Source organism: Cricetulus griseus (genome assembly GCF_003668045.3).
Source record: "Cricetulus griseus strain 17A/GY chromosome 1 unlocalized genomic scaffold, alternate assembly CriGri-PICRH-1.0 chr1_1, whole genome shotgun sequence".
Classification (NCBI taxonomy): Eukaryota; Metazoa; Chordata; class Mammalia; order Rodentia; family Cricetidae; genus Cricetulus; species Cricetulus griseus.
In genome coordinates this window covers 57,946,819-58,180,952 of record NW_023276807.1, presented here as the reverse complement: position 1 = coordinate 58,180,952, position 234,134 = coordinate 57,946,819, and the positions used below count along the sequence as shown (strand labels likewise).

The following is a 234,134-nucleotide window of genomic DNA, read 5'->3' as shown; positions in this document are numbered from 1 at the left end:
CTTGGTAACCCGTCTTGGAGTCACTAACGTCATCGCTTTGATGTTTTCTCCTCTGTCCCTTCAGACTCTGAAACTGCCTAGAGGTCTCTGGTTGGCCGAGGAGGTTGTGAGGTCCGGGTAACAGAAGGGACAGCACTGGGAAGGAAAACTCTCTTCTGCAGGGTCGAAGGGCTGGAATGCTGCTGAAACCTTCAGATGGAATTTGAATTTCACTAAAGAAATTGGTTTCTAGATGTTGCCGCTTATTATTAGTTTGTGTAGAAATATCAACATCTAAGATACATTCTAGCTGGGCGGTGGTGGCGCAAGACTTTAATCCGAGCACTCGGGAGGCAGAAGCAGGCGGATCTCTATGAGTTCGAGGCCAGCCTGGTCTATAGTGTGAGTTCCAGGGCAGCCTCCAAAGCTACACAGACCGTGTCTCGACTCCCCATTCCCACCCCCAAAAGATATATTCTAAAGTAGCTCTTAGATAAGAAGCATTGCAGGTTGGGGAGACTTCAGTTCCTACGGTGGGCAACTTTTCAGCTTTGGAAAGTCAAAGTTCTGAAAGCATTTTTGTGCCCATTCATTTATTCGGCTTTTAATTTTTTTCAACTTTATCCCCGCCCCCTCCGAATCTTATGTAGCATAGTTTGGTCTGGAACTTAATGGGTAACGTAAAGTGGTCTTGAACCCCTGCCCCTGAACCTTCTGCCTGCCTTCCGAGTGCTTAGATTACAAGTGTGCACCACTATGACCGACTTTGGCTCTTTATTTTTGTTTCATCTATCTGTCTGTCTGTATCTATCTTTTTTTTTTTTTGATAGGGTTTTTCTATGTAACAACAGTTTTAGCTGTCTTGGTTGTCCCGGAACATGTTTGTAGACCAGGCTGGCCTCGAACTCAATGAGATCCGCCTGCCTCTGCTTCCCAAGTGCCGGGCTTTATTTTTTTGAGACAGGATTTCACTGTGTAGCTCTGGCTGGATTGGAACATGTTATGTAGATCCACTTGCCTCTGTCTGCCTCTGGACTGCTTAGATTTAAAGGGTGTGTACCACCATGCCTGGCTCAAAATTTCCTCGATCTTTTTCTTTCTGAGAACTCAGATGATAAAATTATGAGCTGTACAAAATAAAATTGTTTCTGAGGGCTGGGCGCCGTAGTGCATGCCTTTCATCCTAGTACATGAGAGGCAGACAGGCGGATCTCTGTGAGTTCGAGGTCAGCATGGTCTACAAAGTGAGTTTCAAGACAGCCAGGGCTACACAGTGGGATCCCTGTTTCAAAAGAACCAAAAAAAGAGAAAAGAAAAAAGAAATTCAGGCTGCTTTTAATCCACAAAAGTGTATTTCAACTAAACCGAATGGACTACTTAAAAATAAGCAAAACTTTTCAGTTCGGCCGCTAGGGGTCCCCTTGTGCATGTCGGACAACTTCCCACATAAGGGTTTCGTTTTACAGTTGAATTAAAATGTACAAAACTTACCCCCTCCTTCCCTGCCTTCAGAGAGGGTCTCACTATGTAGCCCTGGCTGGCCTGGAACTCACTGAGATCCTCCTGCCTTCTGATCACCAACACCAGGCCAAAGCTTTCTTTTCTCTCCCTGAAAATTCTGATTATAAGCTTTGCAATAATAATTTTAATATTGATTTCATAAGTGAATTATTGCATTATCATAAACATGTACTTTTCTGGAAAAGATTAATAAAGAATGCAAAATCATTCCTCTCATTTCACAATGAGAAATTTTATACTGGAAAAAGTTCTTATCCGTGCATTATATTCATTTACAAACAGGCACAGTAAAATAAGTGTAAGCCAGATGAACTATCTCATACCCAATATTTGAAACATAAAGTACATTTTCTGGCATGGTTACAAGTCTGTAAAAAAAAAAAAAGGTGGGCGGGGGGATAAGAACCCTTCTTATGAAACCCATTTGCTTAGAGCAATGAACACTTTCTCCAGGCTTGTATATTTTATCAGGCTTGACATTTGGTTTTCATGATAAATGTAAATTGTATCTTTCTACCTATCCTCTATATCTAAACTTTTTTTCTCAGAAGAGAAGCCCCCCCCCAAATTTTTACTGCCATAACTCTAAGAACCCGTTTATCTTGAGGAGCTGTTTGCTCATTTGCCATAAAAGAGTAAGAATGGTTTGAGCCTCAGAATATGTTAGATTCTGAAAACATAAAGCATTATATATGCCAGTTTACCAAAATAAAATCTCCAAGGACATTTATGAGCTCCTTAAGTGGGAAATCCAAATGCCTGATCAAAAACGCAGGAGCATTCTAGGAGGAGGGAAGTGGAAGGGACTGGAGAGAGTCAAGATAGGTTCATATCACCTCCCTTGTTCACTTGTCTTGTTTTACAGACTTGCCTATTCATAAATGCAATTTTGGCTTCTTTAAATTGTAGTAATACACAAAGGATAGATTTAACATAATGGAAAGCCTGGCCCAGGAGTCCTAGACTTGTGATCTCAGCTACCAGGTAGGCTGAGGAAGGAGTGCATGGGTCCATTTGGAAACTAGCCCGGGCCACAGAGCAAGCCCCAGCTCAAAATAAATGAATAAGATTAAATAGAAAATGGTTACAGATTAGCTCGGAATGGTGGTTTATGTTTATAATCCCAGTACTCTGGAGGCTGAGGCTGGAAGATTGGCATAAATTCAAAGCCAGCTTGGGTTAAAACAAAACTTTACAGATTAATGGTAAAGTAGGCTAGGGAAGTGGCTCAGCAGAAATGTGATTTACATGTGAAACTCTGGAACCCACTTCCACAAATGTTCTCTGATGTTAACATACAAAAATTGATAATGTTTTATTTTATTTCTTTATTCAAGACAGGATTTCTCTGTGTAACAGCCTTGGCTGTCCTAAAACTCACTCTGTAGACCAGGCTGGGCTCAAACTTCACAGGTATCCTTCTGCTTCTGCCTCCCGAGTGCTGGGATTAAAGGCGAATGCCACCACACCATGCATAATTAATAATATTAATTAATTAAAAATTAATGGTAATCCCCCCTACAATGGTGTCACAGGCCTTAATTTAAACACTTGGGAAGCAAGGAGGCAGGAGAACTATATGAGTTTGAGGCCACCCTGGCCTACATAAAGGGTTCTGGGACAGCTAGGGACCCTGTCTCAAAAATTTAATTAAGTAAAATCAATTGAATTGTTTTCAGTATTACCCTTAGTATTAGCAGTCATGTTAACAAATACATTTAGTGCCCATTAAAATCAGTGAACTGGCTAGGCTGTGGTGGCACACCCCTTTAATCCCAGCACTCTGGAGGCAGAAGCAGGAGGATCTCTGTGAGTTTGAATCCAGCCTGGCCTACAGATCAAGTTTTATGACAGCCACAGCTGTGACACAGATAAACCCTGTCTCAAAACAAAACAAAACAACCCCCCCCCAAAAAAAACCCACAAAAGAAATCAAACCACTGAAATGTAGAAATTTTGTAAAATTCTGAGGTGGTGGGCTGGAGATGGCTCAGCACTTGTTCTTGAAGAGGACCAGGGTTCGGTTCCCAGCTCCCATGTGGTTGCTCATAACCATCCATTAACACCAGTTCCGGCAGATGTGACACCTCTTCTGATCTTCCCTGGGGAAATGGCATGCACAATATGCATAGATAGATATACGTGTGAGCAAAAGACCCATAAACCCAGAATTATAAAATCTTCAAAAAAAAATTCCGAGGTAGTATTTGAAAAGAGGAACACATCAGAAATGTCTGGTAGTGATAGAAAATAGCTCGAGTACTGTCGTGTGTATGGAGAGTATGACACTTTGTAGTGATAGGGTTCCGCAATTCTCAGAACAGAAAGCAAGAGTGTATATCGGTTTCCTCATCTGATCGCTACGTATGTTTCTTTTGTAGTTCACGTCTCGGGTTTGGACGTTCTAAGTAATTACCACCAGGCCCCGGGAAACTACATCTGCACTCCCCTTCCAGACTGTTTACTCGGCCCTGTCATTGTTTTACTCGTATTTCCTAGAATGGGAAGGGCTGGGGGTTTGCAGAGCACTGCCTCCTTCTTCTCACTCTCTGGTGATCGCTCTGGGACAAATACCCCCACGTCACTCGGTGCGGAGGTCTGGCCCGGAGCAGCGCAGGGCCAAGGCACGTGACCCGCCCGCAGTCCTCGCTGTGGCCGGCGGCCCGGGATGCAGTCGCGCTGACGTCCTCCTGGTTACCCACAAGCCTCTGTGCCCTGGTGCGGGCAGGAAGAGGGCAGCCGGGTCCGGTGCCTGCCCGGGAGGTCGGGGTGCCTTCTGAGCCGCACGCAGACGCTGCTCGACCCCCCTTCCCCCCAGTGTTTGCAGACTGGCAGCCTTCCGTGTCTCGGCGTGGCAGAAAGGGACACTTTGAGGCTTAGGCTCTGGTCCTAAAGTGCAGCCCCTTGTCCGGACGAGGGGGGCCAGCGCGCTCTGCTGACAGCTGTCAAGAGTGACAGCGACTCCCGAACCTGAACACTCCCCGGTCTGCGTAATCGCGCACAGGTCACTAGGTTCTTCCTAACATCTAGGAATTGTAGAGCAGGGCCACTCGAGTTCATATGGCGTCTAGTACGTGCAGCCGTTTAGTAAGTATTAGCCTCGCAGGCCCGACCTGGCCGCCCCTCCGCACCAGCCCTTCCTGTCCCTCTGCCTCATCGCCTGCGGTCTCGCGTCGGCTCCTGACTCTCGCGCGCCCCTCCTCTCCGTGGCTGACGAACCTCTTCCTCCTTCGCTCCCAGCGCCCGGGCTCAGGACTTCATTTCCCGGCAGGCACAGCGGCCCGTGGCCAATGAGGGACCTAGGATTTGGCGGCGCCGCCGCCGAACGGGGCGGGGGGGCTTTGTGCGCGGAGGCGGCGGCGGCGGCGCGCGGCGTGACGGCGGCGGCGGGAGCTGGCGGCGCGGAGATCCGGACGGAGGCCGCGGCCGAGGCTGGGTGCCGGGAGCTTAGGAGAGGTGTGCAGCTTTCGATTGAAACCCCGGACCCCGCTGCCCTTCGGGGCCGCCAGCCTCCGGCTCCTCTCCGGCACCAGCAGCTACTCGGCGACCCCCGTCCGGCCGCCTCCCCTTCGCTCCGCGTCGCCCGCAGCCTTCCGTCTGCCCGCAAACGAGCCCGGCCGGCCGGGCCGTGGCCCTCTTCAGTGTCGGCAGCCATGGCAGGGGCGCTCGGCGCGGGGGAAATCTAGTCCGAGGATTTCATGCGGCCTAGCTCGGTTCCGTCTCCTGCGCCCGCGGTCCCGGCAGCTGCCGGCAACCCAGCCCCACTTCGGGCCTCCGTGTCTCTCCTGTGATCGTACTGACACGGCCGGGGGGTTAGAATGGAACAAACTGAAGGTAAAGTGCTTGTGTGTGTCTGCGTGCGTGCGTGCGTGTGTGTGTGTGTTTGCGTGTGTGTTTGCGTGTGTGTGTGTGTGTGTGTGTGTGTGTGTGTGTGTGTGTATGTTGCGCGTCAGGGCTGAGGAAGCTTCTTGGGGTGGGGGCGACCTAAGACCCAGACACCGGTAAGGAGTGAGACCCTGGAAGGGGAGGTGCCGCGGATGGCCTGAAAGGGTTCGAGGAAGGAAGAGCAGATGGTAAGGTGGGTGTGGAAGGAATTGGGAGGTGGGGCAGGTAGGCTTGGGATATGATGTAGTGGTTCTGAGCTGGGAATTGGGAGTAGAGGTGGGATGGGGGCGGGGATAAGGATGGAAACAGGGAAGGGGGAGGGAAAGAGAAGAGTTAGATTTGGACATTAGAGACCTCGGTAGATTGCAAATTAGGGAGGTCTGGAATGGAGTGTGTGGAAACTAGAAGAGTTGGGGCAAAGGGATAGGATTGATGGAGAACGAAGCATCTTCTGGGAATCAAGGGAGAAACTAGTGAATCAAAGTGGGGAAAAGATAAGATTAGGAAATAGGGATGAAAAATGATTGTGTCAGAATGCAATAAGAGGATAGGAAATAGACGCAGGAAACTGAAAGACATATGATTGGGCTAGGGAAGGACATTAGCCGAGTATCGGAAGGGATGAGAATTATCGACCAGGCATCACAGAGTGTGAGGGAAAGGATAGGGATTATTGAAGTGTTAGAAAGGAAAGCCTTTTGTTCCTATATTTGTGTGTATTCCGTCTTGTATTTCAAGGCTAGAGAAATAGAGAAGCTAGTGGTTATGGGGTTGTGATTGTTGTGAAATGAGGGAGGTGTGGGTGTTACTGTTCTGAGAGAAGAGGAGATATGTTTGTGTTATGGTAGAGAGACAGGGAGAGACATGGCCATAATTTGATGGTTTTGGTGAGGGAGTGAAGACTATTCAGATTTAAAGGGGGCAGGGGCAGCCATGTTTGCTACCAGGCACTGCAGTGTAAATAAATTCCTTTTCCTCTCTGACATCTGCGTGAATCTGGAACCGACCAGTTCACATTGTTACACCCCCCTTCTATTCATGAACTTCTCTTACCTCTTGGGTCATTTACAATTACTCAACCACGAAAGAAGGTAGCGATGTTTTCCATCTTGTGTGTTTTGCTGCTTCTCCCTGTCTTTTCCCTCTTCCTTCTGATTGAAAAAAAAAAAAAGCATACTGATAAATTGCAGTGTAAAATTTAACCCTTTTATAAATCTAAAATTAGATTCTTTTTTACTAACTGAAGAAATCATCATTTCAAACAAGATTGTGGAAAGTCTTAAATATTGATTAGTGGCAGACACCTCAGAAGCAAGTCAACATGATTTTTTTTTCAATTCTTTAAGTAAACAAGGAAATTGCATCGGTTATTTTACCTGGGGCCCTTCTTAGGAAGGGGTGGGGAAGATCAGCCTGTGGTAGATTATCTGCTTGCCTAATTTTGAATATTGGAAAATTAGAAATGTTCCTGGTGATAGGTGATAAACATGTTGTTATAAATAATGCTTTTTTTTTTTAATATTAGCTTTCTGTTACCTCTTTCCTTTGCTTTCATGTAGTCTCCAAATGCCAGTTCAGTACAGCACTGTGATCTGTGAAGTAAGCATGTAATGCTTAGCTCCTCATTGAGTTGCCCAGCTTCTAGGGGGTGGGTGGGAAGTTCTGTCACTCTCAGGAAAGCTACGGTGATTCTTTAATGCATTCTGATATAACTACTTGTATGATTCTAAATAGTTCACAAAGGGTCTAAATCTCAACAAAGTAGATAAATTGGTATTGGGTGAAATCTACTTTCTTTTCATATGGAAAAGGATTCAGTATGTGCCTTACTTAAAAAAAATAATTGTAATTGTGGTAATCCAAACTTTAGCCCATGTGCTAGTATTGAAACTATTTTCTAATACCAGAAAGTCCTGTTAACTATATAATGGGCTCAATCCATTTGTACTACAGACTGATTCAACAAATTTTAATAGTAATGTTCTCTCAGTCTTTATAGAGTTTGGTAGAAAACTTTAATATGGTTGGAATTGTTGGAGTGGTACTTTCTGAGATTAGACTTGGCATAAATTTGGATTTATAACTCAGTGTTTTGATTTGACAGTATATAGCCTGACTTTTTTTTTTTTTTAAATTCTGGAGACAAATTCCATTCAAAAAAGCTATTCACCATGTACTTGGAATTTATTTTGATGCAGGTATTTTATGTCTATTTCTTTCTTGGTTGACATATTAGTAAACTTATGTGAACTATTAGTGCCACCAATTTTAGGAAAATGAGCAATTGTATACTACAGTAGCAAACATCTATTTGGGAGCTTGAATGAGCCACCTTAGAGTGTTCTGTTCTGGGCTCTTTGGATAGGTGTCCATTCAGTGAAGAAAGCTGCTGTAGTTAGTAAACACCTGAAATCTACATCTGTGCTGACTACTACTGTGCTCATCAGCAGCCTAGTTGGTACTTGAAAAATTTTTTGATTATTTTATTTTTTGTAAATGAGTGTTTTGCCTCTATGTATGTCTGTGTCCACAGAGGCCAGAAAGAGGGAGGGCATCAGGTCACCTGGAATTGGAATTATGTTTGGATGGTTGTGAGCTGCCGTATGTGTGCTGGGAATTAAACGTAGGTCCCCTGGAAGACCTACTATTTTTAACCACTGAGCCATCTATCTCTCTGACCCTGATAATTGTTTTATTTATTTTTTGAGACAGAGTCTCATATATCCCAGGCTGGCCTCAAACTTTCAATATAGCTGAGGCTGACCTTGAACTTCTGATCTTCTTCCATCTCCTGAACATGCTGATAGTATAGGCATGTGCTAGCATGCCTGGGTTATGGAGGGTTGGGGTTAGGGTTAGGGCTTTGATGCTTGCTAGACAAGCACTTTGCCAGCTAAACTGCATTCCTCTTCCCTTTTTTCAGATGGTCTTATAATGATTAGATTAAAGAAATTTTGAATGAAGGAAGCTAATCATCCACAAAACTGGGTTGTGTTTTTTTGATTGTTTTTGATTTGTTTTGTTTTGTTTTTTGGCCCAACTGCCCAAAGTAACTCTAAAGACAATAGTTTCTGGAATTTTCAAATAACAATCATAATATACAGTAATATAGTAATAGTTGTCCTCTTGCAGTGTGCTATACTAAGTGTCCTACATGTATGATCTCCTTTTATCTTTCCTGTGGTTTTCTGAGACTCTAACTGCTTTTGTAAATGGAGAAACAGGTTAGATAACAACATTGCAAGTGTTATTAAATACTTAAATAACCAAGTGTTTGAGTATACATCTTTTGAATTATAGAACCCAGGGTAGCAAACTGTTTCTGTTAGTTTCTTCTTTAAAGTCACAGGAATAACACTTGCTTATTATTTAAAATATTTCAAAAGACTAGTGCTTCCAGTTGTCACTATAACTACTTGGAAGTGTCTTGAGTGTCCCAGACAGTTTCTGTGGATTTACTTAACATACATATAATGGACTCACACTCTAATTCTAGAACCCAGGCCTCTGAGCTACACCTTGGCTTTTTCTTACTTTATTTTGAGTTGCTCAGGCTGCCCTCAAACTTGAAATCCCCCTGCTTCAGTCTTCCATGTATCCGAGATTATGTGTACCACAGCACTGCCTACTATTTTGCTTTACTCGGTCAACAGGCATGTGGACCTACAACTTTTGTTTTAGAATCAGGTAGTGGTCCATTATTTGGAGTACTACCACTTAAGTTAATCCCATTTGTTTGTTTTTGAGGCAGGGTCTCACTATGTAGCTCTGGTTGTCCTGGAACTCCCTGTGTAGACCAGGTTGGCCTCAAACTCACAGAGATCCATCAGCCTCTGCCTCCCAAGTGCTGGGATTAAAGGTGTTCCCCATTAGGTCCAGCTAAATTAATGATTTTTTGGCTGTTACCAGAATATACTTAATTTTGACTACATTTGTAACAGTCTGTTTGAATGGAAGATAAATGGTACAACCTAACTTATTTTACTGGAGAAAAAAAAACAAAACAAAACTGAGGCCTACAGAAATGAAGTCCAAGGCTTTCGTGGCAAACCAGTGGCCTAGCTCCCGAAACCACATTACTTTGCTTCCTTACTAGGAAAGTCTTTGAGCCTGTCTTTAAAGCTCAAGGTGAGAGCGAGTAAGCTGAGGTCAGGCAGCCTTAGCATAATGAGTCCAGGGAGCTGCAGTGAGGCAGGGTTCATGCTCATGTCTTTTTCACACTTACATAGGTAGCGTGTGCACAGAGTGTTTTATGTGTAAATGAATTACATCCAAGCTATCTTGAAGTTTGTGATTTGTGTGATGAAATAGGTTTTGGCAGGATGTTTTTTGTTGTAATAAAATTGTCAATGAAATAGTTAGCAATGAAGAAAAACAAAACAAAAAAACCAGAAGCCTTGTCTTGGTCCTAAAGTAAAATTGAGACACTGGTTAAGTTTTCTTTGTTTTTGTTTTTAATGAGCTGAAAATCTCAAATTAAAAACAATAGTTTTAAAAACATTTCAGCCAGGACATGATGGTGCATGCCTTTATTCCCAGCACTTGGGAGGCAGAGATGGGTGGATCTCTGAGTTGAGGCCAGCCTGGTCTACATAGTGAGTTCCAGGACAGCCTGAGCTACATAGTGAGACCCTGTCTCAATAAAATAAAAAAAATAAAAACATCTCAGGAGACACTGTTGGTTTGTTTTTTTAATTATTTTTTCCTATCAGAAAAATAAATGACCATGAACTCACTTAAATTCACTGTGTAGCCCAGCCAGCATACCTAATTCATGCCTTTCTCTATCTTATTCTTTTAGCTGTTAGAATTACAGTTTTGTGCCACTGTGCCCAACTTACTGAATCTCTTAAGCAAAAAGTCTTACCTGTTGTAGATACCAAATTAAAATTATTTTTTCTTTATTTAATTTTTGTCTGAATGTATGTCTCTGCACTATGTTTGTGCAGTGCCGGTGGAGGCTAGAAGTTGGTATTGGAGCTCTTGAGACTGGAGTTACAGACCGTTGTTAGCTGCGAAGGTCCTTTGGACAGTTAGTGCCTCTTAACCGCTGAGCATTCTTTCCAACCCAGACTTAAGCTACCCTTTCTCAAGGTTTATAAAGCCAGTGATTATGTTTTATTGGCATAAAGATAGATGAGTGGACTAGAATCCAGAAATAGATAATTATCAAGAAGAGTTGTCAAAGCCAGGTGGTGGTGGTGCAGGTCTTTAATCCCAGCTCTTGGGATGTAGAGGCAGGCGGATCTCTGTGAGTTTGAGGCCAGCTTGGTCTACAGAAACATGTTCCAGGACAGCCAGGGCTACAAAGAGAAACCCTATGCAAAAAACCTCTCTCTCTCTTTCTCTTTCACACACACATTCTCTCTCTCTCTCTCTCTCTCTCTCTCTCTCTCTCTCTCTCTCTCTCTCACACACACACACACACACACAACACACACACACACACACACACACACACACACACGCACACACACACAGAATTGTCAAATACAAAGCTAAGAGTGACAAACACTTAGGATCCCAGTACTCAGGAGGATCTCAAGTCTGAGGCCAATCTGGTCTAAAAAGTGAGACTTTATCTCAAAAATACACACACAAAGAGTTGACTGTATCTTTACTAATCATTTATAAAAAGGAATAAATGAGAAACACAACATGGATGAATCTTGAGTTGATTCTGTTAGTGAAGCTAGACCAAAAAAGCAAATACATTCTATGATTCCAAACAAAAGTCATATGTACACACTCCTCAGTGACAAGCAGATCAGTTCCAAGAAATTAAAATTGTTAATGCTTTGAAAAGATTTACAAGTTTATATTCATAAAAATCTGTTATTCAATGCAATGCTGTTTTTAGCTTTACTTTAGAGAAAAAATTATTACTTTTTGAAGCAACACTATTTATTTATTTATTTATTTAGTAGCAACTCTATTTTTTTGTTAATAAATAACACATCTGGCACTTGAGTTTTCCAATAACTAATGAGCTTTATTTATTTAGGCTAATCTTTTCATGAATATTAATAAGACGGGGGCCTATGAGTGAGATGACTCAGCAGGTGAAGGCACTCCCATCACACCTGACAACCTGTTAGATCACTGGAACCTTAATGGTGGAAAAAGAGAACTGACTCCTGCAAATTACCTTGACCTACAGACGCTTACACAAATGCATTTAATCTTTAAAAATTAAAAAGAGTAACTTACCAACCTGATGAGCTAAAGTAACCTAACTTAAAAGTCTACTTTATTTTACTATGTGAGTTTGAGTGTATGTCCTTCCATCCTGAATTCCAGGGACCAAACTCGGGAAGTCAGCCTGTCCAGGCACTGCTCTGACCCCTCAACAGCCTGGCCAACCCTATCCTGTATTCTGTAAAATCTTACAGTTTCATTTTCAGTTTTACTATTAATCTTAGGAAACACATAGTAAGTTCTTTAAGCACTACTATAGCTTGTATAATACCTATATAGTGTGACATGAAAAAGTAAAAGGCATATTTTGAATTTTGTTTAGTAGCTGTTTTTATTGTGTATTGTTACTCCTGTAGTACATCTGCCATTAAGATTTTGAATCTGAAAAGGCTCCCTGAGCTTATTTAAAAATTATATGTGTGGCTTTTGCTTTTTTTTTTTTTTTCTAAGATGGGGTCTCCAGTAGCCCAGGCTGGCTGGTCTCCACCATAGTCTATAACTGTGAACAAGTGGCCCTTTTGCCGCTACTTCCCAAGTGCTAAGTATGGGCATGCACTTCTACACTGAACCAGATATGGGTCTTTTTTTTTTTTTCCTCTTTGAGACAGGTTGGCCTCAACCTGTTATGTGGAGTAGGCTAGCCTTGAACCTCCTGTTTGCACTGCCTCCATCTTCCAAGTGCTGGCCTGAACAGGTATGTATCACCAAGCTGGAGTAGATACAGTTCTCAATGCTAATTAAGACTTATGTTGAAGAGAAAACAAATGGGAAAATGAGAAAGAATTATATATATTATAGTTTTCATTTAAGCTGTATAATAACATTTTATATGGTGCCCTCTTAGGTTGGTTTATAAATACCCATGCAATAACTCTAATTTTTTAAAATTGAATTTGGAAGCACAGTACTTATTTAATTCAGGAATGGGAGAATGTAAAACTTCCTAGATGTCTCAGACCAAAAAGACTGTCATCTAGTATGGAATAAGTTTTCAGATTTCAGTCTACTTCAAAATTACTATTTTTCCAAAATTTATTTATTTTTCTATTTTATGTGCATTCATGTTTTGCCTACATATATGGCTGTGTGAGGGTGTTGGGTCCCCTAGAACAGGAGTGATGGTCTCCAAAGTGAGTTCCAGAACACCAAAACAGAGAAAGCCTGTTTTGGAGAGGGGGAGGGGGGAAGTACAAGGCCAGTGTGTTCTTCCCATCAATTTCACTGTAAGTGATTTGCTCTGATCTAACTGACCTTTATCCTACTAGTTAGTTGTTCTGCAGTTGTGTTTGCTTTAAGCCAGTTTAGCAGAACTGTGTGTGTGGTGGGGGCTTGGTATATGCACCTGTGTGCATAAGCACAGAGTTGTTGGGTATCCTTCTCTTCCACCCCCGGCCTGTTTTCCTTTGAAGCAGGGCTCTCCCTGTACCTGGAGCTTGCATGCTTTTTCCTGCTAGGCTGTTAGCCAGCAAGCCTCCAGCATCTTCCTGCTCTGCCCCCACAGTGCTGGCGTTACAAACATGCATTTGTGAGAGCATGCCTAGCTTGTTATGTGGGTGCTGTGGTCTAAACTCAGATCCTCACGGCTATGCAGCAAGAGCTCTCAACCATACGGCCGTCGCTTCAATGTCCTCCCCTCTTAAATTCAGTGGACAGTAGAGTTGAAGAACCCAAGTTGAGATCTGAGTCCCAACCCCCATTCGTCTTATCACTGAGGATTAATGTTCTTATGGTTGAATAGAGATGACTACTACTTAGAGTTGTAGAGCTTCAAATTGGAAGTGCTAAAAAGTATCTAGACTATAGTAGGCATGTAGCTGGTGATACATACATACTTTTTAAAAATAGAAATAAAGTATTGGAGGCTGAGGCTCAGTAACAGAGTGTTTTTCTATTCATAAAGAGGCTCTGGGTTTAATTTCCAGTATTAAAAAACAAAACAAAGGAAAGAAGGAAAAAAGAAAATGTTTACAGATGAGATTGTCTTTAATCACATGTTTAGTAAGTGAAGAAATGAACTCATTTGGCTGCCTTAGTAGAAGTTAAAATGTGTTGGAGCAGCATCTTTGCTTAGGTTGTGTGGGTGTTCTCAGTGTGAGAATTCATGTTGGTACAAGTATGAACAAGAAGTTAACTTTCCAGTCCAGATTTACTTCTACTGTTGTTACTGTAACATGATGCGCCCATAACTGGACCAATGCTTAATGTTCTGATGAAACAAAAAGTGCTGTAAAGTTTGAGTATAATTGAGCCTAAAATCCTGAAGTGATAAAGCTAGTGAAACAAAACAAAGCAAAAGAACAGAAAATACCCAAACATCTTTATAGAAAATTAAAACCTAGAGTTTTTAGTTTATATATTGTTTAGTACCTTATAATATGTATTATTTTTGTCTTTGTGTTTGTTTTGTTTTGTTTTTTTGAGACAGGGTTTCTCAGTATAACAGACCTAGCTGACCTGGACTTACTCTGTAGACAAGGTTGGCCTCAAATTTACAGAGATTCACCTGCCTCTGCCTCCTGAGTGCTGGGACTAAAGGTATGTGCCAACATCACCCAGCTTCATAATTATTTTTTTGATTTGAGGATACTAGAGAATCCAAAGTACAAAAAAGTAAAATATGGGGGCTGGAGAGATGGCTCAGAGGTTAAGAGCACCGGCTGCTCTTCCAGAGGTCCTGAGTTCAATTCCCAGCAACCACATGGTGGCTCACAACCATCTGTAATGAGATCTGGTGTCCTCTTCTGGTGTGCAGATATACATGGAAGCAGAATGTTGTATACATAATAAATAAATAAAATCTTTTTTTAAAAAAGTAAAATATAAACTTTTATAAAGTCTAAGAACCAACTGGCTGTGGTGACTCATGGTTTTGTTTTCTGAGACAGGGTTTCTCTTTGTAGCTTTGGAGCCTGTCCCGGAACTTGTTCTGTAAACCAGGCTGGCCTCGAACTCACAGAGATGACTCAGCCTCCTGAGTACTGGGATTAAAGGTCCCCACCCCCACCCCCAACTCCTGCTTTTAATCCTAGCTCTCAGGAGGTAGATGTCGGGGATCTCTGTGAGTTCAAGGCTAGCCTGGTCTACATAGTTGCAGGATAGCCATGGCTATCTGGTAAGACTCTATCTCAAAAAAATATAAAAATAAATCTATAAGAACCCATTTCAAAAAAAAGAACCCATTTCAGAAACTACTATAATTTTAAGAGTTTTCTGAGAAAAGCATAAGAAAATATATAAATGTACTAGATTTCATAAAGAATAGAACAAGGTGATCAGAGAGATAGATAGTCAGTGGTTAAGAATGCTTAACCGCTTAACCACTTAACCTCCAACCTCTTACAGAGGACCCAAGTTTGGTTTGTAATGCCCACATGGCTCACAAATGCTTGTAAACCAATTATAGGGGATCCTATGCCCCCTTCTGACCTCCGTGGTCTCCTGTACCCATGTGTTACACATATGGTATACATACATACACATAAATACTTTTTTTTAAAAGTTGCCAGTTTGTAGTAATTTTCAATTCTCTTGAATAAGAAACTGAACAAAAATGTAATACACATCTTCAAGTGGTAACCATGTTTGTTGTTTGGTGTGGCCAAGAACAAAGTAAGGACTGTGGAGGTGAAACTATATATAAAGGAGACGGTGTCTAATTAGTAAGCTTTGTATTGTTATAAGGTAGTTAAGTAGTAACTTAGTCAGAAAAAAACTTGATCTATAATCTAAAATGTTGAATAATTGAATGGAATTATAATCAAGTGAAAATGAATTGCATTTAATAACAGGGTTTGTGGTTAAGTGAAATAAGATGTAGGTTTAAATTTTTTTCTCATTAATTATGTTCTACTTCATGCAGGTCACTTCCTGATACAGGATATTTTACTCTCTTTGCGAATGATTTCTTCTAACACTTTGGTTTGTTTGAGATAGGAATGGGGTCTCATCATGTAGTCCAGATTAGCTTCTAAATCTTGAACTACATTATATATAACTGTAGCACACTGTAAGTGGGGAATTTCAAGAGAAAGTTTCAGGGAATATTTAAGGTGATAGCAAGAAAGCTAACCAGATTGTAGAGTAACGTAGTTATACTTAAAACTCTTTTTTTTTTTTTGTTCTGTCAAAATTTTTTAAAATGTACAAAGAAAAATTAGAAGAAAATGTATAACTTTGGATATGTTTTGATTACTTAGAAAATTTTATGAAGACAGTATGGCAGTCTTGCTGAGTTTTGTACCTCTAAAATCTTACTTATATAGCTAAGCATTGTATGTAAATTGCATTTAATGATTGATATTATTGCAAATAAGAGTCATCAAATAATGTTAATATAATTGAGACTTAAAGTTAATTTAAAAGCCTTACATGTCCATGTCAAAATAAAAAACCCCAAATATACATTTATCTATGGACATCTAGGAGGATTGGCATCTCCTTCCATTGTTTGGAGTCATTTCAGGTAATTATCCCTTGATTTAACCCCCACTGTACATTGTACATGAGAGCCCAGAGGAGTTAGCTCTCCTCCACATTGACACAACTGAGTCAGAAGTTTGTTTCTTTGCCAGCTCTCCCTCTTTCCTTTCTTCATTCAAGACACAGTCTTACTATGTAACTCTGACTGTCTTGGAACTCACTATGTAGACCAGGCTGGTCTTGAACTCACAAAGATCCTCCTGCCTCTGCCTCCCAAGTCATGGGACTAAAGAAGTGAGCCACTACACCCAGCTCTTAGAAGTGTCATGACAGGGACTGGAGAGATAGCTCCATGGTTAAGAGCACTGGGTGCTTTTCCAGAGGACCCGGTTCCATCCCTAGCACCCACATAGTGGCCCACATCTGTCTGTAACTCGAGATCTAGGGAATCCAGCACCTTCTTCTGGACTCTAAGGGCACCAGGCACATACATGATGTTAGACATCCATGCAGGCAAATCACTCATATAAGTAAAATTAAAAATTTTTTTTGCAAAAGTCTACTGACTACAATTCAAGTCACATGACTTTAAGACCAGTATTAATAGTATATGCTTTTACTCTGTGGATATTCTGCTTGTCCCTGGGTTTACCTGACATTTTATTCTAGTATGTAATATGATTGCTTAAATGTCTGTATATGTGATCTCTCTTCTCTCTTTTTCTTTTCTTTCATTTTTGAGACAGGGTGGCTCTATATAGACCATGCTGGCTTTGAGCTTACAGAGATTCACCTGCCTCTACCTCTGAGTCCCTAGGGCTGGGATTAAAGGTATGTGCCACCATGCCAGGCCGATTTCTTTCTTGCATCACAGTATTTGCCCATTGCTTCAGAGTTCATGGCTAACTATTTCCCTGAGCATGTGAAACTTTTTTTTTTTTTTTTCCTGAGGTTGTTTGAAGGACAGCACTTTACTAGATCAGAGCTGTGAGATGAGCGCTGTGCAGTAGAGCTTTGAAGTGATGGAAAGAACTGAATTTCCTTTTGAGATACAGTCTCCAGCCTAAGCAGCCCCAAACTTGCTATGTATGACCTTGAACTTTGGACTACAGGCATGTACCACCAGCAGCTGCAGCTAGGGATTGAGTTTCCCTCCCCTTTTTTCCAGATTTTTAGAAGCTTTAAAAAAGTATATTATGTGGGTTGTGTCTGTGTGTGAATATATATGTGCATGAAGATAATTGAGTAGGTCAGAAGAGGGCATCTGGAGCTAGAGTGACAGGCAGTTGTGAGCCACCTGACATGGGTACTGGACTTTGAACTCTGCTCTTCTACAAGAGCAATGAGCTCTTAACCATTTTAAAGGTCTTTCCCCAGAATATTCACTATAAATGTCTTTCCCTGAGAATATTCACTATAAATGTCTCCCCCCCTAGAATGATTATTTTTGAAATTAATAAGCCCATTCACAGAAAATAGCTTATTAATAATAATTGTTTGAAATCCAGAATACAGGCTCATGAGATGTTTCAGTGGGTAAGGGTGCTTGCTGCCAAGCCTGAGGAGACCTGATTTTGATTCCCTGGAACCCAGAACCCATATGGTGGAGGGAGAGAACCCAACTCCTGCAAGTAGCCCTCCAACTCCACATGCACAACATGGTATTCATGTATGCCCACCCCCAGTTAAAAAAAAATGTTGGGGGCAAAAAGAGTGGAAAGATAGAAGGCTTTGAAGTTCTTTGTTCTGTTTTTGGTGTGGGCTGGGACCTGGCTTCTGCTAGGCAGGTGCTTCTGCTGCTCACCTATGTTCTTTTTCACTTTTTTTTTTTAACTGGTCCCCTAAAATTCTTTTTTTATTTTTACATTTATTTATTTATTTATTTATTTTATGTTTGGATGTTTTGCTTACATGTATGTTTGTATACCACATGCTTGCCTGGTGTTTGCAAAGGTCAGTAGAGGGCATCAGATTCTCTAGAACTGGAGTTACAGGTGGTTGTGAGCCACCTTGTAGGTGCTGGGAATTGAACCTTGGTCCTCTTCAAGAGCAACCAGTGTTCTTAATCACTGAGCCAACTTTCCAGTTTCCGTAAAATTCTTTTAGTCAATGAAATTAACAACAGCATATAGATTTCTGAGCAATAAAATGCCCCCCCCTTTTTTTTTTGGCTTTTCGAGACAGGGTTTCTCTGTGTAGTCCTGGCCGTCCTGGACTGGCCTTGAACTCAGAGATCTGCCTGCCTCTGCCTCTTAAGGGTGGATTAAAGGTGTGCACCACTATGCCTGGCTTTCATATATATATATATGTATCATGTAAGAGTGTTTTGCCTGCACACACACACACACACACACACACACACACACACACACACACACACACACGAGGTCCAGAAAGGGTGTAGGTCCTATGGCATTGGAGTTATAGACAGTTGTGAGCTTCCATGTGGGTACTAGGAATTGGACCCACATCTTCTACAGAAATAACAGTGTTCTTAGTCACTGAGTGAATTTGCCAGCCCCTGCATATTCTCAAATGATGAAACAGTTATCCAAAATGTAAATAAAAGCCTTTATTTAGGGAACCCGTCCATACTTATGTGTCTATTTTGGTATGTGTTCATGTGTGTTGGTTGTTCTCACCTGTGTGAGTACGTGTAGAGGCCAGAGCTACGGTGTCATTCATCATTTCTCTACCCTGTTTTTTTTTTAAGATTTATTTTGTGTATGTAAGTGCTTTGTCTGCTGTAAGTCTGCACCACATTTTGCAGTGCCAGAGGAGGCAAGAAGAGGATGTTTATGGGCCCCTATGTAGAGACTGGGAATTAAACCCAGGTCCTCTTCAAGAGCAGCAAGTGATTTTAACCAGTAAGCCATTTTTCCAGTCCCAACTTTTTCCAACAAGGTTTTTCAGTGAACTTGGAGCTCATCATTTTAGCTAGATTGACCAGTGAGCCCCTGATACCCACCTGTTTTCATCCCTCCAGCACTGGGGTTATGGATTTGTACTGCCAGACTTGGCTTACATGGGTACTGGGGATCAAAATCCAGGTCCTCATACTGCTATAGCAAGCCCTTTGCTCACTGACTTATCCCCCAATTCTATGTAGTTTATTTTTACAAAATAAATTTCTACTTAAAGTTAGCCATTAGAAAAGTGCTCGCTTGATACAGTATTTTTTTGGGGGGGGTTGTATAGAATAAGCTTTTAAAATTTATTAATTTATTATCTCAAACATATTTTGGGTTACTTATTTTTATTTCATGTATGAGTGTTTTGTTTGCATGTATGTATGTATGTATCCCATATGCATGCCTGGTGCTTTGGAGGGCAGAAGCGGGTGTTGGATCCCCTGGAGCTGGAGTTACAGATGGTTGTGAGGCCCCATGAGGATGCTGGGAACTAAACCAGGGCTCTGTACAAGAGCAGCAAGTGCTCTAAACTCTGAGTTGTCTTCCAGGCTTCCCTCTCCAACTTTATTTTTCTGAGACAAGGTCTCATTGTGTAGTCTTGACTGGCCTTCAACTCATAGAGATCTGCCTGCCTCTGTCTCCCTCTGCTGGGATTAAAAGTGTGCACCATCACACCTGGCTCCTTCCACCATTTTGAAAGCTATCAGCATAGTTATCTTCAGTGCTGTGTCTAACCCTCTTTCATGAAGTACTATTATACAGTGGAATTATACAGGTTAGGTTCTCTTCTGCTATCCGTGGATTCATTCGGCAGCTTCTGTGCACATCTATCTACTGTACTAGGCATGGGGGATGTAGAAATGAATACAAGATGAGTGCTAGGTGGGTTTTTGTTGCTTGGCTTCTTTTTTTTTTTTTTCCTTTTTCTTTTTGCTTTTTTTCAAGACAGGGTTTCTCTGTGTATCCCTGGCTGTCTTGGAACTCACTCTATAGATCAGGCTGGCCTCTAACTCAGAGATTGCCTGCCTTTGCCTGTTGAGTGCTGGGATTAAAGGTGTACACCACCCTGCTAAGAAAACCTGTTCTTTTTTGTTGTTTGTTTTTTGAAACAGGGTTCCTCTGTGTAGTCTTGGCTGTCCTGGAAGTAGCTCTGTAGACCAGGCTGGTCTTGAGCTCAAGAGCTCCACCTCCCTTAGCCTCCTGAGTGCTGGAACTAAAAGTGTATTCCACCTTGTGTAGTTATTACCAAGAATTTCTGTTAGAGTGCTCTCTTCCATAACAAAAGAAGGTACTGCCACACTTTGCCTTGTATTTTAAAGACATCTAAAACTGCTGGTTATGGTGTCATGAACCTTTAATCATAGTTCTTGGGAGGGGGGAGTATAGACAGCAGATCTCTAAGACACTGTCTCAAAAAGACAGACAAGACAGGAACTTTAGATATATGAACTGGCCAGTCTGTCAATAGTGAAGCTGTTCAAAAAGACACTTCAGATATGTATGATTTTGGTGTTTTGGACAGGGTTGGTATTAATCTATAATTAATATCAAAAACTCATTTTTTTTTTCTTGGAGTCATTTTTACTAGAGGTCAAGATTCTAATATTTTCATCAGTATAACAATGACAGTTTCTTGTAATCCCATTAACAATGACTCAAATTTTTATATACTATACAAAAGACAATATTTCATAATGTACCCAATTTGAAGCACACTGTCAGTAGTTATATATATGCCTGCAGTATTTAGACTTATGGTAAAGAATCATATTATATAAGGTTATATAATTAATATTTCTTAAAAGATACCTTTTTTTTTAGCCAGTGGCTTAGATGATATGTTGTTTATAGTATGTGTTTTCAGTATTAAATTTACATTTATCTATTTGTGTGTGCATACTATGGTGCATGAGTATAACAGTTGTAGCAGTTTCACTTCTGACCCTGAAACTGAGGAGTTCACAGGTAGGATTCCTGGGAGCTTATTGGCCAGCCAGGTTCAGTGAGAGGCCCTGTCTCAAAAGATAAAATGGAGAGTGAGGTAGGAAAATCTCTTGTCCTATAGGCATGTGCACAAACACATGTGTACCACCCCACAGCATATGGCAAAGCTGTAGAGTCAACTCTCATTCATGGTAATAGCTGGTGGCATCTCAGTAACACTTAAACTTAATGTTAATAAAATATTTCAATGGTTAACCCAGTCCTGTGTCATCTGATAATTTTTTTCCCTATAAGAATTGATTTATTGATAATGTGCCAGGTACTGCAGTTGGCTGTGGGTGTCAAAGATGATTTAGTCCAGAGTTCTTTTTTTTTTTTTTTTTTCAGATTTTTTTATTCGAATTGGAAACAGGATTGTTTTACATGACAATCCCAGTTCCATCTCCCTCCCGTCCTCCCCTATTACCCCCCCACTAAAACCCTACCTATCACATATCCTTTATTCTATTCTTCCCCTGACTCAACCTTTCTGCTCCCTCATGACCTCTGCATCCTTCCTCTTCTTCCCTTCTCATTCTCTTAGCTCCCTCCCCCCTCTTCCCATGCTCTCAATTTGCTCAGGGGATCGGTGACCCTTTCCCCTTCTCCAAAGGACCATGTATGTCTATCTTAGGGTCCTCCTTGTTTATTAGCTTTTTTGGCAGTGTGGATTTTAGGCTGTTAATCCTTTACTCTATGTCTAAAATGAGTGAGTACATAATCATGTTTGTCTTTTTGTGATTGATTTACCTTGCTCAGAATGGTTTCTTCTAGTTCCATCCATTTTCCTACAAATTTTAATATTCCATTGTTTTTTTCTATTGAGTAGTACTCCATTGTGTAAATGTACCACATTTTCTCTATCCATTCTTTGGTTGAGGGGCATCTAGGCTGCTTCCAGTTTCTGGCTATTACAAATAGTGCTGCTATGAACAGCGTTGAACAGATGTCCTTGTTGTATGAATGTGCTTCTTTTGGGTATGTGCCTAAGAGTAGAATTGCTGGATCTTGTGGTAGACTGATTCCCATTTTCTTGAGGAGTCACCACACTGATTCCAAAGTGGCTGTACAAGTTGACACTCCCACCAGCAGTGGAGGAGTGTTCCCCTTTCTCCACATCCTCTCCAGTGTGAATTGTCATTGGTGTTTTTGATTTTGGTCATTCTGACAGGAGTAAGATGGTATCTCCGAGTTGATTTGATTTGCATTTCCCTGATGGCTAAGGATGTCGAACACTTTCTTATGTGTCTTTCAGCCATTTTAGATTCCTCTATTGAGAATTCTCTATTTAGTTCTGTACCCCACTTTTTAATTGGATTGTTAAATGCACTTCTTAATTGATCTAATATCCAGAGTTCTTTTTTAAAAGTTTTTTTTTTTTTTTTTTTAATGTGCATTGGTGTTTTGCTTGCACATTTGTTTGTGTGAGAGTGTCAGATCTTTGGAATTTGTTTGTGTGAGAGTGTCAGATCTTTGGAGTTACAGGCAGTTGTGAGGCCCCACGTGGGTGCTGGGAATTGAACCTCAGTCTTCTGGAAGAACAGCATGTGCTCCCAACCACTGAGCCATCTCTCCAGCCCCTATTCCACTGTTCTTAATACACACTTCATTCTCTCCTTAGTTTCTGGTATCTGCTCCTCCACTCCCAGTGTGCCTCTAATTTGATTTCACAGCATATCAAGAAAAACATTTCAAAAATCTAACTCATTTGGTGCTTATATACTGAGGAGCCCAGAAAGTTCTTAATCAGAACTCTTTGAGTTACTATCTGCTGTCCACCAGAGAGCAGTGCAGCTCTTCTCAGCTTGGGAAAGTCTGATATCCACATTTCACCTTCATAGCCTTGGATAGTTTCTGTCAGGAGGTCTGACTCTGTCTCATGTATCTTTTATCTCTCGTGCTCAGGACTTGACATAATGCAGGCAGACACTCAGTATGAAGTGAACATGCTCTTATCAGGAATGGCCTTTGATCATTACCCCAGCGTTTCCCTTTATTGCCTTCCTCTCTAGTGATACTGTAAGCTGCAGGGTTATAGGGACCTTGTCTGAGGCTTCAGCCCTGTAATGTCAGATCTTAGCACAGTGTCTACCCAATAAATGTTTGTTTTGTTAGAGAAGTCTGAATAGGCTGGGGCTGGGGGTGGGTGGGTAACTGGTCTGCAACATTTGGTTTCTTTCCCATTATAGCAGCAGCAGAATGGGAGGGAAGGAGCTGGCATGAGCCTTTGCTGAACCATTGTCTCAGCCCACAGAGGGTAATTGGCAGCAGCTGGTGTCCAGAACTGATGTAGCGGAGTGTTTTACTGTTCTCTCTTAGGTGAATGTTGTGAGGTCATGTTTACTTCACACACATATACCCCTTTGCTTTATGACAAGGTAGCCCTAAAGCAGGTATTTAGTGTTGTGGTGGAATGTTAGTAAAATGCTGTGTTAGTAGAGGAGACACTTGATCTGGCTTTAGAGGGCTTTGAACTCACTTTGATCTGCCTGGTTTTGCCTCCTGGGTGCTGGAACGAACGGCAGTTGCCACCTTGCCACAAGGCTGGCCTTAAAGTCACAATGATCCACCTGCCTCTGCTCCCCGCCCCCAAGAGCTGGGATTAAAGGCATGCACCACCACCACCCAGCAAAGCTCACTTTTTTAAGATTTAATTTTAGGGGGCTGGAGAGATGGCTCAGAGGTTAAGAGCACTGGCTGCTATTCCAGAGGTCCTGAGTTCAATTCCCAGCAACCACATGGTGGCTCACAACCATTTGTAATGAGAGCTGGAGCCCTCTTCTGGTGTGCAGATATACATGGAAGCAGAATGTTGTATACATAATAAACAAATAAAATCTTTTAAAAAAAGATTTAATTTTATTTTAGACGGGGTCTCACAATGTAGCTAAGTTAGCCTGAAACTTGCTATGTAAACCAGGCTGGCTTTGAACTTCCGATCTCTGCCTCCCTGGTGATGGGATCTAAAGCATTCAGCGTCATTCCTGACTAAAGCTCACTCTTTAAAGTGTACACTGGTGTGACTTTTAGTGTATTTGCAAGTTGTACTACCATCATTTCTATATCCAGAGCATCACCCAGCAAGAGGCCCCAGTTCCCGTTTCACATAAAACTCAGGCCTATTGCTGTATGTGTAGTCCAGCTACTTGAATCTGAGCTGGGAGAAAACCTTGAAAACTAGAGTAACTAGATAATGGTTTGCTTCTTCCTTTGGTGGAAAGTGCCTGAAGGCACCTGAAAATTTCTCCTCGCTTATTTATTTTTATTCAAGAATTCAATTCCATTTATTATTTGTGTGTGTGTAGTGCTTAGGAGGTAACTTGGAGAAATCGGTGGGGTCTCTCCCCGGAATCTGGATTGAATTCAGGTAGTCAGGCTTGCAAGCAGGCACTTTTATCAGCCAACCCAATTGTTATTTTTATTATTTTTCAGTTGTTTATTTTTTTAAGCAAGTAGGTTTTCCACTTAAACTCTGCAATTAGTCATCAGGTTCGATTTCTTTTTGAAAGGCTACCTTGGAAAGTACCTTTAGTGAAGATCCACAGATAAGGTTACTAAAAAAGAATGTTAATTCTCATAGGAAAAGCCTGTGCTGCCTTGGTGGGATAATAATGCTTTATTAGTGTGATGCTGAGGTCACTGAAGGAAAGGCTTCTTTATAAATCATAGCCTTAAACTTCCAGAGCTAGCCTCAGCCAAACTGGTGACAGTTCGTTCTCTCTCTCTCTCTCTCTCTCTCTCTCTCTCTCTCTCTCTCTCTCTCTCTCTCTGAGACAGGGTGTCATTATGTAGCTGTCCTGGAACTCACTGTGTAGACCAAGCTGGCCTGGAACTCACCTGCTTTGTAAGCACTGGGATTAAAGGCATGCATCACTACTCGAAGCTTAGTAGAAGTTCTTTCAAACCTTAAAACTTTGATATTGTCGAAATGTCTTTTAAAAAGCCATAGGAAAACTGCAAAAAATTGTATAGAGCCTATGGAGATATAATGGGCTGAAAAATCTGTTTTACAAACCGAGAGAAAAATGCCCAAATTTTAGTCAGAAATTAGATATTTCTACCCAGATTTTTGTATATGTGCATATAAGATATCATTGAAAGCAGTTCATTTGTTGGCAAAATAGTAAAGTCTTGTACTCTGGTGTTTGTTCTCTCAGAGGGTAGGATAATCGAAAGACAAACGAAGCAACCACTTCCACTTGGAAGTTTGTTTGTAGTTCCCCATAAAAAATTTCAAGCAGGATCCATTTTGTTTGAAAGATTGGCCTTCTATTGAGGTTACTGTGCCAAATTCCGGTATTGTCTTTCATCTCTGGGAAATGGATGAGATGCTTATCAATTCTAGCTGCTTTTTGTGAGGGTAAACATTGTTACTCATTTCCTTTTTGGTGCTGCAGAGGTGTAGTCAGGTTCTTAGAACCCTGTGGGTTTTTTTTTTTTTTTTTTTTTTCCAAAAGCTCTACCGTCATTTATAACTTAATGGTAGCATTACATTTTGAGTAGAAACAACTCATGAAAGCTTTGTATTGGGGAGCTGAGGCAGGTGGATCTCTGTGTTTGAGGCCAGCCTGATCTACAGAGTGAGTCCTAGGACACTCAGTCTCAAGATGAAAGGCCATCTTAGGTGTACTGACCTTGTCTGGATTTATTTAGAACGCAAAGATGAGAGAATTTTAAATTATTTGTACAGAATGGTTTTAATGCAGTGGGTGGAAAAACTCCCTAAGTTCCCCAGCCTGCCTTTTGTGGCCTCAGTATCTCTTTTCTTCACATTATTTTTCTTCCTCAAATGTCTTTTTTGATAACAGTGGCAAACAGTTTGATTTTTGGTTGCCTTTTGTTTCAAACTGCTTCCTGCTATTTATGAGTCTTACTGAAGACGTTCGTTGTAAGGGCTGGAGAGATGGCTCAGTGATTAAGAGAGCTGTAACTCCAGTTCTCAGGGCTCTGACGCCCTCTTCTGACCTCCGTGGTTATCAAGCATCCATATGGTGCACATACATACATGCAGGCAAATATTCATGAACATAAAATTAAAAATAAAAGTATATTGTAAGTGCTTTAGGTCGGATCTTTTTTCTTTTTCTCTTTTTACTAGTTCTTTTGTATCCAATATTGTGCCAAATAATAGGGAAGAGGCTCTGAGGGCAAACCACAAACAGGCACCATCCTAAGTGTTGTTTGAGGACTAACGGTTAATTCTGCCAACAACCCTGTACAAGGAAGGTAGACACAGGCTCTAGAAAAGGAAGCTAAAGAAGGTTAAGGGTCTGGAAAACGCTGCCTAAAATCATAGGTCCACATGTCTTATAGTTAGGCTTTGAGCCCAACAGTGTGTGCCAGTCAACACAGAAGGGCCTTCTTTTGTGAGGCATCAGTTCACATGTCTGCCGTTTTCAGGTTGCTGCCTGGCATAAAAACCATTATAGAATGACACAGTAGTTCCAAAATACATTGAAAAAAGGATTGTCAAAAAGCAGACTTTTTGCTGGGTGTAGGTGGCACATGCTTTTAATTCCAACACTAGGGAGGCAGAAGCAGGTGGATGTCTGTGAGATTTAGGCCAGCCAGAGCTAGTGATACCCCATCTAAACAAAACAACAAAAACTGGTTCATGGACTAGCCAGATGGCTTATCAGGTGAAGGCACTTATTACCAAATATAAATTTGCTCTGTGGGACCCATACAGTGGAAGGAGGGAGTCAACTCCTGAAAGTTGTCCTCTGACATGTGCTCATGTGTGCATATGGGCATACAAAATACAAATATAAAAATCAAACTGTTTTCTCAACTTTTACTTTAAAAAATTAAAAGCCTTAAGAAAGGAGAGCTGTGTGTGGTGGCATCAGTTTTCAATCCCAGCACTCTGGAGTCAGAAGGAAGTGGATTTCTGGATTCAAGCTTAGCCTGATCTATACAGTGAGTTATAGGCCAGCCAGGACTACTTAATGGGACCTTGCCTTAAATTAAGAAAGAAAGGGAGGAGGGTGGAAAGGAAGGGAGGAAGGAAGGAAGGAAGGAAGGAAGGAAGGAAGGAAGGAAGGAAGGAAGGAAGCAAGCTACAGCCACTTAAGCTGACCAGGTCCCTTTTTTGATGGAGGCCTTGTATGCAGTGGCTGCAAACAGCATTGTCCTTAGTAGTACATACTGCCTTTTTCCTGCATGGGCTGCCCTAAGGGATCTTGGAGACAATTTCCTGGCAACTATTCGAGTGTGTCTGATCTCAATGTTGTCATTAAACTAAGCTCTAGACAGGTATCTGTGGTGCCTTTGGGGAGGGAGCCCCAGGGCACAGTGAGCAAGTCTTCACATACATCCACACCAAACTGCAGACTAAGGAACATGTGATTGAGGCCCTGGGTCGAGCCAAGTGTGAGTTAGTTCCCTGGCTGTGGGGTCAAATATAAACCCACTCATGGTGCCCTTGACAAGTGGCAAACCTGTACTCCTCAGGCTTCTACTGTGTTGTCCTGTACCCCCACCAAATCATGTTTAGTAATAAATCTCACATCCAGTCTGCCCGAAAACTAAAACCAAAAAAAAAAGAAAAAGACATGGGTTTCCTAAGAATAAGGAATTCTCTCGTAAGTTAGACTAGCATTATTATACTCCTGAAAATTATTAGCTGCAGCTGTGGATGTAGATAGAGTAGTAGTATAGCATGTGTAAGGACCTGTGTTTGATACCGGTACCACAAACAAAATTATAAGCAAAAAAAGATGGTGTCTCGAAATGACAAGGAAGCTGCACCCATGATAACACAACAATATATGGCTGCCCAAACAGTGACAATACTGATAGACATGTGAACAAAGAAGAATCCTATTCTTAGAAACTGTCTACAGGCAAATAATGACTGCTGAGAGAAAGAGAAACATTTATTCTCTCACAGAGATGAGCCCCTATTTGGTTATTTAATACAAAAAAACCTCAGCATTGTTAGTATTCAGACATCTGTACTGGCCTGTCCTTGGGGTTCTCACAGGATACGCTCTCAGCTGCAGCCATGAAGAGCACCACCTGTGCACATTCACTATGTTCCCTTTTAAAGGGCCCTGCCCACCTCCCATCTCTCTCTGTGTGTGTCCCTCTTTCTCTCTCTCTCTGCTTCTCTGCCTGTCTTCCCGTTTCCCCTTTTCTCTTCTGCTGCTCCTGTCCCCGGAGGCTGGTCTCCTCTCTCCCTTCCCTCCTTTTCTCATTCCCTTTCCCCTAACAAAAAACCTCTTCATGTGTGCTCTGTGGAAAGGCATCTTTATCTCACACACTGACTCTTAAGTTACAACACACATTATGTACATGCAGTCTCTATTATCTATCATCTATCTTTCTGTCTGTCTGTCTATCTATCTATATATCTGTGTAGATGTTACACATATATGTCTGCGTGTGTGTGTGTGTGTGTGTGTGTGTGTGTGTGTGTGTGTGTGTGTGTGTACATACAGGTTTAGAGAGAAATGAAAACTTGGTGGAGTCAGTTTCCTCCTTCACCTTTATGTGGCATCTGGGGACTCAAACTCAGGCTGTCAGGCTTGCATAGCTAGCACCGTCAACTGAGGACCATCTTGCAGGAGCCATGTTTTATTTATTTCTTAGATTTGTCTTAACCTTGGAAAGAATACTTCAAAGATGATGTGTTGGCCTATCATAGTCTGAGCCATATAATATGGATATCTCACTGTGGTTAATATTTGGTAGGAACTTAGTTTAAGTGGCAGCTGTTACATGTCGCTGTGTGGTTTGATTGTGATAGAAATCTTGGTCCTCAGTTGGTGGAACTGTTTGTGGCTTACTGAAGGAGGTTTGTCACTGGTGTTGGGTTTGAGGTTTCGAAAGACTCTGAGCTACTCTCTGCCTCCTGTTGTGGATCTGTATGTTAGCTCTCAGTTACTCCTGACTCCATGCCTTTGCTCCACCATTGTGGCCTCTAACCCTATCAAGCCATAAGCCCAATTAACTGCTTTTTTTTTTTTCAAATAAGCTGTCTTGGTTGTCATATTTTGTCAAATAATAGAAAAGTAACTACTACAATCTCCATGATAATATTTTCTGTTTTTAATTAATAAGTAATCTAGACTGACATATTTAAACTGTTGTTTCAGTTAAGTCATTTTCGTTGAAAACCTTTAGTGAGCACTCATGTCCTAGAGTAATATGAAGTTGTTCCTGTCATGGTGGCACAGGCCTGGAGTCCTAGCACTTGGGAGACTGAGGGCTGCATCCACCTACCAATTAGAGACAGACCTGTACAACAGTGTGAGGTTCATTTCTCTCAAACATATAGTCTGCCCCAAACTCAAAACTAGTTCCTGCAATAAAGCCCTTTGTCAGATATGCTTTGAAAATATGTTCTTTTTGCCTATCATTTACCTCTTTGTTTCTTAATGGTTTTGAAGTTCATTTTATCTGTCTTTTTCTTTCCTGGGCCACAATGCTTGTATGTTTTGCCTAACATTTTCTCATGTATTTTTTTTCTGGAAGTTTTACAATTTTAACTTTTGTTTTGGTTTGTATAATTTAATTACTTCTGTTTATTATAAACACCAAAGATTGAGGTTCCCAACTCATCCAGGGATTCTAGTCAGCCCTACTTGTTGAAGTCATTGTCCTTTCTCATTGAATTACCTGGTACTTTGTGCAAGAGTAGTTGACAACATAACCTAGGTGAGAGGTGTTCTATTACAGTGAGCATATCACATTTTTATCATGCAGTTAGCTTCTGGGTGAGTGAGTCATGTTGAAGGTTGAAGGCTAGTATACTTAAGAAATTGGCAGGCTATGGAGGTATAACAGTTGAGTCTTTTAAGGTGGGAGTTCTTCTAATCACTGATTTTTCTTAAAAGCTCTTTTTTTTTAGATTTATTATTTTATTTTCTGTGCATTAGTGTTTTGCCTGCATGTATGTCTGTGCACACTTGTGGTCCTGGTGCCCTTGAAGGATAAAGGTGTTAGATCCCCTGAAACTGGAGTTATGGGTGGATGCAAACCACTCTGTGGGTACTGGGAACCAAACCTGGGTCCTCTACAAGAGTAACAAGTGCTTTCAACCCTTGGGCCATTTCTCCAGCCCTTTTCATTCATTCATTTATTGAACATTCAGAACAATGTTGAATGTCTCTTCTAGATTAAATAGCTCAGTAAGTGGGAGTAGATAATTATTAGAAGAATTCTTAAGAGAACAACCTCACCTTTGTATAATATGTATCATGCTAAGTACCATGAAGGAGAAAAAGTAGGCTTCCTAAGGAGACTATGTAGTGGACCTTAGAAGGCCCCACTGAGGGATGATGGATGGTCCAGACAGGTAAAGCAGCACACTTAAAACAATTGTGATTACAGGTTGAGGAGATGGCTCAGCCAGTAAAGTGCTTGTGGAGCACACAAGATAGCCTGAGTTCAGTTCTCCAACACCCATATAAAAAGCTAGGCATGGCAGCACATACCAGTAATCCTGGTGTTGAGGTGGCAGAGACAAGGATTCTGTTGCCTACTGTCCAACTAGTCATGAGCTCTATGATGAATGAGAAACTCTGTCTCAAAAAATAAGGTGGCATGTAATTGAGGAAGACATCAAATGTTGACTTTTCATCTCCACATGTATGCTCACACGCATATGCTCACACTGGTACCTGCATACACCCAAACATGTTCACATAAAAAAAAAATTAAGAATCTGATCACACAAGTCTAGTATAGCACTGTATTTCTATATCTCAGCCCCCCAGGATGACCAATTTCAAGCCCACTCTGGACTGTATAGTGAGTTCCTGTCTCAAGAAAATGGGGCTGGAGAGATGACTCAGTGGTTAAGAGCACTAGTTGCACTTCCAGAGTCCCCAGTTTCAGTTCCCAGCACCCACTTGGCAGCTAATAATCTTTTTGTAGCCCCAGTTTCTGAGGATACAAAGACCTCTTCTGGACACTGCATAAATGTAGTGCAAAGACATACATAGGCAAACACCCAGTACACCTTAAAAATAAGTAAGTCTTTAATAAAAAAAATTGATTACAAGAATGAACATGGCACATTTGAGGCACTTTAAAAAAGCCAGTGAGTGTAGCAATGGGGAGTGTTGGTAGATGCCGAGGCTTTCTGGGTACTGCCCATGTTGTTCCTGTTCTACATGTTAGCAGTACTGTTTACTAAAGTAGACAGCAACAACAAAACCATGGCAGGTGTATGGAGATGCACCCTTTTAATTCTAGCACTTGAGAGGCAGAGGCAGGTAGATCCCTGTGAATTGGTGGTGAACTTGGTCTACACAATGAGTTTCAGGCTAGTCAAGGCTATACAGTGATACCTTACTAGGCCAAGTCCTTCTGTGTATGTTTATCTTATTGGTTGATAAAGTACTGTTGTCCAATGAGGAAGCAAGTTAGGCGGGACTAGGAGTCAAGGAAGATTCTTGGAAATGTAGTAAAGAGAAGTCTCGTGATTCAGGCAGGAAGTGACATAGCAGGCAGACTCGGGATATAAGCAGGGACAAGCAGGAAATTGTGCTCTTCCTCTTCCTCCTGCTCTCTGCTCTGGCGCCTCCATGTGATCCCGGCAAGACAGGACACATTCTGCCATCATGCTCCATAAGATAAGTCTTATGATTATGGTTGATAATTAAGACTGAGCTATCAGATAAGAAACCCTGATCATTGGCCAGCAGCATTGTACCATATAAGTCTCTGTGTGTTCTTTTGGTGGCCCACATGGCTGCGGGGCTCAGGTGGCTTGGCATAAAAACTTATCGTTACAAAGTGGCATCAGAACTGTGGGTTTTACAAACTTCCACATAAAAAATTTCACAAAAGCTTAATACGGGATTTTAGCAACAAAAGAACAGAGACAAGCATGACTTTTTGGCAACATCATTTTCTCAGGTGGTCTCTGTTTTGCCAGTGACAAGCAGAGACTCTGAGCCGCTCCTTTAAGAGAGGTTTCCTGACTCAGCATAAGTGGAAAAAAAAAAAAACACAGGGCTCCTTTTAAGAGGCCAGGCTAGCTCAGTCAGTAGAGCATGAGACTCTTTTTTTTTGGTTTTTCGAGACAGGGTTTCTCTGCTTTGGAGGCTGTCCTAGAACTAGCTCTTGTAGACCAGGTTGGTCTTGAACTCACAGAGATCTGCCTGCCTCTGCCTTCTGAGTGCTGGGATTAAAGGTGTGTGCCACCACTGCCTGGTGAGCATAAGACTCTTAATATCAGGGTCGTGGGTTCATGCCCCACACAACTGGCAGTAGCAGTGACCACATCTCCAAGCGGGCAGCCTGCTGCTTGATGGCAGTATAGACCAAGGCAGTGAGCACAGCTCTCAGTCTTGTGGTAAACGTACCCCCGCCATCTTGGAAAGACAGCGGTTAAAAATGCTGCTGCTTTAACTTTAGCAATGTTGTTTAACAGTTAAAAGACTGCATGGCCAGAAAAAGGTAAAGATTTACAATAAAGACAGATTCAGTTGAAGAAAAACCTCTTAAGGTTTACACTGTGTCTAAAAGAAAGGGAGAGAGAGAGAGAGAGAGAGAGAGAGAGAGAGAGAGAGAGAGAGAGAGAGAGAGAGAGAGAGAATCTCATGGTGGTGGTACACGCCCGTAGGATTTGCTAAAGGAAGCAGAGGCAGGCAGATTTCCACAGAGAAACCCTGTCTCATAAAAGGAAAAAAATAAAAGTAAAAGAAATAGAGTAATGAAAAAGCCATGTAAAGATGGAAAATACACAGAGAGTCTGGATACTATATACTATATTGTTGTCTTTAAATTGTTTGATTGCTGAGGAGGGAGCAACAATTGCTAACAGACATTTGATTATCAATGCTTCTAAATTAATCCAACTTATATATTTTAAAAATTCTTTGACTTCTAAATTTAAATATAAGGACAGGTTACTTGGGAAAAGAGTTTTTGCTTGTGTTTCCACAGAAAATGGAAAGCTATGGATTCCTTCCAGACTAATTTGGTTTGATGAAGCAAGACCCCCCTGAAACAGTGTCCCAGGTGATCCAACATCTAAAACAGCCGAAACAATACAGCCTTGCAGACTACAAAAACAAGGACCTGGCCAGATTTCTGTGTTTTATTATGACCCCCATGGTATGGACATTGTCCCCAACCAGCAGGAAGCAGTTTGGAATGAATGATGCCCAAATTCCCAAATATTGTTAATAAATGTTTGTTTTCATTTAAATGGGGTTGGTTATAAATGGTAATAAAACCCTTCTTTTTATTTAGACAGTAAAGAGGAGATGATGGGGGACGTCCTTCTGTGTATATGTTTGTCTTACTGGTTGATAAAGTACTATTGCCCGATAGGAAAGCAAGATAGGTGGGGCTAGGAGTCAAGGAGGATTCTGGGAAATGTAGTAAAGAGATCCAGGCAGGAAGTGTCATAGCAGGCAGACTCAGGATATAATAAGCAGAGACAAGAAGGAAATCGTCCTCTTGCTCTTCCTCTTCCTCCTGCTCTCTGCTCTGGAGCCACCATGTGATCCTAGGAAGACAGGACACATTCCACTGGCGTCCTCCATAAGATAAGTCTTATGATTATGGTTGATAATTAAGACTGAGCTAGCAGATAAGAAATCTTAGTCATATGGCCAGCAGCATTGTACCTAATATAAGTCACTGTGTGTTATTTGGGGCCCTAACACTGCGGGTGGAACTCAGGCGCTTGGCAGAAAGATTTATCGTTATAATACCTTGTCTCGAAACAACAGCAACAAAACCCACAAAAAACTAAACAGAATATAGTACCTTCATTTCTTTCTCCCTGTACCTGTGACTTGTAGATAGACCAGAATCTTGTGCATGCTAGGTGTCTTAGGGTTTCCATTGCTGTGAAGAGACACCATGACCATGGCAACTCTTATAAAGGAAAATATTTAATTGGGGCTGGCTTATAGTTCAGAGGTGGAGCCCATTATCATCATGGCAGGAAGCATGGTGGTGTTTAGGCAGACAGCAGGCAGACATGGTGCTGGAGAGGAGCTGAGAGTTCTACATCTGGATCCATAGGCATCAGGAAGAGAAAGCCAATGAGCTTGGTTAGAGTATTTGAAACATCAAAGCCCACCCCGAGTGACACACTTCCTCCAACAAGGCTACACCATTAATAATGCCACTCCCTGTGTGGGCTTATAGGGGCCATTTTCATTGAGACCACACACTAGGCAACTGCTGTATTAACAGTTAAGCAACACCCACAACTTTCAGAATGACATTTATGAGAGCCATCATTGCTGATTGTAGTAATAGTTCATTTTCCATGTTGTGTTCAAGGATTTTGAGAGGATAAGTTGTATGATTGGATTTGCTTTTAAGAGTGAAGTTATAAGGGAAAATAGACTATGAAGAAGCAGAAGCAGGAGGCTGGGAAGGTATCTCTATTAGTTACTTTTCTTGTTGTTATGACCAAGTGCCTGACATGAAGCAATTTAAGGGAAGGAAGCTTTATTTTTGCTCGTAGTTTGAAAGGGTCCATTCATCATGGTGGAGAAGGCATTGGTGGGAGCAGCTCCTGTTCATGGTGGGGAGAACATGCAACAGGTGTTGATTGCATGCTGTACATTGGGGAGTGGAAAAAGAGAGGGAACTGGGGAGGATGGGGAAGGGGGGAGAGGGGGTGGTTGGAGGAGGTAGAGAGAGATTTATCCTCCCAGGAATGACTTTCTCCAAGAAGACTGAACCTTCTAAAAACACACACACACACACACACACACACACACACACACACACACACACACACACACACACTTTACTGAACCAAAGCCACCTGGAGGGAACCAAGGACTTAAAGACATGAGCATTTGGGGGTTAGTTTCACATTGAACCCAGAACAGTAGCTATGGAATAAGAAAGCTGAGAGGTCTTCAAGAGATGAGACGACATAGACGATTGAGTTACATATGTAGGGAATAAAACTCAAATGATGTTCTGTGATTCTAAGGCTTCCTGCTTGGACAGCTAACAGATGGAGCTTCTTTTGGAAGGAAGAGTGGAAGGACAGATTTAGATAGAGTACCAGCTGAGACTTTCAGATGCGAGGAGTGCCTTCCACAGGCATTTGCGTTACACGTAGAGTGTTTAGGGGAAAGTGAGACGTTTCCACAGTAGAACAGTGAAGGCACTTGCAGAGACAGTGCTGCTACTGTGTGAGATCTGAGCTTTACCATTTCATCCAGCTTCTGCTGGCTGCACTGACTGAGAGAAAGTCATTTGATTTCTTTTTTTAATCTTTTCTTGTGTGAAATGAAAATATTATTTGCTTGATAGAGTTAAGTATGATGAGAAAGAGAGTCTACAATTGAGAGCTGTGTGTCTCCTTGGATGCTTGGAAAAGTGTTTCAAGCACATGTTGTTTGGATTGATGGGCAAAAGGTTATAGAACCCCTTGAAAGGCCTGGAGGAGACTTGCTAAATTATGAAGCTATAGTATTTCTATGTTTGGAGTTAGACTTATAGAAGTCTGATTTCAAGAACTTTTCTAGCTGCTGTGAAGAAGAGATAGAGGCAAGACATATCCAGATAGCCAGTAATTGAAGCTTTTGGGAGGTTGAGGCAGGAAGATTACTATGAGTTCAGTCCAGGTCATCCTGGTCTACATTAAAAACAAAACAAAACAAAAGCGATATCTTGAAAAACCAATGATCATAGTCCTGAGAGCTGGTTTGTGTTTTGAAATTATAAGTCAAAGAATAAATCAGATTTTAAAAGAAGAACTGCTGGGCGTGGTGATGCATACGTTTAATTTTAGCACTCAGGAGGTAGAAACAGGTGGATATCTAAGTTCAAGGCCAGCCTAGGCTACTTAGCAAGTTCCAAGCTATCCAGGGCAACATAAGGAGGTCCTGTCTCAGACAACAAAACTTAAAGAAGAAACTATAGGATTTGTTCAAACTAGTTTTGAGATTTAACAGGGAAGGAAGAATAAGTCACTTATGATTCTATGATTTGTAATATGGGAAGCAAAAAAGGACAGAATCCATGACAAAATGATGGGGAAGCAAAGTTGAGTGGGGAAAGGCCTGCCTTCAGTCCTGAATGTGTGACTCCTGAGGTTAAAGTATGGTTGTCCTTATGGCATCATTTTCTCTCTGGCAAAGAAACTGTGAAAAAGAACACAAGATTAGAAAGCAGGAAACCTAGTCTTCAAGCCAATCACTAATTAGCTTTGTGGCCCTGGGAAAATCGACATCTCCGGTATTCAGTGGAATTATCTAGCAAGTGGAGCTAATGCACATCTGCCTTGGCAGCCTTCCAGGGTTGTTTTGCAGATGAAGTGAGAATGCACACTGGGGGCTAGAGAGATGGCTGAGAAGTTAAGAGCACTGACTGCTCTTGTGGAGGCTCCAAGTTTGGTTCCCAGCACCCATCTTGAACAGCTTACAGCCAGCCCCCTTGTAATTTTAGTTTCAGGGGATCTAGAAGCCTCTATGGGCACTTGAATCACATGTGTGCACACAAGATGCACATGTGTGTGTATGCACACACACAATTTAAAAACATAGTACTAGGAATACTTATAGTATTATACTATAATATCTTATACTAAGAGTGCTTATAGTACTAGGAATGTAGCTCAGTAGTAGAGCAAATGTTAGGGTACGCAGGCCTCAGGGTACACAGGCCTCGAGTGTGATCCCTAGCACTCTCAGTACTCATAAAAAAATACTCTTGTCATTGTAACTCCCCATGCAATTATAAGATGGTCATGTCACTTTTCAGTTCAAACTAAAACAAAATATTTGTAGTTAGGGATAGAGCAGGGAAAATAAGAAAAATGTCAAAATTCTTAATAGCTTTTGTTTGGTATTAGTGCAAAGCATAGAAACTTGAGTCTTAACAAATGTATCTGAAAACTGTAGACTGATTTGGGAGACTCATTTGGAAGCTTATGTCATCTATGACAGTGATCACAACTAAAAATACAGGTTGCATCTTGTTGGATGTGAATATTTAACATACCTTTAAGTTGAAGTATCAATGGAAAGTTTTTATTGCCATCTGTGCAGTGCTCTGTGTGTGGTAACAGTCAGAAGTCGTCCTTTCTAGATTGCTCTTCTGTTACTGTGATAGAAACTGTGACCAAAAGCAACGTGGTTCTGGAGAGGAGGGTTTGTTTCATCTTATACTTTCAGGTCATCCGTCTTTGATGGAAGTTAGGCGGGAGCCATGAGGAATGCTATTAACTAATATACTCCTCAGTTAGCTTTCTTAAGCAGCACAGGGCCTGCTGCCTAGTAATGGTACTTCGCAGAGTGGGCTGGGCCTTCCTGTATCAGTTAGCCATCAGGAAAATGCCCACAGACATGCCCATAGGCTAGTCTGATGAAGGCAGTCCCCCCAATGAGACTCTCAGCTAACTCTGGGCTATTTCCAAGTTGACAGCTGCAGCCAACTAGGAGAATCTTATGTCTGTTGCTGTGAACTATATGTTTTTGTTTTGTTTTTAATCAAGGATCAGATTGCAGAAATGTCTCTATGCTTGTTCTGTATCCTAAGACATTGCTCCTAATACTTAGCGCTGTCAATGAATGGAATGTGCTAGCTGGGGGCACAGATCTGGAGCCAGCTGAGTTGACACTTAATAGTCAGTTGATGGAGTTGTGTTTGTTTGTCTCAATTCTCTCTGCCCCTACTTCTCCATATGTCATAAGAGATAAAATCTGGGGAAAGGTTCCTGGGAGGCTTTCATGTTGAACTTTATATAAAGCACTGTTTAAACAATAGTAGTAGTCATTAGAAGAGTTGCTATTTTGACAGTTGTCGGGAATAAAGCACATGAACAAAAAGAATGAATTCTCTAGAAACTGATAGCTTGAAGGAGGAAATAGTATAGTGCTAAAGACTATAGGCTTTAGAGGCACATGAACCTGTCTGTATTCAATCCACTGCTACCCTTTGCTTTGTGGTTTAGGCAGGCCACTTAACCCCTTACTCAGACCTTCACATTCTTATACGGGAATCACAATACCTAACTACCCAGCGGATTGTTACGAAGGGTAAATGAGATAACATATGAAATACCTGGCCCAAAGGAGATAGAAAAAGAGAATGTTGCTTGCTCTCCATCTGTTGCCTCAGTAGAGAGCAATTCTGCCCATTGGATTTAGTAGTCCTATGCATTTCTTTGTTTTTTGTTCTTTTTATGTTTTGATGGTCTCCGTAAATAGCCCTGGCTGTCCTGGAACTTACTGTGTAGACTAGGCTGTCTTTGAACCTAAAAGATATGCCTGCCTCTGCTTCTCCAAGTGCTGGGATTAAAGGTGTGTGCCACCACACCTGGCCATCATTTGCCTTTTTATTTTTGTTTGCAATTTTAAAAAGTCTCCAAGTTATTTGTTTGCTTGCAGTACAACAAACAGCAGCTGTATGAGTGATGGATATAGTTCACAAGGTATATCGTTAGGGTTTTTTTCCTTTCTGATTTGCTATTTTGAGTTTGGATTTCTCTTTCATGCAAGGGATCATGGGAAACACAATTCAGTATTAGACACTACTCGAACTAAGATGGTAGACACTGTTTATTAATCATAGAATTGAACTGGTCTGTATGCCTCAGATGTTGTAATTTAAGAAAAAACAGCGTGTGAGAGAAAGATGCAATGAGACAGGGTTCAAGCAGAGGGTTTTTTTTATTAGGGAAAGAGATCATAAAAAGGGGAAAGGAGAGGGGGGAACTGGCCTTCAGAGTCAAGAGCAGCAAGAGAGAGGAGAAAGGAAATGGGGGGGGAGGGAGAAGAAGGGAAAATGAAGAGGTGGGAGGGAGCGGGGGGGGGGGGGAAGGGAGATGGGAGGTGGGCAGGGCCCTTTTAAAAGAGAACATAGTTCATATGTACAGGTGGTGCTCTTAGTGGCTGCAGCTGAGGGCGTATCCTGTCAGAACCCCAAGGACAGGCCATTACTGATACTGAATACTAACATCAGAAGCCTTCACAATTCTTCAAACAGCTAAAATCAGCTTATCAGAGCTAATATGGTAATAAAAACCTGTTTGCTCTGTAGATGAAAATGTAGAAGTAATATATGGACTATTCATTAATCCTGTATCTTGGATGTGGTCTTGTCCAACCTTCTGACAAGACAGGATGCTCTTGTTGCAGATTTTTATCTACATTATAACATTAATACCTAGTGTGCATGTTCAAATACCTTCTAGACACATTGCATATTTGTATAATAAATATAGTGGTGAGCTGCAGTGATATAACAAAGGACTTGCCTCAAGAATCAGCTGGATGTGATCTTAAAACACTTATGCTGTGGACCCCCCCCCCCCGAGACTTTATTAAGTTGGACTCTTCAAGAGTAGGACATTGGCATGTGCTTTTTATAATGAATCTCCTATATATATACCACTTTTAAAAACAACTAGATAATGGCCAGCAGTGTAGAGAATTAGATATCTTTACACACTATTAATATGATTATAAATTGACATAGTAAGGTCCATAGAACAGCTTTGCAGTTAGATATAGTTTTTAAATCTTCCCTGTATGAATAGATATATGCACAGCTTTATAATTTGAAGTTTTTTGTTTTGTTTTGTTTTCCCCTCTGTGAGACAGGGTCTCCTTATATATAGCTCAGTTTGGCCTCCAACTCAAGATCCTTCTATCTCTACCTCAAACTTTGGGATAACAGGCATAATAGTATCCCCTGCTGAAGGAAACATCCTAGCTGTATGTGGTAGTACTTGCCTATAAGCCCATTAACCCAGGGGCAAAGGTAAGAGGACCATGAGTTTGAGGACAGATTAGACCACATAGTGAGACTGTGCCTCCAAAAGTTTTCTGTAGACATGTTCGTAAGCAGCTAATGATTTATAGTACATACATAGATGAAAGCTACAGTTTACTATACAACCGTTTAAAGAATGAAGTAGAACCAGCACTAGGGGGCAGAGACATGTGGATCTCTGAGGTCAAGACCAGCCTGGTCTACAGAGCGAGTTCTAGAACAGCCAGAGCTCCACAGAGAAACCCTGCCTCAAGAAAACAAAGAAAAATATGAAGTATGCATGTATTAAAATTACTTATACATGATAAAGTTGTTATAAAGTAACTGAGATATTTGCTGGGTGTGATGGTGTTCCTATAATCCCAGTACCTGGGAGGATGAGTGAGAAGGCTCCCAGTTTAAGGACAGCCTAAGCTCCATAGTAGATCCTATTTGTTTTATGTCAGAAATATGTAGGCTTAATGTCTGCATATCTGAATTTCAAAATTAGGTTTAAAACACTTTATAATACTTATTGATTGGTTGTCTTCTTGCCTATTAGAATTTTAATACTTTTTAATCCTCTTCTAATTTTAGGCTCGATGAGAGAAAGGGAAAGTTAAGGATGCTGGAGCAGAACAATGGATTTCTCCTTCTCTTTCATGCAAGGGATCATGGGAAACACAATTCAGCAACCACCTCAACTCATTGACTCCGCCAACATCCGCCAGGAGGATGCCTTTGATAACAACAGTGACATTGTTGAAGATGGTGGCCAGACACCCTTCGAAGCTACTTTGCAACAAGGTTTTCAGTATCCACCGACAACAGAAGACCTTCCACCACTCACAAATGGCTACCCACCATCGATCAGCTTGTATGAAACTCAAACCAAATACCCGCCATATAATCAGTATCCCAATGGGTCAGCCAACGGTTTTGGTGCAGTTAGAAACTTTAGCCCCACTGACTATTACCACTCAGAGATTCCAAACACAAGACCACATGAAATTCTGGAAAAACCTTCTCCTCCACAGCCCCCACCTCCTCCTTCGGTACCACAAACTGTAATTCCAAAGAAGACAGGCTCACCTGAGATTAAACTAAAAATAACCAAAACTATCCAGAATGGCAGGGAATTGTTTGAGTCCTCCCTTTGTGGAGACCTTTTAAATGAAGTCCAGGCGAGTGGGCACACGAAGTCAAAGCATGAAAGCAGAAAGGAGAAGAGGAAAAAAAGCAACAAACACGAGGCATCCAGATCTGAAGAGCGCAAGTCACACAAAATCCCCAAATTAGAACCAGAGGGACAAAATGTAAGTTGAGACATTTTGTGTAAAGTTTTGTAATCTTTTATGTTTACTGGAAATTGGAAATCTTTTTATGTTTGTTTTTCTCTTCAAGTATATTTCTGGTGGGTTCTTTCCTGTAATCATTAGCAAGGTATTTGGAAATATTATAATTAATGAATAAATATTTGGTATGTATAATGGACATTATTAGTGAAGAGATATTTTAAAAGTGTTTGGCATGAAGTATTTTGTTTCTTTTTCTTCTTTTTTTCTTTTTCTTTTTTTTTTTTTTTTTTTTGGACAAGGTCTCTCTGTGTAGCCCTGGCTGTCCTGGTACCCTCTCTGTAGACATGGTTGCTGCTAACTAAGCAGATGTAGGAGGGAGAGCTATTAACAGTCAAGACAGTCTGCAGGGGTTGTGGCTGGGACATGGAGACAGATGCAGAACAGTATATCTGTGTGAATTTGAGGCTATCATGATCTACATAGCCAGTTCCAGGCCAGCCAGGACAATATAGTGAGACCCTGTCTCAAAAATTAAAAAAAAAAAAAATAAAGTTAGATTATTCGAACACGCTGATTAGGACTTTAGGCAGAGTTTCTGGATTTTCGAGACAGGGTTTCTCTGTGTAACAGTCCTGGTAACCATTCTTTAGATCAGGCTGGCCTTGAACTCACAGAGATCCTCCTGCCTCTACCTCCCAAGTGCTAGGATTAAAGGTGTGCGACACCACTGCCCGGCCAGATAGAGTTTTTATTAAAGCCCATGTGTACTGGTGGATTTTTGTTGCTGTTATTTACTTATCTATCTATTTGTTAGATTTTTAATCCAAAGGCATGAGCCACCATGCACAGCTCTGGTAGATTATTTTACTGTCTGAGATTTGATTGTGAAGTTTCATGGCAATAAGATAGTAAGTATGTAACAGATCAGTTAAACTTAATCAAGAGGTTGTGATATAAACTACAGATGTTTCCCAGATATGTATTTAGGAAGAAACTAATAAATGCTTATTTTGTGACAGTTATTTGCTTTCATATTTCATATATCTGAGTAAGTTAATTTATTTTTTGGTTTAAAGAAAGATTACTCCTTGTTAATAGAATGTTTCTTGGGGTAGCTGCATCCTATTATCCTAATGTGATTGGTTGTTGTCCCTCCCCACCCCCCTAAGGATCACAGTAGGTATTTCACATACTTTCCTATTTTTCTGTCATTTTCTTACTCATTTAACACATGTTGATTGAATAACATGTGTCTGACACTGTTCTATGAATTGAAGGTGTGACTGAATGTAAAGCAAAAGATGCCTGCCCACGGGTGCTTATTTCCAAGTTCATTCATTTGCATGTGTGTATGCATACACCACACACACAAAGGTTTAAAGGATGTCACATGCTGTGAAAGAAATAGAATTGAGTGATTAAGAGAAGTCACAGATACTCAGCTATTCTAATGTCATAGAATGAAGGCTTTAAAATGAAAAAAAAAATGTTTTAAGTGTATGGGTGTTCTGCCTGCATGTATGTCTGTGTATCATGTGAATACAGTGCCTGTGGAGACAGGAAGGACATTGGATTCTCTGGAACTGAAGTTACAGTAATAAACCACCATGTGGTTGCTGGGAATTGAACCCAGGTCCCCTGGAAGAGCAGACAGTGCTCTTTAACTGCTAAGCCGTCTCTCCAGCCCCCTCCCTTTTCTTTCTCTTTCATTGATTTTTAAAGTTAGCATACAATGAAATGCTCTCTAAAATGTGCTGTTTTTAATGTATTTATTGTGGGTGTCTGTGTGTCTGTGATTGCATGTACATGTGTACATGCATGCCATACCTACATGCATGGAGGTCAGAGGATAACTTGGGAAAGAAGATTCTGCTCTTTCACATGTTGATCCCAAGAAATGGACTCAGGTTCAGGCCTGGCAGCAAGTGCCCTTTATCTTGTGAGCATTTGTTCTTGTGTATGCATGCATGAGCATACAGTTACCCATGGAGGCCAGAGTTAAGAGTTACAGGCTGGCTGGGAGGAATCCCAGCACTTGGGAGGCAGAGGACAGCCTGATCTACAAAGCAAGTTTCAGGACAGGCTCCAAAGTTACACTGTCTGGAAACACACACACACACACACACACACACACACACACACGCACGCACGCACGCACGCACACACGCGCGCGCACACACACACACACACTTATAGGCTGTTGTGAGCCACTCACTGTGGTTGTTGGGAATTGAACGTGGGTTGTCTGGGAGAGCAGCAAATGTTCTTAACCACTGAACCACTGAGTCATCTATCCAACTAACTCCCTCATGAGTTCTTGATGTCATTTAACAAATACCCCACACAGAACTACCTTCCATATGTCTTTTATTGACTTTCTGTTGAGTAAATTAATAAATGGGAAGATAGAAGTTAATTGTGCACTCCAGACATACTCCATATAGCATTTCTTTTTCTCTAACTTTGCACGTGGTAGGCATGTGCTGTACCACTGAATAACATTCCCATCCCCATTGTAACATTTCTTGCCCAGACATATAGTGAAGAGAGATGAGTACACGATGGCTTTGGAGAATCACAAAAATTGAGGAGATCTGGATTTGGCTTTTAGTGTATTAGTTTCTAAGAATTGCTGTGCTAAACTGTCTTTTGCTATAAAGATTCTGCAAGTAGGATAATATTCAGCTGCATTTATTAGGCTACACTTTGTGATAAAGTTTGTTAAAAACATGTCCTAATGGTGCATGCTTGTACTCATAGCACTTGGGAAGTAGAAGCAGGAGGATCACAAGTTCAGTGTTATCTTTGGCTATATAGAGAGTTTGAGGTTAACCTGGGCTACATGAGACCCCGTCTCAAAAGACTAACAGAGTAACAAAAAATTCAACACAAACAAAAAGTACATGGAAACCCCTAATAGAAAAAGAGCTGGGAGCCATTAGAAGCAAGATTAAACAGTCTGCTTTGTTCTTGAACTTGCATTCTGCTTTATTAGAGGAGCCATGTATGGTAGAGCATGTCTAAAACCACAGCACTTACCTTCAGGCAGGAACGTTTACAGAGTAACTTCAAGACAGGCTGGGGAATCTTTGTGGTGATGGAAGAAGAGTGGGGTGTGGCCCATTAATAAATGCCCCTTTGCTCTTGAAAAATGTTAACATGTAAAATGTTCTTCTTGTACACACTTAAAAAAAACAACAGCATAAACTTTGTTGCTCAGACCATAAAAGAAAAAGGCACACTTTATCTAGTATAAATTTTTTTCCTTTGTGTGTATGGTCTGTGTGTAGTGTATGTCCATGTGTGTGTGCAAATGCATTTGACTGTGTGCTGTGTGTGGGGGCAATAGAAGCCTCAAGGAGAATGTTGGGTCTTCCACTTTATCACTTTCTATCTTGTTCCTGTGAGATAGGTTCTTGCTGTGCCTGTAGCCCTGTTGACAGCAATCCCCAGTAATTCTCCTGTCTCCATTCCTCACAGTATTGAGGTTACAGGTGTGCCATGCTTGACTGTTTTTATGTAAATGCTGGGATCTGAACTAAGGTTCTTATGTTTGCACAGCAAGTTATCTTGTCAACTTAGCCATCTGGCCATCTGGCCATCTCACCATTAATGTGAATATTAGAATTTTGTTATTTTGTGGAATATAATTTTGCTTATATGTTTGAAATTTATTTAGCTAATGTTGTTAGAACATATTTTACTTATTTACTTGTGTGTTTATTTGGTACATGCGCGTGCGTGCGTGCGTGCGTGCGTGCGTGCGTGTGTGTGTGTGTTTCCATGTTTTAGCTATTTGGAGTAATGCTGATATGAACATAGCTGTAGATACAGCTTTCTGTCCTGGAACTTGCTTTGTAAACCAGGCTGGCTTTGAACTCACAGAGATCCGCCTCTCTGCCTCCGGAGTGTTGGGAATAAAGGTGTGTGTGATCTGTCCTCATGCTGCTCCTTGTGTGTGCGCATGGCAGCACCACAGAGCATCTAGCAGAGCTTGTGCCTTCAGTAGTTGCCACTGCCTTGTACCTGGGTTACTGCAGTGTTCTAGTTGAGCATTCTGCTTCCCTCCTGCTTTCTTCCAAAATGCTTTCTACATGGCAACCAACAGCATCTTTTAAACAAAAATGACTTATTACTTGTCTGCCTCAGTCTCTTCAGTGCTTTTCATTGTACTTATGATGAAATAAAACACTTTGTCATGGTTTACAAGGCTCTTGCAATCTAGTCTGCTCTTCCCTGCTCACCTTTTAGCTTCTCTTTTCCTTGGTCAGTGGGTCAGTAGTTGTGACTTTTTTTTAAAGAAATTAACTAGTTTTTTTTTTTTTTTTTAAAGAAATTAAATTTTTTTTTTTGAAGAAATGTGCACAGGTGTTTGGCCTATACGTAAGTCTGCCCCATGTATATGCCTGGTACCTGCAGAGATCAGAAAAGGGTGTTCAAGGGCTGGAGAGATGGCTCAGAGGTTAAGAGCGCCGACTGCTCTTCCAGAGGTCCTGAGTTCGGTTCCTAGCAACCACATGGTGGCTCACAACCATCCATTATAAGATCTGGTGCCCTCTTCTGGTGTGCAGATAGATATACATGGAGGCAGAATGTTGTATACATAATAATTAAATAAAATCTTTAAAAAAAAAAAAAGAAAAAAAGAAAAGGGTGTTCAAACCCTTTTCTGCTCCAATAGGGCATATTCTTAAAACAGGCCTTTCAGAGCCAGGGAAGTGGCCTGAAAGGTACATGCCTTTAAGCCTAGTGCTCAGAACCCTGTCTCCAACTCCCCTCACCCCCCAAATCTGCCTTTTAACCTTGGTTACTGTTCTAATGCTGTGAAGAAACGCCAGGACCAAGGCAGCTCATAAAAGAAAGCATAATGGGCTTTCTTATAGTTTTAGAAAATTAGTCCATGATTATCATGGCTAGAAGCAGACAGGATGGTGCAGGGGAAATAGCTGTGAGCTTTGTATCAACAGGCAGCAGGCTGAGTGAGACCCTGGGCCTAATATGAGCTTTTGAAACCTCAAAGCCCAACCCTAGCAACACACTTCCTCCAACAAGGCCACACCTACTCCAACAAGGCCACTCTTCCTCCTAATCCTCCTCAAAAGGTTCACCAACTAACTGGAAACCAAGCATTCAGACGTATCAGTCTATGTTCAAACCGCTCCTGTTCAAACTACTGCACCTGCTTGCTTCTTCGTGTTGTTGTCTTTCTCTACTTTTTACTAAGCCAGCTCCTTTTCCTTTGACTCTTAGATCGTAACCTTTCTCAGAGAGGCCTTGAGGTCAGAACCACAGCTGTTTATAATTACAGGCTCTTATTTAATCCATCTGAATTTTATCTAACTCTGAAAAGAAATTAAGAAAATAAAAGAAAAAGAAAAATCTTTTGCCAGGCATTGTAGTACACACCTTTAATTCTAGCACTTGGGAGGCAGAGGCCATTGGTTCTCTATGAGTTTGAAACCAGCCTGGTCTACATAGTGATTTCCAAGACAGCCAGAGACCAAAACAAAACAAAACAAAACAAAAAACAAATAAAGATAAACCATTTACTTCATAGAATTTATTTATTTACCTATCTATTTTTTTTTAAGGCATAGTCTCATTAACCCTAGGTGGCCTGCCTCTGTCTCCTGAGAAAATTTGCTTTTTACAGAAAATGCAAACAATACAAAAATGTAGGTTTTCTTTTAACACTTCCCTGATCTCATTGTCAAAACAGATTACTGTTATATGCTTGTCTTATGTTGCATCAGATCTTTTCAAGGTACACATTAATTTTAATTTTTTTTTTTAGTAAAGTTTGAAGATGTTGATAGATGTGTGGATTACTGCTATGTGTTGATACTGTAATTACCATCTCTCTGGTTAAATTTCTTCTGTTTTGTATTTCTGTAGGATTCGTTCCTGTAATGTAATTTCTGCATTGAAGAATAGACATATTTTAGACTTTGGTTACTAGTCCCAAATGGCCTTGTAGACGCTCTGTTTTCTTTCAGCCTGTAGGAAATGAACCCAGTGCTTCATACATGCTCTGGCAAGCACTCTACTATAGGACTACATCATCTAACCTGCCTGTAAAATTTTTTATTTATCAATAGTAATATTTGTGTATGTGTAGGGGGATCAGCTTTTGCTAGTCACCTCTATACAACCCCCCCTTTTAATATGAAAATTCTGTTTCTCTGCTGGCCTCTGCTCAAGCTATCCTCCTGCCTGGTATTATCTGGTATTATAAGTGCACAACACTAGACCCAACTTAGACACTTACTTTTGAAGTTACCTGTTCGTTTGTTTGTGGTATTGGGTGTGTGTGTGTGTGAGTAGCCTGAAGGAATCAAGCCTCTCCCCCACCATATGAGTTCTAGGTATTGAACTCAAGTTGTCAGGTGTGGTGGCAAGTACCTTTACCATCCTGCCAGGCAAAAGTTCAGTATTTCAAAAAAATTATTTATTGAAATATTTTTATGTTTATGAGTGTTTTGCCTGCATGTCTGTATGTGTACCATGTGCATGAGTGGTGCTTCTAGAGGTCAGAAAAAGGCATTGGATCCCCTGGAACTGGAGTTGTAGTTTCTTTGAGCCTCCATGTGGGTTCTGGGAACCAAGCCCAGGTCCTCTATAAGAGCAGCCAGTGCTTTTAACCAAAGAGCCATGTCTCCAGTCTTCCAAAGTTCACTTGACAAAAAAAGAATGTATTTCTGGTGCTCATGATTTAAAAAGTAATATAATAGTTTATACATTGAATGCTTAGGTTCCATTATTTTAAATTAATATTTTAGTTAATATACAAAATAATAGGTTGCATTATGACATTTTCATATGTCATTACTCACTCATACTTGCATAAGTACCACCCTTCCCTGTGTTGCTAGTCCTCTTCCTCCCAACAGATACCCATCTTCTGCTTTTATGTCACAGGTATATGTGCGTATGTATGTATGTATGTATATGTATATATATACATACATATACATATATATGTATCATATATATATAGGAAGATAGATAATGGATATGTTGCCTTTATACCATAATTTAACCAATTTTATTTTTATGTAAGTGCATTTTAAAAAAGACTTATTTATTGAATTATGCTTGTGTGTTTGTCTATATTGGCATGTGCACATGAGTGCCTTCAGAAGTCAGCATCCTTTGCTCCTGGAGCTGGAGTTACAGGCAGTTGTGAGCCTCCAGATGTGGGTGCTAGGAACTGCAGGTGCCCCTAACTGCTGAACTGTCTCCAGCCCCATCGACATTGTCTCATTATGTTGCTTTCATAAGCAGGATGCTTTGCAGATCTTCACACTTAAAAGTTTTTCTCCTCAGTGCCTTCTCAGAAACATTTGTAGAAAATGACCTGGACAAGAGTCTGAAAATGTAAGACTTTTTCCAAAGTTCTTCTCAGAAAAATTCCAGGTTACACTTTGTGAGCTGTTTCAGGGTCCTGCTTCCCTTCAATCTGTTAACAACGTTAAAAAGAAAGCCAGCTCGGAGCTGTCAATGGGTAAAAGAGCTTTCTGAGAAAGCCTGGTGACCTGTGTCCTGTTCCTGGACCCACATAAGGGTGGAAGGAGAAAATGGACTCCCAAGTGTCACACAGAGCAACCAGGATAGGGGGTAAATGGGAGAAGAAGCCAAATTTTAAAAAAGAAAGAAGCCAGTTTGCTTAGAACAGTGCTGCTTAGGTGATAAAGGAAGAGATAAGAGTCCCAACTGGCTTAGAATGGAAAGTGAATGTTGGCATCATGTACTACATAGATAATCTCCTCACTCTTAGTACTGTGCGTCCTCATGTTCTTAACCGTGTGGTTTCCTTTGATTCTTTTCATACAGCACAGTTCCTAGTTTACTGCCTCTTTATTCTGTCCCCTACATTTTTCTGCCTAGAGACCAAATGAGAGGGTGGACACTGCACCAGAAAAACCAAGAGAAGAGCCAGTGCTCAAAGAGGCCGTCCCGGTGAGTGGCTTGTTGAATACAGTGACCAGGTATGATGTCAGAAAAAGATGACAGGGCTGGAGAGATGGCTTAGCAATTATGAGCTCTGGTTGCTCTTCCAGAGGACCCAGGTTCAATTCCTAGCACCCACCTGGTGGCTCCAGTTCTAGGGGATCCAACACTCTCTTCTGACCCCGGAGGCATTAACCGAGTATGTTGCTCATATGCAGGCAAGATATTCATACACGTGAAGTAAAATAAATGAATCTTAAACAACAGCAAAGGAGATGAAAGCACAGCGACAATCCTTTGAAGTGCACTGTTATAGCTCCTTGCCCATCTTTTGTTTTGTTTTGTTTTGTTTTGTTTTTTCGAGACGGGATTTCTCTGTGGCTTTGGAGGCTGTCCTGGAACTAGCTCTTGTAGATCAGGCTGGTCTTGAACTCACAGAGATCCACCTGCCTCTACTTCCCAAGTGCTGGGAATAAAGGCATGCGCCGCCACAGCCCAACCAGCTCCTTGTTCATCTTTATGTTAGAAAGTGCACTGGGAAAACCTTGGAGCTTTTTAGAAAATTATACAAATTATTTTCCTTATTAAAAACCATGATCATTTTGTTTTCTTTGGACTCTCAAAATGCTCCATCATTAGTTTGGCAACAGAAACCAGTAGTCCTGTTTTAGGATTTGGGATGGGCTTAATATTTTTCCTTCATTCTTTTTTTTGTTAGTTATAGATTGCAGATATCAGAGAAGAATATAACTGAAGATAATTTTACATTGTAGGCACTTTGTGTGTGTTCATGTGTATGAGTATGGTTGTGTATGTGCCACAGTTTACAACTTGGAGGTCAGAGGACAGCCCTGGGCGTCCTTCCACCTTGTTGCAGATAGTGTTTCTTTGTTTGTCCCTGTGTTTGTCAGGGTGCCTGGCCCATGAGCATCTGGAGTGCACTCTCTACCTTTCATCTTAGGAACACTGGGATCATGCATGCATGTTAGCACACCTGCTTCATGTGGGTTCTGGGGATTCTGTTTCAGCTCCTTGTGCTAGAGTGTCAAGCACTTTACCAACTGAGCCATCTCCCCAGCCCCTGTGAGCACTTGGGATGTGCTTTGTGCATAGTTCTCTCCCTTCTCTTCCCTCTTTCCCCTCTCTCTAGCCGCCCTCCCTCACTCCCCCACCTCCCTCCCTTCCCCCCGATTTCCTTTCCTTTTCATTCCCTTCACCCCTCTTTCTTTCTCTTCTGATGGAGTTTTGTAACCTTTTCCTATAGGTTCAGCCAATACTGTCTTCTGTTCCAACAACAGAAGCATCCACTGGTGTTAAGTTCCAGGTTGGTGATCTTGTTTGGTCCAAGGTGGGAACCTATCCTTGGTGGCCTTGTATGGTTTCAAGTGACCCCCAGCTTGAGGTCCATACCAAAATTAACACAAGAGGTAAGAAAAGTAATGAATAGATACTAAGTAACAAGTTTGCAATAAAGAAAAGTGAACATTTGGTGTTGTATGTGAATATAAGAATATGCATATATATTATCTGACATAAAAACATAAAACATTATGAGATTTTTATTATTGTTATGTGTTTTTGATACAGGGTCTTATACTATAGCCAATGCTGTCTGTCCTTGACCATCCAACAATTCTCCTGCCTCTGCTCCTCAGGGTTCTCTCTCTCTCTCTCTCTCTCTCTCTCTCTCTCTCTCTCTCTCTCTCTCTCTCTCTCACACACACACACACACACACACACACACACACTTTTTCTCTCTTTCTCTCTTTTCCGAGACAGGGGTCCTCTGTGTAACAGCCCTGGCTGTCCTGGAACTCATTTTGTAGATCAGGCTGGCCTCAAACTCACAGAGATCTGCCTGCCTTTGTCTCCTGAGTGCTGGGATTAAAGGCTTGCACTACCAATGCCTGGCTGACTTTCTCATTTTTTAATGACAAATGAAATAATTAAGGTCATTTTATACTGTCAGAGAACGTCTGTAACTAATGTCTTTATTTTCTCACTATGTAGACCTGGCTAGTCTGGAACTTGCTATGTAGTTCAGGCTGGCCTGGAGCTCAGAGAGTGATGCCTACCTCTACATTCTGAGTGCTAGGAAAGGCATGTCATGCCCAGCCCTTATAATAGCTTAAAAAAAAATTATATACATGTGGGTGTCTGTGTTTCTATTTGTATGTGTTGGTGCCAAAGAGGCCAGAGGAGGGCGTTGGATCCCCAGAACTAGAGGTTGAAGGAAAGGCTTTGCACATACTAGCTGAACATTCTGTCAAGTTTTTTTTTTTTTTTAAGATTTTATTTATTTATTATGTATACAACGTTCTGCTTCCATGTATATCTGCACACCAGAAGGCACCAGATCTCATAATGGATGGTTGTGAGCCACCATGTGGTGGCTGGGAATTGAACTCAGGACCTCTGGAAGAGCAGTCTGCGCTCTTAACATCTGAGCCATCTCTCCAGCCCCTACCGCCAAGTTTTAATGCCCCCCATTGTTTTTTGTTGTTGTTTTAGATCTCTTTTTATTTTCAGTTATGTGTGTGTTGGGATATGTGCATCATGTACCCACAGAGGCTAGAAGAGGATATTAAACCCCTTAGAGCTGGAGTTACAGGCCGTTGAGAGCTAGCTGACTGATGTAGGTGCAGGGAACCAAACTTGGGTCCCCTGTAAGAGCATTATGTACTCTTAACACTGAGCCATCTCTCCAGCCCCCTCATCCACAGACCCTTTAAAATTTTTGTTTTGGTCAAGAAAGAGGTGAACCTTTGAAAATTTCTAAGGGATTATCTTAATTCAATTAGCTGATGTGAGAAGAGATGTGTGTAGTGTCAGTTCCCTGGGCATGGTATCCATGACTATATGAGAAAAATGTAGAAAGCCAACCAGTGATGTGCCCTTGGCAGGGCATCTCCTGCCAAGCCTGCTCATGTGAGTTAGATCCTGGAGCCCATATGGTGGAAGGAGAGAACCAACACTCTGGAAAGGAGGAAACTGCAAAGATGACCTCTGACCTCTGTGCTACCCACTACCCCAGTAAATGAATAAATGAATGAATGTTTTGTTTAGTTTCTTAAAAAAAAAAAAAAGTCAAAGCAGCATGTGGTGTGGTACATCCTTTTTATCCCAGCACTAAGAAAGCAGATCTCTCTAATGACTTCCACGTCAGTCAGAGCTCCGTAGCAAGACTCTGTATCAGAAATAAATTAAGTAAATAAATGCAAAACAAAAATGGAGAATGTGAACCAAGCACTTGCATCAGTTCATTGCTTTCTGTTCTTGATTGTGGTTGCAATGTGAGCAGTTCTCCAAAGCCTGCTGCTCTGACTTCCCTGATATGTTGATATAACCTGGAATTGTGAGCCAGAATAGGGTCTCATTACATTGTCCGTGCTGGCCTTGAACTCATTTGTACTCTAGGCAGCCTTTTGATATTACAGACTTTTTACCTCATCCTTCTAAAGAGCTAGGATTACAGGTCTGAGCCACCATACCAGTCTCCTGGTCTTTATTGTAATGTCTTTCATGCTTCCTTGTTTTAAAAACCCTAATCGTTTCATTTAAAAATAAAAGCATATTAGTAACTGATTAGATATTTTATATGAGTTTAATTTATAGGCTAAGCCTTTTTGAACTATGCTGTGTGTTTTGTTTTGATACAGGGTCTCATTCTGTATATTCCAAGCTGTTGCTGAGCTCATTATCCTTCTCGTAATTCTGAATTCAGGGATTATAGGTTTATCTCACCATGCCTAACTTGGTTGATCATTAGTTCACTATGGATTCCTATGGGAATCATTGTCACCCAAACAAGTACTTTCCATTATATTAAATTTCACTTGGTGCTTTATCCTTCTCTATTTCATTCGTGACTCTAAATGTACTGGGAAAGCCTTACGTATTTATAGGACATAGAAGTATAACTTGGATCTAGTCATAATAAATAATCTTAGTTTAGAAATGTTCAAATTAAGGAAAGTTATGTTCTATGTGTATTTTGTCCAAATATGATGTTTGATTTTGACCAAAACATGATGTGTGGCAGATTCCTAGGATTCTCCCACCTGGAAGTGACCTACTTAGTTCAAAGAAAGTTTGGCATGTAACTTAATTTCAGGGTACTTGCTTTGCAAACTCACTTTTTTTGGGAGGGGGGTGGACAGGGTTTCTCTGTGTAGATTTAGAGCCTGTCCTGGCACTCGCTCTGGAGACCAGGCTGGCCTCGAACTCACAGAGATCCTCCTGCCTCTGCCCCTCTGCCCCTCTGCCCCTCTGCCCCTCTGCCCCTCTGCCCTCTGCCCTCTGCCCCTCTGCCCCCTCTCTGCCCCTCTGCCCCTCTCTGCCCCTCTGCCCCTCTGCCCCTCCTCTGCCCCTCCTCTGCCCCTCTGCCCCTCCTCTGCCCCTCTGCCCCTCTGCCCCTCTGCCTCTGCCTCTGCCTCTGCCTCTGCCTCTGCCTCTGCCTCCCGAGTGCTGGGATTAAAGATGTGCACCACCAACGCCCGGCTGCAAACTCACTTTTGTAATGTGTTGAGTTCTTCATTATCTGTGACAGTTTTGTATCTTATTCTTTTTTTGTATTAAACTTCTTCCTAATACCTGTTCACCATCAATGAGAAAAAAAAATATTTGTTTAAATCTAACAAATCATATTTGTGGGTTTCACCGTATTGGTGACCCTTAGCTAAAAATCTGTCTCAGTATAGTAGGTAGTATGGGTTACGGTCTTTCATTTTGGCAGTGTGTGCGGATTAAAGACTGGGAGAGTAAAAGGGGGGGCAGGAATGAAAATAATCAATATTGTTTGTCTAGTTTTATGCAAGGTACTGTATTGGGTGGTTTGCTATGCATTTTCTTAAGTTTTTTTTGTTTGTTTTGGAGGCATGGTCTCATGTAGCCTAGGCTGGACTCAAAAGTGCTTATGTAGCTGAGGATGACATAAAACTTCTGATTCTCCTGCCTCTACCTTCTGCTGGGATTATAGTTATGTGCTGCTTTATTGGTGCTGGGAATGGACCCAGGGTTCTTTGCATGCTAGACAAACACTTTGTCATCTGAGCTACATTTGTTATCTACCTAGTGAGCATTTTAATGTTCTCACAGCAACTACACTGAGGTGTATCCTCTGTCTCAGAAAAGTAGTCTCACATCATCTTACTGTGTAACCCTTGCTCTACAACTCTTAGCAGTTGAATCCATGCAGTCATAACTCAGAGGTGGTTGGCCTGAGAGGTCAGAGTTTGTGAAGGACCTTGGAACTCTTATAGCTCTATCAATGTAGAAGAACAGGGCAGGATTATCCAACAGACTAAATCTTCTGAAATAAAACAATTCCTGTCCATATCTAGGCTTTGAGAACTTTAAAATGACAGCACAAGAGTCATGGCTCTTCAGTTCTCTCAAGAAAGCATTGCTTTGAGATGATATAAGGAGTTTTTACTTTTTTTTAAGTTTTTTTTTTTTTTTTTTTTTTTGGTTTTTTGAGACAGGGTTTCTCTGTGGCTTTGGAGGTTGTCCTGGAACTAGCTCTTGTAGACCAGGCTGGTCTCGAACTTACAGAGATCTACCTGCCTCTGCCTCCCGAGTGCTGGGACTAAAGGCGTGTACCACCACTGTCCGCCTAAGATTTATTACTTAAAAATTTTAAATTCTTGTGATTGTGCACGTGGGGTTGGGGAGGGCGGTATGTACAGATTCATGCAGGTGCCCTTGGAGACTCATATTCCCTGGAGCTAAAGTTACAGGCGGTTGTGAGCTTCCTGAGAGTGTTGGGAACTGAACTTGGGCCTTCTGTAAAAGCAATTGCATTTGTCACTACTGAGTCATCTCTGCAGCCCCAGGAGCTTTCACATTTAATTCATTAATTCATCCACTAGTCCAGTGCTTCCTACTTAGTGCTAGAAAATTTGTTTATGTTACGAGTAGTGATTTGAGAATCTAGAATTTAAAAATCATTCATGTTTTGATTAAAAGCATAAATGTTCTTTTGTCTTTAATCTTTTAAAACCTAATCACTTTATTGAAATATTCATAGAATATAAAATTTAGTCATTTATTTATTTATTTATTTATTTTTGTTTATTTGAGGCAGGATCTCACTATGTAGTTCTGTCTGGCCTGGAACTCCCTGTGTAGACCAGGCTGGCCTAGAACTGCTGTCTGTGTCTCCCCAGTGCTGGGATTAAAGGTGTGTACTACCATCTCCCGGCCCAGAATTTAGTGATTTTTAAAAAGTTCACTCAGAGTTGTACTACCCCACCACAATCTAATTTAAGAATTTTACCTATCACTCAGAACTCCCCACACACCCTGGAGGCTGAGCAGTCAATAAGAACCCCCTGCCTCTGTGTCTGTGCCAGTCTAGTGGCTTCTTTCACTTAGCATGGTTTAGAAGTTTATCCGTGTTTTAACATGCATCAGTATTTTATCACTTTTTATTGCCAATTAGTATCCTGTTACAGCCAGGTAATTCAGTTGTAAATAACGTAGAAATCTCACAGCATCTCTGGAAACAGAGACAGGGACTTGGTTGTGTACATGATGCCTGTGCAGCACTCTGTGCTGCTCTGTATCTAAGCTACTGTGTGCAGTTTATATGGGTTGTAGTTAGTAGCCACTGGTTTGCAATTATTAATAGTCACATGTTGGCACTGGACAACGTATATAATGATTTTTACACCTTAATAATAATAACTCCTTGCACTGGATGGTGGTGGTAAATACCTTTAATCCCAGCACTCAAGAGGCTGAGCCAGGTGGATCTCTGTGAGTTTGAGGCCAGCCTGGTCTACAAAATGAGTTCCGGGACAGCTAGAGCTGTTACACAGAGAAACCTTGTCTCAAAAAAAAAAAAAAAAAAAAAAACAATAAGTAAACAGATTAAAAGATAATAACTCCTTGCAAGGGTGTGTTGAAAGATATTGAGGCCTAAACTGTATTTCATCATTTACTTCTCATTTTAAGTTGAAATTAAATGCTTTTTACATTTTAAAAATACTGTATATTGATTGGGAAGGGCAAATCTCTGAGCATATACAGAAACTAACAGGTATCCATAATCTCTTCTTACATTTGTATAAATACTATTAAAATTTGAGGGTGGCTAGAGAGATGGCTCAGCAGTTAAGAGCACTGGCTGCTCTCCCAGGGGACCCATGTTCAATTCGTTCCACCTACATACCATCTTTGATTCCAGTTCCAGGGGATTTGATGTCCTCTTCTCCTTGAGCACCAGGCACTGGTGTACAGACATACATGCAGACAAAACACCCATACACACACGGTATTTATAAAATAAAAGTAAATTTTGAAAATTTTGAGGTAATTCTTTTTCTCTCTGTAACTAGCAGACATGTAAATGAAGGTCTTTGGTATGAGGTTTTTCCGGGGAGGGAGTTGATTTTGTTCTTGAAGTATCTCACTTACTATATTGCCCAGGCTAGCCTGGAACTTGAGGTCCTCATGCTCTCAGAGTACTGCGTCATGTAACCCTACTTCTTCTCTGTATGTATGTAGGTATGTTTACCTGTGCACACACTGAGAGGAGGGAGGAGGATGTGCGCTATCTGTCTGTCATTCTCCACCTTATTCCTTTGAGTCAGCATTTCTTCAGCTGGAGCTTATCTGATGGCCAGAAAGCCCACTAGTCCTGTGTCCATTTCCTCCGGCCTGGGTTATAGGCGCTGAGGCTATGCCTGGAATGTTCACCAGGGGGCTGAGGATATGACTCAGATCCTCATGCCTGTGCAGCAAGTGTGCTTATATCTGCTGAGCCATCTTCTCAGGTCTTAGCCTCATCCCTCATGCATGCTTTCTTTCTCCTTCCACCTCCATCCTCTCTCCTTTCCCTCTTCCTTCGTCCCTTCTTGTGGCAGAGTCTCATTATGCAGCTTTTACTGGCCTGGAATTCATTATGTAGTCCAGGCTAGCCTAGAACTCAGAGAGACTTGTTAGCCTTTTAAAGTTTAAAATATATAGCTTTATCTTTGCATTGTTTTACTTAAAAATATTTATGTGTCGGAGTATTTTGCCTGACTGTATGTATATGCACCATATGTATGTCTGGTGCCTGGGGGTGCCAGAAAATAGTGTTACATCCATGGAGTTATGGATGGCTGTGAGCTGCCATGTGGTGCTGAAAACAGAGCCGTAGTCCTCTGCGAGAGCAATGTGCTCTTAACTGCTTTGCACCTTTCTAGCCCCTACTTTAAAAAAGATTCTTAAAAAATTATTTTAAAATTCTAGGTGTGGGTATATGCACCTGAGTACAGGTGGCCACCAAGATTCTTGGGGTATGATTCCCCTTGGAGCTGGAGTTACAGGTAGTTGTGAGCCACCTCATGTGGTGCTGGATGGGGACAGATTCCTGTCCTCTGGAAGACCAGGAAGTACTCTTCAACCCTGAGTATCTCAGCCCCTGCCTTATTCCTCCTATATAAAGACATTTCTAATACACATTCAACCTGTGACAGAAAGTTTAGACAATTTAGTCTTATATTCTGAGACATATGTGTTTGCTTTGTAAGTTTTCATGTCTTCAGGATTTAGTTTATTTTTTATTTTGGTTTTTAGATTTGTGGGTGAGAAGAACTGGGGATTGAACCCAGGGCCCCTTATAAGAGCTCTGACATTGAGCTATACCCTTAGTCTTTTTTTGTTTGTTTGTTTGTTTGTTTGTTTTAAAAATGATTCATATGCTTGGCAGTGGTGGTACATGCCTTTAATCCTAGCACCAGGGAGGCAGAGACAGGTGGATCTCTGTGAGTTTGAGACCCGCTTGGTCTACAGAGTGAGTTCCATGACAGCCAGGACAGACAGAGGAACCTTGTCTCAAAAAATAAATAAAAATAAAATTAAAAAAATTCTTGTTTTAGTGAGTCATGTAGATCTTTCATATGTTGACAGATTCCTTTGTAGTTTCTTTTTTTTCTTTTTCTTTCTTTTTGAGGCAGAGTATCTCTATGTAGCCTCAACTGTCCTGGAACTCTCTATGTAGACCAGGTTGACTTTAAAGTAAAAGAGATCCTCTTATACCTGCCTCCTGAGTGCTGGAATTAAAAGTGTGTGCTACTGTGCCTAGCTAGATGTTTTTCTAAATCACCACTTACTTTCTCAGAAGTTCTTTGATCTGGGAAAGTAAGCAGACTCAGAGAGGCAAAGGCAGGTTTTCTAAAATTCTAATAATTACCTGAAAGATCAAGCTGTATTATTGATAACAAATCATGTGTTTTCCTTGAAATAGGAGCTCATTCTAGAGAGACATCTTGCCACCTTCTCATGTTTGAATAGCAGCAGAAAGGCACACTTTCTAGTGACTGTGACATCCCATCTTACCACCAGATGACCATAATTAGTGCTTCCCTTAAGGCAGCCTTCGATGTCCAGGATGCAGAAGTGTCTCGTTAATTTTTCATGGTTTTTTACTGCACAGAGTATTAAAGAGTTGCAAATTCAAGGCTGAAATTCAGGAAAGTTAATCATTTTAAGTAAGTCATTGCTGATTTCTCAAGGACATCACATAAAACTGTCATTAAAAAAAAAAAAAGTTCCAGTGTGCGGCAGTGAAGCACCCAGTAGCTGGGCATCATTCTGTGTAGTGTTTGTGTTGGGGTGCCATAAATTTTATCTGCTATTGCTTTTGTGTCTTAAGTGTAAAAGAGAAATCAGTGATAATTATTATGACAGTACTATAGGGGTCACAGGACTTGGCTCTTAAAAGTCCAAGGAAACATGTATAGTTTTGGAAGGAAACATTGTGTATTTATATTCTAATTTGTAAAAATATTTGAGACAAGAAAAAAAATTATATAATCAAAGTAATAAATGGGGCAATTAGCAGAATTTCACATTTTTCTTTTTCTTAAAACTTGCTGCCCTGATTTTAATCATATGAAATGATTTTATAGTAGCCATTAGTTTCGAGGTTACTGAGTGTTGTAATATATCTTTGTGCAATTTAAAATGTTCAAGTTTTAATGGAAAAAATGATGAGAAAACTATGTTCCAAGGTCCTTCTGGCAAATTATATGTGGATTTTTATGTGCTAACATAATTAATATAAATTTTTACTTACAGGTGCCCGGGAATATCATGTCCAGTTTTTTAGCAACCAGCCAGAGAGGGCATGGGTTCATGAGAAACGGGTACGGGAGTATAAAGGTCACGAACAGTATGAAGAGTTACTAGCCGAGGCAACCAAACAAGCCAGCAATCACTCTGAAAAACAAAAGGTAACTGAAAGCCTATTCTGCATGGTTTGCTTTGTTTGTTACATTGGAGATGGAACCCAGGGTATTTCCCATGACTGACAATCTGCTGCTCACCTATATCCCCACTGTCCATTAACACATTTTATAACTGGTCATAATGATATGTGTCTATAATCCAAGCACTCATTAGTAAGGCAGATCACTTCAATGTTTGAGGCTCACCTGGTCTATATAGTGAGTTCCAGGCCATTCAGAGCTATGTAGTGAGGCCCTGTCTCAAAAAACATACTAAATAATTGTATATCCTATAATATTATAGTACTGTTAAAAAGGGTCAGAACTGAGGCTGTAGCTTCTTTGGTAAAGTACTTGCCATCATACATAAAGCCCTGGCTTGGGCCACTGGTACCACATAAACTGGACCTGGCTGCATGTCCAGTAGAGGCAGGAGGATCAGAACTTCAAGTTTTGCTACATAGAGTTTAGGGCTAGCCTGGAATACATGGGATCCTGTCTCATAAAACAAAGACCAACTTTATAATCTGTTGTGAATTGATGTGTACAAATCCAGTAGGCATTAGTGATGTTTATTTTGCTAAAGAGTTTAAGTAATTTTTCTGTATCAGTGTCTTCCCTTAATTCTTCTTTATTCTATTAACAAAGTTATTTTATCAAAGATTTAAAAATACTTGATAAGAGCCCGGAGTGTGTAGATCTGTAATATCAGCATTTGGGAGGCTAACACAGGAGGGGAGGGTCTAGGTTAAAGTTGGCTTAGGCTACACAGTGAAACTTTTATCTCAAAAACCAAAATCAGGCCAAATAAAAAGTTAACTAGTATCTTCTGTGAAATAAGTATTTTTGAAAGTATTGATGTACTTATTTAATCTTCATAAAAATCCCAATAAGGCATACTTTTCTTCGGATCAGGGAACTGAGGTACAGAAGGCTTCAGTTACTGGTCCAGCTCAGGCCACAAGAGTTATAGAACCAGGGAATAGAACAAGAGTTATAGAACTTCAATGCATTTGAAGTGGTGATGGATATTTAGATTTTTGAAACGGATTCTCAGTATGTCTTGTTGATTTTTATTTATTTATTTTTTAGTTTGGTTGTTTTATTTATTTTATTTGCATATATGCATTGTTCCTAGTGCTAGGTTTCATAAAGATAAATTTTTCAAGTATATCATGCAGTTAATGTAGGTCTCTTATAGTTCAGAAATTTCTAATAAAATACTTTTAAAAGCTACATTTTGGCTAGGAGTGATGCCACGTGCCTTTAATCCCACCATATAGGAGGCAGGAGCAGACACGTCTCTAAGTTTAAGTCCAGTGAGTTTAAACCACCAACAGCAAAAACACCAAGTTTTATCACAGGCTTTTAAAGAATTATCCTACTTCTTCTCTTCCTCCTCTCTTCCTCCTCCTCCTTTTCTTCTTTTTAATAAAACAAAAAACAGAGTCCAGTAACAGCAATCAGCTTCTTTGCAGCTGGAGTGATAGGCAGTTGTGAGCTACCTGCTGTGGGTACTGAGAATCAAACTCTGGTCTTCCAGAAGAACAGAACTCACCCACCCCCATCCCCACTCTTTTTTCTTTGAGGGAGGGAGTGGTTTTTCCAGACAGGGTCTCCCTTTATATCCTTGGCTGTCCTGAAACTACCTCAAACTCACTGAAATCTGCCTGCCTCTGCCCCTGCCCCTGCCCAGACCCAAGTACTGGGACTAAACAAATTTCATTATATAAAGAGGATTTTAGTTAATTTTATCTGACTTATATTTTAAAGATTAGTCAACATTTAGCATATACTATACCATCTAGTCTGATTCTTAAATTTTTTTTTTTATTATCACTTTTTTGTTGTTGTTACTTTTTTGAAATAGGGTCTCCCTAATATTAACTCTGCCTGGCTTAAAATTTGCTTTGTAGCCCATGCTGGTCTTGAACTCTTAGTGATCTGCCTTTCTGTGTTTCCTGAGTCCTGGGATTAAAGGTGCATGCACCATGCCCAGCCCGATTGTTGTATTTATTTTGTGTATATATGTGTAGCTCACATACTACGATGTGTATGTGGAGGTCAGAGGACAACTTGGGGAAATTGTTTCTTTCCTTCTGCCGTGTGGGTCCCCAGGATGGTTAGTAAGCAAGTGCCTTTACCTGCTGAGCCATTTCACTGGCCCTGTCTGAACGGTTCTTGGTTGCTTTGCTCATCACTTTCAGTTAGTTTCTCTGGTCATCTCACACACTTTGATTGAAAGCTTTTTTACCCTCCTGCCTGCCCAGACTCTTCTTCTGCTCAACCATATTGAAAGGTTTGTTCAGGGTTTGTTCATCACCCACCACCTTACCCCCTACACACATGCTTTTCTTGGTTGTGCCGCTTCCTTGGGTTTTCTTCTTTCTCCTCATCCAATCCTTGTTTGCATATTGGCATAGATTGACCACACATCTCCAAATGTTGGCTGGCAGCAAGCCTTGCCGAGATCCCCACAGTACCTGACTTACTTTCCTACATATGGAGGAATAGCAACTTTGCCACGGCATGTCCAGTGCTTGTGTTTATTCGTCCCTGAAAACAAACCATTGCTGTAGTGTTTCTCCTTTTCCATTATTACCGTTCAGTAAATACTGATGTGGAAGGACAACTCTTTGGGGTGTTGCAGCAGAGTAGTCACCAAAGAAATAGAAAGAATAGACCTTCACATCATTTTAATAGAGTAATACTAGTTTATTAATGTCATGAGATCAGCACATTCCATTTATGTGTCTGGAGAATCTGAAAATATTTATGTGTACTTGAAAAAAAAAATTCAGGGTGCCTAGAAAGTACATGTTGGTTTTAATGTGCCTATTGGACATATATATATATAAAATTTCACATAATGCCTTTATCTTTTTATAAAGATTCGGAAACCTCGGCCTCAGAGAGAACGTGCCCAGTGGGACATTGGTATCGCTCATGCAGAGAAAGCATTGAAAATGACTCGAGAAGAAAGAGTAGAACAGTACACGTTCATCTATATTGACAAGCAGCCCGAAGAGGCTTCATCCCAAGCAAAGAAGAATGTTACCTCCAAGACCGAAGTTAAGAAACCCCGAAGACCAAGATCTATGCTGAATAGTCAGCCAGAACAGACCAATGCTGGGGAGGTGGCCTCCTCACAATCAAGTACTGACCTTCGAAGACAAAGCCAGAGGCGGCACACAAGTGTGGAAGAGGAAGAGCCACCTCCTGTTAAAATAGCCTGGAAAACAGCAGCCGCAAGGAAGTCCTTACCAGCTTCCATCACAATGCACAAAGGGAGCCTAGATTTGCAGAAGTGTAACATGTCTCCAGTTGTGAAAATTGAACAAGTGTTTGCTCTTCAGAATGCCACAGGAGATGGGAAGTTTATTGATCAGTTTGTTTATTCCACGAAGGTACCTCTTGTTCTCTAGGGGTTTGGGGAATGGTACTAAAACAACCAGTTAAGAATGTAATTTAAATGCCCTTTGGATCCACTACATTTGAAGCATCCCCGTTTACTCTGGGCAAGAAGCTATGTTCTTCCCATTTCCCTCGTGTAACACTCACATCTGCAGTAGATTAATCTTGAGCAATGGAGCCAGGATCCTACTTAGCTCCGAAAGTCATGGAAAAACCGGGCAGTTTGCCTTTTCTTATTTGTAGAGTTAGTTTTTCTTTGTTGTAAAATATGATTTTTATTAAAAATCTTCTTTTATCTGAATTGTTATAAAAAAAAAAAAAAAACTACTGGAATAATTGTGCCTGATCTGTTTGGTTGTTCCGGCAGTAGCTTTTTAGTTTAGTTTAGTTTTGTTTTAATTTTAACTACACAGTTCATTTAACTTATTGTGCCTAAACATTATTTTGATAAGTAGTCAGTACAAAGTGGTTGGTGAGCTGTTTTCCTACTTTTTTCTCTCATCTAAGTCTTTGGAATTCAATGTTTATCCTCTTCCACCCACCTCTCTAGTGTCTTATATAGCCCAGGGGAGCGTTAAACTATGTAATTTAGTATGACTCTGCACCTCTGATTCTCCTGCCTCTGCCTCCCAGTGTTGGGATTGTGGATATGCCCGTGCAACTGGTGCTAGGGTCATGCACGTTAGACAAGCTCTGTCTGTACTAACCACATTTCAGGTCAGCCTCATGTGGCTGCTGTGTTGGAGTTCAGATTTAGTGAGGATTTCTTGCATGTCCTTAAATCTGCACATTGTGAGTTCTCTGACTGGGCTTGGTGGTCTGCACCTGTCATTTTAGCACTCAGAAGGCAGAGGCACAAGGCCAGCCTGAGCTACATAGCAAAACCTTGTCTAAAAAATAAAACGGGCTGGTTATGCCTCTAGGCCAGGACTCTTCCTAATAGCTGTACCTACACCTTGCTCAGGCTGTCTTTTAATCTAGCTAAAAGCTGTTGAGTAAAGGGCACATTCAGCTTGGTGATTAGATTCCTGTTAGGTTGGGATATCTCATTGAGTTTTAGAGACATTTCACTAATATGTTGGTCCTATAATGAATTGTGGTGAGAAAAGGGTAATTAATGGTATAGATCAGCTACTAAAAATCTCTGGGTTTCCATTTAAGGCAGTTGGTCTTGGCTTGAAGGTGTCAAAATTTTTTGTAACATTAGAATATGTACATACCTCACAATCCACTCTATAATTTGGGTGTGATTTTGATCTAGTTGCATCTCATGCATGTGTATATATTATGGAATTCTTTGCTTTTTTCTGCATTAACATACACACATTAAAATAGTTGATTATATATGGGGATGTTTCATTCTTAGAAATGTTCAGGGTTTCTTCCTGTTAATCTGTCTCTGCTGTGGGTTTAATTGATTTTAATACGGATCAGTTCCCCCCAAAAGTTTATAAAGTATAGTCTCCACTTGACTTCTCCGTTTTCTTTTTCCTTTACTTTCTCCTTTCCCCTCCTTCTCTCTTTCCTCTTCCTCATTTCCATTCCTTGCCAGAAGAGAGTGTTGGGATCCTTTGGGGCTGGAGCTTTGGGCATTTGTGAGCCCCAAAACATTGGTGTTGGAGAGCAGCAAGTGTTCTTAACCACTGAGCCATCTCTCCAGCCCCAGTGTGATTCTTTTGATAGCAACATTTGCATATTGTTTGAATGCAAATTGCCTTTATTCTTAGAGCTAGTTTTACTTGCTTCTGTATGAAAAAATACCCCCTACAACTATTAAAGGAAATTCAAGATAAAACTGATCTTTGGGGGCTGGAGAGATGACTCAGCCCTTAAGAATATTTGCTGCTCTTGTAGATCTGGGTTTGGTTCCCAGCACCCACATGATGACTCACAACCATCTATAATTCCAGTTCCAGAGGGTGCAAGACCACATGCTGGTCTCTGCAGGCATGCATGTGGTACACATACATTCAGGCAAAACACTCATACATGTAAAATGAAAATAAATCTTTAAAACAAATTGAACTTTTGAAAAGTAAATATAACAGTTAAAATGGTTCTTATTTCATTACATTGAAAAATACCTAAATTAATACCTAAGTTAACTGCACCTGATGTCTGCTCCATGTGACCTATTTGATCACATTTTGTAAACATAAATGACATATTTCTTTATCTAAAGATAGTCTCATCTCAAGACACATTGACCTTTCTACCTTTGTAACAGATGGCTTCACCAAATGACAGTGGTATAAAGAAAGGGACTGTTCAGACCAGGGATTACTTTGTTTTTGACAGAAAATGGGGTGATGCAAATTCATTTATTAAGGGCATTTAACACCTGGACTTAAGGCAAATAGTTTTCATTTTTCTTTCAAGTAATCTCAATGTATATTTTAAAATATATCCTGATGACTTAATAAAATATTTCTGATAATGACTAATCATAATTGACAATGCAAGTTTGAGCAAATTATGATTATGTTAAACCATCTTTCTAAGCTCATGACACTATGTACCTGCTAATTGCTTGTTTTTTATTCTGCCTCATTTTAAAGGGAATTGGTAACAAAACAGAAATAAGTGTCAGGGGGCAAGACAGGCTTATAATCTCTTCACCAAGTCAGAGAAACGAGAAGCCAGCTCAGAACTCGTCATCTCCTGAGGCGACATCTGGTTCTGCAGGTGGGTATGACCGAGGGGCACCTCGATGAATGAAAACAGATCATGATGGCACACGCACATAGCTGTTTCATAGTGAGAATCCTTGCTTCATATGATAGCTCTGTGACTCTAGAGACCTAACGCCTGTCCTGGCCTCCACAGGCACCAGATACACACATGGTGCACAAGCAGACATATATGTAGGCAGAATGTAGGCATATGTAGGCAGAATACTCATCCACATAAAATTAAAAGATTTTGATGTTAAAAGCAATCATTTTAGTGGGAAATAATGAATGCAAACTAGAGAGCTTTATTCATAGTTCTTTTCCCTACAGGAATTTAAATACTAGGATAGTTCCATAATTAAGAGTATAGCTGTACACTCAGGAGACAGAGGCAGGTGGATCTCTGTGAGTTTGAGGCCAGCCTGGTCTACAAAGGTCCAGGACAGCTAGGGCTGTTACACAGAGAAACCCTGTCACAAAAAACAAAAACAAAAAGAGAGAGAGAGTATAGCTGTAAATTCTATGCTGAGTATGGTAGTGTGCATGTAATCCCAGCCAAAAGAAACCAGCCACATTCCAGCTCAAAATAAATAAGTAAATAAAGGGGGGGGGTCGAAGCTATGAATTATATGAATGTCTAGGCCCTTTCTCTTTTTGTAGAACAACAGCTTACTCTTCCAGCAGTAGCAGACATTCTCACCCTCACCGTTTGCTTCTTTATCCTCTATTGGAAACAAAATTGTTGGTAGATGTGTGCAGTGTTAGTAGCTCTGAGACCCAGGACCTAGCTACTCTTAATGTGACTTGTTCTCTGGTCAGCAGACACCTGGAGCTGAAAACCGAGCAGTGTTATTCTTCCTTAAAAGGGAAACACCTGAAGCAGGGAGTGGGTAGCTGGGCAGGTGAATCTCTGTGAGTTTGAGGCCAGTCTGGTCTACAGAGCGAGTTCTAGGCCTGCCAGGGCTCTGCAAAACAAAACAGAAAGGAAACAACAACAAAACAAATGCAGAGGTAGAAGAATCCCTGTATTTAATAAGGTTGCACCTTTGGAAGATTTAAGGCTATGTTTTGATTTAAAATTTTAATTTTATTCATCCATTTATTTATTTGTGTGTGTGTGTGTGTGTGTGTGTGTGTGTGCGTGCGCGCGCACACACACACACACACACAGAGGTATGCACACATGCTGTGACATGGCATGTGTGTGGATCTCAGAAGACTACCTATTCAAGTTAGTCTCTTAGGGTAGATCCTGGGGATCAAACTCAGATCAGACTTGGCAGCAAGCGCCTGCATTCACTGAGCCATCTTATCAATCTAAAGCTATTTTTCAAAAAGGCTTACAATGTATCTTAGTCTAAACTGGTTGTCTAGTAGATTTATGTCATAACAACAGTACTATATGAGTGATACATGAATATTATTTCTATAGTAGTGCTTCACATAACCATTAAAAACAGAACCTTAATCTCAGTTGAAGAGGCTGCCATGAGCATCACAACTCCAAGGCCAGTGTGGTAACTTAGTGAGACCTTGTGCCAAAATGAAGCCCTACAGTGGGGTGGGAGCCAGGTGGTGGTTGCCTAGCACTCAGAGGCTGAAGCAGGAGGATCTCTGTTTATCCATGTTAGCTGGGCTGTATATAAAGTTCCAGGACAGCCTGGGCTATAGAGCAAGAACCTGTCTCATTAACTTTTCCACACCCCTGTAGGCTTTTATATAGGTCAGTGATAGACTGTTTGCCTGGTATGCAAACTGACCTAAGTTCAAAGGAAAGTTTTAATAAGCTTGGGCATTTAGAATCATTTTTTTTTAAAGATTTATTTATTTATTATGTATACAGTATTCTGTTTGCATGTATCTCTGCAGGCCAGAAGAGGGCACTAGATCTCATTATAGATGTCTGTAAGCCACCATGTGGTTGCTGGGAATTAAACTCAGAACCTCTGGAAGAGCAGGCAGTGCTCTGAACCTCTGGGCCATCTCTCCAGCCGGCATTTATAATCTTATTTTAGAAATAAGAGCTTATTTTATTTTGCTCTTTGAAAGATTTTAAATTCTAAGAAATGATTTCTATTCTGACATACATTGGCCATTTTGCACACTCCTGTGACCCAGATGAGTGGATGATTTTTCCTCATACTGACCAGTTCTTAGACACTTGCTAAGCGACCTTTTTGTTTGTGAGGCAAGGTCTTACTGTATGGCTCTGACTGGTCTGGAACTCACTGTGTATACTAGGCTGGCCCTGAACTCAGATGTCTCCTGCTTCTGCCTCCTTATTATGGGTTAAAGCATGTGTCACCTCAATTTTTGATCACTTCTCACACTGTCAGACCCTTCAGGTTTAAACTTACCTGCTTCTAGTTTCTTGGAGGTAGAGTATTGCTGTGAAGTCCAGGCTGGCCCTGAATTCACTACCCCTTGCTCCCACCTCCCAATTGCTGTCCCAACCAGCATCAGCTCCCACACACTTAGGCTCAGTATAGACTCCAGAAGGCTCCAAGACTTGGGTTTTTTGAGGACAGGAGACTGGCTTTGGATTCCAGATCTTCTGGCCTCACCCACTATGTGACCCTGTCTTCAGTCTCTGGTTAACAGTTTGCACATTGAGGTTGCTCTTACTACTCCTCTGATTGAGTTATTTGCTGGAGTGGCTCACAGAACTCAGGTAAGCACTGCAGTGAAGCTTAACCACTCTGTCATTAAAGATGCCATAGAGGATACAGATGTGCAGACAGATGAAGAGACTTCCCGACAACAAATACAGAGGACTTTAGTTTCTCTGCCCTCCCAGGCACCTCCAGTGTCCTTATCTGAAAGTTCTAGTGCCATAGTTCAGAGGGTTTCAGGAGGCCTCATCACATCGGTATGGCCTGTTGTTAATTTAGGTTCCAGCTTATCTTCCCTTTGGGGCAGGAATTCAGGCTTGGAACTAAAAACTTAGTGTGGCTTTGACTTTCTAGTGACTAGCCTCTGCCTAGCAGCCCATCAGGAGTTGTCACACTAGGGTAAAGACGGATCCATGGCATTTACTTTGCAGCTCTGTGCCAAGAACTAGGTCAGAGACCAAACAGGACAAATATGCGTTCATACTACCCAGAGAATTAGAAAGGATTTAGGAATGAAGGGCAGAGACAAAATATATACGTCTCCTTTTTAAGAAATGACATGTATTTATTTGTATGTATGGTACATGTATGGTACTGTGAATGTGCGCAGAGGTCACGGAAACTTGCAGAAGTGGGTTCTGTCCTTCCACAGTGGGACTGAGCTCAGTCGTGGTGCAAGCGCCTTTACCCATTGAGCATCTCACTGACCCAGTGTTGTAGTTGTTTGTTTTTACTTTGTTCTTTGTGGGGACCGTCACCCAGCTCCCAAATAACCGCATGGAGGCTTATTCTTTCTTATGAATGCCCAGCCTTAGCTTAGCTTCTTTCTAGCAAGCTTTTCTTAAATTATCCCATCTACCTTTTGCCTCTGGGCTTTTATCTCTCTCTATTCTATATACCTTTATTTACTTCTTAATCTGTGGCTTGCTGTGTAGCTAGGTGGCTGGCCCCTGATGTCCTCCTCTCCTTTTTAATTGCTCCTCAATCTCCTCTTCCCAGATTTCCCCTCCTATTTATTCTGTCTGCCTGCCAGCCCCACCTATCCTTGCTGCTGCCTCGCTATTGGCCATTCATCTCTATTAGACCAGTCAGGTGTTTTAGACAAGCAAATTAACACAGCTCCATGGAAATAAACAAATGAAACATAAAAGAATGCAACACATGCTTGCATCATTAAATTAATATTCCACAGCATAAATGAATGTAACATTTTAAATAATATTGTACAATACAGTGTACTTCTCAGTGTATTGTAATGATATAGTGATCACATTGTCTTCTGGAAGAGTCAAAGTCCAGAAAACAGAAATAGAGATCTTGAACCAGTAGTAATCCAGGCAAAACTTTGATGAAGGGTACAGAGGGCTATTTTTGAGAGTTTGAATCTAAGTAAAATCTGAATTATTACAAAGTCTATATAGCAGCCACCATTCAAAAAAGACTTTGTGGCACACACCTATAATCCCAGCACTCCGGAAGTAGAGGCAGGAGGATCTCTGTGAGTTCCAGGACAGCCTGGTCTACAGAGTGATTTTCAGAACAGCTAGAGCTGTTACACAGAGAAACCCTGTTGGGGGAATACTTGGACTAGCTCTCTAAAAACAGGCCAGAGGGATACAGGACAGGGCAAGATCTTTCCAGAGGCCGTTGGGCACAAGTTGAATGAGGCACAGTAAGCAGAGGATCTTTATCCAGTATCAAATTGGGAAAAGAAGCTGAACTAAAGAACAGAGGGAGTAGCAAGTGGCAGCCAGGTCTGCCACTTGCATTATTTCAGACACCATCTAGTGAAGCTGAAGATGAGCAAGTGACAAGTGACTTAAACTTTGCATTGATTGACCATGATGTAATATTTGCTTTCTTTTGACTATCCAAAAAAAAAAAAAATGTAAAACCCATTGGCCTCAGCTGTTTAAATAGGCCTATCAGTTTTTATAGTAGTGTTGTTAATTTGTCTTACTTTAAGTGAGATATCTAGATCTCTATTTACACACCTAAAGTCTCCCAGGAAGGGAGAAAATAAATTCTTCATTTCATACTGGACACTTTTTGTTTTTCTGGTTTATCGAGACAGGGTTTCTCTGTGGCTTTGGAGGCTGTCCTGGAACTAGCTCTTGTAGACCAGGCTGGTCTCGAACTCACAGAGATCCGCCTGCCTCTGCCTCCCGAGTGCTGGGATTAAAGGCGTGCGCCACCACTGCCCGGCCTGTTTTCTTTTTTAAATAGAATGTTCTAATTTTTTGAACTTAGAAAAAGGCAATCGGATTTCTTCCTTAGACACATAGAGGTTAGGCTCTAAGTTTTGACTAGAATCTATCTTCAGAGATGGGCGATACAGCTTTGATTTTGGTTTTCGTTTAGTTGCCAGTGGTGGTTGGTAAGAATACTTTTGTCTTTTTAAATGATTGTCTCACTTTTTTGTAAAAATAACGTTTAGTGGTCCAAAGGTCAGAGAGACGCTTGTTTCCTCTTAGAAGCCATTTTATCACCTCAGCTGAGCCTTTTCTCTTTTTTTAACTTAAATACCTCAACTGTGTGCCACTGACATATTTCTGTGGTTTGAAGAATGGTATTTACATTCATACTAGGTTACTACATAACTTTCCAAATCCACCCTCGCCCTTAGAAAATAAGTATAAAAATTGTTAGTGGTTTTAAATGTGTTTGTTCTTTTTGTAGCTTTCAGAATAATCTTAAGAAGTCATGTTGCTTCACCCTCTGTAAGACACTAAGTAGGTCAGGGTTGGGGATGTAGTTTCGTTAGTAAAGTATCTGCCTAGCATGCACAAAGCCCTGTGCTCAAACCCCAGTACTACATAAACTGGCATGTTGGCTCATGCCCATGATCCCGGCACTTGAGAGATGGAAGCAGGGAGATCAGAAATTCATGACAGTTCAAGGATAGTCTGTCTACATGAGAACCTGTCTCAAAAAACAAAACAAAGCAAGCTATATCAGGTCAATACATCATAGGATGGTAAGAAAGTTCTGTGACTGTAGTTCAGATTGTTTGCCAACCCATGTCACCCTAGAAGCAACTGGGTTTTGTTTGCTCTCTTGCTTGTTTGCTATTGTTCCCAAGCTGTTTTCATTTTTGTTTTTCTAGGTAGTACTTGAGTATTGATGATTGAACTGAAGCTTGGGACCTCTGAAATCCTCAGCTGGTCTATGAGGGCAGGCTCTCTTGTCTTTCTCACCAGTTTAAGGAAAAAAGTTTAGAGTAAAGGATAATTCCAGAACTTTCTGTGACTAGATTGTGACTTTGGTGCTAGAAGCAGATTAATTGTAGCTCTGAAATATCTGATGCCACACTGTGGAGATAGCTCTGCAACTAAAGTACTTGCCAGCAAGCAAGTAGCCAGGGGCTTGGATTCCTTGAACACATGTAAGTGGCAGATGAGCATGGTAGCACGCCTATAATTCCAGCCTTGGAAGGTGGCTATGGAGACTCTCCATCAGTGAGCCCTCGGTTTGACTGATCCTGATAGTGCAAGGAGAGAACACAAGTTGTCCTCTGATCTCCATCTGGCACTGTGGCATGTGTGCCCCCCCCCCATACACACACACACACACATACACAGGTACACAAAAAAAATAAAATCTGTTCCAAAAAAAAAAAAAAAAAAAAACCTATAGTATTGCCAAACTACTGGCTGCCAAAAAGTAGTGAGATTGTTCTTTGTTTTGGATTTGACCTAAGGCAAAGGGAAGCATTTCCTTGTAACCCAGAGCAGTGAGCTGCAGAGTTTTGAAGGTTATCTGAATTGCTGAATGGGAGACACTTCTATCTGATTGTAAAGGAGGTACACAGCTAGAGGTCGATGAACATTGTTGGGTAGTCGGTTCTTTTTTTCTGCCATGTGGGTTCTGGGGTTGGAACTCAGGCTGTCAGGCTTGGTGTTAGGCACCTTTACCTGCTGAGCCATCCCACTGGCTCAGACTTGACACTTACAAAGAAGGGCATTTTTGGTCAGTTGTACTTAAAACCTGACAAATAGTCACAGTGAAGGTATTGCTGTTTGTAGTGTTGCAGAGGTACTCATTCCTGGTATTCTTCCAAGTTGCCATGTCAGTTCTTATTTTTCACATGAGGCCCACATAAGTTTTGATCAATTTATTTTTAAGCAATTGTACTGTTTAAAAATCTTAAGCCAGATATGATAGCTCATACCTTTAATCTCAGCATTTATGCAGAGATATTGGGATATCTATGAGTTCCAGGTCTGCCAACCTGTCTACATAAACACACACACACACACACACACACACACACACACACACACACACAGCTTATCTTGCTATTTAGCATAGGAAAAATACCAGTAATTTGTCCCTTGGTTAGTTTTTTTTGTTTGTCTTTACTTTTTTCTTTTTGAGATTAGTCTCATGTAGCCAAGAATGACCTTGAACTTCTGACCCTGGCTTCTACCTCCGAAGTGCCCTGGTTTGTGTGGTGCAGGGGATCTTATGCAGGGCTTCCTGCATATTAAGCAAGCACTCCACCAACTGAGTAGCCATTTCCGAGTTACAACCGTAGCTCTGTGTGATAGTCAAGCTAGTGGTTGTATTTGGTCACATGTTTGTGTCCATCCTGCTTTTCCTCTGGCTTGGTTGGTGTAGCAGTAATACAAGTGTACCCAATGCTGTTGCTGTTTATATATATAAAATTTGTTAAACTCACATAAGGTGTAAAATGTGTACTAGCGATTGAATTTTGAACCAATGTGGGGTGTGTGTGTGTGTGTGTGTTGGGGGAGACAAAGAGAGAGAAGGCAGACATGCTCAGGTGCATATGCATGTGTATAGAGGCTAGGGGGTGTGCCTCTCAATTGATTTTCACCCTATCTTTTGATTCAGGGTCTCTAGCTGGCTGGCAGCAAGCCATGGAGGCCCTTCTCTTGACTCCTCAGCAGCAGGGTTACAGGCGTGTGCTGCCAGGTCCCATGTTGTTGTTTCTGGTTTGTTTGTTTGTTTGTTTGTTTTAAAGGAAAACATTTAATTGGGACTGGCTTACAGTTTCAGAGGTTGAGTCTATTATCATCATGGCAGGAAGCATGGTGACATTCAGGCAGACATGGTGCTGGGGAAGAAGCTAAGAGTTGTGTATCTGGATCTATAGGCAGCATGAAGAGACAGTGACATTGGGCCTGGCTTGAGCATTTGGTACCTCAAAGCCCACCCCCAGTAACACCTTCCTCCAACAAGGCCACAACTACTCCAACAAGGCCATACCTCCTAATAGTGCTACTTCCTATGAATCTATGGGTGCCATTTTTTATTCACTGTTATTTCTGTTTTAAGTGGTTGCTGGGGATCTGAACTCAGTCTTCCTGTGTGAATCCTTTCAGTCCCTGGAGTCACACTTCTTAAGTGTGTTTATTGGCCTTCAGGAGTCAACTATGCCTCTGTTGTTTTGGTCTAACTTTAAAACTAAACTAAAACATTATCTCCCTTACTTGTGTAACTAGGATCTTTTTTGGGGGGAGGGGTTTCGAGACAGGGTTTCTCTGTGGCTTTGGAGCCTATCCTGGAACTAGCTCTTATAGACCAGGCTGGTCTCAAAGTCGCAGAGATCCGCCTGCCTCTGCCTCCCAAGTGCTGGGATTAAAGGTATGTGCCACCACCACCCGGCTTAACTAGGATCTTTTATAGTGCCCATTCTCAGTTTCTTTGAGCTATTAAATAATTTTGTGTTCCCAAGTGTTTAAAAGCTTTTTAATGACTTTTAATTAAACTCTGTCAGTAATGGATAATAATAAAAAAAAAAAAGTCAGGAATCTGGTCAGCCTTTACCAAATGAGTCAGGCAATCTTAATGAGTTTTTCTTTGTTTGTGCTTAAATCATCTCATAGGCCCAGTAGAAAAGAAGCAGCAAAGAAGATCAGTCAGGACTCGATCTGAATCAGAGAAATCCACTGAGGTTGTGCCAAAGAAGAAGATCAAAAAGGAGCAGGTTGGCTTCCTACATGTAGAGAGTTAGAGCGTATCTGTGATGTGGTGGCTTGTCTCTTGTCACCAAAGAAAGATTCTCCCCACCTTGGCCTCCTTCCTGAACTATCCTTCCATCTGTCCTGGTGGGTTGCAGTGGCGACTTCTCAAACAGCTGTCCTGTGGTGGTGCTTCAGGCATCCTCACAGAAAACAGGTTTGGGAGATGGGAAGCCATTCATTTTGAAATTTCTGTTATAAGCACAATAAGTTCATGTTTTCATGAGTTTTACTTGGAACCATCAAGGAGTTCCCTTTTTTAAAAGTTTGATTTTGGGTTTAAGCTGCTGGTATATATTGTTTTTATTTTTTGAACAAATCAAATTAATTTAATTTATATTCTTATATTTAAGAAGCAGGTAATCATAGGTGATCTGTTTTTTTTCTGTTGGTATCACACATCTTTTGAAATGTTATTTTTCCAGTGAAATGGCACTCACCTGAAATCAGACTGTTAGAGAAACAATATTCAAGGAAAAAGTGTGTGGGGAGGGGATTACATTTTGATTGAATGTGTTCAACTGGTGTAATCAATGTAGTAATATACATGTTAAATGACCTTTTCAAATAACTCTTAGAAATGATTCTCCTATAAATTATAAACTCAAGAATTTTTTTGATTTTTAAAAAGTGAATGAATATCCATTTTTAGATAAGCACTTTGCCAATGAGCTATGTCCCCAGAATATTCTAATCTTTCTTCTTGTTTTGAGATAGTCTCACTATATATCCCTGGCTGGCCTGGAACTGGATATATAGATCAGGTTGGCCAGGCATTCACAGAGATCCGCCTGCCTCAGCCTCCCCAGTGCTGGGATTAAAGGTGTGTTCCACCACAGCCAGCTTTAGAGTATTTATTTTTTATAGCCCAACCACCAAGTGTTAAAACAAATCCAGAATTAGTTCCAGTAAGTTTAATGTTTTAAAGCCATTTACCATGGAAGCGTGTGTACTTTTTTTATTTAAAATCTTCACAATTTTAAATTTCCAAATTTAAAAGCTAACTTTGTGGGTGCTCTATGGTATCACAAGCATATAAACATTTTTTGAGACTATTTAGATAAAATTTCAGTAATACTTGTCATTTATCATATAATTTCCATATCTAGAAAATTACAAAAAATTCCAAGTCTAATAAACCTATAGTATTTGTTACCAAAATGAAATTGTGACTTTGCCACTTGGTTCCCAAATTCAGTCTGTGACCAGTCAGTTTAAAATTTATAAACAGAATGAGTAAAAATAATGGGACAAATTGTTACTGCCACTGTGTTATATATAGTTAGTAGTAGAATAATACCAGTGATTGTTTAGAAGATTTTATATTTGTACAACTAATTGTATCGTACAAAAAGCATTCCTGTTGTATGTTTTTTTACCTGTTGTAAAAAAAATAAAAAAATTTTTAAAAAGCTTAGAACAATCCTTAAATATTTACAAATTGTGTTTCAACATGCATATTTCACACCTTAAAGAAACATAAAATTCAATCATAGCCTAAACAGGAACCTCTCCAAACAGCATCTTTTCCCTATTTCAATGGTTCAGTCTTCCAGTACCACGTGTTTTACATATACATCGGCAGAATAACTTATGATCTCGCTCTCCTGATGTAGGATCAAGACCCTGTTCATAAGACACTCAAGAAAGTGCTGTTGCAATATCCCAGACTTACTAAGTTTGTTCTAGCAGCACAAGTATTGAGCTTCCAGCAGTATGGAGCCATGTAGCACTCTCTACAGAGAGGGTCCCGGTTCCCAGCAACTTAGCTGTGAGTGCAGGCGCGGAAGGGTCTTAAAGTGGCGTGAGTTACATTAACCTGAGTATCATAGTAAGTAAAAATTTATCCTAATGTCTTTGGGGCGGGAGGGGTCCATAGCAACATGGGCTGGTCAAAGAAACAGCTCCTCTCCTGCCTCCCAGACACTGAGGAAAATACTCTTGTTTTAGTCATGTACCAAGGGAATGGTGGGAAGTCTTTTCGAAAGAGCATGTGGCTGTGTGTTGTCACTTGATATTCAGCACAGGCAGCTAGGATTTAACCCTCCCTGACTTTGAGACAGAGAGCTTGACCCCGAAGATGGGGTTGAATTCAGATTCTCGGTAACATTGGTCACTCGTCACTACTTAGATTGATGAAAATGTTTATTTTCCCTCTATTTTTTAAAAGTGAAAAACCTTCCTGTTAATGCTGTGTTTTTCTGTCCAAACAGGTTGAAACAGCTCCTCAGACTGCCCTGAAGACTGGATTACAGAAAGGTGAGTTAGTGTTACGATGTTGCTTGACATTTCCTTGATTAAACCAGTTTTTAAGAATAACTTACTTGTATCTCATGTATTTTTGTCTGTCTCTGTAAATCATTGTTGTTCTTTGGTGTGAAATTTCATCCCCCTGGTGGTGAGTGTGTGAGAGTGTGTGTGTGTGTGTGTGTGTGTGTGTGTGTGAGAGAGAGAGAGAGAGAGAGAGAGAGAGAGAGAGAGAGAGAGAGAGACTGACTTTTAGAGTTGATCCTACTCTGTCCCTCCACGTGAAAAAAGCTCTCTTGTTTTGATAAATTGAAGAACATCACGTAGACTTGATATTGTTTCCAACTTTTCTCGGTTAAGATTTTGGGATTTCACTGGCTTATAAACTAGGGATGTGACGAATCCACTTTTTTGGTATTCGACTGAATACCGAATAGTAGCTATTTATGTTTGTCAAAAATGGACTATGGCAAATCAGACAGGACAGCTTGATTGGGAAAAGTGTTGCCACACTTACTTTTTACAGTGCTGTACAATCTTTTTGTAAATTGACCCATAGCATAATTATGGCCACTATTAGATGACCATATGTGAATCTATTTGAGAGATGCACAAAGTTTAAGAACCCTTAAACTTATATATGTGTTTTCTGTGTGCAATTTTAGTATAGTACAAACTCCATAGCATGACTCATGTGATTTTGGTGAGCTCAAACTGTGTTTAATACCTGTAGTTTACTCTGGGCAAATTGCATTATTTTAAAATGAATAAAATAAAACACCAGCCTCTCTGCATTCTCGGGGAGAAGTCTGCAGCGATGGTCTCCGTGGAGATCCTCAGCAGAACTGAACGCCTCTCGGAGGGAACACTGCTTGGCGGAGCTCCAAGAAAAGACATCGCGATCGATCGCTGCGAGATTAGGAGGCCTGATTGCGTTGTGTTTCCACCATTCCACAGGGTCGACGGACCGAGGAGTGCAGGGCTCTGTCAGATTCAGTGACAGCTCCGTCTCCGCAGCGAATGAGGAAACTGTGGACTGAGATTCCTGTACAATTTCATCCCAGAAACTCCAGACTTGTAGTCTCCGTGCAAGATTTCTTTGTCGGCGGCTCGATAAAGTTTCTTTTGTTTTGATTTTGATTTTGCCAATCATCATTATTGGCATTCTCTGGCCTGGTTTCTTCTTCAAGACTCTGAACAATTGCTTTAACATTCAGATGATTTCTCTCTCTTTTTATTTTTATTTTTTTGTCTGAGCTGGATGGGTACAGCTTAAATCATGGGTCCAGCCTAAAAACTACCATTAACTTAACCTGATCAATTCCACCATGGACTGTTTTCGTTTTTGTTTTTAAATAAAGCATCATTAATACACATCTGCAGGGTTTTGCCAAACAGCCCAAACTGTATACATTGCAATCATTAAAAGCTGTTGTTATTTTTTTTAATATTAGTGCCGTTATCATGGAGAACAGCATGACAGCTGTCTTCAGCGGTCTGTCATTTTTCTAGCATTTTCAGAAACTCATCGGAATTGGCGGTACCTGTGTTTCCCTTCGAAAGCCTCTCAGTACAGCACTCCTGTTCCTCTGTTAAACCTCCTTGTTAATTCAGTGATCTTTTAGGCCAAGGAAATATTTTGTGGTGATGTTCTGGTTCCACACACCAGCAATGAAAGAGATAGATTTGTGTATTGTGTTTTTTAATCAGCATTAACATGGGCAGGCACCCTCACTTGTAGCTGTCAGGAAGCATTCAGTGCAAACTTGTAGGATGGGATGTGATAACGAGGTTCCAGTAACCCGAGCAGTCTCCCGAGGCCCACATCTTCCACCACAGAATATGGCTATACACCAAGCGTTGCTCCCACCCAGCCTGTTGCGGATCTTCATGGCCTCAGGAGACTTCTTTCTCCATAGTCTCTTCTGGACTGCACTTCCACCATAGCTTGCTGGGCTGACCTAGAAGTGTTTGTTGTATGGAAAGTTTTGGGGGGAAATCTAAAACACAAAACTGTGGGTGGAAATAATAAGCGTCTCCTTGGTTCCTTGGTATTCACCGTGCCTGAGCTGCACATTTCACCGTGGCTGTCTCTGCATAGCCTACTGCATTAGCCCAAGAGATTGTTGCTTTGTAACTTTTTGCACTATTGTTTTGGCTGGATTTGTATTACACGCAGTTTTAAAAAAACTTCCACACTATTCTCTGCCTTTTTTTTTTTTCAAATATATATTTATTCCTTCCCTCACGAAGTCCAGAGGCCTCTCGTTAGTCTTTCGTGATCTCCTGCACTTGAACACTGATTGTCCATTACAGCCCTCAGTTAATGTGCCTCCCACATGGCATGACATGTAGATGGACATGTGTAGATGTGCCGCAGCACTTGCTAATGGTCACAATAAATGCCACTTTACCAAGAAAGAACAATGATGAACATCCAAAATTTATTTGGGGGATAATCATCAGCTGAATTGCAAAATTGGGGGGTTGAAATGGCACTATCCGTGTACGAATCGAATACAAATCAAAGATTTGTCACATCCCTAATAAAACAAGATGGAGATGTCTCTGCAACCATATCTCTGTAAACTGCACTGTGTTGGGTTTCATGTCTTCCCCTTACAAAATCGAATGGTTCTCTGAACTGCTCCAAATCAATTGGCTGTCCTTCAGTTTTGATACAATTGATGTCTAGATTGGAACTTGGGCTCTGTTGGTCAACATAGCAGTAGAGCAGAACTAAATTTAATGTTTTATAGAGCAGTTGTAAATGAACCACCTCTACCAGGAAGGCCAGAAACTTGTGAAGGTTTGACTGGCAACTTAAGTGCCACAGCAAGCTGTGAATTCTCCCAACACACTTAACATGAGTTTGGGGAAAGAAAATATTCTCCTACAAAAAAGGAAAGCGGTGGCCCTAAATATGATCCTAGGATTAATTTCAGTGTGTTGTGTTAAGGTGCCAGCGAGATTTCAGATTCCTGTAAGCCTCTAAAGAAAAGGAGTCGAGCCTCAACTGATGTAGACACTGCTAATTCCGCATACCGAGACACATCTGACTCCGATTCTCGAGGACTGAGTGATCTGCAGGTAAGTTTGTGTAAGGGTCAGGTCAGACTGCTCTTTCGTGCCTTGCCAGCCACAGTAGCATGCTTCCGTGGGAGAAATCAGGGAGATGTAAACACTCTCGGGAGGGTGTAGGGCTGAATTGACTTTGTGGTCTCTGACTCTTGGTTACCACGGTAATTCAGTTTACCTGTCTGGGTAGGTTCATGCCCCTTCTTCATGGCTCCATATTCAACTCTCCAAAAATGGAAGAGGATGGCCTTCCCCAAGAGAAGGTCTTGGTCAAGGCTATCTGAGTAATTCTCCTGCTTGAACCTCCAGACAAGTTCCCAGGGTCCATTGTAGAATGTAGGGTAGTCAGGCATTGAAAACTACACCCATCAAAGAGAGGTGCTTCAGGGGCTGGAGAGATGGCTTAGTGATTAAGAGCAGTGGCTGCTCTTCCAGAGGACCCAGGTTCTATTCCCAGCACCCACATGGCAGCTCACACCTGTCTGTAACTCCAGTACCAGGGGATCTTGTATCCTTACACCAATGCACATAAAATAAAGTTAAATAAAGTATTTTTTAAAAATAAGAGAGAGAGGGGTGCTTCATGTGGTGGTGGTCAGCCTTGTTTTTTAAAACAAAAAGATGAAGGGCCAGGCATGGTGGTGCATACCTTTAATTCCAGTGCTCAGAAGGCAGAGCTTTGAGTTACAGGCTAGGCCAGCCTCTCTACAGAGCGAGTTCTAGGACAGTAGAACTACATTGTGAGACCATGACTAAAAATAATAATAATAACAACAAAAATCAAAACTTCTAGAGAAAGCTCTCTTCTCCCTGTTGCTTCAACTAGCTCTGCTTTCCTGCCAGTTGGCTAGGTGCACTGTAAGTAAGGCATATTTCCCCAATAATTATACCCGTACCTTATCTGCTTATGTATTGGTGAATCACCGCTTATAGAGGAGTTTTTGTCATTGTTGCTTTTTAAATATTAGCTGCAGTTTCTCCCAAATGACAGACACATAGCATCCCTGGATTTAAAGGAGGAGGGAGGGAAGGAAGGGAAATGAAGAGGAGGGAAGGCAGGCAGGAAGGAAGGCTGTTCTGAGATAGATTTGAGCCTGTTTCACTAGGCTTTGTATTGTGTCTACAGGAATTGTTTTTCCTTTATCATCTGCTATTTTCCAAATAGGTAGGCTATGGAAAAGAAGTGGATAGCCCCTCCGCTGCGGCAGATGCAGATGCTTCCGACTCACAGTCGGTGGACTCAAGTTTGTCACGGAGAGGCGCTGGCATGAGTAAGAAGGACACTGTGTGTCAGGTAGGCAGGTGGCTATTCTATTTTTATTATTACATTGCTTTAAAGTTTTAGATCCTAAGGATATCTGTGGTTCTCTCTGTCCTTAATTGGAATATTTGTCATTTCAAATGCAACTGTCAGTCTTAGTGGGTTTTTATTGTTTGTTTTGTTCCTGAGACAGGGCCACACTTTGGAGCCTTGCTTGCTCTGAAATTTGCTGTATAGACCAGGCTGTTTCTAGACTTGTGGCCTACATGCCCAGCTACCTATTCCTTTTAATTTTTTTTTTGAGTTATTTAATTTTGTGTTTTACCTGCATGAGGGCATGTGCACCACATGTTTGCCTGGTTCTGAAGAGTTCAGAAGAGGGAACTAGAGTTACAGATGGGTGTGTGAGCTCCATGTAGGTGCTGGGAACCAAACCTAGGGCTTCACAGAGAAACCCTGTCTCGGAAGGAAGGAAGGAAGGAAGGAAGGAAGGAAGGAAGGAAGGAAGGAAGGAGAAAGGAAAGGAAAGGAAAGGAAAGGAAAGGAAAGGAAAGGGAAGGGAAGGAAAGGAAAGGAGAAATTGGAATTTTTGGGCGGGTCCCTCCTTTAGACCTTCTAACTCAGAATATTAGGAGACAAACCTAGTGGCCTGTACTTGAGCAAGTGCCCTGGTCAATTCTGATGCTCCAGTCTGAGAGTTTCTGCTTTCTGCTCTTACAGATCTGTGAAACCGCTGGTGATTGTCTGGTTTCTTGTGAAGGGGAGTGCTGCAGACACTTTCACTGGGAGTGCCTGGGCCTGACTGCAGTCCCTGAGGGAAGATTCATCTGTGAGGAGTGTAAAACGGGTGAGCTGTGCCATAGAAGGCTGGATAGGGAGGATGTGCTGTCCTCATGTCTCCATGACTCTTACTCCTTTCATACTCATTCATGGCTAAGCCAGCTTTCCTCCCTGCCTGCCCATAGGTATTTCAGTGAATTAAGACATCATACAGAATTAAACTTCCTAAGGTCAAAAAAGATGTTTGTTTGGGAGTTGGGAGTATGTGGTCAGGCTGTCTTGCAGCTGAGTCTAACGTGTTTGTGTGTGTGTGTGTGTGTGTGTGTGTGTGTGTGTGTGTGTGTGTGTGTAAGTTTGTGTGTGTGCTTGCGTGCGCGCGCACGGGTGCTTAATACATAGATTTAAAGTCCTTTCATAGATCTCAACAAGTATTAATCATAGTAACTAACTATGGTTATAGTATATATTTAAATATAATATAGTAAATATAATATGGTTATAGTAAAACTATAAATATGATTACATATTTAGTGGAAAAATAATGCTATTAATATTTTTTTAGACAGAGTATCACTATGTAGACCTGACTGTTCTAGAACTTATTATGTAGACCAGGCTAGCCTTAAACTCACAGAAATCCATCTGCCTCCCACATTCTGGGATTAAAGGCATGTGCCACCACTACCAGGCTGTGTTCTTAGATTTAAAAAAAAATTATTTTGTGTGTATGGGTGTTTTGTCTGCAAGTATGTTTGTGAGTATGCCTGGTGCCCAATGAGGCTGAAGAGGGTTTTGGACGCCCTGGAACTGGAATTATAGATAGAGTTATGAGCTGCCAAGTGGGTGCTAAGAATCAAACCCAGATCCTCTGGAAAAGCAGCCAGTGACTGTGACCACTGAGCCATCTCTCCAGCCCCATGTTTCTTTATGCTAAGTTCTGAAGTGTAATAGCAGAATTTCTCTCAGGAGCAGCTCTTTGATGTCTGTAGCTACTCCTGTATAAAAGGAGCACTTAGCTTATGTGTAATCACACACCTGTACCTGCTGAGCTCTAAGGAGACTGAAGCAGGAAGATGGCAATTTTGAGGCTGGTCTGAGGTACATAAAAAAGTCCTTATCCCCAAAAACCTGGGGCTGTAGAGATGGCTCAGGGGTTAAGAGCACTGACTGTTCTTTCAGAGGTTCTGAGTTTAATTCCCAGCAACCACATGGTGGCTCACAACCATCTGTAATGTGATCTGGTGCCCTCTTCTGGTACACACTGTATACAAGATAGATAAATAAATAAATAAATAAATAAATAAATAAATAAATAAATAAATCTTAACTAAAACAAACAAAAACAAAAACAAAAAAAACACCAAGTGCTGGGATGGAGCTCATTGTCAGGAATAATTGCCATTTTTAATGGTTAAATGAATGAAGTGGAATGTGCTTTAACGAGGTCTTATTTAACCTGCTTTTCATCAATTTTCTAGGGCAGCACCCATGTTTTTCATGTAAAGAGTCTGGTGAGGATGTGAAACGTTGTTCTGTCAGTGTTTGTGGGAAGTTTTACCATGAAGCCTGTGTCCGAAAGTTCCCCACTGCCATCTTTGAGTCAAAAGGGTTCCGCTGTCCCCAGCACTGCTGTTCTTCCTGCTCCATGGAGAAAGACATCCACAAAGCAAGTAAAGGTATCCAGCGCTAAAGAAGGGACAGCGTGCAAAGTGCACGTCTTTGTCAGCAGCATGGGCATTCTCTCTGTTTATCTCCAAGTTTAAAGGCTGAGCCACAATGGCTGACTTGTTAAGCACTTCAGACTACACTGAAGAACTAACTAAGTGTAGACATAGTATTTCATTCCTTTGGAAGAGCCCCACATGATTATCAGGCTTGCATTTAGGGACTGGAAAGTGCAGGAATGACAGTTAGCCTAGTAAAGAATATTTTGCACTGACTGTGACAGTGTGGCATGGCAGGGGAGGCCTACTCTCAGAGTACCATGGCTGACTGGCATGCTGTAGACCCCTCTTGACCTGTCTTCACACAGGACGGATGATGAGGTGCTTGAGGTGTCCAGTCGCCTACCACTTTGGAGATGCGTGTGTTGCTGCTGGAAGCGTCTCTGTGTCCTCCCACATTCTCATCTGTAGTAACCATTCCAAACGGAGTAGTCATTCTGCTGCTGTAAACGTAGGCTTTTGTTTCGTTTGTGCCAGAGGTGAGTGTCAACCCGCTTTATTTTTTTGTTCTGACTTCATTGGCATATTTCTCCATTTGAATGTGTCTCTGCATTAGAGAGAACTCCAGCTGTTGCATAGTACTACATCCTGTCCTAGGAGTGCTGAGTCCACCCTCTCGTTACTGAAAGAGAAAATTCCAGGCAGACTTCCAAATCCTGAGAAAATTAATAATTCCATAAGCTGACTCTGCTTTAAGAAATATCTTAAGCTGGGTGTGATGGCGCCCACCTTTTGATCCCAGCACTGGAGAGTCAGAGGCAGGAGGATCTCTGGGAGTTTAAGCAAGGCTGGTCTGTATAGCAAGTTCTAGACCAGCTAAGGCTATATATAGACTGTGTCTCAAAAAGAAAAAAAAAAAAAAGCAAGCTTAGAATTGCAAGTAAGTTCTTGATTACTTTTTCTGTTTAATATTTTGACTGATAAAAGAATGTCCTCGTCTTCAGTTTTCTCCTTAAGGCAGGTCCTTCCTGAATTGTCATTGTCAGCTGTGGGTTGTCACCTGGAAAGCAAGGCTAGCACAGTTTCCGATGGTTGTATGTTTTGAACTGTCATTGAGGACCTGATAAGATACAGCCAAGGCAACACATGTGCTGGTTTAGTTAAGAGCATCCATGCAGAGTTTTCCCCATGAGGGAGACTGATAAACTGAAAGCAGTATTGGGATGGTATCAAACTTGAGCTCATGGTGTGTCTCACTTTTCTATGGCTGTGTCAAACCACCATGACCAAAGCAATTTATAAAAGACAGCGTTTAATTGGGAGCTTCCAGTTTTAGAGGGTTAGTCCTCGACCATCATGGTAGAGAGCATGGCAGCAGGCAGGTGTGGTGTGGTGCTGAAGTGGTAACTGGGAGCTTACATGTTGAGAGAACAAGGCAGGGAGTGAGCAAACTGGAATGGCTTGGGCGTTTGAAACCTCAAAACCCACCCCTTAGTGACACACCTTCTCCAACAAGGCACACCCTAACCCTTCCCAAACAGATCTACCAACTGGAGACCAGGCATTCAAACATGTGAGCCTATGGAGGTCACTTTCATTTTCAAACCGTCACATTCCACTCCCTGGACCCCTAGGCTTATGGCCACAACTCTATATAAAATGTATTTAGTTTAATTTCAGAAGTGCCCATACTCTTTCAGTCCCAAGACTCTTTAAAGTCTACAGTCTCTTCTGAGACTCAAGGCAATCTCTTACTTGTAACCCTCTGTAAAATTAAAAAGCAAATAACTTTAATTCCAGCACTCAGGAGGCAGAGTCAGGTGGATCTCTGTGAGCTTGAGGCCAGCATGGTCTACAAAGTGAGTTCCAGGACAGCCAGGGCTGTTACACAGAGAAACCCTGTCTCGACAAACCAAAAAAAAAAAAGGGGCAAATTACGTACTTAAAAATATGCATTACGATTCCAAAAGGGGGAAAAGTAACATAATGAGAAAATATGGACCAAAGCAATACCAAAACCCAGCAGGGCAAGCTCCAAACTCTGCATCTCCATGTCTGATGTCAAAGGTCTCCTGATTTTGTTAACCACAGCACACTTCACACTTCTCTCTCTTGGACTGGTTCCACACTCTGTTTGCAGTTCTTTGGCAGACATCCCAGGGCTCTGGCATCTCCAACATTTTGGGATCTCCATTGCAATCCAGGCTTCATTTTCACAGCTCCACACAGTTGGCCTCTCAGAGCCTCCAGGCAGGTACTCCTGTGCCACTCACCTGGCCTCAGCATCTTTCCTTAACTGTGGAGGAAGACTCTACAACCCCTTTACTTATGTATTCTTCTGGCCTCTAAAGCCAGAGCCAAGTAGGAATGCTACTCAAATTCTGCTACTCTGCTTTGGATGGGGCCTGGTCCCCTCCTTGAATTACATTTGCATAAACCTTGATTTGTTGACCCCTCTCCTCGTTAAGTAAGCTTTCTTTGCTTTAGAAGCAAAAGACTGCTTAGGCATTTCTTTTTTAAACAAGGTGGAAGCTTAACTGAGTGGGGTCCTGCCATTTCGAATCAGGCCTTTAAATTTCTCATCTCTTTGAGCACAAGACTTGGCTTTAACATTAAATTTTCTCATGTTCTTTTTCTCCCCAAATTATACATTTTGTATTTCTTTTTTTTCCCTGTTTGTTCTTTTTCATTTTAGATCTGCATAAGAGTAATCACTAATAACCACATGACACAGTCAATACCAGGTTGTGTTGAAATTCCTGCCAACGACATTAATCCAAAATTCTTCAATTTACCTGCTGCCAGATTCTAAAGACAAGGGCAAAAACCAGCCACTTTTTCTTTTCTTTTTCTTTTTTTATTATTTACTTATTTATTTAGCCAAAATATCACAAGAATGGGCTCTAAGCCACATGCTTAATATTCTTCCCCTCAGGAACATCTTGAGCTGAAACCTCCATAGTCCACATGGTTTTTACCTCTGCTGTCTTCCAAACTCCTACTAGAGTGGCCCATTAAGTCCTACTTACTACATTCAACCTTGCTTCCTCCTCCAAAGTCTTCCACATTTCTCCAAAACCCAGAATGATCAAGCTTGCCACAGCAATATGCCACTCCCTGTTGCCAAATTCTATCTTAGTTATTATTCTATTGCTATGAAGAAACACTGACCAAGGCAGCTTATAAGAGAAAGCATTTAGTTGGAGGCTTGCTTACAGTTTCAAATGATCCCCCATCATGTCAGGGAACATGGCAGCAGGCAGGCGTGGTGCTGGAGCAGTAGTGGAAAACTTACATGTTGAGTCAATCACCATGAGGCAGAGAGAAAACAAACTGGGAGTGGCAGGGCATCTTGAAACCTCAGACGCCACCCCAGTGACACCTCCTACAACAAGGCCACACCTCCAAGCCTTTCCAAACAGTCCCACCAACGGGGAACCTAACAGGTGAGCCTGTGGGGACCATTCTTATCCAAAGCACCACATGCTACATATTCATGGATTGTGATACATAGTGTCCATTGTTTGCTTGTTTGTTTTGAGAAAAGGTTTCCTCTGTGTAGCCCTGGCTGTTCTGGAATTCATTCTGTAGACCATGCTGGGGCTAAAAGTCACCATCACCCAACTCCCACTGTCCATCTTTATCTTAACTGTATTATAATTAAATTCTTTTTTTTTTCCCCTTTTTGGGTAGTTAGTAATCATTATAATTGTCTTTTTGTTTAATAAAAATGTAATTTTTGTTTTTAATAAAATTTTCATTGTTTTCTGCATTTCCTTCTATGTAATATTTAAAGGAACTATTAGATGTGTCAAGTGTGTTAGGCTGTATTTAAAGTTTCCTTTCTGTTTGCCTGTTTTCCGTTTTAAGATGAGCTTTGTCTGGAGGCTGGTCTTAAACTTGTAAACTGAAGTGACCCTTCTGCCTCAGCTTCCCAAGTAGCTGAGACTGTAGGTATTTTATTTATCATGCTAATTAGTAAGGATGAAAGATTTTGGGTGGTTTTGCTTTTATATCTCTCATTAAAAAAAAAAAAAACTGAGGAGATAGGCAGTTAACAATTACATAAACATCTGTATTAACATCTTTTACAGCCCCTTCTACAGCGAACTGGATTCCTTACCCTGAGGCTTTCTGCCTACCTCAGTCTCCTAAGCATATATTCTGTCTGATGTCAAAGTAGGGAACACTGGTGTTTTGTTTTGGTTTGCTGGTTTGCTTGTGGTCTGGGGATTAAACCCAGGGACTCATGCTAGACCAGTTCCCTACTGTCCTTCCTTACCGAAGTCTGAAGCCAGAGTCTTCACAGTTCCCTGCTTTGAAACCTGTAGGAGTTCAACCAAGATACTCATTGCCACACTGTTAATGGTGACAGAAAGGATTCACACAGGCAAATAATAAATAAAAAATTACCACATCTTCTGTTCTGAATAGAGTGGTGATCAGAAAGGGTTATTTGTGTGTACCTGAATGTATGTTTGTGAACCATGTGTGTGTGCCGGGCCCATAAGGCCATAAGAGGTCATCAGATACCCTGGGACTGGAATTGAAAGTGGCTGTGAACTGCCATGGGGGTGCTGAGAATCAGACCTGAGTCCTGCAAGAACAGCCAGTGCTCTTAGTCTCTGAGCCTTCTCGTCAACCCAAACTATTGAATTATGAATTGATGCATAGCGTTAGAGACTTGAGTAACAGTGATGGCGAGCAACCCTTGTTGCTTTGCCAGCCCCTTCTATTCTGGCTCTTCCAGACCCTTCTTAATAGTATACAAAAAATGTCAGTTTATTAACTAGTTTGATAGCTTACTTTGGAGTATGTTCTAAGTCCAATTCAGTCAGTATTTTTTGTGCTCTGTTTCATTTAATAATGGAATGCTTTGTTTTATTTTATTTTATTTTTTGTTTGACAGGGCCTTACTATGTAGCTGTGGCTGTCCTAGAACTCACTATGTAGACCAGGCTGGCCTCTTACCTCTGAAGTGCTGTAATTAAAGGCATTCGTCATTACAGCAGGCCATTTTTTAATGTTTTTAATTGATTGCTCTTTAAAACTATTTTCAGTTTAGGACAGGTAGAAAATGTAATACTTACAAAGACTCTTGCCACTTTGTGAAATTAAACTGATAACCATTAACTAAAAACCTGAAGATAATGTACATGGGGCAAAGCTCCATGATTCAGAATCAGAACTGTGTTTATATCTGTTTATACTTTATTTAAAAGCCCATGAAATGAATACCCACATATTTTAGCTGAATTGTAAAGTAACTTTGTGTAATAAGAAGAAAACTTCATTTCCTCTCACAGCATTTTGTAAAAATTTACTCTAAACATATCAGATATTTGAGATTTAAATCAAAGGCTTTAAAGTACAAATACGAAAGCCAGGTGTGGTGGTGCACACACCTTTAATCTCAGCACTCAGGAAACAGAAGCAGGTGGATCTCTGTGAGTTACAGGCAAGCCTGGCTTACATGCTGGGTTAGGACAGGTTCCAAAACTAAATGATGAGACCCTCTCTCAAAAAAGCCAAAAATAAAAAAAAGTACAAATATGTAATATTTTAAACTTTAGAGACACCTATTTTTAAGGAGACTATAGTAAATCTATATGCCAAAGAAAACACTTTAATAATTTGTTTTTTTAAAGATTTTATTTATTTACTATGTATATAACATTCTGCTTCCATGTATATCTGCACACCAGAAGAGGGCACCAGATCTCATAACAGATGGTTGTGAGCCACCATGTGGTTGCTGGGAATTGAACTCAGGACCTCTGGAAGAGCAGTCAGTGCCCTTAACATCTGAGCCACCTCTCCAGCCCCAATAATTTATGTTTTAGGATTAGAAAGTGGAGCTTATTTTCTATCTTTCTAGTCTTATTAAGCATTTTTCCATCCTCATAAAGTATTTTTTCATAGTTCTTAGTAACTGGATGTTTGAATCATTGAGCTGGGCCATTGAGATGGCTCAGTGGGTAAAGGCTCTTATGCCAAGCTTGACAGCCTGATATTTGAGCCCAGGGATGCACTGATAGGAGGAGAGAACTGACCCCTGCAAGTTGTCCTCTGGCCTGTACTTAACGTGCATGTATGCACATGCCTGCAAGTACACACAAATAAATTAATTAACTTAAAAAAAGTCATGAAGCTAATTTTTAAGGATTAAAAGGTCTAGAACTATTTTTAGAGGCTTTACACATATTCCTAGCCAACTCAACACCATAGGAAATACTGAGATATCTTTCAGTGCACTTATATTATTGATATTTTTTGTGCATCTTCAGTACTATGTTTTGTTTTGGTTTTGGTTTTTTCAAGACAGGGTTTCTCTGTGGCTTTGGAGGCTGACCTGGAGCTAGCTCTTGTAGACCAGGCTGGCCTCGAACTCACAGAGATCCGCTTGCCTCTGCCTCCCGAGTGCTGGGATTAAAGGCTGCTGGGATTAAAGGCGTGCACCACCAATGCATTACTTAACATTTCTATGCCTTTGTTTGTAATAGAGCTGCTAGGTTAGGGTCTTCTCTTTATTTTAATAGCAATAATAGCAGTTTGCTTTGCATATGTAAATGACACTCTGATAGACACAGTTTGAAACGATTGCCACAGTTGCCTTAGGAAGCATTTCCTGTTTTGTGTGGGTCAGAACACTCAGCCTAGGCTGAGTGATTTACCTGAGGCTCAGTTGGTGAGTGGAGAGAGATTCTACTTAACCTTCTTCATTTTAACAGTCTCTTTTCTCTTCTTTCTTTTTTTAATAGCACCTCTTTGCACTAAATGGATATAAAATATTGACATTACATAACTTTTCTTACAAAATTACTGTTTTAGTAGCAGTGTAAAGTTCCATTCTTTCACCAAGTGCAGACGTTTCTTGAACCCATCTCAGTGGAGGGCAGCATAAATGAAAATTACACCATAGTAAAGAGTGAGCAGTGACCCTTCCAAAATAGACTTCTCAAAATGGTCCCCAAGTGACACTGTTCTGATGTATACTATAAAGTCCTAGGTCATCATAAAAATAATGACCGACAGAGGAATTATTATTAGGATGACAGTTCCCTGCATAGAAAATGGCATATAGCTGCATTATAAATTTAATTGGCAGTCTTGGGAGTCAGTATATTACAGTGGATCTAGTGTTTTCTTCCAATAGGATAGGTATATAGGTAGATAAGAGTAACTTTTTTATAACTGTTTAAGGTGATAATCACTTTCTGTGCTGGCAAAAATAAATAAAATAAAATCTAAAATGGTTTGCACTCCTTTAGTAAAGTCAGGGAGGTAGGGCTCCATTTTCACACACTCCCATCCCTCACTGTAAGGCTCGGGTGCATGATAGGTGCTGATTTTTTCCCTCATGGAATCATGGGTAGTTTCATCGCAGCTCATCTCTTTCTGTTTGTTTTATATAGGGCTGATAGTTCAGGACCATTCAGACCCCATGTTCAGTTCCTATGCCTATAAATCTCACTACCTACTGAACGAATCAAACCGTGCTGAGTTGATGAAATTACCTATGATTCCTTCTTCGTCAGCTTCCAAAAAGAAATGTGAGAAAGGTAATAACTAAAATAGTTTCTTTCTGGTTTTTATTTTTGCCTTTTCCCTTTTCTCTCTTTCTCTATTTAAATGAAGGGGGGGGAATGTATGCCTGTCAAGCACTGCCTGTTGGTTTTGGTAGATTCTGCCTTGGTGGTTGTGACTTTGTCTTCATATGGCTACAAAATTATCAAAAAAGGGCTTAAAATATTTCTGTCATCACAATTTTTTTTTTTTTACTTTTCTCCCTGAGTCAATTTTCACACATTCCAAAGATGTAGGTTATTAAAATCTAAAGACTAGAATTTTACTTAGTATAAAAGACATTTAAGAAACTATTTCTCATTCGCTTGACCTAGAACCTGTCATTCATGTTATATTAGGATAGTTATGGTATAGTTTGTCATTACTAACAAGAAAGGCTATTTAGAAAAGAAAACCAAGGTAACAGGTACTGAAAAAAGATTGTTTCTAGAACTTATTCTGTTTTTTCATTTCTTCAGTATTTAGTTAAGATGGCATGGAAGCAAGTGCCCTTCCTTCCCATAGGAGGGAAGCTGGGGTTGAGGACATACCCCAAATTCTAGATGTTGACAGGTAGCCCAGTCAAATTACCAATGGGAAGTTTATTCATAAAGAACCATGAGCTAATGTATGTTCACGTTCTCTCAATCACTGTCATTTGTGCAAAGAAACTTTATTTGTTCTTAGCTTGTTGTAGCCTGCATGTGAGAGAGGGGAAAGTGACTTCATGTTTATTTGGGGTTCCATCCCAGAGGAAACATCTGAGTTTGGAAGGTATTGGTAGGGCTTTTGCTTAATATATTCTCATTATGACCCGGGGTCTAAGTTCAGAATTGATAAAGAAAAGTCCATTATTCCTATCTAATATACCATATTTGCGTGTTAAGCATAGGTTTTTATTAGTATTTGCCATTCGTGCTGCCTGTTTGATGTATCCTTGCTCCTTTGTTGGCCCAAGTGGCAATAGTAACTGAGTAAGAGTAAGAGTATCGAGAAAGGACTGGCCTGTGGCTCAATTCCTGCTGAGGTCACACTGCATTGCCTTATGAGTGATATTTATGCTTTCTGAGGAGGTGGGCCTTGTTCCTCAACAAAGTAGAAGTAGTCTATCAGTACATTTATAAAATGAGCTTAACCCAGTTGTTGTTTTGTTTCCAGCATTCAGTATTAACCTGACATCTATTGAAATAATTTCGAGCCATCCATCTACTTAGCTTGAACGATGTATTTCCTCTTGTATCTGTTTTGTTGTTGTTGTTGTTGTTGTTGTTTTTACATAGAAGCAAGGTAGACAGACCATTCATATTTTTATTTTTTCTATATTCTTATATATTTTGGACATCTCTATCATGTTAGTTTTCACTGATTCTGGCTCTGTATTTCCTCTAAATAAGACTGAAAATGTAGGACCATTTACATTGACACTGAACATGGCCAGCCCGACTTCCACAGTGGTGCTGATAATCACATGTCCTCTAAGGCTGTCTGCAAGACAGGTCTCCCTCTTGATTGTTCCTTTCCAATGGACTTAAAACATCCAAGCAGCTAACCTCAAATTGAACGAATTAATCCCCATTGATACCTGCAGTCAAAGGGGAAAAGCACCAATGACCGAAGTAAAAGCTGGCAGAGGAAATACAGTTCTTGGTTCATCACTGGTTGCATGTAGGTTTTCCTTTTGTTTTAATGTAACGGTTAGAGGCTTGAAAGTGCAGGAAGACAGGATTTCTGGAACTCTATAAAAGGCTGGAGCATGTAGTCTATCAAGTTATATAGAAGGCTCTGCATCTCTACAGCTTGTAGGTTATAGAACTGACTTGTCAATGAAAATGTGTCTCTCTTCAGTGGTTAACCTTTTTTGTTACTTGTTGATAATTCATACTAGAAATACCTAATCACCCCCCCATGTTTATTTGTTTGCATTAAAAAATGTTATTCATTTTGTCACACCTGTTTTGGTATCAACCCAGGGAACATTTTTAGTCTAAAAAGAGAGGGCTTTGGTAGGAACCTGAAATGATGCATTTGCATGTAGTACTTCATTCTGCTCTGAGAATTACTTAGTTTTGTGCTATAAAGCAGTGGTTCTCAAATTTAAGTCAGAGATCTAGATATCCAAAGAGAAATTTCATGTATTTTTGTAAAATTAAGATAATTACACATTTATGCAATATAGAATTACATGAGGTTTATTTGGCTATGACTTTTAACTGTCCAACATAATACTATAAAACTTGCTTTGCTTTTGGATCATAGCCTCCAGTAGTTACGTATTTCTTTGGTCAATACAAATAGGAGAGTTGGGCATGATGGTGTATGCCTGCAATCCCAGCACTTGGGAGACAGGCAGGAGGATCACTAATGGGAAGTAAGAACTACCTAATGAGGCTATCTCCAAATAAAGGTGGAGGAAAATCGTTAATATTGAGATGCAAGTTTATTTTTGGTTGGTATGATTTTGAAAATCTGGGTCATAGTTGGGAAAAAGGGAGTCCTTGGTGATGGAACATTTACAAACCACTGCTATATAGCCTGCCTGAGTGTCTGTCTTCACTGAGAAGGTAATGGTGCTGTAACTACCAGCTTAAGAATCTGTATTCCACTTTTGTATTTTAAGAAAAAAAAAGTACTGATCAACTCATTGATTATTTTCATTCTTGGCTGATTTTATTATAAGGAGATTTAGTTCATTGTGGCAGTGGATTAAAATACAGACATGATTATTGCATTCTTTGCTCGGAAGAACAAAAGATAGTTGTTTGAAAACCTACTTTCAAATCTACTTGGGTTAAAGAGTTTCTGTATCTTTGACACCTGCTTCCCCAGTTGCTCATATTTCTGAAGGGGCACAGCAGTGGTTTTGGTCCTACAAAAGCTCTGTGTTTCTAACCACTGGAGTCTTAAAAATGGGCTGTTTCACTTGTTTCCTATTTTAATCTATCACTCTGGATAGACTATATCAATCCCTTTGTTTTTCCCATTAGAAAAAGATATAATGTACTTAAAAGATAACTCTCTCCTTTCCTTTCTTTCTCAGTTGCTAAGCCTGTTTGTTTGTTTCAAGGTGGAAAACTGCTCTGTTGTGAATCGTGCCCTGCATCCTTCCACCCAGAATGCCTGAACATAGACATGCCAGAAGGCTGCTGGAGCTGCAATGACTGTAACGCTGGCAAGAAACTGCATTACAAACAGATTGTATGGGTCAAACTGGGAAATTACAGGCAAGTTTTCCAAGGGCAAATAGGAATTAAGACAGTTCTGCATGTGCTTGTAATCTGCATGAGGTGCATTTAGCACACAGGCAGAGAGACAGGCTCGGCTCCTTGAACAAAAGGGATGAAAGAAAATGGGGTTTGGATATGGTTATTTAGGGGGTTGGAAGGGTTATGTTGCTCTTGGATTTATGTTTTTGTTGTTGTTTTATGGTTCTTTTGTTTTGTTTGTTTGCCTTTTTCCTTAGGAGTTGTTTTTTACTTTGTTCTTAGATTCTGAGAATTATTTTATACTCATGAATTACGTGCTACTAAATTTTGGAATGAAAGGATTTACATGGAGGGTGGAGATTATGTTTTCTTTGTATCTTAGTTCTCTATTTTTAACTTCTTTTTCTAAATACTTATCTAATTTGTGTATATGGAAGTTTTATTGGCCTGTGTGTCTACATATTGTGTGTATGCTTGCCTATGGAAGCCAGAAGTGTGTGTCAGGTTCCCCAAGACTGAGTTACAGACAGTTGTGAGCCGCCGTGTGAGTGCTGGAGATGGAACACAGGTCTTCTGGAAGAGCAGTAAGTGCTCATAATCACTGAGCTGTATCTCTTAGTCTCCAGTCTAATGAGATCAAGAGTTATAGCCCTGTCCTGATAGATCCATTTGATTTTTTTTTTTTTAAATACTTTTCAATATAGGGTTTCTCTGTGTACTAGCCCTGTCTGTCCTGAAACTTGCTTTGTAGACCGGGCTGGCATGTTACTCATAGAGATCCACCTGCCTCTGCCTCCTGAGTGCTGGAGTTAAAGGTATGCAGGCCTATTGTACTCAAGTAGCCCTAAGCTATATGTAAAAGACATATAAAGAGTGAGATTACTCCATTAAGATCCATTTGTACTTATTCATTAAATGGGGAAATGCATGAGTCATAGTACAACCATAGAGGTCAAAAACAGCTTTCAGGAATCTGTCTCTCTTTCTACCATATGTGTTCCCAAGATAAACTCAGGAGGTCAGTGTTGGCAGCAGTACCCCACCTGCTGAGCCACCTGGACAACCCAAGCCTTAGCTCTTAAAGGGATGAGAGCAGGGACTGCAGAGATAGAGCATTTACTGCTGCTCTTTAAAAGATCTGAGTTTGGTTCCTCACAGGCATGTCAGGTGGCTTACAACCTCCTGTAACCCTGGCTCCAAGGGTTCAGACATTCTCTTCTGGCCTCACACATAAAAAGAAAAACATAAGCTAGGCAGTGATGAAGTATGCCTTCAATCCCAACAGGACAGCCAGGGCTACACAGAGAAATCCTGTTTCAAACAAAACAACAACAACAAAGTTTTAAATTGTGTGTGATTAACATTTTTTTAAAAACAGCCTCCTTTAAGGCTTTAATTATTTATTTATTATTTTATATGTGAGGATGTTTTCCCTGCCCTATAATGTGTTCTTAATATTTGGGGAAGCATACATCTAATGTTAATAGTCTCCGTGACAAGATCTTAAGTGAAGGGATCAACCCCCTGCTTTAGCAGCCATGACAGGTTACAGAAAAGACTCAACATGTGCTTTCCTGACTTTGCCCCTCCTCCCAGTCACTAGGAAGTCAGATACCCACATGACAAGGAACCATTCAGAAGTTAGCTGACATGCTTTATGGTACTTTACAGTAAAAGTGGCGTAATGGTGATGTACAGAGCATAAGAGCATAGCAACTGCCCTGGGAGGGCCTATAAGCCATAACAACCAGTTGACCAATCAACACAGGACAGGTTGCCTGAGCCGGAAAGTGCACCAATCCTGACACTGTTGTGTACCCCTAGATACTCCCCTTATGCTGCCCAATAAGTTCCCCACCTTGCAGTTTCTTTGGGTCTTTCTTATGCTTTCCACCATGAAGAATGGATGACCGGCCTGAGTTAAAGACAGTTAACTCATTAAACAATAAAAGACTCTTTGCTTTTGCATCGGAAAGGGTCTCTTGGTGATTTTGGGGTTCAGAATTCGGACACAACAATAAGGGGAGGTATTTTTTCTGCCTCCACCCTGTACTTATTAAGACTATTGATCCTAAAATGTTAACTGACATAAAACCTTATAACACGAATAATAAAAACCCAGAGACAGATATTGGGGTTAAAGCTGAAGGTCAGCAAAGCAAAGTGGCCAGCTATTAGAGAGTTCTCACCTCTACCAATGCTCAGACTGAAAGGGCGATCCTGTCCTCAGAGTGCAAGGAGTTCTTTCCTCTACCCAGCCATATCACTTCTGTCTCCACCTCCCTAGTGCTGGGATTAAAGTCATATCATCCCATGTGCTGGGTTCAAAGGTGTGAGCTCTGTTTCTCTTTTAGACTGATTCATTCCATGTAGTTTAGGGTAGCCTTGAACTCACAGTGGTCCATCTGCCCCTGTCTTTGAGTGCTGGGATTAAATGTGTATGCCACCACTGCCTGGCCTCTGTCACCACAAAAGCTGACATGAGGTTCAGAGGCATTTTCCCTGCCTGAGGAGAGTTTGGAGATACTGATTTGCATGCCATACTTCTCTTTACAATGGCAGTGGTTCATTCTCAGAGTGATGCCTTTTACTGCTAGAGACAGCCTTTCATTTTTGCTAGATAATTTTTCTACCTGGGAAGATATAAGTCAAGTTTGGGAAAGTGAATTCTCTACAGTTAAAATGGGCTGGGACCATATTAGTTAACATCCCAGTTCCCAAGCTGGAAAATGTGTCCAACATCCTTTTTTATTAAACATTATAGTTGATATGTTTGTGATATATATTTGATACATTTTAAATGTGTGGGTGGTGGAGGCGCACGCCTTTAATCCCAGCATTTGGGAGGCAGAGGCAGGCTGTTCTCTGTGAGTTTGAGGCCAGTGTGGTCTACAAAGAGTTCCAGAACAGAAACCCTGTTTTGAAAAACAAAATATTGTGTTTTTAGAATCGGAATCTGAATGAATGTTGAAAATATGAACCCCTTTCTCTCCTTCCACTCTGTGAAGAAGAGTGTGATTTTTTTTTTTCACTTTCTCATTTTTGTTTTCAGATGGTGGCCTGCAGAGATCTGCAGTCCCAGGTCGGTGCCACACAACATCCAGGGCCTTAGGCATGACTTGGGGGACTTCCCTGTGTTCTTCTTTGGTTCTCATGACTACTACTGGGTACACCAAGGCAGAGTGTTCCCCTATGTGGAGGGAGACAAAAACTTTGCTGAGGGACAGACTAGCATTAACAAAACCTTCAAAAAAGGTAAGTTGGCCTAAGCTTATAGTGACTCAGATCTACCACCCCAGTGCATGTTCCTTAAAATCCCCTTATTTGCACATGGAGTTTCTGCTACTTGAGACTGTTCTCCAGGCACTGTGATTTTGCATCCATAAAGTTACCATGACGTCAGACCCGGGTTTTAGATGCATGAAGTATGAGATACTATGCTGTGTTTGAAGTGTCTTTTAACCAGGTGACACTCCTTTGCCAAGGAGTAGAAAAGGCTTCCCAGGAAGAGCATGGGGCCTTCTCAACATGACATAGTCTACCTTTCTAAGGGTAGACTTCATTTAAATCTAGGACAGGGTTACTTAGAGGCCTTTGTCACTGATGTAGGACCTCTGCTCTGAGGAGCATGCAGAGTATATAGTATTTGATGAGTTGTCTCCTAAATTATTATTATGTCTATAATGATTGTGACTGGTGATTTCCAGGATGTCATTTTAAAAAGTAAACCTTGGGTCAGATGCAGAGCATTTCTAAGATGGCAGAATTTAACTTCCTGCCCTATGGTTTGTGTTTGCACATTGATAATGGCCTGCTTGCCCTTCTTGTCAGCACTGGAAGAAGCTGCAAAGCGTTTCCAGGAGTTGAAAGCACAGCGAGAAAGTAAAGAGGCTCTAGAGATAGAGAAGACCTCAAGAAAACCCCCTCCCTACAAACACATCAAGGTGAGCACACCCATCCCTGATGATGAAAGCCCCTGTGACCTGCAGAAATGCTCCCTATCAGTCAGCATCTCCTTGTTAGACTAGCAGTTTCTGTGTCTGCCACAGCCAGGAGCCGTGTGGCTAATATGAAATTTTGTTCTGTTTCTACCAGATTATCTTTCAAACAAATGAGGATGTAGATCTTTAGCCCCTCTTTTCCAGACACTTCACAAATAGCTTATTTTCTGTTAATTTCAGGTATTAAATTTCTGTCAGCCTGTGGCAAGCGAAATAATCAAATGAGAATTAACATCAAATGAGAATTAATACTTTTGTCTAGTAAATAGACATAGTTATTATTCCTTGTTTATGCAGGAGACCTTAAGATGCAGAACTTCCCTCAGGGTCGGGTCACATGCTTGATGGTGTAGTTCCAGATGCTCATAGATCACCCGCCTTCTCTCCGTTCTGTCTCCTAGGCTAACAAAGTGATAGGAAAGGTCCCGATCCAGGTGGCCGACCTGTCGGAGATTCCCCGCTGTAACTGCAAGCCTGCTGATGAAAACCCTTGTGGCTTGGAGTCAGAATGTTTGAACAGAATGTCGCAGTATGAGTGTCACCCACAGGTGTGCCCTGCTGGGGACCGATGTCAGAATCAGTGTTTTACCAAGAGGCTCTATCCCGATGCAGAGATCATCAAAACCGAGCGGAAAGGCTGGGGCCTCAGAACCAAAAGAAGCATTAAGAAGGTAATCTGGTGGAGGCACACACAGCTCAGAGCAGGATGGGCCAGCGTCTTTGTCTTTTAGGATGCTTTGCTAGCATACTGACACAGGGATGAGAAGCATAGATATTTATGACCAAAACTGAGGCTTGTCACAGAGTTTGGCACTTGTCAAGCAAAGAGTGGGAAAAGGATAAAAAAGTATACATAAACTGTGAGTATTGTTGATGAGCCCTAAATAGAAGGGACATTGATGTTTTTGTATTTGATTTTTTTTTAATTACTGAGTGAAATGATTCACATATACTTCTTGTTGTTGCTTTTCATGGTGAATGAACACATCAGTGAAGTAACATAATAAATTATGTTGATTATATACCAGGACAGAAACTAGCAAACTCAGAACTTTACTCCAGCCTCGTAACTTGTTAGCCTTAAGTGTGACCGAGTCACCATGTCACTAATACATTACTGTAATAATAGCTCATTGTCAGTGTTTGCATAGCCAAAGCTTGTTAGAGGCCTCAGGTTATGTGTAAGAGCAGTAGAAACAGTTAAGGTCTTTAACATATATAACTTTTTTTTATTTTCATACCTTTAGACAACTTTTTTTCATAAGAGTCTCCTGGCACAAGAAATATATATCAATTGGTGAAATATTTTAAAGCCAAATACTTAAAAGAAAAATGAGAATCTCTAGTAAACCCTGCTATTGAAATAGTGGGTCTCAGATGTTAGAGCACATGAGACTCTTGTCAGGGAACCAGCTGTGGGGGAGGGTGGCACAGAGGCACGTGGGTATCTGTGAGTTCAAGGCCAGCCTGGTCTGCAGAGTGAGTTCCAAAACAGCCAGGGCTACATTGTGAGACCCTGACTCAGAAAAAGAAACTAACCACAGGCTGGAGCCCTCAGCAGTTAAAAGCACTTGTTGCTCTTGCAAAGGTCCTGAGTGTGGCTGCCAGCACCCACGTGGTGCTTCCAACCATTCATAACTCCAGTTCTAGGGAATCTGATGCCCTCCTCTGACCTCTAGGCACCAGGCACATGTGATACACATACATACATGCAGGCAAAGCACTCATACACATACAATGAAAAGTAAATGTAAAAAGTGGTAAAGAGTGCTTCCTGCTCTCACAGTGGACCCAAGGGGCGGAGTCAAGCTGTGAGCCTGGACAAGACTGATGAACACTCAGTGGTAGGTGGCACGAGGTGAGATAGGTAGCCAAGAGCTAGATCTCAATGAGTACCGCAGACAAGAAACTACTGGAATGTTTTAGTAGGATGGCTTGATGGATAGGGCATATTAGTTTTCTGCTACTTCATAAAAGTATTACCACAAAGCTAGCAACTTAAAACTGGGTGTGGTGCCTGACACTTGTTTCCATTACTTGAGAGGCTAAAGCAGAAGTATCTCCAAGAATGTGATGCTGGCCTGGGCTATATAAACTTGTGAATTCTGGCCTAACCCTTAACAGTAAGACCCTGTCTCAGAAACAGTACAAATTAACAACTTAAGTGACTGGAGAGATGGCTCAGCAGTAAGAGCACTGGCTGCTGTTACACAGGACCCAGGTTCAGTTCTCAGCACCCAGCATCCACATGGCTGCTCGCAACCATCTGTAACTCTAGTCTACAACATGTGCTCATGTGTGTCCGGTGACAATCTGCGTGTTGTTTCTAAGGTGTTTACATGCCTTTAACATGTCTCAGCATCTTGGGGAGGAAAAGGCTTATTTTAGCTTACAGTTGTAGCCCATCATGAAAGGCGGTCAGGGTAAGAACTCAAGGTAGGAACTGAAGCAGAGGCCATGAAGGAGTGCCACCCATAGCGCTTATGCTGCTCCCTGTGGCTCAGTTGGCTCTCGTCCCTTTCTTTTTGTTGTTGTTGTTGTTGTTGTTGTTGTTGTTGTTGTTTTTAAAGCTCTGGCTGTCCTGAACTACTATGTAGTCTAGGCTGTCGCTACCTCCCAAGTGCTAGTATGAATGTGTGTGCCACCACAGCCTGGCCAGCCTGCTTTCTTAGGCCATCCAGGACCACCCACCCAGGGTGGGGCCACCCACAGTGAGCTGGGCCCTCCCACATCAGTCATTAACCAGGAGAATACCCTGCAGACTCACCAATAGGTGACATGGTGGAGGCATTTTCTCATTTGGTTCCTCTTCCCAGATAACTCAGCTCCTGTCAAGTTGACAAAAGGCCAACTAGGTCAAACTTACTGTTTGAGACAAGGTTTCTCATTGGCCTAGAACTTCTCCAGCAATTTGTCTGGTCCTCACCTCCCATACTCACTAGGATTTCAGGCGTCTGCCAACATGCTTGACCTCTTAACTATGGGCATCTGAGATCAGGTCTTCACAACTGTGAGGGGCACTTTACCAACTGGGCAGGCTCACAGCTCACAGCTCTGGTTTTTGTCGCTTACTTTTTTTGTTTTTCCAAAACAGGTTTTTCTGTGTAGCTCTGGCTGTCCTGGAACTTTCTCTGTAGACCAGGCTAGCCTCAAACTCACAGAGATTTGACTGCCTCTGCCTCCTGCCACCACCGCCCAGCTGTTTTTTTACATTTTTAAAAAGCTTGTCTGAGATAACTGGGATAGGCAGATCCACAGACACTTGGACACCATGGTGCTTGGTGGGAGTCGGAGCATCTCTCGGCCCGTCATGTGGGTTCATGGTGTCAGACTGAGGTTGCACACCAAGCCATTTTTGACCCCTAGCCCTAGGGTTTTGTTGTTGTTAAGGCAAGATCTCATGTGCCCCAGACTGGACTAGATATCAACATGTCCTATCTATACCTTCCATGTGCTAGGATTATAGCATGTGCTGCCACACGGAGTTTATGCGCTGTTGGGGATTGAACCCATGGCCTTGTACAAACTAGACAAGGACTCTGCTAATCGCATTACATCCCCAGCCCTCAGCCTTCTTTTTTCCTTTTTGAGGCAGATGCACATACACTTGACACTGAGGTGCTTGGTGGAAGCAGTGTAAGAGCACTGGCTACTCTTTTCTTTTCAATTCATACATGTGGTGTTAAAAAATTCATTACAGTATAGTGCATGGATTTTACAGTTCCGTATTAAATGCCTCTCTGCAGGGTGAATTTGTAAATGAATATGTTGGTGAATTAATTGATGAAGAAGAATGCAGACTTCGAATCAAGCGAGCACACGAGAACAGTGTAACTAATTTTTATATGTTAACTGTTACCAAGGTAAAATTGCTTTTATTTTTTGGTGAGAAAAAGGAACTTTATGTTTTGTTCATAATATTATGTTGAACCCAGTTTTCTCTTCATTTTCTCTAAGTATAATATATGATTTTCAGTACTCAGTGCTGTAATTCTTTCAGGAGTACAGAAGGAACCTCCCCATAGTCATGAGACTACGGCAAGAGGGATATGCTAGTCAGAGATAAGGAGACTGTGTCTGGGCTTCCGTTGTTGGGTCCTAATCCCAGATCTGAGTCAGTGAGAGACCTGGTTTCTTTATCACTGTCAGAGGAATCCACTCTGATTCTGAGTCATAAAATACCTTGAAATTTCTGATTAGCCAGAACTCAAAAAGTTTCTGTGTGTTTATTTAGCTTTTTAAAAGGAAATGATAGCAGGGTTGGAGAAATGACTTAGTGGTTGAGAGCGTTTGTTATTCTTGAAGACAACCTGGGTTCAGTTCCTGACACCCACATGCTGGCTTCCAGTAGTCTAATGTCAGTTCCAGGGGATCTGGTGCTCTCTTATCTCCAAAGGCACCAGGCAAACAATGTGACACACATGAATCCATGCAGGCAGTACACTCATACACAGAAAATAATGAATGTTATCATAAGAAAAATGGCAGTAAACTACTAATTTAAATAAAACTTTAGCCAGGCATCATAACACATACCTATACTTCCAGCATTTGGGAAGGTAAGGCATGAGAATCAGAAATTTAAGTTAGAGGCCACCCTGGGCTGCATAAGATCTTGTCTAGCCAGGTGGTGGTGGTACACCCTTTAATCCTAGCACTTGGAGGCAGGTGGATTTCTGTGGGTTCTAGGCCAGCCTGGTCTATAGAGTGAGTTGTAGGACAGTCAGGGCTGCTACACAGAGAAACCCCTTGTTGGGGAGGGGGAGATCCTGTCTAAATAAAACAGACAAACACACAAAAAGGAACAAAAGAAGCAAAGATGTATGTAAGCATTAGAGCGATATGCATTTGCCCATTGCATTGCAGCCATGACCTCAATTATTGTAGTAATCCACAGGGGAAGGGAAACCCAGGGCAAGGTACATTTCGGTCATTTGTTTAGTATACTGTCACACTTAAGAATCAAGACTAGTACCTGTGTTCCCTGTGTTCTGGGGTGTTTCTAAAAGATTCAGAATGTCATTCAGGTTGAGGTCATGGCTCCATGGTAAAGCATGTACTGGACACATGTGAGGCTGTGGGTTTGAGCCTCATCACAAGCAAAAACAAGAAACAATAAAAGAGATTGCTGGGCATGGTAGCACACGCCTTTAATCCCAGCACGTTCAAGGCAGAGGCAGGTGGAGCTGCCTGGTCTACATAGTAAGTTCCACACCAGCCAGAGCTGCATTGTAAGACCCTGTCTCAAAAAAAAAAAAAAGATTATTTTGAAAGTACTTTTAACAATATGTAGTAGTTATGTCATTATTTGAAGATTTTACAGCTTTCATGTGTTTCATGAGCATAACTTCAACTGCCATTTCATGCTGTAGTCTGCCTCTTTGAATCCCAGTCTCACTGATTTCAGGTCAGCCATCGTGACATCCTAGAGCTTCAGGCTTGGGGCTTATCCACATTGTTAGAGTCCAAACTGAGGGGGCCAACTGTCTAGTGTTTTCTGTGTGTTGAACAATGTAAATGAAAATAAAGTAGGTGGTGACTGGAAAGTATACCCCTCGTGAGAGCAGAGAGACAGTGCGTCTCCACATCCTCTTTGGGGGAGTCCCAGCCCCCTTCCCCATCTGCATGGTGTTCACTCGTCTGTCCACCACAGTTTCACTTCTTGCTTAGAGCGGGAAAGAAAAACTGAGAACAAAATAATTGAGTAGTTGGCTATCCAAATGGTGTAGTACTTATCAAAACTACCTGGACATGTGGCCTGCTGACCCTATATTTATTAGGCCACCACCATCACACCATTCTATGCAGTGTCTAGTTAGAAGCTTTAAAAATCTAAGGCCATCAAACAGCAACTACACAGAGGGTGGCTGCTGTGTCTTCAGAACTGCCCGTTGCCAGCTGATAATAAATAATGTGTATTTCTAAATGGGCTTGTATTTAGTTTATGTCCTAAGTATCCCCCCCCCCTTTTCCTTCCCCTTTCTGAAGGACCGAATAATTGATGCTGGACCAAAAGGAAATTATTCTCGTTTCATGAACCACAGCTGTAATCCAAACTGTGAGACACAGAAGTGGACAGTAAATGGAGATGTTCGAGTTGGACTGTTTGCTATTTGCGATATCCCTGCAGGTAAAGGGCAACTTGCTGTACTGGCTCCCTCTGTGGGGGATGTCTGTTTTGTCAGGGAGGACATTATCCTTTAAGTCTTGGCATCCGAGTGTTGATTCAGATAAGACAGTATGCTCTGTTTGGAACTCGGTGTTATTTATCAGTGCTATTAAACTGCATTCGAAGAGAGAAAGTACCAGTAGGCCTTTGTGCAGAAGAGGATCCTGGGATGTGTGTGTGTGTGTACCAGTGTGTTACTACTTCCAGTTCATAAGCACAACTTTCCCAAAATACTGCTGTCTGTATGATGTAACCAAATGGCCTAGCTCTGTCCTCTTAACACATACCAAAAGTAACCAAGTAGCTTACGGGCGGTGGTGGCGCTCGCCTTTGATCCCAGCACTCGGAAGGCAGAGGCAGGCAGATCTCTGTGACTTTGAGGCCAGCCTGATCTACAGAGCGAGCTCCATGGCTACTGAGAAATCCTGTCTCGAAAAACCAAAAAAAAAAGTAACTAGCTTGTGTCGACTGGAGAGATGGCTCGGCAGTTAAGTCCTTTTGCAGAGGACCCAAGTTCAATTCCCAGCATCTGTGTAGGGTGGCTCACAACTGCTTGCACTCCAGCTACAGGGGGTCAAACAGGTCTCTAGCTTCTAAAGGCACCACCCACACTCGCACATGCACATAATTAAAAATAATGAAAGTCAAATCTTTTTATAAAAAGTAATTTGCTTGTATCAACATCTGCTGGTTTCTTTTCTTTGGTTTTCAGCTCTGAAAAGCCATTCTGTCTCCCAATAGACAGGGAGCTTTCATTCTTGTTCCCTTCTTAGCTTCTCAACGGAGCATTTAGTGTCTCCTAAGGCTTAGGGAATTGGTAAGAGCAATTGAGTACTGAGGACAAACTGAAGCTCTTTCTAGACTCTGGGTTGTTCACACCTGGCTGAAAGAGTGTTAAGGGGCTTCAATTTGGATCCCCAGAGCTGTCACATATGTAGTGAACTTGAGTTGTGAACAGGTATTGGTTCATAGTGGAAGGCTTTCCTAACACGGTCACGATGCCATGTCATGTTGTTCATTTAGAAACTAGAGTGCAGTGGTGGCGCACACCTTTGATCCCAGCACTCAGGAGGCAGAGGCTGGTGGATCTCTGTGAATTCAAGACCAGCCTGGTCTACAAAGTAAGTTCCAGGATAGTCAGGGCTACATAGAGAAACCCTGTCTTGAAAAACAGAACAAAACAAACCAAACTAGATTTCAGCTTTAAAGGAAGCCTAGGCTAGAAGCCCTTCTTGATCGTAGATCACATGTTCATTATTTTAACCACTTTTGTAAAAGGGTATGTCTTGTGCTTAGAATATTTAGCTTTTCCATACTCGTTGTTGGGCAGGGATGTCAGCCATGTCTCCACTTTTCTACCATTGTTTTTTGGTAAGATAGAATATGGAAGGAAGAAGTCTTTAAACTTATATTCTTTTTGGTATGTCTGTATGATGTGTGTATACGTAAGTGCTCATGAGGACAGATAACGAATTTTGGGATTAGGCTCTGCTCTTCCACCAGGGTGTCTGAATCAAACTCATGGTGTCAGGCTTGCATGGCAAGTACTTCCACCTGAGCAATCTTGCCTGTCTGGGACAAGTCTTTGTGTTAGAGCCATGTGTTGGACATGCCCGTGTCTGGCAGTGTCTCTTCCTCGTGATGTCACTGTGAATGATTATTTCTCTTGTGTTTTAGGGATGGAGTTAACATTTAATTATAACTTGGACTGTCTGGGCAACGGCAGGACAGTGTGCCACTGTGGATCAGATAACTGCAGTGGCTTTCTAGGAGTTCGACCAAAGGTCAGTTGTACAGGGTGCCCCAGCCAAGGGCAGGGAAGGGATGCATACTAAAGGACTTTCTTGGCTTTGTAGGTTACTGGCAGGGTTACAGAATCCCGCCACTCTGTCAGGTCTGTGGATGACTCTGTGGTGGAGGGGTGATGGTCTTTTGACAGATCTCATGGATCCAGTGCAGGCTGGCATTGAATTGTTCTGTTTTTGAGGATGACCCTGTGTTCCTGATTCTTCTGTCCTCACCTCCCAAATTGTTGGGACCACCGGCTTTCATTACCATACCCAGCTTGCTATTCTCACTTTTAATGAAGCTTGTTTTAGTAAGGTCTGGTTTTTCTGAAATGCACTAAAACTGACTGGATTATATGCTTTTAAAATGGTGAGTGTTACTTAGGTGTCATGACTCAAGCATGTAATCCTAGCACTTGGGAGGCAGGGGCAGGAGGTTTGCTGTCAATTCCAGCTAGCCCAGAAAGGAAAATAAAAGTAGAAACAGGGGCTGGAGAGATGGCTCAGAGGTTAAGAGCACTGACTGCTCTTCCATAGGTCCTGAATTCAATTCCCAGCAACCACATGGTGGCTCACAACCATTCGTTATGAGATCTGGTGCCCTCTTCTGGTGTGCAGATATACATGGAAGCAGAATGTTGTATATAAAATAAATAAAATCTTTAAAAAAAAGTAGAAACAAACAAACACAAACCTTACATAAATATAAGGTGTATGTTGTAGCGTGTAAGTTATAGGTCACTGGGGGAAAGGCAGACTGAAGTCTGAACAGTGATGAAGTAAAGCAGCTTGCAGCTAACCACCGTTATGATTAAAACAAAGAAAGCAACAGCTCAGCAGTTGGACATTGTCTTTGAACACGACCTAGCAATCACTGACCAATCAGTGCCCTGCCATCATGCCCAGGGAAGATGGTCAGCCTGGACCGATGGAATGGTGGCTCAGTTCACAAGAAAGACACTTGCTCTTCTAGAGGGCCCACGTGCAGTTCCCAGCGTCTGCATCTGGCACTCACAGCCCTCTGTTAACTCCAACTCGTGGGGTTTGGTGGCTCCTGTGTCCCTGAACAGCTGCATTCGTGTGCGCATACCCACATGCAGACACTCATACCTACACATGGAAGAAAGATTGTTAAGCTTTGCGATGACTATCTAAAATGCTTCAGTGCTCTAAGCAGATCTGCATGGACCTCCGAAGGACAGCTATGGTGCCAATGGACAAGAACATCCTGAGGGAAACACCATTGGGGGTATCTGGAAAACAGCCCAGCTCTGGAGAAACGCTTGCCTTGTGTCTGGGAGTGGTTGGGGGATGGTTTGTGCTCACCAAGGAGGATCTCACTGAGGTCAGGGACTCGCCAGCTGCTGCCCATGTTGATGCTGTAGCTCCATGTGAGGTCACTGTGCAGCCCCAGAACACTTAGTTCTAGAAGACCACTTCTTCTTCTTCTTTGTTTTTTTTTTTTTTTTTTTTTTTTTTTTTTTTTTGGTTTTTCGAGACAGGGTTTCTCTGTGTAGCTTTTGCAGCCTATCCTGGCACTCGCTCTGGAGACCAGGCTGGCCTCGAACTCACAGAGATCCGCCTGCCTCTGCCTCCCGAGTGCTGGGATTAAAGGTGTATGCCACCAACGCCCGGCTCGAAGACCACTTCTTCTAAGCCTTAGATATCACCACTGATGTCTGCAGGGGTGACTCCACCACTGAAACTCTGAGCAGCGTGCAGCTGAGGAAGAGCTGCAAAGAGGGAGCCAGCAAAGCCACGCTGCTGAACTTGGGCAGCTTTCCCTTTTCCAGGCTGATCAGCCAGCAGGTGTTTGACCCTGGCAAACATATAAAGTTCTGAGCTGGAGAGCATGATATCACAGAGGAAACTGCTGGCAGTGTTGCCAGTGTTTGTCTGCGGACTGGTGTCTAACTGTTGCCTCAGCACCATATTCTATCATCAGTTCCTGCAAACTGGTCCTGGCTTTGTGTGTGGCGACTGAGCATACCTGTCCACCTGCTGAAATGTCAAGGCCTTGTTTACTGCTGCTCCTGCTCCTGCTGAAGCCCCAATCCGAGACTGAAGAGTCAGAGGAGGGTATGGAGTTTGGTTTCTCCACAAATTTCTCCAAAGCACCTTCCAACTCGGCCAGGTGAATTTGAGAAACATGGAGATGAAGGCCTGCCTTCCTTTCCTCCTCTCTCTCTTTAAAGCTGCCTGTAAAAAAAAAAAAAAAAAAAAAAAAAAAAAAAAAAAAAAAAAAGGAAATGGGGGCTGGAGAGATGGCTCAGTAGTTAAAAGCAGTGGCTGCTCTTCCAGAGGATCCAGGTTCGATTCCCAGCATCCACATGACAGCTTACAACTGTCTGTAACTGCAGTTCCAGGGAATCTGACACCCTCACACAGACATACATGCAGACAAAACACCAATGTATATAAAATAAAAATAAACTTTTTTAAAAAAAAAAATCAAGGAAATGACAAACAGTCTTGTAGTTTTTGCTCAGCCCACTGCCTCCTAGCAGTGCACTTGATAAACTGCTTCAGAGAAACCAAACAGCTCCCATGGACAATAAGAAGCCTTGCTTTATTACAAGGGCTGCTGTGAGGTAAGCCCTTCTGGTGTTTGTAGGACACTCACAGAGACGCAGTTAAGGCTGTGTGGTGTGCACTTTACACTCTGTGTAAAGCTTCATCGTTCTCTGACGTTGAAACTATGCTGTCTGTCTTCCCAGTCTGCAAGTGTGGCCACAGTTGATGAGAAGACAAAAAATGCCAAGTTAAAGAAAAGACGGAAACTCAGAACAGAGCCAAAGCAGATCCATGAGGATTACTGTTTCCAGTGTGGAGACGGGGGAGAGCTGGTCATGTGTGACAAAAAAGACTGTCCCAAAGCATACCACCTTCTATGCCTTAACCTGACTCAGCCACCATATGGTAAGTTGGACCTTCAAGCCCTTCTCTGCTTCAGGTTTTACCATTTATGTGTAACTTGGGATACATTCTGCCCTCTTTCATAGAACTGTGAAATAAGAAATATTTCACAGGCAAACAAAATTACATGGTCAGAAATATGTTTCCATGCAAATTGGGTAACCCACATGTGGCAGCAAGGTCAGGTATCTTATTTATGATTACCAGGAGTGGGTAGTTGGCACGTAGGACATTGGGCTTGGGCCAGAGGCTCATGTCTGTATGAAATAACATGACTATATGGTTGTTTGGCTGGAGTCTGGAGCTGGATTTGGTTGGAATTAGTCTCTAAGCAAAGAAGGTAGGGTATGTGTAGTGGGGCACGTCTTTAATCCTAGCACTTGGGGGGCATAAGCAAGTTGGTCCCTGGGAGTTCCAGGCCAGCCTGGACTCTACAGACAGGCATTGTTTCAAAAAGAAAAGAAAAGTCTGGGCGTAATGGCATATGCCTTTAATCCTAGCACGTAGGCCAGCCCAGCAAGACTATAGAGTGAGACCCTATCTCCAGGGGGAAGGGGCGCACTCTTGACTTTTTTTTCCTGAGTAATTAAGAAACAGGCTAACAGGCGCATTCCTTCTCCAACCCCTGCCTTAGGAAAGTGGGAGTGTCCGTGGCATCAGTGTGACAAGTGTAACCGTGCAGCCGTTTCCTTCTGTGACTTCTGCCCACACTCATTTTGTAAAGATCATGCGAAGGGGGCTCTTGTGCCCTCTGCACTAGAAGGTCGCCTCTGCTGCTCTGACCACAACCCTGAATCTCCTGTATCACCAGAATATTGGAGCAAGATCAAGTGTAAACGGGAATCACAAGATCATGGAGAAGAAATCAAAGAATGAGTGGTGGTGATTTCTCCCTTGATGTTCTAAATGGAAGAAGCAGATAGACGCTGCATTTAAAACCAAGCGATGCTAGTGCGCTTGCCCTTGGACTGCCTTACAAAGGGAAGATAGGAACCAGTTCACATAGGCTAAGCAGGTGGTGTCTGCTCTCTCTAATTCGTTTTGTTGGTTTGGGGGTAATTTTGTGGACAGTGAAATTCCCTTGGTCTTACCTTTTATTGTGCTTCAGTGTCTTTGCAACTAGCAAAAGAGGTATCCCCATTTTTAAAGGAGAGAGAGAGAGAGAGAGAGAGAGAGAGAGAGAGAGAGAGAGAGAGAGAGAAAAGTTCTGTCAATAAGATCAATTTGGTAAAGCCTAAGATGCAATCCTTGGTTATAAAAAGCAAAATTAGCCATTCCTTTATTTATTTTCATTTTTAGGAAATGTGAGAAGTTTAGTTCCAACAATATAACCTCTGAGAGAGAGAGAGAGAGAGAGAGAGAGAGAGAGAGAGAGAGAGAGAGTGTGTGTGTGTGTGTGTGTACCTTTATATACCTCTTTACTGAGCCGTAGCTAGGCTAACTTCCTTCTCCCCATGCCTTCTGTAGTCTCAGACAAGGCTCTCAGCAAGTATTCAGTCTGGCCTCTTGGAAATGAATGCCTTGAGAGCTTTTACCTCTGAGGCCTTAAACTAGGTGAGCTACATGATGTGGTAACCACCTGGAAATGTGTGTGGGGGAAGTGTCCAGTAGGGGAACGGGAGTGAAATGCACTCACTGATTTTGACTGTTATCCGTTTACAGGTTTTCGGATAGAGTGCATTTGTGGGGATGTGGATACATAGGAGGGTGCTCACCCCTGTCACCCTGACACATTGGCAAGGAGCACAGACCAAAAGCTGGATCATATATGCACCATTTTCTGACCACCTAGTGTAGACTCCAGCCTTACTTGGAATTTAAGGGCATTTGATTTTCTGTCTTTCTTCTGCCACTCATGTCCTCTCTGCCAGATGATCACTGTTTCCTGGTAGAGCTATGTAATTGAATCTGACTATCTTAAGATTTTTTTTTTTTCAGTTGGTTTCCTATCTTGGGGGTGGTGAAAGTAGACAGAGACATCCCCAAGTTTTTTGTTTTTTGTTTTTGTTTGTTTGTTTGTTTTTTCAAGACAGGGTTTCTCTGTGTAGCTTTGGAGCCTATCTTGACACTCACTCTGTAGACCAGGCTGGCCTCAAACTCACAGAGATCTGCCTGCATCTGCCTCCCGACTGCTGGGATTAAAGGCATGCGCCACCAATGCCCGGCTCCAAGTTCTTTGTGTACAATTTTTTCTTAATATTATACAATGCTTAAAATTTTCCCCATTGAGTAAGGGAAGAACTTTCACAGGGTATGTAAGAGCTGCGGAGATGCACTTCATCTTAGAAAGCACTTAAGAATGCTTACTCCCAAGAAAGTTGGTGTTTGAAAACATGGCTGTGATGTTTGAATAGAACAGACTCGAGCATACCAAGGTGTCTGCCCACAGAATTCACCTGCATCTAGCACTTAGGAATGTATCCATTCCAGTATTACTTGTATGAAAACATGTGAGACACTAACATCACACTAAGTAGACGCCTCGTGTTACTGTGAAACATGAACTTTCTTAGTGAGTTTTAACTGCTTGCCGGCAGGCAGTACACAGTCAGGGTTATCCTCCTTAACAACCTAGCACTTCCTTAACAACGTAGGGTGGAAGATGCTCTCCCACACCCTGGAGTTGTGTCAAGTGTGTTTGTTCCTTTTTTAATTTTTTACAAATCAATTCAGACCTCTTTCTCTGGGTGAAAGAGCAATTTTGTGCCTCTTCTTTTTATATATATAAATGTGCAATTTATAGACAACAGACACTACAGTTTCCCTCTGTAAGCTCCTAAACTGCCACCTACCTGGATGTAGCACTTCTAGTAATTCTGTGGTTAGACAAGCTCCCACGAGGAGGAAGACAGGATGTTGCATGGCGCCCAGGGCAGTCACTCTGACTGATGTGAAGCATAGCCCATGCAAACATTATACTTGCTCCTTAGCAATTACCAAGTTTGATGTCCTTTAAAAAATAATGTAAGAATATCTGGGTTCTATCATACTAAAATATTATTTTATACAAATATGATAAACATTTTTTAAATTCACTGATAAAGGGTTTCCTTTGATATTCCAAATGTAACTCTTATGAGAACATTATGTCCAATATGAAATTGTATCTTGTTTCCCTTTTGACTTTATGCTTTTTTAGTATTGGATAACTTTTATATAGTAAGCCCCAAGGTGCATCATGTATTTATAAATACCTTAGGTTGACCTGTCTCTACTCTTTGGTGTGGCTATTTGTTTTTCTATCTCTAAAAGAGCTTTGCAAAACTTCTCCAATCTCTTCTCTTCTGATGACTAATAGGATTGTTCTGTTTCGGAAGCCAAGGTGTGGTTCAGAAAGTTCAGCATAGCCCACAAGTTTTCAGTGCTCCAAACTTGGCTTTTCTGTGCCAATGCAAGGGCATCTTCCTGGGCCTTTGTGGCCTAGGTCTGTCTTTGAGTTGAGGGAGAAAAAAGCAGAAGGCTCCTTGACTGTGTAAGTATGCACATATACACCATGCTTTCCTGTCCTACATCTGAGTATATCCTGAAAGGCACCATGCTTACTGGTATCTGAAACTAGCATTCATTAGCTTTTAAGTCTGTATGTATTATGAAGTATTTGGGACTGGTTTTATTCAGTCCAGAAATGATAGCACTTGGAGCAGCATGGACTGATGGTGATAGTTTTCACCTCATTCTGAGTCTTTGGAGGAAGATGAGAAACTGGGTTAGTAAGAGCTGGAGATGATGTCATGAAGCCATCACAGGCCCTGTGCTTGGAGGCCACCCTGGGCTACCAGAGTAGCTGCGTGTGCCCTGCTGAGGAAGGAGCAGGTGCTCTCACTGCCGGTGTGCTGAAGCAGCCATTCACCTCTTTAATCTCCTCAGTGTTGCAGATCAGAGTGGACTGGATTTTCTCTTTACCTTTGCACTGCAAGCCCTACTCCACTTTCATTCTCAGAAAACTATCTTCCCTAAGCTGTAGAATAGACTGAGTTTGGGAGCCATGGGAACGTGGAGATTTCTGTGTTATATAGATAACATATAATATATAATATATATATATATATATATATATACATATATAAGTGAGTTAGCATACTTGAAACTAAAAAAGGTTGTGGAAGGGACTGCAGCTAGCTGCTGTCCCTTCTGCCTGCCACAGTATTTGCAAGTGTGTCTGTAAGTGATGTGGAACCGAGAGACACTGAGTGTCTGTCTTGTGAAACACTCAAATGGGTGGGGCTAGTGGACAACTCTCATGAAGTAGTTTCTGTTTTGAGTTCTTTCTTATGCCATAAGTTCTGTTAGACCTGCAGATTGAAGTCATACTGTCATCTACTCAAAATGTAGACCCTGGTTCCCCAGAACCTGCTGCTTATCTGTCATTTTATTTTAAACACAACACTCCTCCTGCAGCATACATTCTCCACAAAGCTGAGGTGCTTCCAGCTCTGTATCATGTCTTAATGGGAGAGGAAATCAAATTGTCTTTGAGTCTCCCAGCTTGGGTAAACTTGTAGTTTCTATGTCTCTCATGAGAGTACAAACACATTGGGAAGTTGCTTTATTACTAGACTTGAATTCTTCCTCACATGCCTGTTGCATCTGACGACCCCCTAACTCTGCTAAGCTGCTGTAGACAGCATGGGAAGTGATCAGATGGACAGGCCCTTCACGAAGGACCAGCCAGCCTTGGTCTCTGGTTATTTGTAAACAAAAGTAGACCTTGGTCCATTTTCAGTTGGACTCAAGGAGTAAATGTAGACATCTTTACAATGGTTAGCAAACACTGAAAAGCTGGACATTTGTATGTACTGAAACATCACCAAGTTTTACCTTGGGTAGGGTACTGGGGATCTTGAGAGAAAGTAATAGAGCAAGGAAGGGCAATGGTGAGTGTTGGTCACAGGCACAATGTTGTCCCTATAACACTGAGACCTCTGCCTCATTGAATGCCGGTTCTTCAAGTACTTGAGACGCTCCAGGTTCTCATTACAGTTCCTTAAGTGACAGGGTGGAAAGCACTGCTTTGTATACTGTCAAGAATAAAGTTCTTCCAGTGGGAGCGTAGCTATCTTAGATTTGTTGGTACCTTTGGGGAAGAGACCTGCAGGAGATATCAACAGCATTTTTAGAAATAATTTCCTATGGTTTTGTTTTATCTTTTTTGTTTGTTTGCTTCATCTCAAGTATCTCTTTTCTCCTTTTAATATATGCCTGGGTGGGGGTGGGGGTGTGTGTGTGTGTGGAGAGGGTGGAGTGTTTGCATTTATGTTACACTCCGGAAATGCTATGTGTAATCTTGTTTCAAAAAACCATTTCTGCTGCCAGGCATGGTTGCTCATGACTGTAATCCCAGCACTCCAGAAGCAGAGGCAGGAGTACGTCTGTGAGTTCAAGGCCTACTTAATGAGTTCCAGGACAGCTAGGGCTATTCAGAAACCATGTCTCAAAAGGAAAAAAGAAGAAAAAAAAAATTATGTTGTTTGCTTTTGTCAAGCCATTGTCAAAATGGCAAATGTGAGCACTTGTACCTGTGTTGGGGGGAGGGAGGAGAAAAGTGTTGCTTGTCCTTTAGTAGACTCTGAAAGTCATTAATGTGTGAGTTGAAGGGGGAATAGAAGTTGCCAAAGTCAGTATTCAGTCCTTGGTTTTCCCTTGACTTCATTAGTCTGCTAAGGGATTAGAGGCACCCCAGCTTCCACTGTCTGTTTCCCTACCTGCTGACAGAGCCTTGGTGTGTGCAAATGGCCTTCAAGTATTTGCCAGTTTGCCTGGATAGGGATTCTTGTCAGTTAAAAGGAATGAGGAAATTTTACATTTGTTTTTGTTGTCAACTAACATCTCTTTTTTGTTGTTGTTGTTGTTATGTACCCTACGGTAACTGTACTGCCAATTATAACCAGGATGCTAACTGATTACAACTGGCTAAAAAGATCTTTTTATATACAAAGATTTGTGTATATTTTGAATTGATATGGCAAATTCATGTGTGTCCATTTGAATATTATTCAATAAACAAATACCTGCAGATTCCACCTTCATTCTTTGTGTTCTTTGAATAATGTTCTTTACAGATTGTTTACATCTGTATTTACCTGTAATGAACTTTGTAGTTTCTGTGAAGTATTACTTTTCTTAAACCACTTGAGTCCTTAATATTCAAAGTGTCAACCTTCACTGGTCAGTCTTTTTAGTTTTTGTGACTTGGCCAGGAGCTCCTAACACTAAGGGATTAGTGCTAATTTTCCCTGGGGATATCTTTTAGGGCATTACTGTATAATGACTCCAAAACATAGCTTAAGGATTTTGTTGATTGACTAATGTTTTATTGCAAAATATGAGCCTACCCATCTTGGTTAACCTGTATAAAGATGGCTTACTGTTAACTGGTTGTAGTGTAGGATTGCCTGTAATAATTAAGCTTCTTACTGACATGTGCTGGTGGGAGTTTTTGTACATTGTACTGAAAATTTGGCCTTTTTAATTTTACAGATACTTTAGAATTCAAATGTTTTTCTGCTTCTGTAAGAATGTGGAAACGGTTTTTAATGGCATTCCATTGGTTTCAGGTCTTGCTTGAGTTGACTTTAATAAATTGTCCTGTATGTTCTAATTAAGTATATGGGCTTGTTCTTTGCCTGTAATTTCATGTCCAGTTTACTGGGAAATGAGATACACACCAAAAAAATCTACCCAACCTCACCCAGGTTTTTACCCTTAAAATACTGCTAAGAAATAGTTTCTTTAAAGTGAGTTTTCTGTTTTGTTTTTGTAGAGGAAGGGTCCTTGGAGGATGGCGTTCCTTTCAGTGACCTGTAAGATGATCCGGGCACCAGGTGGTTGAAGGGCACTTTCATCCCAGTGATTTGAGACCCAAAGGTGGCTTGCTGGTTAGACAACGGGCCAGGTCATGCCGATCAACCAGAGGACAATGCCTTTGTTGCTTTTGTTAGGAGGTACTCAAAGCATAGGAGTCCTGAACGTCCTATTTCCCCAAAGCTCCTCGATTGGTGGAGCAGCTCGGGGAGATCCGAGGCCCTGCTGGTAGTGTTTCCTCGGAGCTCGCCAGGTGGCGCTGAGCCCGGGGCTGAACCACTGCGCAGGCAGAGGCAGCCACGTCAGCACCTGGTGGCGGAGCCGCGCGGCGGAATGGGGACGGCGGCCTTGGGAGCGGAGCTGAGCGTGAGGGTCCTGCTCTTTGTGGCCTTCCTGTAAGGATTTGTTAGAACACTCCCGGGCGTCCCTGGGTGCTCGCTCTTGAGAAGCTGCTCGGGGCGGCAGGACCTTCCGCCCAAGGAGCCTGTCGATCATCGCCCCTTTCCCCTTCAGGGTGACCGAGCTGCTCCCTCCTTTCCAGAGACGGATCCAGCCCGAGGAGCTGTGGCTCTACCGGAACCCGTACGTGGAGGCCGAATACTTCCCCACCGTCCCCATGTTTGTGCGTGAGCTGCCCTCCCCGCGGCCCGCAGGGGCTTCTGCCTGCCTTGTGCTCTCCTTGAGATCCAGGTCTAGAGCATGGCGTCTGGGTGGGGGTGCGAGGCAGCAGGTGGCTTTACCTGCCATGTGTTTTCGTTCAGGTCATTGCATTTCTCACTCCACTGTCCCTGATCTTCCTAGCCAAGTTTCTGAAGAAAGCTGACACCAACGACAGCAAGCAAGCCTGCCTGGGTAAGAAGCCCTCCCGGTTTCTCTGCTACTGCTGGCAAATAGTCGTGGAGTGCAGCCACCGGAGCCTTGTGTGGACCCCTAAAGTCTGCCCTCTCACCCCGCTTGTTACCCGGTGAGGCAGAAGAACAATGGTCCTGTTAGAGCTCTGTTAACAAGGCACTAACTACACGGAGGTGCACACAAATCCCTTGACTTCTCTGTCCTGGGGCCGTTTACGCTTTTCGGGTACAGAGGCCACAGCTGCCACGCGAGTTTTTCACGTTCAAAGCCCACAGCTGCTACTAAGTTTTTAAGGTATATAGCCACAGCTGCTTTTGTGCCTGGCTCTGGCTGGAGTCTACCTCGGAGCAAGGAGAGCTCTTTATGTGGCTGCGGCTACTCTTTCCCCAAACAGTTCCTTTCGGTTCCTTTCCAGCTGCGAGCCTCGCCCTCGCTCTGAATGGTGTCTTCACCAACACAGTGAAACTGATAGTGGGCAGGTGAGAGAGAAACTGCTGACACGCAAACCCCCTCAGCCTCCATCATCTCAATGCCTTCCTTTATTCTCACCTACAAAACTCTCCTCGGGCCCTCTGCCTGTCCTAAATGTGCCACCTGGTCTGTGTCCTGTCCTGGCTGTACCCACCACAGCCTCTAGCCTCCCGAGGACTGCAGTGTTAGCTGCTCTTGTGCTGAGATGTAATCATGTGCTAGAGACTTTCCCCTTAAACACTGGCTGCATTGTTAGTACTCAGGCATCTGTACTGGCCTGTCCTTGGGGTTCTGACAGATACGCCCTCAGCTGCAGCCGCTAAGCACCACCTGTGCACCTCTGCTTGAATCCTGTTGCATGACATCTTTCTCTTACAGTCTACTTCTCTTAAATTATAACATGTGACTAAAGCTCTTTTCTCAGTATAAGGACTATCCTAATCCAGTCACATTATCTTGTCTAGGACAGTAATTAACAGGATTATTGACATCTACAACTGAAAATGCTTTCTGTTAAATTGTACAAGCTCACACTGTGCTTATTTCTTCCAGGCCACGTCCAGATTTCTTCTACCGGTGCTTCCCTGATGGGCTGGCCCACTCTGACCTGACATGCACAGGGGATGAGGATGTGGTGAATGAGGGCCGGAAGAGCTTCCCCAGTGGACACTCCTCCTGTATGACCCTCAGATGGACTACTTTGTGTGTGTGTGTGTGTGTGTGTGTGTGTGTGTGTGTGTGTGTGTGCGCGCGCGCGCGCGCTACAGAGGCCAGAAGGCGGTGTTAGATCCCCTTGAAGTGGAGTTACAGTTGCCATTTGAATCCTGGGAACTGACCAGCCCCAATATGTACTTCTAAAAATTATTACATTTAACCTACGGAGCCTTGCTGGAATGAGCCTTCTCTTACCAGTCATATCTTTATTTAGGCCAGACGGTGATGGCACGCCTTTAATTCCAGCACTTGGGAGGCAAAGGCAGGCGGATCTCTTGAGTTCAAGGCCAGTCTGGTCTATAGAGCAAGTTTTTTGGGTTCCCACTTATAGATGAGGAGTCTACAGCACTGTCCACAGTAATAACTTGTATTCCAGAAACTATTCTTACTTAAAATACTAACTCTGAGACAGAAACTGAAGTCCTTCATTTCCCATCCCTGTAATCAAGTGGGGAGGATGGGGTAAAGCCTGCCCTTGCTCCCCAGCCTTCTGTCTGGACGTGAGTGACAGGGCTTCCATGCAAATACACAACTCATAGGTCTTCCCTGTTCTAGTTGCATTTGCTGGTCTGGCCTTTGCTTCCTTCTACCTGGCAGGAAAGTTACACTGCTTTACACCACAAGGCCGGGGGAAATCTTGGAGGCTCTGTGCCTTCCTATCGCCTCTACTCCTCGCAGCTGTAATTGCATTGTCCCGCACGTGTGACTACAAGCACCACTGGCAAGGTAAGCAGCTTTGGACGCCTCGGGAGTTCCTGCTCCACCTGTTTTAACCCTAGAAACTGGCACAGAGGATTGACTTCCGAAGTGTCTGCCAAATGCATGAGCAAATGAGCGAGTGTGGACAGCCTGGGTCCTGTGCTGTGTCACGGACAAAAGTTAACTTTTAGGCCAGCAAGCTGGCTCATAGTGAAGTAAAGATACTTGTTGCACAAGCCTAGCAACCTGTGCTTGATCCCTGGAACACAAGTAAAGGTTGAAGGACTGGCATTCCAGAGTTATCTTTCACATGTCAGGGTCTCCCTTTCTAGCCCAAGCCTCACCTTAAACTATCCTGCCTCAGTCTCCGAAGTGTTAGAATCATAATCTTGGGCCACAATTCTTGAAATAATGATGAGCAGCCAATGAACATTGGCTTGCTATCCTCCTGTATTTAAATATTCTAACTAGCCAGGCTTGTTAATCCCAGTACTTGGAGGCAGAGGCAGGGGGATCTCTGTGAGTTTGAGGGCACCCCGGTCTACAGAGCAAGTTCTAGGACAGCCTGAGAGGTTACAGAGAGAAGCTCTGTCTTGGAAAGGAAAAATATTCGAACTCAGTCCATGCTGATTTAACACAGGGTGTGTTCTGATATGGTGTTTCATCTAATAATCCTGTAACTGTATGATAAAATTTAGACACTTCTAAGAAACTATACCATGGGCCGAGGGCTTTCCTAGCCTCTACACACAGCGTAACCTGGAGGCCAAGTAGTATCTAACATGGTTTCTCTCTCTCTCCAGATGTACTAGTTGGGTCCATGATTGGAATCACATTTGCCTACCTCTGCTACAGGCAGTACTATCCTCCTCTGACTGATGTAGAATGCCACAAACCATTTCAGGAAAAGCACAAACTCCCCTCTTCACAGAGAAAGCCCAGTGAGTCTCACCACTTGGATATTTAACTGAACCTACCTCAATGGAGAACAAGCAAATCAGCCCTCCTAACTGGACACCGTGCACAAGCCAAGAGTCTCTTCCAAGGTAAAAGTGAGAGCACGGCCACACAGTATTCCTGCTTCCACAGGGCTGTGCACTTTGCCCCACTTCTCAGGCTAGACCCTCAGGAATCCCTGCCTGGAGCCTGTTCTGGCCAGGGGCTCTTCCGGGAGTTCTCTCATTAGGTTAATGGATCTGGGTCACAAGATTGGTGTCCAAGACCTAGGGTCTTTACATTTCTGTAAATGTCACTCCTCAAGCTACTTTTTCACCAAGGAGACTTTACCCTGAAGACTTTATTGCCAAACTTAATCTCTGTCCCTTACAAATAAGGGCAGTGCCAGCCAAACTTTACTTTTTGTGGTCACATTCCATTAAGCCTTAAACAATAAAACTACCAATTTTGGCCAATCTTTTTACTTCATCAGGAAAGAAAAATTACAGATATTATCTCTAAGACAAATGTATCTTTTTCTACCTTTTGTTCACAAAGCAGTATGTGGAACAACAATTAATAGGCTATCAAGAGAACTTGATACTGAGGACCACCTAATAGCTACTCTTTTTTTTTTTGGTTATTCTTTAAATAAAATTTTGTCTTATGTATATCTTCCTATAACATACTCTTTTTGTTTTTCAAGACAGAGTTTCTCTTTGTAGCCTTGGATGTCCTGGAACTCAAGATTTGCCTTCCTCTGCCTTCTGAGTGCTGGGATTAAAGGTGTGCACCAATGAGACAAGCTGTAACATACTGGTTTTTTTTTGGGGGGAGGGGCGTTGAGACAGGGTTTCTCTGTGGCTTTGGAGGCTGTCCTGGAACTAACTCTTGTAGACCAGGCTGGTCTCGAACTCAGAGATCCACCTGCCTCTGCCTCCAGGGTACTGGGATTAAAGGCGTGTGCCACCAACGCCCGGCTACATACTCGATGCATTTCTTTTCCCCCTCCATAACTCAGTGAAACGGAAATGTGCTTGAGTTTTTGTACTTTAAGAACCATTTGAGAGCCAGGCATTGGTGCCACATGCCTTTGATCCCAGCACTCAGGAGACAGAGGCAGGCCAATCTCTGTGGGTTCAAGGCCGGCCTGGTCTACAGAACAAGTTCCAAGACAACCTCCAAAGCAATACAGAGAAACCCTGTCTCAAAAAACCCAAACTATTTGGGGTGTAGGAGATCAACACTGGATTTTCATCTGCTCTGTGTGACTGTGGTATGTGTTGTACAAACTAATATTTGTAGATACTAGTAAGCTCTGTTTTTGTATTTACAGACACACTTATATAACTGCCAGAGTTTAGTCAAGAAAAAATAACTTACATTTTAGTTATTTGCCTAAAATTTGAGTTTAGCATAGGAAAAGAGAAAATGGCTACTAATTGGTTTTTCTTGATAAATAAGGCCACGTGAAACTAAGTAACTGGTCAATAGTTTTATTTCAGCATTTACTAAAGTCTTAAATATAATCACATATAAAACAAACATTTCAAAAGTGCAAAATATCAGAAAGGTAATCGGTGCTATTCATCTTCCCTTGAAACAGTCTCATTAACTCTGCAGCCAGGAATCTGGACAAAATTGCTGTTATGCTAGAGTTTAAAACCAGCCTCAATCAAGAGATTGTACATGATACAAATGATGCAGGGCAACTACTATATAGCTACACACAGGCTCCTTGCTACCTTATTCACTTGTATAACACCACAGGCAGAAGGTGAGGGTCAGGCTCTTTAGTTACTGTATGCCTGAACTGCCAGGAAGAAGCATGTCATAGCACGGTGGTTTATCTGCTCTCCAGGGCCAACCCACCCATCTTTGGTTACAAGAACTCATTCTTGATTGTACTTTGGTTTACTCTTAAGTCGTTAACAATTCTGCTAACAAGAGTAAACAAATTTGAAGACAGCAACTTGACAAAAACCCTTTAGTATTTAATAAATCTACTTAATTCTCAATAATTCCTACTCAAGAGACATTTTTTTTTTTTTTAAAGTATTCCATATACCTGGAACTTCTCAGTAGATTGCTTTTCCGGCATTATCCCATAAGCAGAGAAAGGAAAACCAGGCTTGAGTGTGTCCCGCACTTGCCTCTGTAACCTCTTTTCTGTACGAAAGGGGTACAGACCACTGCCTAAGGGATGGCTTCAGTGAGTACTAAATATAGAACTTTCTGGATACCATGATAGGTTTACAGAAAGAAAAAAAAAAAAAAGACAAAAATCAAAACATAGCTTACCTCCCCTGCCATTCTATAAGAGACTTGTGGGAACCTGAGGAGTTGGTCTGAGGAGCATAAAGGACTGTCATGGAGAATGAAGATGACAGCACATGCTGAAGAAGGGGGGAGGGGAGCCTAAACCAGAGCACTGAGCAGATCCCTGGGAGAAATCTGTACAACCACTCATGTTCCTCGAGATAACTCTACCTTGATTTTGCCAAATTCAACTACAAGTGCACACAGTTGCTCCTCAGACCCTGCAAATAGGGTTTTCTTTCAGAATATATCTTTCCCTGGCTAACCTGCATTCTCAAGTAAACATTTTGACCTTGGATACCCTGGAAGGCAATGTTTACATCAAGATACTTCCTTTACTCAACGGAAATTAGCAAGAGACTTAAGTTTGTGCTACTAAAAGACCTCATTTACAACATGAACAGTTGTGAATGGCCATATAATTGACCAACTCTTACAACTTCACCTTCAAGTAAGTATTATCAAATAACTTACTCAAATCTCACCCCCCAGTTTGGAATATGGTATAAAGGGCAGGTATACAACTCATACTATCTTCACATTTACAGAAGCTGAAGCAGTTGTAAAAACAACACACAGTACCAGTGATTCCTATAATAAGCCTAGCTGACAGTGTTCAGAGCAAGCTATATTTTTAGTAAGCTACAGTCATATCTTCCTATAATACACAAAAGAAAGAAATGCTGGCTTAAAAAAATAGCAGCTATGTCCATATCCATTTATGCTTAGTGCAAAAAACACAAATGACTGGACTTCTAAATCTTAATATACTTCCAAACTGGTCCATCTTCTAAAGACAAGGAATAAACCTCTCTATAATTTTTCTAAGCCCCCCCCCAAACAGACTGTATTCCTTCCCATGTAATAAGTGCTGCTGTTAAAGCATTAAGATGTAAACTCCTTAGCTACAAAAACTAGTGAGTGTTTTTATGAAGCAATTAGTCTTTTGCTTTCCACTAATTTCCAAAAAGGATTATCTTCTAAGATCCTGTGGAATCAGAGGCAGGCAACATGCAGGACGAGACATAGCTGGGAAGAGAGCTGCAGCAATAAGCCTGTGGGTTTTCAGGAAAGGGTCCCTCAGTGTCCATCTACAGGGAAGAGTGGGAGAAGATGTCAGGCAGTTCAAGCTGAGGGTAACCAACACCACAGAGAATGCCACTGTATAACAGACTTTCCAGGTTTCCATTTGGAAGGCTGTGAGTATGCTAACTCTCAGGATCCCAAGCACAAGATAAAAATATTCACTAATCCCTAAGTGGGTGACTGGATACTGCCTATGGGTTTTAACCAGTCCTCAAAGTGAGTATATTACCCTAGATCATGTGGACACATACACATCTGTATAAAAGCTTGAAGCTTCACTATTCCTTGTAACATGCTCACATGTAAACACTACCCTGCATTGAAAACTTACATTAAGCAGCCACAGACGGGCCATTTTTACTGTAAAGGCTGATCAAGGAAGATACCCTGGGTTTGGTAGATCTCTTTGAGAACCAGCAATACTGTATCTTCAGATTCCCTGTGTAGGAGAAAAAAATTGAGAAGAGATGGGACAGTCTGGTGCCATATACTTTTCATATATCTATACAGAAACCTTGGATTTATTTATTTGGTTGGTTTTTCAAGACAGGGTTTCTCTGTGAAATAGTCCTGGCTGTCCTGGAACTCACTCTGTAGACCAGGCTGGACTCTAACTTACAGAGATCTGCCTGCCTCTGCCTCCCAAGTGCTGGGATGAAAGGCATGCGCCACCACCACCCTGCTATTTGAGATGCACAGTTAGCAAGGGGATCTAGCAAAGCATTACGTCTGACACCTTTCCTCCATGGCTTCTGCTTCAGTTCTGTCTTCAGACTCCTGCCCTGAGGTCCTAACCTGACTTCCTGCAGAGGAAGTGTGACCTAAGAGTTGTAAACTGAAATAAACCTTAACCTCTTCAAGTTGCTTCTGGTTATAAGTTTTACTACAGCAAAAGAAACCCTAAATCCTTTCTATGTAAGACTAAAATTTGAAATGAATCCAGATTTACATGTAAAAATGAGAATATAAGCTGGGCAAGGTGGTACACATCTTTAATCCCAGCAGGATCTCTGAGTTTGAGGCCAGCTCAGCCTGGTCTACAGAGTTCCAGGACAGGCTCCAAAGCTACAGAAAAACCCTGTCTCGAAAAACAAACAAAAAAACTATTTTCCTTTGAATTTCAACCCACTCAGAGTTTTTAATTAGAAGGGGCCATTCTTTTTGGTCTAGCTTTTTGGGCTTCAAGACAGGGTGCCCTCAAATTAAAAATATAGCAGCACAAATTAAAAATGAGCTCCTGACCTTCCCTCCTCCATCTCTCAAGTTCTGGGATACAGACATGTACCAACATTTCCAGCTCTAAAGACAGTTTTTAAGTGAAGCTTAATTTTCTAATAAGCAAACAAGCAGGGCCAGTGAGATGGCTCAGCTGTAAATGTGCATGCCACCGAGACTGATGACCTGAAAATAGAAAGGACATAATTAAATGGTGTCTCGTGTGTGTGTGTGTGTGTGTGTGTGTGTGTGTGTGTGTGTGTGTGTGTGTGTGTGTGTGTGTGTGTGTGTGTGTGTACCCGTAGCCCTGGCTGTCCTGGATCTTGCTCTGTAGACAAGGTCTGGCCTCCAACTCACACAGATCCATCTGCCTCTGTATCCTGAATGCTTTGGGACTAAACACATGCACCACTACTGCCCAATAGTTAAATTTAAAGGGAAGACATTTAAGAGCATTATTTTAGCTCCTTATAATGACTGAATTTGTTGAGTTTTAGTTTGATTCTATTTCTCATATAGGGATGACAGTGAGTGTGCCAGATAGTGATCTCTTTATCAGAGTTCCGTAGGGAAACTCCTCAGAACATCAAAAACAAAACCAAGCTCACAGCACTCCTCCTGCCCGAGCCTCTCGAGTACTGGGATTACAGGTGAGCATCTTTTCAAAACACGTCTCTATGCCCCATCTTATTTCTCTAGCTTTATTTCTGTCTTGTGGGTGATGAAACTGTTATACAAATTATCACCAATACTCTGATCTATACTCCACCAGGCAATTAATTATACTTAATAATATACATGTGCCTTAGCTACTGTAAATGCTTTTAGTTGTTTTTTTTTTTTTTTTTTTTTTTTTTTCTCTCTCTTTGGTGGGGAACAGGATTTCAGTGGGAAGCTCAGGCTTCCTACACTCAAATCCTGCAGACTTAGTGTCACAGATGCTGGGGTTACAGGCATGAGCAATTACACCAGTCTAAAAGATACATCTTAAAGACCAGAGCTAGCTGGGGTGAAGCTGGGTGCCAGTACTTCTGAGACCAGGCACTAACTCTGTCGGAGCTGAAAGAGAAGACTAGATGAGGATACAAAACAACAACAACAACAAAAAAAAAAACACATAACTCTTACCAGTAGCATAGATGGCTTTGTAAAGCAAATAAGTATTCATTGAAACTCTCAATGGGCTTCTCCTGTAACACATAATCAATGCGCTGGCCACCATTCAACATTCCCACATTGATTGGAAGCTCTTCTTTAACCTCCACAGGCGTCTCTTCTGTGTTAACTTCTGGTAAGAAGAGCCATTGTAAGAACCTAAGCACAGGACTGGGGACAATAACTCAGTGGAGTTGGCTAAGCACTTGCCCTGCAAGCATGAGGAACTGAGTCCCAATCACCAACACCAGACACCCATATAAAAAGCTGGCCACAGCAGCACACACCTGTAATCCCAACAGTAGGGAGGCAGAGACAGGAGGATTCCTAGGGATTCCTAGCCAATTAGAGAGCTCTAGGTTCAGTGAGAGACCCTGTCTAAATAAATTCAGGAGAAGAAAGATGGAGGAAGACACTCTGTCTTCCTTCTAATCCCATGTTTACCTTATGAGGTATTCTGCTCAGAGAGTTCTATCCTGTGTTCTTCCTCTCAATTTCTTTAAAACTCAAGTCATACTAATTTTGTTCAATTTCTTCTTTTGATCAATATATCTCATCACCTGTAAGTCATGTGTCTTGAATTTTATAAACTAGATGCAAACAGGTATAGACTCTTGGCAATAGAAATAAAACTGATACAAAGACACACATCTTATAAAGCTAGCCACTGGGGCTGAAGTAACGGCTCAGCAATTAAGAGTACTTGCTGCTCCTGCAAACGACTCAGGTCTAATTCCCAGCACCTGTATCAGGTAGGTTACAACCCCCCCATAACACCAATAACAGGGAATCCAATAACACTAGCCCCTGAAGGCATCAGGCATACATTTGGTGCACATTTTACACACTCAAGCATGCACACATAAGAGAAAAAAAATGACTTAAAAAATAAATAACAGGGCTGGAGGGTTGGCTGGGCCATTAAGTGCACTCACTGATCTTCCAGAGGATTCAGTACTGTCTTCTGGCCTCCACTGGCAACTATACACACAAGCATACACATATTCTTTTTGAAGTAGGTACTTCACAGAATAGGCTTGTGACCTTGGCTGTCCTAGAACTCATTCCATAGACCAGACTAGCATTAAACTCAAAAGATCAACTGCTTCTGCCTCCCGGGTGCTGGGATTAAAGATTCGTCACATGCCCAGCACAGGGTGGACATTTAATATTCCCAAATCCAAAGTGGGAAATGTTTTCAAGGATAGTTAACAGTTTCTCTTGACATTTTCCCCATAACTTTTAGCTATTAAAATGAGAGGAAAAGTTAGCATAATTCAAGAACAACTATGACTCATAGACTAGATCCTACATAATTAAAGGGCGGAAAAAAAGAAAAGGCCGCCCTGGGAAGAACTCCACAGGATGGCACCCCTCCTCAGGTAATCCGTATACAGTGTCACTGACCACTGGACTTCTCTGAACCCGATTCAGGTTCTGCCTCAGTTTCTTCTGTTGTCTCTGAAGCTTGTAAGGCAGGGTATGGAGCTCTGGTGAAAGACTTCCAGGCCATCCGCAGTGAACCCAGCAAGTTGTTCTTCAAGTCCATACTCATCCTGGTAAAGCCCTCTCTCAGTTCTGAAACAGCAAGTAAAGGATGCTACATGATGTGGAGTTTAAGGCTCAGCAAAGAAAAGAATCAATTCCATTTAGTTTATACTCATCAGAATATCCAGAATTGAGTTCTATACACACTCACCTAAGTGCATCCGCTTCCTGCCTTTATGATGAGGGATCAGCATTGGCTCAAATTCTACTTCCGGAGCCACCATTGGTTCAATTCTATACGCCACAGGATCAAACTACATAAAAAAAATAACAGCTAAGTTTTTATCCCTAATAAAGAAGACAGTCTGAGGAACTACATATCTTGGGCAAAAATAATTACATTTATTTTGTAAAAAGGTACAGTATGAGCTGAAAGATGGCTCAGTCAACACAATGCTTGACCTGCAGCACAGGGGCCTGAGTCTGATTCCTAGAACCTGTATGTTTTAACAAACAGAACAAAAAACTGGCATAAGGACAAATACTTGTAAATCCCAGCACTGAGGAAGCTGAGACAGGCACATCCCTGGGGTTCTCTGGCTGGCCAGTCTAGCCTGCTTGGCAAGATCCAGTCCAGGCCAGTAGGAGACCCTACCTCATTTAAAAAAAAAAAAGTGGACAGCACCTGACAAATGGTACCCAAGGCTATCCTCTGACCTCATACACACAAATATGAAGTTCTTCTAATTACTTCCTTGTTTTTTGCTTTGTTTTGGGTTTGTGTTTTTTGTTTTTGTTTTTCGAGACAGGGTTTCTTTGTAGGTTTGGAGACTATCCTGGAACTCTCTTTGAAGACCAGCCTGGCCTAAACTCACAGAGATCTAATTGCCTCTGCCTCCCGAGTGCTGGGATTAATGGCATGCGCCACTACCAGCTCCTAATTGCTTCTTACCAATTAGTACTACCAAGTGTCTGGTTACTAAAGAGTAATACAGAAAAAGCAAATCAATACAAAATTACACGCTGTTTGCTAAGAAATCCTAGTATTTAGGTAAAACCATATAGCAACTATTCAATGCTTACAGGATGGTAAATATTGAAGAAACCTTTGCATGTGGGAAATTTGTAATTAGGATCAATTCTTCTTAATCCTCGGACAGTAAGAAACATTCCAATGGGAGATCCAAAGGCAAAGAATATTTCTGGTTTGTAGTTGAGCCGGGGGTATTTTACAGACACCTGAAAGGAGGAAAAAATAATGTCTTACCTGTTCCTACTGTATGACTAGTAGTAGTTAAAACAAAAACCAAAGAGTTATTTTTACCTGCCCAATGCCAACATCCAGATAGTCACCATTTTCCTTGGAGCTGTTTACCTCTGAAGCAGATGTGTCTGGTCTATTAACACCCTAAAAAGAATTTTTAAAAAATAGCTATGTGGTGATAGTATCCACTGGAACTAGCTGTTAATGTCAAAAGAAAAGCTTGAAAATGGAACCAATAATTTTAAGTAGAGTCCTTCACGACTTACAGTTGTCTCACATGAACTGACATCCCATAAGTGTGTAGGGAGACACTGTAACCACACCTCCTAAGGCGTGGTCAAGGTGAGGACAGAATGACAAAGCATGAGATCTTAAGCTACCATGAGCACATGGAACGCGCTTCTTCCCCTTCAGCTGCCCCTTCTCTCTGGCCTCCCCACCTTGCTGCCCCTGGGCATGCTCTGGCTTGCGTTTGGTTGGTATTTATCTGAATCAAGGTATCTTGATTCAGCTTTTTCCTTCATATTGAAGGGATCTGCTCCCCTTTTGGCAGCCATAACAGCCGAACACATGCTTGCCATAAACTTGCCTTGGTCACTTAGAGGTCAGATGCCTGTCTTGTGACAAGGAACCCATCAGAAGTTAGTCACTAGAAAGTCAGATGCCTGCCTCGTGACAAGGAACCAATCAGAAGTTAGCTGGTGGCGCTATGCTTTATGACTCTGGGTGTGCTTTACGGGACAAGCGGACAAGCGCACAGCATTGACGTAGAGAACATAGCAACCACCCTGGGAGGGCCTATGGACCATAACAACCAGCTGACCAATCAACACATGGCAAGCCCTCCAAGCCTGTGCCTATCCCTAGACACTCCCCTTACGCTGTCCTATAAGATCTCTTGGGAGGCCCTAGGAGCCGTCTTTTCTAGCCATCCGCCATGGCGGGTGGGTGAAAGACCCGAGCTAACATGGGGTTAGCTCGTTAAATTACAATAAAGCCTCGTGCAGTTTGCAGCAAGCTCTCGAATCCGCCTGGTGATTGGGGTGACCGCAGTCGTGGCCTGGGACCCCGGATACTTGAGTTTCCGGGGGTCTAACAATATGCTTTAAAATGATGCAAGTGGAACTGCAGAGGTGGCTCCATGGTAAGACGGACTGCCTGCTCTTCCAGAGGACCCAGGTTCTGTTCCCAGCATCCACATGACAACTTACAACTATCTGTAACTGCAGTCCCAGAGGATCCAATGTCCTCTTCTGATCCCCATGGGCACCAGGCATGCATGTGGTACACAGACATACATGCAGGCAAACAGATAAAACAAAACAAAAAATTAAAATAAATCTTCAAAACTAAGTTCTGGGCTTGGTGGAGGACACCTTTAACCCCAGCACTTGGGAGACATTAGAGACAGGCCTATCTTTCTGAGTTTAAGGCCAACCTACTCTGCATACTGAGGTGTAGGCCAGTTAGAACTACACAGTAAGATCATGTTCCAAAAAAATACAAATAAACAAACGATGGAGGCTATACACACCCATCTTAGCAGCACTGAAATCTCAGGCAGGCATGCCAGACAACAGTGGAGCATTGTTGCTAAACTCCATAAACTATGTGCCTCTGTAATCAAGTGTCTCTCTGGGTGCTGAATACAATATAAATACTGGATCAAGAACTGGGTCTTAGCTGATAAGGTGGCACATACCTTTAATCCAATTAAAGCCCCGGAGTTTGAGGACAGATTGAGTAACACGGGGAAACCTTGTTTCAACAATACATAAAGCAAAATGAAACCAGATCTGGGCTTGGTGGTGCAGGTCTATAGTCCCAGTTACTTGGGAGGCCTAAGGCAGGAGGATCTCAAGTTCAAATTGAAGTCTCCCTGGCCTACAGAGTGAGTTCAAACCAGCCAGGGCAATTTATTAAGATTCTGTCTCAAAATAAAAAGTAAAAGAGTAATAGAGATATTGCTTAGTTTTAAAGTACTTGCCCAGCAAGTGTAAGGTCCTAGATTTAATCCCCAGTATGGAAAACAAACAAAACCATCTGTTTGGTTAGCAGAATATATATCTCACAAAGTATAAGGACTTACTATCACTGTCAAAGAACTGTCTCACCCTACTTAGCCATATTAGAGACAAACCATTGAATTTTTTCTGGTCCTGAAATGGTTTAGTATCTTCTTTCTTGGTCCTAAGGGAATTCCCATTTCCTGAAGGTCTTTTTCTGTACATAAAGCCTAGGAATAGAACACAAAACAGTTTTTTGTTTTTTTTTAATTTCCAGGCAAAATAAAATCAATTAAATGTTGTAGACCCTTAAAGGAGTCACTCTTCTTGGTTCTACACTGATCTGGCTCCCTAAAGGCATAACACACAAGTAACATTGAGAAAGAAAGCTGTCTTATTCATAAAATAAACTAAGAAGAATAGAAGTATTAGTAAAAACTACCCTGCCAATATGATTGTAATAGAATAGTATGTAAAAAACTAAAATGATGGTCATTTAGATGTCAGTTTCTCAGGATTGTACTCCTCCTGATGGACAAAAGCTGTGAGAACATTTGGCCAACAAAGAAATTTAACAACAAATTAACATCAATTCTCAATGTAAATGCTACTCGTTTCAGTGGGGAAGGACTTCCTTCTCCTTTGCATTCTTACACCACTGTGTACTTTTCCTTATCAGTTCTTAACTGTAATTAAATAATGTGTAACTAATGTACCTTCCTTAGACAGCCAACACTGATGTCAGTGATGAGGTCCATCTGACAAGCACCCGGCTGTCCATGCCTGCTCATAGCATGCAGTTATTAAGTATCAGCTAAGTGAACAAGTGTATTACAAACCAGAAAAAGCTCAAGACAAATGAGGAAAAGAAAATACCAATGATACAGATCTTTACCTGTAACCCAAAATAAGACTTGGGACAGTTACTGTTCATGCCAGGGTTAGCTCTTGCCTCTCGCTTTCTCTAAGCCTAGGCTATCAATATGGCTCATCTGAACCTTGACCTCTTTATATGATAAGAAGCAGATCATCATTAGTGGTGAAATATTTGTAAGTAAAAAGCTTCCAAAAGGCATGTTCTTGGTAAAAATGATGGAGATAAAAATACTGAAAATGGCTTGATATAAAATTTAAAAGCTTTTCTTACCAGAGCTTCTTTATCAACTTTCTCTTTCTCAAAGACAGTAAAGAACTCAGAGAGCTGAAGTTTCTTCAGATCTTCTTCTAATGTTGGTACATCTCCTTGATCCTCAACAGTTCTTAATGAACCCTAAAAATTGTATCATAAAGCTTATTATTTACAAAATTCATTTAGTTTCCTTTATTAATACTATTTAATAATTTGAAATTATTATATAAGATATTCACAATAATGAATCTTAACATTAAATACTTTGCTTTGTTTTTGAGGCAAGGTCTCATTAAGTCCAGGCTGGTCTCTTACTGTGTAAGTAAGGATGACCTTTTATTTATTTTTGAACAAGAGTTTTTCATGTAGCCATGGCTGTCCTGGAACTCACTATGTAGACCAGGCTGGCCACAAACTCACAGAGATCCTCTGCTTAGGTGTTGGGTGTTGGGTGTTGGGATTAAAGGCATGCACCAACATGCCAAGCAAAAATGTATTTTTAAATTACTATCAAATAATCTCCATCACTATTAGCAAACCTTTATTGAGCTCTTATTAAGGAAACATAATTTAAGAAATAAAACAGGCCAGGTGGTGATGGCACATACCTTTAATCCTAACTCTCAGGAGGCAGGGGCAAGTGGATCTCCGTGAGTTCAAGGCCAGCCTGGTCTACAAAACTAGTTCCAAGACAGAAGGGGTTAAACAAAGAAACCCTAGCTCACAAAACCAAAATTAAATAAATAAAAAAAGAAATACAACAATCAGGGCTAGAGAGAAGGCTCAATGGTTAGGAGCACTGGCTGCCCTTCCAGAGGACCTAGGTTCAATGCCTAGCAGCCACTTGGCAGCTCACAACCATCTGTAGCTCCAGTTCCGGGGATCTGATGCCCTCTTCCGGCCTTTGAGGGCACCATGCACAAGTGTGGTGCATAGACATACTCGTAGGTCAAACATTCATACACAAAAAATTTTAAAATAGGGATGGGGAAGATGGAGAGATGGTTCAGCAGTTAATACTTGCTCTCTTATAGAGAACCTGGGTTTGGTTCCTAGCACACACATGGTTGCTTACAACCATCTGTAACTTCAGTTCCATGGATCTAATGCCCTCTTTTGACCTTCAGGGGCAATAGGCACATACATGATGTAGATACACATATACGGCAAAACAGCTATATAGGGGCTGGAGAGATGGCTCAGTGGTTAAGAACACTTGTCTTCCAGAGGACCCGAGTTCAGTTCCTAGCACCCTCATGGTGGCTCACAACCATCAGTTCCAGGGGACCTTGCACCTTCTGATACACATACAGACATGCAGGCAAGATACTCACATATAGATAAAAATATCAAATAACCCGGCTATACATATAAAAGATAAATATCTAAAAGATAAAATAGTCTAAGGCAGAGCCCAGTCCTAGAAGAACTCATAAACCAAGGGTTCACAGGACAGTGTCTATCGAATACACAAATCACACTACCATGATAAAACGTTCATGGGACTTTGGCTGATGAAGAGATATGTTTCATCATCATGTTTCTCCTTGGCTTCAAAACATGACTTCTATAAAGCATCCAAGTCATTCTTCACATCCTCGCACACAATCTACAATTAACTCAATGAATACAACTCTATCCATGCACTAGTAGTGCATATTTACAAAGAAAAGGAAGACACCATACTTATTTTACAATATGACAGTGGCTTATAGAAGCAAAATACTGTCTTGTTTCTATCACCCAAGAATGACAAGAGATAATTACCAAGCTGTTAAAATAAATGTACATTTAACATCATGGCATCAGACTAGACTCAGCTAATCACAAAGGTTAAAAATCCTTAGTATGGAATACTACAAGAGAACCTATCTAAACTTCTAAATTACCTTTTCACTGTCAATATCCCCAAAAGAATCTTTCTGATTTGTTAGGATATCAAACAATATAAGCGAACCTATAAGTAAAATAGAAGAAGGGACAATTTCTAAGACATTGGCTGTCTTTTATACAGAAAAGTTATAAGCCAATTACAAATGTAAGAAAATCAACAGAGAATCTTTCCAATTTACCACCACCCTTCCAACCCCTTCCAAATTCTTCTTCACAGATTTCTTGCAGTTCTCTGAATCTGTTACTGATTAAGACACTATATATCACAATGTGCTAGTGCTCTCTGTCTACAGGGAATTCATTTGTTACCTAAACTATGACCAGCAATGGATACACCCCCTTTGAATTCAGGGTTCCTCTGCAGAAAAAGTGTATATATTCGGTTCATTTCAGAAGCTACTGTGTCCACAATAGTCTGACAGTAGGTGGGACTATTGTAAAAGAAGACATCCAGAATTGTATCATTAGTGAAGTGTCTGAGGCGATTAATGCTGGGCAGGGTTATCCGCTGCAGATCTCTGAGGGAGAGAAAAAAAAAAAAAGATTATTTTGAGCAGAAAGCCTAAATCCAGACCATTGCTGCTTCTAAGCTATTATTTAGCTTATTCTTAAAGCTTAGGGTCAAACCTGCAATGTTACAAGAGATACCTATCAAGATGGAGAGAAGCAGGGGCTTGAACAAATTTGTTTAGTGAAGCACACAGGTGGATAGCAGTCAATTCAGAGACTTATAGCTGGCCTAATGCTGAGAACAGGTGACTGCTGGGTGTTCAACCCTACATGGGACATCTACAGCAAGACCTCCAGAGCTTAGGAAACAACAAGACAGGGCAGAAAAAATGTCTTCTGCACATAATATGGCTGCTGCACTCGTGAACTCATTGCAGTTATGGTTACATGGGAAATAAGCCAACAAGATCAGTCATTCCATCAGTCAGCAGTAACTGGATTAAGTGAGTCAGACACACAGAAAAGAGAGGAAGATGGGAAAGGACCTGTGGGGAGATTACAGGGCAGTGGAAGGCAAGTGTTATGAGTAAGTATCATCAAGATATATTGAATACAAATATAAAATAGTCAAAGAATAGATAAAAGATTTTTTTAAATCTGTGATGAACGAGGACATAGCTCAGGACACTTGCCTTAGTAGCATGCACCAAGCACTGTGTAAACTAGGTGTGGCATTCCTGCAATCCCAACACTGTGGAAGTTTAGGAAGGAGGATCAAGAATTCAAGGGTTTTTGAGACAGGATCTCATGTAGACTAAACTGACCTTAAACTTGCTATGTGCTAAAAATGACTTTGAACTCTTGATCCTCCTACCTTCATCCCTACATGCTCGGATTATAGGCATTTGCTACCAAATTAGGCTTAAGGAACATTTACTGGTAATTAAAAATTTGAGAATTTTGTAGTATGCATGGCAGTACATTTTGAATGGTACTGATTTATTGAATAAATTGTACATATTTAAAAATAACATATGTCAGGGTTTCTTGAACTTGTGATCCCTTTTTATCCAAAACATGTTTAAGTAACCCCAAGTATATAGGTGTATGAAGTAAATATACATTCAGAGACCCCAGGTGTGTAGGTATATAAAATAAGTATTCAGAGCCAGGGATGTAGGTATATAAGTATATATCAAACATTCACTGATAGCAAATAATAAAGAATTGTTTTAAAATAATTATTTGATAGCATCTAATTTTGCCATTTATTAATCCCCTCTGACTACCACATGTACCTATTCACAGTGAATGTGGCTGCATGGGAGCATGTATATGCTTGTGCATACACACAGTATTTTTCTTCTATAAAAACAAGGTCTCTCACACATGGTCCCCTGGAGACGGGGAAGGCACAAGATCTCCTAAGCTAATTAGGAGCATGGTGGGAGGGGAGAGGGAGTTAGAAGAAAGAGAAGGGGAGAAGAGGAGGGAAGAGGAGGGAATGAGGGAGCAGGAAAAATAGTCAGGGGAAGAATAGAGGAGAGCAAGAAGAGATACCATAATACAGGGAGCCATTTTTGGTTTAAAGATAAATCTGGCACTAGGGAAAGGTTCAGAAATCTACAAGGTTGACCCCAACTAACAATCTAAGCAATAGTTGAGAGGCTACCTTAAATGCCCTTCTCAGATAATGAGATTGATGACTAATTTATATACCATTCTAGAGCCTTTATCCAGTAGCTGATAGAAGCAGAAGCAGACACCCACAGCTAAATGCTGAGCTGAACTCTGGAATCCAGTTGCAGAGAGGGAGGAGTGATGAGCAAAGAGGTCCAGATCAGGCTGGAGAGACCCACAGAAACAGCTGACCTGAACAAGGGGTTGCTCATGGACCCAAGACTGATAGCTGGGAAACCAGCAAAGGACTGTTCTAGACCACCTGAAAGAGAAGGTCAGTTTGGAGGTCTGGACAATCTATGGGGTCACTGGTAGTGGATCAATATTCACCCCTAATACACAAATGAACTTTGGGAACCCTCTCCACACGGAAGGATACTCTCTCAGCCTAGACACACGAGGAGGGTCTAGGCCCTGCTCCAAATGATATGACAGAAAGATCCCCCATGGAAGGCCTCCCCCTCTCTGGGGAGCAGAAAGGGGTTGGGACAGGGGATCAGTGGGGGGCAGGGGAGGAGGACAGTGAGAAGGAACTGAAATTGACATGTAAAAGAAGCTTGTTTCTAATTTAAATAAAAAATAAAACAACAAACAAACAAAAAACAAGGTCTCTCTATAGGGTCCTGGATGCCATGAAATTCACTATGTACACTGTGCTGCTCTTGCACTTGCTTCAGCCTCCTGAGGGCTACAATTAAAGGCACGTGTTACCACATCAGGAACAATTCTTTACTTTTAGCCAGAGATATCTAAAGACAAAGGACTATCATTCAATGATACATCTCCAAGAAATTATAAATATATAGTGGTTGCTTCTGCAGCACATATACTAAAATTAGAATAATACAGAAAAGATTCACATGCCCCTTGTGCAAAGATGACATGTCAATGTAAGAAACATTTAGTACTTTTTATCACAAATTTGATCTGATGTATGTCAAGCATGCCTTTATACAGTGGTAAGTGAGTGAAGACATGCAGGCTAACACACTAAATTTAATTACTAAAATAATTAAAAATTATAAAAACTCCACATTGAAGCTGTACACAACAGAACAGTACATCTGTAATACCAATACTGGAATGTTAAGGAATGAGGATCAAGACTTCAGAGTCAGCACAGGCTACACAGTTAAACCCTGTCCCAGAGAAAGGCTGTGTTGGGAGAAGGAGATAATCCTGCATCATCCACAAATCAGTAACCCTCGATGCTGGTGCGCTGGGAATGTGGCTTTGTAATAGAATGCCTGTCTGGCATGGGTAAACCCTATGGGTTGATTCTCAAAACTGCAAAACAGAAAGCATACATGAGAGAAAAACCGACTTGTGAGGCCATTGAGGATATGGCTGTCTTATAGGATTATGAGGAGGTTGGTGGGGATTCTGTTGGAGAGGACAAGAAAGAAAGAGAAGAATACTAAACTCAAGTATCAAAACGACCTGGTTTCATGGGAAGCTTGTTTGTTTATATGCTTTGGTGTTTTGAGACAGGGTCCCTTTATGTAGTCATGACTGTCCTGGAATTCACTATGTACACTAGGTTGGCCTTGAACTCAAGAGATCCATCTACCTCCACCTGCCTCTGTCTCCTGAGTGCTGGGATTAAAGGTGTGTGCCACCACCACCTGGCTAAAAATTTTATTTTAATATATAATCAGCTATAGCAGAAATGTCCTTAAGCATAATGATGATCAGAAAATATTACAATTTAATGGCATAAGGGACTACTCACACATCCACCCCAGTAGAATGCAAAGGACTGTGCCAATTAACAGGAAGAAATTCTACTCTTCCAATCTGCTGGTTTTCTTGGGCTTTCTTAAAATGTGTCTGTAGCAGGTTCAAGGAAACACTTCGGAAATCATTAACTAGAAAAGAAAATTAACTTCTGCATCAACAGTGAAGCAATTAATACACAGACTTGGGATGCAACAAAACATGCAGTAGCACCCTTTCTAACAACATCCGCTTAGAACACACACTGACTGGACACAAAGTAAGTAGTTTAGGAAAAACTAAGACATTTAATTAGGAGATGTTCATTTAATATAAGGCTTGGGTTTACCACACAAAACATTTCACCAAAAAAAAAGCTTACATCAATTTCTTTTTTTTAAAATCTCATGACTCCATGTCAAGAGTCTGGTAGTCATATTCTTACCCTAACTCTAAGTGCTACTGTTTTCCTGTTTGTTTGATTTTGCATGTGCATTTGATAGAAATAGCATCAGCTAGTCAGTCTAGCAAACTGGCTCAGTAAGTAATGGTGCTTGCCACCAGGCCTGAAGACTGTACCCACAACATGGTAGAAAGAGACAACTTACTTCTCCAAGTTGCCCCCTGACCTCCACAAATGTGCCAAGGCGTGTGTGTGTGTGTGTGTGTGTGTGTGTGTGTGTGTGTGTGTGTGTGTGTGTGTATGTATGTATGTATGTATGTATGTATGTATATGTACCCACACACAAGCACAAGTAAGAAAATGAAATTTTTAAAAGTTTAAAAATTACTTTTAAAATAAATAGCTGAGGGGCTGGAGGGAAGTCTCAGTGGCTAAGAGCACTGTCCGCCCCTCCAGAGGACCCAGGTTCAATTCCCAGCATCCACATGGCCGCTTGCAACTGTCTATAACTCCAGTTCCAGGGAACCTGGCACCCTCACCCAGACATACATAAGAAAGAGGCAGCAGGGAGTGGTAGCTCACACCTGCAATGTCAGCACTCAGGAGGTGAAGACAGGCAGAACTCTTCAAGTAGACGCCAGTGAATTCCTGGCCAGCCAGGGCTACATAAATAAAAGATTGTTTTTCTTTTGTTCTTTTTGAGACAGGTTTCTCTGTGTAACCTGGATTATTTGACAACTTTCTCTGTAGACCAGACTAGCCTCAAACTCAGATATCTGCCTGCCTCTGCCTCTTGAATGCTGGGATTAAAGGAGTACACCACCACTCCCAGCTGGAGAGACTGTTTTTAAAAACACAAAAAAACAAAACACAGACAGACACTCCTGGAATGGAAATAGGCTAGTGTATTGGTAAGACAGCTACTCAAAAGTTAAATTTCCTGGTTTTTAAAAGCCTCTATTAGCCAGTACTTTATATTTTTTTAAAAGATTATTTTTAGTGAGGCATAGTGGTGCATACCTTTCATCCCAAAACTTGGGAGGCATAGGCAGGTGGCTCTCTGTGAGTTTGAAGCCAGCCTGGTCTACAGAGTGAGTTCCAGGACAGCCAGAGCTATATAATGTAACTCTGTCTCAAAACAAAAACAAAACTATTATTTTTATTTTACTTATATGTGTGCTTTGCCTAATTGTATGTCTGGACCACCTGCATGCATTGCCTGCAGAGGCCAGAAGTGGACATCAGATCCACTGGAACTGGCAGTTAGAGTTTGTAAGCCACCTTATGGGTGCCAGAATCAAGGCTTGATCCTGAGGAAGAACAGTCAATGAGTAGTACTCTTAACTGCTGAGCCCCTAATACTTTAGATTAAAAATATATATATACACTGCTGTTCCACACTCTTATCACATCAACCCTAACCGCGTAGATCATAATTCTAGTTCATTCAGAACCACTGCCAAGAAGAAGGGAACTGCCAAGTGGGGCATACTTTGAATACCATCAAGCTTTGAAGATACTACCTTTTCAAAATTAAGTTATATTTAACTTAAACTTGAGGTTGTCATGGTATGAACTGCAGCAATAAGTTTCTATTATTTACTTAAACTCCCAACTTTACTGTTCTCTCTGAATTTGGTTACAAATAGTAGGCTGGTTAAATCACAATCCACAGGGATTACAAGTGTGCTCATTCAATGGATTACTAGTTAAGAATATTAAGTCTCTGGAAATTCCTAGCACTTAGGTCTCTCAGTTGGGAAGCTTCACTCCCTTGTCACCATCTTTAGCTCTACAAATCTTCTTATGTAGCTAAGACAACAGACCAAAGACAACGCTTGATCCTGGCTTACAGGAGATAATTCTTAAGTGATCTATCTTACATGCTCTGCAACCTACCACATTGAACAATGCTTCGAAAACGGAGATCGCAAGCTGGTCCAATCCCATGAACTACAAAAACTAAGTGATCTATTTGTAAAGGTTCTCCTAGAAGTAAAATTATAAAGAAAAATTAGAAATAGGTTATAAATATAACAAAATTTAAAATAAGAGGTAATGTAAAAGCCATAAAATACTCACATATTTACTTAGTAAAAGTACATTAATTTTCTAATTTTTTTGTGACAGGGAATAAGATGACGACTGATAGAGAATACAGGTATTAGCTGGGCAATGGTGGCGCACGCCTTTGATCCCAGCACTCAGGAGGCAGAGGCAGGCGATCTTTGTGGGTTCGAGACCAGCCTGGTCTACAGAGCAAGTTTGGTCTACAGCCTCCAAAGCCACAGAGAAACCCTGTCTCGAAAAACCAAAAACTAAAAGCCAAACAAACAAACCACAGGTACTGGTCTCCCCATTCATGCTTCTGGACACAAGCACCCATACATTCACATGCCTGCACTGAGTGTACACACACACACACACACACACACACACACACACACACACACACGCACGCGCGAACATACCTGCACATTCACATGCATGCACTGAGTGTACACACACACACACACACACACACACCTGCACATTCACATGCCTGTACTGAGTGTACACACACATACACACACACACACACACACACACACACACACACAGGTACCTGCACATTCACATGCCTGCACTGAGTGTACACACACACACACATACATACACACACACACATACATACATACACACACACATATACACACACACACACATACATACACACACACACACACACAAGCACCTGCACATTCACATGCCTGCACTGAGTATACACACACACACACACATACATACACACATACAAACACACATACACACACACACGCATACATACATACACATACATACACACACACACACATACACACACACACACACACACACACACACACACACACACACACACCCTACCTGGATGTACTGGATGTACTTCAGTTGGCAGAATGCTTACCTAGCACACACAAAATCCTAGTTTGTTTGTTTGTTTTGAGACAAAGCCTCACTAGGTAGCATAGGCTGTCCTGGAGCTTACTATGCAGACCAGGCAGGTCTCAACCTCACAGAGGTCCCCTAGCCTTTGCTGGAGCTATGATTAAAGATGTGCACTACCATGTCCAGGGAAGCCCTAGGTTTGATCCCCAGCATCACATAAACTAGTCATAGTCGAGGCACACCTATACTCTCAGTGCAAGAGGGATGATGCAGGAGTATCAAAACTTTAAAGTTATCCTTAGCTATCAAATGAGTTTGAGACCAGCCCTAACCTACATGAGACCCTTTGTCAAAAACAAACAACAAAAACCCAAACAATGTAGATGAAGTGATATTACTCTTAATTTGAAATAAACCTATATAATTACAGACCATTTTTAAGCCTCAAAATAATATAACTTGAGAGAATAAAAGACCACAATTTAAAGAATAAACCAACATATCAGAACATAAGAGAAAATAAATGATTCACATTACCACAGTGAATATCAACAGGGATGTTCTCAACTCCTCTTTTTACTGATCTTGGTCGCCCTTGCTCTGTGGAGGTTGAACCCCATTCATCAGACCCTGCAACTGGCTGGTAATGCACCATGAGCTTAAACAGAAAAGACCAGAGCAATAGAGTCTGCATTAACTTGTGGTTTAATACATTTTGAAGGACAGAAACACACCTTTCATATAACCAAACCTCAACTGGAGCTTTGCGATACAACTCCTCTATTCTAAAATGAGAACTCCAAAAATACATTAACAGATATTTCAATAATATCCTGTACATGGGCCAGGAGTGGTGGTACATGCTTTTAATTCCAGCACTAGGGAGGCAGAGGCAAAAATTTCTGTGAGTTTGAGTCAGCTTGGTCTACATAGCTAGTATGACCTACATAGTGAGTTCAAGGCCAACCAAGGCTCCATAGTGAGACATTGTCTTAAAAAAAAAAAACAAAAACAAAAAAACCTACACATACATTATGCTTACATAATGTATAGGTTTTCTTAACCTACAGTGGCATAATTTTCCCTAAGAAAATTATTTAGGGTTGGGGAAATGGCTTATTGGGTAAAGCACTCAATGCTATCTAGTGTAGGACCTGAGTTAAAATCCCCAGAACCCATGTAATGCTGAACACAATAGCACATGAATCTTAATCCCAGTGCTCTTTATGCTGAGATGGAAGGCAGAACAAAGGATTCTGGGTAGAGACAAGAGGCCAGCTAACAATGAATGAAGAGCTCTGTCTCCAGGTAGAACAGGACATTAAAATCTGTCCTCTGATTGCAACAAGCACATTGTTGTATATGCATACCCACATTCACAAAATGTACACAAATCACACACACACACTACATCATACATACACCATACACAAATAGAAGAAAACTCTTACGTAAAAGCTGAATGAGGGAATAATGACTATAACCATTAATAACTTACTCGTACACAAATCACACACACACACACTACATCATACATACACCATACACAAATAGAAGAAAACTCTTACGTAAAAGCTGAATGAAGGAATAATGACTATAACCATTAATAACTTTTGTAATAGTGAATCTAATTATAAGCTATGCCAAAGGTCATCTTACGCAGCATCCATAGAACAAAAGATCAATGGTTTTGTTTAGTAATACATTAACCTTTGGTCTTAATCTCAGTAACATGCTTTATTTCACTTTACCTTTGGGTTGTGTAATACAATAATTTCTCTGTTTGGAGATTCTAGTTTCTTTTTCCATTCATCCAAAGTTACAGCAAGCATGTATGTTTCCTTAAAGTAAAATATATTTTATATTAGACTTTCTAAGAGATTTTTGTTAAACCGAACTTATTGATGAATTCCACTAAGAAAATCATTCTCCAACTTAACAAAAATTCATTTTAAAATTTTTTGTAGTGTAGTGCTGGGGGATTAATCCAAGGCCTTGCATATATGAGACAAGCACTCTACCAGTGAACTATATTCCTAGCTCATTAACATTCCTTTACAATGACCAAGAGCCAAGTGTGGTCTTCTATACCTATAATCCCAGCACTTGGAAGGCTAAAACATGAGAATTACTATGAATTTGAGGCCTGCCTGGGTCACACAGTGAGTTCCAGGCCAGCCAGAGATACACAGCAAGACCCTGTCTCAACAAATATGCAATTTAATTGATAGAGTACTTGCCTGGCATGAAGAAAGTCCCATATCCTATCCCCAGCAAAGCATAAAACCAAGTGTAGTGATGCAGTCCCAGAATTCAAGGGGGTATAGGCAGGAATATTGGAATTTGAAGCCATCTTTAGCTATCTGTCAAGTCTGAGGCTAGACTGGGGTATGTGAGACTCTATCTCAAGAAACAAAACAAATACCCGTCTCAAGCAAAAAACAAGTAACAGATTAAAAACTAAAATAAATATATACTCCTTTGAATTCTATCACTATTCATATTGACACACATACATGTCAATACATTCTATTTCATTTCAAGAAAACCAATATTATTTCTCAGAGCAAGAATACAAATTGGGACTAAAGACAAGGCTTACCAGTTAAGAGCCCTTGCTGCTCTTGTAGAGGACCTGGGTTCAATTCCCAGCACCCACATGCCAGTTCACAACCATCTATAACTCCAGTTCCAGAGGACTCAACTCCTTTTGGCCTCCTTGGGCACTGCACACATATGGTACACTCACACACAGGCAAAACACTCATTAAAATAAAAAAAAAAAAACTTAAAAATGGCTAGGTGTCATGGTGCATGCCTTTAATTCCAGCACTCAGGAGGCAGAGGAAGATGGGTATCTCTGAGTTTGAGGCCATCTTGACCTACATAGCAAGCTCTAGAATTCCTAGGACTACAAAGACAAATTCTGTCTCAAATAAATAGTCAAAAGATTTTTTTTGGTCATATTTTAAATGTTAACAATAATTATCATTAGGAAAACATTTACATTTCACTTAAAAGGCATAATACAATTTCTATAAAATTTAAAATCTAAAAATTAAAACTTTACCCTGACACAAACTTGCAAAGAGAAATTACGAAAAGTGTTGTGACATAAAAGCAGGCAAACTTTTCCAGGAAGTTACACAAAAATATGTTAGAAGAATTAAAAACAAACAAAACAAAAAAAGAAAAAAAATGAAGAAAATAGTAAGTAGCACAGAAGCAGAGGAATACCTCCAAAACTTGGCTGAAGCTCTCTGAGTAGGGAACATATTTATTGTCTTTGTCTCCCTTGTAAAACCATGTGCATCGTCTCACTTCTGACGGGGGCTCATCCCAATACACAGCATACCGCATCCTTTCCCCTAAATGAACATCATATCTGCCCCCATCCGTGGGAACAACTCTCTCATTACAATCTTTTCCTATAAGAATTGCAAAAGAGAAATGAAGTACAGTATGTTACAATAACGCTCCCAAAATATAACAACTGTAAAGTTACACTCCAAATCATCATGTGAAACGTAAGCAGTTTCTTTTGTTTTGTTTTGTTTTGTTTTGTTTTGTTTGGTTTTTCGAGACTGGGTTTCTCTGTGTAGCTTTGGAGCCTATCCTGGCACTCGCTCTGGAGACCAGGCTTGGCCTCGAACTCACAGAGATCTGTCTGCCTCTGCCTCCCGAGTGCTGGGATTAAAGGCGTGCGCCACCAACGCCTGGCCCTATGTGGCTGCATATTAAGGTGAATGGAATATAGCACCTGTCTTTCTCATGAACTACTTTCATATGTCAACACCAATCATATTTTAAAGAAAAAAATTACTACCTCAACAGTTTTTCTAATTAATGCCTCTTACACACACACACACACACACACACACACACACACACTGACACAGATACATACATACACATAAAGATTTTTCAAGTTTTAGCTTGAGGGATTAAAAAGTAAATTAATGACAATCATGAAGATATACCATAAATAGCACTATTCTTGTTTCATGAGAGAAAAAGAAAACACAAATGACAGAATGGCCAAAATCAAAAACTCTGATGACAGCTTATGCCGGAAAGGATGTGGAGTAAGGGAAGACTTTTTCACTGCTGGTGGAAGTGCAAACTTGTACAGCCACTCTGGAAATCAGTATAGTGGTTTCTCAGAAAATTGGGAACCAATCTTCCTCAAGACCCTGCAATGCCACTTTTGGGCATATACCCAAAGGATGCACACTCACACAAGGACATTTGCTCAACTATGTTCATAGCAGCATTATTCATAACAGCCTGAACGTAGAATCAACCTAGATGCCCCTCAACCGAAGAATGGATAAGGAAAATGTGGTACATTTACACAATGGAGTACTACTCAGTGGTTAAAAAAAAAAAAAAAAAACCTTTAAATTTGCAGACAAATGGACAGACAGAATAGAAAAAATCATTCTGAGTGAGGTAACCCAGACAAATATATGTACTCACTCATCTCACTCATCAGTGGATGTTAGACATAAAGCAAAAGATAACCAGCCTACCAGCCACAACCCCAGAGAACCTAGGTGACAAAGAGGACCTTAAGAGAGACACACATGGATCTGCCTAGGAAGAGGAAAAAGACAAGACCTCTTGAATAAACTGGGAGTGTGTGTGTGGGGGGGGGGAGGGTAGAAGGGGAGAGGGGTAGAAGGAAGGGAAAAGGGGTGTAGGAAAAAATATATATAACTCAATATAGTAAAAATTTTTTAAAATGCCAAAAAAAACCCAAATGACATGTTAGTTCCTTCTGCAATGTGACTCCTTACTCTATACACATACTTTCTAAGTAAAAACTAAAACACAAGCTAGATTAGAGGAAATGTTGGATAATTATACAGAAATTTAGTACAGTTTTAAAAGGATGAAAATGGAAAGCTTCTAAAATTTAACTTTAATATCAATTGCAGTAAGGGGCATTACTTTTTAGTGTTAGAAAGATGAGAATCTTTGTTACAAGTCACCATTTTCTTCTTACCAGAGCCATGGGCCTCCTCTAGCTGCTGTGAATCGTCTGAGTTGAAAGGAATCCATATCTCCTTAGAATCTATTACCTTACAATAAAACCAATGTGAAGAAACAGGTTCGTACAAACTGCTAACATCCATGTCTATCAGCTCAAAGGAACTAGAGGAGTTTGGTGATGGGGAGGGATCTGACAGGTGCTCCTGGCTCGATTCCACTGATGACATTTCGCTCTAGAACACAAAATCAAACTATCAGTATTATTTTGCCTCTATTAACACTGTAAATGTTCACGCGCCCCCACACACAAAATGACCATTTTTTGAAAAGTTACATAAACTAAGACAAAAATATAAAATTATTTGGGGGAGGGAAACAGTTATGTTCAGCTCCGCCATTCTGCACGGAAGTTCCCAATTCTCCTAAACCAAAATGGGTGACCAGACAATAAACTCTTCAAACCCAGAAATATCAAGATACATACAGTAAAAACTAATTGCAACAAGAAATTTCACCACAATTTTCAACTAAACGTAGCACCAAAGGCTGAAAATTTACTGCTTCCAAGTGTGGCATATAATCCTAACAGGTAGGTGAATTAAGACTCCAGGTTCTCTGACACATTACCATTACACATTTACATAAATATTTAGAATCTTAAAATACGGAAAACAGAAGTAGCCACTTAACCATTTTGGCTGATCCTGCAAGTGTGTCTCCACAGGGACTGTGGTGCATTTAACGCCCAAACAGGAACTCTGCCTGCAGCCACAGTTGTGCCACGGAGACTGGGCGCCCAAGTTTCAGGTGAAAAGTAGCAGGTGACCTCAATAACCCCCTCCACCGATCCAATACCCAAGTGCCCTGAGGACTAGCGCTGCAGACATGGAAGCAGAACCCGAAGCTCTGGGAGGGAGATGGATGCGCCGCGGCAGCATCCCTGCACCGGGCACGGTGGGACCGCAAGGCTGAGCTCGCCGGGCCTCCCCGTTATCCTCCCGAGAGTCCTCGCTCGGCCTGCCCTCAGCTCCCGCCGGACTCCAGCCACCAGCAACTCCAGGCCTCGCGCCCCGGCGAAGCGCAGCCCAGCCGCCCACGGATGCCGTGGGGTCCAGGGGGCCACCGGGCCCCGCCCCCGGCCCGCTCCGGCCCAGGCGCCCCCCCGCGGACCTGGACTCGCCTGGCAGCGCTGTCGCTCGCGCTCTCGGCCCTCGTAGCGGGAGCCGGGGCATGTCCCCCGCCGCAGCCTACCTCCCGGCCCGGGTGGGGCGGAGCGGGCGGGGCGGGAGGGCGGAGCCTGCAGCCGCGCCCCAATCCCGCACCGCGGGCTCCACTGCGCTCCCGCGGCGGCGGCGAGTAGCGTGCCTGACGGAGTCGGCTCGCCGGGTTAGGACCTGAGGCCCGGGAGGACCCGCCGAAGTGTCGCGAGAAGTGCGGGGCCTCGCGCGAGATATAGCTCCTCCTGCGGGCAGGCGTCGGGCTCCGGGCACGCGCTGGGCACGCGCCGGCGGTGTGGGGCGCGGGCGCGGGCGCGGGCGCGGGCGCGGTGAGAGAGCTGCGGAGAGAAGGCTTCCGGACCCTCAGAGCGGCGCGGCGCGGCGCTTCCCGACCCCGGGTGGATCCTGATGACACTAGGGGGTCGATCTTAGGGGGTGGGGGACACAAGGATGAAGGAGCCCTAGTGAGAAAGGGTTGAAGGGAGGCTGGAGGACAGCAGGGCGCTGGTATCCCCCTAAGTCTCTCCCTTCTCTCTCTCCCCCTCTTTCATCACTTTCTCTCCTATCTCCTGTCACTTTTTCCTCTCTCCCTTCTTCTTTCTCTTCTCTGCCCCACTCTCTCTTGTCTCCCTCCTCTTTCCCCTCTCTCTCCCCTTCCTGCCTCCCTCCCTTCCCTCCCCTCTCTCCTCTCCTCCTCTTCCCTCCCCTCCCCCAATCTGGAATGAGAGGTTGCCAGAAAAGTATCCCTGAGGGGTGAGTTTGACAGGATGTGGAAGATGCAAGCCCCAGAAAATAAGGTATTTTTGTCCTAGATGGTGTAACCTGGTGTAGGCTGCGGCTCATTCAGCTCATTCACGTAATCCCAGCACTCTGGAGACTGATGGGGACAGAGATGTCGCTTGTTGATGAAGCACCTGGCTGACAGTGCCACCGGAAGGAAAAAAAGATGCTTTAGTGTTTTCTGATTTGATTATTAGGGAAGGGTTCGAAGCATTTTCAGAAGCTGAGAAGGAACTGAACGTGGACATTTTTATCACATATTAATTCTCTGCAAATAAACAGCTACAAATATCCACACATTTACTTTTTTATTGTTTTTTTTTTTTTGGTTGTTTCTTTTTTTTAAGACAGGGTTTCTCTGTGTATCCCTGGATGTTCTGGAACTCGTTCTGCAGACCAGGCTGACCTTGAACTCTGAGATCTGCCTGTCTCTGCCTTCCATGTTCTGGAACTAAAGCTGTGCAAAACCACTCACTACCTGGCTCCACGTTTACTCAATAACCTTTTTGGTGTGGTGTTTTTTGGTTTTTGGTTTTTCGAGACAGGGTTTCTCTGTGGCTTTGGAGGTTGTCCTGGAACTAGCTCTTGTAGACCAGGCTGGCCTCGAACTCACAGAGATCCGTCTGCCTCTGCCTCCCGAGTGCTGGGATTAAAGGTGTGTGCCACCACTGCCCGGCTGGTTAGTGTTTTTTGCTTTGCTTTGTTTGAGTTGGTCTTGCTATGTAGCCCTATACTAGCCTCCAGCCTTTAAAAATTATTCTTCTTTACCTTCCAATATCCTAGTGCAGAGACAGATAAATATTTTGGACCCTGTGGCTGCAAGAGCTCTGCTGCAGCTAACACACTGGCCTGCTGGCCACACAAAGGCTGCAGATAATATGGAAACTAACAGAGCTGGGGGGTTAAATTTGGTCTCAGGTGGTTGCTGACCTATGATCTACAACAAAAGGTAACGCTAGTGGCTAGTAAGGGGCCTAAAGAGGTTTATACCCAATGTTGGAGTAACTGCTAGATGTCAAATTTAATTCCCACTTCTTTCCAGAATAAGACATTTCATTTAATTCAGTATTTAAAACCTTTATTTTGTGTGTGTGCATAACTGTCCCGCGCGCTGTATGTTCTCGCCGGCAAGAAATACACGCAGGACACTCGGATCCTTCTGCAGACAAGCTTTAATGCATCTTGAGAGTTGGGAGAGAGCATAAGCTTACCAGAGCGGAGACTCTGAACTAAGAAACCCATCCCTTAAAAAGGCTGGCAAGCAGCCGCCTGGGACGTGTTACCCTATGAATGGCTTCAGCTCCTCAGGCCAAATGAGCCACGGGATAGGCAGAGATCAAAGGAATGGAGATTACCCAGCGCCTGTGAAGTAATTTACATCTTGGTGTCTTTAGGCACCATTATTGTAATGGAGAATGCAGGAACCGGCTCCCTACATATCCCCCTTTTTTTATTAATTAATGATAAGGCTTTATATTTTTACAAGCAAATAGGTCACCCATATGTTGAGGGATAGAGGTAGAGGTTGTACCTTCCCAAATCAAACATTAAGACTGTGTACGAGAGTCGCCATCAGGCTGTTAGCTTGACCCGAAGCACTCTCGACCTGTCCTCTGCCGTTTTTCTGGGAAAGGGAGGCTCGGGCAGGTAACCCTTATGCAGGTCAACGTACCTCTCAGAGAAGCCTGCATATTAGGCAACTCTGTGCGATGCCTTTGCTCAACACCCTCATTGGGCTGCTCAAACCAGACACTCTACCCTGTGCAATGAGCCTAGGCTCCGGGTGTGCAAGAGCTGTCTGGCCGGCGGCCTATTGCTTAGCCAAATATCAGTGGAAGCGCTTGGGCGATCTCTCTTGGTTTGAGCCCTGGAGCTTACAGACCAGCCAAAAGTAACACCAATCCGCAAACGGCTGCATCAAACAATCCCACCCCCACCCCTTTCTCTCCGTCAAGGACAGGAGTTAATCTGGATAACAATAGCGGCTCTCAACTCCCGGGGAGAGGGTGGAGTTTCAACTTTTGAAGGTCCGAAGGGGCTCTTCGGGTTGAGTCTTTCTGGGATCCACAGAGGATTTTCTTCATCCTGTGGGAAAACACAATAGCTCCCCTGGATCTTATGAGAATAGGATCCGGGCCTCTCCAAAGATCAGTTAAGATATCTTTCCATTTTACCATTTCCTTTTGGCCTTTTAGGTTTTGAGGTGAGACGCTTGGCCGCGGTATGGCCCTGAGCTTTAATGTTTATGAGGCTTTAAAGCCCCAGGCATTCCAGGCCTTTAAGAAGTGTTGAATAACATACATGGCCTTTTCCCCTATCAAAGACTGGGAAAGCCATCTGTAATTTCCTCCGCTCCTCTGATGGTAAAAAGGAGTCGGTACCAAATAATGGGGGTGCTGATAGAAGTACACCCGCTGAATTAACAGGCGATGGCCTCATATTTGCTTTCACTTTTGGCAGCCGATATCTATCGGGGTGGTATCGTGCTGCCTCCTCCTCTAGCTCTGCTTCCTTGCTAGAGTCTAAAATCTCAGAGTCTGAGCTGCTCAGCTCCAAGGCCTCTAGTTTCGTTGTAGGGCAGAGGCTAGGTTTTGAGTCTTTATTTCTCTTAAATTTACCGGGGTGTGACCGGTTATCCCCTATTTTCTCTCCCTCCTTTTTTGTTTCTTTTTCATCTAGCTGAGCTGTTTTCTCTAAAACTTTATCTCTTGAGCTTTCAGAGTCATCAGAGCTATCATCTAACAAATTATTCACTCCCTTGTCATTAGACATCCCAGGAGGTCCTTTTTTCTTATTTGTTGTTGTTTCTCTTAACAAATTATTCACTCCCTTGTCACTAGACATCCCGGCAGGTCCTTTTTCCTTATACACTCCCTTGTCAGTAGACATCCCGGGAGGTCCTTTTTCCTTATATTTTATTGTTGGGCGCGCCCCATCTCTCACTACATTCGGTTTCTGATATGTAATTCTGGACTTCTTTAAGATTGTTACAACAGTGAGAAAAGTCAAAATAGCTCCTAGTAAAAGCACAGAAGCCTCTACATTAACCTCCCAAAATAGCAACATTCCCAAGCCAAAGTCCAGAAAAGACATACCTCTCCGAATTTACCACCCTGCAGTTCTGAATCCGCCCCGTTAGAGGGGTCTCCGCAGTGCCGGAGATGTTCACATGTTCCCGGGTTTCGGCACCATATGTCCCGCGCGCTGTATGTTCTCGCCGGCAAGAAATACACGCAGGACACTCGGATCCTTCTGCAGACAAGCTTTAATGCATCTTGAGAGTTGGGAGAGAGCATAAGCTTACCAGAGCGGAGACTCTGAACTAAGAAACCCATCCCTTAAAAAGGCTGGCAAGCAGCCGCCTGGGACGTGTTACCCTATGAATGGCTTCAGCTCCTCAGGCCAAATGAGCCACGGGATAGGCAGAGATCAAAGGAATGGAGATTACCCAGCGCCTGTGAAGTAATTTACATCTTGGTGTCTTTAGGCACCATTATTGTAATGGAGAATGCAGGAACCGGCTCCCTACACATAACACAGTGCATGTGTGGAGATTAACGGACAACTTGGGGGGAGTCAGTTCTCCCATCCATGGTGCTGTGAATAATGGCCCCATAGGGTCATATCCCTCAACATTTGGTCCCCAGTTGATGGAATTGTTTGGGAAGGATTAGGAGGTGTGTCACTGGAGGCAGGCTTTGAGGTTTCAAAAACCAGGCCATTCCCAGTTGGCTCTCCTTGTGCTTATAGGTCAAGATGTAAGCTCTCTGACTGCTCCAGTACTGTGCCTTTCACCATGCTCCCCAACATAATGGTCATTGCGCTAACCTGTGGTAGAATATTGTTTTCAAGGATGTTACTTTTGTTTATGCTGCATTTGTTTAACTCATTGAAGCTCTGATTCTTTGCCTGTTGAAACACCGGATGGGCTAATAAAGAGCTGAACAGCCAATAGCAAGGTGGGAGCAAGGACAGGCAGGGCTGACATAGTAGTATAAATAGGAGAAACAGAGGGAGCAGCAGCAAGAGGACAAGAGGAGGAGGACTTAAGGGGCCAGTCACCCAGGCAGCCATGGAGTAAGTAGGATAGTAAAATATACAGAAGTAAGAAAGATAGCCGGGCGCTGGGTGCACGCCTTTAATCCCAGCACTCGGGAGGCAGAGGCAGGTGGATCTCTGTGAGTTCGAGGCCACCCTGGTCTACAGAGCAAGTGCCAGGATAGGCTCCAAAGTTACACAGAGAAATCCTGTCTTGAAAAAAACCAAGACAAAACAAAAAGGATAAAAGCCCAGAGGGAAAAGGTAGATGGATTAATTTATGAAAAATTGGCTAGAAACAAGCCAAGCTAAGACCAGGAATTCATAACTAAGAAAAAGTCTCCATGTTTGAGTTATTTGGGAGCTGGGTGGTGGGACCTCCAAAAAAAAAAAGCCAAAAGAATGAAAACATTTTAAACACTAACACTCTGAAACTGTAAGCCCCAAATAAACTCTTTCTTCTACAAGTTGTCTTGGTCATGGTTTCTTCTCACAACAACAGAAAGGAAACAAGACACACCTTAATGTGGGGTCTGAGGATTGAACTCAGATTGTCAGGCTTAGAAGAAAGCCATCTCACTGACCCTCAATCCATTTCGATTTACAAAACTTTCAATTTACGATGGGTTTTAAGGTAAGTCAGGTGCATTTACAAAATGAAGAAAAAATTTCAAAATAATACCTTTACAGGGAAGAAACATGACAGATACTATTGTAGCCAGTAATTAAGGTGATCAATATCTACGGTGTCATGTTGGTATCTAATATGTATGTATGTATGTATATAAAATATCAAATATACAGCAGAGATAAATAGGTAGACAGATGACACTGGTGAGAAAAGAAAGTCACTTCTGTGCCTTTTCTTCCCAATGTCATAACCCCAGTCTAATTATGAGAAACATACCAAATACCAGTGGAAGGCCAATCTATAAAATACATGACAGTAGCTCTCAAACTGTCAGGGTCAAGAAAAACAAATGAAGCCAGAGAAACTATCACAGCTGAGCTACCCTAAGATACATGGTGGGTAAATGAAATATGATATACTATATAGACTCTTGAAATTAAAATTACCAGGTAAAAATCAATGATGGCCATTAGACAAATGTTCAATAAAGGAATGGAGTTGGGTTCAATGGAATTGGATGAGATGTATATTGGAACTCTATTATCGATTTTTCTATATTATTGATTATATAGAAGATTTTTCTAAAAATGGAAACTACTAAAAGTTTATTTAAAAATCCAGTTAGCAAATGGACAAAATGGCCGGGCGTTGGTGACTCACGCCTTTGATCCCAGCACTCGGGAGGCAGAGGCAGGTGGATCTCTGTGAGTTCGAGGCCAGCCTGGTCTCCAGAGCAAGTGCCAGGATAGGCTCCAAAGCTACACGGTAAAACCCTGTCTCAAAAAACCAAAAAAAGAAAAAAGAAAATGGACAAAATGTGGCCACGAATAGTGAGTGGTGCATGACTTCAATCCTAGCACTCGGGAGGCAGGAGGATCACTAAAAGTTTGAGGACAGCCTGATATACAGTGAGTTCCAAGCCAGCTGCAGCTGCAGGGCAAACTTGGAATAGGGTACATGAAATCTCTGTATCACTTAAAACATTTTGGTTTTGTTTGAAGACAGGGTTTCTCTGTGTAGCCTTGGCTGTTAGGGAACTCACTTTGTAGACCTCACGGAGATCTGCCTGCCTCTGCCTCTTAAGTGCTGGGATCAAAGGTGTGTCCTCAAAGGCTTTTAACTTTAATTAGGTGTGTATGTGTGAGGAGAATGTGCACTTGAGTAGTGTTCTTGGTATACAGAACAGGTGTTGGGTTCTATGACCTAGAGTTACAGGAAGCTGGGAACTGCCTGATATGAGTGCTGAGAGCCAAACTCAGGTTCTTTGCAAGAACAGTAAGCACTCTTAACCACAAAGCTATCTCTCCAGTTCCTGTATCAACTGTTTCATTTTCCAGTTGTGTGTGTATGTGTATGTGTATGTGTATGTCTCTGTGTGATAGATGCCCTCAGGGTGCATGGATGCTCTGGAACTAGAGCAATAGGTGATTGTGAGCAGCCCGATCCTACACGAGACTGCTGAGCAATCTATATTATTTCTTAAAACTGCACTGTGGCCAGGGAAAAGCCCCAAGGCCTCAGTCCACAAAGAACTACAGGCAACTGAGGAAAGCTGAGAGTGAGAGAGGTGATCCTCTCTAAGGAAGAGAATACCAATTGCTTGTCCAGTACCAAATGGTCAGCCCTAAAAGCATACATACAAGTAACATTACGTGGACTAAATAAGTTATAGTGAGAAGTGTATTTGTATACACAATACATATGCATGTAATAAAAACTAATTAAAAAAAGGGTGTGAGTTTGCAAGAGAACAGGGAGGTGCATTGGGGGGGCTGGAGGAAGGGAGGGAAAGGGAAGAAATACTAAAATTACAATCTCAAAACTAAACAAAATTAAATTTAAAAACAGTGCATGTTGATCTACAGTTCTCAAAATAAAAACTCAACACACACACACACACACACACACACACACACACACACACACACACAAACACACCATGCTGTGGGGACAGGCACGATAGATATCTCAGAGTAAAGCCTGGTGTCCTGAGTTTGATGCCTAGGATCAACATTATGGAAGGGTCTATGTAGCTTTGGCAGTCCTAGAACTGCTTTGTAGATCAGGCTGGCCTTGAACTCATATATCCACTTGCCCCTGCCTCTCTGACTGAAGCTGGTGCTTACTGATTCGGCAGGATTAGCTGGGTAGTGTGTTGGGGGGGGGGTGTCCTCCTGTATTTGCCTCCCCACTGCTAGGCCCAGGTACACACTGCCAGATTATATAGGTACTAGAGATTAGAATGTAGGCCAAGTACTTGGCATGGTAAACTTTAGCACTTGAACCAATTTGGGGTTTTCATTGTAATAAAATCATGATCGAAAACCCACAACCAGCCACACATGAAGGAGTAGGCCTATAGTCCAAGCTATTCTATAGGAGCCTGAAACAGGAATATTTTTTGTTGTTTTTGTTTTTAGGAGATAGTGTTTCTCTGTCACTTTTGGAGCCTGTCTTGGAACTCGCTCTGTAGACCAAGCTGGCCTCGAATTTACAGAGACCACCTATCTAGGCCTCCCAAGTGCGGGGATTAAAGGCATGCCCACCACTGTCCAGCCAAGCAGGAGTATTCTAACAAGACCTGTCTTTAAACAAAAACAAAACACATTTGGGACTGTGGTGGGCATTTCTTTAATCCCAGCACTTAGGAAGCAGAGGCAGGTGGATCTTCTGAGTTCAAGGACAGATTGAGTTCCAGGACAGTCAAGGCTACTAGGAGCAACTCTCTCTAGAAAAAAAACAAAAAACAAAACTGTATTTTTCTGCACTGTCCAGGGAGGGGTCCACACAGTAGTTCATGGTTATGTATTAAATGAAACCCACACAATGTCTGGAGCCCTTGATATTCTGCAAATGGAGAAGGTCCTCAAATTCCTTAAAACAGGAAACCACTTAAATGGCACCAACCTTTACTTCAGATGAAACAGTACACCTACAAAAAGATAAATTATGACATCCATATCATAAATTTGAAGAGTACCTATGCAGTCATTTTGAACACATTAATAATAAACTCAGGTGTTGGTGTCATATTAAAGACAGAAATTAAAGCACTTTAGGTGTCATCTAACCAAGAGCAAGCCAGATTTGAATTCTCTACTTCACTCTCCCTGTCTTCTGCTACTCCTGTGTATGAATCTAAAATTGTGCCTGCTTGAATATTTCTTGTGCTTGTCTTTCCGTGTGTGTGTGTGTGTGTGTGTGTGTGTGTGTGTGTGTGTGTGTGTGTGTGTGTGTGTGTGTGTGTACAACAGGGCTTTGTTCTCTCTGGTCGAACACAGAAAGCATCATAGAGAAGGAATGAAAGATACTTTGTAGAAATAGAGTAACAAAGGATGAAATCACTGACTCCCAATTGCCCCAACCAACCTAGATAATGGACACAATATCCAGCACTCATGGTAGATATTCATTTTATAAGACCACCTTCAGCATATTTACTATTTTCAGCAAATGATGATCATAACACATATACAAACACAAATGTACTACTTCATGGGTCAGGGGCGCCCAAGAGCATAACTTAGAATTACAAAAGCTATGCATTTTCTTAGGTTGTAAAGCCGATTACATGGGAAACACAAGGCAAGTAAAGTAAGGTTGGTTGTTGTATAATTCTCTTAAACATTAAACAAACAGGTTGAGTACATAGTAGATAGCAGTCTTAAGTGAACTCGAGGTTTATGAAATCTGGCTGTGAGGTTCAGCAAAAGTTCCAGCCTTAGAATTTAAGAAATATCTTCCTAATAATACATTGCTGGGAAAGCTGCTGCTGACAGCTTGTGCCATTGTTGCTATCAAAAACCCTTGGAAAGCAGAGTGCTGGGATTAAAGGCAGGTGCCACCACCGCCCAGCAAAAATGGGTCTTGTACAGATAGATGACCACAGTGGTATACACTTCTCAAAAGCAATTCTAGAAACTAAACTCTGGAAACTAAGAGAAGAATTTATAGATTTTTGTCTGTATGTTTTCCTGGAACTCACTCTATAGATCAGGCTGGCCTCAAACTCAAGAGATCTGCCTGCCTCTGCCTGCTGGTGCTAGGATTAAAGGTGTGTGCCACCACTGCCAGGCTATAGTTCTCAAAATAATCATTTCCTACTATGTGTATTCACCTAATAAACTCAGTCTAATGTGCGGCAGAACTGACATTTTTTTATACTAATCAATCGTGCTTATTTATAGTATGTATTCTTAACATCAGAAATTTTTAATAGGAATTAATAAAAAAAAAAACAGTAAAGAATCAGTTCACCTTTCCTATTCTAGCCACATAAGCCAGCTGCAACTCAGACCTCAGCTGTAGGCTCTAAGGGAAATAGTCTAAAAGTGTCACTGTCCCAAGAACTACAGAAAACTGCCACCCACAAACAAACTGCCGAGGTAAAGTAAATATAGTGTGGTTCTGTCATTCATACCAAATAACCCCAAATAAATACCTTATGAAAAAAATTAAAATCTATTAAGTCTACTAAAAACACTTAAATGCAGAAATCTCAATTTCCCTTCACTTGGGTCAGAAACCACCACGAACATTATGATCACGGTTCCAGGGACAACGAGTGGAATGTTTTAAGCTTAGGCTAACCAACAAGCCCTGTGAACTTTCCGATAGAATCATTTTCTCAGGCATACCATAAATAAGGACTGTGGCAACACAGGAAGCAAAAGTCAGTTTGCAAGTGAAATTTCTAGAAGCTCATGAAAACAATACCATCCCAAATTGCAGGTGGAAAAGGAAAAAGTTAGGAGTACTCTGGTCATCTTCAGTCATTTAGTCGTGCACAGCGTTCAACAATCTCTGCTTCCCACATCAACATTAGTCCACAGTAGGGGCGGGCGGGGCCTGTCCACTGTGAGGACTTGATGGCTTCCCAGGGAGGCTTGAGCCTCTCAGATTAGGAGGCCCCAGTAAGAACAGGAGCATTGCAATCACCATCCAAGGCCATCAGGATCACAGTAATGCTGACGCCGCTGTCACTGGAGGGTCCTGGCAGCTCCGGGCAGCATTCTGTGTCTGTGCAGTAGGACTGGGACTGCCGAAGCGGACGGACCAGTCTTCTCATCGTATGCTCATGAGAGCAAATGCATTCACAGGATCAAATCCACCTTCAGCCATGCTTACCCAGCTTGATCTTACTCAACTATTTAAATCTTTTGTAAGAAAGGGTTTCTCTGTGTGTAGCCTGGCTGTCCTAGAACTCAAATTCAAGAGACCTGCCTGTTTTGGCTCTGGAGCGCTGAGACTGAAGCCATGCACCCCAGAACTGACATTTTAAATTATGTAAGATCTAAAGCCAAACATTTTCCTTGTACCCTTTTCCAGGAAGCTACTGAAAAAAAAATATGTATTTATGTATGAATGTATACATAAAAACACATATATAAATAAAGAAAGTTTAAAGAAAAAAAATACAGGAGAGCAAGAGGCAAAGGGAATTCTCCGTATGTGTACGGAAGGCTCCAGAAGACTTCCTCAGGAGTCTGATACTAATGAAATGCTGCATAGATGTAGAAAAAGGACTTAGAGGTCAAATAAGATCGAGGACATAAGCACCCAAAAAACACAGAAGAGCAATTACTTGGAAAACAAGTAGTCCAAGAAAACACCACTCACTGTGGGACTGAGCTCTGGCTAGTATTCACAAAGAAGTGACTGTGTAACTACATTCAGAAGTGGGGAGAAACAGACTGAGACATGGAAGGAACAGAAAAAGAACTGACTATTGTCATCCCCTTAAGGAAAAACAGGAAGGAAGGCTGAGGCAGAAAGGGCACGGTCCAGAGCTACCCTCTACAGAACTGTGCTACACAGTAATTGTCTCACAAAACAACAGATTGAGAAAAGAAAAACACAATTGTGTGTTATTTAAAAAAATCAGCCATTCAATGTGCGGTGGTGTGCACTTCTTTAAACATAGCATTTAGCAGGTAGAGGCAGGCAGATCTCTCAGAGCTTGAGGTCAGCCTACAGAGCGAGTTGCAGGACAGCAAGGATCACACAGAGACCCTGTCTCAGATAACAAAACAAAATCAGAGGGTTCAATTACCCAGCACTCACATGATGGCTCACAACTATAACTAGTTCCAGAGGATTCCATGACCTCTTCTGACCTCCAAGGGCAACAGACACACATGGAACACACATACATGAACGCTCAAACACATAAGATAATAAATCTAACAAAATTTTAAATGGTTGTCGTTGGAGAACAACAAAAGATAGGGTAGGACCAGGAGAATGCTGTTTTTCATGGATTTGACTCAGAACTTAATTTTATTTTATTTTTTCCACCTGCAATTTGGGATGGTATTGTTTCTCTGTATTTCTTTGGAGGTTGTCCGGGAACTTGTGCTGTAGACCAGGCTGGCCTTGAACTCACAGAGATCCACCTGCCTCTGCCTCCCAGTGCTGGGATCAAAGGCGTGTTCCCACACCACCTGGCAAGGCTTTTCTTAATGGACAATTTAATTCATGATTAACTTAAAGGTTATTATTTATGTCAATTAATTAAAGTGCTGTTTTCAAACCCCATTCCTTTTATTGTTGGTTGTTTTTGTTTGTACACACCTCATTCTTTAAAGGCATTTAAAACAAGCATGCACTGATGGGTAGAGACAAACAGAACCAGACAACTCATCTGGGCTGGTTGTTTAGAGCGGGATGTTTACCTGAACAAAGGTGCTAGAGAGAAAAAAGCTGTGTTTATCATGCCAGATGTAGGTAACTTTATTCAAGATTTGACAAAAAATGATCCCCAAAGTAATATAAATTTAGACACCTTAAAAAAGTCTAGATGTAAAATTTCAAAGGAAAAGTGTTTCATTTCAAATCAATTTTAAGTCAAAAGTCAAACAAATTTTACAAATCATAAATATTATTTTCATTCTTAAATTCATTATATTTTCAAAGACAGGTCACTAACATTGCTTTTTTCTTTGATACTGGCCATTTGCAATCAATTATCATGGTTTATATCTTTAAGTTCTGAGTTCGTACCTATCTTCAATATCTTGATATAATTAAAAATATAAATCCAGAATCCACAGTTCTTCCTTCCAGAAGAATTCCAGTTATTAAATATAGAAGAAATGAAAGAAATAGAAAAATCACCATTTGAACACCACAGTAGTAAATGCCACAAGCAAGATCTGCCAGGAGACAGGAGAGGCAAATTCTAAGCAGAAACAGGACAGTTGCATAGTCATACTCAGTAATTACAAAGGAAAGCAGGGTAAGCTTACAGTAGTAAATCCTAGCAGACGCCACTTCAGCAGAGTGCTCAAAGTGAACCACACAGGAAATACATGACAACACCAGCTATCCTTATGATACAGTGTCACAGAGGGAAAGACTACTCAGACAGAACTAAATGCGAAATGGGATCTGGTACAGTGAAGAGGATGCTAATAAAAAGATCAATAAAATATTTACTATTAGCTTGCTACTTTAGCTAGTATTAACAGCACTATAAAAGATTAACTCTCAATTGTGACAAATGTTTTAGTTAGGGAACAAGTCAGAACAAGGGGAAGATAGATGGAGGGTACACAGGAAAGCTATTTTTTACAGCTCTTCTGTAAGTTTAAAATCATGTTAATAGTTCAAAAAATAACTTAAGATATATACACATGTATGTACATTTGTGCATAACGTGTATAATACGTAAAAATGAAGAATGCAGAAATTGGCAACTTGGGCAGCATAAGTTAAGCAAAACTGTGTTCTTCTGTATCTATCAGTGTCTCGATGGCAACATGGCATTAAGGTTTCTCCTCTTATACTTTTAAGTATACTTGTCATGTTTTTATAGAAAACTTTTTTCTTTGAGGGTGGTTAGGTCTCACTATTGGCTAGCCTGGCATTTACTATGTAGACCAAAGTGGTCTCAGAATCAGAGACCCATCCACTTGCCTCTGAATGCTGGGGTTAGAGGTAAAAACATTTCCGTATTAGCCCAAAAATAAGAGAATCAGGACTACAGTTGTAGCTCAGTACAGTGCTTGCCTAGCATATACACAGCCCTGAGTTTGAGTCTCAGCACCACATAACCCAGGCACAAACCTGTAATAGAAAGGTGAGGCAGAAGATCAGGACTTTCAGGTTGTCCCAGGCTAAATACCAAGTTTAAGGCCAACCTGGCACAAAATTCTGTTTCAAAAATAAAACTTGTTATAAAACACACACATGTGTGCACACACACATCAGATAGATAGATAGATAGATAGATAGATAGATAGATAGATAGATAGAAAGAAAGAAAGAAGATAGAGCATGTGTGCTACTATGTAGCCCTGGATGATCAGGAACCTCTCTGTAGACCAGGTTGACCTTGAATTCAAGAGATCTACCCACCTCTGCCTGGATTAAAAATGTATACCACCAAACCCAGCTAAATAAAATCGTTAAAAACAACAGCCTCCTGGATAAAATAATCACATCTTGAATCACTTATCCTTTTAGTTTTTTGAGACAGGATCTCATATGGCTCAGAGTGGCCTTGGCCTTGAATTCATTTTGTCGCTGAGGATGTCGCTTGCAATCTTCTTCCTGCCTCCACCTCCCAAATGCTGAGACAGTTACGTACCACTAATGCCTGGTTTATGCAATACTGGGGATTTAACCCAGGACTTCATGTATGTTGGGCAAACACTCTATTAACTTAGCAACATCCCCAGCATCCATACAATATTTTTACTACATTTCTACTTATTATATGTTGGCATCGGTTTGGTTCTATGTAATTAGAAGGGAGATGGCTATAGGTTTAGTATCACTAACATAAAGGTCTGCTAGTCTAGAAAACAAGTATCACTTTGATATTTTACTAAGAAACTGCTTTTGTTGCAAAAGCAGATACTGTATGCTAGACCTCACTTTAGATTTAAAAGGTAAATTATTTACCTGTCTCTGTATAACAACATATATGGATAACCAAGAAAGGCCCCTTTCTTAAATTTGGTTTAACAAATCGACTGTTATTAATAATAAATAACATATTTCTTATGAAATAAGCAATTCTATGTAATTTATCCTATGAAATAAAGAGCGAATTTAAGATAAAACAATGAATTTCCTACTTTAGCTATAGCTGACTCATTCCCTGAGCATGAGTCTCCTTTTCCTTCTATCAACTATAAACTGAGCTCAAATCTGTCCCATAGAAACTATTAAATGGAGAACAGTATTATTAAATAGTCATATTTGTTGCCTTTTGCAGCCACTCTTTATACTAACTGTGGCATTTAGGTTTTTTATGTTTCTATCATACGGCTCTCTATAGAAGCAGCAATAGCCAAAGATATTTTTCTAAAAAAAGCAATTTCAAAAGTGGATCTTTATCCAAATACAACAAAAAAAGCAAAGAAGTAAAACGTCCACAAACATTGTCATTCTTATGTTAATGTAATTTCCAAATTCACCTTCCCAACTACTATGAAAAGCAGAAGTGGGAAGATCTCTAACATAACATGCTACACAAAACAGAGAGAAATGATTGACTTCAGGAGCTCACTACACACTACAATAGATTCAAGTGGTGAAAGGGTATGAATTTGTTCAGAACTGCCCATTTATCTGGCTGCCAGTATTTGATTATTTTAAACATATTACTACAAAATGTACCAAGAAGTAGAATAATATTACATTTGTGAACTGCAGATAACAAACAAAACAGAGGTCAAGAGTCTAAGCTATAATTTACACATGAAGTATATGCAGTCACAATGCACAAAAATGTGACAGTCTAGATGCATACAAAACAGCCTGCTTGTCTTGGATTATGTTTTGATAACCTGTTACATAAAGTCTATTTCCCTCCTGCTGATAAGAAGCAGCCTAGAGATGCCCATGGATTTCTTCAGGAGTGGGTCTACTTGGTAATACTGATAATTCCAGTTTCCTTGTTATGTTCAGTGATCTGAAAACCGCAAAGAGCCCCATAATGTGTTCGTCCATTCCTCTGCCAGCTTCTCAGCTTCTTTTCCTTTCAAGTTTTAGGTCAGAAGTTGGAATGTGTTGCTTCTTGTCACAACAGGATTTCAAAAGACGGTAACTAACCAAATTCAAGAGTTCTTTGGCCAAATTAGTAACAGGGTTACCCTTCATTCCAAATTATTTCATAATCCCTTTTTCTCTAATTTCTCCAGTATGGCCTGGATCTTACAGACAGCCTCTTTTCTGGCCTGACGGACGGAGTCCTGGCCTCCAGTTTCAACAGAATCTAGTTCTAAAAGTTCCTTTGTCAGCATCTCTTCCAGAAGCCAGTATGCTTTGTCTGTCTTTTTTCCTACAAACTCTTCTACTTCTTGCTCAAGATACTGAACCTTTTCCAGCACATGTATGATTTTTTTAATACTTGGAGGTGTACCTTCACCTGAAGAAAAACACTCTTCAGGGAGATTATTACTCTGAACTGGATTGCTGGCATGGTCACTGGCAGCATTACCATACAACTGAGGCTCAGCACTGTATTGGACTTGAGAATCCAAAAGGTCTGAATTATCATTGTTCATTGCTCCTGAAGACTCATACTGATGGACACTGCACGGAAAGCTGTGCCGGTTCACGCTTTGGCCCGACTGGTTATAGGAGTACGAGGGATCCTTAGAATGAGAAGACAGAAAGGAGAACAAAAGCTATTTTAATGGGAGGCTATCAACATCAGATATGTTAGTACCCACCTTTCCCAAACAGGAAAGTACTTGAAAATATTCCCACCAATAAAACTGGATTTATTGAAGATAACAGGGAAGCCCTTTCAAATAAAAGCCACAGAATTCTTAAATATGATGGGTTAGAATCTACCTCAATACTAGTCATCTTTGTGAATACTTCATAATCAATCTTACTCCCTCACAATTCATTCAGTGACTTGATATTTCCTCCTTAAATAGTGAGAGACCCAGGCACACAACCAAAAGCAGACAGGGTTCTGCCTGAGGCTTATGTGAATGACACCACACAGTGTTGTGCTACTTCACACTGTCTTTCATCTTCTTACCACATAGCATTTGAGGTCGTAAAACACATGTTTTGATTCTATTTAATATTCAGATAGTATCATAGTAAAAATTAAGCATTTCTTTCCATATTTTTAAAAAAGATATTGTGCTGGAGAGATAGCTAGCAGTTACCAGCACTGGCTGCTCTTCCAGAGGACCCACATTTGATTATCAGTAGCTACAAGGTAGCTCATTAACTGCCTGCAATTTCAGTTCCAGGGAATCTGGCCTCCAAGGACACCAGGCACACTCATGGTACATAGACATACATGCAGCCAGTGCATCTATACACACACACACACACACACACACAATAGAAAAGCACAAAAAAGATAACCTAAAAAAAAAAACCACCAACGATAATGTCTATAAGAAAAAAACAAAAACATAAATCAAGCTACATAATGCTGTAGTGTAGTAATCAACTTTTTTGCAGTTAGTCTCCTCCGCCATAGGCAAATACAGAGATGTGTCGTCTTGTATTCTCTTAATTACCTAGAGATCAAAACTGCAGCATTTGGAAGGTGTCCTACCTTGGGTTGTTGGGGTGGTGGTGAAGGAGGTTGCTGAGGAGAACTGTTGCCAGGCCAGGGTGAAGCACTTTCTGTCATGTAGAGATTCCCAGATGGTGCTGAGGGTGCAGCTGAAGGCCAGGGGTAACGGGTCCCCATACCATAAGCACCAGAAGCCCATGCATCATCTTGTGGTCGTACAGTTGCTCCTGACTGTGGCACAGTACGGTTACCATCTCCATAAGGATAATGAGGCAAGGTCATTGCAGGGTTCTAGATTGGAAAAAACAAATATGCTGGTATGCTAATTGGTCACTGCTTAAAAAACAAAACAAAAAGTTTAAAGTAATAAAAATAGCTTAGCCGGGTGTTGGTGGTGCATGCCTTTAATCCCAGCACTTGGGAGGCAGAGGCAGGCTGATCTCTGTGACTTTGAGGCCAGCCTGGTCTCCAGAGCAAGTGCCAGGATAGGCTCCAAAGCTACACAGAGAAACCCTGTCCCGGAACACCAAAATAAATAAATAGATAGATAGATAGATAGATAGATAGATAGATAGATAGATAGATAGATAGATAGATATAGCACAGACAGATCCTGACCTTCGAGTAAGTCATTATTTGGTTACCAAAAGTTCTCCACACCTGAGAAACCGTGACTCCAAAACACAAAGAACAGAGTTGGTGAAAGCCTTAGGAATAAGACCTAAAATTCACTGGATGAAGCATGTTATTTTCTAAAAATACTACACGCTATAATCTACACGCTATAAATACAAATACAGTAGAATTCTTTTCGAAACAAACAGAAAGAAACGTGGTATATTCCTAGCATATTAATACAAACCTAACAGCACTGGAAAAGATTAAGTTAGGGAAAGTTTCTAACAACTACTAAAGATTTATTACAAAAGTTTTATAGGGGCTGCAGAAATGTGTCAGTAGTTAAGAGCATACAGTTCTCTTCTAGAGGACCCTGAGTTCAAGTCCTAACACCATGTCAGGTGGCTCCCAAACCCGTCACTCCAGTTCCAGGGGTTCTCACACCTCTGGCATTTGTGAGTACCTGCATTCATGTACATGTATACAAACACAATCATACATGCACACATGTATGATTTTACCTAGAGATCAAAATGATTTTAATAACATGCTGTTATTAAAAATAATGGAAATAAAGGGGGGGAGGAGACAAGATAGGAGCCAGGTATGGTGGCATATGTCTTTAGTCCCAGCACTCAGGAAGTAGAGACAGGCAGATGGCTGTGAGTTTGAAGCCTCCTTGGGCTACATACTGAGACCTGGCCTTAAAAAGAAAGAAAGAAAAGAAAAAAATTATAATTATGGGCTGGTGAGTTGGCTCAGTAAGTAAAGGCACTTGCTATGCAAGTCTGGTGACCTGAATTTGATCCCTGGAATCTATAGAAGATAAAAAGAGAACACATTCCACAAAGCTGCCCTCTGACCTCCACACATGGCTGTGGTACATGTGTCATCCCCCCAACAACCACCAGGCACACAAATAATAAATTTAACTTAGAATTTAAAAGAACTATGATCATATATTTTTAAGGTATCTTTGGCCAAAATCCTTCATAGAAAAATATCTGAATATCTATGTTTTCTTTCGTTTTTTTGAGACAAGGCCACACTATCTAGCCTTGGATGGTCTTGAACTCAATGGGCTTAGCTTGCCTCTGCCTCATGAGAATTGGGATTAAAGGTGTACACACCATGCTTGGCTCTAGTTGTTTTCTTAAGCTGGTACTCATATAATAAATGGTACTCATATAATAAACAACTTTCCACTATTTACAATTCAGGAAGCAGACATTGTTTCCCTGACAGAAAACTGCTTACCTGTGAAGTAGGATATCCTGGAACCTGACCCCTGAGAGGAGGCGCTTCTGTTTGACAGTCCTGCTGGGAATATATCCAACGAGAGACAGGGGTTGGGCTGTTCCCAGGTGAACGGTAAGTGCTTGGAACTTCCGTGGAGTAATTGCTTTGAGTATAGCCAGGTACATAATAAGCCCCAGAGTATGAGGCAGTATTTGGTCCAGGGCCAGGAGGGTATGGTGTACCATATGCTCCATTTGTATAAGAATTCAAACTCTGAAAAAAAGGAAAATCAGGGAGGAAGAAAGATGAATGGGTTAAAGGGCTGAAATGTGTTGTAGAATATTAAAGAGATGTTACATTGGGCTGGAGAGATGACTCAGAGGTTAAGAGCACCGATTGCTCTTCCAGAGGTCCTGAGTACAATTCCCAGCAACCACATGGTGGCTTACAGACATCTATGATGAGATCTGGTGCCCTCTTCTGGCCTGCAGAGATACATGCAAACAGAATACTGTATACATAACAAATCTTTTTTTTTTTTTAAAAAGAGGTGTTATATTTGTTTATGCTGTGGAACATTTGTTTTAATGATGCAAAGATGTATTGCATTCTTTTATGTTGTATTTGTATTCCCAGCAACCACATGGTGGCTTACAGACATCTATGATGAGATCTGGTGCCCTCTTCTGGCCTGCAGAGATACATGCAAACAGAATACTGTATACATAACAAATCTTTTTTTTTTTTTAAAAAGAGGTGTTATATTTGTTTATGCTGTGGAACATTTGTTTTAATGATGCAAAGATGTATTGCATTCTTTTATGTTGTATTTGTTTAACTCTGTGAAGCTGTGTTACTGTGCCTGCCTAAAACACCTGATTAGTCTACTAAAGAGCTGAATGGTCAATAGGGAGGCAGGAGAAAGGATAGGCAGGGTTGGCAGGCAAAGAGAATAAATAGGAGAGAAAGAGGGATGGGGAAGCAATAGAGATCAGGGAGCAAGAAAAGTAGGGGCCAGCCACTCAGCTACATAGCCAGCCACAGAGTAAGCATGAAACTAAGATTACAGAAGTAAGAAAAGGAAAAAGCCCAGAGGAAAAAGGTAAACAGGATAAGTTAAGAAAAGCCGCTAGAAATAAGCCAAGCTGAGGCTGGGCATTTATAAGTAATAGCAATCCTCTGTGTGTTTATCTGGGAGTTGGGTGGCGGGCCCAAAGAGCAAAGAGCCAAAAGAGTAAAGAGTAAGAAAACAACCAACTATAGAAATGCACTTAATGTCCAACCTTGAAAATGTTAGGAAGAAAAGATACCAGTAACTGACAAAAATCTAAGCTACCTCAGCAGTCTATGAAGCACTCTTTCTCTTCTCTACTGTAAGCACAATACATGCACTGAACTCAGCTATAACTCTAAGTTATGTTGCACCAATGGAAGAATATATTGTGATGGCAGGTGAAGTGACAAAGTAATGACCTTCCCAAACATTTCTTAAATATTATTCACAATTACATCCATTATCAGAGAACTTGTATCCACAGAAGGTGACTCTAGGAAATGTGGGGGACTAGCTAGAGAAAAAAAGAAATACTATTACATAATAGAAAGGATAAAGAGAGAAATCAGAGATAGAGCTCACTCTGTAATTACTCTTAGCTGCAGTTTCTCTAACAGGAAAATGAAGAGTCTAAACTTACCTTCCAGAATTACAGAGAAAATTAAGTGAGATAACAAAAAAATCAATGACTTAGCAGGTACACAATATGCTCAACAGACGGTGATTACATTGCTGTAAGTATTATGACGAGTTCAAGAAATGAACCTAGGTCTGATACTATATATAGTCCATATTCAACAGTGAAACCACCCTGCTTCCCAGATAACAACAGATATAACAGAGAAACTCCTTACTGCTTACTAGTGTGGTTGTTGTTTTAAACAGCACTGGGAACTAAATCCAGAGCCTTGTGCATGCCAGACAAGTGTGTTACCAATAATATACAATGCCAGTCCCTTCTCCTGTACTTTTAAATTACATTGCTGATATCCAGAATCCTGTTTAATACTCCAAATAAGATTAAAGCTAAGCCCTAAGCTTAAACTATTACTTTAATGTTCTCTGTCTCTCTGTCTCTGTCTCTCTATTTGTGTGTGTGTGAATGACGGGTGTATGTGTATGATGTGGAGGGGACATGTACGTGTCTCGGTATACATGTGAAGGTCAGAGGACGAACTTGTTTGACACAGGGCCTCTTATTTACTCCAGGCGAGGGATTACAGACACATGGGCTACTGCATTTAGCCTTTATGTGGTTCTGGGAATCCAAATTCAGGCCATCACATTTGCACAGCAGGCATTTTGTTCACTGAGCCATCTCCCCAGGTCCACTTTAGCTTTTTTAAAATTGTAAAATCATGTTTTCTTGTAACCACTGCTGTCTCTAATCCTTATTATTTTCACTACACAGAACTAAAATGGCTGTGTTGGTACCTGTTTATAATCCCAGCACCATGGCAGGGAAAATTTCATGATTATAGCTAGTAGACTACATAGTGAGACCTTGTCTGAGGGAAGGGAGGAACCCTAAGTTTGTGTATACACACCTGTGATCCCAGCACTAAGACAGGAGGAATATGAGGTAGAAGACAGCCTAGCCTACATTAGTAGGACCTGTTTCAAACAAGAGAAACAAAATTCAAATGCCCAAAGAACTGAATGTGTGGTCAGGAACAATAAAAGATTAAAGGGCCAAGTAATATTTACCCAGAAGCCCTTAAGGTTTTCAGTCTGAAAAAGTACAGATTTGATAAGATATCACGTGACTTTTTGTTGTGTAAATCATTCACCTAGAAAAAAGTCACCGGTATGAAGTAGCTCATGTACATTATTTGTAATTACACACAACAGGATAGAGCAGGAGAGAAGGCTCAGTGGTTAAGGGCACTGGCTGCTCTTCCAGAGGATCCAGGTTCAGTTTCCAGCACCCACATGACAGCTCACAATCATCTCTAACTCCAGTCCAGGGGATTCAATGCACTTTTCTGGCCTCTGTGGGGACTGCATATGTGTGGTGCACATACATACAAGCAAGTAAGGCATCCATATATAAATTTTTATATATAAAAATAAAAATAAGTAACCCTTAAAAAATTAACAACACAAACCATAGAGTTTAAAGCCAGATAGTGGCAGTGCACACCTTTAATCCCAGCACTTGGGAGGCAGAGGTAGGTGGATCTCTGTGAGTTCAAAGCCAGCCTAGATTACAGAGTGAGTTCCAGGATAGGCAGAGCTACACCGAGAGACCCTGTCTTGAAAAACAAAGAAACAAACCTAAATCCTGTATGATAATGCAATAATTAAATGATTTTTAAAGTTTTTAAAAATTTATTTTTATTTCATGCACATTGGTGTTTTGCTTGTATGTATGTCTGTATGAGGGTGTTGGAAATGGAGTTACAGACAGCTGTGGGCTGCCATGTGGGTGCTGGGAATTGAACTTGGGTCCCCTGCAAGAGCAGCCTATACTCTTAACTGCTGAGCCATCTCTCCAGGCCCAAGGACTATTCTTGAAGGAATTTTATTCAATTTATTGTTAGAAACAAGTAGATTTAATTAGAATTGTTTCCTTGTAAGATTTTTTTTTTTAAAAAAACTTTACTTATTCACTCCTTTTTCTTTTTTTGAGACAGGTCTCATTGTGTAATTTGATGGGCCTGGAATTTTCTATGTAGAAAGGGCTGGCCTTGAATTCACAGAGATTCTTCCACCTCTGCCTCCTGAGTACTAGACTAAAGGTGTGTGCCATCCCCTCAGCCAGGTTGCTGAAGCTACTCAGTGTCCGTGTCCTGGTCTTGTTCTCCAGTCTAGTGGAGGTCAGCCTCTGTACTCCACCAGATCAACAAGCAAGCCAAGCAGCATCCCAGCTCAAGTCCTCTCTCCATCTTTACAAAGTAGGAGGAACTGGAGCAGCTCTGTATGTACTGCACAGTCCAGATGTCAGCAGGAACAGAAAGAATAACCCAGAACTTTGGAACAAACTGGGTCTCAATAAATAGAAACTCTACTAGACTACAGCAAACTGAAGACCCATGAAGTTCACCATATAGCTGTTTATATAATGAAGGTCTTTCAGAGGCCATCTACACAATTCCCACTTAACCAAAAATACTTCTCCTCTGAATGCATGAAATCATGTTATTATTTTTTTGTGGATTTTATTACATTGATGAATAAATCTCTGAAACTTGGTCATGTCACTATTTAACACTGAAAATCCATATGGGATTTTATAGCTACAATGTAGGGAATAAAGTACTAGAATTTAAAGAAAAAAAAAAAAGGAAGAAAGAAAGAGGGGAAGAAAGAAAGAAGGAAAGAAAGAAAGCAGGTGTGTGCCACCATGCCTGGTCTTATCTTCTCCTTTTTTTAAAATTTATTTTTATTTTATATGCATTGATATTTTGCCTGCATGTGTATCTGTGTGAGGCTGTCAGGTCTTGGAGTAAGACAATTGTAATCTGCCATGTGGGTGTTGGGAATTGAACAGATCCTTTGGAAGAGCAGCCAGTGCTCTTAACCACTGAGCCATTTCTCCATCCCCTTTATCTATTTCTTTTTGTGTGTGTGTGACAGTGGTGGGGTCATGTGTACACAAATACTATGGCACAGATTTTGAGCTCAGAGGACACCTGGTGAGAGCTGCCAACATGTGGGTTCCAGGAACTGAACCTGGTGATAAGACTTGGTGACAAGTCCCTTTATTCACTGAGTTATCTTGCTGGCACTCCTTTGTACAGTTTTAATCATGCTATGTGCATTAGTCACTTTTCTATTGCTGTGATAAAAACACCATCACCAAGACAACTAAAGAGGAGAGTTTATGTGGGCTTCTGGTCCCAGAGGGTAAGTTCAATGTGGTAAAGTGGAGACTCAGAAGCTGGAGAAGCAAGCTGAGAGCCATAATCTTTTTTTTGTTTGTTTGTTTTTGTTTTTTAGTTTTTTGAGGCAGTCTCTCTGTGTAGCCCTAACTGTCCTGGAACTTGCTCTGTAGACCCAGCTGGCTTTGAACTCATAGAGATCCACCTACCTCTGCCTCCCTGCTAGCTCTGTCTTAAGTATCACCCATAACTATTAATCTATATATTTTATAAACTTATCTTACTTATTGAGGACACCGGCAGAATGTGTCATGTCTTTCTGGGATCACATGGCGGCTCTTCCCTACTACATTTCCCAGAATCCTCCTCGACTCATAGTCTCATCTATCTTGCTTCCTTATTGGCCAACAGTGCTTTATTCATCAACCAATAAGACAAACACATACATAGAAGGACCTCCCCCATCATCTCCTCTTTTCTGTCTAAATGAAAGAAGGGTTTTACCATTAACATAGTAAAATACATAACAAAACAGTTATCAAGTAAGAACCATAGTTACGATATTTAGTTCATTAACATTCAGCAAGATTTAAAGAAAATATTCTATCATCTTATCTTTGTGAGTCGAAGGTCTTATAGGTAGCTTATCTTTTATAATAACTAAAGAAAACTATAATCATAACTATCTGTCTTCAACTCCATCAAAGACCACAAAAGTATAATATATAAACTTTAGAATTGACAGAGACATCTTGCTACCTGGACAGTCACTCAAAGTTCCTCTGTAACTTTGGGGCATCCATCTTCAGCCTATAGGCCACAGTGTGTCTGGCAGACTCTCCATGAAACAGGAACCCTTCAGTACAGTCTTGTTTTGCAAGTTCAGCAGTCACTTTCCTGTGGGTCCTGCATGTCCAGTTTATCAAACAGTCCAGGCAAGAGCAGTTTCTTGCCCAAATGGCTAATCTTGCCATGTAGAAAGCAAGCTCTGTAACAAGTTTCTTCAATCTCCATCTTCCTCTCAAACATAATTGGTGTGCCAGGAGCAGTTGTGTCTCATTGTCATGAAAAACCCTAAACCATTTAAATGTCATATATTCTGTAGGTCTTTGAAAGGTTTGAAGAATATCTATCTCAAATACATCTCTGTATATCTAGAAAACCTAACTAACCTAACTGTAAGTTTTGACTATTATACCTAACTAAATACAATCTGTATTTAATTATGCATTACATTTTAAAAGATCAGTATAAACAAAATACCCAAACAAGAGGAGACATATACATATCACAAAAATGACTTTAAATTTGTATCAATAAATGAAAATCCATACCAATGTAAAGTATTCATTCCTATTCCCCTTTTTTCCTTTACAAAGAAATTGACTGTGATCATTATCATTTGTAATCAACCCCATTTAAATGAATACAAATATTTATAAACAATATTTGGGAATTCAGGTGTCATTCATTCCAAACTGCTTCCTGCTGGTTGGGGGTGATGTCCATACCATGGGGATCATGATAAAACATAGAAAGAAACCTGGCCACAGCCATCTATGACTGCATTATCTTAGCTGTTTTGGATGTAGGATCAGTTGGGCCACTGCTTCAGGGGGTCTTGCTTGATCAAACCATATTAGTCTGGAAGGAATCCATAGCTTTCCATTTTCTGTGAAAACACAAGCAAAAACTCCTTTCCCAAGTAACCTGTCCTTATATTCAAATTTAGAAGTCAAAGCATTTTTAAAATATATAAGTTGGATTAATTTAGCAGCATTGATAATCAAATGCATTGTAGCAGTTGTAGCTCTTTCCTCAGCAATCAAATAATTTAAAGACAACAATGAAGCATATAGTATCCAGACTCTCTGTGTATTTTCCATCTTTACGTGGCTTTTTATTATTCTATTTCTTTTACTTTTATTTTTTCCTTTTATGAGACAGGGTTTGGAAATCTGCCTGCCTCTGCTTCTGGAGTGGGCGATTAAAGACATGTGCTACCAAAGCTCAGCTACTCTTTTTCTTCTTCCTCTTTTTTTTTTTTTTTAACAGTTTATCCCATTTCTTTTTCTCTCAGAAGCCTAAGTATATTTTTAAACACACTGTAAACCTTTAGAGGTTTTTCTTCATCTAAATCTGTCTTTATTGTAAATCTTTACCTATTTCTGGCCACGCGGTCTTTTATCTGGTAAACAACATTGCTAAAGTTAAGGACAGGTTACTTTTTTAGCAGTTGTCTTTCCAAGATGGCTGGGGTGGGGGTGGGGGTATGTTTACTGCCAGACTGAGAGCTGTGCTGGGATTAAAGTCATGTGCCACCAGCACCCATGGACAGCTATAATCCTAAACTATAAGTACAAAGCAGAAAGAGGGAGCTCAAAGTCTCTCAAGTCTTTAAACCCTCAAAGTCTACCCCAATGACATACTTCCTTAAGCAAGGCCACACCTCTTAAGTCTCATAAACAGTACCACCAACTGAGGTCCAAGTTTTCAAATGCCAGAGCCAATGGGGGGGGTGGGGGTGGGCAGGACAATCTCATTTAAACCACCACGATATGGTAGTTTTTGTTTTTATTTTTGTTGATTTTTAAATGAACATACTTAGGTTTATTTACTAGCAATAAGATATGCTAGTTGGAATTTTCTTCAAAATACTCTAAGAAATACTCCAAAGATAAATACGGTCAAGTGTTGAGACTTGTGGAAGCTGAGAGGACATTTGTTTCTTTTGTTTGAAATTTTCCCTAATGGTAAAGAGGAGGAGGAAGCAGCAGCTGGGGATGGTGGTCATCGGTCCACACGTAATTCCTGCACAAGGGACTAAGCGCTCTCTCAGAAAGGAGGAAGTTCCTGTCACTGAGTCTGTAAACTGCACATGACACACAGGCACAAAAGTTTGCAATAGGGCAGCAGAGATGGCTCAATGGGTAAAAGTGCCTGTTTTGCAAGCCTAGTGACAGCAGTTTCATCCCTAGAGCCCAGGGAAAATAGCTTCTGATACAGATGTTTCATTTCTTTTCTCTGTAACTTAAATTTTTTTCAGTAACATAAATAAAAATATTTTCTGAAAAAAAAAAAAAAAAGAAAAGAAAAAGAAAATAGCTCCTGAGAGCTGTCCTCTGCCTTCCACAAGTACACTGTGGCACACTCCACACAGACAGACTATGGAAAAAATGGATTAAAACATTTAAAAGATATGTAAGTGTTTCAGGTATATACAGATGACAAAGGAAAGGCTGAAGACGCATTTCCCAAATACAACCATATTAGGACAGTACAAACAGTTATTTTTACTCTTTCTTATTTTCAATTTCACTTATATGCCTGTCTGTCTGAGAAGGGTCTTACTCTGGAATTCACTGTGAAGCCTCTGTTAGTGCTAAACTTGCGGTTCTTCTTATCTCTGCTTCTGCATCCTCTTTTCCCCCTTATTTTGGTTTTTCTCTATGAAACAGTCCTGACTGTCCTGGAACTCACTCTGTAGACCAGGCTAGCCTTGAACTCACAGAGATCTGCCTGCCTCTGCCTCCTGAGTGCTGGGATTAAAGGCGTGTGACTCCACTGCCTGGACAGTTTTCTTAAGGCATGATCATGTTTAAATCTTTATTATCTCAGTCATCTCAGGAACCATCTTAAATAAATCTGCAACTATTCCATATATGCCATCTGGAAAATCAGCACTTCTGGGTCTTTGTTAATAGCTACAATTACCTTGTTGTCTAAATACTAGACGGCTCCAGACATCCTGACAGCAATATAAAGTTCCTGTCTGACCAAGCTGCATGCCATTAGGAACAAAGCCAGCATCAATAACAGCATGGGAAGCACCAACTGCACTATATAGCTGATTTGCAAATCATCTAACAATGTAAAACCCCAACCCCAGATACCATCACTCTGGCACCAGTTAGTTCTGGTTGATCACTCTCAATTTCTAGTCTAGCCACTCTCATACTCCTGCTGGCAAAGAACCTGGTGCCTTCTCTGAACTTGCACTATCTCCACTTGTTGCTGCAGCCTCAAAAGTCGTTCCCTGAAAGCCAGGTGGTGCTGGCACATACCTTTAATCCCAGTACTTCGGGAGGCAGAGGCAGGCGGATCTCTGTGAGTTTGAGGCCAGCCTGGTCTACAGAGCAAGCTCCAGGCCAGGCTCCAAAGATACAGGGGGAAAAAAAAAAGAATATGATCAAAACATATAGAATGAAGAAAATTAAATAAAATAAAAAAGGAAAATGTCATAATGAGACCCATCATTATATATACTTAATAAATGCATATATATATATATATATATATATATATATATTATATTTTTTTTTTTTCTTTTTCCCCTCGAGACAGTGTTTCTCTGTAGCTTTGGATGCTGTCCTTGAACTCACTCTGTAGACCAGGCTGGCCTCGAACTCAGAGATCCACCTGCCTCTGCCTCACAAGTGCTGGGATTAAAGGCATGCACCACCACCACCCGGCTTGCTAATAATTTTTTTAATTAAAGCTTCGTAGAGTGCTTACTTAAGTGTTCATGAAGCCCTGGATTTGATCCGTAACACTAAATAAAACTGAGTGTGGTAACAGGGGCCTATAATCCTAGCACTTGTGAGATGGAGCCACAAGGATCAAGAAGTTCAAGGTCAACCTCAACTATACACAATTTCAGGCCATCCTGTGCTATATAAAACTGTCTTAAAAAAAAAAAAGAAAAAAGACAGAAAATCTCAATTTTCAGTCATACCTGGCCTTGTAACTCTGGTCTCACAGGATATGCATTTGGGTATGGAGCCCTCGGTCGCACAGAATTCCAGTAGTTGGAATTATAGCCAGGGTATGGTGATTGTTCCTAAGGAAAAAGGGAAAACAAGTTAATTTTAAACAGCATTCTTCTTGTTGTTGATGCTTTCATTTCGAACAGTTTCCCTATTTATTTCCAGGTTGACCTCAAACTTGCAATCCTCCTGCCCCTAGCTAGAATTCCCAGTTAGAATTACAGGTGTGCATTACCACATTCAATTCACTCTGTTTTTAAATTTTGTTTTGTTTGAGACAGGGTTTCTTTGTTTAACAGCTCTGGCTGTCCTGGAACTCGTTCTTTAGACCATGCTGGCCTTGAACTCACGGAGATCCTCCTGCCTCTCTTTCTCTGCCTCCTCAATGCTAGAAATGGCGTGTACCAGTACTGCCTGGCCCAATTCACTCTTAATAACGAATGGTTAGATGGGAAAATGGATACCTCTAACAAGAGGCAAGATAATGGGAATCAAAAGGAACACCAGACAACAAAAGGAGCCCTACTATAAGGCCACTATAATTATTAAACTTAAAAAGATATAAGTACAAAGTATATCACATGCCCCAGAACAAAACAACTATTGAATAGCTGGTAAAAGACTGATCTTGGCCGGCCATTGTGGCACATGCCTTTAATCCTAGCACTCGGGAGGCAGAGGCAGGTGAATCTCTCTGAGTTCGAGGACAGCCTAGTCTACAGAGCAAGTTCCAGGGCAACCTCCAAAGCCACAGAGAAACCCAGTCTCGAAAAACAAAAAACAACAACACACAAAAGAAGAGTAATCTTATGCATTATCCACCATACAATGAAATGATAATAAAAGGGATTCTATGTCGAGATGGATAGCAAAACCATAGACAGTAATTTGCCTTCTCCCAATTCCAGTTGTCAGTACATGTTGAGTATACCCAATCTGAAAATCTGAAATCCAAACTGCCCTAATTCTGGATATTTTGAGCTTTGATATGGCATTCCAGGAGGAAAAAGTCACACTTGATCTCGGGTAATGAGCTGCAGTCAAATGCATGTAATGGACAGAGAGAGTGGCTCAGTGGTAGAGTCCTTATCAAGCTCATTCAAGGCTCTAGGTTCCATTCTCAGCACAGCAAAACAAACAAATAAATGCAGGGGTATTAAAATGTTGTACAGTTAGTTGCCTTTAAAGTTTACAAACATGTAAAAGTTGTACATTCTTGAATTTCATGTTTACATTTAGGTCCTGCCTTCAAAATAATTCATGATTTTTATGCAGGTATCTTCAAAAATCTGAAACCTGAAGTATTTCTGGTCCTAAATGTTTCAGGTATGAAATAGCCTGTTTAACATAGTTATTTGTCACTATTTAGGATAATACTTAACATAACAACGGTAGAATATGAAACTATTACTACTCAAGTTACTACACGTAAATACATCTTTTTTTTTTTTTTTTTTTTGTATTCTAGTGCTTTTTCCTATGGCTAAGCTTTCTGCTTACAACCTATAACTTCAGTACCATCAACTCATATAGAACAATCACCCTTGAAGGAGTAAGTCTAGCTGTGATGACATCTTTTCAGGCTGCGTCCTCAAATAAATTGCAATAAAGCCACTAAACTCTTGTAAGAATCCCCCAAACCAATTCTTAAACTTTTCCAAAGCACTGACTATCTAGTTTAACACATGATGTGTTTATTATTCAGTAAGGTGAGTTACTAGGCTTTGAACTTAAGAGTTTAAGTGTACTTTTGGCTCATAACAAACCATTTTTATTTCCTTTAAAGAAGAGGGTTTTGTCTGTTGGTTTTTGTGGTTTGTTGGTTATGCTGGATTAAACCTGGAATTATTGTGTATCTACACTCTTTCCCACGACTTTAAATCATGAGTAAAGACATGAGAAGACAAGGGCTGAAGCTGATTGCCCTAGGGGTGGTGGGGCCAAGTCTAAATCTTAAGAACTCCATCAAGGGACTGTCCTTCCAGTTGACTCTTTCAGGTTCAAATTTTACTACCAGTATCGTCCACACTATCCATTAGCTTTCTTCCTGACTCAGCTTCCTAACACCATATCCCTTGCTTTTCTTTCTTCAGATACCCACCTCACAAAAACCAAACCCTGTTGAAATGGAGTTATCCACTGTGTAGAGAAAACACAAGCAGCTCTCTAGTTTGTTTGTTTTTAGTTTGTCCTTTTTTACTTCCCATACTGGGGATTAAACCCAGAGTTTTAAGAAGCTAGGCAAGTATTCTATCAGTTTGGTACATCCTTAGCCATTTGTTATTTTACTTTAACATAGGGTTCTACAGAGTTGCCAGGCTGGTCTGAAAATTTCTAACCTTTCATCCTAAACTACCTCATGAGATGGGATTGCAGGCCTGGCCAAGCTCTCTTCTGTCTTCACTTTACACTATTGCTGTGTATCTCAAGAAGACACTCAGCACTGCTAACAATTACACAGACTACACAGTAGGCTTGCCCACACTCCACAACAATCTGAGTACATTTAATCAGGGTTGCTCCAATGAGCATGGATGAAGAGTTATTCACAGGAGCACAGACAGCATAACAGAGGCTACATCACTGAAGACTACCCAAACCCACCCCCAGCAACGATTAACTGTCAATGGTGCCTCTGGAAGGGGTGGGGCCTTGTCAGCCACTCTCTACTAGCATGTTTATGGCCTACAAATCCTCAGAAAGGTGGAGTCGCATGAGTCTCTCCTCCGTTACAGAGTGCTGCTAAGCCCAATATTGCGCAGGTAATCACAGCTACTGTGACTTCACCAATGCAACGATCATGTCACACCCAGAAGACAGTCTTCCCTAACAGCCCTCTCCTTTCTCTGGCTCTTAGTATTCCCATCCCCCACTTCCTTAATGTTCTTTGAGCCTTGGAAGGATAAAATATATGTCCCATTTAGGGCTGAGCATTCAACAGTCACATTTTTTTTCCAGCACATTAACCAGTTGTTAAGTCTCAGCACTAATCACCACCCACTATAACACACACATAAACCCTACCACCACCACTACCAACAACAGCAAACCTTTGACCAAACCTGAGAATAGCACTCATCTGTGAGCATCTGTAAACTTATGTTTACATAAGTAATTTGAAGGAAGATCTTTAGTGGGCACAATTTGTTCATTTAGCAAAACAGCAATTCTCTCCTGTAGTGGGACTCAAACACGAAGTGATTTGTTAACCCTATAACAGTCACACCACTATCACATAAGTGGGCACATTTTGGTAGGCAAGTTAGTGGTTTAGCATGGGTCCATATCTGGTTAAGACTGTTAGGATTTTTTTTTTCCCCCAAGATGCTTGCATAGCAACTCAAGGCATTATGAAAGTTAGCCAGCAGGGAGAAAGCTTCCAGCTCAGTTTCACTTTAATTTCTCTGTCCTGAAAACAACTCATTAAGTATCTTCAACAACAGGATTTTACCATCTAGCTCTGGTGGCCAACCAAGAGCAGTGGCAACAGAATAGAAAGAAATATTACAAACAACATGCATGTAAATACATCATATGTGTGTCTGGTGCCAGAAGGGGGCGACAGACCACCTGGAACTAGAGTTACAGACAGTTGTGAACTGTCATGTGAATGCTGAATTGAACCCAGGTCCTCTGGAAGAGTATCCAATGCTCATAACCATTGAGCTATCTCTCCAGCCCTAGAAGTTGCTCTCTCAAAAAAATGGATGAAAGCCTGGTGGTAGTGGCACAAGCCTTTAATTCCAGCTCTTAGGAGGCAGAAGTAGGCTAGTCTGAGTTCAAGACCAGCCTGGTCTACAAATCAAGTTCCAGGACAGCCAGAGCTACACAGAGAAACCCTGTCTCAAAACAAAACAAACAAACAATAAACCCCAAACCAAACCTGGTAAAAGTAGATTTCCAGTTTTCCTCTATACCATATTTAAATTTGTTAATTAAAAAAAAAAACAAAACAGGTAGGGTGGAGCTCACCTATACTACGAATTTGAGAGGTAGAGGCAAGAAGCTCAGAAATTCAAGATCATCCTTGGCTACATGGTGAGTTTGGGGCCAGCCTAAGATACAAGAGACCCATCTTGGAAAAATTAATGAGTAAAATCAAGTCTTTGTGTGTTCAGAGTAAGCTCCTCAACGTACTTGACCCTTTGCTGTGCACATGAATCAGTTGCAAGACTCTGCATTTCTAACAGCCTTGCAGTGATAGTAAAGGTTGCTACCCACAGATCACACTTTCTAGGTAGATTTTTAAAGTTTCCTGTAGGATTGCAGCTATAGGCAGGTCACTGATAAAAAATATGCCTAGAATATACAAGGCCCTGGGTACAAGTCTCACCATTAGGGGGAAAACAAAGAAAAAAATTCCTATACCCCTCTTTTCCGCATGTGAGGACACTGTACATGCATATTAAAGCCCGAGGCTGATTCCCTCAATTGCTCTTCTATCTCACTCAAAGAGGTGGGGTCTCTCAATCAAAAACCACAGCTCTCTGGCATTGCTAGCTAGTCTTGCCAGCCAGCTAGATCTAAGGATCCCAACTCTACCCTCTAAAGCTGGAATCACAGACAAGCCACCCAGCATTTACACGGGGTCTAGGGAGCCAATGCCCTGACTTCACATACAAGGCAAGCACCTTGGCCACAGAGCATTTCCCTAGTAGTGTTTTTGTTTGTTTGTTTGTTTGGTTTGGTTTTTTGTTTGTTTGTTTCTAAGATATATTATAAAATTTACTAAAATTCAATAAAGTTAGATTGTGGGTTTGAAAAAAAACGTACGTCTATGGCAACATGCATATCTTTGATTTGTTTTTTTTTGTTTGTTTTTTTGTTTTTTTTTTTTCTGGCTGTATAAGAAATTCTACCCTTTCATTGGGCATGGTGGCATATGCCTTTAATCCCAGCAGTCTGGAGGCCGAGGAAGAGGCAGGCAGACCCCTGAGTTTGAGGCCAGCCTAGTCTATAGAGTGAGTTCCAGGACAGTCAGGGCTACACAGAGAAACCCTATCTGGGGGGTGGGAGGAGAAGAAAAAGAAAAGAAATGAAATCCAATCCTTAACTTCTCAAGTTTCAGGATCATCACCCTGAAAAGTAAAGTTTAAAATGATTTATAAATGCCCATTATATGTTTCCAGTTCTATGTCAAACTATTCTAGCACCATAACCTACACTATTAGAACAGCTTTACTCCAACCAAACCTCACAACTCTCTACATGACACTGGAACTTTAACTTTTGCAAGTCTTTTTTCTATCTCTACTCCAGAAAACAGACTTAAGAGTTTGATAATATAGAAAACTCAATAGAAGTCAGTTGGCAGTTTAAAGATCACTCCTTTTCTTCATCAACTGATCTTTAATTTGGGCGAGTACTTCATCGCTAGACCATAAAAGTCCAACAGCCTACTTATTCCATCTTACTTATGGAATCAGCACAGAAAATATGGATTCTTCTTTACGTTAACCTCTTAGTACTGCATGTATTCATTCTTACACAAGTTTTAGAGAAATACTTAGTCCACCCTTTTAAAATGTACAATTCAGGGGTTTTTAAGGTACTCAAAACTGTGAAGCCCTTATCACTAACTTCAGAACACTAACACTTCAGAGGCCAGTTTTTCAATGCTTCCTTCCAGTCTCCAACTCCAGCAGCCACTAATGTTTCTGTCTCTAGGAACTTCTTACGGTGGCACTACATTTAAATGAAACTCAATCCTTGTGACTACCTTCACCCACCATGCATGATCTATTCAAGGTTCATCCACGTTGAAACAAATTGAATAGAGAATTCATTACTTTCTGGATGTTATGTTTTAGAACATATGCTATTGTATCCAGCCATTGGTAATCCAGCCATCAGTTGATAACTACATGAGTTTTTGGCCGTTGTGATTAATGATGCTATGAAGACATGTTAAACAACTTTTTAGGTGGACATGTCTTCCATTTCTTTTTTGTTTTTGTTTTTTGTTGTTTTCCATTTCTTGAGTATACTTAACAAGTGGATCTGCTAGATCACAAGCTAATTCTCTGCCACAAATTTTACAAACTACCCAGCTATTTCCCAAAGCACTGTAGTATTTTGCAATCCCATCATTAATGATTGGGAAATTTTATAGTTCATTTTCAGAAAATAAGGATGTTATGAAGGCCAAAGATGTGTGCCACCATCCTATACCATTTCTCCTTACAAGGAAAAAAATGGGAATACATTTTTGGCATGTATACAGGTAATAAAATGTTACAGGTCCAAATATATTAGGCAAGTTAATCTCCCAGAGCCGCCTTCTTTCACAAATGGGAAGCATTAATAACATCTGTCTTTCAGCCTTGTGGTGATTAAATAGAACATAAAGGTACTTTGCAACATTGATTATTCGTGATTCAATCCCAGGCAAAGATTTAGTGATAAGGGACTAAATGATGGATCCCCCCCCACCCCTCCCCCGCGGGAGGGGCTGCTGAGTAACGCCTGGGACTGCAGCTGCCCGAGCCACGCAGGATAAATTTTTACAGCCCAATCACCCTACATTACGCTCTCGGGAGACAGATTCCTGCAGCCTGCTACTAAGCTTAGGAAGTCAGCGCAGAATAATTTTTTTTTTTTTTTTTTTGGTGATAACTGGCACTCTTATGACGGCTGAAGTAAAAATGAAGGGACAAATGGAACACAAGCATCTATCCCCTCACTTACGTCTCCAGTCTCTTTCTCTGCACCTTCCCCAGAAGAAGAACAAATCAGAAACCCGAGTCGTAACAAACCCTAAGTATAAAACCCCCAATGGTCCTCACCTCCGCCCAAGACTTCCCTTCTGGGTCCCGGGAAAAGACTGCGAAGCTTACCTGGTGTGCGCCTCCGGCTCTGCTCGGCTCTGCCCAGGCGGCTCCGGAGGGGTAGTAGGCATCGCCACCTGCGCCTTCTCCGGGCCAGGTGGTCTCGGCCGGGGCGCCCCCGCGCCCTCGCCAGGAAACTGGAGGCTGGGGAGGCTCGGGCCGAAGAGGAGGGTATAAGGGCGGAGGTACGTGCACCGGGACATCGCCACCCCCGGGCCCATAGTAGCGGCCGTACGAAGGGCCGTCACTGGGGCCGTAGCCCGAGCGCCTCAGGGCCGACATGGGCTCCGCTGCCGCGAAGCGCTTCCCGCCCCCCACGGCCGGCCCATTGCGCAGGCGCCTGCGGGCGACAGGTACTGGCCGGCGGCGAAAGGGGTCGGACGGCTGCAGCCAATCCCGAGCAAGTCCCGCCCCTTGCACGCCGAGCGCCGAGCCTGGGATGGAGCGTACCCCTCACTCTGGGGCTCGGAGCAGGAAAGCGGAGAGACACGGTACTCGTGACGCGCGGGGGAAACGCCTGTCTCCCCGCCCTCCGTCCAGTCGATCTGGACTCCACTTCACTGCCCCGAGAGGAAGAGACGCTGCCCACCACCGCTCGCCCGGCACGCCTCTTTCTGTGGACGGACAGGCGATACCGGAAGTGGGTGGGGTAACTTGAAAGCGCTTCCGGCGACTAGCGGCAATTGAGTTGCAGGTGAGCGGCGGGTTCCCGTCCGTGTCCCGCCGACGGGCGACTGGATGCCCTCGCCCACCGTGGCTGTCCAGGGCAGCCTTGCCTGAGCTCAAAATGAACTATATGCCCGGCACCGCCAGCCTCATCGAGGACATCGACAGTGAGTACCTCTCCCCGGGGGAAGCCTGGTGTGGGACCTTTCCTCGAGAGGGCTCCCCTCGAGACGGAGCTTCGAGAGTGAGCCCTGGCCCCGGCGGGCTGGTCTGCCTTCACAGCCTCGGAGCCCATCCCTAACCTGCCTCCCCTGCCCCTGGACTGGGGACCCTCACCCTGTGGAACTCCTTCCGAGGGGCGCAGCATCCGACGTGCGAACTGTGAAGTGACCCAGGCGACTTCCTTCGTGTACCCTGCCTTTCCTGCAAGTTATACTTGACGGCAGATGGTTGAGTGCTTCTAGGAGGACCCACCAAAACCCGAAAATGTTAAGACGGCAGCAGTTGAATTTAATTAGCAGTCAGCGCAGGTTTTCTGTTGTGTAGCCCCTTGCAACCTTCTTTTTCTATGAGGGTCGTTAGCGCTTTCAGATTAAAGTGGGGCAGGTGTCAGCTGTAATAACTGACTTTTTTAGAAAGGCGAAGTCTCTTCAGACTTACTTTTTTTCTGTTCGACAGCTTTGCTTTTCCTGAAAATAGGTCAGTTCTGTATAAACCAAGAGGATACAATTTCTTTTAAGGATTTTTATTGTTTATATTTGCATGTCTTGCATGTACGTGCACCGTGTGCGTGCCTGGTATCCACGAAGTCAGATACCCTTTTCTTCATCAAATCCTCTGGAATTGGAGTTGTTTTTTGTTTGTTTGTTTGTTTTGAGACAGGGTTTCTCTGTGGCTTTGGGGGCTGTCCTGGAACACACTCTGTAGACCAGGCTGGTCTCCAACTCACAGAGATCTGCCTGCCTCTGCCTCCCAAGTGCTGGAATTAAAGACATACACCACCACTGCCCAACCTGGAACTGGAGTTAAGGACAGTTGAGAGCCACAGTGTGGGTGCTAGTAACCGAACTCATCCTCTGTAAGGGTAACATGTGCTCATTTGAGCCATCTCTCCAGCCCACACTTTAATTTTTACCCCTAAATTCTTACCTGGTTCCTCAAACAGCTTTTTCTTGTTGTTTTGTTTTTTTGAGACAGGATTTATCTGTAATATCACTGGCTATGCTGGAACTCCCTCTGTAGACCAGGCTAGCTGCCTCTGCCTCCCGAGTGCTGGGATTAAAGGTGTGCATCACCACTGTCCGGCCTTTCACACAGCATTTTAAAAGCAACATTAAAGAAAAAAAACAAGATGTATATGAGTATGTATGTCTGTGTACTCTGTGCTTGCCTGCTGCTGGGGAGACCAAAAGAGGAAGTAGCATCCCCTGGAACTAGAGTTATAGGGGTTGTGAGCCACCATGTGGGTGCTGGGAATTGAACCCGGGTCCTTTGTAAGAGCAGCCAGTGCTCTTAACCACTGAGCCCTCTCACCATCCCTCTATTGATTTCTTGGTCTCTCTAACACTAGTTCTTGCTAATTTCCTTATCTTTCTGGACATTACTGTTTTCTAGATCAGGTGGTCAGAGCTGCCTGTTTGGTCTGTTTTCTCTAAATCTGTAGGCATTATAGACCTATTTTAGCATCGTAACTCCTATTTTCCATGTACCAGTCTTCAGTGTTTTCTTATTCCTTTTGAAGTTAAAGCTTGCCTCTAATACTTTTCTGACTTTAACTCCTGTTCTTTCCTTTAACTTTGAGACAAATGTTAATATACTACTTTTCCTCTGTATGCTTTATTTATTAGATTTTTTTTTTCATTTTGCTTTCCCTTTTCATAGACAAAATTTATCCTTCTAGGTCCAACTGGGATAGGTGTAGTTTCTTTCTTAAGTAAGATTTGCTTGATTGTGATAATTAGTTGTAGCCTAATATGACTATAAATTCCTTAGGGAAGAATCATAGCTCCTCTCTTCATATAGAAAGTACTTTATGCTGGGCATTGGTGACTCACACCTTTAATCCCAGCACTCAGGAGTCAGAGGCAGCCGATCTCTGAATTTGAGACCAGCCTGGTCTACAGAATGACTTTCAGGACAGCCAGAACAAAAACCAACAAACAAAAGTACTTTATGCATAGCATTAAAGAAATGAGTGGTTAAAATCTTGTATGCTTTTCTAATATCTGGCTTATTCTAATCCTTTACTGTCACTCTAAAGTTATCTCTTCAGAGAGAGCTCCCCTCCACACTTGGTATAGCCACTTTGGTGTGTTCTTCATTCTACTATCATGCTGTCTTATATATTATTCTGTTGTATTTGTCACATGACGTAATTCTACCACTGAGTCTTTCCAACACTGATCTCATCTAAATCCCAGCCTGCCCTAGTCTTCCCTCCCAAGTCTTACAACGAACACCACCCTAAAAACATTAGAAGAGGGTCCAGCTTAAACAGCTAGTAACTAAATTTTTATTGTTACCATATAAGCTCACTGGAACTGTCGCTTTTGTTTTAAAGATCTTTTCTCCTTTCCCCAGAAAAGCACTTGGTCCTGCTACGAGATGGAAGGACACTTATAGGTTTTCTAAGAAGCATCGATCAGTTTGGTATGTATTGTTATGAACTCACCCTTTACTCAACATTGAATTTTTTTGGTGTCATTTTATATTCAAATTTACTCATCTTTTTACTCTTAACTTTTCCCCATGTGTCAGCAAAGTGAACTGAAACTGATTTTCACTAGTGTTTTTATTTCCCCATTAGAGGGAGCCAAATGACAGAAAAAAGGTTAGTCTTCAAATCATTTCCTGTGGTCATCCCTCCCTGTCCCCTGAAAATAGAGTAGAAGCCATTTCCTGAAACTGTTAAGGGGGAGGGGGACAATAAACTCAATAGTTTACATATACGAATATGTCAGATTTGGGAGTTAGTTTTCATTTTGTAGTCTGCATTTTCTGAAGTAAGAATCTTTGGTATGAGATGCTTCTGAGTTCACACTGAACATTTATAGGTCATCTGTTAGATCACCAGATTGGAATGTGAGGAAAAACTTAGCTAAACCACTGGAATTTAGAAAATAATAAACAGCCAGCCATGAGCCTTTGGAAACAGATCAAGAACAATCTCAAACCAAGACAATAAGATAACATCACAGGGCTAGAGAGATGGCTTAGGGGTTAGGAGCACTGACTGTTCTTCCAGAGGACCCAGGTTCAATTCCCAGCACCCACATGGCAGCTCACAACTATCTATAACTCCAGTTCCAGGGGATACAACACCCTCACACAGACATACATGCAGGCAAAATACCAATGTACATAACATAAAACAAAATTAAAAAAAGAATACAAACATCAATTTTTGTTTTACTTCAAGTAAAACAAGTAGTACTAATTGAAAGAAAAAATATTCCTACAGGTTATTGTTCTCAATCTTAAGTTAAATTCAACTGAGTGCTTTGAAGGGATAAATAGTGAATATTGAGATTACCAGGTATGTTTGTACTTACAAAAAAACAGTTTTAATCTTGGCAGTTGTCTAGGCTCAGGTTTTCAAGATTTCTATTTGTTTCTATCTTTCTAGAGATACTAGCAGTTAAATAATACAGAAGTAACTTACTCCTGCCTTCATTCATTCATTCATTAGCACAAATAATGGAAAATATTCTTTACTTGTTTGAATGTCTCCTAAAACTGAACATATGGTGGCTTTCTGCCTGTAATCACAGCGTGTATAAGAGATTGAGGCAGGAGAATCATCATAAATTTTGAGACAGCCTGAATTCCATCATGATTTCCAGGTCAAGTGAGGCTAGAATGAGATCCTTCCCTCCCCCCTCCCGCCAAAAAATAAAAATAAAACAAATTCTCCTAAATGGTTGGTTATAATCAGTGGAATTTAAAAATAACTAAATAATTGAATGTTTCTTCTCTGTGTACTTGTAGCTAACTTAGTGCTGCATCAAACTGTGGAGCGCATTCATGTGGGCAAAAAGTACGGTGATATTCCTCGAGGGATTTTTGTGGTCAGAGGAGAAAATGTGGTCCTACTAGGAGAAATAGTAAGTGAAAACTGTTAAGCTGCTGTGGATCTGGGCACTGATGCTAGCTGGCTTCTTCCCAAGTTCAACAGGCTTCTCACAAGAACCCACCAGTTAGGGAAGCTGTAGTTGCTAAAGCAACACTGCAAAAGGTAGTTAACATCATTCCATTGCCTTTTGCCTTTTTAAAAATTTGATCTTGCTAGCAAAATATTGTTGGCTTTAGCTGATAGAAAACAATATTTCTGGTGCTTGCTTTCATAGCACATATACTAATACTGGAGTAATAGAAAGATTAGCATGGCCCCTGTGAAAGCATGACACACAGATCTGTTAAGTGTTCCATGTTTTTTCATCTAGAAAGAAACAAACAGTATTTCCGGGTGTGGTGGCTCATGTCTGTAATCCCAGCAGTTGGGAAGTTATGGTAAATGGAACTCCTCTAGTTTGAAGCTAAGCTGTGCTACATGGTGAGTTCCAAGCCAACCTGGGCTCCAAAATAACACCCTCTTTTAAAAGAGCTAGGCAATGAAACATACCTTTAATCCCAGTACTTGGGAGGCAGAGGCAGGTGGCTCTCTGTGAGTTTAAGTCTACAGAGATAGTTCTAGGACAGCGGGGCTACACAAAGAAACCCTGTTTCAGACCCCACCCACCCCCCAAAAAAAGAATAAAACAAGAACAAATACACTGATCATTTGTATAGTTTTAAATAGTGTCTAATAACAAAAAGTTAGAAAATTTTAACGATATGTCCTGATTTATAAAAGTATAATTTAAAGCTGGAAGTATATCACAATGGTAAAAATCCTTGCCTCGCTCTGAAAATTTACATGTTTGGATATATTAATTATTTAAATAATTGGTTAGGAGTTGGAGAGATGACTTGGTGATTAAGAGCACATACTGTTCTCACTGAGAACCTGAGTTTGGTTCCCGGCTCACAACTGCTTATAACTCAAGCTCCAGGGGATACCAGAACACCTATGTTCATATGCACATGCTGTCCCCAACACATAAATAGTTTTAAAAAATAATAAGATTAAATAATTGGTTGCAAGTAGCTTTTCATGGCATGAAGTTAATTGGAAGCATTTAAGGAAAGTATCTTATAGACTTTTAAAGGGGAAAAAGGAAAATAATAGGTATAGGCAAAGCCAGTCTAAGGTTTCAGAGTGGATGACCAGAGAGCAGGGACCTGAATATTTGTGTCAGAAGGACCAGATAGTAAGTGAAATGTTAAATTACATCTCACTATGTGTATTTGTGTGTGTATACATTAGCAGATGATTATATGTATATGTGTTTTTTATATACATACATATGTTTGAAGTATTCAGATTTTTTTTTTTTTTTTTTTTTTTTTTTGTCAAATCTTACTGGGTTTGCTAGGAAAATCAAAGTCCCTGTGAGACTGGTTGAAATTCAGAATTGGGCAAGGGATGTTGCTTTGATAGCATGTATAGTACCACAACAGAAGATGGGGAAAGAAAGAAGGCGAGAGATGAAGAAATTAAAGACTGAAAACCTATTTTCAAGAAAATCCTGCATTTGATGTTTTCTTACTTGGTGTTTAGAGTTTCTCAGTGGTTAGCAAATATCTTCTGAGTAGAGCAGTTTAGTATGTAGTTATTTTTCTTTTAACAATAATTTGAGAAAATTCTGTCAGGGACAGTTTGATTGAGAGACTTCACGTTGGAAACAGCCTTAACTCAGCTGTGTAATGAGTTTAAAGTCAGCTTGGACTGCACCGGACCATCCCCAGCATAGGAGACTAGGAAAGTGGCTCACTGAGGAAATGTTTGCTGCACAAGCATGCAAACCTGAGTTTGCCTCCCAGGTACCTACATAACAACCAGGCATGGTGGTACAGGCTGTAACTCTAGCACTGGGAGGTGATAACAGGTAGATTCTGGGAGTTCAGAGGCTAGCCAGTCTAGCTGAAACCAAATCTTCCAGGTTCTCTGAGAGACTGAAAAAATAAGAGAGTGATAATGCACCCTATGTCAACCTCTGGCCTCCACGTACACATTCATACATAAACATGCACCTGTTTCCCGTACACTGCTGTGAAATGTATTCATGTCTCATTGTTTTTAAATATTTTCTTGTGATGGGGCTAGAAAGATGGCTCAGCAGTTAAGAGCACTGGCTGCTCTGGCAGAGCACTGGGTTCAGTTCCCAGCACCTACGTAGTGGCTTACAGCCATCTGTAACTTCCAAGAGCTCTGATGCCTTTTGTGGGCACTAGGCATGCACACAGTGTACATACATACATAGGTGTAAAGCATTCATACGTATTTTTTTTAAAAAATCTTCTTTAGCCGGGCGTTGGTGGCACACGCCTTTAATCCCAGCACTCGGGAGGCAGAGGCAGGTAGATCTGTGAGTTCGAGGCCAGCCTGGTCTACAGAGCAAGTGCTAGGATAGGCTCCAAAGCTACACAAAGAAACCCTGTCTCGGAAAAACAAACAAACAAACAAAAAAACTTCTTTAAGGGCTGGAGAGATGGCTCAGAGGTTAAGAGCACTTGGCTGCTCTTCCAGAGGTCCTGAGTTTAATTCCCAGCAACCACATGGTGGTTTATAACCATTTATAGTGAGATCTGGTGCCCTCTTCTGGTGTGTAGGATACATGTAAGCAAAAAGGCTGTATACATAATACAATTTTTTAAAAAATCTTCTTGAAAAAGGATGATTGCCAGTCGTCAGTCAGTTCAAAGAAATTATGTACTAAAACCCAAGAAAACTCATAGACAGGATCTGTTTAGAGAAATATTGCATTGCTGAAGAAGTCTCTAATGTGCCCCATGGTGGCACATGCCTGTAATCTTAGAACTAAGGAAACTGAGGTAGGAAGGTCACAAGTTTCTAGCTAGCCTGGGCAAGACCTTATTCCAAAAAGAAAAAAAAAGGTGTCTGGATTCTTCTTGATAATGAAGGATTCCAGCCCTAAGAAAGTTTACTCTTGAAAGATAGTTGAATCATGATCATCATGAATAGTGCAGTGAGTGATATACTCAGGATAGTCCAGGATGCAGAGAGCCAAGAACATTGTCTTTTCTTCACTCCAGGATTATGAGGAAAAGGTTAGGTGATTATATGTAGTTTTTAGCAGATAACCCAGGGAACTGACGCAATTTGTGTGGCTTCTAACCTCCTGGTAAGAGTCCTCCCTCTAATACCACAACTGCTGAGCTCTGAGACCTTGGAGGCAAGTGTCAGCTATTATCCAGACTGAAACATCTGCAGTTTTTCTGATGAGTGTCTTTGCAAACCTCCTCATCAGAAGTTATAAAGGGACTAGAAAGATGGCTCAGTATTGAGTACTTACTGCTCTTCTAGCTCTTGTAGAGAACCTATGTTCAGTTTCAGCACCCACACAGGGGAGCTCATAACTGCTGTAACTCCCAGCCCCAGAAGGTATGACACCCTTGTCTGGCCTCTGCACACACCCCTGACTAGACATAAAACAATAAGTCTTAAAAAAGAGTCACACAGAAGATTAGTGGCACACCTCTGATCCCATAATTCACAAGTGGAGGTCAGCCTGGGCTATGTAGTAAATTCTAGGACAGACAGCTTTTGCTGTATGACCAAGATCCCGTCTTCGAGGAGTGGGAGAGCCCAGTAATATATTGCTACTTTGTCGGCTTTCCATGTTACAGAAACACAGATGATACTATACATTGTAAGAATGATAAAAATCTGTGGCTAGTAAAGCTTGTTTATAGTTCTGCATTACAAAATTGGTTATTAAATGTTTATGACAAATATTACAGTGTTAAATGAAAATAAAATTTACAGTCACTGTTTGCGTTATGGGTTTGTTTTTATTTTAAGTCAGTATGTGCACCTGGTCTGGCAATGTAGTGAACCAGTAGAGGACTTGCTAGCATACACGGGGCTCTGGCCAGCACCATGGAACAAAACGGTTCCTAGGCCAGTGAAATGGCTCGGTGGTTTAAAGCACTTGTGCAAGTCTGACAGAGTTCAATTCCCAGAACCCTAGAGAATATGGGAGGAGAGGACAGACTCCACAGAGCTGTCCGTAGGCCTTCACACATTTACTGAAACACACAAAGCTTAAAAACACAGTCCCAAACCTAAACACACACTCAGTACCTCTGATAACAGATAGATTGACTAGCCTACACCTGAAAATTTGTGATATTCACCAAGTATTGTTGTCCCATACTAGAATTATGAATAATGTTTAAATTTCAGGTTGTCTGCTAATACTATAAATTTTCTACAGTGTGCATGTGGTTTTGAAGTAAGGGAAATTACGTAATATTTTTATTAAAAGAATTTATCTGGGCATGGTGGCGCATGCCTTTAACGCCAACATGTGGGAGGCAGAGGCAAGTTGATCTCTGTAAGTTCAAGGACAGCCTGGTCTACAGAGAGTTCCAGTACAGCTAGGGCTACATAGAGAAACCCTGTAGCTGTCATGGCCTGAATACTTTTCTGGGTCCTGTATAGTTAGATACTTTGTGTAAACAGCCTTAGAGGTGTGAGTGCAGGCACATGAAGGGGTCAAAGGAGGGTCTTGGGTATCAGTGCTCATTGTACCTTGTTTGAGATAGGGTCCTTTCCACTGTGTGCCCCAAGCTAGCTGGCTGTCCAGTTTCCAGAGATTCTGCTGTGTTTCTCCCATCTCCCTGTAGAAGCACTGGGATTATAGGTGTGTACTACTGTGTCCAGCTTTATGTGCTTCTAGGGATTCAAGTTAACCCTGACTAACATGGGACTTTACCAGAACCTTTGCTGTGCACACTGATAGCAAACCATGTGCACATTCTGAGTAGTGTATGTTGTGTAGTAGTGTGTACCTGTCTCTGTCTACAGGAGAGTGATATTTCAGCCTTATCATGGTTATGAAAAGCAGTCCAAGCTACCTACTGGAATCTGTTTGTCTGAAGGTTTTCTATTCTGGACTTCACAGGAAGTTGTTCAAACCTGCCTGTTTTGCAGGACTTGGAAAAAGAGAGCGACACGCCCCTCCAGCAAGTATCTATTGAGGAGATCCTAGAAGAACAGAGAGTAGAGCAGCAGACCAGACTGGAGGCAGAGAAGCTGAAGGTCCAGGCTCTTAAAGATCGAGGCCTCTCCATTCCTCGGGCAGATACTCTGGATGAGTACTGAGTCCCTGCTCTAGAGAGCAAGGGCTGTCACCTGGTCACATCACACATTTGACCAAAGACTGTCAAAAGTGAAAGGTGATCTTCTTCTTTCACATATGCCAACATAAAGAAATCATGTGTTTTTTTTTTTTTTTTTTTTTTTTTTACAAAAGCATTGTATATTTTGTTTTGCTTTTCTGTTCCAAACAGTCTTGTTATTTAGCCCTGGCTAACCTAGAACTCTCTATGTAGACCAGGCTGACCTCTGACTTGTGGGATTATAAGTGTGCTTCACCATGCCCGGCTTTATTGTTTAAAGAAACAGTGGCATGACCCGCCCTCACACAAGTCACGTCTGTATATTGCTTTTCTTATCTCAGAGTTTACATTTATTTTCAAAAGGTATTGCTTCATTTACTTGTAAATAAAGAATGAATCCCATAATGTCATATTATTTCACAAAATGGAGTTGCCCTGGTGAAATGACAAAAGGTGTGAGTATCCATATGCTAGGATCCCCTGCCGTCATAATTCCAAGTAGTTGGCTGCTTGGGAAGACATTTTCATGCTATCTTGCTGGTTCATGTTCCCATTTTCATGTTTATATCTGATCAAGTTTCAAGATTGAGAGGGGAGTTTTCAAGGAACTAGTTACAGCAGAAGCCTCTTGTTTAAAAAACTTAAACCCTGCTTTACCCACAGCTATTCCAAACTATTTCTCATGTCTTCATAATATGCTTTGTTCTCAGAGATTTCTGTTAATTTAGCTAGGTTTCCAAGTCCTTTACACTTAAGTTTTGATCATCTTTTGCTTAGATCACCCCCCCCAAAAAAAAAAAAAATCCACAAGTGGTGTTTAGTAACTACTGATTCATAATGACGCCACTGTGTTGACTTGATTGTTGGAGAGTAATGATTGCCTAGTAAGTGTAACAGATGACCCTTCAAAAGCAGTGTGGTTTAGTAGACAACAGACAGAATGAAGCAACAGCATTAAAATGAGTCTCAGTAATTTAATTATCCCAGATACTTCCTTTCTATGATTTTTTTTTTTTTGGACAGTGGTACTCTGATATGAAATATACTTAGTTTATGATTTCAGGTGTTTAAAAAAATCTGCCCCAGATGCCTGTAAGCCATTTGGCATGTTAATTCTTCATTTTGGGGTTGGTTTTACAGTAGATACTTTTCAAAGAAATTGTCCTTGGATTGAGGGTGTAGCTCAGTAATAGTGTTTAGAATGTGCAAGGCTCGTGCCATGTGGTGGTGGGTGCCAGACAGTGGAGACAGAGGCAGGCGGATCTCTGTTGAGCGGGAAACCAGCCTGACCTACACAGTGAATTCCAGGACAGCCAAGGCTACACAAAGAAACTCTGTCTCAAAAAATAAGCAAAAAAAGAATGTGCAATGTTCATATCATATATCTAAGTACAGGGATAGTAGAGTGACTATTCAATTGCTCTTTGCATTTCTAGAACATTTGGCACCTTCAAGAGCTGTAGGTCACTTACTTCAACAGCAGACATTTCCAATGTGATAAAAGACTAGTTATGCCAGGCATTGGTGGCACACACCATTAATCCCAGCACTCGGGAGGCAGAGGCAGGCGGATATTTGTGAGTTCGAAGCCAGCCTGGTCTCCAGAGCGAGTGCTAGGACAGCCTCCAAAGCTGCACAGAGGAAACCCTGTCTCAAAAAACAAAACAGAAACAAAAAGACGAGTTGCTCCTTGAATCTATGTTCTTTGCAAGGTTCAGTCCTGTGTGATGTATTGTTTCTGATCTATGTCATGTAGCAGTCTGGAATTGAACCTAAAAGTTAAACTGTTTGGACTGCTTCCTTCCTCTTATCCCAGATTGCTCAGCTTGGGGGCTTGCTTCCACTACCTCTCCCTGTGTACACACAGAAATCTGGTTCCTTGACCAATGACCACTGTAGGTACACTTCTATTATACTGCAGGAGCAATTCCAGTTCATATTAAAAGTTCCTACCAATTGGGGCAGCTGCTTTCAGAGGAGAAATGAGATCTTCCCTTCCGGCTTCATTTTTTTACCCTGATGACCATTGATGGCTGACAAAAGTTGTCATTATTTACTGTCTGAACCCCAGAGTAAATGCCTAAGACTGGGATTTCTGAGTGTGTAGACATAGGTCTATAATCCCAACACATGGAAGACTGAGAGGCAGGGAGGTCGTGTATTTAAAGCCAACCTCTGCTACAATGTGAATTGGAAGCCAACCTGGGCTACATGAGTCCCTGTCTTTTAAAAAAAAGGAAAAGCCATGGGTGCTGGTGCCCACTTTAATCCCAGCACTTGGGAGGTAAAGACAGGAGGACCTCTGGTCACATAGAGAGTTCTAAGACTACACAGACCCTGTCTGAACCAAACCAAACCAAGCAGAAGAGTGGGATTTTCTGTCTGCTCCAAGCTGTAGCCCAAATATCTGAATGATGCTTGAAATACTAGGTATCACTGTAAACCTGTTGAAGGTTAGATTGATACCGGTAAATGAGCGGGGTGGTGGCAACACATGCCTTAATCCCAGGATTTGGCGGGTGGATCTCTGAGTTCCAGGACAGCCAGGGCTGTTACACAGAGAAAACAAACCAAAAAAAAGACAGAAATGGGTGTCAGTTCAGGTTCACTCGGACACGTCGGGGACCAGTAGTGCAGGAAAAGGTGAGGACAGCCGGGGGGCACTGAGCAATCAGGAGGTGAGTAATTACACAGACATGTTCTCCTAGGACGGCCTTAGCAGTGGCCACAGGTGTAAAGAATTTGTGTCAGAGTGTCTGAGAAAACATCTCGAGAAACCTGGGTCACAGAGAGCTAGGGCTCTTGCCTGCTCTCCCAGCTGCCTTCCAGGGAACTGGTCTGCACTTTCCACCCATCACCTTGGCATGTGGCCACTCCCTGGAGTCCTTTTCTATTGGAAACAAAAGGTGGTTTTGTGGGTGTTTGCTTTTCTCTGCTCAATTAGGTCTTACATTTACCAAGTGGCCTATAATCAAATTTTGGGCTAAGTGAGTGTGTGCACCTGAGCTCTAGCTACTAGGGAAGCCAAGGCAGGGCCAGTCTCCACAACAGAGTCAACTCCCAGTTTGTTTTAAAGAGGGCCTGGAGGGATGGCTCAGGTTCAGTGGTTAAGAGCACTGGCTGCTTTTTTCCAGTGTGGTTCCTAGCACCCACATTGCAATTCACTACTGTTAACTCCAATTCCAGAGATCCCTGATGCCTTCTTTGGGCCTCCATGGGCACCTGGCTCACAAATGGTATGCAGAAATGCATTGAGGGCAAATACAAAGTAAAATTTTAAAGAAATAGTCCCCACCCACCCACCCCCAAAAAGCTGGACATGGTAGGACTAGCCTTTAATCCCAGAACTTGAGGGGGCAGGCAGGGAGGGAGAAACGAAAGTACTGAACAGGGATGACCCACCCCTTCCTTTAATCTCAGCACTTAGGGAGGTAGAGGCAGGAGGATTTCTGGGTGGCACCCCTTCCTCCCTGTACTGACAGAGTACACCTTTGAGTCTCTGTGAGTTGTAGTCATACTCACAGGGTCGTAATTGTAGACTCAGACGGGAGATATTCAGTATAGGCTGGTTGGGTAGTTAATGGAGTTCCCTTTTCTGTTCCAAAACCTTGTCCCTCTCCCAACCTGCTCTGTCTGTCCAGTCTCCTTCATGTAGGAGGGAAAGCCAGATTTAGGTATTCAGAATCAGAGGACATTCCTAGACCTTTCTTGACCTCTTAGCTCAGAGGAACAGCAAGAGTTAAGCAGTCATTCGGCCTGGAAAGGACAGGGAAGGCAAGCCTTGGCCCTGGGGGAGGTCACTCAACACACCCTCCCTGAGTCAATGGCAGCCAGCCTCTGACATCAGCAACAGCTGTATGCTTCAGTGTTCCAGTCTGCCCACACTGCCCCTCCTTCCTCGGAATGCCATAATTCTCCACAAAATGGCAATAGCAGGGCCTTGAACATTATCTGAATGGCCTGTCCCACACGACCCCCTCCCAACTCTCTAGCACCTTCTCTGAAGGCAGGTCCACGTGTATCCGGGGTTACACGTGTCCCAAGCAATGGGTAGGGGAAAGCTAGGGCAGCCAAGCCTGCCAGCACCCCCTCCGCTTAGGCACAGGCTGCAGAGGAATAAGCCTCTGTCTTCCTGGGACTCACTGAGGGCCAGAAGCAGCACTTACAGGCAGGTTTCCTGAGCCAAAAATGTGCCTGTGCCCCTTGATGCTTCCCTAAGCAGTGTCTTGATGGAGGAGTAGGAATTCACTCTGTCCTCATAAGAACTGAGTGCTGGAGCCAAGCAACAGGGTTGGAGAAGGAAGCAGTACCTGTGTCTGGGATGTAATCCCATAGAAAGGAGGGTGGGGGGTATGGCAGCACATGCCTGTAATCCCAGGACTTGGGTGTCAGAGGCAGGAAAATTGGGATTTCAAGGCTCATCTCAGCTACTTAAGTTTCAGGACAGCCCAGGTTAGACACTCCATCTTAAAACAACAGGATAGGTACACATGGATCAAGCACTGGGTTATACCTTTCCAGGGGCACTGATTGGGGGAGGGTTAGCATCAGGGACAAACTACTAGAAAGCTGGGGCAGACAAAAATGAACACTGGCCGAAAAGTAGTAGTTACGGTGGGTCTTGTTCTGAGTCAGGACAGTAGTAACAGGATACAGAGATCAAATGTGGGCTGCAGGGTTGGGGGCAGGGCAAATCTAATGAGACTATTGGCAACATTATAGCTATAGGAAATTGGCTTAGAAGCATCCTCAAATTGCCTTTGCAAGGAAGAGGTCTTGGCAAAGCAGTACTGGGACCTGAAGTTTTTTCCCCTGCCTGGCACATCTGAGGCACTTCAAAGGCTCCATGGGTCTTTGCGGCCCAGTACCACAGGATCCCCTACTTGCAAAAACTGATGGGGAGTAGATGTCCAAGTATTTGTCTTTCCCACCTTTCTGCAGATCTGCACAGGCCAAGTCCTGTAGCAGGCCTAACTGATAGATAGTCTTGCAGCTTTTTTATATTTTTATTTATTTAGTTTTATATAGTGTCTTTCTAGTAGCCTTGGCTGTTCTGAAACTTACTATATAGACGATGCTGGCCTCGAACTCAGAAATCTACTTTCCTCTGCCTCAGAGTGCTGGCATTAAGGTGTACACCACCATACCTGGCTCTTGTCTTGTAGTGTTAACTTACTCCTCTTTGGTTCTTTTACCCTGGCTCACTCTCAGCCGGTGTTTCTGAACAGAGGTGATCCACCTCAGTTAGTGGACATCTAAGTGAATGCTGAGGAGCCTGAGGACAGGCCTTAAAGTTTACATTTAAATCTTTGGAGAAGCTGTATGCCTTCTGTCCAACTGCCCCATCTCAATGGCCTCTCCCCCCCCCCCATCTACTGAGCCTGGCCCTCTCCACTCCCTTCTACGCATTCTGCCCCCTCCCACCTTGGCCAACACCGCAGTATGAGGCAATCACTCCATCCTTGACCCTCTGTACAGTGACTGATGGCTTTTTTATCTCCAAGTGATGATGCACAGCCTTCCGCTGGAAGCATTTAAGGCAGAGCACTTGACTCAAGCCGCAGCTGCAAGACCTTGAGTGGCTCAGGAAGAACAAATCCTTGAGGCAGCCACAATTGCAGTACTGCCACATCTGCCAGGAGAGCATGTTACTAGCCACGTTTAAGCTATGTGCTGGAAGCTCCTACAGACATATGCGGAACATGAAAGGTGAGTCTCTGGGGGCATGAGAGCTTGCCAGGAGCCTCCAGGCAATATGGTTTTGTGGGAAAGATCTTGGATGAGGGACAGGCCACCTAGGCTTGGGTCCCACTTGTATCTCTTACTGAGTGAGCCTGGGTAAATCTTTTCCCCTCTGGACCTCAGTTTTTTACCTGAAAAATTAGGCTGGATAGTAAGATGCCATATCTCACCCAAACCCCGTAATTTCTGGCCTCTGCTCTAGGACCCCACGTATTCTGGAGCTAGAACTGACATTGCCTTCTTTTGGGATTGGACCAGGTCTATACCAAAGGTCCCAGGCAAGTCTTTGCCACAGTGGTAGAGAAATGCAGAAGCCAGCCTTGACTCTAAGAAGCAGTGTCTGGCAAGCCAAAGACACTGGGAAGATCAGCATAAGAAAAAAGACAGAAATGTTGGGAAGCAGAAGAACAAGGCAGAATGGGGGGCTCTTTTCACTGTATAGCCAACAGGCAGATCTTGGTAATGGGGGTAACCTTCAGGAGACAAACGTATCCTACTCCATATCCAGTGACCTACTGAGTAACCTTTTTCTAGTTTACAGCACACCCAGGTAAACTGTGTCCAAGTAGGGCCAGGTTTGACCAGTCTACCCTTATTTTCCAAGATGGAAAAGAGATTTCTGGGCTCTGGAAGTGCTGGAGGAAGCTTAATACTGAACTTGGACTTACAGATGTGGCTCTAGTTCAGGTCCCTGCTGGCATCTGTTTCTGAGCCACTTTGCTCCTCTGTGATGAGTGGACTGGACGGCCTCGCACTAAGGGACTTTCTAGTTCCTTGGCAAATGTTTCCTTCCCTCTGCAGGACTGAGGCACCAAGCTGTGCTGGCCATTGGCCAGGAGCTGAACCGAAGAACACTGGGAGACTCCAGCCCTGGATGGATCAGTCAGGTTCGGCGTCGGAGTTCTCTGCTTGGTAAATGTTGGGGCTTCTGAGCTGCTGGCAGTGATGGGTCTTAGGATGCAAATGTTGCTCATGAGGCCTGTTCTCTGTCTGTGGCTACCCAACTCCTGTGTCTACCTTGACCTTCAGACAGGACCCTTTGCCTTTGATCCTGTCTCTTGTGAGGACTGAGCACATTTAGAAGGCAAAGGAATAAGAGCTGGGGATCCATCTGCTAGGACACTGGAAAGACATTTTCTTTCTTTCTGTGGCTATGGACACAGGTTCTCAGCTGGAAGTGGCCCTCTACAGTGAGCAGGAGCTGTCCTATATCCATCAGGGAGAGGTTGCTATGCAGAAGGCCTTGGGCATCCTCAGCAACCAGGAAGGCTGGAAGAAGGAGAACCAGCAGGTAAGTAAGGGTGGCTGTGAGAAACCCAGAGCTAGTCATTGTCCCACTGCCATGTTCAATGCCTACTGGGATTCCTACTTCATTCATGGTTAATAAGCAGCCAAGCAGTTTTATTTTGAGAGCGCTTCTAGGAATATATTCTTGAGGACCCAGGTTCAATTCCAAGTACCCACATGGCAGCTTACAGTTGTCTGTAACTCCACGATCTGACAGCCTCACACAGACATGCATACAGGCAAAACACCAATGTACATAAAATAAAAATAAATTACAAAAAGTAAATATCATATTCCCAGGTTGGGGTGAAGGTGCACAACTTTAATCTCAGCACTCAGGAACCAGAGGCATGGGGGAATCTCTGGGAGTTTGAGGCCATGCTGGTCTAAGTAGCAAGTTCCAGGCCAGTCTCAAACCCTGTCTCAAAACAAAGAAGCAAACAATATGTTCTCAGATAACCGTCTCTCCATAAGAGCTGATTGAGAGACAGTTCTTATTTTTTAACTGACCTCTGAACCCTGTACGTTCATCTAATAGAAACCATACACTATGGAGACTCCATGTGCATTGGAGGACACATTACCCAGTACTGAAACCCTTACAATCTAGAGTGTATTCTTTACTGTGCAGCCCGCCCTGTAGATGAACATGCAGGGGTAATATGGGCTAATCCTGCCAAATTGCTGGAGCATACAAAAGTGTCCCAGTATTATTTGAAGTCCTGACCTGAATGCTGTACCCCTCACTGTGAGCCAGTAACAAGACTTATGTTAAAACCAGTAGCTCTACTATTAGCTCAACTTTGGTGGCCGTATCTCCAGCAGAAGTTTACACATGATTCATCACCCAAAGTTCAGATAAAACATCTTGGTATGTAGTGGAAATAACAGACTAATAGTTTAGGAGTCAAAAAATCTGGGATCCAGGCTCAGCACTGCTTTTTGCTAAGGGTTCCTGGGCAAATCATTGAAACTTTCTGGCCCCACATTCTTCTGAAGACGAACAAACAACCCCAATGTTCTGTCTATATGATTGGCTTGTTGAAGACCAAACGTTTTACACTCCAGGTCTGTCTTTAGACTTGTTGAGCTTTGAAGTATGTGTCATTTCCGTTGGAGCATTCCATGCTATCGACATCCATCACTAAGAACAGACAGTGGTGAGTGGATATACAAGGCTTGGGGCAGCAGCTAGAGCCAGATCCCTATCTCTATCATCAGATAGAGCCAGGTCCCTAATGCTCACTCACCTTAGACTTGCTGGTCCTTTTCCTAGTACTGTCTAAGACCTAAACTACAGGTGATTTTCTCTACCCTTATCCTTGTGGCTCTCTTTTGTCCCTAACAGGAAAACGGGGATAAAGTGCTAAGCAAAGTAGTCCCAGATGTGGGCAAGGTATTTCGGTTGGAGGTAGTGGTAGACCAGCCCATGGACAGACTCTATGAAGAACTTGTGGACCGCATGGAGGCAATGGGAGAGTGGAACCCAAATGTCAAGGAGATCAAGGTGAGGAAAAGCCCAGGTGTGGGTGGCAGGGACCCAAGAGAATGCAGTCTAAGAGTCAGGCCAAAGGCATCCCAAACTATGGGTGCTTACAACACTGAGTCCTGACTCTGATTCCCTTGTATTAGGTCCTGCAAAAGATTGGGAAAGACACAGTCATCACCCATGAGCTGGCTGCAGCAGCAGCAGGAAACCTGGTGGGACCCCGTGACTTTGTGAGCGTGCGCTGTGCCAAGCGCAGAGGCTCCACCTGTGTGTTGGCAGGCATAGCCACACATTTTGGGGAGATGCCTGAACAAAGTGGTGTTATCAGGTAAAACTGGCAGCAGTTTCAAAACTGCAGTCATAATCTGGATCTCCATTTCCAAGAAACCAATTCTTAGCCACTCTCAGCTTTAGCAACGAAGTATGGCCAGAGCATCCCCACTTCAACAGCCAGTTGGTCTGTTCTGACCCTCCTAGGAACTTCTAAGAATCTTAATTTTCCAAAGCAAGGAGCAGGCTCCTCTGTGTTCTAACAACCAGGAGCATAGCAGGAGGCCTGCAGCTCCAACCAGCATGTTCTCATGAGCTGGTAGCCATGCCAACTGTTAGATGGTACTTTTGGTGAAGTACACCCTCATGAAATTTAAAATACAAGGGACTCTAGCAATGTACTGGTGTCACCTATCTTGTCTTCCTGTCTTGACTGCTCTTTGTTTCCCAGAGCTGAACACGGTCCCACCTGTATGGTGCTTCACCCATTGGCTGGAAGTCCCTCGAAGACTAAATTCACTTGGCTGCTCAGTATTGACCTCAAGGTGAGGGGCATGGGAGATGGCCTTGGAATAGTAACAAAAATATGCTCTTGTCTCCCAACATAGAGGAGAAATTATCCTCTTGCATTTTTCTTGACTTTTTTTGCGGGGGGGGGGGGGGAGAGGGGGGATTGAGGCAGTGTTTCTCTGTGGCTTTGGAGGCTGTCCTGGAACTAGCACTTGTAGACCAGGCTGGTCTCGAACTCAGAGATCCGCCTGCCTCTGCCTCCTGAGTGCTGGGATTAAAGTTTCTTGACTTTTAAAACAGTTCATTGTTGTGTGTGTGTGTGCATGATGTATATGTGTGAATGAAGGAGCTCAATGTAGAGGTCATAGGACACTGTTGACTTGGGATTCTCCTTCCTCCTTTACATGGGTTCCAATAATTTAACTCAGATGCCAGGCCTGTGAAGCAAGCACTTGGATGCACCAAGCCATCTTGCCAGCCTTCTTCTTACATTTTGATAGAATCACAGGCTGATGAATAGGCAATGGACTTATGGCCTGCTATTTTACCATTGTATAAGCTTGCTAAGGCTTCCTCTTACCCCATCTAAAAAGCTGGGTGCAATATCTAAAATTTTAGTACTTATAAAGGCAGAGGTAGGAAGATCACACATTTGAGATTCTAGGACCTAGTGAAATGGTTAAAAAAGAATCAGTTTTATGTATAAATATGGCCTTTTAGAAAGAGATTATCTTAGGCTCAGAGGGAGATGATGAGAAAGGGGATACAGATTTCTCAGGGTCACACAGCTAGAAATCAGGCAACCAAGGTTGCACCTCTAAACAGAAAGACCAAGCCCTTGGTCTTCCTGCCTGTGTTAGGGTACAGGAGTAGAACAGTTTCCACAAGATACCAACACTCACTGGGTGTTGGCGCACGCCTTCTAGTCTCTCACTTTGATAGGCAGAGGCAGGTGGATCTCTTGAGTTCGAGGCCAGCCTGGTCTATAAAGCAAGATCCAGGGCAGACAGTGCTGTTACACAGAGAAACCCTGTCTCAACAAACAAGATACCAATACTCTCGTCTGCTCCAGGGGTGGCTGCCGAAAACCATCATCAACCAGGTCTTATCACAAACCCAGATGGAGTTTGCCAACCACCTGCGCAAGCGCCTGGAGTCCAGCTCTGCCTGAGGCCGGTGTTAAAGGCTGTACCCACTACATCAACCTGCATGCCATCAGCAGCCTCCCGAAGGAAGACTGCAAGTCTGTTTAAAATCTTCAGTTGATGACTATGGGAGGGGTAGTAGTTATCAGACACTAGGACTGACTGGTGAAAAATGACCATCAGGAAATTAGAAATGAGGCTGAGAGGAAGAGACCTCAGTCTCTCACTGATTAGCTGTGAAGTGGAGCTAAGAGATAGACATCTGTTAAACCTTTTATCTAGGCCTGAATATGCTCACCTAAAACACCCTACTCAAAATGCCAGTAGCTGACGTGACAAGGAACTGTTGTCTTCTGAGCTCAAAGCCACTGACTGAAGCAGTGTGTGCACATAGCAAGGTTTCCCCAGGGGACTCCAGTGACCTTCTGCTCCTCCATAAAAGGCCCAGAACGTCAAACTCCTCACAAACAAACCCTTCCAGAGTATATGCCAAGTTCTCTCTAAGGAGGAAGGAAACTAATTATTACATTGGTTTTCCCTACTTATTCCATCACAATAAAGCACCATACATGCAAATTTCAGCCTGTACTTGTCAAGTCCTACGCCACAGAATCTGTCCTGGGAGCCACCGCTTCATTAGAGCTCTTGACCAAGACTGTGGGTTCCAATTTCCTAGTTCATTAGAGGGAACAAAACTTCACATTTATCACTTGATTGTTTAGACTCTTTCCTAAACATGCAATTTTATAACGAACACAACTCTAAATTGGTTCTTAAAGAACTCTAGCCAAAAGCCACTGTGATGGCACATGTCTTTAATCCCAGCACTTAGGCAACACAAACAGGTGGATCTCTAACACTGAGGCCAGCCTGGTCTACATAAGATAGCCAGAGCTACACGGTGAGACCCTGTCTCAAGAACACAAAAATGGGTTGGAGACATGACTCAACAGTTGGAGCACTGGCTGCTCTTCTAGGGGATCCAGGTTCAGTTCCCAGCGCTCACAACTGTAATTGCAGACCCAGGGAATCTGATATCCTCTTCTGTGGGCACCAGACACACACATAACATGGTACACACAGGTTGAACATGCATAATCATTAAAAAAAACAAAACCCAAAAAGCACAACAACCTCTAGTCAGGTACCATGGCTCTACAGCTGGAATCTCAACACTCCAAATGATAGCACAAGTAAACTGCCCTATGCTCCAGACAAGCTTGAACCACTGTGACACCATTTCATAACAAAAGCAGAACTCTTCAGAGCTATCAGTTAAGATTAATAGCACTAAAAGAGGAAGGTTATAACAGGGTTTTCACTTACTTAATTAAAAGGATAATATCAAATAAGAAATCCTGACCAATAAATGCTAAGATAAAATGACTATGTCTATTGTTTATGAGGTTAGCTAGTAATAAACAGGCTAGAAAGATGTCAGTTTGGCTCAGAGCTAGCAACTTCCTTGTTTGAAAAGCTTAAAATATTATCATTTGGGAAAAGAGAATAGCTAGAAGGCAATACAGTGATAAATTCCTGTTCCATGATTTGGAGGAATTATGCTTTAAAGATTTGAGTTGGGGACTAACAAAATGACTCAGTGTGTAAAAGTGTTTGCCACCAAGCCTGATGACTCACGTTTGACTCTTGGAACCCACATAAATGTGGCAGGAGGGAACTGAAAAAGCAATTCTACAGAACTTCCATTTCTCCACTCGCTTGCCCTCACCCATACTGAAAACCTTTACATAAACACATGTATACGGGAACATACTGGAATCCCTTTGTTGAATGTGTTAAGGATGAAAACAACTATTACGACTAAAGCTTTTCACTGTCAGAGCAGGCAGCAAGCACTTTTATCTGCATGCCATCTTGCCAGCCCATTTTTCTGTCCTTTACAGTCTTAGTATTGGTAATTTCCATCTTTTGCAAAAAATTCTAGCTTATTTATGAGCAAAGCAACAGTGGGAACACTTATGTATTGAGGTCTTAGGATTTAACAACTGAAGATTTATTGTAACTCATTCTGGTTGCTTTCCAGTCTACTTCTGACACAGATGAGACTGTTGCCCACCCAGAGCTGCAGGGTGAGGAAGGGCAGTTGTTGAGCTTTTCTGCTACAACTGTCACCGTGGTCAGCTAAGAGAAAGCAGCCGCTTGCTGACAGCTTCGGGAAAGGCTGATGGAGAGGAAAAAGGCCTCAAACACTGAACTATCCTTTGCTCCTTCACACCTTGCAACTAGATCTTTGTACTGTCTGACATGTTTTGCCCCTTTGCTTAATCTTACATTTGCTAGTTGTCAATTGTAATCTGTAACACAGTAAATAAAAGACCCAGAGATGGATACTGGGGTTCAAGCTTCAAGCTCCCACTGTCACTAAGAGGGACTCAAGTGAAGCCACATATGACACAAGCTTGAAAACAAGTTTTATTGGAGAAAAGATCTAACTGTTAAACCTGCAGGCAAATTCCTTTCACAATTACAGTTCGTAGAAACCCACTAGCTTCACAGATCCCCAAACTCCACACCAAAAAAAGATAGCTTTTAGACTGCTTTGGAATGTACTGCCACTGATTCCAGCCACTCTCAGAAACAAGTATGCCTCTTCAGAAACCAGGAGGGACACAGACATCTTTAATACACTACCTGCAAGGGCAGTTATGTGGTACAGCACCAGTTTCACAGGGAGCCTGTGGGCCCTTCGGAATCAGCAGCTGTTGACTTATGGCACTCACAAAGTAAGAGTGGTAGCTGCAAGTGGGGGGTAGTGGTGAAGGGCAGGGCATCTGCTGCAGTCCCACCCACCAGACTCTCTGACCTCGACAAAAAGTGTATTGCAGCATCTTTGGAAGAACATTTGACACTTGATAAACAAAAGCAAAAACCCAGTATTACTCCACAGAAAGCTGTGTGAAGCGAGGATGGGTTAGGGCTCCCAGGGTGGACTGCGCCTTCCGTCCACTTCTGTCTCCACATGGTACAGAACATCTGCCAGTGTGTGTTCTACCACAGCACCCCAGCCCATGTCGCTCATCTGCAGGAGGAATAAGAGACAAACAGGTAAACCAGTGATTACAAAAGCCATGGCAAGAAATAAAAATATGGAGGATGCATGCAGACATTTCAGTGGTACTCACAGGGTGGTAAGTCAGATCCTTTGGAGGATATTTGAAGGATGGTCCAAAGTTAATGGAAACCTGGGATAAGTTCAATTCAAGCAGACACAGGGAAAAAAAAAAATGAAAAAGAAAACAAAAGTTCATTTGGCAGGGGATATTTAAAGGAAAACTACAGGAAGTAGAAACTGTGGTGCATGCCTGTAAACCCGAGCACTAGAGAGGTGGAGGCAGGAGGATCCTGGGTTTGAGTCTAGCTTGAACTACCCAGTAGATCCTGTTTTAAAATAAAAACAATGTTGCTAAGATACTTAGGGTAAAATTGTAATAAAAAATATGTATATTAACATTGACAAAAGTAGTCAACACCCTCATCTCAATCAAGCACCAGGTAGAAATAGACTTCCCATTGATTTCTGTTTGGAGCCTAGAGATTTTCTAATTTTACTTTTGTTCAGTGGGAGGCAGTGACACTAATACATGGGAATCTCCATGCACTAATTTTCTCCTTTTAAACAAGCAATAATGCAGTAATGATAGTCCCTTTCTTCATGCAGGAATTGTTTTTTTTTTTTTTTTTTGAGACAGGGTCTTGCTGTATAGGTCTGGCTGTCATGAAACTCACTGAGTAGGTCAGGCTGGCCTTGAACTCAGAGAGATCAGCATGCCATGCCTCTGCCCCCCAAATGCTGGGATTAAAGGTGTGTACCACCATGACAGGATATGTGTGTGCATGTATTTTTAAGTATAAACAACAGCTACCAATGGCATTAACATATGATATCATCAAACATGAGACACCAATGACTCACAAATGCATATGCTTTGTATCATTCACACTAAACAGATACCTGCAAAGCATGGTACATACTAACATCTGCAAATCCTTTTTTTTTTTTTTTGATTTATTTTTATTTTATTTACATCGGTATTTTGCCTACTTGTATGTCTGTGTTGCCTGCATGTATGTCTGTGTGCGGGTAACAGATCTTGGAGTTACAGACAGTTGTGAGCTGTCATGTGGGTGCTGAGAATTGAACCTGGGTCCTCTGGAGACAGTGCTCTTAACCCCTGAGCCATCTCTCCAGCCCTGCAAATCCTTCTTGAGACATCCAGATGTGTGCATATTTTCAGGCCTTCCAGAGGCTGTTCAGATTTTCTTTCTAGAAACAACTCTGCTCTCTAATCAATGGTTCTTTCATCACAACCCACCCACACACTTCCTTTAAGTTATGTGCACAGACCAACACAGGGTACATACCGTGCAGCTCTTGTACAGAGAGATGGCCGGAAAGTAAACTCCCTCAAAAATATCTTTGTAAGCCACACCCTGATTGACACCATTTTTATAAAATATTATCTGAAACAAAGATCAAGATTTTACTTCAGAATTTTTTCCAAGGTTTTATGTTTGCTTTTGTTTACTTAGTTATTTTTTAATTTAAATTCTTTAATTACCACTCATTCACATATCCATCCACTCATTCCCTCGCCCTCATCCTCCCATGTTTCATACCAACTCCCCCAACCCATCCCCCAACTCCTCCCCAGGGACAGTGAGGCCCTCCACCAGGGACTTTCAAAGTCTGTCATATCGTTTGTGGGAGGGCCCAGGCCCTCCCTGTTTACTTCAGAATTTTAAAAATTGAAAAAAATATGAAAAACCCACTTCAATTGTGGAACACTTAATGCTGCTACCAGAATGACAATATACTTGTTCTAGGAATAGCATACATTTTATATAGTAATAGTATCTTAAATTTATATGCTACTTTAGACTTTTCAAGTAAAATTAATGTAAACATATTATTTCAGTTGACTTTATGCTTATTTGTTTTTTAATTTCCATGCTATATATACCAAACAGTTCAATATGGAGGAGGGATTGAGACAGCCTCATGTAGTCTAGGCTGGCCTCCATCTCACTCTGCAGCTGAGAGTGACCCTAAACTTACACTTAGACCTGATAAGCACTGTGCTTACAGGCAGGCATGTGCCACACCCGCTTCAATACACCATATTTGTAAGACGTATCAGAAAGACTTTCCTTTCTGGAAAGAATTTTTATGGCCTGTTTCAGCTTTTAATTGATAAAATTTCTTCCGGCAAAACATTCAGAACGCTAGTTTTTTTATCTTACAGGTCTTCTACTGACCCATGTGGCTTCTCAGAACCTTATTGCTCCCCACTCCCCTTTCTTTTTTGAGCTCTGGCCCTTGAGGTTGACTCAGACGAGCCTGGCAAGGGAAGGCAAGGAGAATTCTAGAGCACAGAGTGAGCCATCCAGCCCGTGGTCACACCAAGTGACACAGCAGTCTCCTCTAGTTCTGGTCTCCCTCTGTATTTGGCATTTCCTTCAAAAAGAATGGCATCTCATTGGCTTCTTTTTCTTCTTTTATAAAGATTTATTTATTAAGCATACAATGTTCTGCTGGCATGCATACCTACACCCCAGAAGAGGGCACCAGATCTCAATATAGATGGCTGTGAGCCACCATGTGGTTGCTGGTAATTGAACTCAGGACCTCTGGAAGAGCAGCCAGTGCTCTGAACTATCTCTCCAGCCCCCTCACTGGCTTCTTTAATCTCCTGCATGGTTACTTATCAGGTCACTGTCTTTGTAGCCCTTCCTTAGAGTTCCAGAAAGAACACTCTAAAGAGACATAGGACACAGGGAGCACAAGAGTTCTCAGCAGCAGGCAGTCATGCTTCCCAGTATCCCTCAGCTGTCTCACTCGAGACAGTTCTAGAACTCGCTCTGTAGACAAGGCTGGCCTCGAATTCAGAGAGATCCAACTGCCTCTGCCTCCCAAGTGCTGGAGTGAAGGTGTGTGACACCACAGCTGCCTCTTTTATCCTCAAGGAGTCGACACCACCCCACCAGGTTCAAAGCACTGTTATTCTGACATGTTTATCACTGTGACTCACCTCACTATGGGGAGTTTGTTTTAGGCTCTTCTCTGCTTTGTCCACAAAGTCTTTTTCTTCAAAATACAAGTAACTCTTGAACTTTATCAAAGCCTTGAAAACCCAGTGAGAAAAAGAAAAAGACATTAAACAGTCAGATACATCATCATGGAGAAAATAGATTCACACAAATGGTGCCATGTCCTGCAAAGTCTTTGCCTTTGGTGAATTTTTCAGTTCCTAAGTGTTTTTTGTTTTGTCAAGACAGGGTCTCACTATGTATAGCTCTGGCTGTCCTGGAACTCATGATGTAGACTAGGCTGGCCTTGAATTCAGAGGTCTGCCTGCCTCTTGCCTCCCAAGTGCTGGGATTAAAGGCATGCACCAACACCACCTGGCTCCTAAGTGGTTTTTAAAAGAGACTACCTGGCCATGTTTGTTAAACATTTTCCAAAAAAGGCCTCAGAAAGAGAATTATACATACATGCTTAAAAAACACAAAGTATATATAAAAGAAAGTAAATTAATTGAAAAATTATGGGGAAAAATTTCACAGAGCCTAAAACTTACTCTAACATTTTTGGGATCACTGGAAGAGTTACTTGTTTGGTGGTTTGATTTTTACTAACATACCAAGAAATCCAGGAGAGAACGCAAGAAGTTAAACAGATCATGTTGGAATATTTTGATATTCTTAAGAAAAAAAAAATATAAGCGCAACCTGCCCACCAAAGTTAAGTTATCAGTGACCTAATGCAAGGTCAAAGGTAAAGATGGGAGGATATTTTCATGACTTGTGGGTACACCAACATTTATTAAGTCACAGAAAGAAACAAGAAAAATCTGAGGAAAGTGACTTCATAAACACTAACATTTTGGTTTATCAGAAGAGACATTAGGGCTGGAGAGACGGCTCTGGTTAGGAGCAGGCACTGCTCTTGCAGAACCCCTGAGTTTGGTTCCCAGTCCCATTGTGAGGTGGCTCACAACCGCTTGTAACTGCAACTATAGTGGGGTCAAACTGACACATCTGACCTTCATGGGCGGCACATTCAGTTGTACACACCCCTATTATATACACATAATTAAAACTGAACAGAGGGTCAGGGCTGGAGAGATGGCTTAGTGGTTAAAATCACTGGTTGCTCTTCCAGAGTTCCTGAGTTCAAATCCCAGCATTTACATGGCGGCTCTATAATGGGATCCAACGCCCTCTTCTGGTGTGTAGATGTACATGCAGACAAAGCACCCATATACATAAATAAATCTTTAAGTAGTAACAACAATAATTAAAAAAACAAGTCCAGTCCTAGGGGATCCACTGTCTTACTTTGGACTCTGGGAACCAGGTACCCACATAGTGCACATACATACATGGAGACAAAACACTGATAAAATAAACAGATTTAAATTTTTCTTGTTCAGACAGGGTTTCTCTGTGTAGCTGTCCAGGAACTCAAAGATCTGTTTGCTTCTTCCTCTCAAATGTGGTGATTAAATGCGTGTGCCACCACCACTTGGTAATTTAAAAAAATTTTAAGGGGGACTGGAGACGGTTCCAAAGCTAAGAGCAACTGCTCCCTTCCAGAGAGGACTGAGTTTGATTCACAGTATTTACATGACAACTCAAACCATCTGGATCTCCAGTTCCAGGGGATCCAATTCCCTCTTCAGGAACCAGATGCACACATGGTGCATATATACACACACATGCAGGCAAAACACTAACATACACAAAAACTTAAAAAGAAAAAAGTAGTAAGATGTGGCTCAGTGGTAAGGTGCTGGCCTAGCATGTAGAAGGCTTTGGCCTTGACTTTTTTTTATTTATTATGTATACAACATTCTGCTTCCATGTATATATATCTGCACACCAGAAGAGGGCACCAGATCTCATAACAGATGGTTGTGAGCCACCAAGTGGTTGCTGGGGAATTGAACTCAGGACCTCTGGGAAGAGCAGTCAGTGCTCTTAACCTCTGAGCCATCTCTCCAGCCCTGGGCTTGACTTTTAAACACTAAAATATCCTTAAAATAAAACCTGGGGAAAATTCTGTACCTGAACAAAACAAACAAACAAACAAAAAAAACCTTAAAATTTGTGTATTTCACACACATATACAAAATCAAAGATGAACAATGACTGACTGACTATACATTTCCTAAAGTACCTATTGGGAGAATTACAATGATATCCACCAATTTCCCAATGGTACATAATAAAAAGGAATGATAACATGCTAATGGTAGAATTTAGGTGACTACTCAGGTACTAAACCTTAATTCTTTCAATTTTATTGCTATGTCTGAAAACATTCATATGAAAAGATTTGGAAAGCACACATGCCCGCACCCACCCCACCATGGGGCACCATCACAAGAGAACTTAAGTAACAGCTATAGGCACTGACTGCCACAGGTTGTCAAAGCCAGGATGCTGCTGAAGGAGAACAATCTCACCTTATCTTTGTAAGTATCCGGCAGTGATTTGGCTGTCTCTGTATCTTCGGGAAGATTGATATAAAACCCTAGGACATCTCCTTGTCCATAGCCAGATGAGTAGTGTTTGCCAATAGACTGGTGGAACTTGGTTCCTTTTTTGCTCCTCCAAGAATAGCTAAATTTATCGTAACCTAAGGGAGCTTGAAGGTTACCTGTCCCAATGAAAAGACACGTGGAAATCAGAGGGCTATAGTTAACTCTCATTCTACTTTTCTTTGTATATCTTTTTGGTCAACTTTGTGAGGTGCTTACAAACTATCTCTACAGTAGTCTAGGAATATCAAACTTGCTACTTCTTCAGGAATTTAATTTTAAGACAATAACCTGATAAACCCAGTAATACTAAATCACAAGCCAGATTACCCCTGCTGTGAGGCCCCAGCTTACCCAAGGGCTGGGACCAGCCCAGCCTGGCAGCAGTATCTGGTGGCATCTCATCCACAGTGATTTCAAAGTACCAGGCACCTTTTCGTACCCCATGGGAGGCCCGTACCATGGAGTAGCCCTTCTCTCCAACCACAGTCAACCGGTCGTCAGAGATCTTTAACTGGGGAGCTGCAGTTTAAGAGATTCAAAGGAGGGTAGTTATTTGAGGGACTCACAGAACTGAATCCCTTATACTGCACAAAGATAAAAAAAATTAGGTGTAGTGGCACACACCTTTAATCCTAGCACTTGGGAGACACAGGCTGACTTCTCTGAAATCAAGGCCAGCCTGGTCAACAGAGTGAGTCCCAGGAAAGCCAGGGTAACATAGTGAGACCCTGTCTTAAAAACAAATAAAAAGATTGTAAAAAAGTAAAGAAAGGCAAGAATTCTAGTCAAGTGTCTATGGTCCAGCATAGTTTAAGAGTCCCTTCTAGGGGGCTGGAGAAGTGGCTAGGAAGTTAAGAGCCCTGGCTGTTCTTCCAGAGGTCCTGAGTTCAATTCCCAACAACCACATGGTGGCTCACAACCATCTGTAATGAGATATGGTGCCCTCTTCTGGCATGCAGGCATACATGTAGGCAGAATACTATATACATAATAAATAAATCTTAAAAAAAAAAAAAAAGAGTCCCTTCTGTCAGTTTCTCTAAATGGCACCATCTGTAACCACAACACTGCTACTTAGGGAGGCTACAGTGGGATCCCTGAAGTCCAGAAGTCTGAGGGCAGCTTAGGCAAACCAGTTAAAAACAAACAAAAATCTCAAGAAACAAACAAAAAAAGAGGAAAAACAATTAGAGAAAATTAACAGTGATGTAAAGCAGGCATGCAAATATGAGCAGGCTTGTGGGACACTGGGCGGGGGCGGGCTTTCCCTGCTACCCAGTGGCTTGTAAAACTAAGAACTGGCACTTCAGCACAACCTCAGAACAACGGGGCCTAAGCCTCATCAATCTGCAAAGGGAGATGACAACTGAACAACTTATCCTGCCTCCAGGAGACAAGAGCATCTTCAAATAGGCCAATTACCCAATCACACATTTCCTCTCATCCAGAACTAACTCAACATTATATACCATTAGAATTAGAAATGCTAACAGGTGTTGGTGGCGCATGCCTTTAATCCCAGCACTTGGGAGGCAGAGGCAGGCGGATCTCTGTGAGTTAGAGGCCAGCCTGGTCTCCAGAGTGAGTGCCAGGATAGGCTCCAAAGCTACACAGAGAAACCCCGTCTCAAAAAACCAAGAAAAAAAAAAAAAAAAGGAAACACTAACAGGGTAGCAAAGACTTCGGTCCTTGCAAAACTATGATGAAGGGAAAAGTAATTTTACAGTGGATAAATGTGGAATATTGTTTTACCTATGTAAAGATGTGTTACATTTGTTCATACTGCATTTGTTTAATGAATAAAAAGACATGTTTCCATTTCACCTTGCCTGCCTAAGGCACCTGATTGGTCTAATAAAAAGCTGAATGGCCAATAGCTAGGCAGAAGAGGGATAGCAGGGCTGGCAAGCAGAGAGAATAAGAGGAGACGAGAGGTGTAGGCTTGAGAAAAATGAGAGAAAGAGAAAGAGGGAGAAAGACAGGGTCACTAGGTACCAGAAGCCAGGCAGCTGCCAGCCAGACCATAGAGACAGCAGGAAAGGTAAAAAGCTCAGAGAAACCCTGGTACAGATAAGCATAGACACCTTCAATCCCATCCCAAGGTTTCTACCGTAACTGAATGGAACCTTCATCAAGGGCCTCTCCTGCCTGTCACAGTACTAAGCCTAGCTGTTGTCTACCACCCTTTCAGTGCTGCTCAAACCTGTAAGGCGTGGAGACTTCCACACTACTAAGTTTGGCTGCTAGTTTGAAATGCAGCCTTGGCCTGCTCTGGACCAAAGCTCTGTATGCTGACCCCGAGGAAACATCTCCCAATGTTGTTTGTCTCTTTTTAAGCACAGTTGACTCTTCGGGCCCCAGCTGATTAGAAAGCAGTTTCTTAATACAAAACATCAAATATGCAGTCTTCGAGGGACTCTCGAACTCCTCTGCACTGCTCTAGCATTCCCACCGTCCAAGCTGCCATACAACAAACAACCTATTCAGCTTTGTACTGTAGTGGCTTTTCCCACCCCAAGTTCTAAATGCTTCCACACTCTTCCCCCAACCGACACAGTCAGGTCTATCAGAGCAACACCTCACAGTGCTGGCACTCGTTTCTGTCTTAGTGAGATTCTGCCCCCATGATAAACATCATAACCAAAGTTTGGGGAGGAAGGCTTATTTCATGGAACAAACTGAAGCAGAAACCACTAAGCAATGGTCCTTACTGGCTTGCTTTCCAAGGCTTGTTCAGGTTGCTTCCTTTCCTTTGTTTTTGTTTTTTTGTTTCTCAAGAAAGGGTTTCTCCCAGTAGCCCTGGCTGTCTCTTCCTCGAAAGTGCTGGAATGAAAGGCGTGCACCACCACCGCTACCAGATTGCTTTCTATGTAGCCCAGAACCACCTGTCAGGGAGAGTATCACCTACAGTGGGCCGAGCCCTCCCACATCAGTTATCAATCAAGAAAATGCCCTACAGATTTCCCACGAGCCAATCTGATGGCATTTTCTCAGGGTTCCCTCTTCCCAGATGTCAAAAAACTAAACAGCACAATTTTCAAACGATCATTAAATTTACACACCTCGATTTTTTTGTTTGTTTGAGACAGGATTTTTCTGTGTAACAGCTCTGCCTGTCCTGGAACTAGCTCTGTAGTCCAGGCTGGCCTTAAACTCACTGAGATTCACCCCTCTGCCTCCCAAGCGCTGGGATTAAAGGTGTGTGCCACCACTACCCAGGCTTTTCCTTTTTTTCTTTTTTCTTTTTTTGGGGGGAGAGACTTCTTACAAGGCAACAATTCTAAAATTAAACCTACCTGTTTGTTACAATAAACTGAATAAAATCCCTTCAAAGACTAGTCCTTGGGGCTAGAGAGATGGCTTAGTGGTTAAGATCACTGACTGCTCTTCCAGAGGACCTGGGTTCAATTCCTAGCACCAACACGACAGCTCACAACTGCCTGTAACTCCAGGATCAAATACCCCCACACAAACATAGGCAAAACACCAATTAAGAAAAAAACAGAACAACAACAACAAAAAAACCTTACCTCGATCATGTAGAGCTAACAAAACTCGTTCATATAAGCAGGCTCTGTAGAGGTCTCCAGGAATAGGTTTTCCAGCCCAACAGTCAAGTTCAAGCTTCTCTGGGTCAGGGGCATGAGGATCAGGTTCAGCTAGAATATACCGGTAGCCATCTTTGTTAAATGGGTGTTCCAAAGGGTAGCCATGAGGGGGGAGACGCTGAGCAGAAAACAAAGGGTCACTGGAAAAAAAAGAAAAACTCAATGAAGAAACTGAAGCACTCTCTAGTTCACCTGTGTTCTATCCTGTAAGAAAGGCCTCTAAACCAGGCGGTGGTGGCACATGCCTTTAATCTAAGCTCTCTGGAGGCAGAGGCAGGCAATCTCTGACTTGGAGGCCAGCCTGGTTTACAGAGTGAGTTCCAGCACAACCAGGACTAAATAGAGAAACCCGGTCTCAATAAGAAAAAAGAAAGGACTCTGATTTGTTGTTTCTGGTGCTGAGTGTTGTAATTTAAGAAAAGCGGTTTGAGAGAGAAAGAAGCCTTGAGACAGGGTTCAAGCAGAGTGGCTTTTTTATTAGGGAAAGGGATCATAAAAAGAGGAAAGAAAAGGGGGGAGACTGGCTTCTGGAGACAGGAGCAGCAGGAGAAATGAGAGAGGAAAGGGGAGAGGAGAGGGAGAGAAAGAGAGAGGGAGGGGGAGAGAGAGAGGAGGATGGGAGGTAGACAGGGCCCTTTTAAAAGGGAACACAGTGAATATGCACAGATGGTGCTCTTAGTGGCTGCAGCTGAGGGTGTATCCTGTCAGAACCCCAAGGACAGGACAGTACAGATGCTTGGGAACCAAATCCAGGTCCCCTGCAAGAGCAACCAGTGATTCTGACCACAGCCATCTCTACGCCCCATTTCACTTAAGTTTCTGAGACATGGTGTTTTGTATCCCATGTTGCCCCCAGCCCACTATGCAGCTGAGAATGCACTGCAATTCTGATCCTCCTACTTCTACCTTCCCAGCATAAGGATTACAGGCTTGTGTCACCATCCCTGCTTTATCCAAGTCTGGGATCAAACCCAGGGCTTTGTATATGTTACAAGAACTCTACCAACTGACCTATACACATCTCCAGCCCCCTGGAGTTCATTCAGTATATAAATTAAGGGACAGAAACCAGGAGAAAGACGATGTACTCGTCTAAATCAGAAGTGACCCGGATTTCATCACCTCAGCTTTGGACAAAGAGAAAGGAAGATACATGAGAAAGGAGAGGCAGGAAGTTGAGGAGCTAACAGGAAGCTTTATTCCCTCTTCCCCATTCAGCCTTCTCAGGATCTCATAAGGGAACTTTATCCCCTAGAACAGAAGACACTATTATTGGGCCTTTTGTTGTTGTTTCAATGTTAGGAATTCAACCAGGAGCCTTACACATACCAGGCAAGCCCTCGACTACTAAGCGGTATTCCCAGTGCAAGGGTCTATTTTTACAGTAGTGGGTTCATGAAAGAGGACCTCATTTGAAGTTATTCTGCCTTACCAGGGACTCAGAACTCACCCCAAACCAACAAACAAAACCCCCATATTCTTGGCCCTAAGAATATGGTTCTTTTCCTTTCAGTGGATTTTTGTCTGCAGCAAACAAACAGGGATGAGGTTAAGTGGAGTGGGGGGTGATCTCACCTTCGGGCCTTCTTGGTGGTCCCTGTTGTCCCTCCATCCTGCTGTTTACGCTTGGCTCCTCTTCCTTTCCCACTGCTTCCTGCTGCGATTCCCCCTTTGAAGAGAAGGCAGACCATTCTCACAGAGCCACTATGGAGGCACAAGGGCACTCAAAGTCCATGGCAACTACCGTTCCCCAATGTGCATTTGTGTGACATCACTCAAAGGATTTTTTTTCTTTCCTTGATGTATACTGAATTTTAGCCTGGTTCTGAAAGAATCAGCTGTCTCTCACAGCCAACATCCTGGGCCAGTTCTGACAGTAAGTAAGGTCACATGAATCTAGTATGACTAGTATTTGTGTTACATCTTCAACCTTCCTTTCTTCTTAAAAAAAAAAAAAAATTAAATAACCAATTAACTAATTAATGTACATGGAAATCAGGATAACTTTGTAGAGTTGCATCTGTTGTGTCATGGGTTCCAGGGACTGAACTAAAGTCACCAGACTTATGCACCAAATACCTTTACTGGTCAAATCCTTTCTCCAGCCTTTATAATGGACTGTGACCAATGGGGTTGTGACACAAATGCATTAGTACTCAGATTCCAAGCACCCACAGCTAAAAAAGAATGAAAACAATTGCATGGGCTGTTTTTTTTTCCCCACTTAATACAAACATTGATGAAAATGTCCTTATTGTAGGTCAATATCCAATTGCTGAACTGCATAGTACATTTCATAAACATATAAAGGCGTTGTCTACTTAAAGCACTTGAATATCCAACAAGACAAAAGTACACCAAACAGAAAACAAAAACACTAAAAAGGTGTTTCTCTCCAGTGTTTGAAAATTCATCATTGGTATATATGACTCAAGAATGGAGGCTTTAAATTTAGTTTTTAGTTCCGTATCAACATACTTAAGTCTATGCCAATGAATTCAATAAGTTACATGAATCTGGTTTGTGGAATTAAGAGCAAATAAAACAATTATATATTTTATATTAGAACACTTAGCTACATATTCAGGCCACAAGAAGTATTACCTTATGTGTTTTGTTGTAAATTTTGTCCATTTTATCATGCCTCTCAGTTTGCTTTTCTCTTTCCACAAAATGTCCCTGAACTGCAGGAAAACACCTTTATGTAAACAACTGCATAGAGTACTATATGTAAATTTGGACAAGCTTGGAAATTATCAGCATTTCTGCTGCAATAAAAAGACATGAAGGGCAGGTCATATTCTGCACACACAATACCAGATTAATGCAGAATGTCCTTTTATGAACCTGGCTGTTATTCACACAGCTCATAAAAGGTTTAATGCTAAACAATTGTGATGACATAACTATCAACCAAAACCTGCCAAATCCTCTACTACCATTTAGGGCTGCTTCAACAAAGTAAGCAACATGAAGAGGACTACTGGCTGGCTATGTTAGGCAGAATATGACAACATCAAGCTTTTATTCCCACCATTAAACTGGAACTACAGCTTCATATAAGTGCCATCACACCACTTTCACAATGCTTTAAAATCATGTAGTTTAGCTTCTACCAAAGCTCAGCAAAAAGCACTTCAAACCACAAGATACTTAAGTCTGAGGCTGAAAGAAGACAGAGAGGAATTCACCTCCCAAAGTGGCTCCACCTGTAAGGACAGAAGCGGCACTATGTATTGTCCAACATCAACAGTTACGAGGGGAAGCATGGTGTGGGATAATAAATACACTTGTATTTCCAACACAGCTTAGTATGTTAACTGGACAGAATTTATATATTTAGATGCTGCAATTCTAACAGACAAGTTAATGAATGATGCCATGTGTGGGATGTATATCCACCAAACTACCTCCCAGTGCTCCCCCTCCCATTAGACTGCAATGAAGAGAATTCCCCCTATTCATTAAAGGGATTGGGGAGGGGTGCCACAGTGGGTGATCCATACAGAAATTTGTCATATGAATATGCTGCAATTCTGGGCAAGAAAAATTAGATAGACAAAGGCACCTCACCAATCGATAGGTGAGATATGGAAAAGGGTGAACAGCAAATAAATCCCCCAAAGTAAGTGTTTCTTATGATACAGATGTGGAACCTAACAAAGTCTAACCTTGAAAGTCTACAGCAATAGTACATGAAATCTGTGTCATTTCAGTCTAAATTGAGTCTGGGTGGATGTATATCATTAATGCTCACATTCTAGAGATTCACAGTACATCCCATTATGTGTATGACTAAGGTGTGATTAGTTCTACTGAGATCAAAATGTTGTAAAGTGACAAAAGTACCCTCCCCCACTATCATCAAGTATTTGGCTAGCTGCTGAAATCTGATTTTTGAACATAGAACACCCAATTCTAGGCAAGGATTTCATAGTCATTCATAATCTTTCAACAGGATATTTAAGCACATACCATTTAGGTTCCCACTAGCAGACACAGCACTGCTTTGTTTTTGGTTGTCATAAGCAGGACCAATGTTACTAAGATCCTAGAAGAAGAAATAGCCTAGTAAAAAAAAGGCCACATGAGCAAATTAATCTGCAATTGCAAAAAATAAAAAAAAAAGAAAAAAGAAAATAAAAAGCAGACAAAATTAGAGCACAGAAATGAAAGCCATAATCCTAAGAAGCAAGCTTGCAAGTTCCCCAAGTCAGATGCTCTGGGAATCCATGAAGGAGCATGTGTGTAGCCGGTGGAGGGAGCTGCACAGCAGGCAGTGTGCTTAGGTCCCCTCACTCTGTTCTCCAGGAATTCTGGCCCCCTTAGTCCTATCTTTCCATTTATAAGAAAGAAATCTGAACTTCCACTGGCCATTCTATAAAAGTGGCCACCAAGATATAACCCCAGCTCTTCAAATCTACACAGACAGGGATCAGCTTCTACCTCAGCGGCTAGGAGGCCAAGAACAGAAAGTTCATGAGTCTATGCCACACTGACAGATATCATCTCAAAAACAAAAAAGTAGCAAATATAAAAGATTTTGCATTCTTAGTTGCCAATGTGTCCTTTGCTATACAACAAAAAAAAAAAATGGGAATTTCTTTTTCTCTTAAAGGTTCTAGCAACACATTCCAAAATTTTCTCAAAAAATTTCACCTCAAAAAATGTTTTTAGAAAGCCAGTCATTGGTGGCACACATCTTTGATCCCAGCACTCCAGAGGCAGAGAGGCAGGTAAATCTGTGAGTTCGAGGCCAGCCTGGTCTGCAGAGCGAGTTTCAGGACAGCCTCCAAAGCCGCAGAGAAAGCTTGTCTCTGTCTCCAAAAAAACAAACAAACAAAAAAAAAAAAAAACCAAACAAAAGCCAAAGACATATTCCATTGCCAGGAGGTGATGCCTTTAGTTGCAGCACTCAGGAGGCAGAGGCAGGAGGATCTCTGTGAGTTCGAGACCAGCCTGGTTTACAAGAGCCTGTTCCAGGACAGCCTCCAAAGCCACACAGAGCAACCCTGTCTCAAAAACAAAACAAAAAACAAAACAAAAAAGAAAAACAAAAAATGTTTTTAGAAGCAAAATTTCAGGTAACAGGAAAATTAGAAAAAAATTTACAAAAACTAAGCCCTGACACTGAGGAACAACCAGAATCAAAACTGGTAGCTCACACATGTAGCCCTAGCAAGTGGAAGGCAGAGGCAGGAACAACTATCACAAGTTTAAGCTAGCCTGAGATACAGTGAGATCTTGTCACAAAAAAGTTAAAGTGCTAGTCACTAGTTAAGGTGAGCATTTTCTCCAGGTATCAATAACCATTCATTTGGAGTCCACCATGTTCTGAGCATGTAATAGCAGTGTGTTTTTGACAGCCAGATGCAAACAATTCTGTGTGCATGTCTATGTACTCATGTGTGTTGGGAGGGAGGGGTATGCACAGAGCCAAGCACACTCATGTGAAGACCAGAGTTCAGTAGCAGTGTCTTCCTCTGTCAACCTGCTTTTTTGTATGTGTGAGTTCAAGTGCAGACAGAGAATTAAAGGGCAATTTTGCAGGGCTGGGCAATGGTGGCACACACCTTTAATACCAGTACTAAGGAAGCAGAGACAGGTAGATCTGAGTTCGAGGCCAGCCTGGTCTACAGAATGAGTTCCAGAACAGCCAGAGTTACACAGAGAAACCCTGTCTTGAAAAATCAGGGTTTTGCAAACTGGCTCTCTTTTTCTACCACGTCACCCAGAGATCAAATTCAGTTCATCAGGCATGTGTGGCAAGCACGTTTCCCCAGCAGAGCCATCTCACTGGCTCTACCTTAGAGACTGTCTCTTCACTGAGCTGTGAACCTGGCTGGCGCTGGCCATTTTGGCTAACTGGCCAGGAAGCTCTAGATCTGTCTCTGTGTGTCCCATACAATGATGGGCTTATGGATGTATGCTGCCAACTCCTGGCTTATGTGGGGTATTACTGTGAACTGGGGACATGAACTCAGGTTCTCATGTCTGCATAACAAGAACTTAAGCATGGAGCCATCTATCCAGCCTCTTACTTTTTTTTTTTTTTTTTTGAGACAAGGCCTCATGTAGCCCGGGCTGGCCTTAAACTCATGATCCTTTTGTTTGTACCTCCCTAGTGTACTACCATGAGTACATCACGACCCCATGACTCTATCAACCCAGCCACATCTCCAGCCCAATGTAAACAAACTTGCTTCACTACTTCTATATGGCTTCTGATAAAAAAGGAACACTGGGCTGGACAGATGGCTTAGTGGTTAAGGGCACTTGCTACTCTCCCTGTGGACCCAGGTTCCCAGTACCCACCACAGCTCACAACTGCCTGTAACTCTAGTTCCAGGTGCTCTGCTCCAACTCCCTCTTCTGGCCTCTACAGATACTACATGTAGTGCACATAACCTCATATACATAGAGACAGAGACAGACAGACAGACAGACAGACAGACAGACACACACACACACACACACACACACACACAGAGAGAGAGAGAGAGAGAGAGAGAGAGAGAGAGAGAGAGAGAGAATATGAAGGAAGGAAGATTAATGTACCTGATCCAGAAGTCCGAATTTGGGATAATCATCTTCCGGGTCTTTGCTTCCTGGGTCGGGATGTTCCTTTACCAAGAACACATCTCTTTCCTTACTCTAAAAAGAAACAGTATCTTAGTAATAATGAACTTTTTTTTTACTTAGAAGTGCAGAAGATGTTTAGTCATCAGCTCCAAATATCAATTCCTAATTGTACTGTCAAAACCTTAAGGTTCCTCTTATTAGAAAATTAAGCCAGGCCGGGCCGTGGTGTTGAACGCCTTTAATCCCAGCACTAGGGAGGCAGAGGCAGAAGGATTTCTGTGAGTTCAAGGCCAGCCTGCTCTACAAAGTGGGTTCCAGGACAGCCAGGACTTCTCAGAGAAACCTTGTATCTCAGAAACAACAACAACAACAAAAACAAACAAGGAAGGAAGGAAAGAAGGAAGGAAGGGAGGAAGGGAGGAAGGGAGGGAGGGAGGGAGGGAGGGAGGGAGGAAGGAAGGAAGGAAGGAAGGAAGGAAGGAAGGAAGGAAGGAAGGAAGGAAGGAAATGCCCACAAGAGGTGCATAAAGAGAGCCCATATGGGCCTGGGGAAGTAGCTCTACAGAGCTCTGCCTACAGTGCATGAAGACCTGGGTTCCATCCCTAGCAGCACAAAAACACTAGGTGAGGTGGCATACGACTGTAACTGCACGCTGGAGGAGAGGAAGGCCAGAAGTTCAGTCACCTGTGTCTACAGACTGAGTTCAAGGCCTGGCTACAAGAGACCTAATAGAAGAAAGACAGACAGACAGATAGAACAATGACAGCAGTGCTTCAGAATCCTCCTCTCCTCTCATGGCAGCTGACCAATGACTTCTCCCCAAGGGCTCTCGTTAATTCTGTGTTCAGAACAAGGCTTTTTTTATTTAACCAAAAATGAAAAAATAGCCTCCGAGTTTAGTTTAAAATTAAATTGTACAAGTGTGGTGGACAGAGGGCTCAGAGGTTAAAAGCACTTGCTGCTTTCCCACAAGACCCAGGTTTAGTTCCCAGCATCAGCATTAGATGGCTCAAAACCACCTCTAACTTTAATTCCCAGGGATCCCAAAAGCCCTTTCTGGCCTTCATGGGCACTGGATACACATCACACATCACACATCACACATCACACATCACACATCACACACACACACACACACACACACACACACACACACACACACACACACACACACATCACACACACACACAGAGCTCATGCACATATATATATAAAATACATAAATCTTAAGAAAACAAAACAAACCAAAAACAACAACAGCAGCAGCAGATAAGGTTTTCAGCACATAAAAGAAATTTTAAAGAATCATATTTACCTAAGACACTATGTTACTAACTTATGTGAAAAATATTAAAATTTGAAACTACCTGTATCTCATCCAACGACTAATATCAAATTGTTTGCATTTTCTCAGCATCCCATTATTTCAGACTAAACAGAAATTAACTATTAAAAACAATACTGGCTTTCTGAAACTGATCATGTCTATTCATTTTTAATTTACTTACCATTGTTTTAACAATGTTATTGGGCCAAGTCATTTTTCCAGGTCTCTGTCTGGTTGTCATACACTCCCAGTATTTATCAATAAATGGTATAATATCCTATTTTTAAAAAAATAAAATATATTAAGAATTATAATTGTTTTCAAAGTTTTACACACACACATGTAGCCTTTTTAAAAGATCTCCCACCAATCAAAACAAAGATCTGTCTGTAGCTTTTAAGTATTGAACAAATAATCAATTGTTCAAAAACAATACCTGGCCTGCAGGGTGGCTCAGTTTCAGTCTCAGCACTTGGCTTGGGCAGGAGGTGGCTGTGAGTTTCAGGCCAGGGCAACAGAGTAAAGACTGTCTCAAGCAACAACAACCACCACCAACCAAATATGTAGATTATGGCGATTTCAAGTTAAATATATAACAGATTTTAGCTACTCAGGACTCATAGTCCACTTGGGGATAAGTTGTACTCCCTTCCTTGGTTGTCAACTCCTGAGCTTTTGTTTCTGTGTCCTGAGAACGTTTCCTTCTGGACACCCTGCAAATCTGTCTTCTTTGTAACTAAGAGAGTTTTGCACCGTCTAAGCTTGCTGTGTAGAGTTGTATTCTTGCTCTTAATATTTAGAATTACTGATCACTCAGAACCATAAACTAGACACCCTTAACTCATCAGTCTTTTCTTATAACCTTTATAAGCAGAGTCATGGTATGAATTTAAAAATTTCAGAATCTTCGCTGGTCAGGCTCCTTTCCATCTACTCTGATGGTGATCTGGCTTACCAGCTCTTACATGACAGATACAATGGCTGGCCTTGATTTTCTGGCATCACATCACCACCACTTTAGATCATCTTCCAAAACCCACTGCCAGTACAGTATTTACAGAACAGAAAAGGTGACAAAGCTATCCTGGTCAGATGTGGGGCAATCAAATGTCAGAAATTCAGTGGACAATAAAGCAGTTATGTATTATTGCTTCTAGGGCCACAATGAAAGAAATGTGAGATTAAATCACACACAAGAGAGAACGATAAGACCCAGTAAGCACAAGCTGAGTGAGCTGATGACCTCTAATACAATGTGTTGTATAGTATACTTTTCATTCGGACGACTACACTCTACGACAATGATAAGAATGACAGTACAGCAGTGCGTCTTGGTGGCTCCCATCCTTCCCATCTTGCCTGTAGCTTTGGGCCTGCTGCCCCATAATGGCCGTTATCTAGCTAGTGAGCAAAAATTTCTTTTTTTTTTTTTTTGTGCAGAGACAAGGATGAGGTCAGAAACCAGGCAGTCAGCTCTCTCTGTTCTCTCTAGGGAAAGAAGCAAAAGACTGAAGCAAGAAGAGACTGAGTCTGAAGACTCCAAGTTCCAGGTCAGCCAAGGCCATATAGAGACTGGTTTATACCAGACTTGATTATGGTTTAGATGACTTGCTTGCTTCCAAAAAGCCAACCAAATTTATTTAAGGATTCGTAATACTGCTAATGACATCTATTAGGAAACTGGTAAATTATAATGTCCATATGTGGAAAAAGTAAGGTAACTACTAGATGATTTACTCATAAAAACTGAGGAGACTATATTTGTTAAAAGAGGGTATCTAGAAGCTTCATTTAATTTTTTTTCAGCATATTACAATTACATTCATTCTAACTTTACCTTATCTTTGGAGAACATGGTTTTTGGATGTTCATCCTGTGTTCGAGACTGCCATGTTAGGTTCGCCAAAGCACTAAGGCACATTTCTTTTAAATCTACCAAAAAAAAAAAAAAAAAAAAAAAAATGTATCTGTAATACTATAATACTTGATTTCTACCGACAAGAGCACATTCAACACAGTAGGTATGATACCTTCAACTTGACACAATCAAAATAACCTGAAAAGTCTCAGTGAGGGGTTAGGTACATAGGGCTGTACTGTGGGCACATGTGGGGGTATTACCTTGATTATGTGGACTTCAGGCTTGCTCACTACAGGTAGTACTATTTCCCGGGGAAGGGGACCCTGACTATACACTACAAAAAGCAAGCAGAGCTTAAGCATACTGGTCTGTATTTCTAATTATGAGATCAGTGTGGCCAGCTCCTTTGAATGCCTGCTGCTGTGACTTCACTGTCATGATGGACCATGACCCGGAACTGTGACCCCCCCCAAAAAAAAACCTTTTCCTTACCCTGCTTTTGTCAGAGTATTTTTATCACATCAACAGGTAGAATATGGGGGTCTACAAAACAATAACAGCAGCAGTCAAAAGTAATAATTGGTTTGAAACGGGCAACTTCAATTACTCATCGTGAAATAAGTTAATTCTATCCAGCTTTTATCAAAGGTATCCTAAGTGTGCTAACACAGATAACCCTTTTCTTCCCAAGGGACAATCTTTTTTTTTTTTTAAAGATTTATTTATTATGTATACAGTGTTCTGCCTACATGCCTGCTGTCCAGAAGAGGGCACCAGATCTCATAACGGATGGCTGTGAGCCACCATGTGGTTGCTGAGAATTGAACTCAGGACCTCTGGAAGAACAGTCAGTGCTCTTAACCTCTGAGCCATCTTTCCAGCCCCCCAAGGGACAATCTTTTAAAAATACTCCAGAGTTATTCTTACTTGCTTGCTTCCGGAGAAAGTAGGTATTCCCACTGTGATGGCATACATTGCAATGGAAACTGTAGTTGGTCATAAAAGGTAGACATGATCTGTGGAGGAGCCAAATGACACAAAATTAGTGAACCGTCAAACACATTTCTGTGCCTTTTTTTTAAAGAAAAAAGTTAACACATTTTTTTCTTCCTTTAAAAAGTTTATTATTGCTGTTGGGTGTATAAATGATGTGTATATGGGCACACTTGCCAAGGTGCATATGTGAGAGTTGGGAGGCCAAGCCTTTGGCTCAGTTCTCTCCTTCCATCTTCATAAGGATTCCAGGGAATCAAACTCGGGTTGCTAGGCTTGCATGGGAAGTGACTATCCACTGAGCTATCTCACCAGCTCACTCTTTGGCTTGTTCTGAGATAGGGCCCTGGTAGAAAATTAGCTAGAGTCCATACTGATTGAATTTTCAATCCTCCTGTCTTAGCCTCTTAAGTACTTGAGTTACAGGTATGTACCACCAGTGCCACTCAATGTACTTTTTTTTTTCTTTCCAAGGTCTTGTGGTACTGCCCCTAGCCTGATATTCAATATGCAGCCCAGACTGCCCTCAAAATTTAACCACAAAGACTGACTCAAAGACAGGAGGATTTCTGCATTTTTTTTTTAAAAATCTGAAACCTTTCTTAAACTATGTTTATTTTGTGCACACTGGTGTTTTGCTGCATGTACCTCTGTGTGATGGTGTCCAATTCCCTGGAACTGGAGTTACAGACAGTTGTGAACTGCCATATGGGTGCTGGGAATCTAAACCAGGTCCTTTGGAAGAGCAGTCAGTGATCTTAACCACTGAGTCATTTCTCCAGCCTCAGATTTCTACAATTATAAGGTCAACTTGGTCTATGAAGGATGTTCCTGGCCAGCCAAGGCTACACAGTTAGAGCCACCAACTTAATGGTTACTCACACTGAGTCAAAAATGCTCACCTATAAGCTATTGAGCTACTCCACAGAAATGACCTTTCACTCTTGATCCAAATAGGTACATGTTTAGATTTTTTTTTTTCCCTGAAAAAAGTATAAGATACCTAGAAGGGTAGATTTTAAGCAACCAGAAAGGAAACAACGTATGCTTTAGGCATGAAAAAACTCACTGATTATCTCATTGTTCTTGAGAAGTTAAAAAAAATTTCTTTCGGATGATGGTGACCCCATCCAGGGTTTTGCACACTGTAGGGCAAGTAAGTACACTACCACTGAAATACGTCACACCTTTCAAGTTGTAAATATCATACCCAAAATACACAAGACTTAAAATATATTGCCTTAAAATATATAAATCTACTTATATAATCTCTTCTTGTTGTATAGTCTTACTTCCCGATCGTTGTAATTTTAAAAGCAAGGAGAATGCCCATGGTCATACCTAATAGGACTGTGCTTCCAATACTCAAAAATACACTAAATGACAGCAATTCTTCAGTCAGCATACTGGTCACTGAACAGGGACTAAAGTGAGCACAGAATACTACCCACTGATTTTTGTATACAAACTGAATCAACAGTTGAATATGTTGAAGAAAATGTTTTTCCTTTGGTGTTTTTAAAACACCCTTCTTTTGAGACTCTGATTATACAATTTCCCTTTCTTCCCTCTCTCCAAGTATCCTGTACAACCCCTCTTCAAATTATTTTACAATTACGGTTTTTGGTTTTTTTTTTGCTGTTGTTGTGTGTCTGCCTATTATATGTCTGTGCACAACTCAAATGCAGGGCCTTGCAAAAGCTGGAAGAGGGTAGCAGGTTCCAGGTAACGAGTTCCCTGACCACTGTGAGCCACACCATATGGATGCTGGGAATCAAACCCCCATCCTTGGGAAGAGCAACCGGTGTTCTTAACTGCTGAGCAGCCCTCCAGCCCCTTGTTGAAATGTCACACGGCACACTCCACAGGTTCATGAAAAGTACTCACGACGTGTCTATTCCGAAGGTGTCAGCTGTAAACCATTTTGTACATATTCCACACTGCAACTCCACCTCTCCCAATTGTCGCCCATTCTCTTCATCCACTGAGCCAGCCTGGGTATCCATCACTTCTGAAGTATCCCCGGCGCCTTCCTGGAGGCACGGGGCAATAATCGAATCAAACAGGTTGACTACGTTTTTAAAATTAGATTAAAAAGTTAAAAACAAAATCTAGCTTGCCTTCCAGGGGCCTCAGAATATATACTTACTATAGTATCTTTTCCATTAGAAGATTCTGTCTCCAGACCACTGACATCAACCAAGTTTGCATCCCTATAAAGAAAGTTAAGAGGTCTCAAGAGAAAGAAACTTCGGAATACTTAATCCGAAGCAAAACAGCAAACAAAAACCGCTGAACCAAATACTGATGGACTTGGACTGGATGCCCAGGGAAACAATCAAAATATTAGGGAGGGGGGTGTAGTCAAGACAAACACAGCGAAGCCTAATTGGTCATTACACACGTGTACATGTCTTGGAGTTGTTCCCGGGGGAAAGAGTCACAGGGATCTGGGTTTCCTAGTGCTTTCAGAAGGATTGTGACTTCTCCCATACCGGTACTGCGGGGAGGTTTCCTTCCTGGGCTATTTCAGGAACTAGTCTTAGTCCTAAGGGGTGCAAGTGCGGGAGAGAGGGAAACACGCTTGGCTCACGCTGGTGCCGATGAAAATGTGGTCTGAGGTGCAGTTCGGAGCCAACCCGCCGAGCAGCCTGCTGGGTTGCAGAGGGTACGGGGCAGGTGGAGCCGTTGGCCGCAGGGCCCGGGTCCGGAGGGCCGCAGCGGGGCGGCGCGAGCCTCGGGATTCCACGAGGGGCGGGCCCTCCCTCCTGGCCCGCGCTCGCGCGGGCTGCAGACGCCTTACCCACTCTCAGCCTCTGCAGAGCTGGGCTCCGCTCCCGGAGCAGCAGACGGCCCCTCTCCGGCCCCAGCGGCCACCTGCTCCGTCTCTGCCTCTTCTGCCGCTGTGGCACTTGCAGGCGCTCCTGCACCACTACCGGAGGCCACTCCAGGGCCAGGACCTGCTCCAGTCGCCGCCATCGCTGCCACTTCGCGCGCTCTCGCGAGAGCTGCGTCTGTTCCGTGAGTTGCCGCCCGGGTCTGCGTTCTTAAAGCGGTAAAGACCTTTTTTGCTGGGCCCTCCGCCGGCTTGTGAATCAGGCACTTTGAGCCCGCCCGCTTTAAGGCCGGAAGAGCGTTGCGCGCCCCAGAGAGCGGGTGTTTGAGGGAAGCGGCGCGCTAGGTCTGTCATTGGCGTTCCCTAGGACCTACGTAATTTATTAAAAACAAACAGACACAAAATCCTGCTCACTTTTTTTTCGTGGCTGAGAGTGGAAACCACCGCGCGTAAGAGGGTTTGAGGGCGTCGCCTTTACACCGTTTTGTGCAGGGCGCCCGACCGTTCGTCGTGAAACGTCAGAAGCTTCCAGAAAGGCCGGCCCCCACTAGCTCGCTCACACCTGTTGATAGCTGGGGTTCTCTCGGCGGCTCGCCACGCCGAGCCCGCTTCCTGATGGCTTTGGAGAGACCGCAGATTCCAGCCCCGAGGGTGGAGAGCGCGAGAGTGAACATCGGCCCGGGGAGGGTAGCTAGGAGCATCGTGCGAGCGGGGGGGTGGAGGGGGGGCGAAGCCGGGCCAGGAAGTTCAGACGAAAGACTGAGAGGGCTTGTTAGCTCGTAGTTGAAGCCCTGGAGTAGTGAGCGGAAGGAACTATATGGTCTCCAAAGTCTAGGATATAGACTGTAACAGCACCGCCCCCCCCTCACACATAACCCTAACAAAATCCTAACCCCGACCCCAACCGCAACCCCTAACCCCCAGCCCCAACCCTAACCTCTAACCCCAACGGGTGTGTGTGTGTGTGTGTGTGTGTGTGTGTGTGTGTGTGTGTGTGTGTGTGTGTGTGTGTGTGTGTGTGTCTGTCTGTCTGTCTGTCTGTCTGTGTGTGTGTGTGTGCGCGCGCGCGCGCCTCTGTAGATAGGCGTGTGTGTGTGTGTGTGTGTGTGTGTGTGTGTGTGTGTGTGTGTGTGCGCGCGCGCGCGCGCCTCTAGATATCTGGGCGCCAGGGTGCACTGGAGAGGTAAGAGGACAACTGGCTAGAATCCTCCTTCCACTGTGGGGAATCCATCTCCAGCTTGACAACAAGGGCCTTTACCCACTGAGCCATCTCACTGACCTTACATTTGCTTTTTTATTTTTTTTAAAGATTTTATTTATTATGTATACAACATTCTGCTTCCAAGTATATCTGCGACCCAGAAGAGGGCACCAGATCTCATAATGGATGGTTGTGAGCCACCATGTGGTTGCTGGGAATTGAGCAGTCAGTGCTCTTAACCTCTGAGCCATCTCTCCAGCCCGACATTTGCTTTTTTTTTTTTTAAGAATAAATATATCTAAAAAGAACATAGACCTGAAAAAAGAATCAGGGATTAGACCACTGATTAGTTACTTTTCTGATTCCCTGAGAAAACGCCATGACTAAAGGTAAGCAACAAAGTGAACTTTTTTTTTTTTTTTTGGTTGAGTGTTTCAGAGGGCTAAGAGTCCTTGATGGTGGAGGAGAGAAATGGCAGCAGGGGTGGTGGTTGTGCCCAGATTGTGGAACCCCAAAAGAACCTGCCAACAAGGAGCTGACTCACCGTATGCAAGGACAAAGGTTTCTTTATTGACTTGATACGAGCAGCAGCAAGTACCCCATTGTTTGGGTACAAATGGTGTACCCACTTTTGACTGACGGGTGTTTTTATAAGGCAAAATTGTAGGGCTGGAAGCCCCAAGATTACAAAACTTCCATAGTTACACAGGATGGGACAATGATTATATGCTTCAGGCAAGGTGCAATTAAGCAGGATGGTGCAGAGGAAATGAGTTTGTTAATTATCTCCTGGGCTGGAGACTTCTCCAATTAATAACTATCTGATCCTCTTTGGACTAGAGGAATGTCCACACAGCTCAAGGGTGTGATATCTGGTCTAAGGCCTTGAGTCATGTGGACCTTCGTTTAACCTTGTCTGTTGAGCTTCCTTTTGGGAACTCAGAGACGCTTAAGAGTTTTTCTATCTGGGCTTTGGAGTCCAGGTTTTAGACTTTTATTTGAAAGACTTAAAAATTAGCAAAGAAATATAGCCCAGAAACTGACCAAGGCTACTACTATGACTTAGTGCCTGGAATTTACCAGCCTCCAGCAATTACTCCCTTACAAGGCCATAAGATAACTGGGTACCAAGAATTCCCAGATGGCCACCTTCCCCGAGGGGCTCATGAAGGAAACAGAGATTGCCCCACCGGCCAATGTGTCAATAATTAACAATTAAGGGTCCCTGTGAAACAGAGACAGCCACCATTTGCTCAGGCAAGATTAAGTTAGCACATCCTGAGGTCTGCAGGTTTTACAACAGGTGAGTCAGGAGGCCATCTGATTCCCAGCCCTCCCCTCAAGACAAAGGGCCTCTTAGGAACCCATGACTCTGGTCATGTACTCAACAGACAGAGAGTCAAGGCCCCTCCCTAAGCTTATGGTTTTTGCCTTTAAAAACGCCTGTGCCTGAGGGATGGGGCTGCTCTCTAGCAAGCATGCTGAGAGAGAGCCTGGTTGTACAAACGTCCACCTTTCATTAAAGCCTCTTGCTGTTTGCATCAAGTTTCCGCCTCCGCATGGTGGGGTGGCCGAGGTCCTGGGAAAAGATCCTGGAGGCCTGAGCTTCTGGGGGTCTTACATTATTAAATTTTTCCTTTCAGGTGACTGTAAGGATTCACGCATTATGGGGCCTGCCCCTGTCACCTGGCAGAATGCACTCAAGCAGTACCCTTGTCAGCCTAGGTGCAAAGGACCGCTTTAAAAGAAAGCCCTCTGCCCACTTACACTTTTTTTCCTGCTCCTCTCTTTCTGCTCTCTTCTCTTTCCTGCTTCTCTCTTTCCCAGTGTCCTCTTGGGGGCAGACAGGACTTTTCCTGTCCCCCTCTCTTCTGTCTCTGTGTCTCTTTACTTCTTTTCTCTTTCCTTCCTCCTCCCTCCCCTTTCTAATAAAACTTATGACTAAGCTGTCTGCCTGACATGTTTGTCCTACTGCCTTGATCAACCTTGCCAACATGGAATCCACCTAGATCACGTGAACTTTATCATAACAGTGATTATAACATGAGGAGAGCTCACATTCTTTACCAGAATCGCCAAGCACAAAGAGAGGGAACTACAAGAAAAGCAGCTTTACTTTTTACTCATAAATCCCCCCCCCCCCCCCCCCCGCCGCCGCTGCCAGTGACATACTTCTTCCGGCAAAGTTACACCTCCTAAGCCTCACTAAACACACTGAGGACCAAATATTCAGATCCCCAAAGCGATGGGGGCATGTCTCATTCAACCTTCACAGATCATGTTCCTTCTAAAGTAAACCTTCTCTAAAAGTAGTTAGTATGGGCTGGAAATGTAGCCTCGCATGCAGAAGCCCTGGGGGTAAATCACCAATATCATATAAACTGAGCATAGTAGCATATGTCTATGATCTCAGAACTGTGGAAGTGGAGACACAAACTCAAGATCATCATTGGCCACATGAGTTCAAGGCTAGCTTAGGATACATGAAATTTCTGTTTCAGAAAACCAAGGAAGTGGTTATCACAACGTCATTTCTACTGATGAAAACAAAGAGAGGGTAACTGATGCAAAAATAATGGAACCATAATGGATCTGGGAATGTGGCTCAGTGGTAGTGCACTTGCCTGGTATGCATGAAGCTTTGGGGTTCATCCCCACCAATGAAAACTATGTAAATAGCAGTAAGGTGAACAGTCAGTCCCTAAGTAGTTCAATATACACATCTTGAGACACTGATTTAATTTCTAAGTTGCATTCCTAAAGTGATAGTTCATCAACAAAGAGGCGCTTACCTGAGAAACAACATGTGGTGAAGCACTTCCCCTGTAAGTCACAACCCTCTTCAGCCTGAATTTGAACCCATTCAGTCTTTCGCTATTTGAAAACTCAATTCCCAGCAACCACATGGTGGCTCACAACCATCTGTAATGAGATTTGGTGCCCTCTTCTGGTGTGCAGATATACATGGAAGCAGAATGTTGTATGCATAATAAATAAAATCTTAAAAAAAAGAAAGCTCCTCTGACAAAGGCTGAGAGCAGCATCAATCTACTGCTCTAAACAAATACTTAGAAGGCAGTTTAATAACATGTTAATTTAGCAAAATAATAGTATGTTCCTCCTTAGTGTTGTGGGATTTTATGAACAAAGAGATGGTTCACTGGGGTTTCCTCAGGAAAATAGCTTTGAATTATGCTAGCAGACTCAGCCAAATATCTGTTCAAAAGAACCAAGAACCCCAGAGACCCTTGGTGGAGGCCCCCTCCCCCATATGTTGATCAATGGAGGGTTTCTCAGGGTATGTAGCAATGATACACATAAACATCTTGACAGGGACTAAACCACAGGGTTGTCTGTCTATCTTTCCCAAGGCCTTCAGGAAGGTTTAGTAAGTAAAGAGGATGTGTGGGAGGGATGACGTGAAGCTGACATTCATTCAAGGACATTGCTTGGCCTGCTCCTTTGTTTTTTTGTTTCCCCGGGTTCTCAGGGACCCCTACCATATGAGGGCTTATCACCTATGGAGCCAAGAGTGTTTGACTAGGCTTATAGTACCAAGCATGAATTCCTTCTTGTGGAGCAGGCCTCTGATCAAAAAAGTGTTGGGTTAACCCCATAACAGACATGCCATTATTGCATCAGGGCACATCTTACCTGCAGGTTGGTTTTGTAGCTCACAGGGGTTCACTTCTGAGTAAGACTCTTTACATCATTTCTCCTGTAGCAATCTACATAGCACCTTGTTCATAGCACTATGAACACTAGCCAACAAGAAGGAAGTCTTTAGGCCTGTTCCAGTTTGATTTCTCTATGTCCTATAATCAAAGTGTATAATACCTTCAGCAATATGTTCTTACCATCTATTTCTGGTTGGCAACCAAGATGAATGGCAAGGGCTTGTATTGTATTGGGAGGCCTCTGGGGGCATCCCTGACCAACAACTAATAAGGAGATGCTTCACACCTGGCATTAGAATTTTTGTTTAATAACCTATGGCTTCTGGCAGCAGCATTATCCATCCATACAAGGTACTTCCATAATTTTTTTCATGCTATTTAAAAGAACAGCTTACAGAATGATATATTTCCACATGTATTTTTCATAAATACTTAGTTTTGGTCACCTCTTCCCCAATCCTCTTTGCCCTTCTTCCACCCCTGGTATTCCTCTTCTCTACAGTCACATTATCCATGTTCCACTACCCACTTCTTTCCCGATGTTCTTTTTTTAAATTTTTTTTTATTAGTTCGTTAGGGAACAAGCTTGTTTCACATGTAAGTCCCTTCTCCCTCTCCCTCTCCCTCTCCCTCCCCTCACTCCCATCCCTCTTCCCCCACCCCCAAATTTCCCAATGTTCTTTAAGCTCCTTAAAATGTTTTTCTCTCATTCTAAGATACAGCAGTTGCCTGTGTGTTTTTAAAAGTTTATTTTTTTAAGTCTTAAAAGGGAACATATCCAACTAGAAAAAACCATCCTGAGTAAGGTAACCTGAAACCATAAAGACAAATATAGTATGTACTCACTCATAAGTGACTAACAGACATAAAGCAAAAGATACTCAGCCTACAATCCACAACCCCAGAGAAGCTAGAATCCTCTTCCAGAAACAGGTGGAAGCAGATGCAGAAATCCACAACTAACCATCAGACCAAGCTCCTGGAGTACAATCTAAGTGAGGGAGGAGTGATAAAATAAACAAAGGAGTCAAGACCATGATGGGGGAACGCATAGAAATAGCTGACCCAAAATAGTGAGAGATCACTGACTATGTGTTCAAGGGTATTTCTCACTTTCTTTTCTATGAGGTTCAACGTGGATAGATTTATATTGAGGTCTTTGATCCATTTGGAGTTGAGTTTTGTGCATGGCAATAGATATGGATCTATTTGCATTCTTCTATAGCCAGTTATACCAGCACCATTTGTGTGTAAGAATTTTCTATTGATATCTTTTTTTGGGGGGAAGTGGTTTTCAAGACAAGAGTTCTCTGTGGCTTTGGAGGCTGTCCTGGAACTAGCTGTTGTAGACAAGGCTGGTCTCGAACTCACTGAGATCCTACCTGCCTCTACCCACTGAGTGCTGGGATTAAAGGTGTGTACCACCACTGCCCAGCTCTACTGAGAGTTTAACAGGCTGGGAATTATTTTTTAAGTAGGCACTGTGAAAGCAAAAATTTTCTCTATGCTATTCTTATAAAGGTATAGTAAAAAAGCAATCTTTCAAATCAATCACTATAATAGACAATTCTTTAGGTAATAGAGAAGGCAAGGGAATTCTAGGCTGTAAAGACACCATTGGCTGAATCACCTTATTAGCAGCTCTTAGATCTGTTACCATTCTCCATTTCCCATATTTCTTTTTAATAACAAATAAAGAAGAATTCCAAGGACTGGTCAATTCTTCAATATGTTGAGCATTTAGCTGCTCCCGTACCAGCTGTTCTAAGGCCTGTAATTTTTCTGATGTCAAAGGCCATTGTTCTACCCAGATAGATTGTTAACCATTTTAAAGGCTGGGCTATTGGTACTTTTGAAAGATCAGCAGCTGTTGTGTCCTACTTATGTACAACCTGATTGGTCGGTGACTGTTTTTTATAATACCTTTTAATATTTTTCTCAGAAACATATGTTAATTTATGGTTTGTTTCTGAGATTGGAGGAATGTTAATCTGGGTATTCCATTGCTGTAACAACTCAT

General features: G+C 41.9%; 7 protein-coding genes, 1 long non-coding RNA gene, 3 other non-coding genes and 1 pseudogene across 27 annotated transcripts; 8 read left to right on the top strand and 4 right to left on the bottom strand.

Annotated features, from left to right (window-relative positions):
• Positions 1–4,313: 4,313 nt before the first annotated feature.
• On the top strand, positions 4,314–114,441 carry Nsd3 (nuclear receptor binding SET domain protein 3). Of its 8 annotated transcripts, XR_004772576.1 has the most exons (25): positions 4,907–5,334; positions 40,191–40,909; positions 48,779–48,850; positions 50,106–50,268; positions 58,910–59,064; positions 61,950–62,465; positions 65,031–65,157; positions 73,609–73,709; positions 75,957–76,002; positions 78,950–79,080; positions 80,234–80,362; positions 81,050–81,176; positions 82,588–82,785; positions 83,142–83,312; positions 90,189–90,335; positions 93,404–93,560; positions 96,595–96,797; positions 97,374–97,486; positions 97,945–98,214; positions 101,290–101,406; positions 103,532–103,673; positions 105,390–105,496; positions 108,217–108,418; positions 109,050–109,430; positions 110,078–114,441. XR_004772576.1 is itself a non-coding variant. In XM_027395351.2 (24 exons), exons 2-24 carry the CDS (start codon positions 40,235–40,237, stop codon positions 109,289–109,291), a joined length of 4,311 nt encoding a protein of 1,436 aa, XP_027251152.1. In that variant the 5' UTR covers positions 4,314–4,587; positions 40,191–40,234; the 3' UTR covers positions 109,292–114,441. The 8 variants fall into 8 exon arrangements, 7 of the variants coding, with proteins under 7 accessions (XP_027251152.1, XP_035309266.1, XP_027251151.1 ...); XM_027395351.2 differs by lacking the exon at positions 4,907–5,334 and adding an exon at positions 4,314–4,587 and having other exon boundaries at positions 109,050–114,441; XM_035453375.1 differs by having other exon boundaries at positions 4,906–5,334; positions 101,290–101,373; positions 109,050–114,441.
• On the top strand, positions 26,957–27,091 carry LOC113833467. The gene has a single exon (XR_003481158.1). It is a non-coding gene; the product is annotated as a small nucleolar RNA SNORA70 (small nucleolar RNA).
• Positions 114,442–115,472: 1,031 nt separating the features above from the next.
• On the top strand, positions 115,473–119,559 carry Plpp5 (phospholipid phosphatase 5). 3 transcript variants are annotated; one of them, XM_027395354.2, is made up of 7 exons: positions 115,473–115,611; positions 115,730–115,838; positions 115,978–116,068; positions 116,484–116,547; positions 117,092–117,216; positions 117,809–117,979; positions 118,756–119,559. In XM_027395354.2, the coding sequence occupies exons 1-7, from the start codon at positions 115,550–115,552 to the stop codon at positions 118,917–118,919; spliced, it is 786 nt and encodes a 261-aa protein (XP_027251155.1). In that variant the 5' UTR covers positions 115,473–115,549; the 3' UTR covers positions 118,920–119,559. The 3 variants fall into 3 exon arrangements, with proteins under 3 accessions (XP_027251155.1, XP_027251157.1, XP_027251156.1); XM_027395356.2 differs by having other exon boundaries at positions 115,493–115,611; positions 115,758–115,838; XM_027395355.2 differs by having other exon boundaries at positions 115,496–115,611; positions 115,758–115,798; positions 116,018–116,068.
• Positions 119,560–120,368: 809 nt separating this feature from the next.
• Positions 120,369–146,005, bottom strand: Ddhd2 (DDHD domain containing 2). 8 transcript variants are annotated; one of them, XM_035453373.1, is made up of 18 exons: positions 145,864–146,005; positions 144,626–144,845; positions 142,855–143,045; positions 141,369–141,458; positions 140,155–140,275; positions 138,592–138,681; positions 136,306–136,441; positions 132,753–132,961; positions 132,440–132,507; positions 130,569–130,691; positions 129,556–129,651; positions 127,476–127,559; positions 127,235–127,390; positions 126,363–126,465; positions 126,071–126,241; positions 124,637–124,796; positions 122,625–122,732; positions 120,369–122,298 (listed from the first exon to the last, which is right to left on the bottom strand). In XM_035453373.1, the coding sequence occupies exons 2-17, from the start codon at positions 144,837–144,839 to the stop codon at positions 122,651–122,653; spliced, it is 2,094 nt and encodes a 697-aa protein (XP_035309264.1). In that variant the 5' UTR covers positions 144,840–144,845; positions 145,864–146,005; the 3' UTR covers positions 120,369–122,298; positions 122,625–122,650. The 8 variants fall into 8 exon arrangements, 7 of the variants coding, with proteins under 7 accessions (XP_035309264.1, XP_027251161.1, XP_027251160.1 ...); XM_027395360.2 differs by having other exon boundaries at positions 145,783–146,003; XM_027395359.2 differs by having other exon boundaries at positions 145,793–146,003.
• LOC113833472 lies at positions 135,383–135,485 on the top strand. The gene has a single exon (XR_003481163.1). It is a non-coding gene; the product is annotated as a U6 spliceosomal RNA (small nuclear RNA).
• Positions 146,006–154,674: 8,669 nt separating the features above from the next.
• On the bottom strand, positions 154,675–156,762 carry LOC103159780 (annotated as a pseudogene).
• A 1,219-nt stretch (positions 156,763–157,981) lies between these two features.
• On the bottom strand, positions 157,982–181,447 carry Bag4 (BAG cochaperone 4). Its single transcript, XM_027395364.2, has 5 exons — positions 181,116–181,447; positions 174,249–174,353; positions 164,654–164,908; positions 162,818–163,069; positions 157,982–161,885 (listed from the first exon to the last, which is right to left on the bottom strand). Exons 1-5 carry the CDS (start codon positions 181,386–181,388, stop codon positions 161,400–161,402), a joined length of 1,371 nt encoding a protein of 456 aa, XP_027251165.1. The 5' UTR covers positions 181,389–181,447; the 3' UTR covers positions 157,982–161,399.
• Positions 181,448–181,559: 112 nt separating this feature from the next.
• Positions 181,560–191,428, top strand: Lsm1 (LSM1 homolog, mRNA degradation associated). The gene is made up of 4 exons (XM_027395366.2): positions 181,560–181,939; positions 184,353–184,421; positions 185,760–185,875; positions 190,831–191,428. Exons 1-4 carry the CDS (start codon positions 181,894–181,896, stop codon positions 190,999–191,001), a joined length of 402 nt encoding a protein of 133 aa, XP_027251167.1. The 5' UTR covers positions 181,560–181,893; the 3' UTR covers positions 191,002–191,428.
• On the top strand, positions 186,103–186,206 carry LOC113833465. Its single transcript, XR_003481156.1, has one exon. It is a non-coding gene; the product is annotated as a U6 spliceosomal RNA (small nuclear RNA).
• Positions 191,429–196,399: 4,971 nt separating the features above from the next.
• Star (steroidogenic acute regulatory protein) lies at positions 196,400–202,847 on the top strand. Its single transcript, XM_027395365.2, has 7 exons — positions 196,400–196,727; positions 197,562–197,672; positions 197,924–198,051; positions 199,396–199,554; positions 199,680–199,864; positions 200,258–200,351; positions 201,389–202,847. Exons 1-7 carry the CDS (start codon positions 196,664–196,666, stop codon positions 201,485–201,487), a joined length of 840 nt encoding a protein of 279 aa, XP_027251166.1. The 5' UTR covers positions 196,400–196,663; the 3' UTR covers positions 201,488–202,847.
• Positions 202,848–203,876: 1,029 nt separating this feature from the next.
• Ash2l (ASH2 like, histone lysine methyltransferase complex subunit) lies at positions 203,877–227,418 on the bottom strand. Its single transcript, XM_035452631.1, is given in 17 exon segments — positions 203,877–204,410; positions 204,412–204,501; positions 204,605–204,664; positions 205,845–205,943; positions 207,512–207,604; positions 209,951–210,144; positions 210,380–210,547; positions 213,559–213,776; positions 215,212–215,305; positions 217,612–217,687; positions 220,195–220,290; positions 221,728–221,823; positions 223,384–223,478; positions 224,335–224,423; positions 226,288–226,433; positions 226,550–226,613; positions 227,204–227,418. Coding segments are annotated over 17 exon segments (2,118 nt in total). The 5' UTR covers positions 227,380–227,418; the 3' UTR covers positions 203,877–204,146.
• Positions 227,419–228,668: 1,250 nt separating this feature from the next.
• Positions 228,669–230,395, top strand: LOC118239662. Its single transcript, XR_004772410.1, has 2 exons — positions 228,669–228,826; positions 230,081–230,395. It is a non-coding gene; the product is annotated as an uncharacterized LOC118239662 (long non-coding RNA).
• Positions 230,396–234,134: the final 3,739 nt, after the last annotated feature.

Excerpts from the sequence above, each read along its gene's own strand:
- Plpp5 (XM_027395354.2), top strand. The coding sequence starts at position 115,550 with ATGGGGACGGCGGCCTTGGGAGCGGAGCTGAGCGTGAGGGTCCTGCTC. Across the intron at positions 115,612-115,729 it reads CTGCTCTTTGTGGCCTTCCT|GGTGACCGAGCTGCTCCCTC; the intron begins GTAAGGATTTGT and ends TTTCCCCTTCAG. Across the intron at positions 115,839-115,977 it reads TCCCCACCGTCCCCATGTTT|GTCATTGCATTTCTCACTCC; the intron begins GTGCGTGAGCTG and ends GTTTTCGTTCAG.
- Nsd3 (XM_027395351.2), top strand. The coding sequence starts at position 40,235 with ATGGATTTCTCCTTCTCTTTCATGCAAGGGATCATGGGAAACACAATT. Across the intron at positions 79,081-80,233 it reads GAGGACTGAGTGATCTGCAG|GTAGGCTATGGAAAAGAAGT; the intron begins GTAAGTTTGTGT and ends TTTTCCAAATAG. Across the intron at positions 103,674-105,389 it reads TATTTGCGATATCCCTGCAG|GGATGGAGTTAACATTTAAT; the intron begins GTAAAGGGCAAC and ends CTTGTGTTTTAG.
- Lsm1 (XM_027395366.2), top strand. The coding sequence starts at position 181,894 with ATGAACTATATGCCCGGCACCGCCAGCCTCATCGAGGACATCGACA. Across the intron at positions 181,940-184,352 it reads CCTCATCGAGGACATCGACA|AAAAGCACTTGGTCCTGCTA; the intron begins GTGAGTACCTCT and ends TCCTTTCCCCAG. Across the intron at positions 184,422-185,759 it reads AAGAAGCATCGATCAGTTTG|CTAACTTAGTGCTGCATCAA; the intron begins GTATGTATTGTT and ends GTGTACTTGTAG.
- Star (XM_027395365.2), top strand. The coding sequence starts at position 196,664 with ATGTTACTAGCCACGTTTAAGCTATGTGCTGGAAGCTCCTACAGACAT. Across the intron at positions 196,728-197,561 it reads ACATATGCGGAACATGAAAG|GACTGAGGCACCAAGCTGTG; the intron begins GTGAGTCTCTGG and ends TTCCCTCTGCAG. Across the intron at positions 199,555-199,679 it reads CAAATGTCAAGGAGATCAAG|GTCCTGCAAAAGATTGGGAA; the intron begins GTGAGGAAAAGC and ends CCCTTGTATTAG.
- Bag4 (XM_027395364.2), bottom strand. The coding sequence starts at position 181,388 with ATGTCGGCCCTGAGGCGCTCGGGCTACGGCCCCAGTGACGGCCCTTCG. Across the intron at positions 174,354-181,115 it reads GAGCCGGAGGCGCACACCAG|GAACAATCACCATACCCTGG; the intron begins GTAAGCTTCGCA and ends CTTTTTCCTTAG. Across the intron at positions 163,070-164,653 it reads CAGGATATCCTACTTCACAG|AACCCTGCAATGACCTTGCC; the intron begins GTAAGCAGTTTT and ends TTTCCAATCTAG.
- Ddhd2 (XM_027395357.2), bottom strand. The coding sequence starts at position 145,350 with ATGCACCACAGTCCCTGTGGAGACACACTTGCAGGATCAGCCAAAATG. Across the intron at positions 144,846-145,302 it reads TTGCAGGATCAGCCAAAATG|AGCGAAATGTCATCAGTGGA; the intron begins GTTAAGTGGCTA and ends TTTGTGTTCTAG. Across the intron at positions 132,962-136,305 it reads CATTCTACTGGGGTGGATGT|AGATCTGCAGCGGATAACCC; the intron begins GTGAGTAGTCCC and ends TCTCTCCCTCAG.